The 288,358-nt window shown below is 44.5% G+C and overlaps 1 protein-coding gene and 1 pseudogene across 2 annotated transcripts; both read right to left on the reverse strand.

Annotated features, from left to right (window-relative positions):
• Nucleotides 1-93,564: 93,564 nt before the first annotated feature.
• Peli2 (pellino E3 ubiquitin protein ligase family member 2) lies at nucleotides 93,565-242,793 on the reverse strand. 2 transcript variants are annotated; one of them, XM_052191683.1, is made up of 6 exons: nucleotides 242,483-242,793; nucleotides 194,133-194,262; nucleotides 115,125-115,226; nucleotides 99,788-99,982; nucleotides 97,877-98,065; nucleotides 93,565-94,367 (listed from the first exon to the last, which is right to left on the reverse strand). In XM_052191683.1, exons 1-6 carry the CDS (start codon nucleotides 242,557-242,559, stop codon nucleotides 93,801-93,803), a joined length of 1,260 nt encoding a protein of 419 aa, XP_052047643.1. In that variant the 5' UTR covers nucleotides 242,560-242,793; the 3' UTR covers nucleotides 93,565-93,800. The 2 variants fall into 2 exon arrangements, with proteins under 2 accessions (XP_052047643.1, XP_052047645.1); XM_052191685.1 differs by lacking the exon at nucleotides 242,483-242,793 and adding an exon at nucleotides 202,582-202,670.
• On the reverse strand, nucleotides 126,965-127,957 carry LOC127691674 (glyceraldehyde-3-phosphate dehydrogenase-like; annotated as a pseudogene).
• Nucleotides 242,794-288,358: the final 45,565 nt, after the last annotated feature.

Consider the following 288,358-nt stretch of genomic DNA (forward strand, 5'->3'; position numbering starts at 1 on the left):
AGAATGCAGCCGCTTTTTATCATGCATCTTTGTAAAATTATAGTTACTGCCTTGTGAGAAGGCTGTGAAATTTGACATTAACATGAGGCCCCCATCCTAGAAGAGTTGGCAGCATTGTAGCTCGCTGTAGAGGTGGGAGAAGGGGTGGAATTTAATGGTGAATGTGAGGCTGAAAAGACAGAAGAATACCAACCTGATTGCTGCATCATTCTGGCTGGGTGAGGATTTCTCTAGTTCAGAAAAGCTGCAAAGTAAAGAGGAGAAGCAGGAGGAGGAGGAGGAGGAGGAGGAGGAGGAGGAGGAGGAGGAGGAGAATTCTAGAGTCTAAAACCTCTTGGGGGAAGCAAGTTTAACATGTAATTGGCCTTTTCCAAGCAAGATTGTTGTGCTGGCTGCTAAATTCAAGGATGTCATCACCCCAGGATGCATGGAGACCTGGAGGAGACTGAGGCAGGTTCTTAAGAGGCACATCTTCCTCTCCGTCTCTCCCCATCTTCACCCCCACCCCTTCAGCCTTTGCCCCCTGCTCTTCCCTCCCTGACTGGTCTTCACAATAGTGTTGGCAGGTAGCTTCCAGCTGGGATGACTGCCAGGTTTCTAGATGGAGGAGCCAGGCTGCAGCTGTGTTGGCAGAGAAAGAGGAGGAGGAGGAGCTGGTGAGGCTGAATGTGGTCCTGATTCTTCCCCCAGGAAACTCGGGATGTTTCTAACACAGGGAGGGTGGGGGGCGGGCAGCTGCTGGATGCAGCACATTGGCTAGTTGGAGTAGTTAGTGTGCTGTGCTGCAGATCTGAACACAGCACCAGGAACCCTAAGGAAGAGCATCACCAGGGCATCACCGTACCAGAGCAAAGGAGGAGGTGGGCGCTTTGCCCTAATGAAGACCATCACCATAGCAGAGCAAAGGGGGGAGGTGGACGCTTTGTTTTAAACAGGCCTCGGGGCACATGGGGCACGTGCGCTTGTGAGGGATTAGGTGCTTGACGATCCCTGACAGACAGGTAGGGGGAGGGGGAGGACCTACAGACAGAGAGCAAAAATCAGCAAACTTCCAATTTCTTCCTCACCCTTCTGACCTGAGATGTAGGTTGGATGGGCTTTTCTACCTTCAACAAGTCTCTCTCTCTCTCTCTCTCTCTCTCTCTCTCTCTCTGATCAGATATGTTCAAGGTCTTAAGATATTTACTTCAAGTTGTGGGCCCATCAGCTCCCCTTTCATCATCCCAACTGACCAGCCATAAATCAGTGGGACCTTCCCAAGCCATCCAAACTACTTAGAACCCCAGCCCTGCAAGGGGAAAGGGGATTTTGATTCTTTCTGTGCTCTGCAAGGAATCCACCATTGTTCCTATTCTTCAATTCTTTAATCTGTAGAGAAAATTAGCCTGATTAAGACACCTACATGGTAACATTTGGGGAAGAACCCTCTTTCCTTGTCAGAGTAAAGGTGACACAGGAATGTAGTCCCCTACATCTTGGATCCAAAACACCTCATTCTTTCCTCAAGAAATTGGGGAAGTCATGATGAAGCAATGTAGTGGTAGGGGTTGCAAGGTTCCACTAAAATAATCTCAACTGATCTCTAACGCTTTAACAAGCATTAACGTTTGATTTATCAGATTGGTGGCAACCTTTGCAAACATTTATGCTTTAATGTCACTGCGGAAAGCACAGCAGGGCTGTCCTTCCCCTAAATGAATCCCATCTGACTCCCAGAAACCCTCAGACATGTTGCTTTATGTGGTAGCAGGCCTGTCTACCTGTGTTTGAGGAATTTTTTTCAAGGATTCATTTTGTTTTCATTTAGGTACTATGTGTATACAGGTTCCTGAGGAGGCCAGAAGCCAGGGTTAGAGGTGGTTACGTGGGTGGAGGGAGCTGAACCCTGGTCCCATGGCTGGTGATCTTGATATCAGCAATCCTGCTGTCTGCATCAGGGAGGTTACTAATGAAGGAACAGGCAAGTCAATGTCAGAGGTGTAATGTGAGAAAGATACCACCAGCCAATGGCTGAAGATGGGAGCAGGCAGGGATGAGGCAGGCCTCTACAAGCTGCAAAAGGGAACGAATTTCTCTCCTAGAACCTCTGAAAAGGGGTGTGACTCCGGTGTGATCGTGACGTCAGCTTGTGAGCACTATGCTGGGTCCTCACCACTAGAACCACACTGGACAGGAACTGTTCTAGTCACTCAGCTGATGGAAAGGTCCAGGCAATAGTAAGAAAATTAATTCCACCACAGACAAATGAGCTCTGATTTGTAATGGACAAGCTTTATATTCCAACTCGGATTCAAAATGATTCCACGTAAAATAACCTTCCGACAGTAGTTAGTATATGTGCATATCTGTGAAACTGCCCAAATTTTATGGGACTTTTATATTTTCTTAGTTCCTCTTCTTAAAAGAAGTTTCTAGCTCTGATTATATCCTATAGGTAGGTAAATAGGGAGTGAGGGAGTTTTGTGACACCTAAGGCACAGCAAAGGTGTACACCAGATAGAAATGATCAGCCGGCCTCACGCAGGTCACCCCAGAGAGAACACCACTCCTGGCCTAACTTCTACAAACCAGAAGAGGGCATCAGATCCCATTACAGATGGTTGTGAGTCACCATGTGGTGCTGGGAATTGAACTCAGGACTTCTGGAAGAGCAGTTAGTGCTCTTAATCAATGAGTCATCTCTCCAGCTCAGCCTGACTGCTTTTGAAATAAGCAACTGCCCAGAGACAGCTCTTCGTATCCCTTGCATCAGAGTTGCACCAGAGACTCAGTGTTCAGAACAATTAGCTCTTTCCAAACCCAAAGTTCAGAATTTTGCTCTCAGCATACAGACTCATAAAGGTCCATTTTCACAACAGGAGAAATGGAGATATCTATTAGCTGAATTATTCAGGCTAAGCTGCTATTTCCCAGTGTGCATTTCAACTCAACCTCACACCATTCTTGAGTCAAGATTGCATTTTATGTGTAATGATCTCATGAGCTGTTGTTTTGTTTTGTTTTGTTTTGTTTTGTTTTGTTTTGTTTTGTTTTGTTTTGTTAGTCAAGGCAGAGTTTCTTTGCATAGTCCTGGCTGTTCTAGAACTTCCTTGGTCGACCAGGCTGGCCTCGAACTCAGAGCTCTGCCTGCCTCTACCTCCCAAGTACTGAGCTTAAAGGCATGAGCCACCACTATGAAATAATGATCTGATTTTTAAAGGTCCTCAAGGACATACAAATATACAAGAATCACCGGCCTTACACCACAGTGTAATGACCTAGTTGGGTGTCTGCCGCCATGCTAAGACCTGGGAATGTGTTTTCAAACTCTGTCTTCCTAGTAAAATTTCTTCTTAAGCCAGTATGGGTTAGCAGCAAGAAATTTTAAGCTTTCAGTTGTTGCACTGCTGAGAAAAATGAGACACAAATAAGACAGAAATTTGGGGACTAAAGGGAGGGTACAGCTAAGCCACTGGGTTTCCAGGAAGTCCCCCTTAGTGCTGAATTGGGAACATGAGAAGCTCGTGTGCACCCCAGGGCAGGATTACTTTACTATCCATGGTGTCTCTTAGTGGGGAGGATGCCCCTTAGCGGAGGAATGCTAGCAATGCCACCCAGAAGGAAAAGAATTTATGTGGGCTGCAGACAGAAGATGGCCTTGGGTTCTGCAGAGAGTCAGAGATGGGATTAGTCAGGCTCCAATGCAGAGAAAGTGAGGACATTAGTTTAGAGGAGATAATCTGGATAGTGCACTACTGCGCCCTCTGTAGTTCCTCCTTGGTGCTTGTCTTAGGGTTTCCACTGCTGTGACAGAATTCTGACCAAAAGCTACTTGGGGAGGAAAGGGTTTATTTCACCTTATAACCCCCATGGCCCACTCCGTCACCGAGGGAAGTCAATACAGGACTTGGAAGTAGGAACTGATGCAGAGACCATGGAAGAGCACTTCTGACTGACTCGCTCTCCATGTTTGCTTTCTTATATGACTCAGGACCACCTGCCTGGGCTGGGCCCTCCCACATCAGCACTGCACAGGTGGCACAGAAAGCCTGCAGGTCTCAGAGGAAGTCACGGGCTACGGGTTGAGTGGCATGCTTGTGTTGTGGTGGGTGCACTCCCCTCTGGGAACCAAGGCCTCTTTGCCCCAGAGCCCAGAGTGATAACGCTGAGTCCATGAGCCAATATAAACCTTTCTTCCTTATAAGTTCATTATCTCAGGTATTTTAACACCATGATAGAAAGCTGACTAAACATGATTGGTGTGCTTTTTTTTCTTTTATCGAAAATAGATTTTCCCCCTCACCCCTCTCCACCTAGCCTAGGTGAAGAAACTGGTCCTGAAGTCACAAGAGTGGGAGAGTGGCTCTGTACCTTACCTGGGCAGCACGTTAGAGCCAGTCCTGGTTGGAAGCCAGCTCCATGGGAGAGCTGACCCCACCCGTGGCTGCTGCAGTGCTGGAGAGAGCAGGCTCTGCACCTTGCCTGGACAGAGAAGTAGCTGGCCCTGCTGGTGTGAGTGCAGGAGAGCTGGCAGGCTGACCTGCTCAGCCACCACCCAGGCCCAGATCTAGGGCCTCGGATTAGCCCACCCCGATACCTACTCCCTCTATGGACTGCTGGAGTGAATGAAACGGCTGGACCTACAGACCCAAAGCTGCAGGATCTCCAAAACAGAGGGCAACAACAGGGTATCCGAGGGGGGTCCCAGGGAGGATCTGGTATTGATAGTGCAGCAGAGGCTTTGAACCAGACCAACGACTCACTGCAACCAACATCTGCAGATGAAGATGCGTGGACAAAGGGCAACACTGTGGGATGCACTGTGACACACTAACTACAACTTCCACAACAAGATTTCCTTTTCTTTTGTGGGGGAAGTTGCAAGGTCAGAGGCTGGATCTGAAGGAACTGAGAGATGAGTGGAATTGGGCTGCATGGTGTGAAATTAACAAAAAATCAATAAAAAGTTAAAAAAAAAACCAGATTTTAAAATCATATAACATTGCCTACTTCTATGGATTTTAATTCTTCAAACTTGAACTGATCCATGTAACTGGCTTTCCTGGTTCCCCAGCTTGCGGGTTGCCTTCCCAACCTCCATCACACAAGCCTATTTCCCTAACCAACCTCTGCTCCTCTGTCTATATGCATGCAGGATTGCTTCTGTCTCCCTGGAGAACCCTGAATAATAGGGGTGCAGAGTTCTCTGCTTTGTCTCTGTCTTGGCCGGTAGAGAGGGAGGCCATTTTCCCATTCAGACTCCTATGCAAATATGGCCTCACAGCTAAGGAATGAACATGGCTGTCTTGCTAACCAATTCTTGTGTCCATTCCAGGGATATATCCTCTGTCTGAAAACAGACCACTCAGTGGATCCATGCACCCTTAGACACACTGAGAGTTGGACCTTTTTCATCTCACTTATTTCCTGGCTTCTGTGTACTCACCCTTTAACAGAGACTTGGGGAACTCCTCTGCTCCCTAGGTATCAATACCAGCTCAGCCTCTGCATCCAACAGTTCCTAGAATGTTTGGTATCTCCCTGTTTCCAGTTTATGAGCACCAGTGTTCTGGAGGCAACAATTCCAGGCCTCATGGCCTCACAGGCTCATCCACTTTAGCATCCTTGTTCCTCTGGTCCCATCTTCCAGGATCTCTTATGGTAGTTATGGCATTCCTACTCTGCATAGTGTGAGCCATAGATTTCTCCAAGCTTCAAGAGTCAACAGATTAGAGTGCTATCCCATGGTTCTTGTCAGTGTGCCGTATTCTGTAACATGAGATGATAAACTCACCCTCGGGCAGGTCTTGCTTTCCACAGTACTCTCAGGGTATAGTCCTAGACGTGGCATCTTAGCTCTGCTTGTATAGGTTAGCTAAGTCCTGTAGATCCCCCAGAGATTAGCCCAAGCGCCTGCTCTCTCTCTCTCTCTCTCTCTCTCTCTCTCTCTCTCTCATTGGTTATTTTATTTACATTTTTACATTTCAAATGTTATCCCCCTTCCCAGTTTCCCCTCCACAAACCCCTTATCCATCCCACCTTCCCCTACCCACCCACCCACTCCTGCCTCACCGCCTTGGCATTCCCCTACACCGGGACATCAAGCCTTCACAGGACTAAGGGCCTCCCCTTCCTTTGATGCCCGACAAGGCCATTCTCTGCAACATAAGCAGCTGGAGCCATGGATCCTTCCATGTGTATTCTTTCATTGGTGGTTTGTCCCTGGGAGCTCTGGGGGATCTGGTTGGTTGATATTATTGTTTTTCCAATGGGGTTGCAAACCCCTTCAGCTGCTTCAGTCCTTCCCCTATCTCCTCCATTGGGGTCCCCGTGCTCAGTCCAATGGTTGGCTGTGAGCATCTGCATCTGTATCTGCTCTGGCAGAGCCTCTCAGGGAGCCATCTCTTCTTTAAGTAGGCCCAGCACTCATTCAACCAACTTAACTGTGATACAATTCTCTTCTTTTGTCTGTGGATCATGAGGGGATTTGTGAATTTCGGGGAGAAAACCTGAGCAGAGGTCAGAAGAAAGCAGGGGCCACTTTACAAGGCAGAGACTCTGCAATACTTCCTGCCAAGAGAAAGGGATCAACACTTACCAGGAATGAAAGCCCAGTACCTGTGGGCCCAGAGACATCTGTCTGGAAGACTCTGGGAATGAGGTCTATCCACTCAGATATTCCTAACTCAGCCAGCAAGGTTTCATTCCATCCCTGGCAGACCTGTCAGGTTGAGGACTCAACCTTCTCTGAGTTCTCTCAGGTCTAGAGTTCTGCCTTTGGCCTGTTGTTCAGTTTTTCTGCCTGCTGGCTGTGTGCTGAATCTCTGCAGTGAAGCAAAGCTCCTGGCTTTTTCTAGTAGTGTTTTGTTTGTGATTTATCACTTGCTGTGGCTGAGTGTCTACTTCTAGAGGAGGCATGCTCTGAGGTAAAGACCTACAGAAAGCATATTGGGAGGTGAGGGCACTCTTGGCATCCACCTCAGAGTTAAAGAAGAAACAATCAGAAAGAGGGAATAATAAACTTTGATTGTGCTGCAGCAAATACCTCAATAATTCCATAGATAGCTCCAGGTATAGCATGGTCCTGTGTGTGGTCTCATGTTGAAAGGAGAGGACCAGGTATCCAAGGACCATCTAATAAGGACTGCCCTCAGAAAAAGGTGAGAGCTTGACGAAACAACTGTCCGTCTTTAGCCCAGAGCTAATCCCAGACAAGGACCTAACTAGAGCTTTGGGAAGATTCTGGGAGTGAGGGCTTGAGTCCTTCGAGAGAAGCAGGAGAAAGAGTCATGATACCTCTCATTCCACTCATCTGCTAACACATATGGAGTTTTGGGAAACTAACAACCAAGAGCTATAAAACAGGCTCTTTGATGTAGAAAACCCCATGATGGTTCTGCAGATTGTTCTGGAACTTTAATTTTCCTGTCTCCCTCTTCTTTGCTACTTGGTTCTAAAGGCCCGATGCTCCCTCTCTGAGCAGCTCAAATGTAAATAGCTCCATGTCATAGCTATCTGTGTTCTCTGGGCTGTGTTGAGCCACGCTGAGCCATGCGGAACTATGTTTTCCTGGTCCTGAGCTGTCTGCCTGCAGCCACCTAGAGTTTGCCTTGGGCCTGCAGCCCTTACTGCCCACAGAGCAATGGAGCAACACCAAGGGGCACAGCCCTTTCCATAGCAAGGAAAAGCATTTGAATACTGCGTAAATTCACAAGCTGTGGAGGTTGGTTCAGTTACTAAATGGTCAGAGTCTCTAACCTCTGCAACAGTGATAAAGGACACTGGTGGAGAAAAGCTGGGTTTTGATTCTGGGGGAAGGGATGGACCACCTTTCTTGAGACAGCACCGTAGGAAACCCACCCCACAAGAGAACCACAGAGAAGTAAGACATCATTAATAAATCAATGACAGGAAAATGAAAACGGAAGCGGATGAATCAGCCAGTGGGTCAGGCTGTCCCGGAAAGGCACGACATCTGTTGCTGAGGCCCGTGCCTCACCGAGTCTGCAAGACCAGACGGTCTTTCATACAGACGCTCGGAGCAATGAAGCTTCGAGAACGATCAAAGATAAACCAATTTTTAAATGTGTCTCGTACTTCCCTTAAACACCAGGAAGCGTATTTTCTCTTGCTTTGATTCCCACCCCCACCCCCACCCCCACCCCCCACCCCCCCACCCCCACCCCACCCCCACCCCCACCCCACCCCCACCCCCACCCCACCCCCACCCCCTTCAGGCGAGGGGATGCTATGGAGTAAGAAGGGAGGGGAGAAAGGAAAACCAACTGACTCCTTTTTTGCTCTGCTGTGAGGTGCAGCCTGCAGCTAATTCAGTGTTTAGCTTCGTGCTTTGATTCTTGCCAGCGGAAGGCGCTGAGCTGTGCTTAATCGATACGTTAAATCCAAGCTGATGTTTTCCAGCCCAAGCAATACCCACCCATCTCTTGCCCAGAATAGCTACTTTCTGACTCCTTTTCCTTCTCGGGCAGGTATTGATTTACATTTTATTTTGCTAACTTTGAAGACATCAGCAAAATTAACAGTTGACACAGAGAAATATATATATATATATATATATATATATAGTCAAAAGCATATTTTTTTCTACTGGGGGGTGGCATGCTTTCCCCTAAAGGTAAGGTATCCAGGTTTCAGGACATGAAGGACGGATACAAACAGTTGATTCTAAAAACACGCAGAATACAAGGGTGGGCAGAGGAAAGTTTCATGGAGGGAAAGATGGGCGGGACCAGAAAGGACAAGGACTCATTTGGGTTCAAAGCAGAAAGTCCTGCGCACTGGCTAACCTGTAAGAGCTACTACACAAGGCAGTGGAAGAAGTGGAAGAAGGGCAAGGGCTTGGCTCGCTTTACACCCAAATCACGCAGAGGTCAGCAGAATCAGCCCCGACGAACCTGCTCTCCCCTTTGTGCGCCTTCCTTTGAAACACAGCAGCTTTTGGAGGAAATTAAACAGACTCCAGAAAGAGCTGGTTCAGAACACTTTATCACAGAAAACAGACTGCCCTCAGGCCAGCGGAGGCAGCACAGGCGACGCTCTGTATCTGTGGTTTCCACACACGCGAATCAATCCACCACAGATTGAAAAGAAGTGGAAAAAGTCATCTGCACTGAGGGTCTACACAGCTTTCTAGGGAAACAAGGCAATAAAATGAGCTGCATAGCATCTGCATTGCGTTAGGTAGGGTAAGTCACCTATGGGTGATTTAACGTATAGGGAAGGATGCACATTAGTTACACGAATGCCACACTGCTTCATATGAGGGCATTCTCACAGTTTGGCACCAGTTTGGAACCAATATCCCGTGACGCTGAGAAGTGATTTTATGTACAAGTTTGTGTCTGTTGGTATGATAAAAGACCAGACAAAAGCAACATAGAGAAGCAAGTATTTTGGAGAAGTGGGGCAGGGGAGTGTCTTACAGTTGCAGAGAACTAACTCCATCTTGGTGGGGAAGGCATGGGGGGCAGAGCATGAGGCCAGCTTGTCACAGTCCCTCAGCAGGTCAGGCCAAGCTATAGCATCTCAAAGCCAACTCACAGTGGTCGACTTCTTCCAGTGAGGTCCCACACCTAAAGGTTCAGTTCCATAACCTTCCCAAATAGCACCACCATCCACAGGCCAAGTGTTCAAACCCAGAGCCTGTGGAGGACATTTTGTACTGGGGACCATGACAGGTTATTTTCGGTTCCTGTAAAGCCAGCGATTCTCACATCTGGCGAGAGGATTTCAGAAAACAAAAGCAGTTGTAAGCTCTTAGTCAGACTAATAGGCAAGTAAAAATCTCAAGCCTCACGTAAACATTTTCAGAACTGGGCATTAGGACAGAGACTGTTGGAGATTTTTAAACATTATAGACTGTTTAAAATACAAACTTTGCATATTAAGCACTATATAATAATGAAATTCCATAGCCACTTGATAACCTCAAATGAAGGTATCTGAAAAATATGGAGAAAATGATACCCATGATTTCTCAATCTTATGCATACCTGGAAATAAATACTCAGGGGTCTTGTTAATGTTCAGATTCTGGGTAAATATTCCCCACAACGGAATACAGACCTTCAGATAAAGTGTCTTATATAAAGGCAGTCAAAGAGCTGACAGAACAGTTAAAATGTCTTTTTCAGAATTCTGGTAATTAACCAAATACATGCAGCTACTGGCAAAACAGTGATTGGAGGACTTCACCAGAGCTTGAAGGCTACATCAAACCGTGCCACCATCTTCCCCTCTTCCCCCTTTCTTCTCCAGAGGTATTGAGTAGTCATGAAAATGACTGTTCTCACATCGTAGCTGTGAAAAGAAGCAGCCAGGGGGAGAGAGTAGACTGAGCTTGAACTAAAGCCTAAAGATGTACTTTAGAGTCAAAAATAAACAGGTCTAAAATGATGGCAACAGTAACCTCAGCACACTGAAAGACAGGCTTGAAGCAAGTAGGTTGGCACTGTAGATAAAGGACGTGTTCTCGTCTCATGCTCAGATGCCGGTCCATGAGGATGTCACAGCAATTCTAAGTATATATGAACAACCCTGTCAACAGGCTCAAAATACATAAGAGAAAAATAATAGAACTAAGGAAGAAATTGATTATTCAGCTCTAGTAGTTTGAAGTTATAATAACCCACATCTAATAATGGAGAGGCAAAAAACTCAATGTGGAAAGTAAAGATTCCAACACTACAGAAAGCAAAACCCAAAGACATCTATCTATAGGATATTCCACCAAAGAACAACCCCCACCTCCACACACATTGATTATAACTGAATGTGCAGCATTCCCTTCAATAAAACGCATGTTAAACTATAACAGAAGTTTCAATAAAGTAAAGAAGATTGATATCATACAATGCCTTTTTGTGCACAGTGGTATAAATTATATGTCAATAGCAGAAGGATACCTTGGGAATTCACAATGTGGAAATTAAATGCCATGCTTCTAAAGAGCCAATGGATTAAAAAAGAAACCAGAAGGTAAGAGCTTGTAATACTCCAAAAGATGAATTACAGGTGAATGCAGCATACCAAACTCATGCGATGCTGCGCCACTTCATCCATTCGGGTGGTTATAAAATGCCACAAACCGATTGCCTTTTTAGCAGCAGAACTTACTTCTCATTGTTCTGAATATTTAGTACTTCAAGATTGCAGTGCTGGCAGATTCAATGTCTTGTGTGGACCCATTTTCTAGCTCAAAGACAACTTCTTGTCTTGTCCATACACATGTGTGGGGTGATGAACTAGTTCTGTGATGAATTAGTTCTAGTGCACATACATCTACTGAATGTGTGGAGGTCAAAGGAGCAACTCTGGTGTCCCTTCTCGAGGTGGAGTCTCAGCTTTGTGGTTTTGCTGCACACAAGGAGAGCTGATCTGCAAGTTTCTTAGGAGCTCCAACCCCTGCCCCATCTTGCTGTAGGAGCACTGAAGTTACAGATGCACACTACTATGTCTGGCTTTAGATGGACTCTGAATTTGACATGAGGTCTTCATGCTTGTGTAAAACTGCATTACCCTTTGAACCATCTCCCTAGCCCTGAGATCTCTTATAAGAAATTAATCCAAATCATGAAGGTTGTGCCTTCATAACATTTATTTGTATATGTACATATGAACATAAATACTCAAAAGAGTCGAAAACATGGATGCTTGTAGCAGCACTCATTATTCATAAAAGAAAACTATTTGAAACAATTCAAGTGTCTAGGCTACCAACTTATTAATGAATAAACTAAAACATATATCCTTATGATATGATATTATTTGGATATAAAAATAACATTATGACAAATGACTTATGCTATAATGTAAATATACTGTGAGGACATTATGCTAAGTCAGTGAAGCCAGTTATAACAGACCACATTTTGTTAAGATTCCATTGACATGAATTGACCAGAATAGGGGGATGTATAATAGAAGAAAGGGAATTTGTAGCTGCCTAGAATTTAGGTTTGAAAGGAGTCATGGAGTACCATTCATGATACAAGGTGATAAAAATATTCTAAAAGTGATTGCATTATAGGCTATACGATGTCAAATAAACCATAAGTTGTTTTGAAGTATGCATTTTAAAGTGGTGATTTCTTTCTTAAATTAATTGTAATTTAATAAAGCTTTTATTTGACACAAAACTCCTTAGCTCCCTTGTAGGCTTGGGCAAAGCAAAGTGAGGGAGGGAAATGAGTTTCTAGCCAACAGGCACATTCTTAATTCTGTTACTAAAAGGAAGAGGCGAGAGCTGTGGGGACCGACTGTCAGACATTCCCAACATGCTGCACAGTCTGACACAGCCTTCGTGGTTGCCATCTGGGCAGGATTCCATCAAATATCTGTTCACAGGGTTGGGGAACGATTCTCATAGCTGACCTACTTCTAGTGGTTTTATTCATGCTTCTGAGATAAACTTCCTTTTTACAACTGGGTGGTGATGGCACACACCTTTAATTCTAGCAGGTGGATCTCTGTGAGTTCAAGGCCAACCTGGTCTACAGAGCTAGTTCTAGGACAGCCAAGGCTACATAAAGAAACCCTGTCTTGAAAAACAAAACAAAACAAAAATTCTTTTTGTTCAAAATGCAAAGGTTATAACTTAATCTCGTAAGGTATTCCCTTTGGGTCACACCCAACATCCTTGCTTAAAGAAGGAACATCTTGGGGGCTAATACTTGGATAGAAAAACTGGTCTCTAAGTAATGGATCAAGGTGCCCATTTTGGGTCATCTCATACTCAAGTCTCCTGTGAGAGTAGAGTAACTCACTTTGTATTCTTCAGTGTCTCTTGGTGATTGGGAGAGTTCTCAGAATAGTAAATATGTCAAGGGTTCTTCCCATTACATCATCCCTAGGGCCTGAGAGGCCTCATTCTGGGAGGCTCCGAAGCCTTTTATCTCCATGATAGATCCCACTGCCATCCATGCTAACTCCTCTTAAAGGAAAGGTAATAACTACCAAATAAGCACTTATAGATTTGCTAACTCGCCCCTCCCCCATAGAACTGATGAGAATTCAGTTTATGGGTAAGGGAGGTGTCACCGGGGAGTCTTGGCTTGCCCTTTTGTTTAACGAAGATGCCATTTTCCAAGTGTGTGAGAATCCAGATACATGCCAAAACTGGGAACCCACACTCATTGTGAGAGCACCTGGCTTCTCAGGAAGGCTTCTCTGCAGCTCAGGGAAAGCTACTCCTTAGCAAGCTCAAAGCAGGTGCCCAGAGCAGGTCACCAGAGACAAGGACAGTGCACGTCTCAACACGTACCCTTTCCCTACCTACTCTTCTCTTACTTGAGCATAGCTGGAATGGAGCATCCTGCTGAGCAAGTTTTTCCAAAATATTAGCTATTATGGTTAGAAACTGGGGTGCATTCGATCCTGTTAAAACTCAGTTTCTAGAAGCAGCCGATTTGAGACCAAAGTAGATGTGATATATAAAGGTCTTCAGCATTCTTCAGTGTAGACCATATTTAAACTCCCTGTACTAGGGCAGAACTCATATCAGCTCAATAAACCATACTGTGGCGTAGTTCTTTGGTGCTCCTGATAGCACAGTCATGTACGGGGTGGGCTTCTTCTGTTCACCTCAGACTTCTTGATTTTATTCAGTGGGTTCCAGGATTCCATTACTTCGGCATTTGTGGAGCCCCAGAGGGGTACAGACTTGTCCCCTATGTCCCTGTTCATCGCCAAGGTGAATGCTTTCCTTCATGTTGGCTCTTTCCAACACACTCCAGTAGCCTGGACACACCATCAAGGCTGGCCTGACAACTTGAGTTTTCTCCACCTTCCTGCCTACAAGAAGCCCCACATTTAGCAGGCCACATGCTCGCTTTCATGGTTCTGTAGTTCTTCTGAGAGAGATATAGTTAGTTTCAGATAAAAGGTTCCATATTTATTGCTCACTTGACCCTGTGTGACACTTGGGCTTCTGGTGCCTCATGGATCCTTTTGACAAGAGGCTTAACTTTTCTCAACTTCATTTTCTTTGCTTGTTAAAGGTAGAAAGAGCAATACTTATCTCACAGAAGGATTCCAAGAATTACGTAACCCTGAGCCTGCTTAGCCAGGGCCATGGTTGGCATCCAGTGTTTGTTGCCATTGGTTCAGCATCCGTTCTCAATGTCAGTGTCCTCACTCTCTGCATTGTGTAGTTCAGTGGTTTATACCTATGAAGGCGCCTAGACAAAAACCCACTAAACAATGTGTCCAAGTTCATGCAGCTCATAGTAGACACACCTTTCAACCACTGTCATTTCCTATATAGAATACAACTGGGGTCCATTACCATGGTGCTCCTACAAATCTCCACCCTTCCAGGGGTCAACATGAGAGTTGAAGAAATAAGACATACAGAAACCTGGATAGGGCACAAGGCCATGGGCAAGCTCATGCTGAAAAAGCTGATCACAGCTTTTCTTTGTAGTCCACACCTATGACTATGTTTCTCCCACTGGTGAAGGCCCTTCCCCGCGTCTACCAGTCCCAAGAATTCCCTCACTGTCCCTTCAGGCTTATATGCATGTTCCTCAAGACTCCTTTCTCTGAAGGAATCTAGATGCTGATTTTCCTGTTGGCTTTCCTCCAGACTGGGAAGATGGAGGAAGAAGAGATGACTGAAGATGAGGTCTTCAATATAGGACTGTCTGCAGAACTTAAAGTGTGTTTGATTCAGAGTCACAGATCACCTCATGACTGGTGAGGAATGGGGGTTGTTTTGCATCACACGGGGAGAGATGAACTGAGTGGATGCACACAGCTATGGTGGAGGAAGGGTCTAAGTTAATTCCTAGAGGACGCGGCAACAGCTTGGGCAACCGTGGGAAATGCAGTTGCAGGAAAAGCATATTGAAAAAGACCAGGAGGTGGGTTACTGGGCCCAGAGCTCAGGGTTCTGATCAAAGCAGCAATTATAAACTTAAATGCTTCTGAAACCAGGCTCATAGCATGGTAATAACACATGTTTACAGCACATAGTAATGACACATGGTCGTGTAGTGCAATAGGAAGAGAAGGGGGATGATACGCACCAGAAAAGCAAGTGTTCTGTTTAAAGGGAAAGCAATGGGTGTTACTCTGTGAGAATTGATCACAGGTGAGTCATTCAATTTTCCCAGATGACACTGAAATTCAGCGCGCGCGCGCGCGCGCGCGTGTGCGTGTGTGTGTGTGTGTGTGTGTGTGTGTGCACACGTGTGTGCAAGTACGTGTGCATACACAGTTTCTTCATTTTAAAACAATTTAGTTTGAAACTTCCAGGCAGTTACAAAAGCAAAGACATGAAAAGCTGAGCAAGAGTAGCATGGAGTCTTGCTTTTAGCCTCCTCACTCACCTTTCCCTGATAGCAACAATTTACACCCCCACAGTGAGAGTGTCAAAACAGTGACAGTTAACACTGCCCTGTGGTAGTCATTAAGCGGCCTGCTTGTTCTGGTGTCAGCAGCTCTGGCTAGCTTCCTTCTGATGCTCCAAAATTCAGTCTAAAATTCCACATTGGAATCTCAGCTACTGATTTTCTTCTGTCTCAAGTTTGCAGTGTGTCTGAAATGGTGTTTGCTTTTCTATCAACGATCAAGTTGAAATTATGTATTTTTAAGGGAAGGAGCCACAGAAACGGGGTCATGTTCTCAGTGCTTGATGCCAGCATGCCTGATTAAGGGGGCGATTATTTGATCACTCAGATAAGGGATGTCTGCACATCTCTCTACTTCAGAGTGACTAGATTTATCTTGCATACTTGACGAACACCTGAGGAGAGACCTGAAGCATCCCAAGAGATCCTCCTTGCTGTGGTCTTGACCACCCATGATCCTTCACGGATGATGACAGCATCATTATTGAGACACTAGTCTGGCAGTGCTTTTTGTCTTTCCATCATCCATTCTACAGTTATTAATTGGAATTTTTCTGTAAGAAAACGCTGTTCTGTCTTGTTTCCTCATTTATTCATATTATTCATATAATATTCACAGTTTAATGGAGATTCACTTTATTTGATGGATTGTAGTAGTGCTATAATCCAATATAATCCAATATTATTGTTTAAGTTGTCCTTTTTGGTATATTATGCAATGACATTTTAAGCTATAAAGGCAAGCTATAAAGGGCCTCCTTTCCTGCCAGAGCATAGATCTGCTTCCTTCCATGACATGAGTGTAACATGATTCTGTTGTTTTTTTCAATTCAATTTTAAATTTGATATACTGCTGATATACTAATAGTTCAAAGTCTATTAATGATTAAGTTTTTGTTGTTTTCTATTAAGAAAGATTCTCACTATTCGGTCCAGGCTGGAGTTGACCTCAGACTTGCCCTGAGCATCCTCCTGACTCAGCTTTCTGAGTACTGGGATTCTTTCCATGTTTTAAAGCCAAAATATCCTTCAGACAAAGGAATGGAAGGATTCGCTGGGAACTAACTTAATCCTAGCTGTACCCCAAACCCTTGCAAAAATAACAATTAAGAATCTATATTGAATTTGCAGTGTGACTTAGTGGTAGAATACTTGACTACCACATAGGACATTCTGGTGAAATCCTCAGCCAGTTTTACCTCCTTCTCCATGTACTTCTCAGAGGAGCCCAAAGCAGTATCTAGTTCCTTCCAGTGTGGGCTCTTAGACTTCAAGGCTGATAGAAGATCTCTTAGAGGGCAGAGATGGAGCTAATTTCGGATACTATTTATTTTATAGTTTTGCATGTAAAGAATAGGCAGCCAGAAGCACATGTGGTTTATTGTCTTCTATTCTCCTCATTCATCCAGCACAGCTCTCATTTGTGTTAAAGCACCATTGCTTTCACTCACCAAGTGGTGGGTACCACTCATAGGGTATGTGAGGCCAAAGAGACGGCCTTCACCAATATGGCACCAGAAGCTCTCCAACGGCTTTCAATTTTTTTGAAAACATTCCCTCTCTCTTTATTATTTTAATCCTGTCACTTTAATTTGAGCGTTTTCTTGTTCTTGGCTATGCTAGAGGCTCCATGGTTTTATTTGTTTGGCATGTTAATGGCATCACTACTCGGGAGGATTTAATCCCAGGAAGAAGTGCCATTAATGAGAAGACCCAAGCAACACAAGTCTCAGCACAAGCCAACAAGAAGCAAGCTGTGATTAATGAGTCACTCTGCTGGTGGTGTCTGTGGCGCAAAGAAGGCAGGTAGATTACAGCTGAAGTCCTCAGATACAAAATTAGCTAAACCAACATCACTTGTCTACACCAGCGCCTCCAAATGATAAATGAGTAAAATCCAATTGTCCTGGGATTTGAGTTATTTGGCTTTAAACTTGGCTAGCTATGCTTTTGACTATTGATCTGTAGATATACAATGGCTTAGAACAAGACTTTGATGGAAGCTGAATAATTTTGACCATAAAGTCAATAAATCTTCTAGAAAACCACTTTGTCTATGTGTGGCACACATGCTTGCTGGCAAGACTTTGTCCCCAGAAGTTCTCAGTACGGCTTAACTTTGTTGACTATTTGTAATACTGAAAGCCTCTCATCAAAAGGCAGGGCATTTAGATTTCTAGTTATGTGACCATTTCATGTTTCCTTCCTACAGATGACTCTATGTGCTGTGGCTTCCCAGAGTGCTAATGGAAAGATGGTGCATCCCTTTCAACTGTTTCTTTCTTTCAGAAAATGAAGCAGAAGCTCTTGCTTCAATGCTTGTTTCAGATGCTCCGTTATTTGTTTTGAGAACCGGAGTGACTGGAAACATTTCTCTATCTGGAAAAGTTAATGAGATCTTTTTATGCTAGAGTAGAGCTGTAGGTATGCTGGATGAGGTAGGGGATTGGCAGGGAGCTCAATAACTTAACCTGAGAAGGCCATGATGGGCAGAGAACTTCACTTGGTGAGGCCCTTCTTGTAGCAAGCATTTATCTTTCTCTTCACTTTTCCCGTAACAGGGGCCCCCAGACCTGTGCCCAATTGACTCTAGGACAGAAGTCCCACTCAGACCATAGAACTCAGCATATAGACAGCACCACCTGCCAAAACAAAAACAAAGAGCTAAGCCATTAAAGTCCATAGTTCCTGGAAAGCCTCTAAATGTGCTAACCTTGCTATTATACCTTCTGTAGTTCTGCTTCTGGCTAACTGTTCTTGTTGACTGAAGTATATCAACCTAAAACATGGTTTTGTGCTTAAAAATCACCCTGAGAAAGGTTAAGGACTAGACTGGAGTCCTGAGAACCCATTATAGTTACAGCTGGTTAATGACTTTCTATTGCTTTAAAGCTGTATCCAAGTAGCCTTCTCTGGTAGATGCCTCACATAATTTCTTTACTCTCACAAGCTCAGTTTTTGCCTACTGACCACTCTTCTTGTTGAGAAAGAACCCTTCAAGGACAAGCTCTCTATAAATATTCATCACCATATTAGGGGATATCAGCCCCTTTTAGTTATTTTGCATTGCTATGACTAAAATAAGCAAGAGAACAATTTTAAAAACATTAGTTTATTTTCTTCATGGTCTCAAAGGATTCAGTCCATAGTGACTCAGCCCCCGTGGGTGTGGGAAGAACATCCCAGCAGCGGGAGTGCATAAGGAGGGGCTGTGGCATCTCAAGATAGACAGGAAGTAGAGCAAGAAGGGAGCTTCAAAAGTACACCTCAGTGACCTATTTCCTTTTTCCAGCTAAGCCCTCCAGAGTTGCTTCCATCTCCCCAGATAGTGCCACCAACTGTGGGCCAACTGTTCAGTATAGGGAACATCTCACATTCAAACCTAACAAAGCCCCATTTCATTGAGTACAGGACAGCTCTGCCTGCAAACAAGCAGGGGTCCTTTTAGACTCCATTAGTTTCCATTGCAGTCATGCAGCACAACCTCTCCTAAGGAGCACTAATCTTTAAAGATCTTTGCAGACGCTTTTGGAAAAGAGAATGCAAATTATTAAGGAGGAAATGAATAATACATATCAACTTTTATCAGTAGATAAAAGAGCATCAAATTGAAGTCAAATTAGATTTCTCTCTCTGTGTCTCTGTCTCTCTGTCTCTATCTCTCTCTGTGAGAATTAATTTGGGAAAGGTTTTTTAATACTTGTAAGACTGTTGTTCCAGTTGTAATGCTTTTGGGTGCTGTGACAATACTGTCAAAGCTAATTTCTTAAGCATCCAGTAGAATGCATCATTTCATAGAAAAAGGAGTCTCGGAGAAAATGGGTGGCTTCTGGATTGGTTAACTTAAAGGTTCAACATCACTAGTTTTACCTAGTTCAAGGTTATCCACGTAGACATGGCACTAGCCAATGAAAGAGTGGGCACTCTTTCTTTTTTGTCTCTTTTTAATAATTAAGGAAAAATAACCCATGAACCTTACAGCTCTTCTCATCACCCAGGGTTTTGTGAAATGTTCACCAAGCTCATGATTTATTCCTAAAGAAGGTATGAACACCTAATCAAGACTAGGCTCTGTCAACGGGAATCCAGAAGCTACGAAACAGTTACTGGGTAGACTTTCTATGATTCTGTGCTGCATATCAAGATACTTAAAAATGTCCAAACTCTTTGTCACTGAAATTCCAAGCCTAAGAATGATCTTAAGTATACCTAAAATTAGATGAGTCTGTATTCTCAAAGATGATCATTCTTATAATAGGAAGGAAAGAAGGATGGGAGGAAGGAGAAAGAAAGGAGAGGAAGGAAAGGAAGAAGTGAGGGAGGGAACTTCAGGTTCAATAATTTGGAAAGAATTATGTAATTCCAGTATATGTCCTTTAATGAGGCTATCTTTTAGCATTTTAAAATACATACAAAGGAGTTTTAAGAATTGGGGGAAATAATAATATTATAGTGTTAAATGAAAAGAATGTGACATAAAATTATATGCATTATAAATGCATAGGATAAACCTCCAGGTAGACTCTTAGTAGCAACTATCTTCTCCACATATCCAAGGCTAAGAACACGTGAATGATCTCTCTCTCTTACACTTCTAAAGTGTGATTATTCTTGTACTTTGTAAATGAGTGAACAAGACCCATCAATGTTCATTAAATCCCTAAGTCACTCAACTGGCCATTGGTAGGCTAGGTACTGGAACGAAGGTCTGTCTCCCTTGCTATGTGAGTGACCCTCCTTCACCCCCTCCTGGTTTATTCTCTCTCACCTGTGTGAATGAACCTTGCTTAAGAAGTGTGAGCACACACATTATTTGGTGAAGTGGAACTGAATTAAGAAATGAGAACTTGGGGGCCTGAGAAGGAGGCAGAAAAATAAAAAACAAAGAGAAAATGGCAAAGAGGAACTGAGCTGACTTATTCGCCACCTGCCTGAACACTCTCAGATTCCTTATAACCAGAATGGCTCACTGAGTTCCTTGTTCGTGAACATCAGTTACCTTCAAGGATGGCACACACCAATTCGCCAATAGTGCCCTTCAGGTTCTAAATGATTCTCCAGTTGTTAACTCCTAAATCTGTAGGCTAATCAATGAGTTCTCCTATGAGGGCTGGTCTACTCAGGACTGAGTGAACATGAATGCTCCCAGGTGCTAAGGTAGAGCTTGTCAAGTCTGTGACAGAAGAGACTGAAAGCTCTATGTGCTCTTTGGTATGGACACAAGTTTCCAGCTCATGTGGACAGTGCCAAGGAGTAGAGCAGCCAGGCCGTATGATAATAACGGGATGATTTTGTAAAGTCTACCAACCTATCTTCCAAAGATTCTCTACCACTTTGCTTTCCCATGAGCCATGACTGAGAACATACACACTTCTGAAAGTCAGAGTGTGACTGTCCCTTTGTGCTGTGTGCTCTTCTGTGAACAACTACATCTTTAATCAACAATTAGAACTGGAAAAAGATCTTAAACCGCCGGCAGAGGCCTCAGCACAGACATTCTGGTGAGATCTGAACCCGGCTCCTCCCTGGCAGCGGACACCTTTGATTCTTCCTGAAGAAGCCTGAAGCATAAATGTGGCACTGGGCTGTGTTAGCAGATGGTTTGGAGAATGACACATTTGGGGTCTGAGTTAAACATTCTGTCAGCTCTGAACTATGTAAATTGTCAATCAGTGACATCTTTGACATTTCCCTATTAGAAAAATATGTTACTATAAATGACTGTCACTTCTGATGTGTTGTTTGCTGTGAGAGGAATGGAATTACCAGGTGTGGAATCTGAGAGTCAGGGACACTTCTTGAAAGGCACAGGCCAGAGAGAGCTTTGATGTGTCTATTCTTGTAAAGGAGATTGGAAGTTAGGGAGGTGAAGGAGGCAAGTTTTGGGGAGACCTTAACTAAGGCCACAGTTCTTCCAAGGCTCGACAAACACACACAGGGACACCTCCAGATCCTTTGCCCTCTACAACACTACTGCAAGTAAGGGTTTGATCTGATGTCTCTCTGCTGCAGGAATGGAGACGTATTTGTCATCTTTGAGACATGGCTCTGATGATAGTTTCATGCTGGTCTCTCGCTGGCTCCACAAAGCTGCCTTCATCGGCACCAAAGTGTTTTCTAAGATAATGTTTTGATTTGAGAACAGTTTCGGCTTTAGGAAAGCCATTACGATGGTTCTGGGAGTTCCCACACATTCCATGCCTAGCTTCCCTCATCATTAAAACCATGCGTTGTTAGCACAGCACATTTACCACAGCCAATGGGCCAATACCGAACATTCTAGTCCATTGCTTCATCCGTATTTCCCTAGGTTTTGCCTAATGTCCTTTATCCAGTCAGAATTTCTTCCAGGGCACAATACATTTAGTTACCATGTCTGCAAGGAACATTTTAAATAGGAAAAGAACAGTGTGGAATCACTTAAGAGTTTTTTACTTTATACTTTGCTGGGATTAAACATCTCAGTCACTCATAGAGGAGATTACTTGTAAGGTTACCTTAGGTGACAACCCATAACCTTGAAGCAAACAATTTGAATTGCAATTTCAGATTGTCTCCTTAGTGCATGAAATATACTTCACTCATAATGAAGCCCCCAGAAGGGAGTAAGAGGTGGATCCAGGAGCAGGAGCAGGAGCAGGAGCAGGAGCAGGAAGTTTGTGAGCTGTCTCCCTTGCTGTATCAAAACGACCCCAGTGCATTGAAATCATCTCAGTGTAACCCTCCAGGCCTGCTTACCCTCTGCCCTTCTCAACCCTTGGCTTTACCTCAAGTCATTGTTTTAGGATGAGGCTTTCCATATTCCAAATTTCAGAAGTTTCAAAAGGTAAGAAGTTAAACACCCCTCACCAGGGAGGAACATAAAAACTCCTCAGTATCAGTTTCTCAAGTGTTGAATGAGCGTTCAGATCAAAATCACCCTGGGCTTGGAATATGTAAGGTCAACAGAGTATTGGTCCACCTAAAATGTCTGCAAAGCATTGCCCCTACTTATGTGTTGTCACAGAGAAATATGGGCAGTTCCTGACTCCGGAGTGTTGAGTTTCAGATGATGTCATTGCTTACCTCAGAGCTTGTGTTTGTTTGTATTCTGTTGCTATGATAAACACCATGACCAAAAGTAACTTGGTATAGGATAGTGTTTATTTCATCTTATAGCTTAAACAGTGAATGGAAAACCGGCAAGAACTGAAGGCAGAAAAACATGGTGGCAGGAACTAGGGCAGAGAAAACAGAAGAGTACTGCTTGCTGGCTTGCTCACCCAAGGCTTGCTCAACCTGCTTCCTTATACCACCAGAACCACTTGTCCAGAGCTGGCCCCACCCATAGTGGGCTATGTCCTCCCACATTAATCACTGATCAAGAAAATGCCCCCAATTACTTGCTCACAGGCCAATCGGGTAGAAACATTTTTCTCATTTAAGATTCCCTCTTCCCTGATGACTCCAGCTTGTGTCAAATTGAAAAAAGTATCTAACCAGCACATATTTTTAGAAAACAAATAACAACCATTAGAAACCCTGAAAACCATGCCACATCTGTGCTGTATCCTGAAGAGAAGCAACACATCTGAGCCTTGTGGCACCCACAGCACTTGGAAGCAGAGGCAGGAAGAACTCTATGAACTTGAGGCTCACCTGGGATCTATGTGAGCTTAAGGCTATCCCTGTCTACATAATGAGTAACAGGCCAGCCAGGGAATACTACATAGTAAGATCCTGCCTTACTACTGAAGAAGAGGAAGAAGAGGAGGAAGAGAAGGAAGAGGAGGAGGAAGAAGAAGAGGAGGAAGGAAATAAAAGTTTTCCTTTTCGAAAAGATTTATTTTTTTTCTTTTCTAAATGATTGTTGTTACATGCATATGTACATATAAATATAAAAACACAACCTGCCAAATCCATTTATATTTCCCATATGTGTATGTTTTTAGGGCTGACTGCTTGGTATTAGGCAATGTATTTAGGTATTGTCCCTGAAGATTGAGTCTCCCCTCACCATCAGTCATTAATTGCCTGTAGTTCTTCATTTCTGGATGGGGCTTTGTGAGATTTCTGTCATCCATGATGGCATGCTCATTGGTGTCTATTTTTCAGCTGTTGTTCAGGCAAGACATGTTGTTGAGATTCACAGATGTAGCTTTCCTGTCATTAATAGAAGATACTATCTCACAGCTGACTTCCTAGTCCTTGGGTTCTTAAAATCTTTCCACCTCCTTTTCCACAATGGTCCCTGAGCCTTAGGTGTAAGGTCTATGTTGAAGAAACATCACTTTGAGCTGGGTGTTGAGTGCTGTGTACTCCATGGCTTAATTAACATAAGCTTAATGCCTGAATTCAGTCCCAGAATCCACATAAAGATGACAGGAGAGAATGATAGCAGAATGTTGTTCTCTGTCATCTACACATGCACTACACACACACACACACACACACACACACAAATGTGGGACACAGGCACACACTGGGTAGATAGATTATAGATGGATGGATGGATGGAAAGGTAGGTAGATGAACAGACAGACAGATGGATGGATAGATGGATGAATGGATGGATAAATGGATGGATGGATGGATAGATGGATGAATGATGAATGGATGAAAGGGTGGGTGTATATATGGATGATGGATGGATGGATAGATAAACAGAGACAGATGGATGGGTAGATAAATGGATAGAAAGACAGACAGATGGATAGATGGATGATGGATGGATGAATAGATCGGTAGGTGAATGGATGGATATGTGGGTGAGTGGGTGAGTGAGTGAGTGGATGATGGATGGATGGATGGATAGATATTGAGATAGATAGGTAGATAGATAGATAGACAGACAGACAGACAGACAATAAGAAAGAAGCTGGGGAATGGCTCAGTGGTTAAGATTGAGTACTGTTATTATAGAGGACCCACGTTCGGTTCCCAGTTCCTATGTGAGGTGACTCACAACTACCTATGACTCCAGTTCCAGGGAACTCAATGCCCTCTTCTGGCTTCTGAGGGTACCTACAACCATGTGTACATACCCAATTCCTACACACATAATTAATAATACAATCTTTAAAATAACAAACACTTTAAAAAATTCTGACACAATTAAAAATAAATATGTAAAAAAGTAATTGTTTTGGTTTAAAAGACAAGAAATCACAGAATTCTTTTTATTTCATTCTTATGAATATTGTACCAAGAAACAAATGTGTGGTGAGACCAGATTGGACATTGAGAAAATGACTCTTTGTGATGGTTTATATATGCTTGGCCCAGGGAGTGTCTCTGTTAGGAGGCGTGGCCTTGTTGGAGTAGGTGTGTCATTGTGGGCATGGGCTTTAAGACTCATGTCCTAGCTGTCTGGAGTCCCAAGACTCCCAGGGACTGAATCATCAACCAAGGGGCACACATGGTTCCAGCCAAAAATGTGGCAGAGGAAGGCCTTGTTGGGCATCAGTGGGAAGAATGGTCCTTGGTCAGGGCCTCAACAGAGGCCAGAACAAAGGGAAACCGAGGTGGGGTGGGGGGAGGAGGGAGTGTGTTGGGTGGAGAGGCATATATGTGGAGGCAGGGGGAGGGAGGAAGGGGAGGAGTTGGGGGTCTTAGGGGAGGGGGGATATTGGGAAAGGTTTTACCATTGGCAATGTAAATGAAGACGATATTCAATAAAAAAAATAAATTAAAAAAAAAAGACCCATGTCCTAGCTGTCTGGAAGTCAATGTTCTATCAGCCTTCAGATGAGGATGTAGAACTCTCAGCTTCTCTTGAACCACGTCTCCCTGGATGCTGCCATGTTCCAGCCTTGATGATAATGTTGAACCTCTAAACCTGTAAGCCAGCCCCAATTAAATGTCCTTATAAGAATTGCCTTGGCCATCATGTCTGTTCAGAGCAGTAAACCCTAACTAAGACACCCTTCCTCTTTGTCTTCTCCATCTGTATAAGCTTATCGTAGTGCTTCAGTTCCCCTCTCTTCACACAGCCTTAGGGACATCATTGCCAAACAGGTCGTTCTGGCATTTTAACGCATGCTCACAACAATAACAAAACAGATGTATCAGAAACAGCCCAGAGAAGATTGCAAGGACTTCTAAAAAGACATGCCACTCTAGGAGATCAGTAGGGCACTGAAGCTCCCTGGGTTGGGAATGGGGAGGTGTTTTGGGTTTGATTTCACTTTCACAACCTATAAAATGGGGGCAGTGAGCAAAAGTTTGAAGTGGCTGCTTTGATATTCTTTGCTTTCTTTAAGAGATTCAAGGAAAGCAGAATTCCTTCTTCTGCAGGACCTGTCGATGTGTTGTGACTGACACTGGACCACCATCAACCCAGTGAGGACTGCAAAATGGGACCACAGCTTTGTGTTTCAGTGCTGGGCAGTGGCTCTTAGCCAAGTCAGTGTGACCGCTGGGCCTGAGCTTTCTCAATTTCAGAACAGAGAGACTCAACAGAACCAGCATTTTCAAGTGATACTCTGGGGCGGGCGGGGGTGGGGTGGGGGGTGGGGTTAATACCAATTATTTAGAAAAGGTCTCAAGTCATGTAAGGTTTGAAAATAGTGGGTTAAACATATTTAGCCTGTTGCTTCAAGTGTTTCGGAGACATTTATATGGTGTGGCTTGGGAATTCTCAATCTTGTTCTGCACTCATACTTAACTACAGAATCTTTTCTCTACCCTCTTGCTCATCTCGGGGGTTCTCACATTATACTTTGGGTACGTGCTAATGACCTACCTCCAACTCTAAAATGCATGTTTTTTTTTTTAAATTCATGTCCATCAATGTGAGATGTTATATAATTGATCTCTGAAAAAGAAATACATGAGGAAGGACTGAATGCAGGTCATCTGAGCCATGAGAGAGGATATAAAGGTAATTGTTTTTCTAGTTCTAACTCTGTCATAGATTTTTTTTTCCATTTTTGATAAGTGCATAGAAGTATATCGGATAGTGAAAGTGTAAAATCCAATGCTAAGCTTTTACACTGAAGTTCACCCAGATGTCTAGACTTTGAGTCAGGTTAATTTTGGTGTGTGAATTTTATTTGCAAGTTTTTTTTATAATAAAGTTTATTTTTAAATTTTCTAAATAAATAGAATAAAAGTATATTTCCTATGAAGTCAGAAGGGAAGCCTATCATTGTACCAGTGAGCTTTAATTATTTGCTGACCTTTGGAGCAGCCAAAACATGTGTGAGTGTGTGTGTGCTGTGTGTGTGTGTGTGTGTGCTTGTATACATGTGTATATTTTTAAAATGATCTGTAAACACAGCAGGTACTATCTGACAGCTAAAAGAGAGCTGTGCATTATGGTTAAGAAGTGTTGCCACCAGACCCTTTGTCTATGGAATTACACAAGAGGGACAATAAGCAAGATGGTAGGCCTGAGAACTGATGTCTCCGCAAAAGAGGATGAATGTCAGACACCCCACCCCCGCATGCTTCTCTCTGAGACAGTGTGGGCACTTCCTGAACATCTGCCGCTGGGATGTAGAGATCCTAGATTCTCACTTCTTTCTGGAGGTAGAAACACGGCTCACAGATGACCATTGCTGCTACAACTAGTCCGGGTTATTTCCTGCGACTTCCCACAGCATCCTATTCCCAGATCCACAGAGAGTGGCACTTCCTCCTGGAGTTTCCGCCCTCTTTGGGAATTAGTTAGTGCCCCCTCCCCTCCTCAAACATACACACAGAAAGAGAAGAGCCAGACCCACAGTGGCCACAGGAGCATTTTCATCCCCTGAAATGCTTTTCTAATCGAAAGTCATTTTTTCCCCCAAAACAGCATGCATTATATGGGTGCTTAAGTTCTAAAATCTGGCCAGATAATCAAAAGCAACCACTCTCTTCGTTTGCTCCATGGAAAGGTTTGTTTTGTAATGAGATGAGGGTCTTGCTGGGTGTAAGAGCCCATCAGATACTCAGCTGCCCACCCCCGCCTGGGGTGCTGCCTGGCAAGCAGGACTTAGAAAAGGCCAGCAATTCTTAACATTAAAACAGCAACCAGGAAGCAAAGCCTGGTGGCTCAGCCTCACCCAACCAGATTGCGAGGCTATTTTTATCCCTGGAGCTCAGTATACTGATAGAATGCAGAATTACTTTTGTGATTAAATGTGGCCAGAAAGCCTAGCAAGTGTTAATCTCTGGAAATCTGTTACAAATTGGATGGCAAGCACCAGCAAACTGCTATTTTTTAAGTCTAAAAATAATTCTTAGTGCTCTTTAGTGTAAGGAACATTGCAGTAAAAGAAATTTTCGTTTAATGGGCTGAAGTGGTAATGATTGTTAGCAGTCAATTCCTAAATATAGCAGGAGGGATGGAGGTCTGGGATCCCAAAGGAAAAGGAGTTAGGGGGGCTGCTAGTGGGGTGGGCAGAGCCCCGGGCAAATCTTTGAGCTCCCACATTTTAGTCATCCTGGTCTAGAGGGTGCCACACAAAAGCAGAAGTCCCTCAACTCTCATTGAGATGAGAGTAGAGCCAGACATGGCCGAACAGGGTTGGGGCTCCGCTGACTGGATACCATTTGAAGTAGTAGAGGATGCACTGTCCATACGAAGCCAGTCTGGTCTGCATTTTATCAAGGCTAGGTTCCTTTGGAAAGCAGGGTTGGGTCCAGAAGAATGTTCTGTCACAGAAAAGGGTGTGATTTCTAATATGGACCATCTGGAGTCAGCTGTGTCAGACAGGCTGAGACATAGGTGGGACCCCAGGGAGCACAGCAAAATGCTTTGTCATCTAAACCCAGGCCCTTCATGAGTTATTCTGAATACCCTGAAGACTTCCTGTAAGAAGTCTAGCCACACACCAGTCAGAATGGCTAAGGTCAAAAACTCAGGAGACAGCAGGTGTTGGCTAGGATGTGGAGAAAGAGGAACACTCCTCCACTGCAGGTGGGATTGCAAGATGGTACAACCACTTTGGCAATCAGTCTGGCGGTTCCTCAGAAAACTGGGCATGACACTTCCTGAGGACCCTGCTATACCACTCCTGGGCATATACCCAGAGGATTCTTCAGCATGCAATAAGGACACATGCTCCACTATGTTCATAGTAGCCTTATTTGTAGTAGCCAGAAGCTGGAAAGAACCCAGGTGTCCCTCAACAGAGGAATGGATACAAAAAATGTGGTATATTTACACAATGGAGTACTATTCAGCCATTAGAAATAATGAATTCATGAAATTCTTAGACAAATGGATGGAGCTGGAGAATATCATACTAAGTGAGGTAACCCAGTCTCAAAAGATCAATCATGGTATGCACTCACTGATAAGTGGATATTAGCCTAGAAACTTTGAATACCCAAGACATAATCCACATATTAAATGAGGTCCAAAAAGAATGGAGGAGTGGCCCCTGGTTCTGGAAAGACTCAGTGCAACAGTATAGGGGAATTCCAGAACAGGGAAGTGGGAAGGGGTAGATGGAGGAACAGGGGGAGGGAAGAGGGCTTATGGGACTTGCGGGGAGTGGGGACCCAGAAAAGGGGAAATCATTTGAAATGTAAATAAAAATATATCAATAAAGAAAAAAAATTAAAAAATAAAAGAAGTCTAGCCACATCTGCCTCAGGGTCCTTTCCGCTTGGGTAGAGACCCCAGACTTCCTCATTCTCAGAGATGATACCTCCTCCTCCTCTTCTTCCTTTTCTCCCTCTTCCTGCCCCTCCTCCTCTGTTGTCATGCATGTGGCCAGCCCATGGGCATGACCCACTATGTGCCCATCATCCTCAGGATTGTTCTGCACTAGCCTCCTGGAGTAGACTGAAATCAGCTGAAACTAGTATCCTTTCCCTAGAGTCCTGTCTGTCTTCTCATCCATCTTCCAATGGAAATCTTGCTTCAATCTGGCATGTGTCCCTTCTCTTCTCACAATCTTAAGGGAGATTAATCTTAATCTTCCCAGTCTCTAGAACCTTCTGAGGCCAGGCCCAACTTTTGTTGTAGAAAAGAATTATCTTTTTACAATAGCTACCCCTCCTCTCCTCTATTAAGCATATTTTAGGGCTTCCAGTTACTTGACAAAGGTAAGCTCTTCTTATGGGATTTAAGCTAAAAATTGCATAAAAAATTAGTGGAATTAGAAAATTTCCATTTTGGAACCCCCCACTGAAGCAATGAGTCTATTTTAGGCAATGATCAATGGCTTCTCCAAGCATAGGTTAAATGTTGATGAGAATTTTTATGATGTATGAATTAGAGGTTGACAACCTGATTTGATCCATCAATCTTAAGGGCACTAATGGAAAGACAGCCAGACACTGTGAGCCTCCTGAAACAAGTCACTTCCTGAGCAAGGAAGTTCACAGCCCTTCTCAAAGTCTCACTTTTTAAAAAGTAAATCTGAGATTAGTCAGGTACTTAGAAGTCAAAACTAGTTAGAAAATTATGAGTAGAGGAACTTCTGAAGCGACATCATGTGACCCCTGACAAGTCACATTGAGAATCTATGACAAGATGAATGGATCCCCCCAATAGATAAACAATGTTAAGAAGAAGTCAATTGTTGTTAATAAGAAACAAACCAAACTTTAGAGTACATTACTCAGGTGTGCTTCTGGATAAAAGTGCTTTGTAACTGACCCAGATACTAAACATGTTATAATATGATCATGGCTTTGCCTCTTAGTTCCACACCTCAAGTCTGGGATACTCACCACAAAGACAAGCTTCAAAATCCACATAATTTTCTCAAACTTGTGGCTAGAATACCTAAGTAGTGTTTGACATTAAGTATGAAAAGAATCTTCTAATCCACAGAAAGAAACTATGACAAACAGCCCAAATCATAAAGCAATTGCTGATGCAAAGAACTAGGCAAATTCTCATGTCTTGTTCCTAAACCACTGCAGTTTTAAAGCTCTCCTGATTATAGATTTGCCATAGCTCCTTAAGAACATCCATATGTACTGCTATATGCTCCCACACACATGCACATATGTCAACATTACTTACTAACATATATTTGTATATACACACACTTTATAGTCATGAGAAAACAATATTTCTTTTAACTTTCTTTGTCTCACATAAATCTTGGGGTAAAACATTGGATTTCGAGCATTCACAGGAAATAAATTCAAATGAATCTATGAGGAATCTTAAGTTACCGCTGACCGCTTGTTTATGCCAGAGGATCTTTCTCAAATGTCCTTCACTATTTTCTCTACAGCAGAAAAAGAATACCAACCATTTTCCAGGCACCATAGGATTATCCTGTGAGAAAGACAACACAAAGGTGGGGTGCATGCCTCTGGGTTCCTGTGAGGTATCTAAGCATTAACACTGCTCTTAAACCCATGAAACGACCTCAGCTCGGTGCTCTTAGAATAGTTGCTTCTACATTTTATAGTTTTTTCTCTCTTCAGTTTGCATCTGCAGCACTTAGGAGGATATCCCTCTGCCCCACTGCTTCCAATTTGTTTGATAACTCTAAGATCAAACTCACCAACTTGTGGGCAAAATAAGAATAATGATGCTGAGCTGAGGACCTACGGATATTCCTTGTAGGTGGCACGTAGTCTTGATGCCCAGCGCTGTGAGCAAGCTAAATCCCAAGGCAATGGAAATCAGAGGTCTAGGCAGATCTTGATGTCTTGTTCCTAAAGCATTACTCTTTGAAAACTCCTGGGATGCTAAGGGATGTGTCTGGCCTTCCTGGTTCTGAGGTATGTTTAATACACGTGAAAGAGGCTGTCAAAATAAGAGGGACTGTTCAGAAGCACAAAATTAAAATATATCCTAAGAGCACACTTGGATGGAGGCTTCCATAAACTCTGTTTAGGGGGAAATGGGATCAGTAGCATAGAGAAGTAAATATTGATTCTTAATTCCCCAGTCAATCTCAGCATCATTATGCTGGAACCCCAAAACTTAGGTTATGCATAATCTTTTTAAAGCCAAAACTATAGATCCATTTCCGGACCTTGCTTAATCAAATTCTCTGTACAAAGCAGATCTCTGATACCTTGAAGCTCACAGAACTCACATGGTTCCCCTATACACACATGCCTGGTGCTAATGGGTACATCTAATGATTGCAAGTGCTTTTCTGATTAAGAGAATTTTATCTTGGTCTGGAATTATAACTCAGGGTCAGAGTATTTCTCTAGCATGAAAGAGACCCTGGGTTTGGTCCCCAGTTGGTAGTGTTGGCAGACAATTTTCTTGAAATAACCCCGCCATTAGTAGCATCGCCTAGATAGAGTTAGTGTAGACCTGCAAGGCTCATTATTGCAGGGCATCTATTTGCAGTCTATTATTCTAACTGTATGTTTCTTATTCCCTCACTCAGGTTATTTACATGGGTCCCTACAAGTCCCTGTGAAGAGTGGCACACAGCAGGATACTTGTATGGGTAAACAAAGGTCTCCTATGGAGAATGAGACACAGCAGCACATGGTGGCTACAGCATAAGCCTTACAACCTGATAAACCTGGGTTCAAATCTGGCTTTGACCTCCTGTGTACTACACACAGTCTTCAAGCTTCATTTGCTGCTAATAGCATGTGCAAGTTCAATGAAGAAAGGCCCCCAGATAGTCAAAACAGAAAAGTGTCTAATACAGGGAAAGGTGCTTACAGAATTGCTGTAAGGCCTGAAGTCAGGAGAGCCATCCATGGGCTTTAGGATCACGCCATCATTACCTAATTCCACACGACATGAAGTTGTTGTCTCTGCCTCATATCCCCACAAAAGTGGTGATCAACACTGAGATGCTGAATTCTCTTTTGCACACATTATCTATCATATCTAACCCACTAGCACAAAGAGAACCAAATAACCACCCACGCCACTTCTAGCTTTCAAATCTGGGGTCATTATTTCTCTCTTGTGGAACTTTTCACAAGTTCCCCTACCTTTGAATAAGTCTCGATTTTATATCACCAACCTTATCAACATAGGAATGTGTGCAGAAAAAGATGTGAATGTATAGTAAATGGTAAAAGGAAACTGAGTGTGTGATATACCTATTGTTGATTTGTAATGATTCTAGTAAATTAAACACTCATCTGAAGTACTTAGCACCATGCCTGAAATGCAGAAAGTAGATCCCCTTGTTCAGGCAACTTTTCCAAAATGCATTCCTAGATGTTTAAAGACATTTTCCCCCTCAATTTCCAGTTTTAATCTATCTTTATTCAACATACCCTCATCTGTCAAAATGTACCTGGATGCCTTTACCAATAGAATCCAACAAACAAAAACCACCCATTTCTTTAATGACAGAAGGAGCTTAATTTTCTAACACTCCCAGGGTAAGAGAAAAACAGTTCCCTTCCCTCTGTCTAATATAAAAAAGATGGGGGATAAAACCAAAATCCTTACCTATCCATGCTGAAATGGGCAGAAGAATCAGATCATGACACTTAAAGTCAAGTCTCAATAAACAAGTATTTATAAGTCTCACACATGCTGGAGTTGTGGGTAGTTGTGAACTGCCTGATGTGGGTGCTGGGAACCAAACAGGGTCCTGTACAAGAGAGCAGTACACACTCCTAACCACAGAGCCATCTCTCCAAGTCCAAGTCGGGGACATTTAAAGATATCTAACATTTCCAGTCCTGTCACTGAAGAACACCAAGAATTACCAAGGGCTGATCAAATCCTGTGGCTGCTTCCTCAGAGGACAGGCAGATCACTTGCTCTGAGGTTAATTTGTCTACACCCCTTCTCTCAATCAGGAGGAAAGGCCCCCATCACACATCTACCCATCCAGCTCCATCACGAGAGAAACTAGCTCTTGCCTTTAACTCTGCATGGTCTCACTTGAGATGATTCCCAGACCTTCCCTCCAGTAGCCTAGCCCTTAGTTACATATCGCTCTGCCTCCAAACCCACATTTACAATATCAAGTAAAAACTTCAGGTACCAGAAGGTGTGTGAGAAAAATGACCCCAATCACAGACAGAAACCCATGCTCACTGCAGGATTCAGGTACTTCAGTTCTTAGGGTAAATTGTAACCTCTTCTCTCTGAGTCATTTGAATAGTAACCCTCTCCCCTTTCTTCAAGTCCCAACTTCAGGAAGAGCAAATCCCAAGGCTTTGGATGAGTATCCAAAATGCATAGTAGGTTTATAAGCAAGATTAAAGCCAACTGTTCTTCTTAGAATGTTCCAGTCACTACTCTGACTAGGTTAGGGGTGAAACATGGCACCCTAGGATGTCTGAGTACTCAGTTTTTGGATAACTGAACCTTGAACTTATGGCAACTTGCTTGGATGATGTGCTGGAAACCTCAGCCTAAAGCCTTCAGTCAGGAAAGGCTGGGATCCAAAGGCACAGCGCAGGTGAGCCCAGGGCGTGCCAGCTCCGGCACCACTTACCTGTCTGATCTGATGGGGGACTCAGCCTCCAGGCAGACAGGCCCTAGGTTAAAATCTTGCCTGCCATTTTCACGCTATGAGATTTTAGGCAGTTTATACACCCGTGTTTTTGAGATTCATTCTCTTCTGTAAACTAGAGACTGTTAATAATAACCCAGTGTCGTGAACTGTTAGGAGAATTAACACCAACAGTGTTTATTTATGAGCAGTAGTGTCTTTCTCACTTATGTATGTATGGTTTTGCTCAGAAAACAGGAGCTTTTTAAAAAAATTAATTAATTACGTTATTTATTTACTTCCTAAATGTTGCCTCTACGCCCTGTTCCCCCTCTCAGAGTTCTTCCTCCATCCTCCTTCCCCTTCACCTCTGAGAGGGTGCTCCCCCCAGTATCCCCGCACCCCGGGGCATCAAGTCTCTACAGGATTAGGTGCATCCTCTCCCACTGAGGTCGACAAGGCAGTCCTCTGCTGCATATGTGCCAGGTGCATCAGACCAATCCATGGATGCTCTTTGGTTCGTGACTCCGTATCTGGGAGCTCAACAGGGTCCAGGTTAGTTGGCACTCTTGGCCTTCCTGTGGGGTTGCCAGTCCCTTCAGTTCCTTCAGTCCTTCCCCTAACTCTTCCATAAGGGTCCCCGAATTCAGTCCAATAGTTGGCTCTAAGTATCTGCACATGTCTCAGCCTGCTGTTGGTAGAGCCTCTCAGATAACAGCCGTGCTAGGCTCCTGTCTGTAAGTACAATATAACATTGGCAATAGTGTCAGAGATTGGCACCCACCCATGGGATGGATCGCAAGTTAGGCCGGTCACTGGTCACCATTCCTTCGGTCTCTGCTCCATTTTAGTCCCTGCATTTGTTTTAGACAGGAGCAATTTTGGATGGAAATTTTTGTAGGTGAGTTGGTGTTCCCACCCCTCTACCTGGTCCAAAACAGGAGCTTTTAATATGAAGTACATCATTTTAAAGTTGCAATAGACAAATTGATTAATCAGATGTACTGGATTGCTGGGGTGGGGAGGTGGGAATAAAGCCATAAACCGCTATTAGAGATGGTGAGGTCCACATACTGACCCTTCAACAAAGAGATAACTCAACACAGATGGTTTGGAAGAAGCTCTGACATTCAGACCATCCTCACCTGTTCAGTGAATAACGTCCCGCAGCTTGGGTCCTGATGAAGGCACGCCAACTGGAGCAGCTCTCTGAGAGCTAGGGTGGTCTGAGGAAGAGTTAGGCACCCCAGAGCAGAGCGAAGCAGGCAGCATTTTCCAGGCAGCGATGTTTATCTTGTGTTTCGAGCACCTGACTCAAGCTGAGTAAGAGGTTTATTTTCTCACTTGGAAAGTTTTCAAAACACTGAAAGGATTTGGTTAAGAGGGAAATAAGTCCACTCCAGCTAAATCTTTTTTCACTGGCCAAATGGGGCAGACAGAGAAAAAAAACCTCGGAAATCTGCTTTGGGCAGTCCACAGACCCATTCAGGGGACTGCGCCATTTGTTTATCAGCAGCCGCCAGCGGCTTCCTGCGACTAGCGGCAGCTGCCATTCCGCAAACCGATGTCTTTTCATTTTCGGAAAGAGAAGTGCTAAGAGTAATGTTCAGCAAAGCAAGTGACAAAATATTTGACTGCGTTTCTCTCCTTTTGGCTATTTTTACCCCTTGCAGGCTTCCCTGACAGCTTCTCGCTTTTTATTCTTGCTCCTGCCTAGCAGTCGAGGTGTGAGCGTTGTCTTTCAGTGAAGGAGAAGTTGAGACCCAGAAGCCGAAGCAATGCGGACATGGTGGGACCACCTCTGTGCTGGCCTTGACATGGCCTCTATTCTGTGGGAAGGCCGCTGGCACTCAGGAAAGGGGAGATGACCAATGCCTGCTCTTACCTGCTCCTTACTTCCCCACTGACAGACTCTATAAACGTACTCCCACTCCTCAGTTTGAAGGGTAAAGATTTTGTTTTCTTAGCTGATAATGAAACCTGTTATCCCATACTTTATTGATTGATTGACTGAATCAGGGTCTCGCTATGTACCCCAGGCTGGCCTGGAATTCATCTTCCTGCCTTTGGTCTCCTGGGTGCTGACATTACAAGCATGAGCTGCCTTGCCTGTTAAGCAAGCCTCATGAATAACCCCATAATACCCCTTCATATAATCTCGGTCACTTCTCTGCAACAATCTCACCAGGCTGCCCGTTGCTTTCTTCATGAAAAGTTACTGTAATTATCTTGCTACTGTGTCTTAATACATTCATCATTCATTCATTCATTCATTCATAGGTCGTACACCAGATTCCTGTTATGAGTGTAGGACTGAGAACAAAATGGAATGAGTCCCAGTTCCTAGCATCAAGGAGATCACCGCTCCATCCAAGGAACTGGGAGTTAAGTAAGCAGGATATTTGCAAAGAAACATCCTGGAGTCAGGAAAACTCATCTGCTGGAGATAGAAGAGGATGCCCTCTGTCCTGGGTCCCTCTGCGTGACCTTGCCCTCTCCCCTTCCTTTGCCAATTCCCCTGTGGGGTTGCTATGTCTCCTGCCATCTCCCTCACTGCCCTTCACACCACATCCTCATGCCCCAAATTCTTATCCCACATCACAGAGGACAGGCTCATTCGTGCACGCACGGCTTATTCGTCTTGATGTCATTCTTGCAAGGAGCCTTTCAGGGAGTACATCAATGCTAATTCTTTAAAGCTAATTCTTTAAAGTCTCGTCTTTTACTTGGAGCGCATTGTGAAGATGATAATCTACAAAGAATGCTAAAATGGGGAAAGATTCCCTGGGCCTAGCTTCATACTCATTTTTATTCGTCTGATTTACGGAGTTGATAGGTAAGGCAATGTTCTCATCCACTCTGCGCCCAGGGTGTGCGGACAGCTCCATCCATCAGCAAGCTGTCAGAGCATGGTGCTTCCTTCCGAGACACCGGGAAACAAAGGCCCAGCTGGTTAACACTTCCAGGAGAGGAGAAAGGAGGCTATTAACCCCAGTGCCCCGGGAAAAGTATTTCCCTCCCTCGGCAGAGATGTGGACACATCAGTAAAGTCCACATCTCTGCCGAGGGTGTATAATTTAAGAATGGGAGGGGTATAATTTAAGAATGAATTCCAAATATGTCCGTATTTCCATTTCCTTTGTGAATCAATCCCTGCACGATATACTGACAGATGATCAGCTGTCAATAGTGATGCCATTGAAAACAGGATTTATCTTTATTAGTAAACTCAGATCCTGATGTCCATAAATGTAGAGAACATAAGGAATTTAAGCCCAGATGAACAGTGATGCTGGTCCGATGAGGTGCCAGATGACAGCCAGGGACCCTGAGTCATGAGAGGATTGGGCCTGTTACACAGTGATTGAATTATTAATTTGGTGACTGAACCTTCAGAGCACCTTGAAGTTTAAACACATACTAGTATCTAAAACATACACTTCAGCTGCCGAAGTATTTTGTTGCTGTTCCTTTCAAACACCTTAGATCCTGATGGTTGTGGGTTTTGTTTGTTTGTTTGTTTGTTTGTTTGTTTTATCACTTAAGTTATTGAAGTCCAAAGAGAAATCCCCCAGGGGTGTGAGAGGCCCAGTAGAAGAATGTCTGGTAAAGTCGTAGTCAGATGGGCAGCAAGGGAGAATGCAGGATTCCCATGCTTAGCTGCCTTAGCACCTAGGACCGCGCCAATGCGAGAGAACACGCAGAGGCATCGCCCTCAGGCAGCACTGCAGTCTTGGAAGTTCGCTCTCTGTGGGCGCTCTCTAATAATGGCCTGCGCTCATCACCTGTCTTCTCTGCCCTCATTTGACTTGGATGAATCACTCTGTGTTGGGCGATGGAACTCCGTGCTGTGGCAGAAGACCTGGAGGATGTTCTAAGCTCTTCGGGGCTGTGTGCCTGCTTAACTTGGCAGCTAATGGTATACTGTCCTCAAGAATGCTAGTGGGGGTGACAGAGGGGGTGGGTCTGTTCACAAAGGGGCACACAGTTGACAGTGATGAGGGAGATGCACCTGTCTATTCCTTTCAGGTTATCTGAGGACTCCTTGTCAAGTGAGTCTGTCCTTGCCTCTTCACCTAAAAGGCTCTAAAGATGCATACTGCCTTGCCAATCGCATTTTCCTACATGCCCACCCTCTCCTGTCCCAGAGGTTTCAAGAATCCACACTGCATATTTAAGTGCATTCCTAAGATCCTTCAAAGGAGTTATGCAGTCCAATTCCATCAGCAGTTCATTGCTCCCCAGGAAAGGCTCCAGAGGCACACAACCTCATAGACCCCTCCCCCCCAGAAGACTCTACCTTCTACCTTCTTCCCGTGTCTGTATTAGCTTTGTGTTGGGAACAAGAGCACATCTGAGGTGTGAACTCTGTCCAAAGGTAGTTGTGCATAAAGAGAACATTTTGGCTAACTCTGTAGGTGTTAGTGCTTGGGGGTGGGGCGGTCTTAAGAGTGAAGGAAGTATTGTAGTATGAAACTTAACTATTCCACTATAACTCATATGCTAAGGTCTTGATTGTCAGCGTATAGGGCCTTTGGAAGGTAGAAGAAGTGTTAGGAGATAGATTATTATTGCTGCAATGAAACACCATGACCGAAACAATTTGAGGATGAAAGAGTTTATGTGGCTTACATTTTCTTTTATCATCAAAACAATCAGGACAGGAACTCACACATGGCAGACCTGGAAGCAGGAGCTGAGGTAGATGCCATGGAAGGGTGCTGCTTACTGGCTTGCTCCTCAGGGCTTGCTCAGCCTGCTTTCTTATAGAATCCAAGTCCACCAGCCCAGGGGTGGCTCCACCCACAAGGGTGGGGCCATCACTCATCAACCTCCAAATAAGAAATGGCTTATGGGCTTCTCTACAGCCCGATCCCATGGAAGCATTTTCTCAGTCAGGATGACAACAGAGCTTGTGTCAAGTTGATATAAATCCAGCCAGCACAAATATAGGGAGACAAAGTCAGAGCTTTGGGAGCAAGCCCTTGAAGGAGTCTGGAGTCCTTTCTGTCTGTTTACTGACCTCATAAATTGAGCCTCTCTGAGCTACCACATGCACCCACCACAGCGTTTGTCTTGGCTTCCCTGTTGCTAAATAAAACATTCTGACAAAAGCAATGGAAGGGAGGAAGGGTTTATTCTGCTTCACAGTTCTTCATGGGCATACTCCTTCATGGTACGGAAGTTTAGGCAGCAGGAAAAAATCACATCCAGTTGGGAAGCAGGGGTGGGGTTAACGCAGGGTAGTGCTCAGCTGAAGTTTTCAGCTCCTACAGTCTGGGTTCCTGGACAGGAGACGGTGCCACCCACATTCCATTTGGCAGAGCATCCTGCCTCAGCATGCTCTGGAAAATACTCGTATAGGCATGCCTAGAGGCCAGTCCTCCCCGTGCTTTTCTCAAGATGACACTTAAAATGAACCATCGCAGTCTTCTGCTTAGAGACAGACTACAAGTGAACAGAAGGCCGTGAACCATCAGCCACAACTAACCTTTTCTCTTTCAAACTGTCTCAGATATTTTATTTCAATAACAGAAAGCTAACACAGGAAGGCTAGCTGTCAGAATTTCCTTCCTTCTAGTTTCAAAAGAGGAAGAACACCAAAGAGGAGCCCTTGGAGGCCGAGGGAAGAGGAAGGCCAACGCTGGGAGTGATATGGGTCAGAGGATGCAAATCAGAGGAAGAAGGTAAGTAATTTACACATCGAAAAGAAAGACACCAGTGAAGCAGGGATCAAGGAGACAGTTTCCTCAGAGACTTTGATGAAACTGAGCTGTGTCTATGTGTTAGTCCCGTAAACTTCCCTGTAAAATAGCCATTGCCTGGAAATGCTTTTGGAATTCTATGGGGTCGATTGAGCATAGCATATATGGGATTAAGTCTGAAGCCATGCTTGTACATCAGCAAAGCGTAGGACCAAGAATGACCTAACAGGCTGATCCTGAGCTGGCCATGTCAAATAATTAGCAGAAGGCAAGGGTTGTTATCATTATTGCCAGGTCATTGTAGGGTTACAGAGCAATTCTCTACTGTAACAGGCCCTCAGACCTTAGCATGACTGACTCCATGATGAAAGCACTATTCAGGTCATAAAACTTAGCACTTAGCACCACCTGCCAAAACAGAAACAAAGACCTAATCCATCAAAGTCCATAGTTCTGGGAAAGTCCCTAAATGTACTACCTTGCTTTTTGGCTTCTGTAGTTCTGCTTCTGGCTAACTGTTCTTGTTAACCGAAGAATGTCAACCCAGGGCATGGATTTTATACTTAAAAGCTTACTCTGAGAAAGGCTCAGTGCTACACTGGGGTCCAGAAAATCCAGTATAGTCAGAGGCTGGCTAAGAAAGACTTTTTATTGGCTTACTCTGGAGTCCAAGTAGTCTACTCTGGGGAATATCCTACATCCATGCTTCTGAAAGGTGATGGGAGAGAGAGAAGCACCTGGAGGGGTGACCTCTGCTAATGACTTTTGCTCTTCTGCTGGTGACTTGTGACCAAAACGCCCTACTCAGCTTTAATCCAGGGTCAGGCAGTCCATAACTCTCTCCAACTTCAGGTCTTGGGGAACAGATATCCTCTCTGGCCTTTGCAGGTACCTGTACACATATGGCATAGGCACATATAGACATGCATACATAATAAAAATAAAAATACGTATTTTAAAAATGGAAGCTTAAGAAGCTATCAATTTGAGAGAAGGGTGGTGCATAGGCAGGGCTGGAAGGAGGCGAAAGGGCTGGATTCTTGTAATCCAATTGAAATAGAATCAGCACAATTCTATTTCAATTAAAACATTAAAACAAAGAAGCAGAATTAACTGGAGTTGGTGGATGAGGCTGTTTGAAGGAGTACTGTGTGCTTGGTAGGATGGGTACCACATAGGCATACGTACGACTTAGGCCCAGATGTTAGCTTATTTAGTGTTTCTTCACTTGAGGACCCTAGTCTATAAGCATAATTGTAACCTGTGACCTCGATAGAAATTCCAATACTCAGCTCTTAAATTTACCCAGTAGGATTTCTGGGTTTGGAGAGCAGTGTCATAGCGGAATGGTTCCCTAGGAGACCTAGACACATCTTTGTGTGTTTGACTTAGAAAATGAAGCTCAGTGTTTGGTGGCTTCTGAATCTCTGGAGAGTCACAGCCTCTCGAAGCCTGGCACCGACCTCAGGGATTTGGGCTGATAGGCCTGGACTAAGCTTCAACACTGTGTTTGGCAAGTTGTGCAGATGATTATGGTTTCTATTCAGATGTGAGGATCACTAGAAAAACAAATTAACAAGAAACAGAGCCCCAACCCCAAACTATAAGTCACTGTCACTAGCAAAGTAAACAACGCATGGAAAGAATTATGTCCTTCACAGCTAGGCAAAGGAACCCATCAGTGCTTGTTACTAGTCAGGGAAGGAGAACTTTGTAGAATCCTTCCCCTGAAAGGCCACACTTTGACCCTAAAGAATGCAAGTGACCCTGAACAGTGGCAACAGCCCAAGAGATAGGACAGAGGGCGATACAGACAGGACAAGGACCCGTGCTCCCCTAGGTAAGGCTTCAGTCCAGTTCCTCAGAGTGATGATCCTCAGGTTCACAAGGGGGCAAGAAGTGTCTGCAGCTATACTCCACAGCTGAGGCTCCTGAGGTCATCTGAGCCAGTCTGTAGAAATCCAGGAATCCAGGAATCCAGGTTCTTAAGGAGCACCTTAGCTATATCTTCTGCATTCACATTTGAGATATGTCTCAGAAAAAGCATAGAGGATTGGACCCCCACGCATTTTAATAAAAGCCAAGTCAGCCCACGTGGCCTGCATAGGAAGCCATGATCATCCATGCTTCATACTCCCACCCCGGGGAGGGCAAAGAGTCCTTGGATACAGGTGATCACTTACAGATGGTCCATTGCCATGTATAGGCCAAGCACTTAACGTCTGAGACATGTAGTGCACGGCATTTCAAGTATATTAAGTTTAACATATCTCTGTGGTGAGAGCACTTGTCCACAATTACAAAATATTCCCAAGAGGTCCGGCAAGGTAAGGAATGCCTAGCCAGCCACATACACTAAAATGTTCTGGGGAAATCACCTGGTTGTACTGTTCACTGGAGGCTTCCTGCCACGGTTAATTCCCTTGTTTCTTGCTCTTCTTCTTTATCTCATTTTCCTTTCAGTGCCAAGCAGGAAAAATCCTTGAGCTATCACTCAAAGATATGATGAGTGTTTTTGAGACAGGAAGGGAGGGAGGGGGTGTCATTAGAGGCCTTGGAAACTCTGCCAATCTGTAAGTGGTGGTTTGTGGTACAGCAATCCAGGCTAAGGACCCAGGAGGAAAAATGTGAGCAGTATCCCTGGAGTCCCCAGGGTGTCCAGGAGGAGATTTTGTCAAAGCTTTCCCCTGCACTGAACTGGACACCCCACAAGTTCAGTGTTGTCTATCACAGCCTGTGTTGGGCATATATGCTCCACACTATCCGGTGAGCCCAGCCATCTTCGCTCTCCCTATGTATCTTTGTGTCCACTACACTATAGGCTTAGGTCTCTCTGAAAACCCACTCCCCTAGCCCCGCACCACACAGCTTCACTAAAAGTCAGCCGGCCTTCTGAGTTCCACTGCAGTCTCTGGTTATTATACCGAAATACATTAAACACATAAAATGTCTTATTGGAACCTCCAATTAAACCTCAAGCCTCATAAAAGAGAATGGAGTGGTTATGGAAGAGTGATCTAATACCACACAGAAATAATGTCAGGCAAGAACGTGGCGCCTTCTGCTCGGGGAGCCGAGGGCATTACGGCATTCCTTCTAACAGAGAAGGCTTGGGCCCTCCCTTAACCACTCCACCTATGTATGTCCAAGTTTCTCCATCTGCAACGTGGGGATCAGTACACCAGGAGACAGTTGCCACTGTCGTTGCGTAGAGGCCAAGGCGAGGTGGCTCTTCTATCTGCATGCTCGTGCCTGTGGAGTTCAGAGGAGGAAAGTGGATCCTTTAGAGGTAGACTTACAGACAATTGTGGGTGCTGGGATCTGAACTCTGGTCCTCTGCGAAGGCAGCAGGCACTCTTACCTGCTGAACTATCGCTCCAGTTGTAACTACTAATGGCTATATAACAGCCCATAGAATGGCTGATCCATTGTAACACAGGGAAGGGAAGGGAGGGTTTGGAGCTGGTGGCCATGACACAGTTAGGAAGTGAGTCACGTTGGCATTATTTATAGAGTTCTGGAACACTTAATATTCCGTGAGAGGGGGTGGCACTAAAGTGCTCATGACTCAGGTCTTATTTTTCCCACCCCTCTCAGTATTGCTCCCTTTACTGTGCCCTGCAGCGAACAGTAAGTTCTCTGAGACAGAACAGAAGAGATGAAGCAATTCTCCCTTTCTTTCTGTAGTTGCTGAGCTTGGAGGTAAGGCCTGCAAGCTCACGTATCACTGTATGAACACACATGTGCACATACACGGACAGGCACACACATAGCTTTGAAAAAGCCACAGCATACAGAGGACACATCATGCCAGTGAAGTGTAATGGGCATGCGCTTTGGAGGCAGACTTTTCCTCTGATAGGCTTGTGCTAATCTTACCCTGTGAAAATGAAACCCTACCTATGAGTCTCTAATAGGCCAACTGTGAAGGGTAAGTGAGATGATGTGCACCCGTGAGGCTTTGAGTATGAAATGTCTCCTGCAGGCTCGTGTGCTGAAGCCTTGATCCCTGCTGGTGACCCTGTTTTGGGAGGTGGGGGCCTCACTGGAAGAAGCTGTCACTGGTGTGTGTGAGTGTGTGTGAGTGTGAGTGTGTGTGAATGTGTATATGTGAATGTGTGTGTGAGTGTGTGAGAGTATGTGAGTGCGTGTGAATGTGTGTGAGTGTGTGTGTGACTGTGTGTGAGTGTATGAGTGTGTGTGTGTAAGGATGTCTGAGTGCGTGTGTGAGTATGTATGAGTGTGTGTGAATTGTGTGAGTGTGTGTGAGTGTGTATGTGTGAATGTGTGTGAGTGTATGAGTGTGTGTGAGTGTATGTGAGTGTATGTATGTGAGTGTGTGTGCACGCACGTGAGTGTGAGTGAGTGTGTGTGTGAGTGTATGTATGTGAGTGTGTGCGCGCGTGCGTGTGCGTGTGCATGTGTGTGTGTGTGTGTGTGTGTGTGTGTGTGTGTGTGTGAATGTGTGTGAGTGTGTGTGTTCGAGTGACTTTGGAGGTTATGGCTGGCCTCGACCCTCTTCCTTGCTCTGCTTCTTGTCTGCCATATTGAAAACACTTTCCTCTTTCGCACTCTCCCATTTCATGAGTGGGGCTAAGCGACTGTGGAGTGAACTCCTTGGAACTCTGAGATAAATATTCCCTCCTTTTAAGCTGTTTCATCAGGTCTTTTGTCAGAGCAACAAGGAACAAGGCTAACAACAGGCACAGATGTAAAGAAAGGGATGTGGCACGTGGCACGTGGCAAACACCAGGCAAAAGTTATCCTTATCGTTACCTTTCCACTCATTTTTGAAAGCAGAGCAGAGGTCACAGTGCCAAGACACTAGTTGGACAGATGTTCCTTTAATAATAATTGAGGGCAAACTTCTCGGTGCAATCCTGGCCCCTTCCACTTGTTTCCACCACAGAGAAAAAACAGCTACTTGTCTTGCGTGACTCCTAACTAGCAGCAATACTTATGATCCCACATGTATGTTTAAACCCACAAGTTCCAGGATACCTAAGCTCTGGTTTGCTTTCTGCATACATTTCAAATGGTACTGTTGCTTGGTTGGTGCAAGATTCTCTCATCATAATTTCTAGCTACCAGCCTCTTGTCACCAGTTGTGTGTCCCTTTCTATATGAAGCATGTCTAGCCTTCCCATTGGCCTATAAGTATTTTTCTTCTTCTTCCCATTTTACAGATGTGGGGCCTGGAGGATGAAATTATTTACCTAGTGTCAAATGAGCCCAGGACATGGACCGGGAATCTAGGGCTGCTTCTCTCCCCATTCTTCTGCTCATGGCCCAGTGATGGCTTGAGCTCTGGAGAACTTATCGCATGAACTGGTTTGGGCCCATGGTAGCTTTGCTGAGCTGTCCCATGGTTCCCACACACCCAGGCTCAATGTCAGCCCCTCAAGCTCCTGTCCTCCTCATTCCCACGCCCACCCTTCACAGCATCTAGGCTCAACTCTGGCCTAGCTCGCATCCTCCTGCCTGCTAATGAAGAAAGTGTTGTGTGGTTGATATGGAGACGATCAGATAAATCCTACCAGCTCTGGTCCTGCCTTTCTGTCACCTCCCCATCTGTTCTCATGTCTGGCAACCTCTGGCCTCGCTGCTCCCTTCTGCCAACTCTTTTGCTTTCTTCTTTTTGCTTTGAAATCATGAAAGACCAAGACCGAGGATGCCCTCCTCTGTTTCTTTCCCTTACCTTCCAGAGAGTTCTAGGCACAAGAGTCCCTGATTAGACTCCTGCAAGCCAGGAGGCACGTCTCGCCTTCCCTTGGGGGCAGAGGGTGGAAGTTGGACAGATGCTCATACATGGATGGTTTTTGGAACATTGGGCTGAAGGGCCTTGACTCAGACCCATGCCAAGACCACGGGGTTGGTAGGCACTGGTTCTGTAGGTTGAATTGTGCCACAGAATAGTTCCTTATTAGAAACATGGCAGGAGTATGTAGATAAGAGGAGGGATCTCGATTCATTTTCTGTTGCTGTAGCAAATTACCATAGTAAAGAAGTCTATTTTGACTCATGGCTCTGCAGGTGAGACATTCCAAGAGCATGGATCCGACATTGAAAGAGGTCCTTGTGCCACCTCAGCTCCAAACAGAAAAGTGCAAGGTGAGCAAGCAGGAGTGAGAGCTAAACCACCATCAACAGCTACACTTCTTAACCCAGAACCCTCCCTCCCCCAAGAACTGCTTACTGTACTCTCAAAGAAAGGCAATAAATAGATCCTCTTAGTCACTTGATCTTCTCTTAAAGGCTGGCCCTTCTACAGCCACCACAGTGGCAATCAAACACCATTCTTGGTGTTGAGGGTGATTTGAAGCATGCATCAGAAGTGAACTGGCCCCTACTTCACTATGATGTGTATCCATGAGAACTTGGAAATTTAGACACAAATATGGCTCCAGAAAGAACATCACATGGAGAGGATGACCAGAGAGGCATTTCTGTAAGCCGAGGAGATGAGAAGGCTGTGGTAACCACTAGAAGCTAGAGGAGGCCCAGGAACAGACCCTGCCAGTAAGTACCTTGACTCCTGGACTGTGAGGGAATACATTTCAGTTACAAAAACCACCTCACCTGTGGGGCTTTGTTATGCTGACCTAACAGACCTCTGTGCTGGAGAAAGGCCCAGACTTGTGATGAGCCAGCCACAGGAAATATTGGTAAAAGCAGCTGAGACAAGGGAGTGTTGCCTAAGGGGGAGAAGGGAGGCTGCTTGAAGACAGCCTCCAGCTGCAACCTGAAGATCTTAGTGTCATCTCTAGACTGGAAATACCTCATCCACATCAAGTTCCCAATCGGAGGCCACGGGAAGTCTCTGATTCTGCCTGGGAAGAAGGGAAGAGGCTGGATTTTTGAGCCCGCTGTTGTCCCCCAGGGAGGGGCTTATCATTGTCATGGGCTCTTCAGTCTTCTTGAAGTTGAAGAGTATCTAGCTTTACCAGTGGAAAGACCCGTACGACCCATGCTGGAGCTGTCATTAAATAGTTATGTATTACTACTGTGTGCACTCTCTTCTGATTTGAGAACTCTTAAGATGATATCAGTTTTGTGGACTTGGACACTGTACTTGCTGTTGGGTAAAGCAACCTGGCCTTGTGGATTAAGAGAACTCGATGAGGGAATCCCCATGCCCCCACCCAGCCCTGCCTGCACTGTATAAGACTGCACAGGAATGAAATGTCTTGGGTGGAACTCCAAGTGCTCTGTCCATCCATTAAGACTGTGGCAGTCCATGCACAGGTTACATTTCAAAAAGCCCACAGTTTGCCCTGCTTTTTACCTTTACCTCAGATTGAACCAAAAATAAATAAATAAATAAATAAATAAATACTCTCAGGTACACAGAGAGAGAGAGCATTGCTGCATATTGGCTGATACCATCTGCAAGGATAGAACCATAAATCCACGCCCCTTCCACCAAGGCAGTCACCGAGCACTGTCAGAACAGTACATAAAACATCTCCCTCCATACCGAGTTGCTGGCTTTCTTGATTTACAGCATACTCCTTCTCCCAGTTAAATACCAACAGAAGCATCCAAAAATATATTCTCTCGCAGCCCTATCTGAAAAACTGCACGACCCAAATAATGTCTGCTCGTTCATCACTTACTCTTCAATTCCTGAGTGTTGCTCCCTGAAATACACCTCTACAGCAGTGTCCCCTAACTTTTGAGAGCCTAGAGGAATGGAAGCAGACTCTCCAGGTTTAGAGTCTAAGCATTTTGGAAGTGACCACAGTTTCAAAATGAGACCAAGCAATTCAAACAGTTGGTGCCCAGCTCCTTTCATTGAGATTTTTGGTGGCTTCCCTTAATGGAATATTGAGTCTGTCTTCCTTTTATGCATGTCTCCCAGCAATAGGAACAGTTACCAGTGGAATGAACAGACCCACAGTGGAATGAACAGACCCACACCAAGTAGTTCGCCCTAGAAACCATTAGGAAGTATCTGTGCTCTTGCAGGATTCCACAGGGAATCCAGGCACACAGATTCCTAGTCAGTGGCAATCCACTGTAAGGTAAACCGTTCCTCTGATTCATTCAGATGACCACTTCAACAATAAGCATGGGAGATAGGCTGGGCTCTAAACAGTGAGCTGGGTTCATGACTACTAGAGAGATGATGTCTTTGGGCCTTTGGTTTCTTATGAGAGGACACTGCCAAGGTGACCAGAATTCAACCTCCATTCCCCTCTTTAAAATAGGACCCAGATTTGATTGAGGTAGCTATCCAACTGGAGCTGGCTATGTAGACATGTGACTTCATTCTCAAAATGACTCCATGCTTAGATTCCTAGTGCTTGCACATATGATTTGGAGATGAAGTCTCCTTAGAGAATATAGACTAGCTGTGTGCAGAGACGGCAGGCGTGGCTTGTCCATTTCTCAGTGTCCCTATTTGCAGCCTCGAGAACATGCTCACCTTGAGGTCACTTTCAGAGCTGCCAAATTCCCATGCTTGGTTCCCAGGTACCCTGTCATCAAGTTATGCATCAGCATGACTCCAATGGAATGGGAGCTGCAGCCCTGAGAGGTTCTGCATTTCCCAACTGAACCAGAACTTTCTTTTACTGCAAAAGTTGTTCTAAGAAATGCAGATGATCAAGAAATCCCATCCTAGCTTTTCTTTCTTTTTTTTAAACTTTGTGAATAACTTTTTTTTTATTCGATATAATTTATTTACATTTCAAATGATTTCCCCTTTTCTAGCCCCCCCACTCCCCGAAAGTCCCGTAAGCCCCCTTCTCTTCCCCTGTCCTCCCATCCACCCCTTCCCACTTCCCCGTTCTGGTTTTGCTGAATACTGTTTCACTGAGTCTTTCCAGAACCAGGGGCCACTCCTCCTTTCTTCTTGTACCTCATTTGAAGTGTGGATTGTGTTTTGGGTATTCCAGTTTTCTAGGTTAATATCCACTTATTAGTGAGTGCATACCATGATTCACCTTTTGAGTCTGGGTTACCTCACTTAGTATGATATTCTCTAGCTCCATCCATTTGCCTAAGAATTTCATGAATTCATTGTTTCTAATGGCTGAATAGTACTCCATTGTGTAGATATACCACATTTTTTGCATCCACTCTTCTGTTGAGGGATACCTGGGTTCTTTCCAGCATCTGGCAATTATAAATAGGGCTGCTATGAACATAGTAGAACATGTATCCTTATTACATGGTGGGGAGTCTTCTGGGTATATGCCCAGGAGTGGTATAGCAGGATCTTCTGGAAGTGAGGTGCCCAGTTTTCGGAGGAACCGCCAGACTGCTTTCCAGAGTGGTTGTACCAATTTGCAACCCCACCAGCAGTGGAGGAGTGTTCCTCTTTCTCCACACCCTCTCCAACACCTGCTGTCTCCTGAATTTTTAATCTTAGCCATTCTGACTGGTGTAAGATGAAATCTTAGGGTTGTTTTGATTTGCATTTCCCTAATGACTAATGAAGTTGAGCATTTTTTAAGATGCTTCTCCACCATCCGAAGTTCTTCAGGTGAGAATTCTTTGTTTAACTCTGTACCCCATTTTTTAATAGGGTTGTTTGGTTTTCTGGAGTCTAACTTCTTGAGTTCTTTATATATATTGGATATTAGCCCTCTATCTGATGTAGGATTGGTGAAGATCTTTTCCCAATTTGTTGGTTGCCGATTTGTCCTCTTGATGGTGTCCTTTGCCTTACAGAAACTTTGTAATTTTATGAGGTCCCATTTGTCAATTCTTGCTCTTAGAGCATACACTATTGGTGTTCTGTTCAGAAACTTTCTCCCTGTACCGATGTCCTCAAGGGTCTTCCCCAGTTTCTTTTCTATTAGCTTCAGAGTGTCTGGCTTTATGTGGAGGTCCTTGATCCATTTGGATTTGAGCTTAGTACAAGGAGACAAGGATGGATCAATTCGCATTCTTCTGCATGCTGACCTCCAGTTGAACCAGCACCATTTGTTGAAAAGGCTATCTTTTTTCCATTGGATGTTTTCAGCCTCTTTGTCGAGGATCAAGTGGCCATAGGTGTGTGGGTTCATTTCTGGATCTTCAATCCTGTTCCATTGATCCTCCTGTCTGTCACTGTACCAATACCATGCAGTTTTTAACACTATTGCTCTGTAGTATTGCTTGAGGTCAGGGATACTGATTCCCCCAGATTTTCAACATAGTAAAAGCAATATACAGCAAACCAGTAGCCAGCACCAAACTAAATGGAGAGAAACTTGAAGCAATCCCAATGAAATCAGGGACCAGACAAGGCTGCCCCCTTTCCCCTTATCTTTTCAATATTATACTTGAGGTACTAGCTCGGGCAATTCGACAACATAAGGAGGTCAAAGGGATACAAATTGGAAAGGAAGAAGTCAAACTATCATTATTTGCAGATGACATGATCGTCTACCTAAGTGACCCAAAGAACTCCACTAGAGAGCTCCTACAGCTGATAAACAACTTCAGCAAAGTGGCAGGTTATAAAATCAACTCAAGCAAATCAGTGGCCTTCCTATACTCAAAGGATAAGCAGGCTGAGAAAGAAATTAGGGAAATGACCCCCTTCACAATAGCCTCAAACAGTATAAAGTATCTTGGGGTGACTCTTACCAAACATGTGAAAGATCTGTATGACAAGAACTTCAAGACTCTGAAGAAGGAAATGGAAGAAGACCTCAAAAAATGGGAAAACCTCCCATGCTCATGGATCGGTAGAATCAATATAGTTAAAATGGCCATTTTGCCTAAAGCACTATACAGATTCAATGCAATACCCATCAAAATCCCAACTCAATTCTTCACAGAGTTAGAAAGAGCAATTATCAAATTCATCGTGAATAACTTTTTTTATTCGATATATTTTTTATTTACATTTCGAATGATTTCCCCTTTTCTAGCTCCCCACTCCCCGAAAGTCCTGCAAGCCCCCTTCTCTCCCCCTGTCCTCCCACCCACCCCTTCCCACTTCCCCTTTCTGGTTTTGCTGAATACTGCTTCACTGAGTCTTTCCAGAAAAAGGGGCCACTCTTCCTTTCTTCTTGAATCTCATTTGATGTGTGGATTATGTTTTGGGTATTCCAGTTTTCTAGGTTAATATCCACTTATTAGTGAGTGCATACCATGATTCACCTTTTGAGTCTGGGTTACCTCACTTAGTATGATGTTCTCTAGCTCCATCCATTTGCATAAGAATTTCATGAATTCATTGTTTCTAATGGCTGAATAGTACTCCATTGTGTAAATATACAACATTTTTTGCATCCACTCTTCTGTTGAGGGATACCTGGGTTCTTTCCAGCATCTGGCAATTATAAATAGGGCTGCTATGAACATAGTAGAGCATGTATCCTTATTACATGGTGGGGAATCCTCTGGGTATATGCCCAGGAGTGGTATAGCAGGATCTTCTGGAAGTGAGGTGCCCAGTTTTCGGAGGAACCTCCAGACTGATTTCCAGAGTGGTTGTACCAATTTGCAACCCCACCAGCAGTGGAGGAGTGTTCCTTTTTCTCCACATCCTTGCCAATACCTGCTGTCTCCTGAATTTTTAATCTTAGCCATTCTGACTGGTGTAAGGTGAAATCTCAGGGTTGTTTTGATTTGCATTTCCCTAATGACTAATGAAGTTGAGCATTTTTTAAGATGTTTCTCTGCCATCCGAAGTTCTTCAGGTGAGAATTCTTTAACTCTGTACCCCATTTTTAATAGGGTTGTTTGGTTTTCTGGAGTCTAACTTCTTGAGTTCTTTATATATATTGGATATTAGCCCTCTATCTGATGTAGGATTGGTGAAGATCTTTTCCCAATTTGTTGGTTGCCGATTTATCCTCTTGATGGTGTCCTTTGCCTTACAGAAACTTTGTAATTTTATGAGGTCCCATTTGTCAATTCTTGATCTTAGAGCATACACTATTGGTGTTCTGTTCAGAAACTTTCTCCCTGTACCGATGTCCTCAAGGGTCTTCCCCAGTTTCTTTTCTATTCGCTTCAGAGTGTCTGGCTTTATGTGGAGGTCCTTGATCCATTTGGATTTGAGCTTAGTACAAGGAGACAAGGATGGATCAATTCGCATTCTTCTGCATGCTGACCTCCAGTTGAACCAGCACCATTTGTTGAAAAGGCTATCTTTTTTCCATTGGATGTTTTCAGCCTCTTTGTCGAGGATCAAGTGGCCATAGGTGTGGGTGTGTGGGTTCATTTCTGGATCTTCAGTCCTGTTCTATTGATCCTCCTGCCTGTCACTGTACCACTACCATGCAGTTTTTAACACTATTGTTCTGTAGTATTGCTTGAGGTAAGGGATACTGATTCCCCCAGACTTTCTTTTGTTGCTGAGAATAGTTTTAGCTATCCTGGGTTTTTTGTTATTCCAGATGAATTTGATAATTGCTCTTTCTAACTCTGTGAAGAATTGAGTTGGGATTTTGATGGGTATTGCATTGAATCTGTATATTGCTTTTGGCAAAATGGCCATTTTAACTATATTGATTCTACCGATCTATGAGCATGGGAGGTTTTCCCATTTTACAAGAGCCTGTACTCAACACAACTGGAGAATCTGGAGTTAATGGACAATTTCCTTGACAGAAACCAAATACCAAAATTAAATCAGGACCAAATAGATCATCTAAACAGTCCCATAACGCCTAAAGAAATAGAAGGAGTCATAGAAAGTCTTCCAACCAAAAAAAGCACAGGACCAGATGGTTTCAGTGCAGAATTCTATCAGCCCCTCAAAGAAGAGTTAACACCAATACTCTTCAAACTATTCCACAAAATAGAAACAGAAGGAACCCTACCCAATTCCTTCTACAAAGCCACAATTATGCTGATACCAAAACCACACAAAGATCCAACAAAGAAAGAGAACTTCAGACCAATTTCCCTTATGAACATAGATGCAAAAATACTCAATAAAATTCTTGCCAACCGAATCCAAGAACACATCAAAACGATCATCCACCATGATCAAGTAGGCTTTATCCCAGGAATGCAGGGTTGGTTCAATATACGGAAATCCATCAATACAATCCACTACATAAACAAACTCAAAGAAAAAAACCACATGGTCATTTCATTGGATGCTGAAAAAGCATTTGACAAAATTCAGCATCCTTGGAAAGAACAGGAATTCAAGGCCCATACCTAAACATAGTAAAAGCAATATACAGCAAACCGTCAGCCAGCATCAAACTAAATGGAGAGAAACTTGAAGCAATCCCACTAAAATCAGGGACTAGACAGGGCTGCCCCCTTTCTCCTTATCTTTTCAATATTGTACTTGAGGTACTAGCTCGGGCAATTAGACAACATAAGGAGGTCAAAGGGATACGAATTGGAAAGGAAGAAGTCAAACTATCATTATTTGCAGATGACATGATAGTCTACCTAAGTGACCCAAAAAACTCCACTAGAGAACTCCTACAGCTGATAAACAACTTCATCAAAGTGGCAGGTTATAAAATCAACTCAAGCAAATCAGTGGCCTTCCTATACTCAAAGGATAAGCAGGCTGAGAAAGAAATTAGGGAAATGACCCCCTTCACAATAGCCACAAACAGTATAAAGTACCTTGGGGTGACTCTTACCAAACATGTGAAAGATCTGTATGACAAGAACTTCAAGACTCTGAAGAAGGAAATGGAAGAAGACCTCAAAAAATGGGAAAACCTCCCATGCTCATGGATCGGTAGAATCAATATAGTTAAAATGGCCATTTTGCTAGCTTTTCTTTTTGATGTTACTTCCTTGGGTGAGTCAATAGTTCACACCGAAACCACAGAATGATGGGCCTCTGTGCCTCTGAGTTGTTCAGATTCACAGTCACTTGGCAGAAAAATAGAGATGCAGGTAAAATATACACATCAAGAAATGAAACAAAAGTATTTTAGTTAGTTTTCTCAGTTTCCCTGTTTAGAAAGAATAAAATGTGCATTTATAAACTAAATAAAATGGTACAGAAAGCATGAGAGGGCATGAAACAGAGATGTGAGGGGCAGAGAGATGGTAGACTGGAAAGTAAATGACTCATACAGAGAGAGTAGATATGGTCGTCAGCTTTCCTTTACTCTAACAAATATGTGTGATGAATCAAATTAATAAATAAACTATGAGCTCATTTAGGCCTATAGATTAAAAACAAACCATTGCAAACATGGTTCATGTGCATGTATGCATATAAATACAGGCACATGTGTGCTACAGTGTGCGTGGTGGTCAGAGGACAGCTTCAGGTATTTGTTCTTGACTTCTACCTTGTTTGAGATAGGGTCTCTGGTTTGCCATTGCACGAGTCTGGTTGCCTGCTGGCCCAGGACCTTCCGGAGAGTTTCCTATCTCCATCTTTTATGTTACCACAGGGTCACTAGGATTACACACATGCACTATCACAATGTTTGGCTTTACATTGGTTCTGTGTATCAATCCCAAAACTCTTTGCAGGTACACAGCAAGCACTGTGCCTCCTGAGTCATCCCCAAGTCTCCAGATCACAATTTTGGACATTTTTGATCAATTGGTTCTGTTCCTTTGAGTCTGTAATGTAGCCATAAGCTTTCTACCCAGCCTCTTTGTTCTCAGAATAATGACTCAGTAGCTTAATTATTTATGAATAAATGCTTAGACCAAAAGCTTTGGCTCATTCCCTGACTAGCTCATAACTCATTAACCTGTTTAAACCATTCTGTCTTCCACATGACTGGTTACCTCTCCTCAGCGTCATATGTCCAACTTCCTCAGAGTCCAGGAGGCCAATCTCCCACTCTTTTTACTCTTTCCCCAAATCCTATCTCTCTCTGCCAGATGTCCCACCTTCTATTTCCTGCCTCAGCTAATAGGCCATCAGTTTTTATTGACAAGTAAGCTTTTACCTAGAGCACAAGAGAGTCTCTGCACTGTAAGGAGGCAGTTTATCATGGCAGGGAGCACATGAGGAAGCAAAGCTGATCACTTCACTGAGGTCAGCAGACAGGAAGCAAAAGGGGAGGGAAGGATGGAGATCCAGTCCTCCTTCAAGGTCACGTCAAGACCAGAAGTTCTCTCCAGGCTCTACTTCATAAGGTTCCTATAATGATGCTATGCTGGGGACTTCAATACATGGGCCTTTGGGGGGACATTTCACATGCAACGGTCTAACCATGGCGTCCTGATTTTTTTCGTAGTGGGGTACAGTTATGTGCAGATGAACCAAGGGCGAGCCACAGCTCTGAAGTGCTTGGTTGTAGAGAGGTGTGCAGTCATGTAGTCATGGAGATCCTATGGTTTCTTAGTTCTACAAAGGTCATTTCCTGAAATATTAGCAGCTCTTGTTTGGAACTCAAACACTTGCATTTGAAGTGGAGCCTGCTTCTCACCAATGCTACAAATTGGGCAAGCAGTTTATTTTGTCCTGTGTCTTAGATCCCACAATTGAAAAATGAAGGGATGCACAGGACTTGCCTCTGCCTGACTGCCCTTCCTCCCTTCCTCCCTTCCTCCCTTCCTCCCTTCCTCCTTCTCCTTCCTTCCTTCCCTTCTTCCTTCCTTCCTTTCTCTCTCCTTCTCCTTCCTCCTTCCCTCCTTCCTTCCTCCCTCCCTCCATCTCTCTCTCTCTCTCTCTCTCTCTCTCTCTCTCTCTCTCTCTCTCTCTCTCCTTTTCTTTCTTGTCATCTAGCATTTGCCACTGGCAAGAATTCCTTAGCATTTTGTTTTAATTGCCTTATTAGAAAGATTTCTTTTATTCAGGGTCTTAACCATTCCAGAGCTCACAGACCTTCCCATCACAGTTAAACATTGATGACCTTCTCACCCTCCCAATGATTTTGACAAAGGCCTCCAAGCCCCAAATTAGATACTCTCAAGGCTCTGGATTATGTGTGGTTTATTTTTGCCTTTTGGAAATTTAGTCTGGTGAAGGAAATAAGGATCTTGGAACCAAACCCCACCTCTGCCAGGCAGTCACTGTGGTCCGTTCCAATAACTGGGCATGTGATTTGAGTCCTGGCCAAGTTGGGAATTTACTGAAATGAAAGCAAAAGTCACCCAAGAAGTGCTGCATTCATTACTTTCTCATTGTGGTGACAGCAAACCAGGCAAAAGCAGCCCAGAGAAGGAAGGGTCGATTTGGGCTTGCAGGTTGAGGGTGGCATGAATATCAGGAGTAGCTGCAGCTCGGCAGCAGGGGCTGAGAAACTGGTCACAGGATGTCCTCTGTCGGGAAACAGGCCCATGAATACTGATGTCCACTTCCTCCTTTTCAATCCCAACCTGCGACTCAATGCTGTCCACATTCAGAGTGGCGTTCGCTTCCACAGTTACATTGCTCTAGAGATATTCTCAAAGACACGCCCAGATATGTGGCCTAGATGGTTTCAAATCCATATTAACCACTACAGGCTCACCTCTTATCAGCAACTTGAGACTCAGACGTGTTGCTTTAAAAAATATTTTAAGGTATTTTAAACTTTCTTAGAAAAAAATGTTGCAAAAGAAAAATCACACAACAAAATGAACCAGTCCCATTTTACAACTCAATGAATTTTGATACAGTTAGAAAAGCTACTTTAGATAGACGCTCTGGAGTTACACATGGGGTTTTATATTTTCACTATGGAATATACTTTTATGTACATATCAACCACAAAGATGAAATATTTCCACAGTTAAAACTAGAAAAGCATACTTTCCTGACTTGTGTTTAATAGATATACATGTGTAAGAAAGTGCACACGTGGTTTCAGCATAGCATAGAAAAGAACAAGAAAAGCCACCTATTAGAGGAAGGGAAGACTGAACGCTGGCAATAAACACTCAACTTTTCATTCCACCCCTGTGTTCCATAGGCTCATGGCTATTTCGTAGTACAAAATTCATCTGTTTTCCAAATTCAAATTCCACAGTCTTAGCAGTTTTAGTCTTGTTCAAAAAGATCAAAGCATCATTGCAGACGCAAAGTGTCACAGGTACCCGGCAGAGATGACAACTCAGACACAGCGACTATGCAGATACAATCACAGCCAGTTGAATATGTCTTTATTCCAGCTGTCTGGGACGACATTTGGTAGTCAGGGACCCAGGTGTAGGCCCCAGTGGCCAGAACACGGGGCTTTTGAAGGCCTGTCCTGGCATCTCACTTGGCAACATGGGAGTGGGGTACACAGAAGCAAGCAAGTTGGCAGAAGCTAAGAGAAGTTACCTCGGGCATCTGATCTAGAGTTGGTTAATTCCTCATGGGATTCCCCATCGAGGAGATCAAATTCTGGTTAAACCTGAGATGGCCTCAGTAAGAATATAAGGAGTAGGAGCCTGTGCACTGTCTTGCCCTGTCACATTCTCCACTGGTTGACTGTCTCCTTCTGAGGTTGGAGGGACATAAGGGACAATAGCTTTACTGAAGTTTTTCTCTGTTTGACGTAGTTGGCCATGCAGTGGAGGATGTGCGCCTGCAGACCCAGCAGCATACGAATAATAGGAAGCTGTGCTGCTTAAGCTCACAGTGTAGGCTGCACTCCTACTACCACTGGTGTGCTTTCTACGAGCCTTTATGACCAAACCTTCTTCCCTAGGCAGTTATTTTCCTGTAGAAAATTTTTTCAAAGGCTGTCTCAACCTAGGCTATCTCCTTTCAAATGAATTTGCATTTTTTAAAGTTGGAGGCTTCCACATATAGGGTTTTATTCTTAGGGCTCCTTTCCTGATGTCTTAGTGAAGAGATTCAGCTTTTATGTCCAGGGCACTAAACCTCGTTAACACTTATGGCGGCTTGTCTCTAAGCTCACATTCTTTTTCCTGCCAAACTGCACACTTTCCATGTCTTTCAGTTTTCTCACGCGGTAGAACTGACTGCACAGTAGGCAGTAACCATGCCAGAGCCTGGATACCGTCTGGAAATGTCTTCTGCCAAGCAACCAAGTCCATTTCTTTTAAAATTTAGCCTCACTCAAGTTTTGAGGGCATGGGCAGAATGTAGCCAGATTCTTCGCTTAACAGGAATGGTTTCTAGTCCAGTCCTGTCCTCTCTGAAGCCTGGTGAGCTATGTCTCCACTGCCCATGTTTTCCTCTGCTCTGCTCTTCTGAGCTCAAACTAGATGGCCTGTTGTACCCAGGATTCTGTATTCTAGGCCTTTTCTAGAAGCTTCTAATTTTTATTACACCCACCCTCAAATGTTACTTCCATAAGCCTGTGAGTCACATGGTCAGTTCTGGCCTCGCCTCATCCCCACATCTTGGTACCAGTTTTCTGTGGCTGATTTTACTAGTGTATGAGAAGCAAGAAAGCATTTGTTTACCATTTGCCTGGTTATAGACTGTCACCTCTTTTGTGGTCTGCCTTCCCAGCCATAGTTGGCAATAATTGGTATCAGCCTAATTCCCTCCTGCCTTGCCTTGGCTGTAGGAATCAGAAATGACTCTGTTGGCTATAGCCTATTTCCTTGACTCTTTAAAATATCCGTTTAATGCCTGTTACACACCAAGCAGCATTTGGTGAGTTGCCATGTGCAGTGCCTTGCATTCTACACATTATGTATGAGAGAACTGATGAGAGGCATAAACATAGATATGCATTCTTAAATTGCTCAAGACAGGGAAGGAACACATAATTTAAGCAAGTTAACTTTAAAAGGCTGCTTTTCAACTCCAACTCAGAGTTGGATAATTTGAAATTCTGATTTCTGGCCTCTGGATCAGTATAATCTTTCTGAAGTGGATTTAGGAATGTAGTCCCATTCTTCCCACAGTTACCACCAACATTTACAACTTGCCTTTACTAAACAAACACATTTGAGGAAACCATAAAAATTCCAGGCAACTGAACCCCAAATTCTCCATGAATATTTCTTATTATGATGTGACCAAGACATAAAACTTCTTGGCTATAATTCAATGCCAAGATGATGATTTTGCAGCTGAAATACATCTGACACATGTATGCAGAGTTTAAAGCTCATTTTTATAGGTAAATATATAGAAGAAAGCATGAGATATCTGGGGACAAAAATCCCATACTATCTTTGTTTTTAAATACCTAGCACATAGCCATCCTACAGAGGTAGACCATACCAATCTTGTTGGAACAGCTACAGTTGTTGGTGAACCAAGGACCACTCAGTCTGCCTTCAGTGACCCAGTGCCAACACCCACATCATCACCAGCCACCAAATGTGACAAAGTTCTACTATTCCCACAAGTCCTGTATTCTCCCTAAGCAAACATGCTATACTTCTCTATAAAGTCTTCATGGTTTGTTCTCTCTCTCCTCCATCCTTGTTCAGAAGCAGCCTTTATATACCTCTGCCCAAGTAAATCTCTCTCATAATTTATTACATGGTGTGACTTTGAGGCATTCCTTAGCCCTGATCTACCAAGGTGCTCTTCCTCCCAGATAACAGTGAAAATGAGAAAATAGCATTATGAAAGGGACTACAGTTTCCTGGTAAGCTATTTATGCTGCTTCAGTACTAGCTGATGTTGAGCTGGAAACTGATGCCTTCTTCCTGGTCCCAGTTGAGTAGGACAGACCTTAGAGAAGGAGGCTAGGTAGACTGAGTCACAGATTCATCGGAATCCTTCTCTATTACACTTAGTCCTGGGATTGCAAGGAGGCATGGAAACTTCTTGCCTTCTTCCTGGTAGCAGTTGAGTAGGACAGACCTTAGAGAAGGAGGTTGGGTAGACTGAGTCACAGATTCATCTGAATCCTTCTCTATTACACTCAGTCCTGGGATTGCAAGGAGGCATGGAGTTATGTTAGATTTTTTTTCCCTTTAATGTGCTTGAATGCTTTGTTTCAATGTATGTCTGTGTAACTGTGTACTTGCCTGGTACCCAAAGAGGAAAGAAGAAGGCATTGCATCCCCTGAAACTAGAGTTACACACAACTCTGATCCACTATGTGGTCTGAGAGTCAAACTTGGATCCTCTGAAAGATCAACCAGTGCTCTTAACTACTGAGTCATCTCTCTGGTCCTGAGCATTAGACTTTCTTCTCATTGTTACAAAGAATCGTCATTGGAAATTTGACTGGATTAAGAAATGCCTAAGAAGTTAGCAAAGCATACCTCTGTGATGATATTTTCAGAGGCAATTAGATTGTGAGGACTCTAACCTAGTGAGTGGATTAATTCTTTGACAGATTCCTGACCTGATGCTTTTACTAGGAGATGAATGGTAGGGGTAGGGTTTATCTGGAGGAAGTATGCCATGGGGATGGGGCATGGAGCACGAACTTGGGAGCATAGACTAGTATCTTGTCTTGGACTCCTCTTACATTACTTTTTTCTGTTTCTTGGTCCACAAGGACGTGAACATCTCTGTTTTATCATGTGCCCCATGATGGACCAACACCTCTGAAACCATGAGCCAAGCAGACTCTAAATCGCATCATGTAATTTGGCATAAGGACACAGGAGTAACCAGTACAGTCACTATGACCAAATACACAAGAGAAACACTTTAACGGTGGAAGAACTGATCCTGTCTCATGGGTTCAGAGGGTTCACTCTCATGAGGGAGCAAGGCCACACAAATCTTGACTACCAGGAAGTGAAAGGATGGTGGCTTTCTCCCTCTTCCTTCTCAGTTTATTAAATAGAATCTCCAGTGATCAGGCTAATCTCTCATTATGCATCCTCCCTGGAAACACCCCTCAGACCAGGGGTGTGGTTTATAATCTCCAGGCTTCTCAGCTCAATAAGTTTGACAGAGTTAATGGAGGCAGAAGGCTTACCTATCTCTACACAAGAGTGACTGTGCTTGTGGATAGCTATCTGAGGACCAGACTGGGCCAGATCTGGTAGAGGCAGTTCATGAGAGCAAGGTGCTGATGGTGCTGAGCATGGAGGTTGTGGTGAGTGGGAGGTATTTTTATTCATCGATATAGTTTACATATAGCATTAGTCTCATACAGAATAAAGCATGTCCACCAACACGGTAGCCAAATATTAGAACTGTAGAGTTCAGGTATCTTTTGCACAAATCAGAGATATAATGAAGAAAACACTGGTAATATCTGACACAGTGATCATATTATAGGCTGAATATGTTATCAAAGGTAGGTGGCTTCCTGTGAATCTGGTCTACATGAATAAGCAAGAAACACTTTAAAGCTTTGTCTATGGGCTTATTCTGAAAGATTATTCTGTCATCTGATGGAAATAAAGAATGAAGATAAATCTCACAATTGGGAAATTTGAAAATGTGTTGCTTTCATACCATAATTAAACCATTAATATACATCTCTTTAATAAAATTGGTGTTCTATTGTTTGAAAATGTCAGTGAAAACTCATGTTCTTCTCCCCTCCGTTGTTTTACACTTCTCTTTTTAAACCAAAAGAGGAGTCAAGAAAGCAGATAAACCTCAAGAGAAAATATTCAGGCATATTGACATTCCAGTGGTCCACTTTCTGGTGTAATTCAGTATTTGACAGTGATGGAGGACATCCTGAGACAGCCTGCAAAAGCCAACTGCAGACATCAAGGTGCATGGCCAGCTCTACTAGATTTTCCTACTGATGAAGCTCTTGCCTCACGTTCCCTATATTCCAAAAGTTAGTACCAATTTTTCAGTAGCAAAGGTTTGAGTTAAAATAATGCTCTGTTGTTTGAGCAGTATAAATGGAAGCAGTATATCAAAATAAACCATCTTTTCAATAAAAAAACACCTAACTGCCTTTTGTTCCTATTTTAAATTAGTTATTTTAAAATGTGCTATTGTAGGAAATATAGATGTCATTAATTAAAATCCCTACAATCAAATTAAGCTCTGCAGCTCTAGAACATTTAAAAATAATATATAGGGGTATAAAGGTATAATATATAGGTATTATATATATATATATATATATATATATATATATATATAATACCCTTAACATATAGGTATATAAGTTGTAACTGTGTACCTTCCTAAGTAAGATCTAGAAACGAGATGACATTTGAGAAGATATCAGCCCCACAAAGCAGGTTAAATCTGTAACTAAATCTACTGTAATCATGGAGCAGCTACTCCCCATGGAGAGAAAAAGGAGACAGAAAGAATACAAAAAAGATTTCCATGCAGAGCTCTCTACAGTGGCCACTCTGTACAGTCCCCAGCAGAGGACTTGATGGGGAGAAGACAAAGGATACCCTGTCGTCTATTGGAGGAGTTGAAGAAGACCTCCACCAACACGGTAGCCAAATATTAGAACTGTAGAGTTCAGGTATCTTTTGCACAAATCAGAGATATAATGAAGAAAACACTGGTAATATCTGACACAGTGATCATATTATAGGCTGAATATATGTTATCAAAGGAGGAGGTAAGTGCTTCTTCAGGGGAAAGATTGTGTTTGCCCCAGAGATCAGAACTCACCATTTACCCATCCTTCAACAATGCTGATAGGAATAGGAATGCTGATCCACCTGAACACATCCCTCATATACTCTCTCCCAGTCCTTGGTGATACGTGGGAATTTACCAGATGGTGAAAACTCCCACCTTGTTGGGCTGTGGGTGGCCTTATGCTGACCGCCAGCCTGTCCTTCCCCTCTGCTGTTAATTAAGCATGACATCTTTTAATTTTATGTGAAATTCCTTTCTTCCTCTCTCTGATTATTTAAGAGCACTGGATCAGACTCTCAGTCTGATAGTCTGTCCATCCTCACATCAACCTCTATTTCTCTGTTTGGAACAACTGTACAACCTACTTCCTGAACAAATAACCTGGCTCATGAGGTCAGGAAGTGTGAACTACCATAACAATTCTGAGGACATCCTTCATGGGAAGCATCTGAATTCTCATGCTTATGGAGTTCCCAAAGAGTAGGAATGATGGTGTCCATCGTGTGGCTGTCAACTGTGCTGTGGTGGTTGCCATGGGGCAACTTCTCCGCCAGGTGGGTGGGGCTCTGAGACAAAGGAGGTCATGTTGGGGTTATTACAAAGACGATCAGATAGGTCTCTCATTAGATGACACAGTAGTATGAGGAATATGTCTGGACTCGTGACAGGTAACACATTGCAAATAAAGTAAACAAAGTTCTAGTTACTGCATTTATATTAGTGTTTATTGGTGTTACATTGAAGACCATGTCATTGATAGGAATTCATTCGGGTTTCCTAGCTACCTGAGAGAGTTATTTATGCTACAGGTAATGGGAGCCAGAAAAGGACTCTAATGCTAAACTAACAAGCCACATTATAATAACAAAAAAACCATCCACCTGAGACTGCTCAGCACTTCAACACAAGGCCAAAGCTACCCTGATGCTAAGATGAGATGGTTAAAAAAGGGGGCACTGATCTATAAATGGTACCTGCAGCTGGTACAGGATGGTATTTAAGGTATAACTAGGACCCATCTTTGGAAAGGATCAGTTATTTTGCAAGACTGCTTACAAAACTATCTGACCACACACACCAGGGTGAGAAACCTGACAGGAATTAGTTTCCACTAGCATAGCATGTGATGATGTTACACAACAATGCTTATGTGCTTCATGCTACTGTATTGAATATATCTACAGTATTTATTTTATTTATGTGTAGGTGTGTATGTGGGTACCTATGGAGGATGAAAGGTCAGATCCCTTGGTGCTAGAGTAAAGGGTGTTTATGTGCCACTTGATATGGGTGCTGAGATTTGAACTCTCTCTCTCTCTCTCTCTCTCTCTCTCTCTATATATATATATATATATATATATATATATGTATGTATAATCATAGCAAATATTTCTTTTTTTTCTAAGTTTCTTTTTAAGGGAGAGAGACAGGCTCCAGAATAGGGTGCTTAGAGTTTTGAGAGTCTCCCAGGCAATTAAGTGTGACACCTTGCAGTAGACATTTGTGGTGTTTGGATGGTTAGTATCAAACCTCTTCTCTGCTTTGAAGAAATCCTAAGGTGATGCTAGAAGTATGAGATGGATGTCAGGGCACTCTTGTGGAATGCTCATGTGCTGGACTCTAAGGGTGAGGCTCATTAGATGTAGCGTGGAGCAGAGGTGACAGGAGTTGGGGAAGGGCAGCGAGTGACAGGCTGTGGTTGCAGGCTCTGCAGCTCCTCTATGCTTTGTTTCCTACAGTTTCTGTCCATGATCTCTATTTTTCCAGCCCTCTGCTAATAGACTCTTCCTGCTCTCTTATTTTCCCACTTAGGCTACCCTATGGTAATTTCTGGGGCTTGCGAGTTCATTGGTAATATACAGAGAGAAAGTATTTCATTATTCCCATATTGTCAAGAGGTATTTGAAATCAAAGTCAAGGGGGAAGTCAATGGCTGCTTTGCTGTGTAAGAATCTTAATTGAATCTTCTCATCATTTCCAAGCCGTTGCACTTGCTGTGCGTTCAGGCAAAGGGAGGCGCAGATGATTCTGAAATAGTTTTTCTCTCTATCACGAAAGAAGACTTTTCCAGGAGATCAGGAGCCCTGATATTACCCTCTGGTAGTTTTGCTAGAGATGATTTAAGGGTCAGAATAGGAAGTCCCAAAGAAGAGCCCATTGTCTCTTCTCTAAAAAGCCTTTACAATGAGAGAATAATCAATGGGAAATATTACTTCAGCAGACTCTGGGGTATAACTGTGTGGTAGTTTCCTCAAAGATTAATACCTTTCATCTTAGAAGAAAGCTTGCTAAAATACAGGTATTACTTGGGAGAGATGACACAATAGTGCTCTCTAAAAGGAGGTGAAACATACCATCCTGCAGAAGAGCTTCTTGAGCACAGGAAAAAACAACTCAATAGGTTCAGGAAGTCACCGAAACTGACTAGATGCATTAGGCCCCTCCCTCCATATGTGTATATAAATGGTAAGGACTACTGAGGCACACTCTCAGACCAGCTAAGCTGCCTGGAAGAAGCAGGGAGATGAGCCACTTGGAAGAAGCAAAGATCAGCTGAGCTATGTAGAAGAGGCTCAGACTGCTTGAGGAGCCTGAAAGAGGCACACTCCAACTTCTTGAGCTGCCTGAAAGCTGTGTGGTATGCACCAAGTTTCTAGATTTTTGTGAGCCGACACTCCTGCTGGAGTGGGCTTTGGTGATGCAGCTTTCTTTGAGTTATTTCTGCTCTTGTACACAACCCTCCCCCATATTTCTATAAGTAACCCCAATCTAAGTCCTTGGTTGGCCAACATGGACTTTGGTGGTATCCAAACTTTTATCTGTAATTGTTCGTGTAAGGTGATGTCATTGTTCTGCATCTGAGGAGACGTTTGTTCATCACCAGAAATAGTATCACACCAACAGGTATTCATCTAGGAGGGACATAGGAGTCAGAGACAAGATAAGATCCAAGTTCAAAAGCCAAGTCACAGAGTCCAGTGCTGGGATGTGACCTTATCCCCAGGAAGATGTTTTCTCCTCAGTCAGTTTTGACAACTGATAACATTCTGAGGACATCATGGTAATTGGAGACACAGTTTAGGCTGTTGTTGGCTATGGGATGCCTCTGTTGATGTGGTAAATGTGGCCTCCATGTCTTCACCCTTCACCCTGGCTTGCCATCTCTGGACCAGGCTACTTTACAACACCCAGTGGACTCCAGGAAGGCAGGGTGGGAACATGTGCAGTGGTGCACAGCCATCTGTAGACCTAGTTAGCAGGTGATCTGTGTTCTGGGCTCACCTGCTGCCAGTGCCAGGGCTCTGGAAACAGAAGGCGGCTGGCTGTGGGAGAGAAATCAATGTGTTGAACCTTGCTTCATCTTTGAAAAGCTCTCATTTCTACAGAGGAAGAAAACAAATGAAAAATTCCAAGTGACTCAGAAGTGGCTCCATGTGAGAAGGTGGGGAATGTGTCCTGAGGTGGAAATGATGTCACTTTGATGACAACCACCATTTTCTCACCATTGTTTCTGTTGCTTCATTTATTGGTGCCTGATAAGTCTACAGCAGTGGTTTTCAACCTTCCTAATGCTGTGACCCTTTAATGCAGTTCCTCATGTGGTAGTGACCTCCAACCACAAAATTATTTCATTGTTACTTTATAACTGTAATTCTGATACAGTTATTAATCATGATATCAATATCTGTTTTCTGGTGGTCTTAGGTGACCCTGTGAAAGGATCACAACCCTTTGGGGGTTCACAACCCACAGGTTGAGAAACACTGGTCTACAGGAAAGATAGTGAAATGACCAAAGACACCGGGGAAGCAGGACATTATAACTAAAGGATGGATTGTTGCCAAGCCATGCTTATGGCAAAAGAAGGTACAACTTGGGAAGATGTAGTGACATTTTTGGAGTTTTTGTTTCTTGAAAAATCTCCATAGAAATATTGTAAGAAAGTGTTTTATTTTTAATACCAGGTATGGGATATGGGGCTGCTTCAGATTGTCCACAGCAGCTGACTAAGATTTGCCTCATGCTATAACAGGGATGTGATTTTTGCCAGCTACCGATAGTTTCTATGACTGTGTGACATTTGGAATCCTGGGGACTTTTTAGAGGGTATATAAATGCTAAGGCCCTGAATGTTGTGATCATAAAAAGATCACAAGAGGCATGAGAATGTAGTATATGGTAGTGTGGGGGAAGGGGGTGTCTCAGTGGGTCCAATGCTGAGGCATCCTTCCCCCCTCCCTCACCGAGGGACTAGACACACACTGGTATAGTATAGAATAGAATTTATTCAGGGCATGGTGAGGGGAGGTAAGGGGTAGTGGAGAGAGAGAGAGAGAGAGAGTGAGAGAGAGAGAGAGAGAGAGAGAGAGAGAGAGAGAGAGAGAGAGAAGCAGAGGCCAGCCATGACCATGTGGAGAGAGAAGGGGGGAGGACAGCCCAAGAGGGGCAAGAGAGAATCTGAGAGTGAGAGAGGAAAGAGAGATAAAAGATGTAAGAGAAAGAGAGGAGGGGCTGAGCATCCCTCTTTATAGTAAGCCAGGCCTACCTGACTGTTGCGAGGTAACTGTAGGGAGAGGCATACCTGGCTGTTGCCAGGCAACTGTGGGGTGGAACTGAGACAGAACCCTAACATTCCCAAGTTTTGGTTTAATTAAAAAAGAAAACATTAGAGCTAGGAGCACACAGGACCTAAGATCAGTGGAGCATCTGGGATGAAAGTCTTCCCACCAGATTCATAGCCCTGAGTGCCTCCAAAAAGAAAATGGAGAGAGCATATACTAGCAGCTTAATGACACACCTGAAAGTCCTGGAACAAAAAGAAGCTATTTCACCCAGGAGGAGTAGAAGACAGGAAATAATCAAACTCAGGGCTGAAATCAATCAAGTGGAAACAAAGAGAACCATACAAAAAAATCAATAAGTCCAGGAGCTGGTTCTTTGAGAAAATCAACAAGATAGATAAACCCTTAGCCAGACTGACCAAAGGGCACAGAGAAAGTATCCAAATTAACAAAATTAGAAATGAAAAGGGAGATATTACAACAGAAACTGAGGAAATCCAAAAAATCATCAGATCCTACTACAAAAGCCTATACTCAACACAACTGGAGAATCTGGAGGAAATGGACAATTTCCTAGACAGATACCAAATACCAAAATTAAATCAGGACCAAATAGATCATCTAAATAGTCCCATAACCCCTAAAGAAATAGAAGGGGTCATAGAAAGTCTTCCAACCAAAAAAAGCACAGGACCAGATGGTTTCAGTGCAGAATTCTATCAGACCCTCAAAGAAGACCTAAAACCAATACTCTTCAAACTATTCCACAAAATAGAAACAGAAGGAACTCTACCCAATTCCTTCTATGAAGCCACAATTACGCTGATACCAAAAACCACACAAAGATCCAACAAAGAAAGAAAACTTCAGACCAATCTCCCTTATGAACCTCGATGCAAAAATACTCAATAAAATTCTTGCCAATCAAATCCAAGAACACATCAAAACAATCATCCACCATGATCAAGTAGGCTTTATCCCAGGGATGCAGGGTTGGTTCAATATACAGAAATCCATCAATGCAATCCACTACATAAACAAACTCAAAGAAAAAAAAAACCACATGGTCATTTCATTGGATGCTGAAAAAGCATTTGACAAAAGTCAGCATCCTTTCATGCTTAAAGTCTTGGAAAGAACAGGAATTCAAGGCCCATGCCTAAACATAGTAAAAGCAATATACAGCAAACCGTCAGCCAGCATCAAACTAAATGGAGAGAAACTTGAAGCAATCCCACTAAAATCAGGGACTAGACAGGGCTGCCCCCTTTCTCCTTATCTTTTCAATATTGTACTTGAGGTACTAGCTCGGGCAATTAGACAACATAAGGAGGTCAAAGGGATACAAATTGGAAAGGAAGAAGTCAAACTATCATTATTTGCAGATGACATGATAGTCTACCTAAGTGACCCAAAAAACTCCACTAGAGAACTCCTACAGCTGATAAACAACTTCATCGAAGTGGCAGGTTATAAAATCAACTCAAGCAAATCAGTGGCCTTCCTATACTCAAAGGATAAGCAGGCTGAGAAAGAAATTAGGGAAATGACCCCCTTCACAATAGCCACAAACAGTATAAAGTACCTTGGGTTGACTCTTACCAAACATGTGAAAGATCTGTATGACAAGAACTTCAAGACTCTGAAGAAGGAAATGGAAGAAGACCTCAAAAAATGGGAAAACCTCCCATGCTCATGGATCAGCAGGATCAATATAGTTAAAATGGCCATTTTGCCAAAAGCAATATACAGATTCAATGCAATACCCATCAAAATCCCAACTCAATTCTTCACAGAGTTAGAAAGAGCAATTATCAAATTCATCTGGAATAACAAAAAACCCAGGATAGCTAAAACTATTCTCAGCAACAAAAGAAAGTCTGGGGGAATCAGTATCCCTGACCTCAAGCAATACTACAGAGCAATAGTGTTAAAAACTACATGGTATTGGTACAGTGACAGGCAAGCAGATCAATGGAACAGGATTGAAGATCCAGAAATGAACCCACACACCTATGGCCACTTGATCCTCGACAAAGGGGCTGAAAACATCCAATGGAAAAAAGATAGCCTTTTCAACAAATGGTGCTGGTTCAACTGGAGGTCAGCATGCAGAAGAATGCAAATTGATCCATCCTTGTCTCCTTGTACTAAGCTCAAATCCAAATGGATCAAGGACCTCCACATAAATCCAGACACTCTGAAGCTAATAGAAAAGAAACCGGGGAAGACCCTTGAGGACATTGGTACAGGGAGAAAGTTTCTGAACAGAACACCAATAGCGTATGATCTAAGATCAAGAATTGACAAATGGGACCTCATAAAATTACAAAGTTTCTGTAAGGCAAAGAACACCATCAAGAGGACAAATTGGCAACCAACAAATTGGGAAAAGATCTTCACCAATCCTACATCAGATAGAGGGCTAATATCCAATATATATAAAGAACTCAAGAAGTTAGACTCCAGAAAACCGTACAACCCTATTAAAAAATGGGGGTACAGAGTTAAACAAAGAATTCTCACCTGAAGAACTTCGGATGGCGGAGAAGCATCTTAAAAAATGCTCAACTTCATTAGTCATTAGGAAAATGCAAATCAAAACAACCCTGAGATTTCACCTTACACCAGTCAGAATGGCTAAGATTAAAAATTCAGGAGACAGCAGGTGTTGGCGAGGATGTGGAGAAAGAGAAACACTCCTCCACTGCTGGTGGGGTTGCAAGTTGGTACAACCACTCTGGAAATCAGTCTGGAGATTCCTCCAAAAACTGGGCACCTCACTTCCAGAATGTCCTGCTATACCACTCCTGGGCATATACCCAAAAGATTCCCCAGCATGTAATAAGGATACATGTTCCACTATGTTCATAGCAGCCCTATTTATAATTGCCAGAAATTGGAAAGAACCCAGGTATCCCTCAACAGAAGAGTGGATGCAAAAAATGTGGTATATATACACAATGGAGTACTATTCAGCCATTAGAAACAATGAATTCATGAAATTCTTAGGCAAATGGATGGAGCTGGAGAACATCATACTAAGTGAGGTAACCCAGACTCAAAAGGTGAATCATGGTATGAACTCACTAATAAGTGGATATTAACCTAGAAAACTGGAATACCCAAAACATAATCCACACTTCAAATGATGTACACGAAGAATGGAGGAGTGGCCTCTTGTTCTGGAAAGACTCAGTGAAGCTGTATAGAGCAAAATCAGAACAGGGAAGTGGGAAGGGTTGGGTGGGAAAACAGGGGGAGGGAAGGGGACTGATGGGACTTTCGGGAGTGGGGGTCCAGAAAAGGGGAAATCATTTGAAATATAAATAAATATATCAATAAATATATCAATAAATTTTTAAAAAATTAAAAAAAAAAGTCTTCCCACTGACATTGGCACCAGGGAGCCGGGAGACTCCACAGCCTTCTGTGCTTAGTCCACCATGAAAGAGTGACCTCCCAGCAGCACTTTCACCTCTGAGCACAGAGGTGAGATCTCCACCTTCTCTCTGGAGGGGACCTGCTAGGAGCACACAGAGTCTAAGATCAGTGGAGCAGCTGGAACAGAAGTCTTCCCGCCACCATTTGCACCAGGGAGCAGGGAAACTCCACAGCCTTCTGTGTATAGCCCACCAGGAGAGAGATATCTCCCAGCTGTGCTTTCACTTTTGAATTCAGAGGAATAAGGACACAGGATTACAGGCCCACAGGAGGAACAAACTTCAGCCAGAGACAAGAACACCAACTAGCACCAGATAGCAAAAGACAAGCACAAGAACCCTACCAACAGAAACCAAGGCCACATGGCAATTTCAGAACCCAGTTCTCCTACCACAGCAAGTCCCAGATACCCCAACACACCAGAAAAGCAAGAGTTGGATTTAAAATTGTATCTCATGATGCTGATAGAGGGCTTCAAGAAAGACTTAAAGAACTCCCTTAAAGACATACATGAGAACATCGGTCAACAGGTAAAAGCCCTTAGAGAGGAACCACAAAAATCCCTTAAAGAAATACAGGAGATCATGGGTCAATAGGCAGAAGCCCTTAAGGAAGAAACACAAAAATCCCTTTAAAAAATTACAGGAAAACACAATCAAGTGAAGGAACTGAACAAAACCATCCAGGATCTAAAAGTGGAAGTAGAAACAATAAAGAAATCACAAAGTGAGACATCTCTGGAGATAGAAAACCTTGGAAGGAATTCAGGAATCATAGATGCAAGCATCAACAACAGAATACAAGAGATAGAAGAAAGAACCTCAGGTGCTGAATATACCATAGAAAACATTGACTCAACAGTCAAAGAAAATGCAAAATGCACAAAGCTGGTAACCCAAAACATCCAGGAACTCCAGAACACAATAAGAAGACCAAACCTAAGAATTATAGGTACAGACAAGAGCGAGGATTTACATCTTAAAGGCCCAGTAAATATCTTCAACAAAATTGTAGAAGAAAACTTCCCTAACCTAGAGAAAGAGATGCCCATGAACATATAAGAAGCCTTCAGAACTCTAAACAGACTGGACCAGAACAGAAAGTCCTCCCGGCACATAATAATCAAAACACCAAATTCAATAAACAAAGAAAGAATACTAAAAGCACTAAGGAAAAAAGGGCAAGTAACTTACAAAGGCAGACCTATCAGAATCACACCAGACTTCTCACCAGAGACGATGAAAGCTAGAAGATCCTGGGCAGACCTCATACAGACCCTAAGAGAACACAAATGCCAGCCCAGGCTACTATACCCAGCAAAACTCTTTAATCATCATAGATGGAGAAACTAAGATATTCCATGATAAAACCAAATTTACACAATATCTGTCCACAAATCCAGCCCTACAAAGGATAATTGATGGAAAATGCCAACACAAGGAGGGAAACTACACCTTAGAAAAAGCAAGGAAGTAATCTTCTTCCAACAAACCCAAAAGAAGATACCCACACAAACATAAAAATAACATCAAAAATAATAGGAAGCAACAATCACTATTCCCTAATATCTCTTAACAACAATGGACTCAACTTCCCAATAAAAGACTTAGACTAACAAAATATTTCTCATGTAAATCTTCAGTTTTATCAGAAAATGTTAATAATTTCCCTTTTAATTAATTTAGTAATGTTTTTATGTCTACCATTTTATCTGCATTATTTTTCATGATAATCTTCAATTTTAATATGTCTTTCTATATACTTCTGTTTTATCAGAAATGTTTTCAATGTAGATCTTTGATTTTATCATAAATGTTTCTAATTCCAACTTCAATTAATTTAGAAATAATTTTTATATCTACCATTTTATATGTAAAATTTTCCATGAAATTGTCAATTTTAACATGTTTGTCTATTTATTTTTTGAATTTTATCAGAAATATTTTCCATGCAAATCTTCAATGTTATCTGAAAATGTTTATAATTCCACCTTCAACTTAGAATTATCTTTATGCCTATCATTTTATCTATATAATTTCCATGATAATCTTTAATTTTAATATGCTTTTTCTATATGTTTCTTCAATTTTATAATAATTTCCATGTAAATCTTCAAGTTTATCAGAAAATGTTTACAATTCCACTTTCAATCAACTTAGAAATACTTTTATACCTACCATTATTATATCTATATAAAATTATCCATGATAATCTTCAATTTTAACATGTTTTTCCTACATTTTTCTACAATTTTATTAGAAATATTTTCCACATAAATCTTCAATTCTATCATAAAATGTTTCTATCCCATATTTCAATTAATTTAGCAATGTTTTACATGTCTACCACTTTACTCTTTAATTTTCCATGAAAATTGTAAATTTTAATGTGGTTATCTGAAATATTTTCCATGCAAATTTTTAATTTTATCATAAAGTGTCATTATTTTCCTTTACTTCCCTTTTCAATAAACAAAAAAATGCTTTAATGTCTACAACAAAAATTCCACCCATTTAAAAACAAAACAAAATGAAACAAAAAAAAGAAGATGGAAAGATCGCTCATACTCGGAGGGGTGATGAGGAAAGGGGATACCATGTGAAGCATAAATAAAGCAAATATCTAATAAAAAAGAAAAATTAAAAAGAGGTGATGGGAAAGCAGGAATAGGGTCATTGTGATATCTGGCTGCTTCATGCTGACTTGGGGGCAACATGTTTCTGGGGAACCTAGAGAAATGGGTGTGGGGGATGTTTGTCCAGTCTCAGGAGAATTGGCTCTTCCCTTGCTGTCCAGGGACTGTGGAGCCATCTTAGGATAGGTCAGAAGAACAGGTCCAACAGAAGCTGTCTGTGTCTAGAGAAGCTGAGAGGAGATTGGAGCATCTGAAGTTTTCTTCTCTGGAGCTGTCCTGGATATATCAAGTGCCTGAACTTGACAAGATGTTGAAACACATGAGTATAGGTAGGGAATAAGACTAAATCTTAAGATGTACAATTGAAACCCAGAGGAATCCCACTCTTTGGAATAGGTAGTAAGTGGGAACTTTGGGCAGATGTACTTATCTGGATGGAGCATATTTGGTCCATGAGCAGTAGATCTGGGTAGGTTTCCTGCAGCTAACAAGTTTACTAAAGAGATAACAACATGAGTTAACCATATGAAGTCTTTAAGATGAGCCTTTTGTGGAGCAGGAAGAACAAGATTAAAAAGTTGGATCATATAATGGAATATTTATTATTAGAGTTAGGCAAATTTATAGGAACTCAGATAATGTTAGGACAGTGACATAGCAAGAAGAGGAAATATGAAGCATTTAATGGAAACAGAGTTTAGGAAAGGAGATAACTGTCTAGCTGTCAATGTAGTCAGAAGTCTGAGGAACAAACAATAATTTAGCAGTTATATTATTTAAAAATGAGAGATTCCAGTAGCCAGCAGTTCTCTGCAGTCTCTGGTCTCCATGGCGACTTGGACTGTCAATCTGGCTTTCAAGAGCAGGAGATGCAGGGCTTTTCCCCTGTGGAATGGATACACATGTCATGAGAAATGGCTTACCTTTATTTAGCTAAGTCATTTGACTCAAGGTATCTGGTCTTGTCCACTGCGTTCTTTAGTGATCATCATATCACACACAATCTGGGCAGCATCCTGTCGCAGTGTCCAGATATTTCTTCTGGGACTTTGTGGGAGAAACTGTTAGAAGCCTTTGGGAATTCTGTCATAAATTTAATAATTAACAAACTTCTGACAAGATTGAGCACGAAACAGAATAGCAGTAGTCAAGATAGGATGGGAATGAGAATCTTAAGTAGCTTTGACAGATTGCATAGGTAGAGGAAAGTTTACTGTTTTATTAGCAAAGAAGCTAAAACCAGAATAAGAAAGCTGGCAGCAGTGGCATAAAATCATGGTGACAGAAAATGAGTTTGTCCAGGCAGATTTAGGCCTGTGACACAACTGAGCACGCAGGCCATGGGAACAAGCCAGGGGTGTGGGGGCACAGATAGGTAAGGCTTCGGCCTTTTTCATTTACCAGATCCTTTAAAATATAAGGTAAAAGACAATTTAGCGCTCACAGGGTGAGAGGGAAGTGGCAGGGATGTTACTGAGTAATCCGTACCAGCATCCTGGAGGACTGTTAGCAACACGGTTACAGCCAAGCTAGAAATCTAGGTCGTCGTGAGAAGTCGTTATGAGAAGGCCCTGTGGCTATATTTCCCAGAAATGTCAGAAAAGCAACTTAACCTGGCTTAGGATTTTCAGCTAAAATTAAGGAAGTTTAGGTCACTTCTGAGGGAGGGAGTCACCCAAGGGCCCAATGTCCCAACACAAATGTCAGCCAGGAGGCCAGTCATATGCTGGGCATTGAAACCCAACCTTTATCCCCAAAGAGGCTGGCCAGACCTTATCTGGGCCTAAGGTTCCCTCCAGTCAACAGGAAAACACCTTGCCACTTAAAATAGCCGGTGTGTGTTTACAGGAATTTGCAGTCAGGTAGCAGGAAACGTGGCACTGTTTGGTGGGTTGGCCAGGAGGCAATTCCACGTGGTAGGCCGCAGCTCATATGATAGAAGCCTGTGAGTCTCGCAGAGGTAGCAGCAGCGATGGTCTGTGGAGTGTGGAAATCCACGTGGTAGATTACGGCAGGTGCTAGCAGATGGAGTCCTCGTGGTGTAGTAGGGGCTCTAGGCAGTGATGGCAATGCCATCTGTTCTCGGTGGCAGCAGGGTCTTCCCAGGTGCACTGGATGGCAACCACTGGTCTCCGGGATCTGCAGCTCTTGTGAAGTGAGTCCCGGGTTTCAGCACCAATGTTTGGGGTTGGTGGGTGGAATCAGCAGCGGCGGAGGCGGCAGCTCCAGAAAGACCACACCAGGCCAAACAGTTCCATGTGAGATTTATTGAGAAGAGAAAGGGCAAAGGTTACAGTGGAAAGAGAAGAGAGGAAGAGAGAGAGAGAAGGAGGGTGCTTCTCTTATATATATAGATGGTGACATGGTCACAGGTAAAGGTGAGCCCAATGAATTCTGGGAGTATAGGTCACACTGTCACCTATGTGATGTCACAAGGTCTCAGAGGTTCCGATACAAACATTCCTCCCTCTTCTTCCTATAAAGAGAAGAAAAAGAGGAAGGGGAAGCCACTGGTGAAAGGGAATGAGAACGCTGTGTATCTTAAACTGCTTCCTGCTGTCTAGGGGCATCGTCAGTCTTGGGGTGTAGCTGACTTTCATGATCAGGATCCCCTTGATAAATATTCACATCAGATACCTCTGTGGACAGCGGCTCTTCTGTGGGCAGCGGCTGATAATCCTGGAACAGGAACTGATTAATAGTTTGGTTAGAATTTTTTTGCATTTGCCATTGGAGGAATGTAGAAACAAGATTAATGAGGCTGGGAGCGAACAATAACACCAGGAAGACGACTAGAAAAGGCATTACAAAAGAGAGTGTCCACTTCCATATAGTTTCTTCGAAAATTCCAGAACTGGAGGTCTCACGATCCCTGAAACTCTATATGTCTGACTAGCTCCTGATTTTATTTCTCACTATCCTGGATTGGTTGAAGTAGAAACAGCATTCTTCTTGAAGGAACAGGCAAAGACCACCTTCTGCTGTCAGGACATCTAGGCCCGGTCGGATCTGAAGCACCACGACTGCCAAAGAATCCATCTGTTTCTGGATAGTAAGCACAGTTTCAGTCATTCCTTGAAGATCACTTTTAAACTGGGGAATGAATGTATTATATTGGGACATGGAAGTCATTATCCCTGCAACTCCAGTACCAACACCTATGACCATTCCTGTAGCGACCAAGAGTGGCACAACCTGAACTGCCCTCTTATGTCGGGCAGCTATCATATCTACAACTGGAATTGGCAGGGGCTCATTTCCCTGGATTACTCCCACCTCAGGGAAAAGGAGTACTGTGGGAAGCCACTTTATCCAGCACCATTGAGAGATGGCACTGGCAGGAAAATTTTAGTCCTGGTAAACAAGTGGTACGACCACACAGTGACTCAGCACTGGTATGCTAATAAGGTGCACCTTAGTTCTCCTATCACAATGCGACACGCCCCTAAGTGAGGGCTGCTGGGCTATATAAGGACGGGAAAAGACAGGGACCATGTTGGAGAAGAAGAACAAGGTCCTGAATAAAGCGCTGCAGAGAAGAACCTGATCGTGTCGCATCTTTCCTTGCGGGATGAGGTCGGGTGCGACAGAGTACCAATGTGCAAACCATCTGGCAGGAAGGCAATGATATACCTGGGTGCCACAAAGAATTGACGTGTTCTGGATTGCAGGGCATTGTGGAAGAGATGATATATCAAGGCTTATGGTTCTATTGCAGTCTAGGGAGCTGTGTTCCTACAGAATGTGTCCCAGAGGTCTTAAAACAGTTTGCCATGCCAAAGAGAGGGACAGAGGTAAGGTACAGAGTCATGGTGACATTGGAGGCAGGGCAGCTGACAAAAGGTGAGGTAAGGTTACTTGGAAGTATCACTGGAGAGGCTGTAAGTGACAATTTTGAGTTGATTCCAGGGGACATGTATAACCAGAAATCTTTAAAGTGACCAGGCCTGGTGACATTAAGGAGGTGGTATACTGAGGTCAAGGTCTGAAGCAAAAAGCAAAATGACAAGTTAGTAATATTTATGAGGGGTGCTACCAAAGAGGTAAGGACCTCGGAGGAGTGTTTGATTATCTCTTCTACTTTTCCAATATCTAGAGGTTGGACAATTGAGATATATTTTCTCTGAATATGGATAGTACTTACTGGAGAACTGGGGTGATTTTTACAGTAGAGCTTACCAACAACTCCTGTCTCCCGCCTGGAATCCCATGGATCTTATATGTAGAAGAAAAGTGTCTTGTGGTGTTGATAGAAGAAATGATTGATCCGTGATCCTAGCATATGTATCTGACAAGACCAATCTTGAGTTGGAGACAGATTTTACAAGAAGCAGTGATAGATGTTAAGAAACTTAAGTCTTCAGGAGTAGCTGAAGGTGGGTCTTATCGAAAGAAGATAATGCTCGGCTGTTAGGATGAAAGAGTTGGTGAAGATAGGACAGAGTTTGGCGAGTGTCAGGGGGTGGAGGTAGAGATGTGGGTTGTAGTGTAAAGATGTCCTGGGGGAGGGTGAGATGAGTTCAGGCCCCTAAGGGCCGCAGCTCCAGCTGCCTCATCAGCTGGTTGTTTCCCTTGGAGACAATAGAGTCATCGTCTGGTGGGATCTGCAGTGGACAATCCCAGTAGCTGTGGGGCAATGAGAGGCCTTTAGCATGGCCAAAATGTGGTTTGCATTAGTTACTGATCCTCCTTTTCTGGTAAGTAACCCGTGCTCCTTCCAGATAGCAGTGTGGGACAGGAGGATATAGAAAGCATATTTGTAATCTATGTAGATGTTGAGGGATTGTCTCTGTGCCAGTTGAAAGGCACAGGTGAGTGCTATTAGCTCAGCTGTTGATTAGTGGTGTGAGCAGGAAGGGCCTGGGCCTCTACCACCTCGGTGTCTGACACTATGGCATAGCTAGCTTTTCTAGTCCCTTCATATAGAAAGGAGCTTCCATCTGTGTGCCAGGTATAGATGGACTGAGGCAGTGTGCCCTCTGTATGTGTGAAGGAAGAGGTAAAAGTTGCTCTAAAGTCTCAGTGCAAGAGTGAGACAGGGAGTGATTAGTATTAGGTAGGGAAAGAAGATTGGAAATGTTAAGAGGGGGGCATGATTGGAAGGTGAGCATGGAATCTTCTATTAGCGCTACCTGAAGAGAAAGAACCCTGGAGGGAGGGAGAGTCTGCAAGCCTTTTTAAGTTAAGAGCTGTGACAGGTTATGAGAAGAGAGAACAGTTATGGGCGACCCCAAGGTTAGTTTCTTTGAGTCTCCGAATAAGGAGTTCAGCAGCTGCTAAGGGACGAAATCAAGGTGCCCATCCCTGGATGGTTAAATCCAGTCTTTTTGACAAATATGCTACAGGTGCAAAAGAAGGTCTCAGTTGGTGACCTAAGACTCCAAGGGCAAATCCCTCCTTTTCAGTTACATAGAGGGGTAAAGGGCGAGTCAGGTCAGGGAGAGGTAAGACTGGGACCTTAAGGAGAGCCTGTTGGAGCCTCTGAAAGGGCTTGGTAACAGGTTTGAGAAGAGGTTCGTGGGTGGGGCCTAATGCTGCTTCGTATAAGGGTCGAGAAAGGAGGGAGAAGGAAGGAACCCAGAAATGTAAAAAGCTAGCCATTCCTAGGAATGATAAAATCTCTTCCTTTATAGAAGGAACAGTTACAGACTGAATCAGACTCTTTCTATCTAAGGTAATAATAGCCTTGTGGGTTGGGGTAATTCTTAGTCCCAAATAGGTTACCTGAGGAGTGGACAGTTGGAGTTTAGAAGGTGAGACCCTGTAGCCTCGACTGGAAAGGAAATTTAGAAGAGCACTGGTGTCAGCTTGGCTAATTTCTAAAGACGGCTACAGAGAAGGACATCGTCTACGTAAAGAATAATCTTAGATTTAGGGAGAGATAAAGAGTCGGAAGGCAGGGCCTGGCCAAATAGGTGTGGGTTATCCCAGAATCCCTGAGGTAGAACAGTCCAGGTAAGTTGGGTACAAAAGTGGGTGTCAGGATCCATCCAGGTAAAGGCAAGTGTGTTCTGTGACTGGGTGTCGAGAGGGATAGAGAAAAATGCGTCCTTCAGATCTAGGACTGAAAATTGAGAAGTTCCTGAGGGGATAGTAGAAAGAAGTGTATAAGGGTGAGCTACAACAGGAATGAGGGGGACCACTGCAGCATTAATGCGCCTGAGGTCTTGAACCAGGCGATAGGTACCATTGGGTTTCTTAACTGCTAGCATGGGGTGCTGAAGGTGGAAGAAGTGGGACAAAGTCACCATCCATGTACATAAGAGAACCCCCTCTTCTCTCTCTTCCCCCTTTCTCTTTCCACTGCCAACTTTGCCCTTTCCCTTCTCAATAAACCTCACGTGGAACTGTTTGGCCTGGTGTGGTCTTTCTGGAGCTGCCTCTGCCGCCCACCAACACTGAAAGGCAGTTTGGTTGATGGCTGGTTGTTGGTTGCTGTTGATTGTGGTTTGATGAGTAGTCGCGCACAAAGAAGAAACAAAAAGAAGAAATTAGATATTCTGATGAGGAAGATAAAACTTGCCCTAAGGAACTTGATACTCCTAGTCAGCAGGAAGTAGTATAAGGATAACATTGCCCTTTTCCTGACCCCTGACTTTGTTCAGGGATCTCTTTCCTTTCTATCATTGTTCTCTCTTATCTAGTGTTAGAGTGTCGAAGGTGTGAAAGAAAAGAGGTGGAGAAGGGTGGAAGAAAGAAGAATCAGCAGAGTAGCCGAAGACTGCTACAAGAAAATACATATTAATGGCTGACAAAAGCACATGAAACACACACACATGCACACACACAACACATACACATGCATACACATATACATACATACATGTATACATACACACATACATACATACATACACATATACACATATATACATACACATACACACACATACACATATACACATATACACACATATACACACATGCATACACATACATGCATACACACAAATATACACACATATACATACACATACACATATACATACACATACACACACATACACAGACATACATATATACACATACACACATGCACATACACACCACACACACCACACACACACCACATACACATGCATACACATATACATACATACATACATGCATGCATACATACACGCATACATACATACATACACATACATACATACACACATATACACACATATACACATATATACACACATACACATACACACATACACACATACACATATACACACATATACACACATACATACACATACACACATTCATACACACAAATAAATATATACACATATATACACATACACACATACACATGCATACATACACATATACACACATACACACATACACACATACACATATTCACACATATACACACATGCATACACATACATGCATACACACAAATATACACACATATACATACACATACACACACATACACAGACATATACATATATACACATACACACATGCACATACACACCACACACACCACACACACACCACATACACATGCATACACATATACATACATACATACATACACGCATACATACACACATACATACATATACATACATATACACATATACACATATATACACACATACACATACACACATACACACATACACATATACACGCATATACACACATACATACACATACACACATTCATACACACAAATAAATATATACACACATATACATACACATACACACATATACATACACATGCATATATACACATATACACACATACACACATACATATATACACACAAATGTACACACATATACACATATACATACACACAAATAAATATACATATACATACACACAGACATATACACACATATACAGATACACACATACACACACCACAAAATAACACAGGTAAACCAGTTAGATCTGGAAGGCACTTGGCACTATCTTCTAGTGAGGTATTTCACTATTTTCCAACTATTCTATGGGGATTTACAGAAATTAAAATAGCAATTAAAATTACATGAATACCTACGGAGACATGTTGGTGGCGCTTGATAGTTTTGTAATATTTTAAGTCCTTTGCATAATTGGATTAAGTAACATGAATGCACAACTCCAGAGCTAAAGGCTACTACCATTATCCTGGAAAAGAGAACAACATTAGATAACAAATTTATTCCTGGGTGACCCAGACAGAAAGGAATTAAGGCCTTGGTTCGAGACTCAGTATTTTCTAATAAATTCTAAGTTCAAGAGACAACCTCCCAAAATGAGTTCCTGTACCACAAACGCGTACGGCCTTCCAGTCATCCCACCCACCGGGCGCCGCACAGGAAGCATGCGTGCGCTCGGGCTGCTAAACTGGCCAGTGAGAGAAAGCACACGGTGTGAGCATAGCAACACGGAGAGCTACTTTGAAATGCCTCTCCTGTTATCCCTCTTCATGACCTTGGGCAAATGATTCCAGCAATTTTGAACAGGGTGCTGCCTTCACTACCCTATAAAAACGACTATTGCACCTATAGATCACGCAGAGGTGCCACAAGGCTTAATTTATTAGTTACTGTTTGTGTTCCACTCTGCAGCCCTCGGATGGAAGGTGCAGAGATGCAAAGCAGCCATCTATTACAGAAACATCTGCCTCCTCAAATAGCTCTCCAGAAAGTGTTCACTGCTTTGGCACAAACGCTTTCTCCAAAAATGGATGATTTCATCCAGTTCTTTTCAGCCTATAAATTGTTTCCTGCTCCTCTACAGTCCTCAGGCTCTATGCAGAATACAATTTCCATCTTGTCTTAGGGCAGGGAATTTCTCCTCAGTGAGCATGGCGGTTACTCACGGACCCGCCTTTCTCTCTCCATTCTGCTCCATTTTTTATCCCAAAGAGCCATTAGAAGTCTGATTTTCTGTTGATGCTTAATTTCATACTTGGGTGTGTTACATTGAACCCAAGAGCTTAGGGTTTTAGAAGTTGGCACCAAATCCAAGAGAAATCACTGAAGAGTTTCTTGAAACTAATTGTAAAGAATTATACAAGTGGGTTCAAGCTGGAACATGCTTTGATGAGACTCACCTAATTTCTGAAGGTTGTTTTGGAGACTATTTTGCTACTGTTAATACTGGCTATGTTGTTATTAAAACAACGCAAGACCTCATAGCAGATGAACAGTTCTTCCCATGGAGACTCCACACAGCTGGGTGACTTCTGACAACTTCTTTTGGAGATGGAACCAGAGAAAGAAGATTCCAAATAAATTTTATTAGCATATGCTATTCAGAGACTCTCCTTTTTCTATATTTTTCCATCTGCTTCATTTTTTAGAGTAGATTTTTTTTGCATATTATTTTTGAGCCCTATTGCTTCTGGGGTTCTTAGAAAAGCCCAGGGATTTATGGTGATCAGGTGCATTCAGAAGAGAGGCTGCTATCTGTGAATGAAGAGTATCACTCACAGTTCCCAAGAAGAGGGACATACAAGGTCATGCTGAAAGAAGCTCTAGAGTCAGGCATTGTCTTAGTCAGGGTTTCTATCCCTTCACAAACATCGTGACCAAGAAGCAAGTTGGGGAGGAAAGGGTTTATTCAGCTTACACTTCCACACTGCTGTTCATCACCAAAGGAAGTCAAGACTGGAACTCAAGCAGGTCAGGAAGCAGGAGCTGATGCAGAGGCCATGGAGGGATGTTTCTTACTGGCTTGCTTCCCCTGACTTGCTCAGCCTGCTCTCTTATAGAACCCAAGACTACATGCCCAGGAATGGCACCACCCACAAGGGGCCCTCCCCCCTTGATCACTAATGGAGAAAATGCCCCACAGCTGGATTCTCATGGAGGCACTTCCCCAACTGAAGCTCCTTCCTCTGTGATAACTCCAGCCTGTGTCGAGTTGACACACAAAACCAGCCAGTGCAGCATCCTTTGGATGGAAGGAGAAGAAGCCAGGCCCAGGCCTTGGTTTCTCTGGGGAAGGGTGAGAGAGACAGGCGGATGTGTGCCTGTGTAGGCTTGGAGCACTAAAGGATCCTGAGTGATCTAGGATGCAGGAGCACTCTCCAGCTGTCTGGGCTCCTGAGACTTAGAGTAGGGAAATGCTTAGCTTCTTGTGAGTCAGGGCAGGGGGCTGCAAGTTGAGTCGATTGTTTATAGAAGGTGTGTACATAGGCTCTTACTAGCTAAAAACTGGGTGACCTTGGAGCAGTCCCCTTCCAAGTCCATATGGGCCCCAAGGTGAGAAAGCATCGTGAGACACAGAAACAACAGGAGGCAAAAGCCACGATAAACAACAAGGATCTTTTCTGAAAAGTTGCTTGTTCTGAGCAACTACGTTTGGCTGGGTAATCCTGCCCTCATTTTCGTTTTCTGAGATAAGTTCTGAGTATATAGTCCAGACTGGCCTCCATCTTGAGGTCCTCCTGGTTAAGCCTTAAAAATGCTGGGATTACAGACTGAGCTCTGTCTGTCTGTTTGTCTGTATGTATGTGTATGTATGTGTGTGTGTGTGTGTGTGTGTGTGTGTATGTGTGTGTGTAGCTATGTATGCATCCTGATAGCATACACATTTTACAAGAGAAGTTGTGAAAATACCCATGAGAACAGCTGTCTTTGGAGAGCACTCACCATACCTTGCACCTGGTACAACATAGCAGCTGTGATCTCATTTCAAAGATTACACCGGAGACCTAAAGTGAAGAGGTCTGAGCTGTGCAGTGTATTTACTCTTGTGTTCTAGCAGAGTAGTTCAAGATGAAGTTTGCAGGATGGGGCCTGGAGAATTTGGAAGGAGCAACCTAGCATTTCCTGTTTTCTTTGGTTTGTGTCATGTTGTAAGATGGCTCACACAGACGCCTAACCTGACATTTGGCAGCGAGTGGCCAGCGTGACAGTTGTTTGGAAACTCAGCACTGATGTATGGCTGTAGTTGAAAGTCTTTCTCCAGAGACAGCTGTCCTCAGCTTGTTGGTAAGGGTTCTTAGCCTGTCGTTATAGAAGCAGGTAAACACGGTTTACACATGCACACTCCCCAAATCATACCTGTGGCAAGTGTCATTTAGTTTCTAGAACCTCAGGATCTCTCTCGACATAGTGTCCTAGGAGAAAGCGCGCGCGCGCACACACACACACACACACACACACACACACACACACTTTATCTAGATTGTCAAGACAGGTAAAATGTAATGTTCCTTTCATCTCTATAGAAGAAGCATCAGGATCCTGCCTCTATGGTTACAATGGTTTGGAGTTTGGGATACTGAAAGATAAGGTTGTGTTGCTTAATAAAGAAACCAGAGCGGAGCAATTTGATGCTTAGATCTTTATAATGGAGCCTTCCCTTTTGCAACATGCACCTCAGGCCTCTGCTAACTTACCTAGTCCGGTCCCAGTTAACTTCAGATGGGCAGCCAGACTGCACAGTCTTATGCTCCGGGCCACTTCTTACTAGGATAAGTCTTCTCAGTAGAGACCTGGTTCTACAGGCGTGGGGAGCTTGGCAAGAACTCCTGATGCCGATCTAAGTGCCCCCATCTCTTTCCCCAGCTCTGGATTTCCAGGGGCAAGACACATGACTCTGGCTAAACAACTTTCTATAACAATCCATACTGATTGCTATAGGCTCAGCAATCCACATCCTCCCTGGGACTCCTCAGCTAAAGCATCAGGGGAGACATTTCTGCATAGAAAGGCAGCCTAGGAGAGTATAAAGATGAGGCTGGTAGTGGCCATTTTTCCCTTAGGTAGAACATGGAAGAAATGATTATGTGAGCCCTGAGAAGAAATGGAGGGAGATAGAGCTCTGGGATCCAGCCATACTCAAAGCTAAGTGTCCACTGTTACTGCCCAGGTACAGGAGCCATGAAACCCCTTTCTGTCTCCTTTGGCTAGCTCAGAGATTAGACTTTTCAAGTTTGCAAGAGGCAGAGTCCTAACTTGTATACGGATGTTTTTACATATTAGAGTTATTTTTATTGTCCACCCAGTGATGTTTTCTGGAGTTCTCATGCTGGTGGGTGATTATTTATTATTATTATTGTTGTTGTTGTTTTTCAAGACAGGGTTTCTCTGTGTAGCCCTAGCTGTCCTGGAATTCACTCTGTAGACCAGGCTGGCTTCAACCTCAGAAGTCCGCCTGCCTCTGCCTCCCAAGTGCTGGGATTAAAGGCATGTGACACCACTGCCCAGCAACTTGGGGGTGATTTTTAATGAAGAGAAACATAACTTAAGATAACATCTGAGTGCTTCCTACATGCTAGGCTCAAGTCCTTTCCATACAGCAGATGAATGTGAGTGAATGAGTTAAGACTTGAACCTCGGCCTTCAGTCTGTGCTGTTAGTGACTGAGCCAACAACTGCAAATGAGTTCTTCCTCCTGTGAAGTCCCTCATATTGATGCACAGTGAAGGGGGGGAGGGGGGAAGAAGGCATAATGTCCCCTCTCCTCTCTATGGCTGACTGCTCCAAGGTACCACTTTAGTTTTCCAAGATAAAGAAGAGGGCTTAGTTACCCTTTGTATAGAATTGAAGTACCACTGTCCTGTCCTCCAGACCTAGGAAAGGACACTTTGGAAGGACTGTGACTGCCAAGCTCTGGCATAAATGAGCACAACCCCGGAAATACCTATTTTTTTCCTAAGTCTAGTGAATGATGCTATTAATCTGCTGATGAATCCAACTAAATCCCAGAGTAAACTGCAGTATATGATCTAAGATAAATATATCAAGGAAAGACAAATGTCACAGGATGAGAAAGTGCAGTCCTACTGCTCAGGGCTTGCCTGGAGAGAAAAGCAGAACGGCCTGCCGTGCTTCCTGGGATGAGATCACCGTTTGCATTTCTCTCCACAGATCCCGGAGATCTCCGCCCTTTGTCTCTTTCCCCCCAGAACTGTCAAGCCCCAAGTTTTCACCTAGTTTCTTGACTACCTGTAGAACCCCCCAAAACTGCAACAACTGCTGCTATTTTAGGTCCTTGGATTTTATGAGGCTCAGGTGACTGTCCCTTGCACCTGCCTGAGTTGTGACATGGTGGGGATGGGGACGACAGTTCCCAGGCATGAGGACAGCAGAGCAATCCTGAGATTACAGGAGTAGCAACAGAGCGTGCCCCCAGCATGCGTGATGTACATGTCTTCCCCGAAATGCCAACCATTCTAGGAGGGCAGTTTTGCCTCCTGCTGCAGGAGTGAGCGGGTGCCTGAGAAACACAACAGTGTGACACATAACAAAGACATTCCGAGGCAGGGTACGGAGACGCTGCTTCTTAGACAGGTGACCTGGAGAAGATGCAGCAGTTTCTAACCATCCCTCTCAGCACCAATAACTGGCAGTCAGTTGTGGGATCTTGAGGTAAGGGTATAGACACCTTTCTAGCTTCTTAACAGAAATCAATACACACTTTGTTTTCCTCAAAGTCTAGATAAAAATGCCTTCAAACCAAAGAGGAAGCATATCAGAGAGCCCTCATGAGCTCACAACTGTTTGGCTTTGATCTGGGGTAATCCATTCTCTGTGTTTGTCTGACCCTCAGACCTGCTGTATTGTCAAGTCCTCTAAGGGAGGGAGAACAAGGCAGTGAGTGAAAGAGAGCTGTAGATGCTGAGGGAGTTATGGAAGCTGGGTTCTGTAAGCCTAGGAGGACCAGGTTTGTCTGCACCATCAGATGTTGGGAGCTTGAGTCCACACAGTCGCATCTACTGGTTCTTCATGCCCAAAGGACTAGATGTGCTGACTGCTCAAGTCTACATCTCTGCTCACACATACAGGAGATTGTGAAGTGAATACACATCCTCACCCATGCCAATTCTGACCTAGGTATGAGATCCACAGGCCCGGCTAAAATGATGTTCATTTAAGAAACCATTGCTAAGCCTTCAAAGCAGGGTCAATAGGAGTTAATGTGTGTAGTATATGCTTATTAAAAGGAAACCTCGTTATTTGAAATTAAGAAGGGAAAACCAAAGGTAACTATTGGCGTATAGAGACACTCCAAGGCAGACAACTCCTATAAAAAAAAGAACCATTTGAGGACTTGCTTAGAGGTTTTAACTTGATTAACAGTTTTAGAGTGCTAGTCAATGTATATTATGGCCAAAAGACAGCAGGCATAGCACTGGAGCAATAGTTGAGAGCTTTATATCCTGATCCATAGGAACACAGGCATCAAGTACACACACACACACACACACACACACACACACACACAGAGAGAGAGAGAGAGAGAGAGAGAGAGAGAGAGAGAGAGAGAGAGAGACAGACAGACAGACAGACAGACATAGACACAAACAGACAGAAAGACAGACAAGACAGGCAGAGACACAGACAGACAGACACAGAGACTGGATCTAGTGTGGTAACCTCAAAGCCAACTCTAGTGACATCCTTCCTCCAACAGGGCTACACCTCCCAGTCCTTCCCCAACAGTTCACCAACTGGCAACTAAGCATGCAAACGTATGATCCTATGGGGACCACTCTCACTTAAACCACCACAGGGTATATTTGCCAAAGTTTGAGGAACATTAGCTTTCATCAGAGAACTCTTGGGAGCCCCAGTTAGCAACTGGATAAATAAAAGATACACCGTTAAATGTACCTTCTTTCCAAAGACTTCAAATATGGGTTGAAGAGAGTTCAACTGGATGATGCTCCAACTGCGAAGAACTAGAATAGCCACAGAATTGAAGCCTGTTAGGGGGCACAGGAGGGCTGCTGCTTCGATGCCTAGAAACTGCAGGAGGCACTTTGAGGAAGGCAGAGGTGCAGAAGAAGGCTGTTCTTGTTTTGTTCTCTCTCTCTCTCTCCCTCTCTCTCTTTCTCTCTCTCTCTCTGTGTGTGTGTGTGTACGCACTCATTAAGATGAGTGTTGGGAAGTCATGGGACAACTGATGGAATATCTCTTCTCTCTTCCCACTATATGGGTCTCTGGGATGGAATTAAGGTTGTCAGGCTTGGTGACAAATGCCTTTACCTGATCCTAGGGTGTATGCTTTTTAAAAATAAGTTTTGAGATAAAATTCATGTAGTTGTTCTTTATCTGTCAAGTGTACAATTCGGTCTTTTTCTCCTTGTATAATCACAGTTGACCAACCACCACTAATTTTAGAACATTTTTTACACCCCCCCCAAACCTAATACCTCTTCACTACCATCCTTTATTTTTCCTTAATCACCGGTGACCATTAAATTGCCTCTGTGGACTTTTGTGTCTGCTTTCTTACACTTAATGTATTTTCAAGGTTCGTCTGGGTTGAAGGATGTAACAGCACTTCATTTTTTACAGCCGAGATTTTAATTATGTATATACACTTTGTTTATCCTTTTCTTAGGTGATGGGTACTTGGGTGACTTTCAACCCTTCCCTACTGTGGGTAATGCCACACTACCACTGGCATATCCTCATGGCTGTGCACAGCAGCAAGGGCATGGAATCAGCCACAGGCATTCGTGGATGCCCACGAGCAGATGGATGGATCCTGGGAATGCTGCACTCGCGTACAGTGGAATTGTACTCAGTTGTAGGGAAAAAGAGATTTGCACAAAAGTAGGTGGAACTGGAAGCCATTATTTTAAGTTGGATGGGGCCAGGCTCAGAGAGACAAAGCACGCGTTTTCTCTTGAATGCAGAGCCTGGCCTTTGTTAAACAGGCCTTCAGGTGTACTTCATGGGGAAGAAGATGGTGGTGAAGGTCGGGAAACTAGAAAGAGGCCCAGGAGACTAAGGAAGCTCTGAGAGAGGAGGTGGGGAAGGCAATACAGTGGGAGGGAGATACCAATTGCGACAGGGCCCATGGCTGAGACAAAGGTCTGGGAGCCGGGAGAGCAGATAGGACGGAGCAGATGTGTGTGGCAACTTCATACAGACGCCTATTGCTTCCTAGGCTAAAGGTGTAAGGAGCAGTCATTCATGCTTTTGCGTGTTTCCAGTTCTTTGTGCATGTATCTAGGAGCAGACTGCCAGGCCACACAGTAACTACGTGCTGGATGTTCCCAGGAACAGCCAACTGCTTGTCCCAAAGCCGTTCTCCTATCCCGCAAAGGGGATGAGGACTCCCGCATTCCAACCTCTTGTCAATGTTATCCCAGTCGATATAAAGCACAATTGTGTGGTTTTAATTTGCATTCCCCAGTGGCTAATGATGTTGAGCATATTTTATGGGTTTATTGGACAGTTATGTATATAGGGGAAAAAACAACTTTGACTTTCTTTTAGTGGCATCGTGCTCTTGTCACCAAGTTAAGTTCTTACACAGGGTTGGTTCAGTTTCCTTGTGAGACCTATGGCCACCACAGATTACCTATATTTTGTGAGTTGTTGTTTTACTGATGACAATTTCATTCTGTGCACAGTAGTTTTAAATTTTGATGAAATCCAACTTGTTCATTATTCATTTCTTTTGTGTTTCCTGGCTGTACTAGCTAAGAAAGAGCTGACTAAGGTCACCAGAGTTGAAGCTTTCCTCTAAGAGCACCACAGTTCTGCTCTTTGACCCATTGAGCTTTTTTTTTTTTTAATTATAAGTTCCCACTGAGGTATGGGTCTTAATTCCATTCTTCTGCATGAAGACACCCAGTGGTCCTTGATCCATTTGTTAAAAACACCCCCCTCCACACACTCACAACTGAACGAATTTCATCACATTTGCTGAGTGGGATATACCTCACAAGTGTAACTAGCTGTTTAACTATAAAAACACATTTTACTATTCATGACATCTCAAATTTGATAAAAATAGTACATATGCTTCTTGTATAAAAGGCTATGTTTGTATTCTTTTTTAATGGAAATTCTATTTCCCTCAATAATAGTTATAACCTTTGAATTTAGATTTGAATAGAAAAAAAAACTATCACAAATGCAAATATTGTCTTATGACAGACATGCCAGTTTAAGGCTTGAAGGCTCATACACTATTCTTTTGCTATTAAAAGGGAAGGAAGACTACCACAAAAGGAGTGACACAATTATAACAGTCATGAAGAAAATCCATTAATTCTACAAGCCAGGTTAAATTCTCCTATGAATTAGATTTATTTGACACTGATAAAATGTCACAAGAAATAGTAAAATAAGCACCAATGGAGTTTCCTTAATAAAATGAAGTTTCTTTAATAAAAAATTTGGGAGATTTCAGAACACAGATGTAAGAATACAGTGTGTAGAGTGTAACGCAACAATAATCCTGTCTGTTAGGGATTCACGCGGAAGCCCCAGAAATGTACAAATAAAGTCTATGCTTGCATCCATGTCCTCCTGAATGTCCCCGTGAGGCCGGTGATACCAAGAGTCCGAAGACAACTTACGAACATGGTGAGATTTGTTTAATAGCTTTTGAAGACTTTTTTCCCCTGTAAAATGGCTTGTATTTCCACAGGTACAACAGTGAAGAAATAAATTTCAATTTGACATGAAATATAAAAGAACAGATTTTACAAATATAGCCATAAAATTTAACTGCTCATAACACTATACATGGTAAATACGACCAGCCCCCTGACTTCTAGATTATTTAACAGATAAGCAATCTGTGATCTCATCTTAAAAGGAAGAACATCCTTTGCAGCATGCATGTTTGTTTAGAAAGTTAAGTACACCTGGAAAATATATTCCTTCCCCCCTATTGCCCAGTAGGGGGTCCTGAGGGCAGACATTTGTGAGGACTTAATTACTAAAAAATAATGACACAACTCTTCTGCTTTTACTGCTTCAGGAATGCTTAGCTTCCTTTATAAATATTCTGAAGCCATCTCACTGGCCTTGGGTTATAAAGCAAGGACTGGAGCTGTGACCTCTGCTCACCACCTCCGGAGCTTCAGACCTGAAAAGGCAGAGCTCTGGGATCCCAAGATTGACCGCTCGGGGAACAGAATCACATCTGGTGAAATCAAGGGCCTGGGGTTGAGAGGCAAGACTGCATCAAGTCAGGACCTAGAGTGGCATGACTGTCCCCCTCTTGTGCCCACCTCAAGAAAAGGACAGCTCTGAAGAAGAAAAGCAAGGAGGGAGATCACGGAACAACTGTTAGTACACATAAGTAGAACATGTGTCCTCTACACTCTTAAAAGGGTCCAGAAATCAATACTGAGCTCTTACTTGCAGAGGCTGGTAAGCAAAAACAGGGGGCCTTCTGCTTTATGGAGAGGTCCCTACTCTCCAAATGCAGTATATATAATAACTTAAAACGATTTCCCTACCAGCACTGGGAAACAAATTCTACTACAATCACATTTATGCCAGTCCTGGCCTACTTCTGCACCTAGATTAGCTCGTCTCCTTAATGGAGTCTGTCGCGTTTCCAATGGCTTTCTCCTTTCTCTATGCCCTAACCCTGAACGTCTATAACCAGTTATATCACGTGGCTTCCCTGAGGCACAAAGGTACCAAACCCTATAATTAACTATTGAGGAACGATATAAATATGCTATTTATATTAAATGATTTCAATTCTTTCGGGCCGCAGAAGTACGGGGGGGGGGGGGAGGGGCAGGGAAGGGCCCAGAAAGCTTAGCTCTTACTCTGCAGTGTGAACTGTAGCCCTTTTTTGCGAAAGCTGAACGAAATCAGAGAAATGTTGAGCCGCAGCGTGCATGACCCAGCAGCACCGTTTTATTGATAATAATAAAAAACACTAGAAAAATACTCAGAGCTATAGCCCATCCACTCTGATTTTTTTTTTTTTGTAAGAAAATGACACAAACAACTGAAAATAATATCATCTATGGAGGGCATGTCACTAGGGCTTGACTTCTGAAATCGTATTTGAAAAGGCAACTGGCCGGGCTGAGACCAGGATAAGTGGTTGGTGAGTTCCTTATGTACAAGTGGGAGCAGCTCTGGGAGTCATCCTTTATGTGATGGCCACCAATCCTGAACACAGAGTTGACTTTGAAGAAGTTTCCTTTTCTCAACTATGTGGATGAACTGCAGTTCTGTATTCTCGGATGCTTAACTGTTTTCAAACTTGAAAACCTTTCCTCAGTAGAAAGTGACTGAACAGAAATTATCCAAGTCAGCTTGGCTGCCTTTGGAGGTTGACATCTCTTTATTCCCCTGGCAGGGAGCAGAGGGACAGGACCTCACCTGGAAACTGAAGGGAAAGCTACAGGTGGCCTTACTGCCACTGAAGAGCCCGTGGTTTTTGAGTTTCAACTTGCACTTGAGTTGAGTTTTCCATGCTATTGACCTCTGATGGTGGGATGCTGGCCTGCTCTGGAGGTGTCTGCCACACGCAGGGCTACCAGACATAGTTCTTGACACAGAGAAGTCTGGTATCAGAGTGAACTTCCTTGGGGGGAAAAAAACTTTTTTTGAGGGGGAGAATAGGTGAAATTTAATCTTTTTGGGTGTAAGACACTTATTAGATAATCCTAGGACATCAAGAATCCTCAAACTATCTTTCTCCATATTAAGGAGATGGGAGGGGGGATGAGTGCTTCTTTTATCCTCTGAAAATCAGTGATGGAAATTCTGGCTGCACCAGATGAAACCCTATAGGTTTCTCTAGAAAGTCTGTCTCTGTCTCTGTCTCTGTCTCTGTCTCTCTCTCTCTCTCTCTCTCTCTCTCTCTCTCTCCCTCTCCCTCTCCCTCTCCCTCTCCCTCTCCCTCTCCCTCTCCCCCCTCCCTCCCTCTCTCTTTCTCTCTCCCCTCTCACAATGTGTGTGTGTGTGTTTATTTCTTTTTTATCTGCAGGTAATCTCTGTAGAACACAGGGAACTACCAGTAAAAAGACTGTTTTTGGATTTTCACATCATAAATATAATTAAAACAAAAAACTCTTAATACTTAACAGTCTCCATGGGAAAATAAAGCTATTTTTTAAAATGACAGGTAAATCCAGCACATTGAGTCAAACTAAGCAGCAGCACTACAGAGGAATTAACATTTTCATTTTGCTGTCAGGAAAAAGTACTCAAATAGGTTTAATTTGCTAAAAATAGGCGAAGTATCGGCTAATAGGCAAGAAATGGAAAAAACGAATCCAAGTATGGATATGTCATAATCATATAAATTATTTATATTTACAAAAGCTAAAACAGGCAGTTCAAATATGTTGACAGTCCATCTGAGCAGATGTTAATTTAACTGAAGGCTTTCTCCCTGGGAATGGGGTGGAACACCGCTAAGCCCAACAGTGTCTTACCACACTGACATTCTGGGAGCCACAGATACTGGCACCAAGCATAGGAAACAAGTATTTAGGCATTATTAATCAGTGCAAGAGGAAACTGAAAGAGAGGGCCAGTGCAGCTCCTATGAAATCCTGATTTAATTATTCCTCAGTAAACACTCACTTGCTCTCTCAAAACCAGGAATTTCAGATGATCTCTGCAGACATGCCTCTCCATGCTCCTGTATTTAACGATCACATTTAGATTTAGTTTGATCTGCAAACATTTGAAAAACAAAAAGAGAACGTATGGGGGAAGGTGACACAGATGGTGAGAAGGTAGAGGACAGAAATGGCAACCTCACTGTCACTTGTGGCTTCTGGGCTTACAAAAGTCTGGCTTTCCTAAGAAGGAGAAGAGAAGGAAACCATGCTGTGAAGCGCCAGCAAGTGGTTTTTAAAAAGTAAGAGCGGATTTTAAATCCCACTTGGGTCTTACGTATCCTGGTGTACAGAGAGCTGGTGTTAGAGTACCTAGGGCACACCCACTGCTGCCAACAGCAGCAGCAGCCCCCTTAGGGCATGCCCACTACCCTCAGCTCATGAATTCAATCAGCAGTCAGTCAGTCAGTCAGTCCATCAATCAATCAATCAATCAATCAATCAATCAATCAATCAAACATTTCTTGTCATGTAAGATGAGGAGCAGAGACAGCCCATACTAAGCAAAAATAACAGGGCAGATTAAAACCATAGGGAAATTCTCTGTTTGACATGCCAAGTACCTGATGAATGAGTATGTAAGTGAATTCCACCAAAGTTAAAATAAAATAGTGTACGGACACTCTCTTCCACCAAAGTTAAAATGAAAACAGTTGAGAGAAAGCTGCAGATTTCAAGACAAGGGCATGGCCTATGCCTCCTGTCCTCGGGTGCCTGTGGCAGGGCCAGGAGAGCTGGCCCTTAGGTACTGGGTCAGGGTCTAGCCACTGTCAAGTATTCCCGTCACTGAACATCACAAGATGTGTTCTGCTTCACATCTGTATCACATGGCTCTGCAGGCTGCGCGCTAAGAGACATCTGTTGAATACATTTCGTCTACATTTGTAAAACCTTACCCAAGTTTTCAAAGGGGGGAAAATCTGGTTAAAAACCTAAAATTAAAAAGAAAAGCATGGCGTTGAGCTCCAATTATTACACAGGTATTAAAGTTTAATCAGGCAGACCTCAGTGACAATGCTGCTGTTCTGAGCATGCAAAACACAGTGGTATCTGTCAGTGCCTGCCACCTGTCATCACCAGCCCCCATCCCCCAACCCGGTCCGCCATCCTCTTAACAAACAGCATTACAAAAAGGTAGAATCTACGGTTAGTGGCGGAGTCTTCACAGTAACTTGTTAATGCCGTGTAGATGGTTGCTCAGGGTGTCAGTCCACTGGACCTTGGAAAATCAATTTGATGCAGTTCTGTTCACCAACCAGCTGTGTGGCACAGAACGGACAGGCGGCGTGAAACGCGTGGGTTCCATGGGGCAGTGGGATCTGCGACCAGTACTTGGCAGACTTCTCTGAACAGACGTGCCCGCAGGGGGTGAAAGCGTGCGTCGGGGGTCCTGCATCGACGTAAAACCCTGCCTCACAGCCCAGCCAGAGAGGGACGTAGGGGCCCACAGTCCTGCACATGGGACACTCCCTCTCGTTGGCTTCCCCGTCGCTCCGGTGGCCCCAGCTGTGGTAGCCGTGCACGTGGCCGCAGCTCAGGTATGCCCAGGGCTGTTTCTCTTCCACCACTTCCTTCCGGTTGATGCTGGGGAAGGCCAGGGTGTTGAGGCCCACGGGACACTGGGGTCGGGCTGCGTTGATCTCCTGCCGGAGGGCTTCGATGTGCTTCTGAGTAGGAGCGTGGAAGAGGCCGTCCGCGGTTCTCCAGAGAAGAGTGGCCCCACACAGGTCAATGAGGGAGCCGTCCTGCAGGACGTTGGTCTCGCTTTCCACCTACAACAGGTTCAACAGGTACATCTTTAAAGGAACAGTCCTACAAACTATGGGGGCAAAGGCACCCCGATATCCTTCACTCAGTAAGGAGACAGGTAGAAGACACAGTAGTAACACATCCCACTAAAAAGGGCATGGGAATTATCACCCTCCCCAGCCTCAGTACAGTGAACGGCCAGGGTGCTGGGGCTATTTAAGTTGGGTTAATGCGGTGGTTACTTTAAGAGTCCCATAAACATTACACTTTTATTTTTAACTTTTTATGCTGTTAATATACCCATAGGCCTTATGAGGGATGAAGGCCATCCTGCCGGTGAAGACCCACGCTCCTCTACCAGAGCCGATGCCTCGGCAGAGCATCCAACTCATCCCAGGTGACCCTTGGCTGCACAGGCCTTGGTCTGTCTTTCATCCATTTGTCCTAAGGTCTAAGGCGGAAGCCTTCATGAACAAGTCTTTGTTGTCTTAGGACGTGCGTGCTGTGGGCCCTGGGCGTGCACTGGCGATTAACCGCTGACAGGCAGCAGGGTCCGGCATGGTCGGCAGGACTTGGCATACTACTTTTGCCAGATGGTTGCTAAGCCCCGAGGGGAGCAAGACTAACAAAATGGAACCTTGCTTCTCAGGAGTCTGAGCGGAGGTAAATGAAGCACTGGCCCACTGGCCCACTGACCTGCAATGGCTGACAGTAGGCTCCGAGGGTTTTCAGCCCCTGCCCCTTATAGGTGTGTGACCCTGAGGTGGTTACTGGAGCATCCTGCCATCTTCTCCCTTTCTTTAGACTGTGGAAGGTGGCCTGTGACAGTTACACTAAAACAAGTGGATTCCTGGACAGAGGTCTGGCATGCGGTGAACACGGTTTGCTACTGTTACTTTGATGGAGACAGGTTAGGATGGATTCTGAAAGGATTCTTCCTGAATAGAGATTTGGAAGACATGTTCGGAGCCAGGAGGAAGGTGATAAGACCAGCACACTAGAGAGGGGTGATGACCCCAAATGTGGAATTGACAAGGAGTTCTTGGGAACTGAACAGGCTGGGAACTCTGGGTGATGACACAGCACCAGGCATAAGGCCCAGGCTGCATGCCTGGGGGGAGAGGTCTTGGTGCCAAGAAAGTCATTGTGTCCTTCGCTAGCTCCCATCTAGTGCATAGTGGATGCACTGGAGGAATGCAGGGCTGTTGGCATAGGTCCTCTCTGTAGGCAGAGTCTGGGTACAACATGTGCAGTAAAGATCTTGATTTGAGGAAGAAATATGTCCGTAATTTTATTGAGATCTAAGCCATGTTACTGATAGGCACTAACTTCAAAATTAGTCTGAGCTGGGGAGACAGTTCAGTTGGTAATGCATATCCTGTGCACACAGGAAAACCTGAGTTCAGAACCCCTGTGTGAAGGCCACGTGTGGTACTGTGTCCTTGTCATCACAGAGACAGGAGGCTCTCTGGGAATCTCTGACTAGCCATCTTAGCCTAGTGGGCAAAGTCCCATCTAAAAAGGGCAGGCAGTGCTTGGGGAACAATACCAGAGGTTGTCCTGTTGTCTCCATATGCACACACCACCACCACCACCACCACCACCACCACCACCACCACCTCTACCACCACCACCACCACCACCACCACCACCACCACCACCACCTCTACCACCACCTCTACCACCACCACCACCACCACCACCACCACCACCACCACCACCACCACTACCACCACCACTACCACCACCATCCATTTTGGAGCTGCTCCTTTTTAGCAACCCTGGAACCCTGGCCACAGTCTAGTGTACATCCTGCTGCCTAAGCTTTTGCCATTACCAAAGAGGGTAAGAAACCCACCCGCTGCCGTGCTCACTGGGCAGTCTTGCTGGGTATTCTTTATTAAATTTTTTTTTCTTGCAGGAAATCATTGCCAAGTCCTTGCCCTGGATGTTTAGTAAGAGCATCACTGAGCTGTCTTCCCACACACCTTGGTTTATGAGACAGGGTCTCATGACATATCCCCACCTGACCCAGAACTCCCAATTTGTCTGCCCCCACCTCCCAAGTACTCTTCAGAGGTGGGGCGACTGTGCCCGGCTCAGTGTCTGGCTTTTATTCACATAGCTAGCAAATGCTCAAGAGTGGCCAAGGTCAGGTGAGGGCCCAGGTCAGCCCTCTGTGGTGCAGTACTGGGAGGAGTTCTAACCAGATCTGGGATCTCAGTAGGGGCCACCTTCTAACACCGTGACCAGGAGCAATATTTAACTTTCATGTGCTACTCCTCTTCATAGATAAGGAGGGGGATTCTGCCTCATGAAGAGAGCTATGGAGCAGAGCAGACAGGCTGAACACTTGGTAAGGAATGCTAATGTAGTGTCTGCCCCCACCCTGCCTTCTGCCACTGTAATGATTAGTCACAAGCCACTTGAGCTAGGGCAGTCTTGTGTAAAATTATCGGATCACCAGAAACATTTTCGTAAGGAAATTGTTTTCATATTCCCTTTCCTATTAATAATTTCTCAGAAAGTATCCAGATAAAACAGAGTTTACCTGACCTTTCTCAGAAAACACTTTTCATGTGTATTCATCAGACACGCTGAGAAAGGTGACTGTACTGTAGGTGAAGGGTCCTTCCCTGTCCCCGAATGGTGGGAAACAGAGGGAGTGGAAAGGACTCTCAGAAGCAAGCCTCAGGCGGAGGACAACAAACTGCCCCTCAGATCCCTGTTCCTTTCTCCACCCTGGAAACATCTGGTTGCTGCTTTCATCTCTGCAGCCCATAGCACACCCCTCCCCCTCCCCCACACCCCCACCGCTGTGTGTTTTGTCTATGACTGTTTGGGAAACACCTTCTTTACTATAATCTAGAAAAAGGTACGTGTTCTCTCTCTCTCTAGCTTCTATGTAACAAAGTGGAAGTCAGTGAGCCTGGTAAGGGCTTGTGCCATGGCTGCTTCATAATCAGAAACCTCGGACACTCCTTACAACCGGAAAGGGAAACACAGGCACTTGTCTCAAGGCTCGGCAGTGACACTTCTGAGAAAAGGTCACCACAGTGATACAGGACCAAGTAGAGTCGCCTACCTTTGTCCGGGGTGAACACTGAGAATGGAATTAATTTCTAACTATGAAACTAAGGGGCTGGGGGGCATGCTAGCTTAATTATTTCTTAGTTCCAGAAAATCCAGATCTTCTGACTTAAACATTTCACTCACTGCCTCACATTGCTCAGATTTCTGACATAGTAAACAAAGCATTGTGTGGGGAAAGAGGAATTCTGCAACAATAAACATAACAAACGGCTGTCTTCTCAACGTGGTCAGGAAGGAAAAATAACACACTTGCACACGGACACGGCCAGCTCCGAGGAAAGGACAGGCACCCTCCCCCCAACTCTCTGGAGCTTATGAGAGTGTTTCTGGATCAGAAAATGGCACATTCCACCCTACACAAAGGCTCTGAGCTCTCAGTGGGAAGGTGACAGCCACCATGGAGCACCTGTGCAAATTTTCCAGAGCGGAGCCCACTCACCAGCTTTCCCCTCTGCTGGGCAGACCTGGTCTCTCGCAAGGTGTACACGTCTCCACAGACAGAGATCTCTCTCCAGACTCCAGGCTGGGATTCCTCAGTGAAGCCTCCTTGCGGGTGCATTACCAGGACACCGTTGGTAGTGAGCCCATCCATGTGACCATCAGGGTTTTTCCATTTCGCTGCCTTTTCCTGGAGAACAATACCACAGACCAGAAAAGGCTTGTTAAAGTAACACTTGAAAAGGGAAGACTCTAGAGTCTCCTTAAAATATAGGGAAAGCTAGCTGGGCATGGTGGTGCACGCCTTTAATCCCAGCACTCTGGGAGGCAGAGGCAGGCGGATTTCTGAGTTCGAGACAAGCCTGGTCTACAGAGTGAGTTCCAGGACAGCCAGGGCTACACAGAGAAACCCTGCATTGAAAAACCCAGTACACAGCAGAGGTGGGAGAGAGGTGAGAGATTTCAGTTTCTATTCAATGCTGATAACTAGCAGATAATGTGCTGGTCTGACAGCAGGAGAGGCGGTAAGCTGTTTGAGGTGGGAAGGATTGTCTCTGGCCACTCATTACAATCTCCTCAGGAGTTTAGACATACCCAGCACCTGAGTGCCTCACTGACAGATCTCCTTCCCTTGTCAAGCCTGGAATCTCGGCCTTCCTCCCTTTCCGTGGCCTTGCTTCTGCCTGCTCTTACCCAAGCACCTGCAGCTGTTTCATATGTACTCACTACCTGGACACAGAAGGACATGTAATACTCTAAAAAGTACTTTTTATTTTTAAAGGTTCAAAATTAAAACAAAAAAATTAAGCCAATAATTTAGGAGCCAGTGTGTTGTCACACAAACTGCTGTGCCTGTCCCCAAGGCGGGCAGTGATGGGACAGACTGCTCAGGCAGCTACTTTGACGACCCTCCTCTGTCGTGGTGACAGAGCCCATGAGGCAGGGCAGGGAGGATCAGAGCCCTGCTTAGTACAAAGCCTTCAGAGCAGGCCCAGGCTTCCTAATGCCCTATGCCACATATGGTGGAGAGGACAGCATACTCGGAAGCAGACTTCTCTCTCTACTCAACCCCCAAGTGGCTGGTGTGCCAGCAGAGACACTGGGCAAGACAGAGAGAACCCAGCCCAAGATGTCACAGGATCACTGCATCAACCTGTGCTAGACTGGTCTCCCACGGTACTTCCTGTCCTGTGGGACAATATATTTTATCATCCTTTAGGTCACAATGGACAATTACTATCTGCAACAATATTCTGATTCAAGAGGTATTTGTGATATCTCTTGTGATATCCTATCAAGGTATCCTATCCTATTAAGAGGATTTGTGATATCCTATCAAGATAGGATAGTCCCTAAAACTTTTGGGGTTTGTTTACCAAGACAGCCCATGAGGGAAGGGCTTTCTCTTTGTTACCACATACCACATACATAGCAAACACTCGCCTTTCAGTGAACAGTTAGTTCACTAACAATTTCCTTTGAGCTCTGGAGCTAAATGTAGCTGCTTATTTTTCCCTTTGAAGTAAAGGTCTCAAATTCACCATAAACGTGTTATACATTTACTCCATTGAAATAATTACTGCATGCATTATAACTGATACAGCAAATACAACAACAATAACGGAGTAATCTACAGATTTTCTTTTTACTGAGGCAGCATCTCTCTATGCAGTACAGGCTGGCCTTGAACTTATAACCCTCCTGCTTCTCTCTCCTGAGGGCTGGGTGCATGCGGCCAGGCTTCAAATTACCCTCAGGATTTTACCAGCATCTTCTCAGGCTGCCCTGAAAACTATAACTTCAAAAAAAAAAAAATCTAACTGCAGCCTCCATACAAAGCAACCTCCCCCCAGATTAAGTAACTCTGTTAGTGGGTGTGAGCCTGAAACCAGAACACAGTTGTAGTACTTACTCCAAGGAATATATTTTTGGAAGAATCGAATCCTGCTGCGAATATGCGTGCCGTGTATGGCTCGTTCCTGTCGCACACGATCCTGCAGGCAAACCTAGAGATGGTGCTCTGTGTGATCTGGGCATCGTCGTTCTGACCGCCGGAAACCGTGTCTGTGACCACGAAGTCAATGGGGCTCTCTGTGGACCTGCCCACCTGAAGAAACCAAACATTCTCATGATGCTCACAAGAAACATCAGGCTCCATGCAAGTGCTCACAAGGACAGAGGCCCAGGACCCTGTCAACGTCATTATCTTTGCTTAATCAATTATTAATCAATTGTTATTGAAGAGAGAAATGACAGTCGATAAGCACATCTTTTTTTAAAGGATGTCTCATTTTAGCCTGCTACCAACAGTTAATGAGAACTATACTCCCCCCGCCCCCATGCCCTGTGCATGTATGTGCAGACCAGCATACATGTGGAGGCCAGGAGACAACCTTAGCTGTCATCTTCAAAGATGCCGTCTACCTCCTGAGACAGTCTCTCATTGCCAGCCGCTCAGCAGTCGGGCTGGGTAGCGGCTGCAGCGAGCTTCCTGGCTCTGCCTCCCCAGCACGGAGATGACTAGCACACATCGCTACCCTTGGTTTCTTTTGTGGGTTTTGGGACTTGAACTCAGGTTATCATGCTTGGGAGGCAAGCAGTTTACCAACTGACTTATCTCCTCAGCCTGAGATGGGTGCACACAAATGCTCCATACTGCAGCTACAATGCTATAGACTAGATTCCTTGATCTTAATCATTTTGTTTTCTGCAACTTTTCGTCTGCTAGTTACCAATTTTAAATATCACGAGAAAGCTCAGTTTTCTATTCCTGAAAAATGATATTGGATTTTCTATCTCGGATCCACTTGGAAATATATATATTACAGCAAATCATTCTTGGTTTCTATTTTCAGAGGAATCAAACTTTTAAAGAATCAAAGGGGCTCTTAGCTCGCTGCACTCTGAGTCAGAGTCCATGACTCATACACAGCACTGTGCAAACAGAGCCCTTACCCTGAGACAGAGGGAAAAAACTGGCTGCCACTGCCCCGCCAGCCTAGGAACAGGGGACAGGGGCTTACCCTAGTCAGTCCAAAGCTCAGAATATGAGTGAAGGAAAAATTGAAAAAGCTATTCTCAGCACTTCATGTGTGGATCAAAAAGAAGCCTCTCTGGGGAAGTCTAAAAGTTGCTACCAATATTACTGTGTCTTCCTTTCCTTGGTAAGATGTCAGAACTGGCAAGAGATTATATTTCACAAGAATCTTAGAGTTCAGTAGATTCCACTAAAACAGGTTCTGCTTTCCCCTGTGAACTAGAAGACTCATTTGCTTATGAGTTGGAAAATCCTCAGGATGGGACATTAAACATTTATGTACTGATGCTCGCTGTGTGTCTGCCTGGAGGCACTGAAAAACATGGCCTTCAATCAAAACCATTTACATGAAGATGAAGGATTCCTCACTAAACACACCACTAATGTCTTCGCCTGAGAACAGCGACTGGTTCAGACGCTACTAGAGGGAGGAACACGTGGGCCCCGACTCGCATGCACATAAGGCCATGAAAATCAATTTCCAAGGTGGTTTTATTCTGATCGTGAATTCTGCCTGAAAGATAAGCAATGCAAAATACAGGGTTTTTAAAAAAGGAAATCCAAATGAATGAAGTAAAAAGAAGAGATCTGACCTCATGTGGCTCTTCACGCTTCCCAGGGTGTCACTAAGTTTTTTTGTAAATTTCTTCTGTATGTTCCCATGCGTAGACCACCCCAGTAAAGCCAACAGACATCTGTTTTCTCTTGTTTTTAAATGGCCCTTAATTCCTTGTTCTAATGACATGTGCCTGACTTAAATGAGGTTGCTGGTTTCACTGAAACTCATCAACTTGAGCAGACACATACTGCTTAGTGGTATGCATTTCAGGCTTAGAAAACTTACAACTTGCTTAATAAAATTTTACATTAGTGGTAACATAAAGCCGTATCATCTAATTCATCTTTCTAGGGTTGTGTAACCTTCCCTCCTCTGGGTTTGTTTTCACGGCAGATGTGTAACTTAGCTCCACTGATGGATAAAGCTGTGAGTCCTTTTGTTGTTGTCGTTAAGCTTGAAACTACTTACTAACAAATTTAAAAATAAGTTTCATAGTTTTATATATGCACAGTTCAAAATAAAAACATACAAAAGCATGGAGTGAAAGCATAGCTCCTTTCCTCTTAATAATACAGTATTTCACATTTGTTATTTTAGACTTTTATGCACATCTGCACTGTGTTTTGATTATATCCACTCCCTTATTCACCACACCAGCCACTCCTGGATTCCTCTCCATATCCCCGCCCCAAATCCCAACTTCCTGTCATATTTTTTCCTTAAACTGGAGTCCAATTACTGAGGCCCGCATGTGCATTGGTGTAAGGCATAGTCCACCTACGGGACCACCAACCTGAAAGAAAACTGACCCTTCCTTCCCCAGAAGTCACCAGCTGTCAACTGCTCCTCAGCGAGGGTGGGTGTCCCCTGAGCCCCTCTCACATCTGTGCAGAAATGATTAATCTGACCTTGTGTAGGTCTGTGGAGGCAAGCTCTAAGTTTCTTTTCTTCTTCTTCGTTTAAGTTTTACTTTTTAAAAGAAAGGTCAACAAATGCTTCAAATATAGATTATTCTATATTAATAAATATAGAAACATGAAAAGGAGAAAATATGGTTTCTACAGACTCAGCATCATACCTCACCCTGAACTTTTAGTCTAAAAGATGTTTGCAGGTGAAATAAATGTGAGAAGCCCTACACTTTCCCGGGCCATGTCACAAAGCCCAAGGCCTGGGTCCTAATGTCCACCAGTCTTAGAGAAGAGAGGCAGGACTTGACACACTCTGGGTCCTAATGTCCACCAGTCTTAGAGAAGAGAGGCAGGACTTGACACACTCTGGGTCCTAATGTCCACCAGTCTTGGAGAGGCAGGACTTCACACACTCATTTGTGAGCTAAATGCCACTGCACTTCTAAAATGCCACACACTGCTCTTAGACGGGTAGACAAGGGATGTGCGACTGAGGCCTACTTCCCAGCCCCACCCCTTCATGTCCACAGCCATTATTTTCCTCCAGGAGTGCAGCATTGTGACTTTTCCCCAAGTCACTAAATTCATGTCCTGTGATTCAACTGAAAATGACTTCAACGACCTGAATTCTATTTCAACTGAAACGTTCTGCTAAGATCAAATATTTTAAGCCCAGCTCTTATCTGGCTGGACAGATTATGATTTATCACCTCACCTCCGATGGCACCTTATCTCTGGGGTACTAGCACGATTTTCTCCTTTAAGACACAAGCCTCATATTGCTTTTGCCGGCAAAAGGAATTTCAGCCACTTTCTTACTGAAAGCCCGGTTGGTGTGGGAAACCTGCCGTCCATCTTTTCTTCTGTTGGATCAGTTCCCTCTTCTCTTACAGGCAGTTGTGTAGACAAGCTAAGAAGCCTTTAAATTTCATCTGACAGTCGAGTGGTACCCAAGCCAAGACGCCTCTGAATTCATCTGCTATTCATAGAATGCTGGCAGGCACTTGGAGGATGGCTGTAGCGAGGACTTCACTAGCCATACTTGAAGTTTTATATATAATCAAAGTGTATCTGTTGAAGGGGCCCAAGAAGACGGGCTGAAGTGGCACAAAGGCCGCTCTCACTTCTCCTCGCCCTCACTCTATACGTTTATTTTCTCATTTCCCCCTCTGACACAGAAGAATCACGGCTATTTCTATCTAGGAGCTCTCTTAGAGGTGCCTTGGATGTCACGGGAGGCCTTTCCCGTGGCTCTGCTGACTCTCCCCTGAATCTTCACTCACTCCTTCCTTTGGGATCACACACTCATCAAACACACACTCGTTCCTCGAGCTGTGGACACAGACCTGTTCTGGTTTCTGTTAAAAATTCTAGCCTGTCACTGATAACCTTAAAAAATACAATAAAAATGAATATCAGAAAAATGACTCTTGTAAGTTTAGACTGTCTCAACCATGCTCAACTGCTATAAAAGTTTCCATGGCTACTCTTGGAACCTTCTCCTGCCACCAAACATTCTGCTTGCCAGCCAGTGTGGTGGACACAGACCCCCACTGGATGCCTGCCTTAGGAAAGCTCTCCTGTCTGCCTGCGGCTACCAGCTCTCAGATATGCCTTGGAAAACCACATTCACCTGATCAACTTCCCTTCCCAGCCCAGGCCAGCTGGCTTCCCGGCCCTCTCCCTTCTGGGGGGTCAGGACACCGCTAACCCCGAGCTGCAAGCCTGAACACGTCTGTCCCTGGTCTGCAAACGCTTTCAGCGCCTCCCCCTTTTCTCTCGCATCAAATCTCGTCACTAGCTCCAAGCTCTGGCTCTTCTGGGACCTGCCTACCACCTGCCAGATCCAACCAATCCTACGCCTACTGAGCATCTCCGATGTGACTCGCTCTGAACAACAACTTAAGACCCTGCAGCCCCTCTCTGGATAGCAATGGCTGCTGTACAACTTGTTTCATCTAAAAATCAAACCCAAGAACTGTCCTTAGGTCTTCCCGTGGTCCCTCTGTTCAAGCTTGTCACTGTGGCTTCCAAGAAGTTCTTCCATGTTCCACTCTTGGCTCCACTTATCCTCAGTGTATACAGGGACTCTACTTTGTTCATCCAGCTCAAAACACATACTTCTGATGGTCTGAGGGATCCCTGACTATAAATTAATGCTTGTTGATACTTTATAACTGTTAATTTTACTACTGAGTGGTGTCTCAGTCCCTGAGATCACCGGAAATCTGTGTTTTCCTATGTGATAAGACCCAGAGGTTGAGGACCGCTGATCTAGTTCCTTCTTTGCAGGCAACAGCGTCTTGCTCCTCTCGCCTGTTCCTCTCCCCTTACTTCCTGCTTGCCCCCGTTCCCATCTTGGAGCTCTGGCTATGCCTGACCTGGAATGTCTGTTGATGGGTGGGTGTCTGACTGTTTTCTTTGTCTTGTTTTATTATGTGCAGTGTCGGGAACAGAAGTGGACTGTATATTCCAGACAAACTGAGTCACATCCCTAGCTTTTTGTCCTCTGTATCTAGGTGAATATTGGACATAGCAACACATAACTATACCTAGATATGATCTAAAGATGATGGAAGGATTCTAATGGTGAATCAACTTTGTGAGTGTGCACGCACACACAAAAACAGAGAGTGGGACCCTGTTCAAATAAAATAAAACAATTCCTAACATGATACGTTGTTTAGTACACAGTGAGTGTGTGCATGTGTGCTTGTGTGTGTGTGTGAGCACGTGAGTGCATGTGCGTGTGCACACGCATGAGTACGTACGTGTCTGTGTGTACATGTACATGTGTGAGTGTGTGTGTGTGTGTGTGTGTGTGTGTGTGTGTGTGTGAAGCAAGCAGAAAAGTGACGAGTGAAGCATGTAAGGCATTGTGTGGAGGTCAGAGGACAATTTGCCTGAGTTGTTTCTCTTGTAGCTTCTGGGAGCCCCAACAACTTGGCAAGACTAGCTTAGCTGGCCAGGGAGCTCTTAGATCTGCCCATCTCCGGCCCCTCGAAGCCAGGGTTAGAGTTCTCTACCACAGTGGGTACTGGGGATCAAACTCAGGTCCACATGCTTGTACAGTAGGCACTTTACCAAGCAACCCGTCTCCTTACCCTACAGGTCGGCCTTTTGTAAAAGCATGGACTCTGGTCTCTAGAAGGATCTCAAGGCCATGCCCTCTCAAGGAGTCTCAGCGCAAAAGCCCAAATTTCTTCCGTAATAAAATAAGGATGTCAAGATGGCAGTTCCATCCCACTGTGATGACCTCTGTGGAGAGGGGGGTCAAGTACTAGTGACAAGCACTATGGTACCTCATGGTGAGTCCACACTATGCCCCCATTTACAAGTGAAAAACTATCGATCTTATTAGATCTTGAGTCTTTTTACTACTGTGACAAAATGAAGCACTCAGAAGTTAGCTGAAAAAAATTTCCAATTGCATCTTTAATTCACTCTGAGGAGGAAAGGGCATGAAGAAGGCCATGGTCTTCACCAAAGGATGCTGCATGGCTGTAGAGAGTTACTCAAGAATCTCCTTAAGGAGTAAGTACACCATCTCATACTGGAATGTGGCATCTGCCTGACCACTTCAGGTGGGACAGACAGCAAGCTGCTGATTTAAGGTTGGGAAAGTATCAGTGGGAACTGTCAAACAGTCACAACCCTCTTAGTTATGGTTGGGAATGCTTCCAGCCCACTTGTAGTAAAAAGGCTTTACATCTGAAAATGTGCCCTTTTCCCCAAGCATTAAACATCATTACAAAGTTCCGTAACGATTCTGACCAGAAGTATGTGCCTGTCCTTGGCCTAACAAAAGTCACTAATGTGGGCACAGGAGGGCAGAGAGTGGAGCTGCTGTTAATACTGTGCATATAAATAACAGAGACCTCGCTTCTGAGTGGGAACTGGCATTGGAACAACTAAGCCTGTATTTATGGTTAAGTCTGTTATTCAGTGCGCAGCTGTCCAGAACTGTTTAGCTCCGTGTGGTCTCCAAATCTGCACACCACCTCTGACTCCTTCCTTCACAAAGCTGGCTGCCTAGACAATATTTTATTTACCCTTTTAGAGACTTTTAGTGTACTCAAGAATTGTTTCAGTCATTCAAAACAATATTTTAACAATGCAATATTTAATATTAATGCAATATTTAACATAATTGCCTATATTTAATACCATGACTTAATTGTTTGACACTTCACAGTAAGCAATCCTAACTAACTTTAGGACTAAGAGTAGGACTTGCTATATACAGTGGCCTTGATATCCGCTCTACCCATCTAATTGAAGCTCTGAGTCTGTATTCAGAGCTTTTGCTTGTTTGGCATGATGGCCTTGCAGGGCTCCAGTGTACTGCTGGACCTGAACTTCTGGAATGGACCCCAGCTGGTTATTTCTTAAGCAATGCTTTGAGTAAGAACTTTACACTGTCATGTTGCACACGAGAAAAGGATATCGCTGGGAGAAGTCTGTGGGAAGAGAAAATCTTTCTCTTGGGATGATTAGAGTCCAAGTGTGTGAACAGTTCAGTTTTTTTCCCAGCGATTTCCAAATCTCTGCCCCACAGAGGTTTATAACGCATAGCGGATTTACCAATCTCTCCCATGTTTTTGACAAAAGTCTTTAGATTCCTTTTCTAATCAATCGAATAAGAGAAAAGTAATGTCCCTCCACTAATTAACATCACATATCCTCTCTTTTGTAAGTACAATGTATTTTCTTATTTTAAAGAGCTATTTAATGCCCTTTAAAAATGAATAGTTACTATATTCTTTGATGGTATATCAATTTAACTGTATGCATTTTTCTCAGTTGTATTTTAGGAATGTCTTATCTTTTAGGGCCTCATTGTAAATATTTTTTCCCATTTGTCACTTGTCTTTTGCTTTTATTGTATTATATTTTAGTTATAAAGAAACTTACCTAAAATACAAAACATATTCATAATTTATTTTATGTTTTGGGAGGATGTTTCAGGATTACGAAGTTTTAACCTGGGTAATTTCTACAGTAAGCACTTAAAAACGTCTACCACTTAATCATTTGGAATTTTATAGTGTTAGCTTCTAAGGCAGTTTTCTTCCCAGACAGCTGTTTACAGCAATTTTGATCTTAACTTTTAATCTGATAGCTTAAAAAGACAAAATTTGAGGACAGTTTAGAGAAAAGAGACACTTCTGACAGAGGCTGGATCTTCTTTTGAGTCACAGGTGTGGGTAGAGTGGGTGGACCAGAAAGCTCACCTGTGCTATGGAGCTTTCTGGTCTACCCACTCTACCTATGCTGAAGTTTGTATTTACCTGTAGTTTTTCAGTAGGAAACCTAACTGTGAACCAAGTAGCTTTGTGGTTAGGTGATGTTACATATTCCTTAATCATTTATGCATAAACCAGCAGCAGAGTGGCTGGGTCAATGGATCTGATGGCTTATGTCACTGGTGCTGCTGTGACATTGCCCTGTCCAGACACTGTTCTGACTCAGTGCTGTCCAGAAGCCACTTCCTCACAAGGTGCTCCATGGGGCACTTCCAATTAAGAACAGTACAGAGGACTCTGCCATGAGCTCACCTATATTTGATTATTTGAAGACAGCTACTGGCTGCTTACGGTCCTCCTGACAACTGTCCACTGCACCTGATTTGCTCTTGCTCCTTTGTAAAGTCTGGGAGAATGGCTCATGCAGGGTGGAGACCAACCTCTGGCATCTGGATTCTGTCTTGAGCCCCCACTTTAGCTTTCATGTTTCTGAAATTTTAAGGAAGCTATGCTGTGAAAAACAAAGCCTGCTGCTCCATCTGCTAAGCCACCTTCCCACCCTAAGATAGATGTGCAAGTCTCACCCCGAGGCTCACCTCAGCCTTAGTCTGTATGAGTCCACGTTAAAGCTTTCCATTGATTCTGAAGTACTGAACCTCGGATGCATTTTCTAAGCCCTTTCTTTTCAGCTTCATTGATGTTTTCCTCTTTCTTTCCTTCTGTTTTTGTTTGCTTTACTTCTAGACTCTGTAATGGCCATCAACTCTTCCTACACCCATCCTATAACTTTCTGAAGGTCTAAGAGCTTCTTGAGATAAGCATTTAGTAATCTGACTATCAATCTTTATCTTCTTAAAATTTAATTATAAAAGCACTTATGCCTCATGCTTTCTAGAAAACAGTAAGGCACTGACCATGCCACATGAGTTTCTCTATACACTGTTCCAATTATTTCTGGAACCCTCCAATATTTTTATGTCTTCCTTGACTTGTGTCATTTAAAAAGCTCTTCTAATATGTTTGTTTTAAAAGTGGCTGCCTTGCCTTCTGGTATGGGCCAGTGTGCTGAGCAAACTCTGGGCTGGACGAGAACTCCACAGCCAGCTCCACAACATCCAGAGAAGCTCAACTCCCAGGTGCTCTAACATGCTCAGGATCATAGGATCAGAGATGAGGCAGACACAACATCTGTCCCAGCACTGGGAGAAACTGGGACCAGCAGGACCCAGGCACTAAGGAACTCCTCCCGACCAGTGTCACAGGTTCCTTCTGATCTAAGCAGGAGCACTGGGCAGACCTTGAATATAAACGAACTCTGCAGCCAGTCCCACAACATCCAGAGTAAGCTCCAATCCCAGGCACTCTGACACGCCCAGGATCCTGGGATTGCAGGAGCTTGGTCACACCAGAATCTCAGGGTCCCAGAGGCAGCTTGACTCCCAGGAGCTCTGACACACCCAGGATCTCAGGAAAACAGTATCCCAGAATCACAGGATCCCAGAGATAGCTGAACACTGATTAATTCTGACACAACCAGGATCACAGGAAGGACAGGCTCCAGTCAGATATAGCAAGAGCAGGTAGCACTAGAGATAAACAGATGGCAGGAGGCTCCCATAAGAACAAAAGAAACAGAAACCAAGGTAACATGGCCATCACCAGAACCCAATTCTCCCACCATAGCAAGTCCTGGATACACCATCACACTGGAAAAGCAAGATTCGGATCTAAAAATCACTTCTCATGATGATGATAGAGGACTTTAAGAAGGACATAAATAACTCCCTTAAATACAGGAGAACACAGATAAACAACTAGAAGCCCTTAAAGAGGAAACACAAAAAGCCCTTAAAGAATTACAGGAAAACAATCAAACAGGTGAAGGAAACGAACAAAACCATCCATGGTCCAAAAATGGAAATATCAACAATAGATAAATCACAAAGGGAGACAACCCTGGAGTTAGAAAACCTAGGAAAGAGATCAGGAGTCATAGATGCAAACATCACCAACAGAATATAAGAGATAGAAGAAAGAATCTCAGGTGCAGAAGATACCACAGAAAACATTGACACAACAAAGAAAATGCAAAAATCAAAAAGCTCCTAACCCAAATCATGCAGGAAATCCAGGACACAATGAGAAGACCAAACCTACGGATAATAGGTAAAGAAGAGAGTAAAGATTCCCAACTTAAAGGGCCAGAAAATTGCTTCAACAAAATTATAGAAGAAAACTTTCCTAACCTAGAGAAAGTGATAACCATGAACATACAAGAAGCCTACAGAACTACAAACAGACTGGACCAGAACAGAAATTCCTCCTGTTGCATAATAATCAAAACACCAAATGCACTAAACAAAGAAAGGATATTAAAAGCAGTAAGGGAAAAAGGTCGAGTAACATATAAAGGCAGACCTATCAGAATTACACCAGATGGGCAGATGTCATACAGACCCTAAGAGAACACAAATGCCTGCCCAGGCTACTATACCCAGCAAAACTCTAAATTACTATAGACAGAGAAACCAAGACATTCCATGACAAAACCAAATTTATGCAATATCTTTCCTCAAATGCAGCTCTACAAAGGATATTAGATGGAAAACACCAATGCAAGGAGGGAAACTACATCCTAGAAAAAGCAAGAAAGCAATCTTCTTTACACAAACCCAGAAGATAACCAATCAAACATAAGATAAAAATAACATCAAAAACAACAGGAAGTAACAATCACTTTTCCTTAATCTCTTAACATTAATGGACTCAATTCCCCAATAAAAAGACATAGACTAATAGACTGAATACATAAACAGGAACCAGGATTCTGCTGCACAGAGGAAATGCACCTCAGTGTCAAAGATAAACACTACCTCAGAGTAAATTTTCCAAGAAAATGGTCCCAAGAAACAATCTGGAAGAGCCATTCTAATATCATATAAATTCAACATTCAACCAAAAGTTATCAAAAAAGATACGGAGGGATACTTCATACTGGTCAAAGGAAAAAAATCAACAAAGATGAACTCTCAATTCTGAACATCTATGCTCCAAATGCAAGGGCACCAGTATTCATAAAAGAAACTTTACTAAAGCTCAAAGCACATATCACGCCCTACTCAATAACAGTGGGAGAGTTCAACAGCCCACTCTTAGCAATGGACAGATAGATCATGGAAACACAAACTAAACAAAGACACAGTGAAACTAACAGAAGTTATGACCCGAATAGATTTAACAGATATTTACAGAACATTTAATCCTAAAGCAAAAGAATATACCTTCTCAGCACCTTATGGTACCTTCTCCCAAACTAACCATATAATTGGTCAAAAAAAAAAAAAAAAAAGAAAAAAGAAAAAGAAAAACCAAGGCTCAACAGATATAAGAAGATTGAAATAATCCCATGCACCAGACTAAGGCTGGCCATAAATACCAACAAAAACAATAGAAAGCACATATACACATGGAAGCTAAACAACGCTCTACTCAATGATAACTCAGGCAAGGAAGACATGAAGAAAGAAATTAAAGACGTTTTAGAATTTAATGAAAATGAAACACATCATACCAAAAGTTATGGAACAGAATGAAAGCACTGGTAAGAGGAAAACTCTTATCTCTATGTGCCTCAAAAGAAATTGAAGAGAGCATACACTAGCAGCTTGGCAGTACACCTGAAAGCTCTAGAACAAAAATAAGCAAATACACCCAAGAGGAGTAGAGGGCAGGAAATAATCTATCTCAGGGCTGAAATCAACCAAATAGAAACAAAAAGAACTATATAAACAACCAACAAAACCAGGAGCTGGTTCTTTGAGAAAATCAACAAGATAAAAAAACCCTTAACCGGACTAACCAGAGGGCACAGAGACAGTACCAAATTAACAAAATCAAAAATGAAAAGGGAAACAAAACAGTGGAAACTGTGGAAATTAAAAACATCATCAAATCCTACTACAAAAGCTTATATTCAACAAATTTGGAAAATCTGGATAAAATGGACAATTGTTTAGACAGATACCAAATACTAAAGTTGAATCAGGATTGTATAAACAGTACCATAACCCCTAAAGAAATAGAAAGTCATTAAAAGTCTCTCAACCAAAAAAAAGCCCAGGACCATAAGAGTTTAGTGGAGAATTCTATCAGACTTCAAAGAAGACCTAATACCAATACTCTTCAAAGTATTCAATGAAATAGAAGCAAAAGGAACACTACCTAATTCATTCTATGAAGCCACAATTACACTTATACCTAAACCACTCAAAGGCAAAACAAAGAACTTCAGACCAATTTCTCTTATGAACATTGATGCAAAAATAAACCTAATCCAAGAACACATCAAAATGATCATTCACCATGATCAAGTAGGCTTTATCCCAGGGATGCAGGGACGGTTCAATATACAGAAAGCCATTAATGTAATCCACCACATAAACAAACTCAAAGAAGAAAACCACAAGATAATTTTATTAGATGCTGAAAAAGCATTTGACAAAATTCAGCATTCCTTCATGTTAAAAATCTTAGAAAGATTAAGAATTCAAGGCCCATACCTAAACACAGTAAAAGCAATATATAGCAAACGGGTAGCTAACATCAAATTAAATGGAGAGAAACTTGAAAGAATCCCACTAAAATCAGGGACTAGACCAGGCTGCCCTCTCTCTCCCTACCTGTTTAATATAGTACTCAAAGTCCTAGCCAGAGCAATTAGACAACAACAGGAGGGCAAAGGGATACAAATTATAAAGAAGTCAAAGGATCACTATTTGAAGATGATATGATAGTATTCTTAAGTGACCCCATAAATTCCACCAGAGAACTCCTAAAGCTGATAAACAACTTCAGCAAAGTGGCTGGATATAAAATTAACTAAAAAAATCAGTAGCCTTCCCTAAGAAATTAGGGAAACAACACCCTTCACAATAGTTACAAATGATATTACATAACTTCGTGTGTACCAAGGAAGTGAAATTATCTGTGTGACAAGAACTTCGAGTCTCTGAAGAAAGAAATCGAAGATCTCAGAAGATGGAAAGATCTCCCATGCTCATGGATTAGAAGGATTAATATAGTAAAAGTGGCCATCTTGCTAAAAGCAATCTACAGATTCAATGCAATCACCATCAAAATTCCAAATCAATGCTTCATAGAATTAGAAAGAACAATTTGCTAATTCATTTGGAATAACAAAAAACCCAAGATAGTGAAAACTATTCTTAACAATAAAAGAACTTCTGGGGGAATCACCATCCCTGACATCAAGCTATATTACAGAGCAATAGTGATAGACACTGTATAGTATTGGTAGGGAAAGGCAGGAAGATCAATGGAATAGAATTGAAGACCCAAAAACAAACCCACACACCTATGGTCACTTGATATTTGACAAAGCAGCTAAAAACATCCAGTGGAAAAAAGACAGCATTTTTAACAAATGGTGCTGGTTCAACTGGTGGTCAGCATGTAGAAAAATGCAAATCAACACATTCATATCTCCTTGTACAAAGCACAAGTCCAAGTGGATCAAGGACCTCCACATAAAACCAGATACACTGAAACTTGTAGGACAGAAAGTGGGGAAGTGCCTCGAACAAATGGGCACAGGGAAAAATTTCCTGAATACCAATGGTTTATGCTCTAAGATCAAGAATGGGACCTCATAAAATTGCAAAGCTTCTGTAAGGCAAAGGACACTGTCAATAGTACAAAACAGCAACCAATAGATTGGGAAAAGATCTTGACCAATCCTATATTCGATAGGGACTAATATCCAATATATACAAAGAACTCCAGAAGTTGGATTCCAGAAAATCAAATAACCCTATTAAAAATGGGGCACAGAGCTAAACAAAGAATTTTCTACTGAGGAATATCGAATGGCTGAGAAGCACTTAAAGAAATGTTAAACATTCGGTGATATGAAAATTAAAACAACCCTGAGATTCCACCTCACACTTAGCCAGTCAGAATGGCTAAGATCAAAAACTCAGGTTACCACACATGCTGGCTAGGATGTGGAGAAAGAGGAACACTCTTATTGGTGGGATTGCAAGCTGGTACAACCACTCTGGAAATCAGTCTGGTAATTCCTTAGAAAATTGGACATGTACTACCCGAGGACCCAGTTATTCTACTCCTGGGCATGTACCCAGAAGATACTCCAACATATAACAAAGAAACATGCTCCATTATGTTCATAGCAGCCTTATTTATTATAGCCAGAAGCTGGAAAGAGCCCAGATGTCCTTCAACAGAGGAATGGATACAGAAAATGTGGTACATTTACACAATGGAGTACTACTCAATTATTAAAAAATGATGAATTCATAAAATTCTTAGGCAAATGGATGGAACTAGGAAATATCATCCTGAGTTAGGTTAACCCAAACACAAAAGAACACACATGGTATGCACTCACTGATAAGTGGATATTAGCCCAAAAGCTCCGAATACCAAAGATAAAATTCACAGACCACATGAAGCTCAAGAAGAAGGAAGACCAAAGTGTGGATACTTCGGTCCTTCTTAGAAAGGGGAACAAAGTATTCATGGGAACAAATATGGAAACATGACATATATAGAGCAGAGACTGAAGGAAAGGTCAATCAGAGATTGTCCCACCTGGAGATCCATCCCATATACAGCCATCAAACCCCGACATTATTGTGGATGCCAAGAAATGCTTGCTGAAAGGAGCCTTATATGGCTGTCTCCTGAGAAGCCCTGCCAGAGCCTTATATATACAGAGGCGGATGCTCACAGCCAACCACTGAACTGAGTGCCGGGTCCCAATAGAAGAGTTAGAGAAAAGACTGAAGGAGCTAAAGGGGTTTGCAACCCCACAGGAAGAACAATAATATCAACCAATCAGACCCCCCAGAGCTCCCAGCTACCAACCAAGGAGTTCACATGGCTCCAGCTATATATGTAGCAGACTATGGCCTTGTCAGACATTAGTGGGAGGAGAGGTCCTTAGTCCTATGAAGGCTTGTTAGATGCCCAGTATAGGGGACTCAAGGGCGGAAGAGGGTGGGTAGAGGAATGCCCTCATAGAAGCAGGAGGGGGGATGGGATAGGGGGTTTCTGGGAGGGGGGAATGGGGAAAGCAGATAACATTTGAAGTGTAAATAAAACATCCAATAAAAAATGTGGCAGCCTTTACATTTTTTGTGTGTATTGTTAATGCCCATTTTTATTACATTAAAACTGATGAAAAAAATAGTGAGGCCATGAATTTGAAGGCAAGCAGGGATGGGTGTGTGGGAAGGCTTGGAGGGAGAAATGCTGTAATTAAAATACAATCTCAAAAACAAGCAAACAATCAAAACTATCTCAAGATATGGCCTTATAATTTCCTCTTATCCCTTTAGAGTGACTTTTACATTATTCTCACTTCTTTTCCCCTCAGCATGACTGAGCTCTAGTCAAATGTCAAAACACACACATCAACGGAAGTGAGACGGTTTCCTTTAAAAAGGACTTGTTACCTGAAACATGTCCGTGTCCTTATCGTGCGTGTACTCCACCACCACAGTCTGGTTCCGTGACAAAGTATAGGATATGCTGTGCTGACCTTTGCAGCTGATGGCCTAGTCGTGAGAGGGAAGAAAAGAAAAACTCATTTAAATCTCATCCTAGTCACACTTCTGTTACGCTTCAGTCACTTCTCCACCAGGCAAACCAGAAGCCAGCATCATCCCAGTGGTCAGAGACTGTCCCCACACTCCGCCCTAAAAGGTTTAATTTCAGAAAGTTTTGTCATATACTCTACATAAGTGTAAAAAAAATCAGTTTATTTGCAATACTTGTGTAGTGGTTATTCCTGGTTGTCAACTTGACTATATCTGGAATGAACTACAGTCTAGAATTGGAAGGCTCACCTATGATCCTATTTTGGAGGCTCAGAGATATAAGTTTCTGACCTGGATCTTGGTATGGAGATCTTGAAGCATAGTGGCTAAAACAAGGAGATCAAGATCATTTGGGATTAAAGGCCTGGATGCACACACCTTTAATCTGGGCCACACTCTCTGCTGGAGACCCACACGCCAATAATCTGGGCCACACCCTCTGTTGGAGACCTACAGCCTTTAATCTGGGCTACACCCTCTGCTGGAGATATATAAGGACTTTGGAAGAAAGAAGATTCTCTCTCACTCTTCCTTGCCTGCTTGCCTTGTGGGACTGAGAAACTGCTAGATCCTTGGACTTCCATCCACAAGCTGCTGTTGACCATTGTTGGGGAGTTGGACTATAGACTGTAAGTAATCCACAAATTCCCTAACTATATAAAGACTATCCATACTTTCTGTGACTCTAGAGAACCCAAACAAATACAACTTGATTCAATTATATTGTCAGAAAAATATAACACCCTCCTTATTCCCTAACAGAATAGGGAATATTTTCAGAACTTTTAGACCAACTACGGTGATTTCTTTAAATTTTTAAAATTTCTTTCACACAATGGGTAAATTAATGATAATCTGTCACACTGATTCATCTGTGTTACAGAGATTATAAGCACAGTAATAAAGTCACTGAAAACACTATTAATATCCTGCAAGGTTGCCTATGTGACAACATAATGTTCTAACCCACAGTCATGTCTACATTGGCTTTTGCATCTCAGTCAATCTCTTTTTTTATTAATTAATTTTTAAAAAATTTTTATCCTCCTTATCTTATTCCCCACCTCCATCCACCCTGACTATTCCACATCCCATACCTCCGCATCTTGTATAAGCAACTGCTGCACCCACACGTTCTTTATCATAAAAAATAAGACAACAGGATTTGGTGGCACAATACAGGAATTCCAGTGCTTAAAAAAAGATAGAGGCCGGAGGATTGGGAGTTTGAGGTCAGTCTGGGCAACAATGCAAGAGCAAGAACCTATCTCTAAAGTACAGACAACTTAACTTATTTGTAGTTTTCCCTGTTTTCATTTAAAAAAATAAGCCAATCTTCTTTTTCAAGTAATCTAGGAATATAAAGACAAGATATTGCTCATATTTTTTTCCATTAAGATGTTTTAACACATCTTAAGTTGTAGTCAAATGCTTTTACTGTTTCTAAATTAATATGGGAATTGATTTAAATGATACTCCGAACTGTTTCAATTACATTTTCTCTAGTACTTTAACTTATTTTCATTTCTACTTTTTATTAAGCATAATAAATAAAACTTTAATAAGCTTTCCTATTAAACATTTATTGTCTGAAGAGCACAGAGCCTTCTGAAGTGGTGGAGCACATACAACGTGCTCCCACAAAAGACTCTGAGCACCTGTGTGACCGGCCACTGCTTAGAGACGCCGAGTCCCAATGAGCCTGGCGACCTCCCAGACAGTCTGTAATCCTAATGAGGAGCCCCGTGACTGTATTTCACAAGGCTTTAGTAAGATGCTGCAATTATTAAAGGAGGCAACAGAGCTCTTTAGTACAGCCCGAAATCTCAAAACCACTTCTTAACACTACCAAGAACAGTCTTCCAACCCTTCGCTGGTCTGAGTCGGACAAATTCTATCTTAATGTAAACAATATGTATTAAGTTAAAAGAACAAAATCTATTTATTAGTTTGGAAAACATTTAATTCAATGACATTGCTAGAGAAGACTCCTCCACTCTCCATCCCTCCTCTTTCCCTCCCCCCCCCCAACATGCAGATGCAGGGGTGCACTTGCCAGAGGAGGTCAGAAGTCAGCATCTCAGGTGTCTTCACTGAAATTCTATCTGTACACACCTCTGACAGGAACTTTTGAGGCAAGTCCTCACTCTGAAACACTGTGCCTTAAAGTTATTCCAAGCTTTACTCTGCTAGTTTTAACATTCTCCCAAGGCGCTGGGAGACTGACATCTGGGAGCTGGCTTACGGTAATGCCTGGGCCTAGGCCAACCCTGGGCAGGTGCCTGGAGACACCTCCAAATCACCTGACAAAGTGCCAGAGGTAGGCACTGGGCAGCTGCCAGGCTAAGTCCAGCTGGTCTAAGTTTAATTAATACTCTTGTGTGCAAATTGCAAGCCGCCATGTAAGAAATGCGAACCAGGAGCAATAGCGTGTATTGTCTTAGTTTGCTCTCCTGCTGTTGTGAACACCACAAGTATAAGCAACCTGAGAGAAAATGGTTTATTTCAGCTTACGCTTCCAAGCTGCAGCTCATGATGATGATGGAGGAGGAGGAAGAGGAAGAGGAGGAAGAGAAGAAGGAGGAGGAGGAGGAGGAGGAAGAGGAGGAGGAAAAGGAGGAGGAGGAGGAAGAGGAGGAGGAAGAGAAGGAGGAGGAGGAAGAGGAGGAAGAGAAGGAGGAGGAAGAGAAGGAGGAGGAAGAGAAGGAGGAGGAGGAGGAAGAGGAGGAAGAGAAGGAGGAAGAGGAAGAGGAGGAAGAAAAGGAGGAGGAAGAGAAGGAGGAGGAAGAGAAGGAGGAGGAAGAGGAGGAAGAGAAGGAGGAGGAGGAAGAGGAGGAAGAGAAGGAGGAGGAGGAAGAGGAGGAAGAGGAGGAGGAGGAAGAGGAAGAGGAGGAAGAAGAGGAAAAAGAGGAAGAGAAGGAGGAGGAGGAAGAAGAGAAGGAGGAGGAGGAAGAGGAGGAGGAAGAGAAGGAGGAGGAAGAAGAGGAGGAGGAAGAGAAGGAGGACGAAGAAGAGGAGGAGGAGGAGGAGGAGGAGGAGGAGGAAGACATGGAAACAAGCCAATTTGATAGAGGCAATTCTCCATATAAGGGTCCTTCCTCCCAAGTGACTTTTGTTTCCATAAAGTTGATAACATACTAACCAGCACAGGTGAATATGGGGATGGACTACCTTACACAGAAACTGCCAAGGCAGAGGAGCCACTCCAAGTCTCATAAGACACAAGGGGGGCCGGGCTGGAAGTTCTTGGCTTTGAACGCTGTGACATCCAAGACACTGTGAATATCATCCTGTTTAATAAAATTTTATCATTTTAAACCACTGTGGGTTATTTATGCTGTCAAACAGTGATGGACAGGCTTAGGAAGGATAAATAGCATTATGTTAAGAAAACATGCTTCCTGCATCTTTAGGATTAAGAAAGCCATAGCTGAGGCTCTGGATCTGGGGAAGATAGGAAAGAGGAGACCAAGATTTTGCATAAGTTCCAAGAAGACAGCCAGTGCTGAATCGGCTCACAGGACACTGCCAGCACCTCACAGCAGAGTCACCTCACAAGACACTGTCAGCACCTCACAGCAAAGTCACCTCACAGGACACTTCCAGCTAGCACCTCACAGCAGAATCACCTCACAGCAGAGTCACCTCACAGGAACTGCCAGCTAGCACCTCACAGCAGAGTCACCTCACAGGACACTGCCAGCTAGCACCTCACAGCAGAGTCACCTCACAGGAACTGCCAGCTAGCACCTCACAGCAGAGTCACCTCACAGGACACTGCCAGCACCTCACAGCAGAGTCACCTCACAGGACACTGCCAGCACCTCACAGCAGAGTCACCTCACAGGACACTGCCAGCTAGCACCTCACAGCATAGTCACCTCACAGGACACTGCTAGCTAGCACCTCACAGCATAGTCACCTCACAGGACACTGCCAGCTAGCACCTCACAGCAGAGTCACCTCACAGGACACTGCCAGCTAGCACCTCACAGCAGCGTCACCTCACAGGACACTGCCAGCTAGCACCTCACAGCAGAGTCACCTCACAGCAGAGTCACCTCACAGGACACCACCAGCACCTCACAGCAGTCACCTCACAGGGCACCTCCAGCACCTCACAGGGTACCTCCAGCACCTCACAGGGCACCTCCAGCACCTCACAGGGCACCTCCAGCACCTCACAGCAGTCACCTCACAGGACACCACCAGCACCTCACAGGGCACCTCCAGCACAGTGGGGCTATTCTCCCTAATTCTCATTCCCAGCTTCAAGGGCACCACAGGCAGTCACTGACGACGAAATGAGCAAATGAAAGAATGTGCCACAGACACAAGATGATGGTTAGATGTCTTCCTCGCGCCTTCCTCTCACTCTCCTTGCTCTCCATGAATGGAAGTTCTGACAGTGACCAATCGTGTTACTCTCAACTGTCTCCAGTCTACGAAACTTACTTTCCTGTGTGAACTGGATTAAAATCTACAACCAAACAACTGTGTCCACACAGAATAACAGCTTCTAGTCCATCCAACTAAAGAAGGGAAGCCTGACTTGGAAGCCGCAGAGGCCCAAGTGTGCCCACTTTGAGCAAGGCACTGCTTTCTTTAGCTGATTCACTTTCCTGTGTAAGGCCACTTCACAGGCTCAGCATACCCAACCTTTGCTATTAAGGTGAGAGCAGTCAGGGGGCACACTGGTTCAACTTTCAGCTAAGAACCTTCCCCTCAGCCATCTGGCAAGTCGTTTTGGGATAGATATGGCCTCACATACACTATTCTAGGAACTATGACCTCCTTGTCTTTGGAGTTCACCAAGAAGCACAACCGATACTTCTGTTCTCAAAGGCCTTCTGAAAGATGGAAGCCACTGCAGTTTTTATTAAGGCCTGAGGGGCCAACTACAGAGCCTCCCTCCACCGCACCTGCATGTTTCAGGCAGGATTATTTCAAGGCCCTCTAAATATTAATCCTGACAATTTAATATTCCAGTCCATTATATAATTTAAGGAAGTAACTATACAAGGTGATCACTGCAGAAAGGACCTGATAAAAGGAAGACATAAACTGCTGTGGCCTCTCACAGTAGGACTGCTATTAAACCTAAGCATCCCGCTATGAAGTGTACATCGGTGGACACACCTAGACTGGCGTTACAGGAAACAACAGCATGACAGCTGTGGGTAAGTCTGAATGATGCTGATGAATTGTACTGCTTTTGGTCTAAAGCAACTTTTGTTTTGCTTTGTTTTTTCAAGACAGAGTTTCTCTGTATAGCCCGGACTGTCCTGAACTCACTCTGTAGACCAGGCTAGCCTCAAACTCAGAAATCCACCTGCCTCTGCCTGTCAAGTGCTGGGATTAAAGGCGTGCATCACCACTGCACGGGGGCCCTAATCAACTTTTGACCTGTGTGTGTGTGTGGTACAAACAGGCCACTGGATGAGCTTGCTTGACTGTGAGGCAGCCTAAAGCCAGTGTGTAGTCTGATGCTGGACAGAGCAGCATGGGTACCATGTCTCACCAGGCCTTAAGTACACGCCAACACAGAATAGCAGCTCCACTACCTGGTCACATCCCACAACACGAGAGATGGCACTACCCATGGTAAGGCAGCCCCACCGGAAAGCCCACTGAAAACCCAGCCTGTGTCTGAAGCTACTCACATTCAAATAGCTCGCTCTGCATGGGTACTTGCTTTATTCTTCTGGGCTCCAACTTTACATGCACTTTAAGAAAAGAGGACACGGCCACGTGTGGGCACCACGAAAGTCAACTTGGTTAGTGGAGTCTGATGCTGAGGAAAACATGACCCTGGATCTGGCTTGGATGCTAGTCTAGATACTCATCAGTTCACATGGCATCCCTTTCTGATGCTCCGGTGACCCTCATTCACCGACAGAGGGAGTCAGTGCCAGCAGCTCTGAAGCACAGTGGAGGCTGTGCAGGCTGGTGCTCCCCTCCTCACACATCAAGTTGTGCACACGGCACGGTACCAGAACCAACCAGGTTTGCCACCAGCTCCTTGGCGTCGACCGCATGTGCTGGAGAGGACTCTTCTCTCTGGCTTTAAATCCATGTTCGATATTGATTGTATTAATTAGAGATCATCCTGGTATGACAAACACGTTTTTCTAGAACTAATGACTTTTATGTCAGGATGACAAGTGTAATTAGGCAATAAATCCTCCATCCGTCTGGTTCAAACTGCTCCAGGGGACGAGGAGGTTTCTGCCATCCTTGTCAATTTTCGTATAAAATATGCATGAGTACTATTCCTAAAGTAATTCTCAATTCATGGTACATGCGCACACACTTTTAAAGGTATTCCATTTTTCAGAGAACCATATATATATTTCAGGTAAGTGCCTAAGTCATGGCTATGATAAGAAAGTCGGCCTGCGTTTAATCAACAGCAATAGTATTTCCTAGTAAATCAAAATGATAAGCCTATTTGAAAGCAGCAAAGGTTTTGACCTTGGCACTTGGCCACTCCTGTTCCCATCCACATCAGCTTAGCGAGCTGTTTTATAAGCCCTGGCAAAGAATCTACTGTATGCATGGTACTGGACAGGACCTGGGGCAGGCACAGTCAATCAGCTAGCAAACACAGAGGCCAGAGACTAAGGATGCTTAAGACGTGCCTGTTTCTAATCTGGGATCACTCCTAACCACAAGGAAGCTGGATTTGATTGGAGGTGCCAGTTATAAGAGATTACTGTATTCTGATGCTCCAGAAGACAGGAACAGCAATGGCTATAGCAGAGAAGCTACTTCCTGTACTGGCTGAGAATCTGTCCCTAGGAATTCCACCATTTCTACTTACTCTGTATCCATGGAATTAAGCACAGAGTACACATAAGCCAAGATCTCTCTGCGATAGCTAATAATGACAACTTGACAGGGTCTGGAGTCACCTAGGTGACCAGCCTCTGGGTACTAGGGAACGATTACCTAGGTGAGCTTTATCCAGGTGGCTTACTCACCCTAACTGTGGGCAACACTATTCCATGGGCTGAGGACCTCGACTGAATAAAAAGGAGAAAGTGGGGCGAGTCTGCGTCCTGACTGTGGATGCTGTGTGACCAGCTCCCTGAAGTTCCCTACAATGAAGGGCTATCCTGGGGAACATGCATGAGCAGCAATCCTTTCCTTCCTTGAGTTGCTGTTTGTCAAGTCTCAGCAACAGGACAGTAACTGATACTGAAGACCAGTACTACAAAGTATGACTACTGCTCTGACAAACATGACCATGTGGTCTATGGTAGGTAGGTTGAGGACTTTGGAACTCTGAGCTAGGAAGGCCTCCAAGGCTGTGACTATAGCTCAGTGGGCTGGTCTGATGGGGGCCCGGAAGACCAGAAGCCTGAAAGAAATGTGGACAGCAGAGACCCACCCAGATCATGGGGTTTCAGAGGGGAACAAGGATTCTGCCACTCAGGGTTCAATGTGACAGTGAGCCTGGCTGCCTCCTGTCTGCATCCTGGAATCCGAGGGAGACTGAATTTAAAAGTAATGGTCTGGTATGTGTGACGGCAGAAATCTCATGGCAGGATAGGATTCAGTCTGCAGTCTGGCTACCGCTCACCACTCTCGTCAAGCTCTACAGGGAAAAATAGTGACACTCCCAGATATTTGTCTCCCACGATTCTATAATCCTGTCAACTGGCAGTCAGTGTTAGCCATCACTCTTGAGTTTGGAGGATGGTTTGTTTCACTGTACTGCATACAAAGCTAATCTAATGCATGGCCTTCTCTTGTTGTCTTACCTCTGGGAAAATCCGGATGGAGTACAGTTTTCCACACAGGAAAGCTGAGATTTGAATACCCTGTCTATACACAGAAGCATGCCTGTACACTATTCCCATTACCAAGCACACCATGCACCAGCCGCCATAAGGAAGCCTATTTTAATCACGCAGCCTGAGGAACTCTGTTGTGTTGGAGACATCTCCCCACACTGACTCTGTGGCAGCTGACAAAACAAGGGAAGATGAAGGGGTAGGTCCTGAGAGCACCACATTCAGGGCTCAACACTAAAACCTGGGCAGCAGCAGCACTGCAGGCAGCCAGGGGGTCACATGGTGACAAAGACCAGGCATGGCCACCTGCAGACGGATAGGAGCACCAGTCTAATTTGGTAAGAGGTGGAGAGGCTACCCTCAGCAGAGTCTTTCATAAAGATGGCGGGGTGCTTGCTTTCAAACAGTTTTATGGTGGTAGACATGAGCAAAAAGAACATGTAAAAAAGGAAGAGTATTTTTAAAAAGTATTTCTTGAAATACCAATGGTTCAGCAAAACGAAAGCAGTATTTCCTCATCTTTGTGTATGTTAAATTTGACAAACAGACTCAGAGTAGAAAATGGTACCTCTAACAGAAAAATATTTAATCAGTCAGTAGAAAGTGCTTTAAAGGGTGTGTGTGAATCTGTCTTCTATGATAACTTAATATTTACATTGACAACATATGAGGTACTCATCCCAGGAAGCAGCTTATTTAAAGAGTAAACCCTAGTAAATATGGATCATAAGTAGAAGAAAGCATCTTATAAATGACTTCACTCAAAATGCAAGCTTCTCTGGCCAATAATCCACTTATGAACTTCCCATTTCGTTGGCCCAAGCAGGCAAATTTCCAGACGCTATAAATTGGCCCTGACACAAATTGATTTTATACTAAGACAACCAAAGACCTACCATATATATTTTTTTAATATGTAGGCCAGCTTACCATCTGTCTAAACAATCTCCTGAGCACTGAGAAATACTGAAATATAGTCTTGCTCCAAATAAAACAACATCTAAAACCCACTGATTACTCCTACTGATAGGGGCGAAGGGCTTCCTTCAAAGGTATAAGAAAGAGGAGTTTGGTTTTTCCCAGGTGACTTCTGTTCTCACAGCTCAGATGCAGTTAACGTTTGTCCACCTGCGAAGGAATCTCCTTTTCTTTATGTGACTGGTGAAATCTAGATTCCAGTTATGTAGAATCGCGAAAATATTTTCAAAAGGAAACATGAATCTTGGCAGTTGGCATTTTCAAGATGCCGAGCCTGTCAGAGTCAAGGAAATTACAATCTCAGTATCAAAAAAATCTAAGGTAAGACAATGGCTGGCGGCCTCGCCCTGTGAGACTCACAGGTGATTTCGGTGGAAGGCCGGGCGTGCTACATGTTACTGACTCCTCAAGGTTCAGTAAACTCAACTTTGTTATTTGCTTGAGACAGGGTCTCACGTAGCCCAAAGTACGCCTCTGAGATGGGCTTTAAGCAAACAGATCCTTTGGCTTCCACCCTGTCACCCTGCTGGTATTTTAAAATACTGCTGTGGAAAAGGGAAACACAAAAGGCAAAAACCAAAATCAATCAATTAATCTCTCTCTCTCTCTCTCTCTCTCTCTCTCTCTCCCTCCCTCCCTCCCTCCCTCCCTCCCTCCCTCCCTCCCTCCCTCTCCTCTTGGAGACAGTCTTGCCATGTAGCCCTGGCTGACCTAAAACTTCCTTCTGTGGATCAGGCTGACTGGCCTTCAACTAACAGTGACCTGCTCGCCTTGCTGAGTGCAGGGATTAAGGGCAGGAATTGAGAGATCTGCTATGCCACTTCTCTTAAAACCCTCTGCCTTAGCTGAGAGCCATAGATCTAGCTCCTACCCTGTGAAGAGCTGTGCGATCCTATCAGATGGCATCTGAAATGTATAGAGTTCAGTGCCCGATAGAGAATTACTGCTGTATCCAATTATCATGACAACTCTCAAAATCTCTACTGGATATTCAATATTTAACTTCACAGAGTTTTCCGAGTTCTTGATTCACTTATAAGGCAGGAGTATTTTTTAGACTTTTAGATCTCTTGATCTGGGGATTTTTTTTAAGGTGCATGAGTAGTTTGATTACAGGTATGCATGTGCACCAGAGGCCAGAGAGGGGTACTGGATCCCTTGGACGTAGAGTTCTGTAGAGCTGTGAGCCACCACGTGGGTTCTGGGAAACAAACACTAGTCCTTTAAGAGCAAGTGCTAGTAGCCACTGGGCTGTTGCCGGACTCCTCAGTCCTGCCCGGAGTTGCCCTTAAGGGCAGTGGGTGAGAAAGTCCAGAATCAAGTGAGAATGCTACAGCAAGCTCCTTTATTAACCCTTTCATACCCCCACCTGTATCCCATTGGTCCCAAGCAAGCATGTCCTCCAAGTGGCTGTCACTGTGTCACCAATCTCTAGGCTCTCAGGCAGGCTCTCATGCAGACACTGCCTCAGCGGTTATGCAGCCCACTTGCTGTTTCCTGATGCTTTTGGCGGAGCCAGCTACCACCCCCCTTGTCAGCGAGGCCTGCTGTTCCTCCTACACTGGGCCAGCTCTCTGGCCTCTTTCTGTGGGGAGGGATTGTTAGTTAGGTAAAATGTGCACAGGTACAAAGGATGCACCTTCTGATTGCAGTCACACAGAGAGCCCGAGGACCACTCCAGCTCCTACTACATTCTTTTAGGGACAACTGACCACACTAGCAGGGTGCTTGTGTTGGGATTAAAGCTTGCTGGGCAGTCTTCCGACTGACTGCCTCCATGGGGACTTGGTGCGATCTCCTGCTTTTGGATGTACAGGTAGAGTGTGAGGCACCCAGTGCATTGTGCTTTTGGGGGGGGGGTACGGTGGTTTGGATGAAAACGGCTCCCATACGCTTATAAACTTGAATACTTGGTAGAACTGTTCGGCAAGGATTAGGAGCTGCAGGCTGTGGAAGGAGAAGTGTCCCTGGAAGTGGGCTTTGAGGTGTCAAAAGAGGACACCATTCTTAGTGTTAACTTGTGCTTTTGTTCCTACAACCCCCTGCCTAGGTCACAGGCTGCTTTCACGGTTTCTTGTAACTGAATGCTGGGCACCACTGTTCCCCTTTCCGTGTGCGCTGGGATTTGTTACAGGCGCTGGGCGTGTTCTGGCAGGCCGTTAGGTCTCTTCAGTTCAGCTTTATCTCTCGAGGCCGTCAGCTTTGTCCGGGCAAGTCTCAGGCAGACTCTGGTGTAGTAATTTACTCTGATTAGCTGGGTGGTACTCTTCTGCACACTCCATCCTAATTCTCCTGTACTGTGTGGTCTTTGCACTCTGTGGGTGGGAGCATGGACTGATCTCTGTGAGCCACAGCACTGTTAGGACTGTTTCCTTCAACAATGAGGCTGCACCCCCTCAAACAGAAAGTAGTGCCGGCCAGTGGGCTCAGGGGGTACCCCCTGTATCTACTCATTCTCAGCGCAAGGCCCTTCCCTCTGGGACTCACTTCACAAACGCTAGCTGCTGTCTGTTCATCTCAGCGAGGTCACCAGCAGCTTGGCGCTTCCTTGCTGTGCTTGGCTTGGTAACTACCATTAGGACAACTGAGGCTCACCCCATTTCCTTGTCTCACGGATCACAGTTCTGAGGTGCTTTCTGTCTTGTGTCTTCAGGCAGGAGGAGACAATTCTTAATGAAGCTAAATTTTGTTTTGCTTACAATTTAGAATCTTTATGTGTCACACATTCTTTTTGGGGGGGTGCAGTGAACTTTACTGATGGTATTCAAGAGAATGGGGAGGGCTTCCTAGGCCCTCCTGTTGTTATGGGGTCTGGGATGGAAACTGAGGGAGATGCTGGGAGCCGAGTTGGGACAGGGACTCCTCAGCATTGAGAGCCTCTCTCTTGCTCTCTTGTTGGGGTGGGCGGTCCAGGGCTTCTTACTCCTGGGAGGCTATGTAGGCCATGAGGTCCACTACCCTGTTGCTGTAGCTGTATTCACTGTTGTACCAGGAAATGAGCTTTACAAAGTTGTCATTGAGAGCAATGCTAGCCCCGGCATCAAAGATGGAAGAATGTGAGTGCTGTTGAAGTCTCAGGAGACAACCTGGTCCTCAGTGTAGCCCAGGATGTCCTTTAGCGGGCCCTCGGATTCCTGCTTCACCACCTTCTTGATGTCATCATACTTGGCAGTTTCTCCAGGCAGCATGTCAGATCCACAACGGATACATTGGGGGTAGGAACACGGAAGGCCATGCCAGGGAGCTTCCTGTTCAGCTCTGGGATGACCTTGCCCACAGCCTTGGCAGCACCAGTGGATGCAGGGATGATGTTCTGGGCAGCCCCATGGCCATCACGCCACAGCTTCCCAGAGGGGCCATCCTCAGTTTTCTGAGTGGCAGTGATGGCATGGATGGTGGTCATGAGCCCTTCCTCCCACAATGGCAAAGTTGTCATGAATGACCTTGGCCAGGGGGGCTAAGCAGTTGGTGGTGCAGGATGCATTGCTGACAATCTTGAGTGAGTTGTCATATTTCTTGCGTGGTTCACACCCATCACAAACATGGGGGCATCAGCAGAAGGGGTGGAGATGATGAGCCTTTTGGCCAAACCCTTCAAGTGGGCCTCAGCCTTTTCCATGATAGTAAAGACACCAGTAGACTCCATGACATCCTCAGCATCAGCATCACCCTAGCGGGATCTTGCTAGGTGACGGGCTTCCTGTTCATGATAAGCTTCCCATTCTCAGCCTTGACTATGCTGTTGAATTTGCCATGGGTGGAGTCATACTGGAACATGGAGACCATGTAGTTGAGGTCAATGAAGGGGTCAGTGATGGCAACAAGCTCCACTTTGCCAAGAGTAGAACAGAAGGCAGACCTGGTCACCAGGCACCCAATACAGCCAAATCTGTTCACGCTAACCTTCACCATCTTGTCTACGGGACCAAGTTGGCACCACACTAGAAGACGTGGCTGTCTCTGGAACAGAGAGGTGTGGAGCAGAGACTCTTCTTTAAGCCTGCTTCTGTTACAAGCACCTATGGCATCTCTCCCTTGTCTACAAACTTGTCAGCTGAGAGTACACTTGACACAGGGTATTCAGTAAGTGTTGGCTAGACAAACAAACCCCTGACGCAGAACATCCTATCCTGCCCGAGATATTACTACCTGATGCCATTCTCAAGCTAAGCTGATTAACAGTTCTCAAAGACCTACCACATAATCCACTTAAGCCTTGCTGTGAAAAGAAAGGAATTACGATGCACACACTCGTCATGTTCAAGGTTGTCATGTGAATCTAGAAGAGAGCATGAGGTGATGTTACCGAGCAGCTACAGCAGAAGCTGCTGTGTGCATCCCGCTGTGCTAGGCTAGCTCCAACAATTAACACAGACAGCATCTTACATCTCTTGCTTCTGGCCACTATGCCCTGGAGACTTCTTTTCGCAACTGGACGTGTCCAAAACTTGAGCTCTGGACTTTGTTTCTGTCCACACACTGAAGAGCCTGCGGGGTATGGTGGGACTAGGTGTGCAGTCACACGGCCCATGGCAAATCTAACGCCAGCTTTCAGAACAGACCTGTCACTTAACCTTCGGTGTCATAACACACGCAAAGAGCACCCTTGTGGGTAACAGTGTGCACATCCCACAGATCAGCTGCAGGGACCAGACGGGATGCCCTGTGCAAACTGCTGGAGACAGACTTAACTCACCCAACCCGCACATATGTAACGTTCTCACAAATGCAACGTTCTCACATATGCAACGTTCTCACCTGACGACGATCTGTGATCACTCTAATTACTCTACAGCTCTGCTGCAGGGATACAGTGAAATATGGGAGTAAGCTTGGTTTTTAAAGGTCAAAGTCTTAGACATGCATGTGCAACCAAAAAAGATTCAATTATAAACAGACAGCGAAGGGCAACTAGCAGTCAGCCTTCATGTCTGAAGGCACCTCTGTTGATGGCCCTCACAGTTCTGAGCACCCGTCCTCCCACCACCACCTCTCCCCTTGTGAAGAGTATAGACAACGTAATACTGACTAAAAATGGTAGCTCACAGACTAACTCTCCAACTGAGAACTTTCTATGATACCACCCAGTCTATTAAGTCTGTGAGATGATATTACTCCCCTGTGGTAGCTAGCCTGCAGCCTAGAGCTAAGAGAGGAAGGCAGAGCTGCTGACTCAAGGTGGAGCACTCTGTCTATTCATCCCAGAGCCCCCAAGGTGGAGCACTCTGTCTATTCATCCCAGAGCCCCCAAGGTGGAGCACTCTGTCTATTCATCCCAGAGCCCCGGGGGAGCAGACTGAGAAAGGCCAGCATTAAGTTTCTTCCAGTGTTGTTAAGAGATATTAGGGAATAGTGATTGTTGCTTCCTGTTATTTTTGATGTTATTTTTATGTGTGTGTGGGTATCTTCTTTAGGGTTTGTTGGAAGATTACTTTCTTGCTTTTTCTAGGGTGTAGTTTCCCTCCTTGTATTGGCATTTTCCATCTACTATCCTTTGTAGGGCTGGATTTGTAGACAGATATTATGTAAATTTGGTTTTATCATGGAATATCTTGGTTTCTCTATGATGATTGAGAGTTTTGCTGGGTATAGTAGCCTGGGCTGGCATTTGTGTTCTCTTAGGGTCTGTGCGAGGTCTGCCCAGGATCTTCTAGCTTTCATCTTCTCTGGTGAGAAGTCTGGAGTGATTCTGATAGATCTGCCTTTATAAGTTACTTGCTCTTTTTCCCTTACTGCTTTTAATATTTTTTGTTTAGTGAATCTGGTGTTTTGATTATTATGTGCCAGGAGGACTTTCTGTTCTGGTCCAGTCGTTTGGAATTCTGAAGGCTTCTTGTATGTTCATGGGCATCTTATTTCTCATGTAAATCTTCAATTTTATCAGAAAATGTTTGTAATTCCCCCTTTTAATTAATTTAGTAATGTTTTTTATGTCTACCACATTATCTGCATTATTTTTCATGATAATCTTCAATTTTAATGTCTTTCTATATACTTCCTCTATTTTATCAGTAATGTTTTCAATGTAAAGCTTTGATTTTATCACAAATGTTTCTAATTCCACCTTCAATTAATTTAGAAAGAATTTTTATATCTACCATTTTATATGTAAAAATTTCCATGAAATTCTCAATTTTAACATGTTTGTCTATTTATTTCTTGAATTTTACCAGAAATATTTTCCATGTAAATCTTCAATTTTATCTGAAAATGTTTATATATCCACCTTCAATCAACTTAGAATTATCTTTATGCCTATCATTTTATCTATATAATTTCCACAATAATCTTTAATTTTAACATGTTTTCTATATATTTCTTCAATTTTATCAGAAATATTTTCCATGTAAATTTTCAAGTTTATCAGAAAATGTTTATAATTCCACTTTCAATCAATTTAGAAATACTTTTATACCTACCATTATTATATCTATATAAAAATTTCCATGATAATCTTTAATTCTAACATGCTTTTCTACATTTTTCTACAATTTTATCAGAAATATTTTCCACGTAAATCTTCAATTCTATCATAAAATGTTTCTATCCCATATTTCAATTAATTTAACAATGTTTTTCAGGTCTACCACTTTACTCTTTAATTTTACATGAAAATTGTCACTTTTAATGTGTTTATCTGAAATATTTTCCATGTAAATGTTTAATTTTATCATAAAGTGTTTTTACTTCCCTCTACTTCCCTTTTCAATGAATAAATAAATTAATTAATTAATAGAGCTTCTTCCACACTTCCTCACTATTCGCTACTGATAGCACAACCCCAGTAAATCACATCTGCTGATTTAAAGTACAGCCAGTGTCTTATTTTCTAGGCTTGATTTATCTTCCTGATATCTGACAACCATCAACAAATGAAAATGTTTCCAGCGCAGCCCAGAATTCCACTGGGAATCCCTGTTTTTCTGATGGTGCCACACAAGTCCAGGCAGTGCTGGTGGCTACTCGGAGATGAGCTTGGTGTCAAATTCAGGCAGGGACGTTGCTATCACAGGAGGGAGAAGCTGATGGGGGGAGACAGAAGGAAGCCTTCATGGTGATGGGACAATGGTGCTTACGTGTGACGACATAAAAAAGGCCATATACAATGGGGGCCAGGTGTCTGCATGGGGACTGGAGTTTAATTTTCATCCCTCTACCTGTAGAGCTGCCTGATCCACAGGAAATGCCCAATATTGCTCATATTAGAAAACATTAATTCATTAAGCTTATAATTCTCATACATGAGCAGTCAGCCAGTGGACACTGATAAACGTCACAGCCCCTTGCTCACAGCCAAACTCAGGCAGGGAGCAGCTGACAATGAGGGCCGCCAGTGCATCCCAGTGCTGAGCTGACCGTGAACTCTCTTCTGCTATACAGAGCAGAAGAGAGGGACAGAGGGGAAGAGGGACAGAGGGGGAGAGGGGGAGGGAGAGGGAGAAAGAGGGAGAGTGAGGGGGAGAGGGGGAGGGGGAGGGGGAGGGGGAGGGGGAGGGAGAGGGAGAGGGAGAGGGAGAGGGAGAGGGAGAGGGGGAGAGGCAGAGGACCAGGGACGCTGAGGGTGGCATGCCAACTGCTCCTGTGCACACAAGACAAGGCCCAGGGTTCAAGTCAGTGATGCATCTGGATTCAGACAAGCAAGCCAGGCCCAGCTCCAGTTCTCTTTCACTGGGTTCCTAGACTAAGACTGAAGTCCAGAGTCCAGGACTCATTTGGTACTGTGCAGTCTGGCCACGTTCCTCTTGGCCCATACGCCACATGTGGTAGTCAAGAGTCCCTGCCTCCCCCCCCCCCCCATTTCCCATGGCCTCTGGTTGCTTTCTCTAGCCTCCCCTGTGACTCAGTGCTCATCTGGGTGTCCTGTCAATCACCCTTAACGACCAGGGCTACCTACGGCACGGTTCTGAGACTGTGTCGCCCAGCCTTCTGGGCAGTTTAAACTTTCTGTTTTCCAATAAGTCTTTCAACCAAAGGATGGAAATAACAATTTGAATTTTGCTATGGATCTTGAAACATGCAAATTCAGAGTGTTAGTCTAGCTTTCAAAACCTTAAAACGAAATAAGAACATGAAAACAATGATATTATTTACCATGTTAGCTGGAGTCACAGATTTAGCTGGCTTTATGGCAAGCTCCCTACATAGTAAAAGCAGCACAGACACCGAAAAGCATTTTTGTGCTTCAATTAAAATTTGTGCCGACTACTTTTGCTGGTTTAAACGAACCCAATATTCTGAAAATACATTATAACGAATGGTACTACAGCTGATCCTGCTAAAAAAATGTCCAAATGGAGTTTCTCTGTGTGTGCCAGTTATGTGGTAGTTAGCCCAATGGAATCAAAACAGAACTTACATTTTTCTTTCCTTTTTGGCAATAAAGCTATGGGCAATTTTAGACATTTCTGGAGAAAAAAAATGTCTCTCCTTTAATTTCAACTTTTTCCATTTATAGAGCATGGTATCATCGTTCCAGACTGGGTAAGAAAACCTACTCACGGGAAGAGTTAACGAGCTGTGGGAAACATGTCTCACAGGATCAGAGACATGTCTGTACATAAAATGGAGATATGCACAAGAATGTAATGGCTGCACAACAGTGGCACCTTGGTGAGAACTCTTGAAAATCACGTTCATCCTAACAGGAGCCCTCCAGTGATAACTACAGACTCTGCCCTCAACCGCAGAGGCCAACCTTCTTAAATCCACGCTTTTCAAGCTGTAAAGGAGAGTGACTTAATCGTAAATCTACACCAAAGTGTCTGGGTTCTGGGGAGGTGGCTTGGTGGATGAAACTCTGGCCATAAGAGTATGGGGACCAGAGCTTGGATTCCAGAGCCCGCATACAAGCGGGACAGCAAGCTGTCAGAGATAGGCAAGCTGAGTTATTACTGAGCTGGGATTGGTGAACTCCAGGTTTCAGTAAAGACTCTGCTTCAGTAAGGTGGAAAGTGATCAGAAAGACACTTGGTCAACTTGGCCTACATACACATGGCCATGTACATCGGCACGCGCGCGCGCGCACACACACACACACACACACACACACACACACACAGCACATGACATGTCTGAAGCCAAAGATAGTCAAGCCACTGTACTGCATACAGTCCAATATATTCAATGTCAATCTATTCCAAAAGGAGACCAGACTAGAACAGCATAAAACTTTTAAAGAGATAAATGCAAATGTCTCTATGTAGGCTCAGATGATCAATTCTCAAGAATAATGATATCTGTTTAAGATCATTCCTCTTGCCACACTATTTGTTGCAACATGGAGATATCAAAACATTACCAGGGGATACAGTATACTTTGAAGCTAAAACAAAACAAAAAACAAACAATGGCAAAGCACAAGATAAAATACCCAACACGGTGGACTGAGCGATGATGCGGAATAAGATCCAGGATAAGCCTGAGGGTCCTGAACACGCAATGCTCCCAGCCTTGGTTCAGTTTTGAAAGACCTATGGTGGTATTCCCACATGTGTTAATGTACTGTACAGGTGTGTGCATCTGTGTGTAACAGGATACCAGAGCTCCTGTTACACACTGTGTGTGTGTGTGTGTGTGTGTGTGTGTGTGTGTGTGTGTGTGTGTGTGTAATAGGACATCTGACCTCCTACTTGTGTTAATACACTGTGCAGGTGTGTGCAAATGTGCATGTGTGCATGAATGTGTTAAACAAGACATATGAGCTCTGGCTTATGTTAATACACTGTGTAGAAATGTATGTGTGTGTGTGTAACAGGACATCTGACCTCCTACTTGTGCTAATACACTGTGTAGGTTTGTGTATGTGTGTATGTGTGTGTGTAACAGGACATCTGACCTCCTACTTGTGCTAATACACTGTGTAGGTGTGTGTATGTGTGTATGTGTGTGTATGTGTGTGTGTAACAGGACATCTGACCTCCTACTTGTGTTAATACACTGTGTAGGTGTGTGCAGGTGAGTGCAGGTATGCATGGTGTGTTTAAAAAGACATCTCAGCTCTGGCTTATGTTAATACACTGTGTAGGAGTGTGTGTGTGTATGTGTGTGTGTGTGTGTGTGTGTGTTGTGTACCAGGACATCTGAGCTCTTCCTATGCAGCAGATGCTATCCTGCAGGTGCTTCACAGCTAAGAGCTCCAGACCTCTAACGGTTCAGCTGCACACCCGTTTCTATTTCATTCCGTTTTGGTGTAGAAACAGAAACAGTAGGACAAGAATCTGAAAAGGCAGTCATCTTATCAGCATATGGTTTTCCTGCATACTTCTGTGTCGTTTAAAGGGCTTTGGAAGTATATGACACTTCATAATTAGAGAAAAGAAAATGTCTAGAGAGTGCTTATGAAAAAAGACTGCACAGTCTAGGCCATCACCACAATGAAACAAAGGAAAGGAAGAGCAGGTCCAGTTTTGCAATCCATTTGGAAAGTTCTTGAGCAATATCTATATCACCTAACTCAGTGCTATGCCATTTACTAGAAGTCATGAACTCGCCTTGCAGGTAGCTGTTGAAAACCTCAGGATGGACTTGAACTCTCCAGGACACTTGTGCGCATACCTGCTCTTATCCACCAAACCATCTCTGCAGTCCACAGTCAGTAAGTTCTGTACGCTCATCACCATTTTTAAATATGAAGGAAAGGGAATGTTTTAAAATTATATCCCGTGCCAGCACACCCCTTCAAAGGGGTTAGATGACATGTTTAGCTTGAGCAATAGTTCCCCTCCATCTAAGCCAATCAACTTAACCAGCTTTAATTTCAGGAAGTCGGGAAATCACAACCCACTGCACCACACTGTGAGCAGTTGCTGCACTGTTTTCTGTTAGGCAGCCCAGATATTTGCAGTAATGAATCCATATATTATGAAAACGGCTTCTCGGGGCAGCTACAAGGACCTACACTATCTGTCAAAGCCCTAAGATGGAGCTTCTCAACCTGGAAGAGTGGTGAACAGATTCTTCAGTCATACACTTGCCTCAGATTTTTACATGAGCCTGACATTTCATCTTCTTGATATGAATCAACACACACCAGAAAAGAGTCAGGCTGAGTGGCCCACTGGTATCACTGATTTTCAAACTCCTGCTTTTAGAATTCTTAGTGTCTTATTTCTGACATGCACCAGAGAGAGAATGAGCTGGGAGAGGTAAGAGCATGTGTAGGCAGGCTCCTTCCTACTGATTGACTGACTGACTGACTAACGACTGACTGACTGACTAATGTCTGACTGACTGACTGACTGACTAACTGAAAGAATACTTTGTTTCAGAGGGCTGGAGAGATGGTTCAGGGTAAAGCCATTTGCCATGCAAGTGTAAGAATGGGCATTTGGGTCCCTAGCACCCTTGTAAGCAGCAGGTAGGTATGATGCCCATCTGTAGTCCCAGGACTTATGAGACAGAGACAGGACTTCCAGAGCAAGCTGGCTGGCCAGAGCAGCTGAACCGGCAAGCTCTAGGCTCAAGCAGAAAAACACGTGTCAGTATACACAGCATGGAACTACTGAAGACGATTCCCAGTGTCACTTCTGCCCTCCTTGTGTAAATGAACACTTTATGTGTATACGCACACAAATGTGTTCACCTACACACTTGCAAACAGGCATGCGCATCACACAAAGGCGCATGCAGAAAAGGAGAAAGTCAATTTCATAGCCTATCTGTAACAGATTTCATTTGGCTAACAAATCTCAGCATAGGAAAGCTGAAATATGTGTTTGCTGAGAACTGTTTCCCATAGCCCTGGGAAACAAAGCCAAGTGGCATTCTGTTTGCTCCCCTCTCGGTGGGGAGAGTGGAGTGGGGTTGAGCACTCCCAGGGTACCAGCATCTTATGACTACTTGGTGCCCTGTCATGAGGGAGAGCAAAGAACCTTTCCATCAGCATGACCATCCAAAAAAGAAATCAACTGAAAATGAACAGAACCAAGCCAGGCCATCTAAAGCAAAGGGTTCCAGTGTCACAACGTATCCAGTCACCGAACACATCTCCATCAAATGTGCTCCCAGCCTGTGCTCGGGACCGACTCTGACTCTGCAAGTCAGTGGTTTTAACCAACTTTGCAGCGAAACACTCACTCTCAGTGTACACCATTGCTCTTCCATACTGTACACCCCTGAACTATGTGTCACACACTTGACAGGGGGTTTGTTCCACTCTCTGAGCCTGCTTGCTCTTGGCCTTGGGGTTGGCCTAGCACAGCTCTCTGCACAGCTGCTTCTGGATGAGGAATCCAAGTCTGACTGACACCTTTGAGCCCTGTTCTGGGCCCTGAGTGACAGAATTAATCAATTCCATCCCCAACCACTATTTTTGTACTTGGTCTGGACGGCTACACTTTTACTAGAGGTCATTTCGCTTTGCCTGAGTGACTGAAAGACTCTGAGCTCTCTGACACAGCTTCACAGCAGAGGGTGCACTGGAGTCTGTGGACAAGTGAACCACCTCCAGGTCGAATCCAACTCTCAGAGGGTCACGGGGCACTTCCGGTTTACAGTTTTCCTTCTTCTGTTATTTGAGTGAAATTATCAACCTGTCAAGATTTGCTGGTCCCTGGACATTAAGAATTAGATTCTGTAATTATGCTGAGTTTCTGTTCACAACTTCTGTTTATGGTATTTTGGGATGTAGTGTTTTATTTTTATTTTGCCACCCTTTTTATGCTTTAAAGGACCACTTCTGGATTACTCACACATTTGTGTGAGCACAATTTAAAAAAACAACAACATAGTTTTAATGTTAAAAAAAAACCACCCAAGGCTAAATAAAGTGAAACAGTAACACCCTGTAAGATGCCTACTATGTACCATGATGAAATATGTGAAAGACTTCACATATCTCAAGTGACTGTTTTGCACATCTAGAAGGAAGGAGTGCTAGCATCCCCATCTTACAGACAGGGAACTCAAGGCATGACATCATTTGACAGAGGTTAACCAGGCTTGTTTTGACTGTGACCTTCTCAATGAAAATAGAACACGCAGAGATCAATGTCCAGAAAGGGAAACAAAGGCAAGTGGGCACAGATCTCAGCCCAAAGGATCCCACCAAGAGCTCTACTGAAACCTGCTTGCCCTACAAAGGCCCTGGCAGCTGCTTTGGGGACACTGTAGACAAGAGGTGCTCCCCTCTCCTGTGAGATGTCATCTGCTGCAGCAGTCAGTAGACAACTTCTGATGGATGGCTTCTCCTCCTGTGCCTTAAGTCTCACTGAGCTAAAACCCTCTCAGTCTCCTTCGGCAGGTTAGCTTAATGTCACACGATCTTGCATACTATTTTTTGATTTTTTAAAAGCTGTTTGATTTCCTCCTTGCCTCCCTTTCACACAGACTCCTCTATCCTCCTCATCCTAATATATGGTTGTTATTTGATGGCACTCGCTGTTTTCATGGCTAAGACTGTGAATATAATACTGTAGTTGAGTCTACAGTATGTCATCCATGTCTGTCTTTTCTGGATAACTCTACTTCTCCTAGAATTAATTAGAACGTTATTTATAGTTTTCTATTTTCCTATTACTGACTTATTATCAAACCTGACTGTAAAACAACTCTGTGTAAAAGCCCACGAGTTCACTAGAGTTCCTTCTGTTCCCACACCTCCCAGAGGCTGCAGCTCCCTGTCCACCTGAGGTTGGCTCGCAGGGACCAGCACACAGCCATTCTCCTCTCACCAGTAGATTGCCTGCTACATATTTATTGTATTAGATCTCATTTTTCTAGTATAATGCCCTTATCTTTCTGATGTTTACTCCATCATTTCTGTGGAGGATATGCTAGTAATTAATATTTTAGTCCTACTATCTAAATATTTCTTAGTTCTAGTCTCATATTGGATAATTTGGCTGGGTATAGAACTATTGACTAGAACTCATTTCCCCCCTAAAATAGCAGAACTTCAACTTAGCTTCAACTCTACCTGACTCCTGGTTCTTTAATGTAACAGTTTTCTACTCTAAGGAAATTTTAAATATTTTTCCTTTTAACCTTGGTGTTCTGAAAATTTGCAATAAAGAATTTTCACATGCAGATTTACTTAATAGACAGGATTACCTCTGGTTGTCATAGAACTCACTCTGTAGGTCAAGCTGGTCTCAGATTCAGAGATCCACCCGTCTCTGCCTCCGGAGGGTGACACACTATATTCAACTTTCTCTTGCAATTTTCAAATTTACTTCTACATGCAGAATTATTACAACATTGACCAATTACACTTCAGCTTCATGATAAAGTACAGGACATATTTACTTCCAATGCAATGTCGACAGAATTTAAACCAGTGCCAAGGCAGCACAGACAGTATCTGTCTCCCCTAACTCCTAAGGCTGAATAAAAAACAAAACATGCTCTGTGAGGTCTTAGGTCTTCATTTTTTGGTGCCAAGAATCAAATGCAAATGTGTGTGTTATGCTCATACTCTGTAACAGAATAACACACCTGGCTCCACTAAGACTTTTTAAAAGCAGATATTCTAAATTATTCTTAGACTTTCCAGACTATATGAAACCAACATAGATACCTCCTTTGAATATAAGAAACTCTATGGAACCAGTCAATAATACTGTTTGTGGCTTAGAAACTAATGACATTATTTTAGATCTTTTAGGTCAATTTATACATTAAAATAATTCCTTAGTTCAGTAACATGCATTAGCATCAAAGTCATCCTCAAAAGCTGTGATACAAAGAGTTAACTCATGCTTCTAATCAAAACCAAAGGGGGGGGCGTGATTTTTCGCTATTATCGAAAAAAAAAACATGTTTAATTTACCACTTGAGTTGGTTCAATCACATCAAGTAGGTTTTCAGCAATCTAATTTGTTACTCGTCTTTTAGAAAAGGGAAGAAGATAGGTTTTTTTTTTCCAAGTTTGCTGAACAAATCTTTTCATGTGAACCTTAAAGTAAATTTAGCCATAAATGTTCACAGCTGAACATTTTCGGTCAACTATGTACACTCTGGACACATGCTTGACATTTCTGCACAAGTTCCTGGATAGAAACATATTAATTAAACTCTAAATTCGTTGTTTGGAATATAAAACTTATATCACAAATGTAATCACTGTAAGTCTATACTATCTAGTAAGGGCTATAGTCAAAAGTCATGAAACCCTGGCTAGGTGTCATGATGTATGCCTGTAATCTCAGAATTTAGAAGCTGAAGGTAGGAGGATCACAAGTTCAAAGCCACCTCAGGTAACACAGGAAATTGGAGGCTAGTTCCTGGGCAACCCAGGAGCCTGTTTCTAAGCAAACAAACAAAACATTCAAGAATCTAAGCACTGCCAGAACCAGGTTTTGTTTTAAGAAACGCAAAGTCATAGCAGAGATAGATTCAGACCACTAATCACCTTCAACTCAAATGACTCTCAGAAAACCCATGACAAGAACCAAAATTATAAGACAACATATTAGAACACTGAAGTCATAAGAAATCTAATTAATACAGTCATAAAATGGCAATTGACACAAAATACTGGATAAAACGTGATAAGAGTTTTAATTTATTCTTTTAAATTAAAGGTAACAATAAATAAAACTTTTGTAAAATATAATCTCTAATATATATAATTATTAATATATACAATCTTTTAAAAGTGAACTGAAAGGAGCATATCGAGTTAATGGCTAAGTTATTAGTAATTATAGCTGCATATCTACTAACCTCTGCAGACAGAACTGATTGAAACTAAGTGAAAATGAAAGGTTTTTAAACATTCCAAGAGCCTTTCATATTCTAGGTAATTTTCTATTCAAGGAAATAGTCTTTAGTAAAGATAAATAGAATAGTATCTCAGCACACCCAAACAGAAGCAAATGACAGCACACTGTGTACCTTTAAAAAAAGAGGTGTAATATCCCCAATTCCAGGATGACTACATTCACAAGAAAAAAGGTCAAGGTTGAGAGTGGCTCAAACTTGGAAATCCTTAGCACGCCTAATGCGGTGGATGCATTGCTCCACCTAATCCTTAGCACTCCTAATGCGGTGGATGCATTGCTCCACCTAATCCTTAGCACTCCTAATGCGGTGGATGCATTGCTCCACCTAATCCTTAGCACTCCTAATGCGGTGGATGCATTGCTCCACCTAATCCTTAGCACTCCTAATGCAGTGGATGCATTGCTCCACCTAATCCTTAGCACTCCTAATGCGGTGGATGCATTGCTCCACCTAATCCTTAGCACTCCTAATGCGGTGGATGCATGCAGTCAGATTGCAATGCTCAACAAGTCTGGACAGGCCAAACTGAATCCAGGAAAGAGGGCTGTGGTCAGTTGAGGGAAGCAAAAGCACAAACCCCCAAAGACCACATGGAAAAGAGATTCATCTCTGTTGCTTCAAGGAACCAAATACTAAACGAGCAGAAAAGAATTATGGGGAGGGAGAATTTAATTCTGTGCAAGGAAAAGGGATTACAAAATTGGAGCTGTCCAACTAGAATAAGGTTCTGAATAAGCAGCACGCACTGTGTATGAAGTAGGCTTGCACCTCTTCACATGTGAATTCTATAAACTGTTTTAGCCTTAGCAGGAATCATATGAGCTAGAGCAACCTTAGAACTGATGAATTCTATTTCTAGAGATCTGCCTAAGTATTGTGACAAAACCTCATTGAGGCCAGTCCCAACACAGCTTTGTAGACAGAGAGGTATCTTGGGATTAAAAAAAAATTCTCCACAAATTTGAGATGATTCTGGTCTACAAGGAGTTCTACAGCCAGGGTTATACAGTTGAGTCTCTGTCTCAAAACAAACCAACAAAACCACCTATGTAGTCTCTGCTGAAAGCTGTTTCCATTGGTCCTGGGTCAGCAGGAGGCTCTGTTCCAGGAGATGCTAAGGGGATTCTTCTTTGGAGGAACTCACTCTCCACCCTGGCTCCAGGGGTCTCCACTAATAAATTCTGAGAAATAGGGCTTCAAGCTAAAATGAGCAAATGGAAACACTAAAGGAAAACACACCTACAAACAAGGTTTGCCTTGAAGAAGAGCCATGAGCAGACGCCCAGCTGGGAGAGCCATGGGTGTGTGCACAGGCACACTCACACTACCTGAAGCCAAGCAGTATCATCTAACCAGCAGAGCTTTAGAGCTGCTGAAAATTATCATGTAAGTGTAATTAAAGCCAGAATATGAGCCTCCTCTCTCTAGCATCCATTACGAGACTGTTCCTCTATATAGGAAGCGCTTGCTTATATATGCCTGTGTATATTTTAAAGCAAATTCAAATATTTTTAGGCTGAGAAATGTTAAATGTGTTTTAATTTATAAATCCTAAAAATTTAATTATATTCACACCACAAAAGCACTGACTTAAAGAAGTCATGCATACCTAACACTCATTTCAAGTGTAATATGAACTCTGCAGGAGATAAGCAGTTGGGGAATGATGTTCTACCACAAACCTACCAGCCACTTCTCACTGCCAAAAAGGAATAAAACCCATCGGATGGGACCAGGTTCATCTTTAGCCATGTGACTATGGGCCTAAATAAAGAGCAGACTTTGGAAAAATGCACCAGAAATGGGGGCATCGACTGACCTTTCTGATCATCAACAGATATTCTCCCTTTTTCTTGCCGGCTGCCCACTATCTAATTCTGTTTCCTTGGCCCTTCACGTGCTAGTACGCAAGCAGAACATGTGTCATGCAAAATCACCCAATGACAGCACCTTTTTCATGCCCCTGGTTTCAATAACCCAGTGTAAAAGGATCTGATGGCGCCAGAGACTCAGGACCCAGCACTGCCTCCGGTGCTGCTTTAAGAGAGGTTGTCATGGTCCGAGCACTCCTAAACACCATTACTCACAGTTCCCAGCGATGAATCAGGGTGATGGATCAAAGCCAGCTCCTAAACCAAGACTGATATGATGCTCAGGAAACACGTGGTAAAATAGAGCTTCCAACCCTCACGAGACCATCCAAGGAAACTCAAAGAGTACCCAGCAACAGCTCCTAGTTCAACCTCTTTGACTGTCCTACCAAGTAGGCAAAAAGACAGAAGAGGAGGAAGGGGGTGAACCCCACTGGCACCAAAATGGAAGCAAATCAAACGCCAAGGAGTGGGATTCTGTTGTGAAATGTATGTTAGTAGAATGTCGTTTTAACAAAACATGGCTTTTCAAAGTGCTAGTATCCAAGGTTTGAGGAGTTCACTATCACAAAGGCACCCCAGAACACACAACTGTACCCAAACAAAAATCCCATTTCCCCTTAACATAGACACCCAGATCAACTTCTTCAAAGAGTTAAAGCGTGCAGCTAGGAACTCCTTCATGCTTTATGGCTTACGAAGAGTAATATGAGCATCAGAAGGTCTTAGGACAAGCATGTAGCCTGCAATAGGATTTTAGGGACTTTTACATACTTGCATATTTATTTACAAATACACAGTGACAGCTGGACAAATGGCTTAGGGAAAAAGAAGCACAGTCCCCTCTTCTCATGTCTTTGTGACGTTTATGGCTAACAGAAGAGATCAAAACACCTCTTTGTCCCAAATGACTCTGCAATCAGTAAGTCAGGTGGCCATCGAGGAATACCTGGTAGGCTAAACTGACACTTAAGGAGACAGCCAGGGGCAAAACCAAAGTGCATGATGCAGGAGGTGGGTCAGGACCCACGTGTCAGGACACATGCATAAGGCCCACAGACACGTGTAAAAGTTAGAATGACCTCCATCCTGGGGGTGTACTGGTGGGTAAAATAGACATGAGACAAGCACAAGAGGAGGGCAAGATGGGTTGGAGTCAAGTACCAGAGTTGAGCCAGGTTCCTCTGACCTGACCTGCGGCCAGAAGCAGCTCTGTTTGGATGCTGGGTGGTTCCTTAACATCCCTAAGGCAGTGCGATTACACTGGCGGATGGACCGCGGACTGTCAATGCTTTAAACTCTCAGACTAGAAGGAGTCTGGACCTAGACTTCACAAGGATTCGCTGAGTCGCTCAATCTCTAACCTCTAAGCCTGACTTGTGGAACAACGGTCCTCCAGCCCTACCTGTGAACGTGCAGGTGTGGAAGAGCAGGCTGGGGCCATCACCAGGTTCTCTCAGCAGATTTTCCCAGTGGCCTTTTTGGGAACTCTGACATCCTCTAGGACTAGAAAAGCAGGGCAGAATGAAGACACTGTGCCTCTCCTTGAAACGGCAATATTGTAGGGGTTACGGCCCTTCCTTGTCCTCTCTTCCTGTGCCTTATTAATTCACAGCCAATACAGGAGAGTGCTGAAAACCACTCGGCCCAGTTTCTGATGCCCGCCCCACTCACTCCAGGAGCTCAGGTTCCCTTCTCACCTCTGCCTCCTTAGCTAACCCTACAGCAAGGAAGTCTATATCCTGTGCTGAGCTGGAATTCTCAGATGCCTACATTTCTGAATAAGGTCCCCCTCTCGGACCTGCTGTGACCCTAACACACTCTTGTGCCTACCCTCGCCCTAGTCTCCAGAGCCCCTTTGTTAATCCACCTGCTGCTTCAAGCAGCTGGCCTAGCTACTTCTTTTCCTGGTCTCCTAGGGTCAGGCCTCCACCCTCAATGCTCAATCTCCAAGACTGACTTACCATGCATGTATACATGCATCTACTTGTTCTCTCTACAGTGAGCAGCCTGCAGTGTGCTAGGCTCTGTGAACACATGCACCCTGGAGACAAGACCTTGAAAACAAGCAGCACAGAGAGGGAACCTGATTGGCAAGTGAGCAAAACAACAGTGTAGCAGGCACCAGGTCAGGAGGATACAGAGAGAACCAGGGGCCCGGAAAAGATGTGGGTAGGAGAGCCCAGGTCTTCATGTTTGCCCTCCACTATACATTGTGTGTTCTCATTGCGAGTCTCACACATCCATTTGAGCAGTGAGGTCTTGTTCAATACGCCCTGGAACAAGTGTACAGAACACCCCCTTCCAGCATACAAGCAGAATCCAAACTCTGCAAGTAAAGCACACTGGGTAAACTTTGAATGGCTTCTGTGAGTTAATCACTGTGTTTGTCAAAGCTCTCTAAAGGAAGAGAGAGCGTAGGATGAAGAGAGAGATGTAGTATTAAAAGAGAAGACAAACGCCTGACAAGACACCATTGGGAGAGGTTCAAACCCTCTTCCACCACACCTTAGGCCCTACTGAACTCTCACTGGATGATCTCATGAGCAAGACTCACAGAATCCTAGTGATGAGCTTTTAAAAAGCTACCAGTGGATACATTTTGTTTTGTTTTGATTTTTCGAGACAGAGTGTCTCTGTGTAGCCCTGGCTGTCCTGGAACTCACTCTGTAGACCAGGCTGGCCTTGAAGTCAGAAATCCGCCGGCTTCTGCCTCCCAAGTGCTGGGATTAAAGGTGTGCGCCACCACCGCCCGGCTAACCAGTGCATGAAATTAAGAAGATCTTTCCAAGGGGAGATACCATCCTACTAATGGCGGGTCACAGTCATCACCCACTGGGGCAAGAGAGCTAAGGCAGATGGAGGACGTCAGTGCCAGAACCTGCTTTTCCTTGACTTGGAATTACAGGCCTCGTCTGTAAGCCACAGAGGTCATCTCCCTGAAGCAAGAAGACCTGTCACCAAAACCAAGACCCTTCTGCTTAAATCAGACCGTTCAAACGAAAATGGAGTGCAATCCTGGTACTAGCCTGGGCACCTCCAAACCTGCTGTGGTTTTCCAACCGGAGCTTTTCAAAGTGCACACACACTTTGATCCATCTCCTTCCTACTCCCCTCTTTTACAATCTATGTCCTCATGTCCACAGAAGGTTGTTTTATAATGCCCATTATTTGACAGACTGAGAATTCACTTGCTCTAAAGAACAGTGTAAGTGCACTGATCACTACCCTCCTATACTTATGTTTGCAGAAAAGAATGTGGGACTAGAGGGAAGCAGGTTTTGTCTAACACAAACTGGCTATAACCTCCTGGTATCATAGCAAGTGGCAAGCAATTCCTGCAAAATTAGAATAAAGGATCTCTAAGGAAAATGCGGGGGCTGGAAAAATGGCTCCGTGGTTAAAAGCACTGAGTGCTCTTCTACAGGTCATGGCTTTGAGTTCCAGCACCCACATGGTAGCTCACAGCCATCTGTGACTCTCATTTAAGGAGACCCTATACTAAACCCTTGTTCTGGCCTTTGAGGGTATCATGCATGTATTGGGTGCACAGTCATACGTACTGGCAAAATACACAACATGTTTTTTGTTTTGTTTTGTTTTGTTTTGTTGTTTGCTTGTTTGAGACAGGGTTTTTCTGTGGAACTCACTCTGTAGATCAGGCTGGCCTCGAACTCAGAAATCCACCTGCCTCTGCCTCCCAAGTTCTGGGATTAAAGGCATGCACCGCTACTGCCCAGTTTAACACCCAACATGTGAAATGAAAACTAAAATAATAATAAAAAAATTAAAGTAAAACTACAGGAAAACCACCTGGTTTCTTTTACCTTGTGTACTTTCACTCTTGAAATCAGTTTGGCAGTTCCTCAGGAAATTGGACAGAGTACTACCTGAGGACCCAGCTATACCACACTGGCATTTCCCTCTGCCCGCTGATGGGAGAAGAGAACTCCTTAAGACACTGTCTGTGGACATCTCAGACTTTGAAAGAACCTGCTATCATGGCCTTTAGACAGAGGCACCTGGACATGGCACTCGTGTCCAGTGTGGGCCTGACAGGCACAGGCCTCTGCAATTGGTTTCACAAAACAAACTGATTGCTCCGGCTCAGGGTGGCAGGAGGGAGTCCGGAGCAGGGATGTATATGCCTACTGTTTGCTTCACCAGAAGGCAAAGCTCTCAGACTCTGCCACCAGCACTACAAACACAGGGCAGCCATGTGCTGCCTTGAACCCGCTTTCCCAGATTCTCTAGTCACCGCCACCGAGAGCTCACCCTGACCTATCTCTTCATTCCTTAGTCCACCCATCCCTCTTGCTGCTCTCTGCAGTACCTCCAAGTTTAGATTCTCCATAGAGAGCCAGGGTGGAGATAGGGAGTTGGTCTCAAGTGAGCCCCATCTGTCCCTGTCACAGCTTCTCACCGGGCCTAGCCGTCTGGCTGGTTTATGAATTAGTGTGACTCTGGCCACAGCAGTCAGAGCAGAACACTGCTTCTAAAGGCTCAGTACATGTGACACACATGTAAGCTGAACTATGCTGCCTTTTTTTATTTTCTGCAGTTCCTACAGGATTTCAGGTTACAGTCAACGATAGTACCGTGTGCCACTTGGTCCTTGTCACTCTCCGTGCTGCTCTGCACCTCTGCCTCCTCAGCCTGCCTGTGGCGCTCTGGATACTGACAGGATCCAGCCCGCTTTTCCTCTGTACTGTCATATTCTTACAGATCCCAACATAAAAAGAGCACACACAGTGATTGTTCATTTCTTGGTTTTGGCAAACTCAGCATGCCATTGTAGAGTGACTTTATACAATGTTCTCCTTCTGCTCAAACTGTTACACAAACACCAAAACACAAGGTTACTGCTTGGTTTCCGGTTGTTTTTCCAGGGTGAGAACTTTGACTTTTTTTTTTTTCCAAGAAGAAAAATACAGATTCACACTGTGCTTTATAACTATGTTACTTCAAAACCGGCATTTTCTTTTCAGTTATTTCCCTACAAACACCAGCTTCCAGCCAGATTGTCATCTGTGTGTCACAGAGCAAAGCACACCCCCGCAGATGTGCCACCACACAAATGAAATTAATCTGACGTTAGAACTGCAGAGTGTTAAGCCATCCTTCCCATGGTGCAGCCCGCTGCAGTCACTGGCGCTGGCCATGGCTCTGTCAGTGCCATCAGCAGCTGGGACACATCTGCTGGCGTCTCTTGTTCCAAGCCTTATGAAGAGACAGACAGGCTGAATGTCTGCAGATTGTAGATAAGGCACAAGTCGGTGAGACAGGAGAGAACCTCAGTGTCTGCCATCAATGCATTGTTTACCTGTGCTGCCTGGGATAGGATTCCCGTGACAAGCAGTAACAGAGCAATAAAACGTGTCAGCACGACACTCAAATTATCTGTTTAGCTGCATGAGATTTTCAGTCCTGAGAGTCTTTAAGGAGCCTGTATCTATAAAAGGAACAGCAGGCGACTCTCTGTAAGGATGTCAGCTGCCTCCAGTCCTTTGTAGAAGGTGGCAAGTTATAAACACATGAAAATAAGAAACTTCAATTGAATAAATCCACTGTGTGTCGGGCTACTTTATTATTTACCAATCTACACAAAACTTCCTCAACCTAATTTTCTGCTTCAAAACAGACAGCAGAAACAGAAGAACAATCAACAATTAAGGGTCATCCAAACACAAAATATTGTCCTGGGAGGCCCGCAGAGGCCTGTGGGGGTGTCTGACAGTCTGAGCCTGGGGCTCACTTCCTCGGGTGCTGACTGATGGAGATATTGCTCTGAGATCTGTGGCAGGCCTGGGATAGGAGAGTGCTCAGAGTACAAGAAATCATCTTGTCTTATCTCAAGTAGGCTGAAGGACGGGGAAGGGCAAGACCCAAACAAGGAAGGACAACTGAAGTCATTCAGATCTGAAAACGATGTTTTCGCCACTGTAATTCTAAAGAACTACAAACAATGAAGAGATGGGGTACTTAAAAATGCTTCTGTATGAATGTGTTCACTTCCCAGAATTCTGACTACTACTAGCAAAAGAGACGGGAAGAACAAACCAGTCACTGACTCAGGTGGTGCTGGAAAGCTAACGAACTAGGAAGCTCACACAGCCAAGGCTGAAGCCACCCAGGATGCTGAAGAGTGGGCACCGAGACATTGTCTACAATGTGGCAGAAAACACTTACACAAGCGAGTTACTGTCTCTGAATATGTCAGAACTGACCAAAATCAAAGACGAATCAAGATTAGTTCCAAGGCCAATCACTTCATAAAACTGAAAAACTTACGTGAAATTCACTACCAATCTGCTCTAGGACCACGCAAGAATAAACAGTAAGGAGGAAACAACAACAACAACTTTTGGAATTTATTTTAACATTATTATCAATGGCAGAATGATTTTGCTTATGGTTAGAGCATGAGCACCCCCTTCCTCCAATCTGTAAATATAACAACTGAGCACGGTAGTTAATCTGACAAGGAGAGAAGAGAATTGGATTATTTATTTATTAGATCCCTGGAGATGGAGTCAACAGGACACGGGCCAAACTTAATGCCCTTTATCAGATGTGACTCACTGGACAGCTTTCTTCATTACAGTCTGGTTTATTTTCTGACCTCTAGAATGGGAAGACTGAGCACATTCAGCCGACTGGGATAGCCTGAGTGAAGACTGCATAGCTGGGTGCCCACCTTGCAGCCACTGGCTTTTCATAAGGGACCGTTCCCATTGTCCAGCTGAGTTCCAGAGGTTTGCGGGGTGTCCACTGGGAGCTGGTGAGAAGATGCTGGCCGGATGCGAAGAGAGAGAGAGAGGAAGAGAGAGGAGGAAGAGAGAGGAGGTCGTGCTGGGGATGGCTGAGCCCAGCCAGAGCCCGATCTGAGCATGGACCAGAGATGGGGAGAGGAGATGCTTTCTAGAAAGTTAAAATTCGTAAGATGGAGACGCAGGAAAACAATCGCCCCCCACCTAACTGCAGTCCTTCCTGTCCTGAAGAGCATGTTCATCTTCAGTGTAGAGCTGAATAGGATCTCAAAGACTGCCAAGTAAGCCCCGAACACAGCACATGCTAAAGGCTGCCTGTGCACCGGGGAGTGGGTCCATCTGGCTGCTCTTCAGAAGGTGGCAGAGGGCAGAGCCATCCCAGGCAGAGACCAGCACCCCTTCTCCCAGCCAGAACTCCCTTCCTACTGCTTCTGCACAACCCCCGTCGTCTGGGAACTTAAGGGTCCCAGAAACATGGCAATGCCACTGGTACACTTCCGCCTTCTCTGTTCCCACGGCTTCCAGTGGCCAACTCTCAACCCCAGGAGGAAAGCTGTGACAGGTCCACCTCTTGTGGCACAGACTGAGCTACAGACCCTGCAATGCCTGGAGGCTGTGTACACCTGTCCACATCACCGCCATCACTCTGCAGCCCTGTGTGCCAAGCTGAGGTGCAGCAACAGGACGTAAAAACACTGATCTGCATGGAAAAGCTTTCCTGTGGTGTTTAGCACGCTATCTCACCCATGTGACTACTTTAAAAACAGAAAATTCCTAAAACTAAGCGAGATGCTGACAGAAGACTGAATCATTTAGGGCATGCTTGGAAACTATTAAATCGTCAAATTATTACATAGGTAAGCAAAATTACTCTTAAGAGACACTCAAAGGTACAACTCAGTCTTGGGGGAAGCCCTCACTGTCAGAGCTCTTGGCTAGGAGGCGACTGTCCCCTGGGTAAGTACAGAGACTGAATTTGTCTTTTTCCCCCGAGGAGTCAGGAACTGAAGTCCTAGGAACACGAACCTGGACAGCAACTCTGCTCTGAACACGGCCGCTGCTCCCAGAGGTTTTACTCCATTCTCAGCTCTGAATTGGGCTAAAAGGAATGCAGTTACACAAAGCCATCAGCTTACACAAAGCGATCAGCAAATACAGGAAACAGGCACTACAACTAGGGTGAAGAATTATAATCTGACAAAAAATAAAGTATGTGAAATATATGCTTTTAGGAATGATTTTGTTTTGCAGCACAAAACAGCCTATGGTGTGTGTGTATGTGTGTGTGTGTATGTATGTATGTATGTGCATGTGTGTGTACACGCACATGCATGTACACATGTGTGTATGTGCATGTGTGTGCATGTGTGAGTGTATGTGTGTATGTGCATGTGTGTGTGCATGTGTATGGATGTGCATGTGTGTGCATGTGTGTGTGCATGTGTGTGCATGTGTGTGCCTGTGTACGCGCGCGCATGTATATGGATGTGCATGTGTGTGTGCGCGCACACATGTGTGTACGTGTGTGTATGTGCATGTGTGTGCATGTGTGCACGTGTATGGATGTGCATGTGTGCATGTGTGTGTATGTGCATGTGTGAGTGTGTGTGTGCATGTGTATGGATGTGCATGTGTGTGCATGTGTATGTGTGCATGTGTGTACGCGTGCATGTGTATGGATATGCATGTGTGTATGCACACACACGTGTGTGTACATGTGTGTGCATGTGTGTGCATGTGTACATGTGTATGGATGTGCATGTGTGTATGTGTATGGATGTGCATGCGTGTGTGTATGTGTCTGTGTCTGTGTGTGTGTGTGTGTGTGTGTGTGTGTGTGTGTGTGTGTGTCTGTCTGTGTGTGGACTAACAGCGTGGCGTGAATACCCACCATCCACTGTTCAAGTCTTCATAAGCTGGGAGATGGAACTAGTGAGCAAGCCTGAGCGGAGAGAACAAAGCCAAACTGTTGTGACAGAAGCAGAGGAACAGTTCGGCCTAAGAGCAAGCACACAGACGCAACTGACCCCAACAGCCCTACAGCCCCCACTCCACCCCAGCAAGCACCCACGCACGTAAGTGAATCTAAACCAAAACAATATGGGCTGTTCCACGGCACATAAAAAGCAACTGCGTCAGCCAGCGCGCTTTTGTTTGTTTTTCTATAAAGCTGATTAAACAATGAAGCAAAATTAATTACAACCCTGAAAACCTGGAGATGACATCTCTGCAAAATATAAGCCAGATTAAGCAAATTCTTGCATATGCCTCCCACACAAAAATAAAACTAACATGAGCATAAACGTGACATGTCATGTAAGTTTCCCAATGTGCAGTGCGGCCACCCAATGAAGCCACATGACTCCTACAAGCCACAGCAGTATGGGCACTACGGAACTATAAGATTTCCGAGATGGCCATGGTGACAAGACCTGACAGGAGGAATTAGGCAATAGTGAATCCAATTAAAGCTTTTATTTGCAAAACTAGACTCTAGTCAAGGCCAAGTCTAAACACTCAGTTAATTTTGAAAATAATACACCCCTTAACTCCTGTGCTCTCTATAAGATCATAGAATTCAGCTGGAATGCTGTTACAGCTTAACATCAAATACGAATTTTTCTCTTGTCACTTCCTTTAGTCTTGATTTACAGACGCGTGCGTGCATGTGCTGTAGATTAAAGCTCTCAATGGGGAGGTGGCTCAGTTAGTGCAGCAGTTGGTGTGTAAGGCTGAGGCCTTGAGTCTGATCCCCTACCCCATACAGAAAGCCGGGCACAATGACGCACCTCTACTATCCCAGCACTAGAGAAGCAGAGACAGAAGGAGCCATGGGTTCACTGGCAGGCCAGCCCAGCTGACTCCCATGAGTATGTGTGCGTGTGTATGTGTCTGTGTGTGTGTAAGGATAGTAAGATACCCTGTCTGAAAAAATGAAAGGAAGCCGGGCGGTGATGGCACACGTCTGCAATCCCAGAACTTGGGAGGCAGAGGCAGGCAGATTTCTGAGTTCGAGGCCAGCCTGGTCTACAGAGTGAGTTCCAGGACAGCCAGGGCTACACAGAGAAACCCTGTCTTGAAACAACAAAAACAACAACAAAAAAGAAAGGAGAGTGACTGAGGAACACAGCTGAAGTTGACCTCAACCCCTCCAGGAGGAGAGCAAAGGCGCACACATGCGGATGAACATACATATGTTCACGTACACACATCAAGCCAGTCTTCAATCTAGAAAGCAAGGATGACTGTCTCCTACCTGCCTACTGGGGAGCCCCAGCCGTGTGCCAAGACTCCTGGCTTCCGACCACTCAGCCACACTGCCACACTGATCCCGGGCGGGTGGGCGGGCGGGCTGCCATATTACTATGGTGACAGCCTAGGAGGCCATATTTACCACCAGTTCTTCCTTTCCTATGCCTCTGTGCTTGTGAACAGGGTGTGTCCTGTGGGACACAGCTTCCAGTGCATAAGTGTACTTCTGAAGAGATGACAAAGGGCAAGTGCTGGGTCAAAGATCTGATTTGACACCACCATGGTGCCCAGTGAGGCTGTGGCAGACTGTGATTCATAAACGACAGACAGCAATGTCCCGAAGCTTCAGTGAAAAGCTGGTAGTAATTACTGAAACCTCTGCTTGAGTCTCCAGCTAACCGTGTACGTGGCTGTTAATCCAAAACGTAAGTGTAAGTGGAACAGTCAATGTCTGACATCCCCACGTGAGAACAAAACCTATGAACCAGCAGAGTCACGTCCTGTTCCTGCCGCTCTGCTGGCCATCTGTGCTGTGTTTCTCAAACCATCTCTCGGAGCTGTCTTACTCTTCCCAAGGCCTCTTGCACCGTGAGGCACCCTCCATGCCACACTGTCCCTTACCACAGTACTTCGAGATCGGCTTCTGTATTTTTCAATGTACTGGTATCGTGCACGTGAAAGTACACCGAATGTCCTGCCAGTGACCATACAGCTTCCTTCTAGGAGCAGAGGTCACGATGCCACTTCGTCCTGGCTCCTCCAAGGCTGCCTTGTCACAGACAAGCAGCTAGCACTGAATTCAGTCCCCTCTAGGACACATGAGTTTCTTCCTACCAGTGGATTAGGGCAGAGAAAGCTGCTTTTTAGCACTTACCCTGCTCAGAGGACAGGCTGGGAGGGGAGAAGAAACCAAGGCTGGTGTACCCAGCTGATGGCCGCATGAGAGGCCACTGCATACGACAGCCCCCACACCATGACAACCCAACCCCCAAATGAATTCACAGGAAAACTGGCATCATATCTTTTCCAAAACTTACCTCTAAGGCCCGTCAAGAGCCACAGAACTCTCAAGATCTCCTCGCCTCCTCTGAGGCCCTCAACCCTACCCTCCATGCCTCACAGCCGCAGTCGCCTCCCTCAGCAAGGAGAAAGACCAACTTCCCAGCCTTGGATTAAACTGAAAATTATTTCCCGGTGGGCTCCAATTTAGATCTATGAGCTTTACCAAATTATATGGCAGGGACACTAGGAAAAGCCTTGTAATTGGTTTTGAAATTTTACACTGCATAAGGTCATGTTTGTCATCCAGAAAACTGATACATCCCTCAGGAGAAAACAAACTGAGTAAACCTGGGCTTCTGTTCCAGGCGCTGCTCGGTCTGAGCCCTCTGTCTTTCTCTCCCAGTCTCTCTTTTCCCCTCACTGGGTTTTGAACAGGACAATTCCTTTCTGGATCTCCCTTGACATCTACTGTATAAACTGCATGTAAGACACAAAACAGAACTACAAGTAATCTGGGATCTGAACTGTGATTTCATCCACACACGGTGGAAAAGACAAACTCTTGTATGTCAGAAACTTTTCTGTTTCCTAGGTGGGGAAAATTAGGCAATTATTGTCAACCTAAAGCTCTGGGCTGAGGCTTCTGCTATCCCACCTGAGACCAAAAAGTGACAAATACATCAGGCTAGCCCAAACAGTGCCTCCCGACCTGGCTGCTACCTGACTCTCATGAAGGTCTAGTGCTGCAGTCGGCCACTGGCCACAACTGGACACTTCCTTAGCTAAGGCTGAGAACCTCCCCTCTCTAGCAGGGTATGAGTGTGCTCAGCCTCTGGACACGTGCCTGGCCTGTCCCTTCATGGTCCAGCCTCCAGGAGGTAGGTCATGTGCTGAAGGAAGACTGAAGAGTTCTGAGTCCAAATGGTCCCTACAGCTGGTTCAAACTACTGCAGTCATGTGGCAGTAGTGTTGCCACCTGCAAGACTGTGACCTAGGGTCAGAAGCTCCTCCCTCAGAAGGACAATTCAGTGCTAGGGTATAGTGCTAGGTATACTCAACAACAACAACAACAACAACACAACCACACCTATCACCTCACCTACCTCAGATATCTTTTACAAACTGGAGCTCAGCCAGGAAAGACAAAAGCAGAAGTTAAGACGCCTGGGGCTCCTAAGACTTGGTGATTTACTCCAAGTCTGGGCTGGCAGGAGAGTTCAGGCAGAAATAGTGACACTTTTGAAAATGATAAAAGTGATACACAGAGCAGCTGTGAAAAGCAAGTAACATGGCGTGGAATGAAATCAGTCCCTGGTCCCAGACTGCAGACGCTGGCCACAGACTGCAGACGCTGGCCACAGACTGCAGACACTGGCCACAGACTGCAGACGCTGGCCTCAGACTGCAGACGCTGGCCTCAGACTGCAGACGCTGGCCACAGACTGCAGTTGCTGGCCTCAGACTGCAGATGCTGGCCACAGACTGCAGACGCTGGCCTCAGACTGCAGACGCTGGCCTCAGACTGCAGATGCTGGCCTGGGACTGCAGACACTGGCCTGGGACCTCTCTCCTCTTCTTTGATGATGTCTACCCACATCTAGCTCTCTAATGTGCCGTACTCTGAACAGCCCACACAGGACTGCTCCTGGCACACGCCAGGCTCTAGATCCTCTCCTGCTGACACATGAAGCCCAGCCTGCTCAACATCACACGTCTCCTACTAGGAGAAAGCCAATGTTTGCATTTGTAGGGATTTTAGTTTGATTTGCAGAGATCTTTTTTTGCCCTTATAAGAAAGACAGCACTGTGGCCATGAAGCTCATTGGCAGAGCTCTTGTCCAACATTTTCAAGGACCTCTAGTACTCCAAGGAGAAGGGAGAGGATGAGGATGAGGAATAATAACCAAACTAGATCTATAATTAAAACATTAAAAAGCCTTTACCCCACTGCTGGCTTGGAATCCAGTCATCTGGCAACCCTGCCCATGGAAAATAACAAACACAAAACAACACATAGTTAATACTCTAACAAAATGTCTCTAGCTTTGATGTGCCAAATGTCTTCCTATTTATATTTACTCATCTATTTATATCCTGAAATTAGCATTTCCACTTCAATCCTAAGAACTACAACTGGAGCTACAAATACAGATAGCATGTTCTCTGTGTTAACAGTGACTGTACCCATGGCTACATACTATATACATAAGGTAAGAGTCATAAGAGGCACATAAGAAGCGCCACCTGCACATTTAACACAGCCTTGGTGTGGAGGAACAGGGGTCACTCCAAAGCAGGCTTCACCGGTGACAGACTGCAACAACAAGGCTCAGAGGCGTTCTGTGCCTTCCCAGCTGCTGCACTGAAGGGCTGTGAATCACGGCTGACAGGGGACGGCTGGGGAGGTGGTTCTGTTGGTAAAGTGCTTTCTATACAAGCCTGAGGACCTGGGTGTGTCCTGCCCCTAGCACGCACGTATGGTACGCCAGCATGATGTACGTCTGCATCTCAGTGCTGTGGAGGTGGTTAGGAGGATCCCGAGGGCTTGCTGGCCAGCTAGCCAGCTTAGGCTAATCAGTGAGTTCCGAGTTCAGTGGGTGTCCCTGTTTCAAAAATGAGTTTGAGTGCTCTCCAGTGCTTTGAGGAAGACACCCATCGCCAATGTCTGGCACGCATGGATACACACAGATGGGCCTCCTGAGGGACATGCTGTAATCCGAGCACTTGGGAGGCTATAGCAAGGAACTGTCCCATGGAGGCTAATAGCACGGGTCACACGGTGAAACCCCATCTCAGAACAAACCAAAACAAATCACTGATGGGCTGAAAGAGGTTTAGAACAGCTTGCAACTTAGAAAAATCAAATTATTCCACAGGCTAAAGGTCAAACACAAAAGCTGGATCCACCTTTACTTCAAACCCAATTTTATCCTCTCGGAGAAATCCAATCTTAACTTCTGCAGCTGTTTCTTCTGCTAATTACTTCTGTGTTCCTAGACAGCACATCTTCCAGACTGCATCCACCGACTGCCTCTTCCCTCATCTCTCTCCTCTGTGCCCCATCTCCAACACCGCATGCAAATACTTCTCTGTATTCATCCAGGAGGGGATACTGAATAGCTTCTGGTTGTCAATACCCATCATGGCATTAGTTATTTATGTATGTATGTATTTACTTATTTTACTATATTAATGGTGCTCAAGGCCACATTCTGCAGTGAATAACGACCACATTCTTTTTCTACCCAACTATTACTTTTCCCTGGCGTTTGACTAGCTTTCAGTTTGTATATAATTCCAACTCTCTAAAAATACAGCTCTTTCAATATAGTCATTAGACAGTCCATTTGGTGCTTTTGAATTCCCCCTTGTAAGCAAGTTGTCGGGCAACTGTCCTATCTCGCACTCTGTCCTCTGGCCTGCTTGCCAGCTGTTGTCCTGACTCTCTTTATCTCCATCGGAAGTCTGTTCTCCCCTCCTCCCCCCAGGATTATTTCCTGGATTCAAAGGCACCCCTCCTATTTGTTCTCTCCCTTAGATAAAACCCATCTTCTGGTGACTTCAGAGAGAGTACAGAGCTGGGACACGGCCTCACGCTGCTCATGGATGAAGGTGTGTTGACTCTATCCCTAAGATCCCCTGGCAATGCAGCAGGAGATACAACGCGGGGCTGGGACTCAGTCACCATTTCAGGAACCGCGTTGCTGGTGGGAGGCTTTCTAACTCCTGGGTCTTGGCAGGTGGCGACTCTTTATTTTCTGGCAGCTCCTGGTGTTTCCCAGGTTTGGAGTTCTGAGTTTCAGGCTATGCCTTGAAGTGGCTCTCTCCTGTTGCTGGTGGCCGTCGATGGCAGCGGTTTTACCCCATTACTATCTAGCTCCTCTACTTCCCGGCTGCTCTAGACTCACACCTGTTTGGTATGACTAGTCCCTGGTGGAGCATTATTTTATTTTTTCTCTTTTATTTCCATCACTTCATCTGTAATAATAGGTCTGTTTATTAATTGAGAATTTCATAAAACATGTTCCTAACATAATCTCTTATCATTCCCCTCCCCCAACTCTTCCCAGATCCACTCCCCACTCCATATCCATTCAACCTCATGATTTCCTGGATTTCTTTTCCTGTTCTTTAAAAATCTACCCAGCTCCACTAGTACTAGGGTGTGTGGCCACTGATGGAGCATGTCCTACCCACCAGGGGCCACTCCCTAAAGAAAACCCACTCTTCCTCTCCTAGAAGCCATTAATTATCAACAGTTCCTCAGCTGGGGCTGGGAATTCTCTCCCTTACATAGGTGTGCATGCTGTCATAAATCAGTGGCTATATGTTGATATAGATTCTCCAGAGGGGGAAGGAGGGGTATGCTATGTCCCCCATGGGGCTGAGCATGCGTCCAGGCTGGTGGCTGAGTCTCTGTGGGTCTCTGTGCTACTTGCCATCTACTAAAGAGGAAGCGTCCCTGCTGACGTCACAGCAAGTCTGTTTAACACATTACGTCATTGTCCACTCTACTCTCCACCCCAGGAAGTATTTTCCAAACCTCTACTCATTTGTCCTGATGCTGGTGGTATGGTTCTGCCCGACATTTATTTTGAAAACCCTGAAACTACAAGGTGTTTAAAACAAGGCCGTGAGTTCCATGCACCCTTAACTGCGCGTACCAACTGTGAATACCTCATCATATCTTCTCCCTTTTTATGCGTGCCTCTTCTCTTCCCTGGCTGATGTGAACTGTGACAGTTCATTCCTAAATACCGATGGCTGCTTCTCAGAATAAGGATAATTCCCACACTAAAGAAATTTAAGCCGGGTGGTGGTGGCGCATGCCTATAATCCCAGCATTCTGGAAGGCAGAGGTAGGCGGATTTCTGAGTTCGAGGCCAGCCTGGTCTACAGAGTGAGTTCCAGGGCAGTCAGGGCTATACAGAGAAACCCTGTCTTGAAAAAACAAAACAAAACAAAACAAAAAACAAACAAAACAACAACAACAAAAAAAAATTTAAAATGAGTCTCCGGTCCGATGGTGAGCACTGCAGTCCCAGCACTGGGAAGCGCCTGCTGCTCCTGACTTTGCTGCAGCCACTTTCTGAGCTCTGTGAAGCCAGTCCCAGGCCTGAGTGAGTGAGGGCCCTTCCTGATCTCTTCCCCACCAGCCTCTCAAATGGTTTGGCAGGCATCCAATTCCTGGTATTAAACCCTTTCTGTTTTATATATTCAGACCCTTAGTTCCGAAACATATTCTCAAAACCGCTGTATATTCTCTAAAACCACTGACAAATTCCAAAAGGCTTTTTTCCTCATGCGTTCCATCTGTGTTTACCATATCATATATTAAAATTGGAAAAATTAAGTAACATTAATTCACTTAAAATAACATTATTATAAGATACTTTACGAAAAAAATCCCGTATTTCACAAGATGAAAATAAGAATTTACTGGGAAGAATGACACTGTTTTATATTTCAGAAATCTTCACACCTGGCTGGGCTCTCCTTTTCTTTCTGCAAGCAATCTGCTGTGATCCACTGATTTCGTTGAAGTCTACGAAGGAGATTCAGCCTCACTTGGATACATAGATAGGAAGTGGGCAACTGCTCAACAGTCTTCACAGCTAACTGCAGACACATGTATGATACTATATATTTAACCGTAGACACACACATATGTAATAATAGATATTTAACTACAGACACATACGTGATACTATAGTTAACTGCAGATACATATGACACTACAAGTTATGTGCAGATACATTTATGATACTACACAGCTGACTACAAACACATATAATATTACAGTTAACTGCAGACACATATAATACTATACTGTTAACTGCAGACATGTATATAATACTGCACAGCTAATGTGTAATACTATATAGTTAACTGCAGACATGTATATAATACTGCACAGCTAATGTAGACATATATATATGATACTGCACAGCTAATGCAGACATGTACAGGATACTACATTTAAATCTGACAATGGGTTATTTCTTCAAGGTTAGTTGCAATGTAGAATCTGAAACTATCCGATGCTCTTAGTCAGCCACACTAAAACCCATTATCTAACTTACATACCAAGTATCTTTAACTATATGTGTGCAGTGGTTAGTTTTAATTGTCAACTTAGCACAATATAGAACTGCCTAGAAAGAAAATCTCAGCGACTGCCTAGAACAGGCTGCACCGTGGGCGTGTCTTTGAAGGGGTGTCTCGATGGCATTAACTGGTGTGCAAAGACCCCCACCACTGTTGGTGGAACCCGTCCGTGGGTTTGGGGTCTCAGCATTTCCAGTGAAGGATGCACCCTCTGTATTAGAGCACCCACTTGCCCCGGCTTTGGCTGTGGGTGTGATGTGACCACAGCTTCAGGCGCCTGCCTTGATGTCCCCGAAATGACAGCCTGTCACCTGGACTGGAAGAACCCTTCCTCCCTTGGAGTTGCTTCCAGACTTTTTGCTTGGTTTTTGGTTTTGTCTTCTATCTCAGCAACAGCAGTGAGACTGAAAGCACTGTGCTTCCTTAACATCGTGTGTTGGTGGTTTGGAGCCCTAAGTTCCCTTAGTTGTATAGATTTTTCAAATGGTGACACAGATGTCCTAAAAAACCCATACTCGCTGCTATCACCAATAAACGCTCCAGAAAAAAAACCTTTACTTTTAAAAACTTTTGTATATGTACGCATTTGCACATATGTGTCTCTGTGGAATTCCTGTGGGGGCCAGAAGAGGGTTACAGGCTGTTAACTTACGGGTGCTGGGAATCAAACTCAGTTCCTCTGCAGGAGAAGCATTTAACCACTGAGCCATCTTTCTAGCCAGTGAACAATCTTAAAAACTGTCAAGTTTAGTAGCAGATATGAGTTTTCTAAACTCTTAATTTTGCATAAAAAGTTAGTAACCAATACTTTTTACTAATTTCTTTCAGAAAAAATGACTGCCAAATATCCAAGAGGCAAAAAGCATGCTTATATATGTTCCTTAAGATAAAAACACTTTTCAACGAAAATGATCAGTTCAGTTTGTAAAAAAATAAACAAAAAAAAAAACTATAGAAATGTTCTTCTTACAATTATTACACTTTGGTATAACACAAGTTTTATATACACACTTCTCATTTCATCATGACAAACGTAAAGATGTGTGTACTTAACAAGAAAAGTTTAATTTTAAAAAGTTTACTGCTTTACCAAGTGAAACTGGATCTTCTAAAGTATTTTGCGGCAGTGAAGACTCTGGCTCTGAACCACTGTACTGATTTCTGCCAAAATGCCAGTTTTACCCCCACTGCTTTAAGGCCATTAGTGGGAATGTCAACACAGAGGACAGCGGAATGCCATCAGATCTAATGGTTTCCCTTCTCTCACACTTCACAGCCAAATGGAAACACTTTTAATTCCTGGAGCAGATCTATTTGAACCGTCGTTTCTCTCCGTCCGCTTCCTCCCTCTTAACTCATTTTCACGTGCTGACGTCTTCTTTGGGAAGCCCTTGCTACCTAGCTGACTGGACGCCATGTGCTCTTAAGGTCACTTTCACTGTATCTGTGCACTGAAGTGAGTGAAGGTTTATAAGGGGCCTTCAGATGCCTTCTCCCCTGAACCTGCACTCAGGAACTTGTTCTTTGCTCACCAGACTAGTCCCTAAACTGTGAAAGCTCTTTCCATCTCGGGTTGATGTATCCCGGTAACACAGTTCTTTGCATTTAGCCAACATGTCTGACACTCAAGAAGTGTCTGCCTGTTTTTACTGCCTGTATGTCTAGATAAGATTGGCTTTGTTTGCCTTCTGGGCCTCAGTCTGAATACCTGACAGTTCCAAGTGACTGTCGGTTCCATCAACCATATAGATAGAAGGCATGATTTTATGCTCCCCCAAAGCCAAAGGCACCCAGGGCCACTACTGGTTAGCGGTGTTACTTTGTACTAGTGGTCACTGTAAATGTAGGCCTTGCTACCTTCTGGCCACACAGACGATCCTCAGTTGTCTTGAGATTCTAAGTCCTTTTAGCCTTTAGCTGGCACTCACTACCGAATCCCGGACCTCAGTGATGGGGCTCTAGCCTAACCACCAATCTCACTACCAATGTTCCACACTGGAACTAGATCTAACTGTGCTTTATCTACAGCATGACCCTGAGTTTCTGTATAAAGACAATCTGCTAACAGAAAAATGTACCAATTATCCAAGCTGGTTCCGGTTCCTCATATACCCCAAGGATACTAGATTCTAATAGGGCTGACTGCTTGCTGGAATTTCTCACTACTTTATAAATCCTTAAAGGATACGGAGTATAATATCCAGTACCTACTTTAATACTTAGTACATAATAGGTACTCAAAGTATCGTTAAATTGATTCAGTGGGATCACATAAATAAAGTTCTTAGTGTCACACCAAGACAAGGAAGTCAACAGGGAAGCTGTTTAGATTGTGGCAGGACCACAATTGCAAGAATGCTATGGCTGATGCAAAGATTAGTCAGTAATTTTATTTGCTCTGCCAGCCTTGATGGTCTGCCAAATATAATTTCTATTAGGACAAGAATCTCAGCATGTATCTTAGGGCACTGAGAAGTGATGTGGACTGTGAGTCTCTCTCTGTTCGTGGGTAGTAATTTTTGTTATTAATTTCTGCCATCTCCTCAGAGTTACACTGCAGCAGCCGTGTAACCACTGGAAATTAAGGTCTCTTCTGTGACAACTTGTTGGGCACATTTTGATGAGGTCCAACCAAACTGCTCTCAGGAGCGGGGACCAGTGTCACGTGACATGCCGCCGCCAATCCCTCTGAGGATAATGTCAAAGATTTTAGCAAAAGGAGCAGCAGTGATCTGGGGATTCAGAAAACACTGACAAGAGTTCCACAGCAAAAGGGAAGAGCCAGCGTGAGAGCCTGGGCTGAGGAGGAGACAGCACTGGGCTGAGGAAGTGCAGGCATCCTTGCCTCACCTCTGCCCTGCCGATGGAAACGTGCAAACGCGAAGCAGCTTCTCCTATTATGTTCAAATGTCTAGAGTGAAACCACTCTGACTGTGTTTTCCAGCAAGAACCATTAGCAAAACAAAGCAGCCTTTGATGAAATTCTGAAATAGAGATATCACAGCCAGTACAGCACGGAGTCAGTTACTGAGCCCCGACTGACAATTCTGGAATTCAATGTGAGCAGAATGGCGAGGTTAATTTAAACTGCAAGGAAATTCTCAGTTTACACACTGCAACCCACTTGGGGAAGAGACTGCTCCAAGATTTTCATCAGTCTAGAACAGTGGTTCGCACAGTGACCCTTTAATACAGTTCCTCAGGTTGTGGGGAACTCCAACCATATCACTTTGTTGCTACTCTGTAACTGTAATTCTGCTACTCTTATGAATTATAAATACTTGATATGCAGGATACCTGACATGCGAACTCCAAAGGAGTTGTGTGTGACCCATAGGTTGAGAACCGCTGGTCTAGAGTAACATCAACTCCTCCTTTCCTCAAAGGGGGGACAAGGACGGTATGCAAATCCCATGTCCTGATGGGAGTTTTTTCTTTTTCCTTGATCAGTCTGAGTCACAAGTCACAGCAGATTTGTTTTGATGAAGTATAAGGAAGCAATCTGGACAGACGCAAGTTCTCCAGGCTATCACTCGTTCTACCTCCTTCCTTCCTTCCTTCCTTCCTTGTACAGGTACCAGTGCATGAAGATGGAGAGGGCTATAGACTCTAGTGAGCTGTGAGCTCTAGTGTCCAACTTTGTAAACCAGAGCACGATTGTGAACGGACACTATTCCTTGTGCTGGGGACACTCATTGCTAGAAAGCTGGCTGCTGTTTGGCAGGTTACCCATGTCCTCTTATGCACTGCAATGTTTCCTGACTAGTGACCCTCTGACTCTCCGATCACACCTTCAGCATCCATGGTGCTTAGAGCAGACTCTCATTCCAACTGCATTATCCCAACTAGTTTCTAACTAATGTCTCACTGTCTCCAGCTTTCCTCCACCTTTCTTTTGCAAGTGGGGGATAATTCTAGGCTACCTTGGCCAGTCTTGACTGAATTCTAGGCACTCCTGTGTTCTGTGGGATTGCCCAGTCTAATCTCCACCTCTATGCTATCAACCCCACCCTCTCCCATAGGCTCAGGATCTTTGGGATTCAAGGATGTCTGAGAGTCTTCTGTATGAACAAACCCCTCTGTAACCTCCCGTGCCTGCACCAACAGCACTCACTGGTCTTGCTTCCTACACTTGTCAACACTACCTTTACCTCCTCGTGTCTACAGCCCACCCCATCTTCAGGGCCACCCCAGGGCTCCACACCTTTGATGAAGAGCATCCCAAAGGCCAATGGCAGCACTAGTGTGTTCTTTCAGTGAGTGTTCTCCTGCTTGTCCCTTCATGGCCCATGCCTGCTGCCAACTGCTGGCCTTGCTAGAAGCCCTCGAGTTGTCCTCTCATCCCTTGGGCCCAGAGCCCTTAAACACACCTTTCTTTTTCTCTAGAATAGTTCAAAGCTACAAAGGTGCTCACTCCCTATATTTCCAAACGCCATCAGTAGATCTCAAACTTCCTCACCCTGCGCAGTCCTCCTCTCCAGCTGCAGATGCACACTTCCTGCCACCTTCTGAGCCCAGCACCTGTCAGTCTCACAAACACCTGAGCCTCCTGGGACACACCCTTCACTCTTCAAGTCGATAGCTTGGTTGCCTGGCTAGCCTCCGTCTCCCTTACTGGATATCCCAACCATGGGGGGCCAGATCAGAGCATCTAGATTAACCTACACGAATGCCACTAAGCTGTCCTTTGCCAACTCAGTGACACTATGGCCCCTTGTTTGCAGAGCAGCAGTCCATGTGCTGTGTTCACCATTGTGCAGCATGGTTATTTCCACAGTTACAAAGTAACCATCGATGTGGCTTTCTCGCTCAGACCCCCTGCCCATCCCACGGTGTGGGTCCCTGGGGAGCCTGCAGTACCTGCGGCGAAGCTGTGAGCAGGATCCTTCAGCTTGGCTCTGCTTCCTGCCATGCCTCCCACCTAACCCTTGCCAAGGAAGAACGCCCTCTCAAGCCTCTCCCTGGGCTGCTCCCCGTTGGCTCCCCATGAATCACGTGGACCCAAATCCTTCTTGAGGAGGCTCAGCTGAAAAGGCACTGTCTGTCGAAGCTGGTTTTCTCTTTGCTTCGAGTGTGGAAAAGCCATAACCTTGCTCCAAAACAGCAGTGTGATTCCGTGCGTGGGATGGAACCAGGTCACAAGGCTGACCAGGAGGAGGACTGAACTCCACTTGCTCAAAATTACCTGGGTACCCTTAGGGGATCCTCAGTAATCTTTGTATGTAAACGATAAAGCGAACAAAGAACATCAAAAACACTAATTTAACTTCCTTCCAACTATGAGAAATGAATGTGCTGTTGTATATATAATTGTATATGATAAATGCTTACAGTTACACAGGATATCTGCATACACACATTTATGTCGATAGGTATATGTATAAATATGTAATTATGTACATGTAAGTGTCTATGTGTGTGCAAGAGGAGACACATGCAAGCAGACACAGGGTGAAGTGACTATTTCAGGGTATGCTTCAGACACGGATGTTGCCCTCGGTGACTCAGTGACTTCTCACATCACTGCTGCAACTGTAACACCTGGGAACAACCTCCAAACGATGGCTGTACTTTCCTTTATATTCCAACTTTACTGATCCACTCTCCTTCCTCCACCCTGAGGCCACGCCTAAGCCCAGGTGCCACAGAGCCACGGGCCTTCCAAGTTGACAGTTTCCCCAGTGTCACTGGACACTTGGGAGAAAGCCAGCAGGATGCCTGCTGCCAGGGGCCCAGAGAGCACGTTCTGCCTGAGGAGAGGAGGTGAAGGGGTACAAGCCATGGAGCTGACAGAGCGCAGCCTGTCACTAAGAAGCATGGCACTGAGGAGGCGCTAAGAAGCCAGCTGTGGGGGACTTCCGACGGCGGCGGCGGCGGCGGCGGCGGCGGCGGCGGCGGCGGCGGCAGTGCAGCAGTGGCTGGTCCAGCTGAAGGGCCATCAGCAGTGGAACCAAGGTGACACAGGGTCCAGTTAGGCCCTGCGCCCACGACCACTGACCTTCGCTGACCAGCCGGGCGGCAAGCAGCTGCAGTTGTGCAGCGCCTTTCCTGCACGGAGGCCACTTCAGAACTCGGCCTCCGACCAGTCAGGAGAGGTGCATCCATCTTGGTTCCGTACTCCAGGGATCGGACAGACTGAGGTACACAAACATAATCCGAGGCCAACACCGCGGTGGTCTGAGCCCGACGGGCGTTGGCCTGCACCCAGGCCCTGGGCTGGTCAGGGGGCCATCGGGGTGCCAACCCAGCCAGGAGGTTTTTTGCCCAGGCCTGCGCGCGCGCTGCCATTTTGCCTGCAGGACGACAGAGAGCTCTGGCGGGCAGACCTGTAACAGGCATAGCCTGAGGCTAACAAAGCGGGGGTCTAGGCCCCAAAAGGCACAGGACTGACCCCAAGAACTGGGCGGCTTGGTGGGCCATCTGTGAGTCAACCTGCCCAGGAGGTTGTTAGCACAGCAGACTCTCCCAGCGCTTTCAAAGAGCACGGGCGCGCACGCCCACCATCCTAGTCACCTGGCAGACCCAATTAACAGTCATAGCCCTAGGGGAACTTTGCTCGGACCTTGGCCTCCCAGGCTTTTGCCTGGACTCAGGGACTGGGCGGCCAGGCTAACCTTGTGTGCGCCAGCCCTGTTGGCGGATTGGCTGCCCAGCAGAGTGAGCGGAACACAGGGGAGATCACAGCAGCATACACCCTCGGCACTTCCTGGGGGTGCACACGGGCTCCATCTGGTCCACAGACACAATCTGGGGCAAGGCCTCAGGCGGAAGCCTTCAGCTCTACTCTCTCCGCTTCTGGATCCAGATCAGCCTGGGCAGCAGCACCACATCTCCAAGTCCTGCAAGAGGCTAGCTGGGCTTCCGGGCGGCCAGCTGGGAGAAGTCAGTGTGTTCCAGTGAATCCAGCGGGACACAGCGGGAGCCTTCGGGTGCCTGCTTCGGGATCTGAACAGCCTGGACAGCAGCACCCTGTCTACAGGCAGTGCAGGGTGTAAGATGTGCACCAGAGGCCACCTGGGAAGGGGCAGCTGGCACTGGTGAGTCCAGCACTGACAAGACCAAATAACACCAGTGAGAACTAGATGGCAAAACGCAAATGCAGGAACGTCACAAACAGAAATCAAGGCAATATGGCAACATCTGAACCCAATTCTCCTCTACCAGCATGTCCTGGATACCCCATCACACCAGTAAAACAAGATTTGGATTTAAAATCACTGGTCATGATGCTGGTACAGGAACACATGAAGGACATACTTAAAGAAATTCAGGAGAAAATGGATCAAAAGTTAGAAGCCCTTGCAAGGGAAACACAAAAATCATTGAAAGAAATCCAAGAGAATATAAAAGCCAACAAGGAGGAAACGCAAAAAAAAACTTAAAGAAATACAGGAGAACTTTGGTCAACAGGCTGAGGTCATGAAAGAGGAAACACAAAAATCTCTTAAAGAATTACAGGAAAGCACAAACAAGCAAGTGAAGGAGCTAAGCAAAACCATCCAGGATCTAAAATCAGAAGTAGAAACAACTAAGAAAACTCAAAGGGAGACAACTTTGGAGATAGAAAGCCTTGGGAAGAAATCAGGTACAGAGATGCAAATATCAACAACAGAATACAAGAGATAGAAGAAAGAATCTCAGATGCTGAAGATTCCATAGAAACCATGGACTCAACAGTTAAAGAAAATGCAAAATGCAAAAAGCTTGTAACCCAAAATATCCAGGAAATCCAGGACACAATGAGAAGACCAAACCTAAGGATTATAGGCATAGATGAGAGTGAAGATTTACAACTTAAAGGGCCAGCAAATATCTTCAATAAAATTATGGAAGAAAACTTCCCTAACCTAAAGAGAGAGATGCCCATGAATATACAAGAAGCCTACAGAACTCCAAACAGACTGGACCAGAACAGAAATACTTCCCGTCACATAATAATCAAAACACCAAATGTTCTAAACAAAGAAAGAATATTAAACGCAGTAAGAGAAAAAGGCCAAGTAACATATAAAGGAAGACCCATCAGAATCACAGCAGACTTTTCACCTGAGACTATGAAGGCTAGAAGGTCCTGGGCAGATCTCATGCAGACTCTAAGAGAACACAAATGCCAACCAAAACTACTATATCCAGCAAAACTCTCAATCACCATAGATGGAGAAACTAAGATATTTCACGACAAAACCAAGTTTACCCAATATCTATCCACAAATCCAGCCCTAAAAAGGATAATAGGAGGACAACACCAATACAAGGAGGGAAACTTCACCCTGGAAAAAACAAGATAGTAACCTTTCATCAAACCCAAAAGAAGTTAAGCATTCAAATTTAAAAAATAACGTCAAAAATGATAAGAAGTAACAATCACTATTCCTTAATATCTCTTAACATCAATGGACTTAATGCCCCAATAAAAAGACACAAACTGAATGGATACGTAAACAGGACCCTACATTTTGCTGCTTACAGGAAACACACCTCAGGGTCAAAGACAAACACTACCTTAGAGTAAAAGGCTGGAAGACAATTTTACAAGCAAATGGTCTCAGGAAACAAGCTGGAGTAGCCATTTTAATATCAGATAAAATTGACTTTCAACCCAAAGTCATCAAAAGAGACCCTGAGGGACACTTCTTGCTGGTCAAAGGAAAAATACAAAAAGAAGAACTGTCAATCCTGAACATCTATGCCCCAAATGCAAGGGCACCCTCTTTCGTAAAAGAAACTTTATTAAAACAAAAAGCACATATTGCACCTAACACAATAACTGTGGGTGACTTCAACACTGCACTTTCCTCAATGGACCGATCAGGAAAACAGAAACTAAACAGGGACACAATGAAACTAATTGAAGCTTTGGACCAATTAGATTTAACAGATATATATAGAACATTCTATCCTAAAACAAAAGAATATACCTTTTTCTCAGCACCTCATGGTACCTTCTCCAAAATCGACCATATAATTGGTCACAAGACAGACCTCAACAAATATAAGAAGATAGAACTAATCCCATGCCTCCTATCTGATCACTATGGAGTAAAAGTGGTCTTCAATAGCAACAGAAACAACAGAAAACCCACATACACGTGGAAACTGAACAATACTCTACTCAATGATACCTTGGTCAAGGAAGAAATAAAGAAAGAAATTAAAGACTTTTTAGAACACAATGAAAATGAAAACACAACATACCCAAATCTATGGGACACAATGAAAGCAGTGCTAAGAGGAAAACTCATAGCCCTGAGTGCCTCCAAAAAGAAAATGGAGAGAGCATACATTACCAGCTTAAGGACACACCTGAAAGCCCTAGAACAAAAAGAAGCTATTTCACCCAGGAGGAGTAGAAGGCAGGAAATCATCAAACTCAGGGCCGAAATCAATCAAGTAGAAACAAAGAGAACCATACAAAAAATCAACAAAACCAGGAGCTGGTTCTTTGAGAAAATCAACAAGATAGATAAACCCTTAGCCAGACTGACCAAAGGGCACAGAGAAAGGATCCAAATTAACAAACTTAGAAATGAAAAGGGAGATATAACAACGGAAACTGAGGAAATCCAAAAAATCATCAGATCCTACTACAAGAGCCTGTACTCAACACAACTGGAGAATCTGGAGGAAATGGACAATTTCCTTGACAGATACCAAATACCAAAATTAAATCAGGACCAACTAGACCATCTAAACAGTCCCATAATGCCTAAAGAAATAGAAGGAGTCATAGAAAGTCTTCCAACCAAAAAAAGCACAGGACCAGATGGCTTCAGTGCAGAATTCTACCAGACCTTCAAAGAAGCATTAACACCAATACTCTTCAAACTATTCCACAAAATAGAAACAGAAGGAACACTACCCAATTCCTTCTACGAAGCCACAATTACGCTGATACCAAAGCCACAAAAAGATCCAACAAAGAAAGAGATCTTCAGACCAATTTCCCTTATGAACATCGATGCAAAAATACTCAATAAAATTCTTGCCAACCGAATCCAAGAACACATCAAAACGATCATCCACCATGATCAAGTAGGCTTTATCCCGGGAATGCAGGGTTGGTTCAATATACGGAAATCCATCAATACAATCCACTACATAAACAAACTCAAAGAACAAAACCACATGGTCATTTCATTGGATGCTGAAAAAGCATTTGACAAAATTCAGCATCCTTTCATGCTTAAAGTCTTGGAGAGAACAGGAATTCAAGGCCCATACCTAAACATAGTAAAAGCAATATACAGCAAACCGGTAGCCAGCATCAAACTAAATGGAGAGAAACTTGAAGCAATCCCACTGAAATCAGGGACCTGACAAGGCTGCCCCCTTTCTCCTTATCTTTTCATTGTACTTGAATGAAAGTACTCTCCTTATTGTACTTGAGGTACTAGCTCGGGCAATTCGACAACATAAGGAAGTCAAAGGGATACAAATTGGAAAGGAAGAAGTCAAACTATCATTATTTGCAGACGACATGATCGTCTACCTAAGTGACCCAAAGAACTCCACTAGAGAGCTCCTACAGCTGATAAACAACTTCAGCAAAGCGGCAGGTTATAAAATCAACTCAAGCAAATCAGTGGCCTTCCTATACTCAAAGGATAAGCAGGCTGAGAAAGAAATTAGGGAAATGACCCCCTTCACAATAGCCACAAACAGTATAAAGTATCTTGGGGTGACTCTTACCAAACATGTGAAAGATCTGTATGACAAGAACTTCAAGACTCTGAAGAAGGAAATGGAAGAAGACCTCAAAAAATGGGAAAACCTCCCATGCTCATGGATCGGTAGAATCAATATAGTTAAAATGGCCATTTTGCCTAAAGCACTATACAGATTTAATGCAATACCCATCAAAATCCCAACTCAATTCTTCACAGAGTTAGAAAGAGCAATTATCAAATTCATCTGGAACAACAAAAAACCCAGGATAGCTAAAACTATTCTCAGCAACAAAAGAAAGTCTGGGGGAATCAGTATCCCTGACCTCAAGCAATACTACAGAGCAATAGTGTTAAAAACTGCATGGTATTGGTACAGTGACAGGCAGGAGGATCAATGGAACAGGATTGAAGATCCAGAAATGAACCCACACACCTATGGCCACTTGATCCTCGACAAAGAGGCTGAAAACATCCAATGGAAAAAAGATAGCCTTTTCAACAAATGGTGCTGGTTCAACTGGAGGTCAGCATGCAGAAGAATGCGAATTGATCCATCCTTGTCTCCTTGTACTAAGCTCAAATCCAAATGGATCAAGGACCTCCACATAAATCCAGACACTCTGAAGCTAATAGAAAAGAAACTGGGGAAGACCCTTGAGGACATCGGTACAGGGAGAAAGTTTCTGAACAGAACACCAATAGCGTATGCTCTAAGAGCAAGAATTGACAAATGGGACCTCATAAAATTACAAAGTTTCTGTAAGGCAAAGGACACCATCAAGAGGACAAATCGGCCACCAACAAATTGGGAAAAGATCTTCACCAATCCTACATCAGATAGAGGGCTAATATCCAATATATATAAAGAACTCAAGAAGTTAGACTCCAGAAAACTGAACAACCCTATTAAAAAATGGGGTACAGAGTTAAACAAAGAATTCTCACCTGAAGAACTTCGGATGGCGGAGAAGCATCTTAAAAAATGCTCAACTTCATTAGTCATTAGGGAAATGCAAATCAAAACAACCCTAAGATTTCATCTTACACCAGTCAGAATGGCTAAGATTAAAAATTCAGGAGACAGCAGGTGTTGGAGAGGGTGTGGAGAAAGAACACTCCTCCACTGCTGGTGGGGTTGCAAATTGGTACAACCACTCTGGAAATCAGTCTGGCGGTTCCTCCGAAAACTGGGCACCTCACTTCCAGAAGATCCTGCTATACCACTCCTGGGCATATACCCAGAGGATTCCCCACCATGTAATAAGGATACATGCTCTACTATGTTCATAGCAGCCCTATTTATAATTGCCAGATGCTGGAAAGAACCCAGGTATCCCTCAACAGAAGAGTGGATGCAAAAAATGTGGTATATCTACACAATGGAGTACTATTCAGCCATTAGAAACAATGAATTCATGAAATTCTTAGGCAAATGGATGGAGCTAGAGAATATCATACTAAGTGAGGTAACCCAGACTCAAAAGGTGAATCATGGTATGCACTCACTAATAAGTGGATATTAACCTAGAAAACTGGAATACCCAAAACATAATCCACACATCAAATGAGGTACATGAAGAAAGGAGGAGTGGCCCCTGGTTCTGGAAAGACTCAGTGAAACAGTATTTGGCAAAACCAGAACGGGGAAGTGGGAAGGGGTGGGTGGGAGGACAGGGGAAGAGAAGGGGGCTTACGGGACTTTCGGGGAGTGGGGGGGCTAGAAAAGGGAAATCATTTGAAATGTAAATAAATTATATCGAATAAAAAAAATGTAAAAAAAAAAAAAAAGAAGCCAGCTGTGCTAAAACTCCGGCAAAGCCGGGGTGGGGTGGGAGGAGTCAACTAGCAGTCAGAGAGGATCCACTAGCAGTCAGAGAGGATCCACTAGCAGCCAGAGAGGATCCACTAGCAGCCAGAGAGGATCCACTAGCAGCCAGAGAGGATCCACTAGCAGCCAGAGAGGATCCACTAGCAGCCAGAGAGGATCCACTAGCAGCCAGAGAGGATCCACTAGCAGCCAGAGAGGATCCACTAGCAGTCAGAGAGGATCCACTAGCAGCCAGAGGATCCACTAGCAGCCAGAGGATCCACTAGCAGTCAGAGAGGATCCACTAGCAGTCAGAGAGGATCCACTAGCAGTCAGAGAGGATCCACTAGCAGCCAGAGGATCCACTAGCAGCCAGAGGATCCACTAGCAGTCAGAGAGGATCCACTAGCAGCCAGAGAGGATCCACTAGCAGTCAGAGAGGATCCACTAGCAGTCAGAGAGGATCCACTAGCAGTCAGAGAGGATCCACTAGCAGCCAGAGAGGATCCACTAGCAGCCAGAGAGGATCCACTAGCAGCCAGAGAGGATCCACTAGCAGCCAGAGAGGATCCACTAGCAGCCAGAGAGGATCCACTAGCAGCCAGAGAGGATCCACTAGCAGCCAGAGAGGATCCACTAGCAGTCAGAGAGGATCCACTAGCAGCCAGAGGATCCACTAGCAGCCAGAGGATCCACTAGCAGTCAGAGAGGATCCACTAGCAGTCAGAGAGGATCCACTAGCAGTCAGAGAGGATCCACTAGCAGTCAGAGAGGATCCACTAGCAGCCAGAGGATCCACTAGCAGCCAGAGGATCCACTAGCAGTCAGAGAGGATCCACTAGCAGCCAGAGAGGATCCACTAGCAGTCAGAGAGGATCCACTAGCAGTCAGAGAGGATCCACTAGCAGCCAGAGAGGATCCACTAGCAGCCAGAGAGGATCCACTAGCAGCCAGAGGATCCACTAGCAGCCAGAGGATCCACTAGCAGTCAGAGAGGATCCACTAGCAGCCAGAGAGGATCCACTAGCAGTCAGAGAGGATCCACTAGCAGTCAGAGAGGATCCACTAGCAGCCAGAGAGGATCCACTAGCAGTCAGAGAGGATCCACTAGCAGCCAGAGGATCCACTAGCAGCCAGAGGATCCACTAGCAGTCAGAGAGGATCCACTAGCAGCCAGAGAGGATCCACTAGCAGTCAGAGAGGATCCACTAGCAGTCAGAGAGGATCCACTAGCAGCCAGAGAGGATCCACTAGCAGCCAGAGGATCCACTAGCAGCCAGAGAGGATCCACTAGCAGCCAGAGAGGATCCACTAGCAGCCAGAGAGGATCCACTAGCAGCCAGAGAGGATCCACTAGCAGTTAGAGAGGATCCACTAGCAGCCAGAGGATCGGTATCATGCAAGAAATGTGTGTCTTCCTTTCCGAAAAGCGCTAGCTGCTGGGAGAGGGAGACTCCATTTTCTCCTGCAGCGCCCGGGAGCAGCTGACCAACACACAGTGGACCCCAGGTTCTTGTGGGTTTGTTGTTGTTATGGCTTGGTGTTTTTGTCTTGTTTTGCTACCCACGCACCCCACCACCACCTCTCACAAAGAGAGAGAAAGAAAACCAGGAAGCTGGGTAGGCAGGGAGGCAGCAAGGATCTGGGAGGACTTGGGGAAGGGGAAAATATGACCAGAATATATTGTAAGAAATCTTTTTTCTTTTTTTTTATTCGATATATTCTTTATTTACATTTCAAGTGATTTTCCCTTTCCTGGATCCCCCCTCCCCGAAAGTCCCATAAGCCCTCTGTAAGAAATCTTTAAAAAGTATTTTTTGTAAATGTAATTAAAAACTTCTGGGGCCTTAAGACATTCAGGCTGTGATCTGTGGAGCCCTGGCATGACACTAGCGATCTGTGATGCTGGGACATCACCTCAGGGACCTCTGTGCCTCTTCATCTCCCAAACAGGGTAACAGAACTGGGGGGGTTGTCAGAATCAACAAGGTGAGGGCTGAGTGCGAGACAGCGCCTAGCACATCAAGCCTGCTCAACGCCTCTGTAGGCACCGGGTTAGTGCCACTCTTATCTAGCCAGCAGCCCCACTTAAAAAGCCTTTTCCGAGGTTGGAGAGATGGCTCAGCACTTAAGAGTACTGACTGCTCTTCCAGAGGTCCTGAGTTCAATTCCCGGCAACCACATAGTAGCTCACAACCATCTGTAATGGGATCCGATGCCCTCTTCTGGTGTATCTAAAAACAGCTACAGTACTCATATACATAAAATAAATAAATCTTTTTTTTAAAAGTCTCTTCCATTTTTTAGTTACTTTAACCTCTGTAGGGAAAAAAAATGAACTGATTGCTCAGAGATGAGACTGCTGTAAACTATTTGCAAGCTGGACTCTTGGTTAAACAACCCTTGACATCAGCTCTGTGACAGAGCACCTACCAATCATGCATGAAGATCAAGGTACAATTCTCTGCACCACACAAAGTAAACTAACAAAACCTAAATATCCCTGTTGCCTCCCAGTAAACCAAGAGCACCTACACAGCCCTGGGAGAAGCTTGCTGGGGCCAAAGCAACGCTGCCCCTACCTCTGCAATCAGCGCCATTCAAGAATGCTTTTAGGTGGCACCCGCCAATACAGCGCAATCAAATCATATAAGGAAACTGGGTTTTTTTCTTCCCTCAAAGTTAACATCAGTATGGGAGGCCTTTGAACCTGATGGCTGAATACGCGTGAAATTCACTCTACATAGAAACAGGAAATTCAGAGAGAGCACATGGCTACCCCTCAAAAGCTCTCTAGGCCTTTCCTGAATAACTGTTACTGTTCTGCACATTGTTGTCCATGACTCTAGAAGGAACAACCTGTGCTGAGTGGGAAGGAGCTGGCAGACCTATTCTAAAGGAAAACAACAAGCGATGTCACCATTCCCAGCCTCTCAGCCTCCTCACCACGGCCAGAGACAGGGGATTGATCGCTTCTGATGCCACACAGCAGCAGGCAAGTTCCAGGCCACCAAACCCGCAGGCCGTTCTTGGGTTCATGGTTAAAGACTAAAGTGTTACACTGTTTAAACTGGTTCCTTGATGTCTAGTTTAATATAACATCTATGTGTGCCTTTTCTGCATATGAAAACAATATATGAAATACAGACAAACTGTGACATCTCTGGATTTATTCAATCTAGTAAGAGTCTCCAGACTAGGCAACAGGCGAGCCGGGCCATGAATATGAAAGTCATAGATACTTTAGTGGGGAGCACATCTTGAGGTCGGCCACTGTGGCATCAAAAGTGAACGTGGACCGGAGCCTGAAAAAGCCAGTTGCCCAAAGCAGCGCCTTTGCCCCGTCGGATGCTGGCCCCTCACTGTCCAAGAGTTCTATGTCTGAAAACCCAGTGTGGGAAATTGGTTTTAATGCTTTGCCTTAATTCAGCTCCTAAAAGCCATGCTTCCAGATGCTGAGGGTCCCTGTCCCCAGCTGGCTTTGACTGATAATAAAGCACTGCTGTACAGCCAATGGCTGGGCAGGGAGACAGAGGCGGAACTTTTGGATTGCAGAGGCAAGAGACCATGGGAGAAGAAAAGCAGGGAGAATTGCTACAATGGGGAAGCAGAGAGATCAGAATTAAAGGTCTGCAGCCAAGTAAGAATCTGAGGAACTGGCCTCAGGGGCCACTTCCCTGCTTGGGTCTGGGGAACAACTCAGGAATGCCGGAGGGAAGTATGTGCCAGCCTCAGAAAGGGTTTGAAGTGCCCAGACACTGACCTAGTCAGGCACATTAAAAATCAAGCTGTCTTTCATTCATGAATCCAGAGCTCTTGGGCAGGTACATAGTGCACATGCGACCTGCCGGGGGCACAGAACGGCTTTTAACTATTCACCGCCAAACCCAGCATCTCTGCACGAGGCTGTGTGGTTTCGGGCTGCCCGGAGGGTCTGCGGTCTCACTCTCCACCTGTTCAGACAGCTTCGTCCCTGGCAGCCGTCACTCCACTTTCAGCAACACTGCTGTGACCTCTGTAGATACACAAGTCTATGGTCTCTACAAAGACAGATGGCACCAGGACTCAGAGCCTCTCTTGAGAAGGCAACTCTGTGCCTTGAGACGGAAAAGTGGACATTCATTGTAAAACTCCTCCACAACCGGAACTACAGGAAAATCGGTAAAGACACGAGCCGCATGTGGCCTAGTTCCCAGCAGGTAGGTGAACTCTCTGCACCCTGGCTGTCCTTATTACAGCACAAGAAAGTACAAACAGTACTTTCTGGATTGGTGGATTAGTGGATACTTTTTTTTTCCATCAAAGAACAGTCATACTGAGAAATGTTTGGAAAATGCATCATGTCCTAGACTACCAAACATGCAGTGCTTGAGCTGAGAGTCGGAATTCCAGCTTCAGCAACCTGACCTACATCTAAAAGAATCCTGACGGCCAGGAAACGGCAGCTCGGTCCTAACCACCCGTGTACCAGGTGAGTCCACTCAATGCTGAAACCCAAGCAAGGCAGAGTTCCTTCAAAGGTGGGCTTCAGCAAGGGGTCATCACACAGTTACCAAACAAGCCTGGGCAGAACTTACAGTCCGGCTCAGTCCCTGGATCCCAGAGCAGTGGCCAGTAGAGTTATTTGTACGAGATGCCACCTGCACTTATTAGTTAGAAATGCCAGTTCACTGTTGCGATGCCCTGAGAAAGGGGGGAGGCAGGGGTAGCAGAGTAATTTTGTAAATGTATTATCCTACACAAAACCTCCCAATTTTCCCAGCAGTAATGATTTTTAGCTAAGCTTGGGACTCTGTCATCCATGAGAGCAGGACCAAGCCCACTGTTCTAGGTCTTTGCTGAACTCTGCTTATGCCACGCTGTAAGAAGAACACAAGAGGCCCCGCTAAAATGCCTCCTGCATAAACAAAAACAGAAGGAAGCCACCATCAGGGACCAAGCAGAAGGGATGCACTCAGTTTCCAAACATGGATGTGTGGGGTGGGGAAGGACAGATGCTCAGGTGACTCAACCACATCACGTGACCACTCTCACGAGAAAGACTGTGGGCAGCAACACTGAGACTCTGGGCTCTCATATGTGACAGTAATAATACTTTGTTTGATTAGAGAATCTTGTCAGGGAGAGATATGAGCAGAAATTAATAAAATTTAAAAAAAAGAGTGAAGTAAAATATCCACTTCTTTGAAAATAAGTAAAAATATGTTAGCAAAAGAATATATGATAATAGGAATAAAAAATACTGCAATGTATAGACCCAAATCATTGAATGAAATAGATTTTGTTTAATGTGTTATCTGTAACATAGTAAGTAAATCCAGAATGTAATGAAAATTTTGCCTATTTGAGAAAAATAGGAGTAAAAAAGAATCAGTAATTCTATATAAACACACATTTGTACATATACACCACCCCTCCACACACAAACACATATACATACAGAAATGGCATTTCCTTTACCAACAGACACTATGCAACACAGGAGTACTCTGTCAGCTACTATAACCTTTAGTAACTTAATTCTAATTTTTGAAGCTACTGAAGGTCTTTACAGAAACAAACCACATCATAAAAAACAGTCTAAGTAGAGATCCTGCTAAAACAGGCAGAGTCAATGAGATAATGCATACACCCAATTAATCTACCAATTACATGCAATCCTTATCAAATTTTAAATGTGTCTTTTGATGGCATCTGTCAACTTGATCCCAAAATTCACATAGAGGGAAACAATGCAAGAACAGTCAAAAACTCTGGGAGAAGCCAGTGACTGGTGACTTAGCTCACCAGAGCTGAGGACTGCTCGCACTGCAGCTCTGCGTCTACGGGAACAGACCACAGATAGGAGCACACTGCTCATGTAGGCCCTCAGGGTGGCTGTAATGTTGTTCACAACTAAGAAAGTTAGTTACAAGGTAATGCAAGGGAGCAAAGCCTGCCAGTGTACATTAAATCAAACTCTTCCTATAGCTTACAACTTATGCGAAATATAACACAGATGTTTAAAGTCCTATCTATGAAAGTAAAACCTTAGACAGCATTAGAAACCATCTCAATGAAGAAGGGAAGGAGGGACAGAGGGAAGGAGGGAGGGAGGGAGGGAGGGAGGGACGGAGGGGACGGAGGGAGGAAGGAAGGAAGGAAGGAAGGAAGGAAGGAAGGAAGGAAGGAAGGAAGGAAGGAAGGAAGGAAGGAAGGAAGGAAGGAAGGAAGGAAGACAGGAAGACAGGAAGACAGGCCAACAGGTCATCTCCACGGCCTGAGTAGGGAAAGGTGATATATAAAAATAAGGCACAAATGTGTAAACAACCAAGGGAACTTAAAAAGATTGGCTTATCCAGCTGTATTAGTCTGGGTTCTCTAGAGTCACAGAATGTATGGGCAGTCTCTATATAGTTAGGGAATTTGTCGATGACTTACAGTCTATAGTCCAACTCCCCAAAAATGGGCAGCAGCAGCTGTGGATGGAAGTCCAAGGATCTAGCAGTTGCTCAGTCCCATGAGGCAAGCAGGCAAGGAAGAGTGAGTAAATCTTCCTTCTTCCAATGTCCTTATATATCTCCAGCAGGGGGTGTGGCCCAGACTAAAGGCTGTAGTTCTCCAGCAGAGGGTGTGGCTCAGATTAAAGGCTGAAGTTCTCCATCAGAGGGTGTGGCCCAGATTAAAGACGTGTGCCCCGGACGCCTTTAATCCCAGATGATCTTGAACTCGGAGATCTCCTTGTCTTAATATCCTGGAATTCGTAGCCACTATGCTTCAAGGTCCAGGTCAGAAACTTATATCTCTGAGCCTCCAAATTAGGATCATAGATGAGCCTTCCAATTCTAGACTGTAGTTCATTCCAGATATAGTCAAGTTGACAACCAGGAATAGCCACTACACCAGCTATATTTTAGCTTGGGGATCAAATTGCTCAGTAAACACAGACCTGTCAGTAGCTTCTTCAGAAACAAGAATATACAGGCTTAGGGGGTTATCATGTGCAAATAGTGACCAACATGCTTTTCAAGGAACACTTATTTTAAGGAGGGAAATCATTTATAATATCGTTTGGTATTAATCCTATTGATGTGACTTTCCCAGTTTTATTTTGAAAGGGTATTTCTGTCATCCGTTGCATTCACCTGTTAATACAGGCAACACCTTGCCTCCAATGTCTACCCCAGGAATCATGGGAGCATTGTGGAAGTTGACTGGAAGTTATGTTCTACCCACTGGGATGACAGAGGCTATGCAGTGGTGTTGTGCAGTGAAAAGAGCTACCCACCTCAACCTCACAGCAATAGATGACAAACAACCGTGGTGCTCACAGATAGCATTTTAATACAGGAGGTGACTGAGTCTGGAGAACAGCAACCACCACCTGTTCCGTGAATGCTAATTCACACGACTGAAACTCCTCTGAGCTCTGAGCTGGGTTGCTGCATAGCCTTTCACAGAGCAAGCCCACACCCAGAGTGCCACACTCACTCCAACAAGGCCACACCTACTCCAACAAGGCCATACCTCCAAATAGGCCAAGCATATTCAAACCACCACAATCCACTCCCTGGCCCTCAGAGGCTTGTTCAAACAAAAGAGTCTATGGGGGCCATAACTAAACATAGCATAATAAAAAATACATTTAGTCCAAATTCTGAAGTTCCCATAGTCTATAGTAGTCTCAACAATGTTAAAAGTCCATCATCCAAAGTCTCTTCTGATATTCATTTAACTGTAATCCCCAAGCAAGACAAGAAATCAGCTGGGTAAACTCCAGACTCTACATCACCATGTCTGGTGTCAAAGCAGTCTTCAGATCTACAACTCCCTTTTCATCTTTGTTGACTGTAACAAACTGCTTTCTCCTGGGCTGGTTCCACTCCCCGTTAGCAGCTTTCCTCAGCAGGTATCCCACAGCTCTGGCATCTTTAATTTCCTAGGGTCTCCAAGGGAACTTCAACTTCTCAGCTTCTTATTCCAATGTCTGGGATCCACACATGATCCTCTGGGCTCCTCTAAAGGGCTTTCGTCACTTCTCCAGTGCTCCAGTGTCCTCTGTAGCCCTCTAGGCTCTGGCTGACTCCACTCTACTGTTGTTGCTATTCTTTGTGGCCATCCCATGGTACTGGCATCTCCAATATACTGGGGACTTCTGCTTCAACTAGGCTTCACCAATAGCCTCTCACAGGCCCTCTTCAAAGGGCTAAACCTCAACTTCTTTGCATGGCCCCTTCAGTCCTGGGCCATCGACTGCAACTGAGGCTACACCTTCAATGGCCTTCCTTGGCCTCTCACAGTGCCAAGCCTCAGCTGCTCTCCATGACCTTCAAAACCAATACCATCCGATTGACTCTTACACATTACCAAGTACAGCTGCTACATGAGGTGTGACATTGGCTATCTCTGGAACACAGCTCTTTGTGCTCTCAGAAAACACTTCCCAGATTTTACCTCAGTGATGCTGGTCTCTTCTTAATCACTGGTAATTTCTTAGCTCTGGGTAACCAGAATCAGTCGTCCCAGCAGTCCCTCTTATTCTTGACTCTAAAGCCAGAGCTACGTGGCCAAAGTTGCCAAGTTCTGCTGCTTGCTGAGTCTGGAACATGGCTACCCTTGTTCTATTATCAGCTTTCTGTCTTTTAACTCCTTTACTGCCTAAACTTGGCTGCCCTAAAACTTGCTCTGTAGACTGACCTTGAACTCAAAGATCTGTATGGCTATGTCTCCTGAATGCTGGGATTAAAGGTCTGTACCACCATACTTGGACTTAAGTTTTCCTTCACCTAGAAGTTGCTCTGTCCCAGGCTGGCCTTGAACTCAAGAGATTTGCTTGACTTTGTCTCCTGGGATTAAAGGTGTGTGCCCTCATTCCTGGGCCTGACCTTTCCATGGCCACTGTCCCTCAATATCCAGATCAAATGCTTGCATCTTCCAGCTTCAAGATCTGGACACAAGTGTGCCATCCATTTCTGGATTGTAGTTCATTCCAGATTAAAAGTCCAAACTATTTCTTGTTCAACTCCAAACACAAACAATAAGCTTAGCTGGGTGGGATCCTGCCCGGAGATCACCACTCCCTTAATCTCTTTATCTCCTTGAGCATAACATTCAGCTCTATTACACTTCCTGGTGCCCTTTTACTACATTAAACCATGCATTTTGTATTTCACTATTATACCAATAACTACTACAGTGGTCAATGGGTATTTGCAGTGTACAGAGGTTATTCTTTAAAAACGTTACATGTGCATGGTTTACATCATTCCAACATGAGAGCTAGATAAATATTTATTCTCTCACTTGAGAACTGAGTATCCAAGGATTGCAGTGGTTCTCACTCAGCCAAAGGGAGGTCTGGGAATTCGACCTGGGGAGTTTAATTCTAGATTCCATACCCACTAAAGCTGAACAGTCTAAATCAATGTTCCTTAACTGACATCTAGGACTCCTAAGATGAGGACTATCTAGTGACCTCTTTGGCAGTCACGACTGAGGATGGATGCCCCTGGGATCTAGTGGATGGAAGCATCCCCACATCGAGGATGTTGCTAGTCTGAGCTGTCAACAGTGCTGATGCTGGGACACTCCTGCCCTTAACTTCGGAGCTACCTTCTCTCCTGTCCTGGTGGGAATGCAGAGAAGAGAGCATTCACTAGAAACTTTGCATAACAGAAGACAAAGTGCAAGTTCAGCAGGAGGACTGGAGTCTTGTTCAAAACAAACAAGGGCAACAGTAAATTACAGAACAAAAAATGTTAATACTGAATCCAAAAATGAGCGTGGTAACCAGTGTCATGACTTGACAGCTGATTTTGTATTATAATTCAAGCAGGGGAGTTCTTGGGCCCTTGCATAGTCAGTAAAAAGAACAGTTGCTGGTTCCCTAGAGCATACCTGGCAGGCAGGGGGTATGTATATAAGACCATCCTGCCTGGTCCTCTCCAGCGACTCTGGAAAGGCATGCTTAGAGAGCATGTCCTAAGCCTCACTGCCAGCAAGGGACAGAGGCAGGAATCCAGTCAGGATCTCCCACACTGGTCCACACCATCCCTGACTCCTAAGTCAAGCTGCCGCCAGATCTCATCAACATGGGAACCAAGGAAAACATGGTCATCAGTGAGCATTTTTCAGAGGAAAACAGCAACATACCACAATATTAAAAGAATAATACAGAATAAGAGTTCTCCCTGAAATATTCAGTTCTATAAAATTATTGCTGTTTCAGCAAGTTTACCAATTTTCTAAATGAAAACAGATTTTCACATGCAGCGAAAGCTAGATTTCTAATTTAAACATAACACTGGTATTTATGATTAACTTGCATTTATCCTGACTTTACATCCTAAAGTGAAATAGCTTTTAAAATACCAAATATCAGAAACCAAAAATTTAACTGGGATTTTAGTGCTATCAAAACTTTTAGGCATATTAATTATTAGAATAACATTCACACAAAACATGAAATAACAATGAACAAACTCCTGAATCCAACATGAGTATTTCATTTACAAATATGATTCTACATCAAAGGAGTCAGAAATAGAGATGTTCACACCATGGGTCCCGTTTTTTTTTTTATTCGATATAATTTATTTACATTTCAAATGATTTCCCCTTTTCTAGCCCCCCCACTCCCCGAAAGTCCCGCAAGCCCCCTTCTCTTCCCCTGTCCTCCCACCCACCCCTTCCCACTTCCCCGTTCTGGTTTTGCTGAATACTGTTTCACTGAGTCTTTCCAGAACCAGGGGCCACTCCTCCTTTCTTCTTGTACCTCATTTGATGTGTGGATTATGTTTTGGGTATTCCAGTTTTCTAGGTTAATATCCACTTATTAGTGAGTGCATACCATGATTCACCTTTTGAGTCTGGGTTACCTCACTTAGTATGATATTCTCTAGCTCCATCCATTTGCCTAAGAATTTCATGAATTCATTGTTTCTAATGGCTGAATAGTACTCCATTGTGTAGATATACCACATTTTTTGCATCCACTCTTCTGTTGAGGGATACCTGGGTTCTTTCCAGCATCTGGCAATTACAAATAGGGCTGCTATGAACATAGTAGAACATGTATCCTTATTACATGGTGGGGAGTCTTCTGGGTATATGCCCAGGAGTGGTATAGCAGGATCTTCTGGAAGTAAGGTGCCCAGTTTTCGGAGGAACCGCCCGTTTTTTAAAGAGTGGAAGCCACCTGTGCCTTCCGGATCAGATAGTGGCTACCTGGTTACTGCCTGGGTTTGACAGTAGCCAGCTGAAAGCAACAGGCTCTCCGGCACTCCGGCAGGGTACTGGCTCCAGCTCCTTGGACTGGGTGCTATGTAAACAGGTGTCTGCTTGCTATGTAAACAGGTGTTTGCTTGCTATGTAAACAGGTGTTTGCTTTTAAAAAAGTCATCAAATTCCACATGCAAAATGTGTCCATGCTAAGAAAAAAGTCAAAGTAAATTAAAGATGGCAGATCTGGGGGTACACGAAGGTAGGAAGGATGTACACCTGTAATAGAGAGACCTTGGGCTAACACTCAGCATCATGTGCTAAATGGTAAGTAGGAGGAAACTCAAAATACGAGGTAAGATCTATTTGCCAGAAGTGTCCTTCAACTCACTGAAGAAAAATAAATTCCACATTAGTTCAACTCTGCTTGAAAGACGTCAGTATCAACGCTATTTGGATGATCCAATATGGCACTATGGGACAAGCAAGTAGTCCCTTCAAGCGAGGACACTTGCCCCCAAGCTCCTAACAGATTCAATCCATGGGACCCTCATGGTAGAAGGAAAGCTGGTTCCCATAAGCTGCCTTCTGACCTCCACTCATACACCACGACATGTCTGCCCAGACATTCACAGAACACGTATTTTTAAAAAACGTGATGACGTTCTTATATTTATGAGACTAGGCTGCAGAGGAAGATAACTATGACGGTTAATGTCAGTTGTCTGGATCAGGAATCAACTAAAAAGCAAGCATGAGGCACTCCTGTGGGGATTTCCTTGGCGGGACTGGTACAAAGAGGAGAGGCCCAACCTGACATAAGGGGTACCTCCCTTCAAGCCCAAATGAGGGAAGATAGAAGAGGAACTGCGTTGTTTGTCTGCCTGCCTTCACTCCTGCTGTCAAGTTCACCTATCCTGTCGCCGATGCCGACACTGCTGCGTTCCTTCTCAGGTTTCCCTGGTAGACTGAAGACCAGAAGCTCCGCAGATATCTTCCAGGCCTTCATTTCCAAACAGGGACTGCTGAGACATCCTGCCACATGGTCTGAGCAGCTGCCACACTCTGCCTGTCTGCTGTGCATCAGCCATTGTTAGACCACTCGGGCTGTGTTGTGCAAGCTGATCTAAGGAACCTCCTTTTACTACACACGCATTGTATGGGTTCTGTCCCTTTAGAGAACCCTAATACAGTAATAAAAATGATTTAAAAAACAAAGGTTGATAGAAAAGATTGCTGATGTCCAACAATTTCAACCAGACATTCCTATTACGACCAACAGAAAAAAGACCTTTTTTAAACATTCAATTTGTTCATGTTTGACAACAGTGTAAGTCAGCTGGCAGGTGAATGCCTGAGCGATGAGCTGGGCTGAGGAGATGCCCCTTCCCTTGAGAAGGCCGTAGCATGGTATTCTCTTCACTGACCATACTCTCCAGTGAGGAAATCCACCAATCTCCAAACTTACTTCCCTCAATGATTCAGAAACTGCTTTGTAATAATGCTTCGCTGCTGGGAGCTAAGAAAAGAATAAACTTAAATTATCAAGTTCACAGAGGAAGCCTATGTCGAAATTCAGTTTCAATTTTAACCCATCAATGGACTTTAGCTAAAAATTTCTCATAACACCTCAGCAGCCAATACATAAGTGTAGGTGCCAGGAAACCAGAGCCCACCATGATTTTTTTATGAGTACTTCTTTCTAACATTGGTGTACATTAGCCAATTGCTACCACTACCATACAGCAGGCGGTTGATGCATTCCAAGTATTCCTTTGGTCACTAGCTGGCCGGCCTTCAGGACAGGCCCAAAGAGCAGGTAAGAGCGTCTGTGTAAGCCGAGCACGCCGAGCCAGGCAGCAGGAGAGCAGAAAGGCTCACAACATTCCTGCCATTGGGGAAAGCCAGTCAACAAGTCTAACGCAGCATAGGTGCGCAGCAAACGCTCTATGGGCTCACACAGGACTGCTCTCTGAGGCTGAGGGAGGAGAGTCCTGGGGTGAGAGTGCAGGTTAGCAGATGAGACTGAACCGTATGTTAACAAAGGAGGATGTTGCTGACAGAGCACAGAGTGGTGGGTAGGAAAGGCTATTTGGGGAGCAGAGAGGAAGAGAACAGAGTGAGGAGCTCAGGGGACAGCTGGATATGGAAAGAGAACACAGTCCAAGCAAGCAAATCCCCTCGCCCAGCAAGACGAAACCAAAGCGGTCAGAAGCCGCGATTTCCTTAAACTACCAACCAAGTGCGCAAACGTAAGTAGTACTGGACACAGTTGCGCCGGGTTTCAAAGAGTCTGAGACACTTTTGCAAGAACAGTGCATTCTGAAGCAAAAAGGGTCTAAACTGACGGCAGTCATTCCTAGCCAGCCCATGATGCCCGGCTCCCCTCTGCGGTCCATTACTGTTATCAGCGGCACTGGATTCATTTCCCTGCACCTGTATAGCATGCTATCGTAACCACCGCTGCAAACAGACTATTACTGAAGCCAAGCCTCCATCATCGCTGACCCTTCCGTAGAAGGGCTCGCTGCACAACACCTGATTTCACTAACCACTGGTGCTGCCAATTCAACTACAAGGCAGCTCCCAATTTCAATTGTGTGTGTGCATGCATGTTCATGTTTGCGTGCATGCATGCATGCCTCAGCTGTGTGCGTGTGTCCTTTGTACACAAGTTGAATGTGCATGTGGTAGCCAGGCGTTGACCTCAAGTGTCTTCCTCTACTTTTCTCCATTTTACTTTTTGAGACAGGTCTCTCAGGAAACTCAGAGCTCCCCAGACTGCCTGGCTGGCACATCCTGGGGATTTGCCTTTCTCGGCACCCCGGTGCCAGGGTTGCAGATGTGTTGACATGGTGTTGCACTGGGCTCTTATGTAGGCGCTGGATCTAAACCTGGGTCTTTGTTCATGAGCAGTGAGAGCACTTCTCCCGTGGAGCAGGCTTATCAGGAATCGTATTACCTCACTCTGTCACCAAGGCAGCCCTGGTCTGGCCATGAATGGGCTTCCTAGCCACATTCCCAGGAGGAATCAGTGTTGGTCCCTGTACTCTAGGGAATTCACTCTGCATCAATAAGACAGCACTCTGGGGCCCTGGGCAGTATACACACCTTAGTGAAATGAGTCAACTTGCCAAGATTGTCTTTTGTTTGTTTGTTTTGTTTGTTTTTGAAACTTTAAAAATGCAGTCTAAATAAAGAGCTCCTGAATTTTTAGTGCTCACTGTTTTCAAAGGGAAAGTTATAAGGAAAGGCCCGTTCCTCAACAAAAAGGGTTCCAAGTGACCAAGTGGCTCACAATTCAATCAATCAGTGTTTGATTAAAAGCCTAATTATAGATAAAAACATTCTCCAACACTGATAAGCTAAAGCAAGTCAAGGACATTTGGCTTTACAAACAACACAAATCATTTTTCCAACTAATACATGCATGGAGTCAAAATTATAATTATTGTATAAATGTAATGTAGATCATTCGTATTAAAGATGCCAAGCACTAGAATCGAGATTTCCTGTTTCAATTCTCTATATCCAAAACTGTTCATCATCTCCCACTTGTCATTTCTTTCCTCAATATCTTTGTTTCCTCTAACACAAGACTAAGAACGGATCACAAATATAGGCATTTTGCACTTAAAATTTCTCATAAAACACTAGGTATACATTTTCTCTTGTTGCTACAACAAATTGTCAAAGACTTCTGCTGCTAAAACCACAATACATTTTCTTGTAGCTCTGCCCACCAGTATTCAGCATGCACCCTGGATTCTCTGCCAGAATCACCCCAGGCCGATGAGGAGTGAGCGAGCCCTGGGGAAGACACTTCTGAGACACTGGGTTGACAGCGGTCACTGTGATTGGAAGACTTAAGTCCTGGTTTCCTTGCTGACTGACGTGTTTGTCCCAGCTTCTAGAGGATGCAGGCACTCTAATTTACAGTCCTCTTCCTTTACCTCAAAGCCCCCTTTGCCCCTCTGCCCTCATCCCCTCTAAGTTATTCATCATAACCCCTCCCTTCCACTGTTAAGGGCCCTTGTGATTATACTGGGCCCATGGGGGCTAATCCATGATAATCCCTCTTAAAAGTCCCTGTCTTAATTTCATGTGCAGGGTTCCTTTTGCCATGAGGGCAACCAGAGAGTGAGGCACTGGAACCTTGCATGCAGACGGGGTAACTCCCTATAGAGTGCACAGGAGAGGATCTTTCTTTTATTTGAAAGCATGAGTTCTTCTAATCACACTACACTGCAAAGCTGAGTCACACACACAGTTGTTAGCACTTGAAAATATAAAGCAAGTGATAAGAGCACACATAAAACATCAGTGCTAAACTTTTTGGTTGCTGAAACTAGGAAAACCCCAATATTCCAAATCAGTATGTCACCCTTTTGGAAGTACTCAATGTAGGAATCTCGAATCAGACGTCTAATTTTAATTTAAAATATATTATACAATATATTGAAACCTCCCTGAAAGGCTCACAAGAGGCTGCAGAAGAGTCCTGATAAGGAATTACGCTGTTTCAAATCCTAAAACTGCAAGTGACGCTGGTTCTAAATGTTTAACAATATTCCCATACATTTCCTAGCATCCACATTATGAAACTACACTCCAGCGTGGCAAGTGACGGCATCTGTCACCCGGCGAGGCATCCCACTAATTTCCAAGCCTTCTGTTAGTTCTTAGAAATTGTTAGCATGATCCTTTCTTTGATGTATTTGCACATGTGGCTCAATGTCTGAGTTAGGATTTGACTAAAGAAGCCAAACAGAAGAGTTCTTCCGCTGCTCCAGTCAGGGGAAGGGAGCAGGCCCGAGTCCACTCACCTAAGCGCCCTGCCAGTGCTGGAGGGGCAGCTCCGAGCCCCTCTGCTCCTAATCCACAATCTCGGTCTCGTTCTGATCACAATCAGATTTTTCACACCCACTATTACTACTACCAGCTAAGCCGTGGGAATTACTTAATAGGTGTGATTTTTACTTTCCGCTCTACAGTATTTGCTCTAAACAATGGGTTAAATGGTACAAATCAATGAATTTTAAAGATACTTTTAAAAGTTAGTAATGCGTTGGTCCTATTTGTAGTTCATATAAAGTCCATGCTCATGAAAGCTGTTGGATAATATTTTTCTCCTGGAATTCTTAGTTTTGTTTCTTTTCAGATTTAGCTCTAATCCATCCTGACTCACAACTGCACTCACCTCTATTTGGTTTTATATGTGTTTTACTATTAATTTTCTGTCAACTAACTCGGGCCATTTTGGCATTACAATTTCTTATTCTTAAAAATAAAGACAAAGTTCGCATAACGTCAGTTACATTATCACTCACCATGGCCAAACCCTTAAAAACTCTAACTGGCCAACTGCTACCTCACAGCCTCTGCACAAGTGAATCTTCAAGCCTTTGTATGACATCAGAGCTAAGTCTATACACCTCACAACAGGCTCAGTTACCTCAAAATTCCAGGTTCTTCAGAATGCTATTTAACTCTAGTGTGTCTTTGATGTGAAGTAACAAATTTTTTTCAACATAATGTTACAAGGTTTCCTTAGTTCATCTTCCAAATCATCCAGGCACAGCAAAACACCAGGGAGACGGCGGCCAATGAGAGCTCTTTCTCCCCAGCTCCTTACATCATCTGTGCAAAATCCGTAAGGTCTTCCTGTAAGTATGGCTCCTGGAAACCATTTTTCTTGAATTCTTCTTGAGAGCCACAGCAAAGCTTAATCTTTTTCAGATGTCACTTTTTCCGGCTCCACGAAATCAACAAAGCCATCATGCCATCTTCAAAGTCTTCAGAATTGCATCTTAAATCAATCGCTGGACCTCCATGTGACATGGGCGGAGCTTCATTCTTGACTCAAATTTCACTGCTTTGGTGTTTTTTTTTTTTTTTCCATCTCAGTAGATGTGTTGTGTAATGATCGGAGACAGAAATTTCAGCCGCCATGATCATTTCCTACAAGAACTATACTGGCAGTCCTGATACTCTGTCGGGAAATCATGTAAACTGCATGCTCTCAGACACACTGTGCTTGCTTTATCAATGCTCATTAATAAAGAGTTTTTGCAGGTTGCTGCTTTAACCATGTAGAAGCTGGCTTGTGCCTGCGTTTTTACTGAACTAAGTAGCTTCTCATTCTAGAAATTGTTTTATGAGTTTGTACCCAGTAAAGAATCAAGGTATGTTCAGTTCTGTGGCTCATTAATTCATTATTTTCTTCTCTTACAGTTTTAGGATACTCATACTTACAGTGTACCTAAATGAAAAGCCTTATCAAAGCACTGTTGCCCGAACCAAATTTGTATTTCACTGAATTAATTAAATCATTTATAATAGTTTCATTCATTGATTCTTGAACTTCAAACTATCAACTTCAAACAGAGAGTAGAGTGTGGTGACTCATACATGAAGTCAGGAGGCTGAGGCAGGGGGACAATGAGTTTGGGACTAACATAGACTACACATCATACTCTGTCTTACCAAACAAAACAAACGCCACACACTACAAACTGAATAATTATAACAAAATGACTATGACGGAAACCAAAATCAAGACTATGTGAAGCCAAACCACTTTAAGGCAGCACCAGTGAACAGTATGTAGACACTGAGGATTTGGTGCTTCTCCTAAAACAGAGTCAGCTACGCTTTCCAGTGCCACCAAGACACTTCAAAAGTGGACGATGAACCCTGAAAATCAGCTCAAGCTATTGAGCTGACACTGAAGAGGACATCAGCGTTACCACATCCCACAGTCACTCTGACACTCAGACTGCTCCAACAACCACCAGAGCTGGACCAACTCAAACACACCGCTGCGGTGTGGGTGTGGCCGGTCCCCAAGGCTTATGCACTGACAGCTTGGTCCCTGGTCTAGCAATGCTGCATCTGTAAGAGGGAGGCCATAGGCCACTGCTCTCAGAATGGACGGGTACTGATCTTACTGAGAAGGTGAGGTCTCAGGATACTGGACAAGTTCCCATGAGAACCAGCACTGGGAACAACGGCTCCAGGATATCTGCTCCACTTCCTGGCTAGGACATGCCCCAACAGCACTTGACCTACTCACCTCCTGCATTTCTACCATGATTGGCAGGTGCAGGCGTAAGCTACCAGCACAGTTGAGACAAGCAAACCCCTTCACAAGGTACCCAGCCTTACAGACTTTCTCACAGCAACGGAAAGAGGTTAAAGACATAGAGTAACAAGCATCCCCGGGCATGCAGTCATAGTAAGGAGACTTAATCTTATTCTAAAACATTATTCAAATACTGATGATATTTTCCATTATGAAATACACTGGGGTTGGTTTCCATTTACTCTTGGAAAACAAAAATACCCCCAAAAGGACATTTCTATAAAACATAATCTAAATAAGAAAAAAATATGATGAAGGTTTTTACCTAGCAATGTTGCTAAATTTAACATGCAGCTGGTAAAAACATCCGTTATCAGACATTGGTAGCATCACCGTTTACTGGTGGGATAACAGTCTGCTAGTCTCCCCACATTGTAAACTGTAAATTCTCAGCTGTATCATGCCATTCTCTCAGCTTAACATCACCCAGTGGTTCCCATTCAGAGAAAGTCAAATCCTCCTGCTAGGCCCAGATCTCTCAGCATCCCTGGTTGGCTCCGCCCCCCCCCCCACACACACACACACACACACACTTCCCAGTCAGCAGTGGCTCACTGCCCTGCCCCAGGGCCTCTTCCCTGCCTGCAGGCCACACTGTGCCTTTCCCCCAGCACTTCTCACAACACACGGTTGCATACATTCTCACACACCGCTCCACTGTTTGCCCACACTGGCCGATCAGCTCCATGGTGATGTGTTTGCTCGAGGCACTCTAGCCGATACCTGGCACTATGCCTGGGCGTGGAAGGTGCTGGATAAATATTTGTTGAATAGATGAATTGGGTGAATAAAAGATGAGGCTTTATGCCTATGTAACAGATCTGCCAGAAGTGAAACAGGACTTCTGATACTTCTAACCGCATTATATAATCAGAGAATACCTGTATCATTCCGAGAGCAAATATATACACAAATAAAGATTATACAAATAGAGATTACACAACAATAGCAGGGGCTTGCCATCCGAATCTGACTCAGCTTTAAAGCTGGCGTTCAGGGGCGACTGGGAGGCCCCGTCTCCCACTGACTTTACCACTGGCAGAGAGACAGCTTTGTTCTGCCCTCAAAAAGAGAGACAGAGGGAAGACACAAGGTCAAAGGTGTCGGGAGAAAGGTCAAGCCAGATCCCAGGTCACTGAAATGCACGAAGGATGAACTGTGGGTCAGCATGGGGAGCACGGGGCAGGGAGAAGGTAAGTCAGTAGCATCCGCAGAGAAGACAGGAACGGCATGACTGCGAAGACATGCAGAGTGATAAGGGTGCTTAGGGGATGGGGATTCAGCTTCCCATATTGCCTGTCCACCAGACTACTGGCTTACAGACGCGGTTAAAAATATGTAAGCACGGAGAAACTGTAGCTGAATGGAACTCAGAAGCAGAAAGGCCAGGAGAACAAATGTAGCAGTAGGAGTAGCACCATCACACAGACAGTGGTGTACATCTGAGAGGCCCAGGAGGGCTGAGCCTGTGACTGAGGTCAGGTCCCTGAATGGCAGAAACAGATTCAACCCCTATTGAACAATATTCTGCTACAAACAATATTCTGTATTTCCTAGGTACAAAGCCCTTGAGGCAGCGATACAAAGCCGAGCACAGCTGCCACAGGCCAGTGGTTACCACCCCCCCGCACCCTGCCACACACACCGTGTCCGCGTCCCGGTCTCTCTCCATTGGTCATAGCGAGGCCAAGCTGAGCCTACCAGAGTCTCTCCTAAGAATTCAAACCTTTAGTAGGGAAATGGGATGATGAGTTCCAGTCACTGCAGAATGAAGGACTAGCCATGTAATAACTCCCCTTGGGACGTGCACTGTCCGCCCGCAGCACTGGGCCCTTAACTCAGATCCTTTCTACCATGACTGGCTCCTTCTGCCCCACCTGTTTATTTCTTTAGCTAGAAGCTGCTTGTAACCAGCATACACTACGGCTCCTGCTTATTGCTGTCCATTTGCTTAGCCTGAAAATGAGCATCCGTCCCAAGGCTCTGAGAAAATTATTACAAAGAGAGTCAAGACCTGATGTGCCCAATTCTGAGTACTGTGGGTAATGTGCTTAAGCACAGACTCGCACAACTACTGAGAGATGAATGATTTAAACATCTTAAGGCAAAATCTAAGCATGTAGGAAAAAAAAAATCAAGAAAGCTAAAACAGGGAGTAAGAGAGGTGGGGAAGGAGAAGGAAGAGCCACCGAGTGCATACTCCCCTGAGCTAGCTACAAGTTTGTTATATTTCATCACGGGATGAGTTTGGATAATCAAAACAAAAGCTCTGTAACATGAGTGTGTGTGCGTGTTCAAGTGTGCATGTGTGTGAGTGTGTGCGCGCATGCATGGGCATGTGTGCTTTCTCAGGGATCAAACTCAGGACCCTGCACACGCTAATCAAGTCCTTTCTCGTTGTGCTCCAGGGCCATCTTTCTGTGGCTTCTGTCAGCCACTTTATTAATATAAAACTCCTGATTTAAAAAGGAAATGATGGGTGCAAGACGTGAAGTTCCCAAAGAACGAACAAAAATGTTACATTGAAAAAGAAGGAAATAATGAGCAGTACAGATCTAAAACGAGACAAGGAGGATGAGTGTCTACAGCTCTACAAAATCCAAAGGTCCATATTTATACTACAAGAATATTTCTGGCACTCATCCTGTGCTCTCAAACATCTGTCTTGTTTTCCTTCTTTGGACACTGACACGTCCTGCGCAGGATGCAGTGTTCCCCCCTCCCAGCAGATGGCGCTGTTTAGGAGCTTGCAGAACCCTGGAAGGGAGGCGTGACTGGTTGGGAGTCACCTGGAGGCCGCGCTGGTGCTCAGCTCCATCCCAGGTCTGTCTCTGCCTCCTGAGTCACCATACAGTAAAGGGTTGTGCTGCAAGATCTAGCCACCAGAGACTGAGCCAGTTGGCTACTGTGTCTTCACTGCCACTGTAACTGGCATCTCCCGAAACAGAGCCAGAATCAACCAAGGTCTCAGACATTTTGTTGGGGTGGGTGGGCGGGGGACGTAACCAAGTCAGACTCTAAAGCCTTTCTCGTGTCCCTGCCTGCCCAAGAGCTTACTGCTCTTCCCTCTCTTCCTATTCTTCGGGTCCTGGTGAAGCCAGCTTTATTATAAATGTCATGTCATCTCCTGGCCTTCACAGTGGCTCTCTCCTTGCCCGCTCGACACGACCCTTTCCTGTGTCTTTGGTCCCAGTGTCTTCTTTTACTCTCACATTTCACTATTAGCAGGTCTCTGGCTGGCATGTTCTATCAGACCCTCCCCAAGGTCCTGTGACAGGGATTCTTAAGCAGCCAAGTAGTCACAGGCTGATCACAGTGAAGGCTGCGCTTGAGCACACCACTGAGTCAAGGAAGCATCATGTTCTCCGAAGGCTGGTGTTCAGTAAAAAACACAGATCAGTGCTTAGCCTGCCCAGGTTCTTCAAAGCCATAATCACAAACATATCCAGTAACCCCATAAAAAAAATTGCACATCAATATTTTATTTAAAAGGCAGGTATATAGCAAATAGCTGACTTTATTGAAAGAAAACTTGCCGTAAGTGTAATATGTAAAACCGGTCATAGTGCGGCATTAGTGTAATAACTTGCCAATCAGACTGGAAACTGAAGATAATTCTCTTGATTATGTATCAGAGGACACATGATTTAATCCTTTAAAAAAATTAACATTTCATTAACTTTGTCTTAGTTACTATTTTGTAGCTGTGAAGAGGCACCATGACCAAGGCAACTCATAAAAACTTACTTGATGGTCTGCTGACAGACTTAGAGCCCATGACCACCATGGCAGGAAGCAGTCAAGCACTACACGGGAGCAGGAGCTGAGAGTTTTACATCCTGGTCCACAGAGAGAAAACAGGCCCAGCATGGGCTTTGGAAACCTCAAAGCCAACCCTCAGGGGCACTCGTCCTCCAAAAGGCCACACCTCCTCATCTTTCCCAAGCAGTTCCACAACTGAGGGCCAAGTTCAAATATATGAACCTAAGGGTGTTATTCAAACCACCACAAACTTACTGGGAAGAAATAAGCACAGTGAACATACGATACCACTTAGACCTGTGTACTGCGCATTGTAGCTATCACGCAAACTCAATTCCCAGTAACATGTAGACAATGTAACCGCATGCTATGTCTACCGACAGAAGGAAAATACTGAACTTTGGCAAGTGTAGCCCCAGATCTAATGCAAAAGGTTCTTTAAGATAAAAAACATCACAGAGCTTCCAAACACAGCTGCAACCCGATGAATGCTAGTCACCCTTTTTCCTAAAATAGTGTATGGACTTCCAACGTCCCCTGCCCACCCCTCCCACCAGCCATCCTGTCTTGTTTTCAGGTATGTTTGAGCATTGGGGAGTGGGAAGAAGGATGCTGTGGGCACCTATTGCTGCTAAACACCTCACAGTGCACAACAAAGCTCTTCAAACATTCCCTAGCCTCGTGTAGCTGAAGAATGTTCTGTCCTACATGGAAAAAAAAAGTCCAGAGGAAATAGCAGCTGACAAAAACTACGACCATCTCCATTTGTCTCGGCCACCTACCTTGGATGCCTGGGGTGTGGAGACCACGTGGATTGTGCTGGGTCTGACACCGTTGGCCTTGGTCCGCTTATAGAGGGCAAATCTGCTTTTCCTCCTGCCCCTGTCGCCATTAGGCAAAGCACCATTGTACCTAAAGCAGAGACAACAAAAGCCTTCAGTTGCTTGTAAGTTTAAGGTGAGCATCAGAGGGAGAGGACAGGAATGGCCAGAAAGCTGCCCACTGAGCCCCACAGAGGGTTGCAAGCAGGCTTCAGCTGCGAAGAGAGACTTCCAGAGACTTCATTTAAAAGTGACAGGCAAGTAATTAGAGGTTTCCTATTCTGTAAAGACAGACTCTTCAAATCTCCCTCAGAAGAGACAAGGAAATGAATAAGCAAATGAGCATTCGCAGAGGCTGTCCAAAAGCTGGCTGGATCGGCTGAGCCATCCTAACAGCCCTCAGAAAAACACCTGAGAAATATCCTAAATGAACTAGTTAGGAAAGAGTATGCTAATTACGCCTAGTCTCTTACTCTCAAATCATGTTAATGCTTTCTGTAAGATCTTTATTTGAAAAAAAAAAACTAAATTTAGTTAAATTTCTTTAGAGTTTTGAATCCTGTATGCATTCTCATTTGTTTGAACCCTACACAGCTAGGTTAACAGAATCAAAAAAGACAGCTTGTACAAATTATATATGAGTTTTACCCGGCTCTAAAAAAAACTTGGAAAGTAAAGAAGTCCTGAGGTAGATTGCTTATAGTTAGCTAATGCCAGAGTTTCAAGAAATTCAGGATTACAGCTTGGCTTCAACTGCATGCACTAGCCATGGCTTAACTACTAATCTCTGGATGTTTTAACCAGCATCCCATGTGGCCGTGCGGATCTGACTAAGACTGCTGGCAGCACCACGGCAGAACTTCCTCCCAAGAGAAAAATGTAAAAGAGAATCATGTAACACTTTACTAGGATAAACACAGCTGCTCTTAGGCCCTCTGAACACCAAAGAGAAGGGGCATGGGCCTGGTGGCCTGTGCTTACTCCGTCTTACCCAGCAGACCCTTGGCTTGACTCCTCCCACTCTGTACAGAAGAGAGGTGTGGTGGAGGTGGGGGGGTGAAGCCCCTGAGAACTGAACACGGTGGACCAAAGCATGTATTTGTAAAGGCTGAGTCGATAGCTCTACCAGACAGTGGTTTTACATTACACCTAAGAGATTTGTACTGTGTCTGTCATCTGTTTCCATGCCCACCCCAGCAAAATGCCAGCTCCGGAAGAATGTCTCCAGACTAAAGAAAAAACTGTTTCAAGTTTTAGGAGTCTCTTTTTACCCAAGGCAAGATTTTAAAAAATGTACATTTTGTTTAAGTCTGCAATCCATAGTATCCATACTCATCCATACTCAGGAAATCCATAGTATCCAGTACTCATGAGTACTGGATCACTACAGACTTCCTTGACTATATCCTGATGCCACTTAACTCGGGATCAGCCGTCTATATATATTAAAGGAAACATATGAACCAATTCAACAACTTGGAGAGGCATTTTCACTGCTGTGGAGGAGACAAACTCAAGGTAGGTTTCCCACATCATACAGTTTCCTCACTCAGACACTCCCAGTCAGGAAAAAGCAGCCAGGGCAGTGTGCCACAGGCTCAGTGCAGCTCCCTGACCCACCCCGCCCCACCCTGCCCCACCCCACCCCACCCCGCCCGGCCCCTCTCAGTACCACTCCCTGACTGGGTAAGTTGGGACTGCCAGCATCTTCCCCTGTCCCTCTCCACCTTATATCTGGTCCAATCTGGTCAACAACATCCTTGTCCTAGGACACATAAAACTGGGACAAGGGACAACTAACTGTTTTCAGTGAGTGGCCTGAACCACATAAACACAGAGCTGAGGGAAAGTCACATTCTGGCTAAAGTGATGAGTGGGGGGAAACAGAATCCGTGAGGGCTTTCATGGGTTCCGATGTTCCTCTAACCCTCGTTCATGCCAGGCTGTTTCACAGCAGTAAAGTTATATCCAGCACAAAGGGAAGGGGTCAGAATGCCAGCACATGCAGAGACAACTCAGTGTTATCTGCCTGGGTTTGGACACAGATGCACAGATGCTGTATGTTGAGCAAATACAGCAGCGCATGTGCAGACTGCCTACTTAATATACCCAGACAAGAACAAGTGCAAAGACCTGTTGGAAGTGAAACCGTGGAGGGAAAGCAACGGCAAAGATGAGTGGAGTTTCGCATTAGATTAAGCGCCTCAGCCGTACACCCAATATTTACTACCAGCGCCCTGCCTTCCCAGAGCCTCCCGTCTGTAAGGAGCGAATACAACATACGACAATGTGAGAAACACACTAGACAAGGGGCCCGGGCAGCACACAGAGCAGGGGAAGACACTCTGGAGTCGTCATGAATCCAAGCCAGAGGATGAGATGTGGAACACACGCTAAGCAAGAAGATTCAGCAAAGAACCCGCCGCCCCCCCCCCATCCGAGTTTCAGAAGAGTAAAGGCTGTGGGAAGGTGGGAGGAGCACACAGGTAAGACTGCTGGAGCACGGTACTGCAGGAGGAGTGCCTGGGCATCTCATCCTAAGGAGAACAGGGAGTCTGGTAGGGTTGGCTCAGTTAGTGTGACAGGACAAGGAAGGACTCGAGGAAGGCGCACAATTCAGGGTGGGCTCACATGGACCGCAGGAGTGATCAGTGCAGAACCTCGTCCTTGCCTGAGGCGGCAGGGGGAAGATGGATGCTGTGTCCCCAAAACAGATACAAGCACATCCTGGAATCTGTGGGTGGATCTGTCAGAGAAAGGTAAAGCCGTGCTAAAGTATTAGTGGGACCTAATTCTAGTAACGAGCACCTTAATGAGGCACTCTAAACAGAGGAAAAGACCATGCAAAGACTGAGGGGGAGCCCATAATATACAAACACACTCCAGGGAATTCCTGGAGCCTCCTAGAGCTGGAACAAATGAGGAAGACTCTCTCTCCCCTGGAGCCTTCAGGGGCACCGGGTCCTGCTCACACCCTGATCTCAGCCTTAAGCCTTCCAGGACTGTGAAAATGTAAACACCTCTGGTTTCAAGCTAGCCAGTAGGTACTCATTTGTTATAATGAGCCCAGGAAATTCCACAGGATGAATCAAAGTGGTAGAAATGGGCTAGGGCCTGGTAAAGAGGTGGCATAAAAAAAAATCAGCATCACTAGGAAGTCTTATAAAAATATGGAAAGCTACACCCCAGAGACTCGACTGCAGCACAGGCTCCAGGTCCACAAACGTGTGACGCTCCACAGGTGGTTCTTGTGTAGAAAGAAAATCCAAAACAATTCAACAATATGGACAGAGAGAAAAAAATCAGAGAGGTTCGGGCCTGGCCAGGATGAGGGCGCTTCTAAAACCAGGACTGGCATTAAGGTCTGCTCTCCAGAGATGGCAGGCAGGGAGCTGCCAAGGGCCCTGCTCCTCTCAAGGGCAGAAAAGGCTTTCTGCGCAAGGACTCCTGGGTAAACTTTGTTAACCCTCAAAGCAGGAAAGTATCCAGCTCCCACCCCCCCAACACACACACCTCACTCCCCCTACACACACATACACACACACACACACTCCAGCAGCCAGGCCCCTCCCCCAAGACCTCCCTAACTGTCCTAATGGTGTTTCCAGCCTCTTTAAGTGTCACAAAGGTCATCTCCAGCCCCTCAACAGGACCCTCCTCAGATTACACTAATTTTAGATGAAAAGTATGAACAAAAGCCACCAATGCCTGAATAGGGACATCCACCAATTCCTGAACTTCCCACAGAAACTCACCAATTCCTAAGCTCCCCCAAGTTGAGAACTTGACATCCTACCCAATCTTCACCATGGAAATCTCCGTGCTAGAAAGGCCCACACACCCCAAGAACCCCTATAAAAACACTTCAATCCCCTGCTGTGGGCTGCCGCCCAGGAATGTAGCAGCCACTCCTGGATTCATCCCTCCACACCCTGGACCCCCCCCCCCCCAAGTAAGTCTCTTTTGTGAGGACTGCAGTCTGGTGCGTCTCTCTCACCTGAAGATGACAAGAAGCAATGAAGAGAGGAAGCAGAGAGAAGGCTCCTGAGCCCTCCGCTCAGTGGGGTACACCCCTGCCCCACCCCAGGAGCTGATTCTGAGGAGGCTTCCTCAGAGCTGTGTGTGCTCCCCTGTCTCAGGACACTCTTCCTTTGGAACTCCGTTTCACCTCAGAGCTGTGTGGTTCCTGGGCTGCCGAGTCCCAGGATGCCTTCCCATCCGAGGAGAAAGGCCAACAATTTCTGTGGGCCCTTGCCATGGGATGTTAGCTAAACAAAGAGAATGAACAAGAGCCCTGTTCAAGAAAAAGGTGCAAAGAAAGCAAGCAGAGAAAGCCGAGGCTGTGCTTACAGATGGAAACCGCTGCGGAAAACCGCCATTTGTAGGCATGGGCAGGAGGACCAAGCCCAGGACGAAGTCTTATCACAAAGACAGAACAGAACTCCGTGAATGTCTAGCCAGGTCAATGGGGCACATGAACAGAAAGAGCAATGGTGGTCAGAAACAGAACAGGCCATGGTGACCTCACCATCCTCACAAACGGAACAAAGCCAATGCCTCCAACCCTACGCCTCCTGAGCCTCGGGGCGGCTCCATCCCAAGCAACACAATTCTGGGAAAGCACTGTGCGGCCATCGCCCATCAGTTTCCCAGAGCCGCCCGCCATGCACGGACTCCTTCAGCCGATGAGCATTTGATCTTTGTCTCAAATGGAAAAGTGCACTTTGTCATCGGCCATGGATGCCCAACATCCGTCCACCCTTTCCCCTTCAAGGGCTCTCAGAGCCTTTCCTATCAAGGAACATGTCTGGTGAGGTACAGAGGGTCACAAATCCCTCATCACTGTTCCACTGAGAAGTGGTGCGAACTTCCTCTTCCCTAAATGTGGGCTGACCTTCACGGCTTATGACTTACTTGCCAACAAGATGCAGAAGGAGGTGAGAGTCTAACACTTCCCAAGCCGGGGTGTGAAGCTTGTGGTCTCTGCTGGGGACCCTGCGGACCTGAGCTGCCACAGGTGGTGCTAAGGTGGCGCTGTGCCTCCAAATGGCTGCCCACGCTCTCACAGTGTTCATCTGATGCCCAATCACTTCAGGTTTAACAACCAGCTCTCCTCCTCTCTCCCTCCCATCTGGTCCCACTACCCCTAGAGAACTGTGACCGGCTTGGGGAAGTCGAGGCACCTGGCACAGTGTACCAAAGACACACAGTAGGCACCAAAAGTGTCCTTGCTAGTTAGGCTAGAGGAGCGACTCTGCTACCATAAGCCCAGGCAGAAAGGTAAAATTCTGCTTGTAAAGGCAAAAAGGCACTGCTCCCAGAGGTCAGCATGCCCTCTGCCTGGCAAGCCTTTCACAGTGAGTCTGTAGGACAGAGCGCCCGGGTGCTGCTGACTCATCTGCTGTAGCTGCTGAATGGGGCGCTCTGATTTGAGCCCACCAGGTGCCTTTCAAGATTCGCATAAAAAAAACCTGAGAATGTTTTTAAAAATCCATTTACTTAGTAGATGAGCGATTAAAAACTCTGCAAAGATGCAGAGCCAACAGCCTGGCTTTGTAGTAAACTTACATGGAATTTAAAAGATAATGAAAATCCTTCGGGGGGGAAAAATCTGCCCAAGCGTTAAAGGGATTCCCTTGGTTTACAATATAGAGTTCATATACTAATGTCCATCAGTATGATTTTCGGTGCACTTATTTTCTGTCAAGAATCCTGAAATGGGGGCACAGCTCTTAGGCTAGCAAAAAGCTCAAAATGGGAAAAACACAAGAAACTTGGCAGGTAGGAAAGGTCATGCAGAACCCAAAGTCATGTCCAGTTCTATTCAACTCCAAATCGCATGCTTTTCTGAACTCAGCAATGACAATGTGGCATCAAGGCATGTCCTGACACACAACCAGTGACAATATTGCCACCTAGAGATTCACTTGTCAAAAAGAACAGACGACACTGAGAGAAGGGGTGACAGGAGTGCCCACCCTGGAATCACTGCAGTGGTGGGGAGCTCTCAGTGCAGCGTCCGTGTGCAATGAAGAACTGCAGGCTCCTGCGACAGAAGCAACAACAGCAGCCAACAGCCATGCTCCAGAGACGGCCAGGGTTCTCATTACACACTGAAGGCTCTGCCTTCCTTTCAAAGCAACACCTGTCATTTTCACCAATAAATCACAAGCAGCTACTGTAACCAACGATGAACAGCATATGACCTGACAAGAGGTCGCAGGCAAGGCAGTGGCTCCTACTGACTCACTTAGGAAAATGCTTGTGAGCCACGAGAGCCTGGCCCGGCCCACCAGCAAATGTTGCAGTCTTGACCCGCCCCCCCCCCCCTTACTATTTAACTTAGGGCACTGATATCTGGAGTTCTGTCCTAATGAACTGGAACGCCCAGTTCCCTATGCACAAGCACAGCTGCACACTGCAGCCTTGTAAGTAGCAGGACTGGGTTTTAGCTGGAGTAGTAATGATGGCATCCTCGTAACATCGATTCCCTCTGAAGGCAGCCTGCGGCGGCTCTGTAAACACCGGTTCGTTCAGGAGAGGCTCCCAACTTAGCCATTAGAAGACTTCCAAGTATCAATTTCTTTTGGAAATGGTACCTGCTCCAAGGAGCTATTTAAAATAATATCCAAAAACATCAGATAAGTTCATTGGGTGTGTCATGCTAAAGGCTGGGATCAAAGGAGTCAGGACACACAGAGACACCCAAGTCCTGATAGATTTAGCCAGGCAGAGGAGGCTGTCAGTGGGACAGCAAACCTATACTGGTGAGTGCTAATGAGAGAAATAAAAGGGAAAAGTAGAAGAAATCAAGAGTGTTGTACCTATGACCATTTTCCCTGCTTTACCTTTTAGTTAGTGGTGGATGAGCCCAAGGCCACACAAACTACCTACCACTGCTATGGCCCCAGGCCTCCAAAGGTACCCTTTGCATCAGGACGCTGCCCTGGTGTCGTTGAGGCCGATGTATTGGCATGTCCTACACATGCAGTTTCAGTCATGGGGTAATGAGCATCTTCCACAGCAGACCTGTGTGACAGCACAGGCCATCTACCATGGTTATTTTCCTTTTCTCATTTGGAAAGTGATTATCTTCTAAGCAGCTCTTTACAGATCCTCCCTACATATCTACCTGGTGCCATACCCTCCCTACATATCCACACGGTGCTTTATACAGAGGAAAGGCTCATCAAACAACCAGCACGTCAATGTGGGAGCACTGATGGTAGTCTACAGATCGTGGTGTACGAACTGTGGCCTACCTCTTAGATGTAGCTGGGACTTTACCTATCATATCTTGTTTTCGGCTAAAAATTACCAATTTAATCAAGGGCAGTTCTCCAATGCTTCCACTCAGTCCACTCGTGGACACAGGGGCATTCCATCCAGCTCTAACTCTGGCATCCTATGTGTCCCATCTGAGGGCGAGTAGGTCGGGTCATTTCTTTGAGTCATACTGCCACTATAGTGGACAGATGACATCCAATGCTTCTGAGCAATGAAGATGGTTTGGTGATGCTGCAGGTCACCTTCTGCTTCACCTCAAGTTCTAGCTTCTCATGATCAAATACTTCCAAAGATCAAGCCTTACAAAGCCACCCCCACCCCCAATTTCAAGAACACAATCCTAGATGCACTTTCAGCTGCTATTCACCTGACCTTCCGAGGTGGGCTGAAGGTTAGAATATGCTTAACCCAGGGAGGGGCACTTCTGGGAGGTGTGGCCTTGTTGGAGTAGCTGTGGCTTTGTTGGAATAGATGTGTCACTGCGGGCATGGGCTTTAAGACCATCCTAGCTGCCTGGAAGCCAGTCTTCTAGAAGCTTTCAGATGAAGATGTAGAACTCTCAGCTCCTCCTGCACACTGCCATGCTCCCACCTTGATGATAGTGGACTTAGCCTCTGAACCTATAAGCCAGCCCCAATTCATGTTGTCCTTTATAAGAACTGCCTTGGTTATGGTGTCTGTTCACAGCAGCGAAACCCTAACTTAGACACAGACACACACACAAGCTTGTCTCTCCTTGGTGTCAAGAAGCCTGGTGTGCCCGGGAGAGGCCTGGATCCTGGCCCACCTACAGTCTCCCATATGCCTCCACAAAGCCCCTACACGTCTTGAGAGGAGGTTTCTCCAGTGTGGACTCTGCACAGTGTGCTAAAGTCTGGCTCTGAGCTCATCCTCATTAGTACCAACCACACCTACGCTGACCCGGGGAAAGCCCTCTGCTTGCTCAGGCTCTCATTTGATTCTTATTGACTCCTGAACGTCAGAGTTCCTCTACTTCTTCCTCTAAGCCTGCTACAAAAATAAATAAATAAAATCAAGTGTGGGGGAGAGTAAAGAAAACCTACCTCACTTAAACAACAAGACAGATATTTACAAAAAGGAATGTGTATTATTTAATATTCACCTTTGCCTTTCTTTAGACGTTTTCCTCAATTCTGCCATTTCATATAAATGCTGCCACAGAATCAAGCCAAGTAGTTTTGGTTTTGATTGTGCTAAGGCTTGAGTTTTAAGCAAACATTTTTCAGGACACCTGAGGAGGGTAAACAAAGAACCAGGATTAAGGAGGGGTATTCCTCTCTGGTCAGATACTGTTTCTCTCAGATTACTTCTTTTAGTCTAACTCTGGAGCCAACAAGCTGAAGTCTCTCCAACTAAGGGATTCAGTATCCATGCTTTGTGTCAGGGAATGTTTACTCTACTGGTGAAACTTTTAATTATTTTCCTGTAGTCATTTTTTCTAAAAGAATAAAAATGCTACCTTCAGACGAAGTAAGATGCAGCGGCAGATGGGCTTACCCTTTCTATTACCGTTTCTATGACTTGCAGTTTGAGATCAGGTGAAAAATAAACATTAAATCTTGTTTTTTAATTAATGTCTTCTATATAGTGAATACATTCCCATGTTTCAATAATAAATTTCAAATTCTAGTAAATTTTTTAGACATCAAACCCTATGTGTTCCTTTTTCATGCCTTTGCTGTCTCTATTTTTGGTTTGGTCTCTCACTACCAAAATTAAGAGAGTCGAGTATATAAACCATAGGTGGCACCTGGAGGCTGCCACATCTCATGGATGGAGGGGAAACCCAGGTGATGGGGAGGAACGACAGGGATGAGAAGGGAGGTTAAAGTGGGGAGGGGTGGGAGGGGCGGGCCTAGGGACGGGAGGGTAAAGTGCTACAGGGATGAGGAGGGAGGGCAGAGGAGGGTGTCGGGCCCAGAAGAACTAATGCTAAGTATGTTCTGAAAAGCCATATGGAAACCTACAATTTCCCAAGCTTCTTGATTTTTTTAAATGTGTTTGTGTATTCATATATTTTAATTGGAGTTACCCTACATGGTGAATTATGCTTACTCCCATATGTTGCCAAATAAAGAGGCCAGTATCAGATGTGAGATACTTCCCAAGTTGTTGCTCAAAACCTGTCCTGGAGACGCCATGCAGTATGTGCTAGTGCCACTGTTTCTCCCTACTGCCTACAGGAACTCGACGGTAAGACCCTATTGCTGAGGACACCACACATGTTGATCACAGACATGGAGAAACCAAGTTGGTGCTGATCGGGACGCTTCCTCTCTGTGGTTAACTCTGATAGTACTGGAAGCGGGGAGAGGGTAATCAACCGTCTTACCCAGTTGTGAACTCTGTGAACTGCAATAGTTACTGCTGTATAAACATAAGCCCACTGGCATTAATGTTATGGGGGTAACCAACCACTTTCTGATTAGATTTAAGACCCACTCCATAAAAGGAAACATTTCTGGTACTGCAAACCTAACCAAGCACGCACGCACGCACGCACGCACGCACGCACGCACGCACGCACGCAGGGTACTCATAAGCCCAAGCCCAGGGCGGAACCCATCTGAGCACCAATGAGCCTCTAGCCAGCTGGAGCATAGCCAGCATGGCTTTGGCAAGCCCTGCCCTTCTCCCATTCCCTAGGACTTGCTAGAAACAATTACAACGCATTCCTAAAGCAAGCCCTATTCCCTTATTTGGCCACTTCCTCTTCCTGAGGTCCAGTTACTTTGAAGTCTAGCAATCAAAGCCCCTATTGGCTCACCTAATTAACACGCTCACTTAAAATAAAACACCTCCTCTTAATAAGGTCTCCCCTTTTACCTTCATAACCTCCCATTTTCTTGGGGGTCGCATCTGTCTCCTCTCTATCCAGAGGTGATCCTCAGTTCCTCCTCTCCCTGTTCCTGTCCCCTTCTCCCTCATCCTCTCCCTCAGGCCTTTGTCTCTTATTCCCTGCCTTCTGTTCCTCTGGCAAATAAACCTCCTCTGTATGGAGAACTTGGACTTGGGAGTCCTGGTCTGGTACTGGTCCTTCAAACACAGCTATCAAAGCGCCTTCTATGTTTGTTGTGCTCGACCAGTACTTTAGGAGATCTCCGACCTCCTCAAAGAGAAGTCCCTTGGTGCAGCAGACGACGGCTAACACATGAGTTCACCACTGGTTAAAATGCAGAGAATCCGTGATGGAGGAATTCTCAGCCCCAAACAGGACAACTGTTATCATGCCCCCCTCCTCAAGGCTCAGGACCATCCAGGAGGAGAGGGAAGACCAGAGCAAAACAGCATCTTCCAGATGTGACAGGACCACTGCACTCATGAACTCACAGCTGCTGTGGCGGGCCAGTCAACCTTCTACTGTGCAGTGCAAAGGGGCTTAGGAGCCTGGTCCCAGCCCTTACTCAAGAGGTAAGGGCAGCTGGAGATTGTGTGGGATGGAGGGGTTTCTTTGAGGATGTAGTACCTGGTTGGTCAACTGCACTCTAGAGGATGCCCCAAGCTCACATGGGGAGGGACAGCAAAACTCGAGTCCACTGTCTTGGTGTTTGTTGTGTTGTGTTGTGTTAAGAAGACAAAGCCAGAAGGATGTGAGATAGCAAGGTGGGAAGCTGAGGGGGAATACAATCAAACTACATTATGTGACAGTCTCAAAGAATAAAATAAAAATTTTAACTAAAGAAACAATCTCATGGATGAAATAAGAAACAATGCCACCCTGCCAGATCCTCCCCAGTCCCTCAATCCTGCCACAGTTGGTAAATGACTGTTGTCTAAAGCTAGCCGGTACACACTAGCACACAGCAACTATTAGCTGACTTCTGCATCTCAGGCAAGTTAACTAAGTCGCTTCTTTAGTACTTAAAGACTTTTGAGACCAAATATATACATCAAGTATACACAAATTTGAGATAATTTTAAATTTACTCCCTTTAAAAATTGGTAAGAAACAGAAATTTCAAAATGTGTACCGTAAGAGAACAGTTGATATATTTGAATTTGTTTCAATAAATCATGGTCATAAAATCTATGGTCCCCTAAACCTATTAATATCTTCATACAATGATTTTAATCTCATATAATCAGTCACAAAAGAACTAAAGATAAAATTACCTGTCATTTAGCAGAGAGCCAATAATTTAAAATCTGTTTACACACAAATCCTAGCTCAAAAAGAAGTCTCTAGAAAGAGCACCTCCATCACCCTCTGAAGAAAAGAAGCATTTTTAACCCAACAATGGCCATGGCATCAAAATCAGCATTAAGACAAGGCGTATTTCAGACCCCAAAACTTAACTCAAAAAGAAATCTGGTCACTGGCCCGAAGCTTCAGAGCATTGGTCCAGAAAACTAAGCACTGGGCTGTCCTCTGTGACGTCCCAATCCACAGCACTGATGGCTCCTGCCATCTCATTCGCGCGTTTAAAACTGTCACGGCATGCCTCTTCCTACCCCCAGACAAACCGTGCCAACGTGTTTAAACTTTGGTGTGTACACAGACGCTTGCTTTTAAGAACCTCACAGAAATTACAGACAAGCTGAGGCGTGCAGCTTGAATACTACTGATACACAGAAGACTGTGTTACTAAGACTCCGGCCCCTACCTCTGGCTCCTCCCTCTGCCTCCTCCTGAGTACATTTGCAGCAGAGCACTCCTCACTGCGCTCTACCCGGTCCGGGGTTTATGCATTAGCTGCAGAAAGGTTTCCATTGCTATCGCGGTTGGTTATCAGCCTTGCTCAATTATTCATGGAAACTTTTCAGAGACAACGTGGCTGGGTCAAATATAAAAGTTTTACCTAGCCTCCAAGAGTGACGTCATTCATGGCTTCCCAGCACACCTGTCAGCCCTACACGGATGACTCCTTTTTCCTTGACTCTTCCTATAGCTGGACCACAAGACTAGGAAATATTCTAAATAAAAGTGCATACAGAGTCAGGCTCCAAGATGGAAACACTTCAAACAGGCATCTTAACTGCACAAGAGCAGCTGAAGAAGGTCGATTACCCAGAAGGGCTTCGGAGCCTCTCAGTAACAAGCCATTTGCCACAACAACTCTTTAGTGCCTCAGCAGCACGCTGCCCAGGAGCCAGTGAGCTCTGGGTCGTTAACCCACTGGCTTCAAAAGCAAAGAGGCTTCACGGCCACCCTGAAAACGGATACGTGCATAACCCTGTCAATTAGCAAACAGCATACTGTACTTAAAGGACCACAGAATCCTAATGGAGGGACGACGGTATCAATTATTCAAGTACTGAAGCCCATCCGAGATCCACCCCCTCAATCTCTCCATTCACAAATGCTTGAAATACAGGGAAATGACAGGAAGTTGCAGTCATAGCAAGAGCCACAGCTCACAAACTATAAGTGATCTTACACTCGCTGTACACATCTCCACTGTTTACTAGGGTAGACAGTAGCCATGAGAAGCTATTAGAGTTTCAGTTTAAAGTTAAATGAAAATTAAAACTAGTTTGAACACGGCGTATGAGCCCATTGGTTGTGTACAGGATGGCCGCCATGGGCAGGGTCTCCTAGCCAGCACTCACAGTTTCTAGCACGTCAGTCTGGGGGGAGGGGGGTGTCATCAAGGTCACATGACCAATTAGCAGCAGAGTACTGAGACCTAGTTCAAGTATATCCTTGAGATTTCCAGAATCTAACAGGTTTTGAACACACACAGGTTCCCTGAACCCCAGAACACATCCTCAAACTCTCTACTTAACCCGCCCACCCCCCCCCCCAACTGGTGAGTAAGAAAATGTTCTATTGCCTTTTGAGGGAAAAAATATTCTGGCATCAAAAATATCTTTCTGCCTGGGGCTGACGCATTTCCCCAGAGACACACTTGGAATTTACAATGAAAAGTTACTAACAAAGTATGATTTACCCACAAAAGTTCATCTTACAAACAACTTCCAAACTGATCCTGCAGATGCCAAACAGGCATTGATAAACCAGAGTGCCAGACTGTTTTTAAGAGCCTAAAATAATCACTTCAATCACCACACAATACTTCTTAGAACATTCATGAGGTAAATACGAACGGTCATAAAGTTTCAAGGGAAAAAAACTAGATTATTCATCTTATTTGTGAGTCAGGAATATTCTCAGAAACATAACAGTAAGGACTGGTTTCACTTAATACATAAAAATTTGACATGTTTATACATCAAAAATTATAAAATTGTACTCAACAAATCTAGAGAAATACTGGCAACAATACAAAAAGCACAGTATCTTTAATAGCTAATTTCTTCTTTAAAGATGAAAACATTGTTACAAAAATACAACAGAGAAAGGCAAGAACAACTCACAAAGCAGCTACGACAAGTAGATGAGAATTTTAAAATATTCAACCTTATTAGGAGCTTTAAAGTATACTGTTTGCCAATCAAATTACCAAACTCTGTTCAAATGCCCCAGAATCCTGATAAGCCTCTGATGGAAATATTAATTTGTGTAATTCAGCAGTACACAGCAACACCCTTCTAAAATACTCACATACTTTGACCTAGAAATTCTAATTTGAGAGCTCCCTCCAAGAAACATATTTTAAAATAAAAGCCAAGTTTTATGCACAGATATTGCTAATTATGTGATTACTTGTAATGACCAAAACCAGAAATCAGAGAAATGCTCAATAATAATGGATCAATTTGTACAATTCTACATGAGGAAATATTTATCCCAAATGCTTAACGACAATGAAACAGGAATATGAAAGCTAAATAGAAAGTCTGTGTATAATATCCTCTTTCATACTATAAATGTTGAATATACAGCAACAAAAAAGCAAAAGAAACATAAGATGTTAACAGTGGTTGTTAGAATTGTATGATTAAATTATTATTTATAGTCTTCTCTTTTGGGTGTCTACACTGAACCCATTTCTTCAAGTTGCAGTTAGAGAGAGAGAGAGAGACAGAGAGAGAGAGAGAGAGAATGTATATTATATATATATATGAATTTATATAGCTCACTCAGGTTGTTTTACTTTCTAGTAGCACAGCAATGTTCTATTTATAATTAAAATAGGGCCCAGATATAAAATCAATGCATAGGATGAGAAGCTTAAATATAGACTCAGAAAAGAATAGCACAGTGTATCTAAACCGTTATGTGGCCATTCTCATGTTCATGCATGTACTATGACACACAGGAAAGCTAAGTAATTTCTGGACTTTTACAATGTCTACACTCATTTCCTTCAGCACGGACTCTCAAATTGACAGTAACTGGGGATGGGTTTCAGTCTGTGAAACACACTATATAGTCATTTTTTTCCCAAATACAACTTCAATAAAAAAAAAAAAATAACAGTAGTGGCTGCACTGGTATCTCAGTGGTTACGAGCACCTGCAGCTTTTTCAAAGGCCCCGAGTTCGGGTCCCAGCACCCACATCGGGTGTCTCATAACCATCTCTGACTCAGGTTCCAGATGACGCAATGTGTAATAAAAGTAAAATATAAAAAGTTAACTATGTGTCTGTGACTACCAAGGGCTCTCACGGAACAGGACAGGCTGGGGAGTCACCCGGCTGTGCTCTATGTAGTTGTGTAAATATGATTAAGGAGATAAGGCTGTGTCGTGAGTGGTGGGATAGCTTCTGCTGCCTCTCCCTAAAGTTAGAGCTCCTAATGGTTTTCCTCCCAGAGGATGCAGACAGGAAAATGTCTGCTAGGCAATACCAACTTCCACGGTCAAGGGAGCTGGGTCTCTGGATGACACTCGGATTCCAGAGTCTTCGACTGTGCAACTTCGAGCTGCTGCAGAAGAGGAGACATCTGCAGAACTCCCCACATTACTCAAGTGCATTTAAAAAATGTATGGCTCTCGTTTGGGCCAGGATTCTTATCTTCTGCAATATCTTCTGATACTTTGTTTCTAACTTCACTCTCTACTTAGTTCCAGAGAGAAGTCCTTGACAGTCTAGACACACTTCACCTCCTGTTTACTCATCGACTCTTCATAAAGAACATGTCAAGGAGAGAGACTGAGACATGTTGGGTGACTCTGAGACCTGCCACTACCCTCTTAGGTAGCAGAGATGGGAAAGAAAAAAACACTCTGCCTTTGAGTCTTAGCTCAGCAGGAGAATCTAGCAGGGGTGGTAATGTCCCAAATAAGGGACATGTTCAGGCAACATGACTGTGAGAAACACACAGGTCATACAGAGCACTGTTCCTGAACAGGTCTCAAAGCACTAATGAACCATGAGGGCCGGAGCGTCTGAGGCCAGGAGGCAGAGCAGTAAGCCTGAGGAGAAAGCACAGTCCACGGGGTGCACGGGGAGTCACGGGGTGCAAGACTGTCATAGGGCTGTTTGGCCAGGGGCCACATGCTGTGACCTCTTCAACTACACTCAGAGATGACAGGGACACTTGGTGGCTTGGGGTGGGCAGTATGCTTCAAGATTAAAGGGACAGCTTACTTGACCTGCAAATCATTTTACATTCCTTCTGTTTAACTCCAGCTTCAAATACGATGAAGCTGACTGAAGCTCTTGTTTTGAGGTCCTACATTTAAAAGGCAGAGTCATTTCGTGTCTTTAGACCTCTGCCTTTTATCAGTGAGTGGAAATCAGCTTTCACAGAAAACAGGACGGAGGAACCCTTCCCTGCCTTGCAAAGGAAGGTAATAGGCAAACCAGAAAAGGCTGTGTTGTTCAGGTCTCCTCGTCATTCCAGAGTTCTGAAAAGTCATTCACACAGAGATAGTGTGCTCGCTTATAGGGATGCAGGATCTGTTACTTCTCCATCATCACCAAAGAAGGAAGAGGGAAAGGGAATGCATGTTCTACACTGAGTAAGACAGTAAATATCCTCCAACGATAACAAGACTAAAGCAGAAAATACATTTTCAAAGAGACAATTGGGTTCTTAAACCAAGAACAAAATCATAATGGATAGAATGTTTTAGAAAGACATTCACTGGATACAGAAAATGTGGTACATTTACACAATGGAGTTCTACTCAGCTATTAAAAATAATGAATTCATGAAATTCTTAGGCAAATGGATGGAACTAGAAAATATCATCCTGAGTGAGGTGACCCAATCACAAAAGAACACACATGGTACGCACTCACTGATAAGTAGATATTAGCCCAAAAGCTCAGAATACCCAAAATACAATTCACAGACCACATGAAGCTCAAGAAGAAGGAAAATCAAAGTGTGGATACTTCTGGTCCTTCTTAGAAGGGGGAACAAAATACCCACAAGAGGAGACAGAGAGACAAAGTGTGGAAGAGACTGAAGGAAAGGCCATTTAGAAACTACACTACCTGGGGTCCATCTCATATACAGTTTCCAAACCCAGACACTATTATAGATGCCAACAAGTGCTTGCTGGCAGAAGTCTGATATAGCTGTCTCCTGAGAGGCCACACCAGTACCTGACAAATACAAAAGTTGATGCTCATAGCCAACCAATGGACAGTGCACAGGGTCCCCAATGGAGGAGCTAGAGAAGGGACCCAAGGAGTTGAAGGGGTTTGCAGCCCATAGGAGGAACCAACCAGTCTCCCAGAGCTCCCCAGGACTAAACCACCAACCAAAGAGTACACATGGAGGGACCCGTGGCTCCAGCCACATATGTAGCAGAGGATGGCCTTGTTGGACATCAAAGGAAGGAGAGGCCCTTGGTCCTGTGAAGGCGTGATGCCCCAGTGTAGGGGAATGCCAGGACAGGAAAGTGGAAGTGGGTGGGTTGTGAACAGGGCCGGGGGAATGGGATGGGGGATTGGGAGGGAAAACAAGGAAAGGGGATAACATTTGAAATGTAAATAAAGCAAATATATAATTTTTAAAAAAGACATTCAGACAGATAACCACAAAGTGAATAAGACCTACAAAGACCTAAGGTGCAGAGCTTCAGACAGAGGTCAGTGCTAACAAAGACTTCACAGCTGTGGTCAAAAGACCCTGAAAATCTCCAGGAAAACCAACTGATGAAACCAAATACACAACAACCTGGTGACGAAATGCACCCCTGTGTGTCTTCCTGCACCCCCCACAGAGACTCCCTCAGACAGGTTTTGTTTTATTTTTTGGTCTTTTTTTTTTAACACTGTGTAAGTAATTAGGCCTAGCACATTGTAGGGGGAAGGACAACTCGGCCTGAGCTCGCAGGATCCACTCACAGGGCTCACATGAGGAGGAAGCAAAGCCCACGGCCTTCAGTAGGTTCGCACGCACAGTGGCATCCAAATCCACAGCTCTAACTTTTTTCAAGGTGGTTACAACTCTGATTCAATGTCTGTCTTCACAGAAGGATCCTGTGGCCTAAAACCTATCATGGAGGACTTGGGTGTGGGGGGCAGTCTACACACATCCTCTGGGCAGGACTACCGACAACTAAAACAAGAACTCTTCAGGAGGAGGTGGAACTTCTCAGGAAGCTCTCTGGGTCACGAACACACACCACACACAGAGAGTTGGCGTCTACCTTCCTCTGTGAGCCCAGGTTTTCCCCGGACAGTCAGGCCCTTCTTCCCTCACAAGCATCTACAGTCCCAGACCCCTGGGCTGACTCCTTCCCTCTCCATCTGTGTACCCCTGTGCATGTATGTTTGATGTTGAGCACTGTGCTAAAAGCCAGGTCACGACTCCTGCTCAGAGCACGTGTGTAGTAGAAAACAGAAGCAAATTCCCTGAGACAGTGTTTAGCTTCAAAGTCACACAAGACTCGGAAAGTGACATGAGAACCCAGGAGGAAAACAAGCAGGAAGAGGGAGTCTAAGGGTTGGAGGAGCTGGGCACCTCCTAGAAGGATGAAGTGGATACGGCTGGGGAAGGGCAGGTTCCCCACACAGAAAGGGCAGGAACTACAAAGGCTCAGAAGCAAGAGAGGAGGATCCCCAAGCATCATCTGAGAAGGACTGCCTTTGGCAGTACTGAATAGAGCCAAAGGAAGGCTGGGAAGGAACTGGGGGGGTGACAGCTACGGCTGGCGTGGAAAGGAGAGTTAAGACTGTGGGGAAGGTCTAAGATGCTCCGTGACTGGAGTGTGGTGTGAGATCTGGGCTGAGCTCTGGGATTAGGCAGACCTGGCTGGGGCTGCCATGCTCAAAGGGAATCCAAGAAGGAGACAGCTCTCCAAGGGGAGAGAGAGACCGATGAACTTCACCTGTTACCAAGAAGTGAGACGTAATCTTTGTTTCCCCTAAGCCCTGCCTGTTTCTTGAGCGGCCCACACATGGGACATTAAATGTTGTATCACATCTAATTTGTCACACTAATAACAGCGTGGCCAAACACCACATGGGTAATCACGTAACAGTCCCCTAGTTTCCCATCTGGACACACACCCAAACCTCATGCTTCCAAACACCGGCCCTCCCTCCTACACATTGATGGCTTCCTCCTAACTTTAGGAGAGCTGGGGCCAGAGGATTACACAAGACAGTTGTGGGGCTGCTTTGTTCTAGCCCAGTTGAGGACCACAATAAGGGTTTCCTCTAGACTCTGGTGACTGAGAATTAGTTCATACAGAACCAGAGCTAATTAAGAAAAGGAATTAAGATCAACATTACACTTCAAAATAAATACTGTTATGCCCTCAGGATACTAAACCAAACAATTCGGTTTAAGAATTATACACGTACACACGCACGCGCACAAATCAACCTCCTCACCACAGTAAAGTCACCACATCATATCTTGGCCACATACACACAAACATATGTGTTCACCCTAAGTGACAAAATTCTGGAGCCAGTAAGACCATACACTCCACAAGGCAGAGTGGCTTCGAAGGGCGGGCAATTTGTCAGTTTCTATGAGAAAGTTAAACACAGGCTTATAGTAGGGCTCAAGCAATTCACTACTAAGAACCTACCAAAGAAAAATCAAAACAAGCCAATATCCATTAACTGGAAAATGGATTATGTGACCATCACCGAGTCAATGGCTAAACCAAATGTGGATACCCACACAAGTACCATTTGGACATAAACAGACATGAAGAGCATCACATTCTGTGAGAACTGTGGAATGAACAGTGAGATTCTGAGTTCAGTGGCAGAAGCCAGGCACGAGTGACTACCTACTGGACGATCCAATTCAAATGAATTTTTTATTTTTGGTTTTTGGTTTTTTTGAGACAGGGTTACTCTGTGTAGCCCTGGCTGTCCTGGAATTCACTCTGTAGACCAGGCTGGCCTCAAACTCAGAAATCTGCCTGCCTCTGCCTCCCAAGTGCTGGGATTAAAGGCGTGTGCCACCACCACCCAGCTGAAATTTTCTAAACAGGGCAAAATTATAGAGAGAGATCAGCAGTTGCCTAGAAGCCAGCAGGAAGCAGAAATAACTGCAAATTGCCGGGGGTGGGGGGGGTGCTGAGGGTGCTCAGGGCTCAACCGGTGGACCATGTCAGTGGATGTATAAAGCAAATGAACTGGACACTGAGTAGCCTGTTGGCGTGTATCCAACCTTGAAGTTCTCTCTCTGTATTAGCAACACTGAGCTATCTGTCCGGCAAGCGTGCGCATGCACTTGGCTCTTAGTGACGTGTGCACTTAGTGTGACATGTGCACTTAGTGTGACATGTGCACTTAGTGTGACATGCCCTTCTCTGCTGTTCCATCTTCCTGCTCCAACAGCAAGGCTAGCATCTCCTATACTACAGGTGGTCCCCTGAACTTCCAGCCCATCCAGGAGAGCATCCTTTGGGACTGGTAGACTAGGACCCCTCTCTAAAGAACCAATGCCTCTCCAGCAGGGAGGGGCTCACGCGCATACTCTTGGGGAAGCATTTTCTCCTTCGGAACCCAGACTCAGCTGCATTGAAGCAGAGCACCTAACGGAGGCAGGTACTATATAGATGACGCATTCGGGACAACAGAAAGACATGGGAAAACCGCGCTGCACTCTACAAAACCAAGACCACAGTGGCTTCAAGACAGAATCGCAGGTGGGAAGAGCCATCCCGCGGCAGCAGCGGCAGGCCAGACACGGCACCAGTCGACACAGAATGCCGTATTGCAGTCATACTTTAGTTTTTAGCCAGACAATGTCATTTACCACATTAAACTGACAGATCCAAATTTACCCAACTTGGTTGTTTTGTACTTCATTACACACTAATTTTTCTGTCTAGTAGCAAAATAAAGACAACCTAGTTTCTGGTTTCTGCAAACCTAAGTAGTGTTATTTTAGAAAAAGAAAAGAAAAAAAATTTTAACATAACACTGAGGAGACCCAGTATCTTTTTCCCTTTGAAGGAGAATTATCAAAACAGAAAGTGCATATGCTACGGTTATTCATCACTGTGCCAACCATCTGAGACAACACATTCCAACTCATGTCTTCGGAGGTTTTGGTGCACGGTTTCCTGGGTACAGGGTCTCCAGGCTCATGGCAAGGCCTGACTATGGCGGTGGTAGACATGTGGTAGGCAGAGCTGCTCATTTCATAGCAGACAGATGTTGTGAAGGACAACACAACTCTTTCCAAAGCACATTCACCGAGACCTATGTCACCCACACAGGCCCCTACATCACCCACATGGGACCTACTCCATTTCTTGCTTTCACCATCTGCCAATAAAGGACATCACACCATGAATCCATTAGTAGTTAACCCACGATGATGTCACAGCTGACAGGATCCAATCGCCTCTCAGGAACAGGATCCACAGCTGGAGGCCAAGCCTTTAGCATATGAGCTCTTAGGAGAACACTTCGTATCTAAATGGTGCCACTCACTAGGATACATACTCTTCAATAGCACAGCCAATAGCTTTTCCTCTCAATGGCCCCAGTGCAAGGCAAAGTAGAAATGCTGGCCATTCCCTTGGGTAAATGTACCGTGCATTCTGCTACTCAAAAAAACAAAACAAAAACAAAAACAACAACAACAACAACAACAAAAAAAAAACCCCAAGCAGGCAAATCTCCACTGTTTCGTACAGACACCACCCTGGGCAAACCTATCCTGAAGCTTGAAAGTGTGGTGAGCTGGATTAAAAACTATCCAAAGCAGAACTAGCAGAAGGAGCGAGAGGAGAAGCAGACGGCAAACGAGTCAGTAGTATTAACCTAACCCTCAGCTACTCTACCGGCTTCCCAAACTGGGTTTTTCACTTTGTTCCTGTCTCTTAACAGAAACTCTGGCAAATGGTAAAATTAGTGAGGATAACACACTAGGATGGGAGGCCTTACTCATTCTGCCCACTTGACAGTCACTGAGCACTAGGTGCTGGGGTTACAGGACAGACAGACAGACACAACAAACCAAGTCACAAGTTACTAATACGCGCTTCTCTCCTAAGCTGTTTCATGTACTTGCTATAGCAGAGCACTGATATAACCCTGACTCAGAAAGCTGGAAAGCCTTCCAAGAGCAACTGGCAGCTTCCTGAGGATGAAATCCCACCTACTGACAGTTCTAATGTGTCCTATGTCACAATGTATGGAGTTGGGATTCAGTCAGGCCAGTCGCTATCCTTGAAATATGCCAACCAACTCTTTGAAAGACGTGAGATATATCCCCCATGAGACCTCTTGTTCCAGTTCAGTCTTCAATGATTCAGTGATTTGCATGAATAAGTAAATAAACCGTTTCTTATTCTTAAAAGTCAGTTTCAAACAAAAGAAAGGAGAATGCTAAAATGTACCTTATGTTATCAGATTGCAGTCAGAAAAAGGAATACGTTCATACACAAACATACAGATAAAATCAGACGTATATGCAGCATGTGTGAATGCATATATGTGTACAAGTATGTAGGCATGCATATATGCTGTGTGTGTGTGTGTGTGTCCCAGGAGAAAGTGAAAGTATCTAGAATATCAATAAGCTGTCTGAACATCCAATATCTCTGGATATTATTATTCTTCAATAAGAAATACATTAGCTTTCAGGAACAGAGTGTGGGACCATGAAAGGCAGTCTGTGGCCTGGTTGGGCGAGGCTTACTCCAGAGACCCAGTAGAATATTCTACAAGGGACAAAACCAGTGAGCCATGCTCCCAGATACTCAGGCTCCTGACACCAACTCCATCCTCCTGACTCCCAACTCCATAATCCTGTGGCCCTCAGCAGGGCCAAGCTCCTGGTGGTCTGGCTGGACTCCACCCCCACAGCCACCTGGCTACCCAGGTTTTCCCGCCCACAGTTACCTGGCTGCCCCACTATAAAGGGGCGGCCAGGCCCCTCCTCAATCTCTTGCGTTTCTCTCTTGCCCTTAAGCTCTCTCTCATCTCTTGTCCCCGTTCCCTCTCTCTCCCCATTCTTCTCTTTCCACGTGGTCATGGCCAGCTCTCACCCCTCTATCTTTTCTTTCTCTCTTTACTTCTCTCTTTTTCTTTCCTACTTCTCTAAAATAAAGCTTTGAAACCCTGGGCTGCCTCTTCAAACCAAAACCTGCCACGTAGGAGCAATGGAACAGGCCTCAGCGTCTCCAGCTGCCAAACCGGACCAGACTCTCCCGTCCAGCCAGGCTTCCTCTACAGGTACACGGGCCCATGCCAGAACGGCCCCACAGTCAGGGCAAGGACCTCCCCTCCCCAGCCGAGCAATCTCCCTCTGTGCCTGCCATCTCTATATGGATACTCGGCCCTGCCCGTTTCCCTGCAACAAAGCGGGTGAAATATGGATGAGCCTGAAGCACCTTGGAGTGCCACAACAGCAGATGTACACAGAAGATGGGGCTTGTCAGCAGGGGGCGGGGCCGACCCCAAGTGTGCTGACAGCCAAATCTGAAGCAATCTGAAAAGCTGGGAGTTTGGGGGATCAGCGTGCAAAACTCTAGACTGCAACCACGGAAAGTAAATATTAACTCAATTTTCAAATAAACTACTGAATAAGGGCATAACTAGAGGAGGTGGAACAGTCACTCCTCTCAGAATTAAAATCAGTGAACATGAAAGGAGAACTCACCATTCAGCAAGCACCTTGCTGAACAGAAACTGCCCCTGGTAAAATATACCGACAGATGCTAAACTCAGTGCAAAAAAAGATAAGGAGAAACACAGAATATCCATTTGGGGAGGTCTTCCCAAGACATTTATTTATTACAGAGGGCAGACAGTAAGTTTACAGCAGAGCTATGCAGCCACCGCCTTACCCGAGACCAAGATAAGACACTCCATCACTGTAGCCCAACTCATCTTGATCGACTTCATGTATCTGCGGACTTAGTGAGAAAGCATGCCACTGCCAGTCCTGAGACCCGGGCACTGGCTGGTGCTCACCAAAAGCCTTGGCAGAGCAGGCTAAAGGATGTCAGAGGTGCTGGAGACTGCAGAGCTGACACGCAAGGGATACTGGCAGCCAGGGCTGTGCCACAGCACAGGCAGGCCGCGGAGGAAGACAGTGGAACCGTCATGGAGTCTGCGGATCTGGCTCGGGATGTCTTGTCTCCTGGTTCAGGATTATTCAGTAGTTATAAACACTGGTAACGCTAAAGGAAGCTGAGTGGAGGGTGGTCATAAAAATCTTTGTACTGTATGTACGATGTTTATGCAGAATTTTAGTTATTTCAAAACAGAAAGGATAAAAGGCCTGCTATGCAAAGAGGTCCAAATCTGGCTGAGTATTTTTGAAGTGGTAAAAACAGCAAGGCTGCACGCATCTATTTTCATTAAGCATAAATATTATAAACAGCAACTCTCAGTGCTTTTTTAAAAGCGTATCATAATTTCATCCTCTTTGTGGGTGTGTTACATGCACGTGCGCACATACATGTTCATGTGCACGTGTCAAGGTCAGGTGTGGGTCCTTGCTTCCACTCTCGGAGGCAGTTTCTCTTGTCCTGCTGACACCTTGAGGCTTCCCGGCTCTTTGAAGGAGCTGTGGAATCACAGAGGCGCCCTCCCAGGCCGGGCTTCTGGAAGGCCCCATGATTAACTCCCAGAGTCACCATCACAGCCCTAGCAACCTTGTGATTTAAAATGAAAACAGAGCTGTACCGATGGGGTCGGGGCGGACAGAACAGCGAATCCTGCAACAATGACAACCACCACCATATGCAACTATGTGCACTTGAGTTTGCACCGAGGGACAAATGAAGCATCCGTGCGCGGGATATTTCACGAACCCCCATCAAGCCCTTCCAGTTCTCCAACTACTGTGGCATGGTCCCTGGGCTCACCAAGTTCATACAGAGAAAAAGACAAAAACCAAGTGAGCAAAGAGAAAATAAATCACACCAGAGGCCTGGACAGAAACGAGACAAGGAACAAGAGAGCACAGCTCATATGCCAGACCGCCTGGAAGCCCTGACCATGTGAGCAAACTTGATTCAATTTCCTAAAAGGGCCCCTGGGGCTGCAGCGAAGGGAGCTGTGCTGCAGAAAGAAGCCATCAGTGGCCAGGGAGGCTCCGCCAAGAGCAGGGGCTCTGAGGGACTGACCGATCCTTTATGCGGTTTGTGTTTCCCGAGTCTTCAGCAATGAAAACATTAAAGCTTATTTAAGAAGTAATGATTAGTATGAGACATTAGGAACGCCTCAGTTCGCCACAGCTGTCCCTGTACATCGCCAGCAATGCTGCGGTCTCCTGCTGCTCTTCGTTTCTCCAATCAGACACAGGGGCGGGGGGGGGGGGGGGCGGCATGACAAAACAGAACATGATCTCATTTTCAAATTGGAGGGGGGGGGGAGTGCTTTATATGAAATACACTCCAAAACTTTTCTAAAGTCAAATAGCTCTAGGTTAGGATCAGAGCTATCCCTAAACCTTACATTTTTAATTCTCTCATGAGTTATAAACTGCACCGTGTCCAAGGACTAGATGAGAGGCAGCGGCAGGCAGGCTTGGAAGGTCCACAGGCTCACACAGCGCCATGGATAACACTGCTAGAGATAAAACATGCAGAATGGCCCATTTCCTCTGATGTTTATAAGTAAGTGACACACCTGTTGTTAATCTATTTGATCAGCAGTTACATTTGTTGTATCTTGCTCATTTACATATTTAGAGACAATGTCTCACGTATTCCAGGTTGACACCAATGCACATAAAAAACAAGACAATTTTGAGAAAGAAAAAAGAGTAACTCATTATGTAGACAAAGACCATTCTGAACCTGATCTTCTTGCCTCTGACTCCCAAGTGCTTTGATTATAGGTATATGTCATCATGCCTAGTTTTTTTGTGGTGCCAGATATGGGACCAAGGGGTTCTCCTAGGCAAAGACTCTTCCAACTGAACTACAGTTACAGCCATTTCTTTTGACTTTAAAGGGTTAAGAAATCATTTTAAAGGTAAAGCATAGACCAATGTCACCCTCTGCTCATGAACTCTCAACTATTTCTTTAAAGGCTACTAAAAAGAGGGATTGGTATGTTCTAGCCACTGTATAGTAAAGTTTGGTGCTCATGAAAGAATGCCTCACAACTGGAAAGGGAAAGGGCCAGGACCTTGGACATCCAAGATGACGCAGCGTGCATCTGGCTAAGCTTAGCCCGTGCCTACATACGATGCTACAAAAGGTGGTCCTTGGAATGAAATACTTGAAATCTTGAGAAACACTCTCCCAGCTGAAATACACATCCTTGAAATCTTGACATACAGTCCATGAAACAAGTCAGCTCAACACTCAGAGGAAGGATAGCAGACAAAGAAGAGCTGACGTGTCTGCCAGCCGCTCCCAGGCCTGCCACTCCTGTCTCCCCGATCCTCTGACCCACAAGAGTCACCACGGCCCACCGGGTACCACCCAGACTCTGGTCTGACAACAGCTTCCTACTCTTAATTTTCCCATTCACCAACTCGGCAGAGGACTAGTGCCTGAAGAGTGCTAAACATCTTCATTATGAATCAAATGATCGCGTTACACTGTCATCTCTGCAGAAGCCAGGACTCAGGGCAAACAGCTCCAGACAACGCAACCGCTAAGCTTGCCTGCCAGCCTGAGCCTGCGTTCCAAACCGGTTCAAGCATTACTGACCTCATCCTTTGGGTTAGTAGGACAACTGGACAGCAAGGTGCCTGGGAAACCAGCAGAAATCAATGCTCGGTGGCTGTGGCTGCGCCTTAGAATCTGCCCTATTCTCCTGGCCTTCTCTATGTGCCTTTGGACGAGATGAGATCATCTGGGACCAAGTCAATCTCTATCATCGGTGCACGTGAGGACTAGGTTCCTTTCTTTCTCCATCTATTTTCCTTCAAGAATCATTAAATCAGAATTTCGAACAAAACAGTTCTGGCCCCTGTAGGCCTCATCACTGTCTTTCCATGCTGGAGTCCAACAAGGAAAGACCAAATATTGCCCCCAAAAGTAACTCAGAAGTTAGTTTCAAAGGTTTGCTAAATTCGTATACCTTCCCTTTCAGGTCCCACTACAAAGGCAAAATCGAATGGCAAGCAATGTTGCTTTGTCTATTTTTGAAATTTGTGTCAGGGTGTGGCTATTCCAATGAGTTTCACTTAAAGCAACTTCGATGTTGTTGTTGGATATTTTAAGTAAGTAACAAATGGAGGACAAAGTTTGTTTTGGAAAGAACAGGTTAAAATATAGTCATCCCAAGTTCCCACAGACATTCATCAAAGAACACATCAGGCCTAAAAAATTACAAAGCTTCTCACTCAAGCTCAGCTCTGAATTGGGCATGCTCCAGGAACAGCACGTGATCTGGTCATAACCAGCATGTTCCTTGTGTGAGGGAGAAAGAAAGACAGCCATTAATTCTGATGAAAGTTGGTTTCGAGAGCAAGGGCACACCCCACACCAAGACTGCACCTCCAATACCAGAATCTGGCCTCCTCCCTTAACAAAGCCAGTTTGTGCCGAGTGTTTCAGGAAAGGAATGGGTTTTCCCCGTGTGCCTGCTTCACATAGCAGTGGCATGGGAGGCCACCATAAGGACTTCTGGCCCCAGCGTTTTTAGTGCCATCTCAGTGGGTACAGGACTCATATATTTAGAAAATTAGCCTTAAAAATATTTCTGTGACAGAGAAGAACAGCCAACACCCCAAAAAGGAAAAGACAGGGGGGCAGCAAACCAAAGCTTAAGTGGCAGTTAGCATGAAAAGGCCCTCAGGCTTAGAAGTCACTCTAAGGAAGCATCCTCCTACATCAGGAGGGAACAAATACAGAGACCCACAGCCAGGCTTCCTGCAGAGAGGAAAACCCTGGAACCCTCAGCCCTAAACAGGAGGACATCTCCACCAAATCCCTCCCCTCATAATTCAGTGGAAAGGAGGCAGAGAGGGTCTAAGAGGACGGCGGACACCAAGCTACCAGGTCCTGTAAGTCAATAGGAACTCACAGCTGCTGAGGTAAGGTGCACAGGGCTGGCTGCCCAGCTCTGCACCAGGTCCTCTCAGATCTATCATGGCTTCCAGTTTAGTGTTTTCATGGGATTCCCAGTGTGTGAACAAGTGGGTCTCTGATTCTTGCACCTTCTCCTGAGCTCATTTCCTTCGCTTTGTTTTGTCCAAATCTACACTGACATATATGTACCATCTGTGTACCACGCACTAACCCGCTGCACTACTGGAACTCCGTTTTATCCAAGTCCAATGTATTAGTTTTTGTTTTAGCCTAATTACATTTTATTTTATCATTATGCCTTACAAGCCTGGTTTTTTTTCTAATGAGAAAGGGAGCAGGTCCAGGTGGGAGGGGAGAGGGAGGAACTGGGAGAGTGGAGGCAAAGGAAACCACAAGCAGGGACACACACACACGTATGTGCGTGTGTGTGTGTGTGTGTGTGTGTGTGTCACTCTAAGACTTAAAAATAAACTCAGTGAACTAAAATAACAATGTACCCAAAGAAGAGGAAAGGAGACAGACAAAATGATAAAAGGGTGACGAATAGGATTCAATAATGGCTTACACATGAAACTATAGGATATTCTACTTGACAACTGCAGAAAAACATATATACCAATCAATTTCTACATACTTTGTTCTCAGTCTAGGACAACGTGTGACCTATCCACGTTAGTATGTCAATTATGACATCCACAGAACCCTGCAGTCTCTCCTCCGTCTCCTGCCCTGCACTTCCCCTTCCCTGGGCCATCTGTTTTCCTTTGCTTCCTGGCTTCCTTCTCCACGGACAGCCATAGCGAACCAAGGGAAGCCATAGGATAAGGTCAGGCCAGGGCCTGGTGCTGGGTTAGATAATTAAAGATCCTATGGTTTTAGCAAAGACTCCACCTCCACCCAGCTGTCCCTGCAACAATGTAGCCCTCCCTTCTGAAAATCCCTCCAGCTCCTGTCACCTAAGATCACATCCAAGCCTGATTCCCCCCTGCTCATCAGCTCTGTCAGCAGGAGGAGTGAAAGGTGGGCCGTGAAAGTCACCTGAGAAAACAAACATGCCAAAGACCTCGAGACATAACTGTTTCCACATGAGCTCAGACAGGCAGCGGGATGAATGAGCAGGCCTTATGTGACTGCCCCTGGCCCTGAAACCATTTGCTTCTTCAGTAAAACCACAAACCAGTTACAGTGAGAAAGCATGCAAGGATTAGCTTAACAGAACAAACCTTTAATATTTAAATACCCTGTCATTACTCAGATATCCCTACCAGGAAAGCCCGACTTTATGTCAAAGAGGATGTTTTACGAAGATTCCAATTCCAAACTTCATGAGCGAATCCCTGTTACATAATATCCCTGGCTTGGCATCCCACTCTGCCTTTATTGCACAGACAGTACAGGATATTTAAAAATGGCAAAAAAAAAAAAAAATGGCAAACAGTTGAAAGTTTGGGTAGGGAAAGCCAAACAGGACCATGTTTTACCCTAGAGAACACCACCCAACAGTGTGATGTTGTGATGAGCAAGTGATGCTCTCTGCACTCCTGGGTACGCGGTGCGCTCTCCTCCAGTGGGTGCCTGCAGCCCAGCTACCCCCTAAGGCATCAAGCAGACAAGCTTCCTGGAGCCTCCTGTAGTCCTCCTGCACTACAGGCAGAAATACAGGCAGTCCAGAAACCCTGAGCGGGTGTTCTTGCCTCATTTCAAGCAGAATGAAAGAGATTTCAAGCCCAACAGAGTAGAGATTTCTGAACTTTTCTGCAAAGATCAACCTGGTTCAACTCCCTGAAGCAACACAGGAAAACGTTGAACAGTTAGGGATCTGAAATTCAAACCATCAGCCCAAAGTCTCAAACTGGATCCACGCAGTGACAAATTTGCCTTCTAAATGACGTTTGATAAAAAGCTGGACGCCCACTCATCAATGCAAGGGGCTCTTTTCCCACATATAAACCGCACTGCTAAATACCTTCAGACGAAGTCCCCACGACAAAGCCCTTGTCCATCCTCTTCCTTCATCTATGAACAAGCACAGTCTGTGCGTGGATCAAACCTAGGACAGTCTGGTCAGCAGTGTCCCCAGTGGCTAGGGAGCAGGGCCAGGATGGCCGTCTTGCTACTCTGGTGGTAGAAAAGAACCAGAGGACCCACACCATTCAGGAAGCTTTGATTTCTTCATGCCCTTAAGTAATCCAGACACACTGATTGCATGATTACATGTTACATGGTTCAAAAAGTTCTGTTTTCCCTGTTGTTTGTTCCATCGATTACGGAAGAAATGTCTCAAGTTTACAGAGAGAAAAATCATCTTACTATGCACATTTAACAACCTCTCCCTTCTAAGAAAGAAGAAAAACTACACTGCGGGATTCTGATGTTGATGCTAAGGCATAAACCACTTTCTGAGAGATATTAAGAAACCCATTTCCAACTCCTGCGTCTCTAACGCTGTTTCCTCCAGTGTGGAGAATGAATGAAGACAGCCTAGCGGGTAAACCTGCCAGCACCCGAGCAGACGGACATCTGGGGAGTCGCCACCATCCGGAAGCCTGGGAAGGCTGGCTTCAAGGAGACGCTTCGGAAGACTTTTTTGCACACCAAAGATTCGACAGGGTCTGCCTACCTAAAAGGAAAGCTGTGGGAGAAGACAGAGGAGAGGAAAGCAGAGGAGGGAGAAGGAGGGTCGAGAAGAGGAGGAGGAAGAGGGGAAAGAGAGAGAACAAAGGGAGAAGGGGAGGAGAGCAGGAGAGAAGGAAGAGGAGAAAGGAAGACTGAAGTAGAGAGCGGGAGAAGCGGAAAGAAGATACTTTAAACCAAGAGCCACTGGCACGAACCCGCATCAATCTGTGCTTCATTCATTAATTAAAAGCCTTGGCACTCCATAAATTACACTAATAAATTACATCAGAGGATGTAACAATCACCAAGGCCAGGAGGCTGAAGTAGTCAATTACTGTTTTTATTCTTATTTCAACAAAGGCATCTCTTCTAGACGAGCAGCCCTGGAGAATGACGAATCACAGCTGACAGCCCCAGCTGGGCTTTCTGCTCCCAATTCTCCCAGGTTAAACCCGTGATTTAATCTCATTTTCCCTGGCCCAAAGCATTGCAAGAAACTCTAATTTCAAAGGTTAAAAATATAATTAGCTAACAGGGATCCTTCTAAATTACATGTTCCACAGATAGGTAGGCTGACATGTTTATTTTGTTGCCCCACTGTCTCAATCCAGACACTCTGGGAATGACAAAAGACACCCTGGCCTCAATAAGTCGCCCACCCAGCTGAGGGGCACTGAAGAATCCACCTGCACAGAACGTGTGAGAATCCTTGGGCAGGGACACAGAACGTCTCCTGATCACCTCAACCACCCATCTAAAGGGCTGAGAGAGACCCCTTGTAACACTGACCTTTCACCTTCTAACTTTACAGGAACTGACGCTCGAGGCGAACTTTTAGAGTACTCCGGTAGATCCCTGTTCTCCACCTCTTTTAATTGCACACAATTATCTGGTGTTCGCCAATATACTGAAAGATCAGCGAAGAAAGCCGAACCCACCAGAAAGCCGACTCAGCTAGGTATCAGCTCTACTTGGAAAAAATCATCTGTAACTTAGAAAAAGGAAAAATTCTTCTACAGCAAAGTCTGCTAAGCAACCAGTTGACCTTCAACAGTCATGGTGCCAGCACAGTCTCCTGAGGGGCACTGGCCAAGCGAACTCTCTGCCACATAAACAGACTGCTAAGTACTCAGCCCGGAGTCCTTAGTGAGCAGAACGTTCACGGGATTACATTGTTGGCCTTGTGTCTCTGTGTAGTCCTGGCTGTCCTGGAACTCACTCTGTAGACCAGGCTGTACTCAAACTCAGAAATCTGCCTGCCTCTGCCTCCCAAGTGCTGGGATTAAAGGCGTGCGCCACCACTGCCTGGCTGTCTTGCGTCTTTTTAAAAATTCAGTTACTCTGGTCCAGAAGAAATAAACATTCTAGAACTTGAAATATATTCTAGCAGGGATATAAAGGATATATTCAATTTAATATTAGTTACCATATGCAGCTGATACATTCGTCAAAGAAAGGTGAAATGTCACCTCTTGGAGAAATCTCCTTTGAGAGGAATCCAGTCATAAATTTATTCATCAGACACACCCACCCAAATCTTGAGGCTACCTTCCTTGAAAGGGCTGTGATTTCCTGGTCATTTGTTTCCTGATATGGGTTCACCATATACTAGAATGAAGATCTACTACGCAAAACTCCTCAGGCAGATACTCACCATAAGGCAGCTGCTTATTTTAACCCAATGGAGACCAAATGAGCAGTTTTACTAAAGCCACTTTCTAAAATCCTGGCTCCCAAATCATTTCTCCCAAAGGCCTGTGCATAACTGAGCGGCCAGCCCTTCCCTTCTGCGATGGGACGTCAGGAGGATGGCTGTGCTCACAGCTTGGCCTGTGCCTGCTTCCCACTTAGAATACAGGGATGCCGTTCAGACACCACTCAGCGCAAGGCCCTGCATTCACAGTGCTTTATCCAATTCCAGTGCCGGCCAAGGCACAAGACAGTCATTTAAATCAGCACACTCTCCCCTTTTATTTCCCTTAAACCACATGAATCATCTGAATTTCAGACATTTCAGTATTTACCGTGGCCCCTACAAGGCAAGGAGTGGGAATGAGGAAAGGTGAATATTCACTTGAGAATTCTATGACGGCTGAGCGGGAAGCTATCGAGAGGAACAGATAAAAAAAACATGAGGGGAGAGATGGCTTATCATGGCTGATGGCCACATTCCCGCCAATAAAAAAAGGAAAGCGAATTTAACGGTAAGATCTCTGGTTCCTTCTGATGATGAGGGAAACGTAAACTCAAGTTGGCTTCCAGAGTACCGCAGCTGTCTTGCTTCAAAGCTACACTGAGCCACCCTCAACATGGTGGAATGGGGTAGAGTTGGCCAACAGCAGCACGTGTGCAGGGACACGCACCAAAACCGGCTGGCTGCAGACATCCGCACTTTGCAAGCTTAAAGCTCTTCAGACAAGAGCTGAAGAGCAAGAGCTCGCTCACTCGCTCGTTCGCACGCTCGCACATGGCCAAGCCCAGCCGGCACACACAGCCGACTGCGATAAGCATCGGAGGGAAATAATGGAAAGAATATTTCTCTGTGGCTTCAGGGTGAGAGATAAGGGCAACTAATTTCAAGTAAAGCTAGAGCTCCGTCACTGTCAACGCAGCGCTGGGTTTGCCAATGTTTCAGGAAGCTTTTTAATACCACACGCTACAAAAGCCCAAAGCCCCTGTCACAACTCTATATTTGTCCATGTTAATGCTTGTCTTCAGTAAACTTCAGAAGAGTCTAAAGCTATGACTGTCTCATGTCAGTGACACTCAACTGTCACTGGGCACCCCTACATCTGTGCACTGAGCAAATTTACAACCTGCTGCACCTCAGAAGACAGTTGGGAGACTTTCAGAAGGCCAATTAAGTATGAATAAGTAAATACCTACTTTAGGGACAGAATGCATTTTAAAACCACAAGGTACAAAGGGGGAGTGGCCTGTTCCTACATCCAGGAAAGTTGCTCTGTACGCCCTCTACCCATCTTTGCCATGGTAGGTATGGGGCACAGAGCAGCTGAGGGGACACTGAAGAGGCCTCACTAGGTAACCTTGCTGTGAGAGGAGGGGGGGTGCAGGGAGAGGCACTTGAACACCCTTTGGGGGGCTGCAGCTAAGCTACACCCTAAGGAAACCAGGATGGGGTAGACAGCAAGGAGGCAGAGGGACTGATGCAGACTCAGAGAGGATGAAAAGGTAGGAGGAGAAAGATCTAGACATCTCAGAGACTGGGGAGGGAAAGCCCTGAGGGCAGGGATGGGCGTTCCCGGCTCACCTACGCAGTGCACGCATAGAATTTACCATCCGGAGGAGCCTTTTCCTCTGCCTACACTGACTTATTCTCAGAGGCCACACCTCACATACTTTCTGAAAATCTTCCTGAAATCTTCTAGGCCTGCTCAATTCTCCTTTTGTGTATCCTGTGATGACAGGGACCTTAGAAATGACAGGACAATTCCTGTCCTTCCTCTCCCTCCAAAAAATGGAGTTTGTGTTAAATGGCTGATTAAGTCAGACCTACTTCGATGAAGAAAAGAGGTATTGAATTAATTTTATCAAGAAACAAATCCTCTTTTTAAAAAAAGTTAGTTGGCTAACGCTTTTTAAAGGGACTGGCAGCAAGTGTAAATAAAGTGTATAAAATGTTTGTAGCTGAAGCGTAACTAACATGAGTTGCAAAACCAATAAAATTATTGCTGCCTTTCACATAAGTTCTGCACATGGACTTCTGTTATACAACTCTTTGGGGCTGCCAAAATATAAATACTCTGCCTTAAAACTTGTTCTCATCTACAATGGTTTTCAGTAGAAGAAAGCTAAAATGTTTGTTATCGATATCTGTAAGTTTCAAGAATCCAGGACATGTAACTTAAGAGTGGATTTAAGCTCAGAGAAACTCAAGACTAAAAACAAATTCTCAAGCAAAGCCGAAAAGGGGATTATTGTTCAGTGAATTCCTGTAGAGTAGTAATGGTCAAGTGAATAAAATGACCCAATCGGGTCAGAGATTTGCTTAGTCTGAGCTTAGGAACCAAAAAGACAGCCCTTCTCTCAGGGGAGTGGAGCTCCCTGGTCCACTTAGTCTGAACAGGAAGACCCAGGCGGACATCCTTTGACCCCTGCCCTGAGCCTGGAGGAGGTGCTCCCTGGGAAATGTAAACAGCAGAGCAGCTCCAGGATTCCCAGAAACCTCCACTCCCACTACCCCATTCCCCACAGCCTGCTGACCCAGAAAGAAGTCTCCCACACTGCAGATCATAGCCACAACTTTACCTGCTTCTGATCTTGAGTGAAAATTATTCCCGACAGTGCCACAGGCTCAAGGCAGCCTTGTGAGCCATGGCACATCGCGACACAAACTTCCGGAAGCTGAAATGCATGAGTTTAACCAGTTAAAGTCCTGAATGTCGGCATCCTTTGATGCTGACATACTCAATGCACCAGAATCAGAATTCGGTTTCGTTTGTTCAGTGGGGAAGACGTCACCTCCTCTATATCTGTTGTGATTGAGCCCATGGTGGGAAGAGGCTATGGTTGTGTCCTGTCTGTGGTGTCTCTTTCTATTTAAAACACTTTTACACAAGCAGACACCTGCTGCAAGTAACTCCACTGAATGAACCACCTGGAGTCTCCCTCCCTCCCCGTAGTTTCTTGCACTATCAAAATACGTTGGCCGATCACTCCCCTGTAGCATTCCCAGGCCTCAGCTTTCCCACCTAACATCTAATACTGCTCGTTGGGATGCTCTCTCTGTCCCTGGCATCTCACCAGCTGGTATCTTAGGATGCCTGTTTGCTAAGAATGTTCTTGAGAAACACAGGGTCATGGGTACCTCATGAAGCATGTTACTGAAGTCACAGGAAGGTTGAACCCACACACCATAAAACTTTCCTATGGTCGAAATCACCGAGTCTCACCAAAGCCTTAAGTTGGAATCTGGTCCAGTTCAACACTTAGGTTAAACTAGCAAAAGTCCCCTTTCCCAGTCAGCTGCTGGCCTGCGCTCCTCCAATGAGCTGAGTGAGGCTCATTACTAGAACAAGCTGTACTGAAGAGACAGAAGTTGTGAGTCTTTTCCCTTAATCAATAACAGGAAGACCAAGAGAAAGGAAAGGAAAAACTCCACAAATAGCAAGTGTGAGACCCAGGTAAATGCCAGTCTTTACTGAGGAAGGAAAAGTGGCTGAAGCCCCTTCCTTAAGCTATCAACCTAATAAAAATGCTGGTCTAAATAGCTCCCCAAGAGCCAAGGGAAGGAGGAAGGGCCTCAAGGCTGTTCCCCACAGTCACCATATTAGAGCTGTCAGAAGGCAGCCCCCTTGGAAGCTAGAGAGGGGATCTGCAGTCACTCAAGGTCAGCAGCTCCCCACCTGTGAGCAGTGACCCCTTTTGGGGGACATGATAAGCCTTTCACCTGGGTCACCTAAAACCCTTAGAAAACACTGATAGTGACATAACAGTAGCAAAATAACAGTTATGAAGTAACACCGAAAATAATTTTATGGCTGGGGGGGTCACCACAACATGAGGAACCGTATTAAAGGGTCGCAGCGTTAGGAAGGCTTGATCTGCATGATCAAGCCATGTTTTCCTTGAATTCCATCAATTCAGCTATGATACATCCAGATGAAGACCGGAGTAGAAATCCTGCATCTACAGTTTTAAAAGTGCACAGGAAGCAAAACAAACTTTTTTATATTATTAAAGAAGCTAATCTGAGTTACAAACACAAGAAAACACTTTGACTGCTGCTAAGTTCCTTAAAGGAATGATGGCTGTGTTCCCTGCATGCAGGTGAACCTGAAAGGCTCATTAAAGGGACGTTAGGGCTGCTGCTGGACCCAGAGGAAAGGGTGGAGGAGCGTTTGACAACTGGTGTGGAGACTCAGGCCTGAGTCCCGCCCAGGTTCCATCCTCAGGACCCCTAAGACCTGTCAGGATGAGACCGGGTGAGGCTGAGGCGCTGGAGCTCTCAGGGCACATGAGACCCTGGCTCAAAGGGGAAGAGGAGCGAGGGACAAGGGGTGGAGCAGCTGCCGTGTGGTGAGGGGGGCGCCCAAAGCTCCAAGTCCTTGCTCTCCTCACCTACCAGGCAAGCCATGAGGCCATCTTAAGTTCAAGAACAGGGCCAGCAGCACTCCGGCATAGGAGTCAGGTGAGACCATTCACTCAGAAAGGTCAGAAGCCATCATCGGGGCCTAGGAGCCAGCCCTCTGCACCCCCCACTCCCCTCACTCCCCCCTACCCCCTCAACCCTCAACCCTTCAACCCCCCCTACCCCCACGCCCACCCCCGTGAAGGAAAGAGGAATCTGGCTAGTGAGAAGCAACTGTTCAGGGGAGTGTTACCTGTCTCTGCATCAAAGGAAAAAGGCTCACACACACACACAGGTCCTCTCAGCACAGGGAGACCTCACTTCAATTCAAAGGGAGAGAGTGAGCAGTGCACCCTGAAGGCCACGCAGGAGGAGAGAGGACACTCAAAGGCTGGACAGGGCAGGCAAGCAACAAGTATCACTAAAACACACTTCTGCCTAGTTACATCTGAGGGCAAAAGGCCAGGCTCCATGCTCAGTCCTGCTGGTGTGGTGTGGCAACAGACAGTGGGGTGGACTGCGATGGAGTGGGGGTGCAGTGGGGTGGGGTGGGCTGCGGTGGGGTGGGCTGCGGTGGGGTGGGGTAGGACTCCAGTAGAGGGAGCCGCCAGCTTTGAACCACCACTGTAAGGCCTGGAGGACAGCAGGCAGCTTTTTCTGACAATGACTACTAGAAAGAGCCTCCAGACAAGGAAAGGGGAGCAGCGGGCTCTGACGTCATCCTACTTCCTCCCACCCCAGCAGACACTCACAAGGACACCATGACCTGGGCCTGCTGGAATGCCAGGCCAGAGGGGGTGGAGGGAGGGCAGAGTGTGGAGAGGAAACCGTATCAGACCCAGACTGCTTGGGCCAGTGGGGCTCAATCCTAAAACAGTCATCCCTTGCAGCTGGTGTCTCTACAACAAGAAGCCCCGTGGGATGAAATGACCACACTGTTCCCCAAATGCCACAGCCAGAACGGCGCTACAACCATTGAGAGTGACTGTCCCTCAGCAGGAAATGGGGGGGGAAGAGACAGGAGAAAGGAACTACAGTCACGCTAGGGCCTGAGGATTACCAAACTCAACTGTTCACAGCCTTGCACAAGAGTTTCCTGCACCCAGAAGATTCTGAAGCACTAGCCGCTGAGCTTCCCTGCCAGAGCCTTCCAGCCGCCCACCCTGAGTTTCTCAACTCCCCGGGCTCTCTGTGCACTCCATGTTCTCACCTCACTAACCAGCTCACACACCCCCCACTAGCTCCCACACGTCCTTCCACCTCGGCTGAAGTGGAGCCAGAGAATTCAAGTCCCTCACACAAAAACATGCTTTGTCCCCAGTGGCTTCCTCATACCTGGCAGCAGCAATCTAGGTTGAATTTGCTCAGAGTCCTTTTCTGCCAGAGGACTATAAAGTCCGAGAAGGCAGAGTATTCACCAGCCCCTAACGTAGGAGCCCTCTGACCCCTGATGCTATGCTAGCCACAGTTTCCAATTCCATCCCCTTCCCCGAGCACTTCGGTCTCAAGGTTCCAACTGCCCTGTGGCCTCTGTACTCCAGGCCCAGAACAACCAGTCTCCCTTCAAAACTGCTCAAAGGCTGCAAAAAGGCTGCCTCGGGAACTCTTCCCAATGTCCCCAGCAACATGCTCTTCGTCCTTTGCTGAATGGAAGACAGCAAACTTCTGAGCCGTACACGCTGACCTCCCTCTCAGACTCTGTCACCAGGGAGAAGCCTGGACGAGTCACTAAGCTGGGACCTCACTGCCCAAATAATAATGTGAACACCTTACAGAACCTGGCACTCTGGCACGCTCTCCCTGCGAGTGCTGCGGCACCTGACACCAGCGTCCCAGCACTCCTGAGCGCCTACGGACACTACCATAGCCAACCACCAAAGAGCATTGCTATCCAAAACCGAGGGCTCACACCACTCGATGCTGATATGATCACCTGGTCTTATTTCAGTTACATACACCTTTGAAGACCACATACAATTTTATATGTGGTCCCAAATGTTATTATGGTTTTAAACTTTTAACACTGCAAAACTAAAAATGCTAGGAACTTAAAAACACAACCTCTCAAGGTTTCACATAACACTGTGTTGATTAAAAGTAGAAAATGTCAAGGTTAACTTAGAAATTACGTGTCTCTCAGCTGCCTACAGGAAGAGCCTCCGTTTTCTGTGCTGTCTCCTGGTTAGTTTGTTTTCTTTTTCCTTTCTATGGGTCATGTCCAGTTTAGAGCCAACAATGGTAGTTTCCCCACCTGCAGCCTCCTGCTACTCGTTACCCAGCAGCAGAAAGGGCCTGTTGCACTATGGATGTCACAACTGGCTTCTCTGTAGAAAACACGCTGTTCCCACCTCAAAACCTATGCCACACCACAGATACCATCTGCCTGTTTGTTCCTTAGCCAGCACGGAGCAGTTCTCCAGGGCATACATGAGGCCTGAAGTATTTAACTGCACCACATTCTCACCTCCCGAAGCCACAGACGGGGACAGCACATGTATGCAAGTGGCCCAGGCTGCCACCTGCCTGTCACTGCAATGTGGAGGTGTTTCTTCTGCCCTCCTGGGAGTCCCGAACCTACAAGATGCTGGGACGGATGCCTCCCTCTCCTTGAGCTTCTGTTTGCTCTGTTATTTCACAGCAGGCGACCCTCGAGAGCCCGAAGAGGCTTCTGCCACGCCTTTAGCCATCCTGAGTGTAGGCTCCTTCTGTGGACATCTCCAGGAGCAAGCACGGCTCTCAGTTCAGTCAGGTGAGTGCCAGCTGCTGGCTCTCAGCATAGCTCAGGAGATGGTACTGAGGAGGACAGAGGCTAGACAAGAAACCTCAAGGCTAACTTACATTTGACAACGTTATTCCAGATGCTTTCCTTAGCTAAGATTCCCAAAACCTCCAGTATTTAATGTTTAGAATAACTTATCCAAAATACTGTAATTATGCTAATTAAAGTAATCAATAACCTAAAAGAAAGAAAAGCAACTCAACAAAAGCTCTATGAATCTACTTCCTATTAGAGTTGTCAGATCTAACGAGTGAACTAAATGCAAATGTGCTGTATGGGTGCTGGGAACGAAGCCACCCAGAACACAACAGTCACAAATGCACCACACACACACACACACACACACACGCAGACACAGACACACACCCAGGCACACACACCCAGGCACACACACACACACAGAGACACACACACAATTCTCTCATCTGGACAGGAGACGGTGGAAAGAGCCTTCATGCTGTTCTGGGTAATGCTAACTGTCAGTTCAATGGGCTCTGAGGAGCTCTAAGGATCTCACTCATCAGGCCATAACCTGGGCTTAGTGGCCACGCAGACAGGCCCTGCAAGCCTTTTTCTCCTCTCATGTAACTCTCTCACACACCAGCACCTCTCTCTCCAGGGAAGTAGCCAAACTTGTTGGCATGGCAACCCCCATCTAAGGGAACTAAAACTATCTTCATAAAACTCACGCTGAAATACTAGCCCCAGAAAGCGCCAGGATTTTGGAGATGGGCTTTAAAAGAGGTAATTAAAGGTAAATGGGGTGATACAAGAAGCCCCCATCTAGAGGCAGGTGGATGAGGCGAAGGAGCCAAAGAACACGTGAGAAGGAAGTTGTGTGTCAGCCAAGGAGTGGGGGCCTTAGAAGAACCCCCCCCACCCTGGTCCTGAAGTTCAGAACTACAAAAAATGTAAGTTTCTGCCGTCACCTTGTCTACAGTGGGGTTTTTTGCCTCCCCTTCCCCTGCCCCTGTTGAGGGCAGAGGCTACAGCAGCCACTAAGGCAATACATAGAAGTGTGACATCCTTCCCTCCACCACAGTGATCAAAGCAAACCCAGCCACCAGCAGGTCTGAAAGGGAGGGCTCACCACCCAGTGAGACCCAGCACACCCAGGCAGGGTCTGGGGCGGTGGGGGGGAGTGGGGGGGGGAGGGAGCTCTGGCTGTCTGAATAGAGCTGAGGTGATGTCAAAGACCTGACTTCCCTCCAGCCACAGGACCATCCAGCCTCAAGGCCAACAGGGAGTGTAGTCTCAGCTCAGAGGCAGTACAGTACCTTCTCTGCAAGGCTTTAAGATGAGGCACTGAAGGTACTAAGTGAAAACAGGTGCAGCATGGGAAAACATGGAGGGGACCGGTCTACAAAACTTTTCTGGAATCCGAGGGAAAGCAAATTCCTGTGTCTGCAGTACTTCTGAAGAAAGAACCTCTCCTCCAGGCAATCCGTCAATCAAGTATCCCAGGAAAACCTCATTGCGAAGAGAAGAGCACGAGGTGTTGTGGTGACAACTCAGATTCCAGTCTGAGAACAGGATGAAGTCTAGGGAGGGAGAGGGAGGGAGGGGCAAGGAGGGGAGGGTGGGAGAGGCCAGAGGCTAGGGCTCCTCTGGGAGCTTGCTAGGATACTAACAGCCTGCTTTCCTACCAAAGCCCTAGAAGCTGAAGCAGCTACTGCCTGCTGTGTTGGATTCTGTTGAGCCATTCCTAATTAGAACGGAAGCAGAAAGCTTGCAGCAATGACTTCTTATCCTACAGTCTCTACACAAGCTGGAAAAGCGAGGAACCAAGTGGGTTAAGTGTCTGAGTGGAGGGCTGGAAAGAACACCTCAGCCAAGACTTAACCCTTAGACTGAAGCCACCCTAGTGCATATGTATTAGGAGTGGACTTGCATTGATGGCCACAGCCCTTCGAGGCCACCGTGCCTCTGCAGGGCAGCTCAGAGCAGCTGGGAAAGTCTAACAGAGGGCCTGTTTCCCTGTGCGGCAGGACTTGGTGCAGGTAACCACATGACTGGCAGGTAACGCATGAAAAGAAAAACAAATCAGAGCTGGAATTGAAACAGCTGATGTCCGTCAAGGAGACCCTCTCTGAGTGTCTGCTGTGCCCCCAAAAGATGTGCCCGGGCGCCCCTCTGCTGGTGAATTGGGTCCCCGCCCATCCATCAAAGCACATGAAGGGAAGACAATGCAGTCTCAAGGAATGCTGGTGGACTCCAAGTACCACGCTGGACACACCAGGGGTGTGCATGCATCTCCTCATCACTATAGACTGACTCATGCTTACAGTGAGGCTCTGTCTTTGTATCTGTCCCTCTGTGTACCCTTTGGGAAACTGCTCTGCCTCTTTAATTGATAAAATACTTAAATACCTTTTGGCTGTAACATAGGAATGTGCATTAAAAAGGAAAAAATAAACCTAAACAGTGAGTGCCCTGAAGAGATGATGGGCCTCTCAGCCGCTTCTCCTGGATTATTCTATCTGAAGGGATCCCACCACCACCACCACCACCACCACCACATCTCCCTGGCATCCACCCAGCCACCTCCCCTCACGCACACCCAATCGCTCTCTGAAGTTCTGCCTTTTTTCCTGCCTGCTTGCTTGCCATCTTTGTCCCTCTAAGGGAGCATGAGGTACACACAGTAGGTGCTTGTCTGGGACGATGGCCCCAGTTAAGGCCAGGCCTTAGCCAGTAAGACTGTAGTCAATGACCAAACTGACCCATGATACCATACCAGGCAAGGGATGAAACTAGGTCCCAATGACAGGAAGCAGGGTCTGGAAAGCCAGATCACAGACCTCTGTCTTTGCCTTGGTAGAGTCCATCTCAGTTTCCTCCCCATCACCATGGTGCCCTCTTGGTAGAAGGCTCTGTCTACGGCCCTTTCTATTCTGACCCTGCAGTAGTCTCAAACTCTCCCACAATGCCTGCGTGGCCCGGCCTGTATCTCACCTCACACCTTACCTCATTATTCCGTCCAATCACTTTCCTGAAGGAACTAAGCACAGTGCTCTCTCCCCAGATATCAGCATTCTTTGTATCCTCCTGCCTCTCTCCGGGCAACTCTTCCCATTCTCTCAGAGGACAGACAGACTGCATCACACACAGCCTCTGCAGCATGGACTAAGCCTACCTTGTGCATCTGAGGACCAAGCACCAAGCGTGGTATGTAACGGTACGTGGGGAACAAATAATGAACTCCACCTGGACGATAGCTGGTCACTACAGGGATGTGATGAGAGTGTCTAGCAACTCTCTCGGGTGGGAACCCTGCCTACATCCCCGGGGTCTGGAAGGGTAGACACCCAATAAATATTTGTTGAATGAATAAATTCTTGGCTTGCCTGATGTGACTCCGCCCCTTCGTTCCCATTTGAGGAAACGCATCACGATGTGAGGGGGAGAAAACACGGGCAGTATTAAAGTAACATCGCTGAATCATTTGCAAGATCCGCCCTTGACTGCTTGTCATAAATCACAAGGCACATGCCTCGGGGCTCATCCTCATGTACGAGGCAGATGAGAGAGTGGCTCAGAATGTCCAACTGGGACAAAACTAAGACATGTGAAGCATGTTCTGCGTTTGTCAACTTGTTTTCCAAAAGATGAGGATGACAACTAACAACTTTGTAAGTCAATCATTCCATCTTCATTTTCCTTTTATAGAGTGCCTTAGGAGAGCCCTTTAATTAAATCACAGACATTAACAACTCCTTTTCCTGGATATTTTTCTCCCATGCCAATAAGGCCCATGTGTTGCTGTTATGTTCGTTTAAAAGCCAACCCACGATCCCACCCAGGGAGGTCACCACCCCTGTACCCATGTCACCAGAGTGATGGGACCAGTCTCCCTAAGGTGGACTGAATGCTATGTTGTTATTTTGTTTCACTTCTGTTTCATCTTTTGGATAAATACATAGGGTAATGTCACTGGACCCTGAATCAATCTATCTTGCTTTGTTCACACAAAGCATCTTGAAATGATAGTTGCATGAGGAAATACGCCCCAAAAGAAATGTCCTAATAAAAGTTTTCAGTCTTGGCACGTAAAAGAAACATATCTACGAAAGCCAAATTGGCAAGCCCACAGCCAGCCAGCCAGCCACACACACCAAACAAGGCTAAAGTTAGTAAAGGAAAACATAGCAACCCCAAGCTAGTAACATCATAACCCATAATAGCCTCAGAATGAGGCACCCATCCACAAAGAGACTGGACGCAGCGCTCCACGTCACCGTGTCACATGCTGAGTGGCAGCAAAGATTCTGTCTTGTTTATTTCTAAACATTCAACGATCTTTTAGACTACAAAATACAATGTTTGCCATCTTTGGGGTCAAACAAGAGTAAAAAGTAAGGAAAGAATACAGTAGGAGAGGGGCCATCAAGGCAACTCCAAAGAGGAAGCACATGGACAAAGGTGGCTTTGAAAGCCATAAAGTCAGGGGGCTGGAGAGATAGCTCAGTGATTAACAGCACTGACTGCTCTTCTAGGGGTCCTAAGTTCAATTCCCAGCAACCACATGGTGGCTCACAACCACCTGTAATGGGGATCGGATACCCTCTTCTGGTATGTCTGAAGACAGCTACAGTGTATTCACATACATAAAATAAATAATATTTAAAACAAACAAAAAAAAAAGGAGACCGTAAAGTCTGAGTCCACTGCACGGTCAAGCCATAGAGCCCTCCGTCACATGGGACAGATGCACTTCGTCTCCAGCCACCGAGGAAGAGAAGCCTCGACTGCAAGGGGTTCTCATTCCTCACTTTTTGTGTCAAGCATCCTTTAGTAACCTGGTGAAGCCCATTGAATCCTGCTTGGGGGGAGGGGGCGGGCTGGGGGAGGTTTTCAATGCATAAAATAAAACACAATGGATTACCAGTGAAATCAGTTACCTTTTTATCAGGATAGCTCTACACTGGAAAATCTCCGGTACTTCTACCCATCTGTTTAAGTGCTGGAGGAGGAAAGCAGGGCCCCCTGCACATGCTGGGCAGTGGCTTTACCACAGCCTGTGTCCTCAGTCCACACCCGTACTGCATTGCATGAGGTATGCGAACAGGGTCTCATATAGCACGAACTGGCCTTGAACTTATCTCATTCCGTAGCTGAGGATGACTGCAAACTCCCCAGGATTTCACGTGCGCATCACTATGTTTTGCTTACACTTCTGTTTCTGTATTAAGACGTTAAGTGACCAACAGGCAGCAGGTCTCTGTGTTGCCTATTCTGAGTGAAATACTAGGTATCAGGTGGAGCACTGTAAAAACAGGGTTTTTCCAAATCCTACTTTGTGGATTCCCTGAATTTTACAGAGCACAGATGAAGAGCCCTTGGCTGAAAGTGTTGAAAGCAACCTGTTCCGTGTCACCTCAAATCAGAGCGAAGGCCTTGCAAAATGCATTAACCATTCAACGCTGAGGTGAGGGAAAGCAAGAGAATAAGGGATATATTTTCCCCCAAAAACCCACGATGGGCCATTAGTCAGCAAAGAGCAGAGCGCTTCAGAATGAATGCAGAAGGGAGCTCTGAGGCCCCCAGGCACAGCTGGAGTCAGCCACCAGCAGAAAACCATGAAACTGACCCAACACAGGAAGAATACAGACGGCAAGGCGCCCTCCCTCCCTCCTAGAGCCCTGGTTTCTTTGAGAAGGGCTAAACAATGTACCTCTTAGACCCCACTCCTTCTAAGCTCCATTACCAGATTAACCCTCTTTCTGCTATCTGTCTCAGTCTGCGTAACTTCAGACATGATTTTTTTTTTCTCTAAAAACGTAATTACACTTATTCACTTTGGGGACTAGAAGTGGCACAGTGTGTGCCATGGTTCAGGTGTGACAGAGGTCAGAGGACAATGTACCAGTGGGATGTCATGTCATCTACTACACGGACCTTGAGTCGGACTCAGTTTGGCAGGCTTGATGGCACGTGCTCATACCCACTGGGCCATCTTTGCCTTTCTGGAACATGGATCAGCAAATTTTACTAGATTTGTGCAATCTTGTACCTAAAACACCAATCAGTCAAAACTATCTACTATTACAACTTTTAAGAACCTGCTTTGCACACAACTCCTTTATAGAAGGCAGTGATATCTCTGGTCTTGTGTGTACTGTGTGTGGGTATATGCACATCTGCATGAACCTAAATGCACACTCGTGCTTCCAGAAGCCAGAGGCCGGCGTAAGGTGTTTTTCTCTGTCACTCTTCACTTTCATTTTTGAGACAGATCGCTCACCGAATTTGGAGCTGGCCATTTGGACTAGACTGCCCAGCCTGGGAGCCCCTGGGAGCCACGTGTCTGCCTCCGCAGTGCTGTGGTCACGTATGCGACCACAAGCCTTCTACACAGGTCCTCATGCTAGTGCAGCCAGCACCTATGCACTGAACTCTCTCCCCCGCCCCAGCCCAGCACGGACTGCTTCTCTGCTATTATGACGACTGATGTGTGTCCATGTGAATTCTAGCACTACCACTTTAAGACTCACAAAAAAAAAAAAAAAAAAAACAACAGATATCAAGCTATTTAGACGTTGTCAACTATGTGTGTTTCACATTTGAGTGAATGAACAGAACAGGACAGCATACCCCAGAGAGGCTCCTTGGAGACTTTTAATATTGCTAAAGAAACAGAGAAATGAACTAAATCAAAAAAAAAAAATCGCAGAGCAGGTGGGGTCAGAAAGACTTCAATCAGGACTTGAATGCCTCTTAAATCCCAAACCACTTCCCCAACTTTAAAGTGATAGCCAAATTAATACTTCTCAGATAAAAGGATCAAACGGGCAAATCGTTTCTCCATCTTTAATTAAGCAGTGGACACAACAAGAACTTTCAATTATGACACAGTAACTGGTTAGAATTACCAAATAATTTAAATTCCACTAACAGGGCAGAAAGTGACAAGCCTACTAAAATCCCACGTGGCGTTCTCTCCAACTGTGCAACCTATGACAAGAATCACACATACATAGATCTAGGCCTGAATCAACTTTACAGTTGCTCTCCAAATTTCACAAGTGACATTTTACCATGTGATTCAGAGCACAGCAAAAAGGACAATCACCCGGCGGTTAAAATAAAGTCACTGTACTTTCCAAGTAAACAAAATAAATATTCTAACATCATCTGATGCTATGAGCATCTTTAGCCTCAAGAATAATTTCATCAAGAAAATTTCCTAGAAAGTCTCTGCTCACCAATATTTATGTCCCAAAGGACCAGGCACGCAAAGTAATGGCAGCTCTCATTTCAATGCACTTGTTATTTTAAAAGGGAAGGCATACTCTCAAGAACTGTGTAGGATTTTGTGAAAAATCTAACTCGTTCAGTACTTTACAGGTACTCTTTAGTGTACTCAGTGTTGCAAGAGTCAGAAATCTGAAAGAAAGAGGGGGAGGGGCGGCAGCCACAATGCAGGCACACACAAACAAACCATCTGCTACTCCCATTTTTCTTCCTTAAAGACCTTCCTTAAGCTGGCAAGAAGCATTTCCCCCATCCCCAACAGGGGCAGGGCTCCACTGTTGACCAACTTCAGTTAAAGAAGTTCACCACCAGACATTATTAGCCAGTTAACTTGCTCGGGTTTCTCTCTACTTATGCACTGTTCTACATTAAAATGGAAGTGTTCCGTCCACTACTGGATGTCCAAACAGTGTTGGCACATGGTAGGTGCACAGATAACTCCCCTGCCTGCCTCCAACTGTTAGATAAGAAATCACTAAGCCATCCCAGATCCAGGAAAAGCATTAGAAAGGGCGGAGCAGGTGCTACAGAAACGTGGTTACAGAGACACTAAATTACAACACTCCAGGGTGTAAGTTCTTTCCCCGACTTTTGAGTGTCCTGCACTTCTAGCTATGAACCCAAATCTCTCTGGGCTTTTTATACACTGCTCGGAAACATCTCAATAGATTGCCTCAAAAGGAAATAATGAAATGGCTCTGGCATAAGTTAATCTTCTGTGTCAAATTCACAGTGTTAAGCATACTCTGAAGCCAGCCACATAAACAAAACCAAACTCCGCAAAATTAGCCTGGGCTGAAGTTACATAAGACAGACTAAACTATGGCTTCTCCACCCCACCCACCCCCATCCCCTCCTCTTCCCAGCGAACTCTGACATCTCTTAAGTGCATACAATTCCCATGCAGGTGCGGAAGGCGCTCATCCGCTGAGCTTCCAAGTAAGAAATATTTCCAGTACTACCCCCCACAGAAATGCTAGCAACAAACTGAGGAAGACTAGGAAACTGGACGAGCTTATGTCTTGGAAGGAAGGAAGGAAGGAAGGAAGGAAGGAAGGAAGGAAGGAAGGAAGGAAGGAAGGAAGGAAGGAGGAAGGAAGGAAGGAAAAATATTTACGTCGTAACTTACTTCAAGGTAGTAATCAGAATACCTTTCTCAAAGTTCCCAGAGTCTCTACTTAGGGGTGGGGAGGGGGCTTCCTCGCGTTCCTCTAAGCCCACCTATCAGCACCCATGCAGATCGCTCAAGAGAGGACAAAAGCGCGGGTTCCCTGGAGCAGCACATCCAAAGGGAAAACAATCCCTCCCCAGCAGCACTAAACCCAAGTTGCTCCAGCTCCGAGTTTCCTGCACTTTCCGCCTCCCCCACCCACACCCTTTTCACTGCCCACTTTACCCTGCTTTCCTGCGATGCCTCCCTCCTGGTTTATTAAGGGTAAACAATAGAAATGTCACAAGGAAACTCAGGAAGTAGATGAAGTCTCTAATTGCTGCTGTTTTAACGATTGTAGGTAATTACTATCTTCAAAATGTGATTTTCACCAGTGAAGTGGGAGCCGAGGCGGGCAGGGTAGCGAGCTCCCCGCCGCTGGCAGGGCATCGGCAAGGCCGGGGCCCGAGGTGTTCAGGAGCCCGAGGAGTAAGGAGATCATGGGGTGCGGAGACTCGAGAGGTATGGAAACCCGGGAAATCCCTGAACCGTTGTTGAAAGGACCCGGGAAAAACAGGACCCGATCTAGGCCCTCGGCCGAGCTCATTCCCGGCGCAAAGAAGCGGAGGCCAGCCGGCGGCCCGGGTCACAGACTGGAACAATGCGTAACCCCCGCGGACTAGGCTCTGGGCTGGGGACAGGGCTCCGCGTCCGCCGTCCGCCGAGAACGAGAAGTCCCCAGCGGCCACTGGCTCCCGGCTGCACCGAGCGACCCCGCGTGGTTCAGGAGCGCCCTCCGGGCCGCGGCAACGAGTGCCCCGGGGACCCCGGGCCCTCGGGAGCGCATCCATCCGCGACGCCCCGCCGCCCGCGTCCCCAACTCACCCCAGGACCACCAGCTCCCCGTATTTCACCGGCTCCTTGTTGGGGGCGCTGGGTTCCTCCTGGCCGGGGGAAAACATGGAGCCGCGCTCGGCCGCCGCCGCTGCCGCCTCCGCTGCGATCCCCGCCGAGTCCGCGCCGCCGCTACACTCCCATCCCGAGAACGGGGTGAGCGCGCCGGGGAACGGCACGGCGGCGAACGGGGCGCGGGGCGGCCAGTCCCGCGGCTGCTCCGTCGTGGCTGCGCGCGTTGCCCGCCGGCTTCCCCCGGAGCTACCCGCTCGTCTGCCGCTGCGAGCCGGACCCGGCACAAAATGCAAGCGACGACCGGAGCCCCGCAGGAGGAGGAGCGCGCGCCGCCGGGGGGCTGAGCGGGCCGGGCAGGTGGGACGGCCGCGCCGCCGCCCGCGCCTCCGCGCTCCCGCTGCCCCCGCCCGCCCGCCAGCCCCCGCGGCCCGCGAGCGCCCCGTGTTATGTAAACATAGAGTAAAGGGGAAGGGAAGCCCTTAAAGGGGCAGCTCTGTTTTTCTCCTCACTTCCTCTGGAAAGTTGGAGCGCGGGGTCTTCATCCTCAGCCGCGCGCCCGGAGCTCCCGGCCCCGCCTGCGTGGAAGCCAGGCATCTTGCCCCCCAAGCTGCGCACACTGATCTGGGGGTGTCTGCTTTCAAAGCCAAGCCCTTGGGGGGGGGGGGTATCTTGAAAAGAGAATCTGCCCATTGGGGCGGGGGGGGGAGGTGGTGATATTTGAAGGGCCTCAGGAGCTCCCCACCATTTCACGGGGTGTACCAAGAGGAAGGAAAAAGAATGTAGGGAGCAAAGAAGAGAGAGAGAGAGAGATCGAAGGAGGAGATGAAAAAAGGGGGGAAAAAAGAAAGTTAAAAGTTACTTTTAATCCCTTATTCACATCTCTGTCCCTTCTTTCAACCCCCTGGGGAATTTAAAAGGGAATTACCTAGGTGGATTTTTTTTTAAGTGAAGACAAATGTTCCTTTATTTCCATGGCTTAATCAAGGCACCGTTTGTATTTTATGCTTTTTTTATGGTACTGTGTCTTTAAAATATTGTAGGCTGTGATAGTTTTACTGACTGCTGTTTTTCATCATAGAGGAATTTATTATTCTAGCATTTATTAAGCCCTTGCAACATGCTAGAGACGCTACACATTATTGCCTGTCACTGCCTTTCAAGACTGTTAAATATTTAAAGAAATAAATACTGCCAAAGCTACCCAGTGTATAAACAGTGAGTGTATACACACACACACACACACACACCACATTTAGGCTATGACTCTAAGGAGCTAAAAAAGAAATAATTGCATGGGTAACCTTCCATTCTACTGCTCAGCTCCCGTGCGAGTATCGCTCTCTGACAGGCTATTAATGTGGTGACATGATGCTTTCTATAATTTTACTTCAGTTAGTAACTGGCTTTTCTTCTTTTAATTGAGGCCTTGGAGATAAATTACTCCCGAATAACAAAAGCCACACTATTGATAGGCCAAAAATAAACTTTATTAGACAATTACCTTATTTCCGCTAATTACAGAAAATCTATTCTTAGCCTAAAGATAACTAGCTATCCAGCTGATTGTCCATATCCTCTGTACTTTCTTCTATGATGAAAATGTAAAGGTTTAGCCAGGAAGCCTTCTTTAGAGGGTTGAGTTCTTTCTCTTCATACAGTGTTGTAGATTTCTTTACGATGAGTGTAGTTTTTCTTACTCCCTGATCCACTCACCGTATTGACTATGTGATTGTCAACAGCCTTTTAATCCCGTCACAGTTACCCATCTCCCTAATAACAGGGCCTCCTCGCTCTGGCATGTGAACTCCCCCCACCCCCTGTCTGCTCTAGTGCTGCTACTGATGTCTAGGCTGCAATTACCCCCTTCTCTCCTGGCATGCTGTGCTTTTGTGCTTGCATTACACTGTTCTGGCTCCATTTCTTCCTTGCTGTGCTCTGCATCTGCTGTTAGGAGGATGGAAACAAATATTTATTAACCTCCTACTAAGTTCCAAACACTAGGCTGAGCACTCTCATAGGCTGTCCCAAGCTTTGGCACAGACACTCCTCCATTTCAGTCAGCTGGTCCAGACACCTCTGCCCTCCACAGGGGCATCTTTCTCTTCTCTCCCAGCAAGACTTCAGCATGTTGATAGTGCTTAATTGAGTCTGTCTTTCTGAAAGTTACTTACAGGCAGTTCTGCTTTCTCTGAGTTTTTATATCTGTGGAGGCTTTGATCTGAGGCAGCTCAGGACTTGTTAGTGTATCGTTTCTGGTTCCCACACACACACATGCCACCCCTGAGACAGGGTTTCTCTGTGTAGCCCTGGCTGTCCTGGAACTCACTTCGTAGACCAGGCTGGCCTCGAACTCAGAAATCCGCCTGCCTCTGCCTCCCAAGTGTTGGGATTAAAGGCGTGTGCCACCACCCGGTGTATCATTTCTGTCAATCCCTGTAAGCCTTGCAAGGTTGCAGACTAGGAACTTAGTTTGCTGAAGGCCAACAGGAACGCATGCGTAAGTATGATAGGCCAGGGAATCTGAATGAACAAATGGACCAAGTAGAGCTGGTGGCACATGGGTGGTCCTGTGGCCTCACCAGAGAGCGTCAGACACTCATCTCCACCCAATGATTGTCACATGAGAATGATAGCTCACTCTTACGTACGAAATCAATTTTTAAGTCCCCAATCCTGACTGTGCATAAGTTTCAGACATTGAACAGTCAGAAATGCATTTGAGTTTTTTGGACTTGCAAGCATAATACCGTTTTATTGTTTGGCTGCCCTTTATATGCAATGTGGACCCATTGAAACTATGTCCACTTTCTTTTTTTTATATTTAAATATTTATTTTAATATATATTCTGTAAGGAATTCTACTGGGATACAAAGAGAAGATAAGTGTGCAAGCAAATGGTTCAGGCTATGTCCACTTTCTAAGTGGTTCCCAAAGCCCCCAAATCAGCATTTGCTGATTTTAAGGAAGGCCATAGGAGTGAAAATAAACAGATACTTCTCAAACATGATCGCACAGTAGAGCTGTGAGTTTGTAGTGAGCTTGACTTTCTCAGAGCCTGTGGTCTGGGACCCTTTCATCTCTCTGGGACCAGCTTTCATCTCTGTCTTCCGTCCCTTACCTGATCAGTTTTCTGCTTGCAGCTTCAACCCATAAGAATGTAAGAAAAAACGTAACCACCTCCATCCCAGCTAACACTAGGAATCTGATTGTAAGAGGAATTTGTCCCCTTCTGAATAATTGTTTTATTAGCTCCAGGCTGGTGGGACAATCTGGCTGTGCCATCTGCCAATCCACCGAGAACCAGGGTGGGGTTGGCTGTCCTTGCCACACCTCGTCAGCCCCTTCTCTTCCCCTCCTGCTGTCTCTGTCATGTATGTCCCCAAACCACTCCACGAACCGTATTTCCTGAAATAACCCAAGATGTACCGATTTCTCTCCCTGATAGATCTACCTCTTATACTTTCAAAGTAACAGCTTCAGCCAAAAGGTCTATGTTTATTTTGACGTAGTTTAAATAAAACTAACCATATTTCTAGAATGAAGAGTCTAACTTTTGATCACACCATATTTATGTTTATGACATCTAAGAACAAGTATGCTCTTTGAAAAATATATATTTGGACAAGTTGGATTTGCGTGTGAGACATCAGACGTTTGGCTTTTAAACCATATCTTCAACTGAAGGCATTGTGCATGTTCTTTGCCAAGCATTCAGAAAATGTGAGGAAAAAGAAATTTTGAAACCCCTTTTAAAAATCACCCATAAACTTGACTAGAAATAGCCCTATTTATCATGATTATGTTTCCTCCTTAAAACTTATTTGTACATCTTTATTTATCAGAGGGGAGACTTGCACCCTGAACGTGTTTCAGGTTGTTTGGTAGCAAGTACCTGTCTCCCAGACTGCAGCCTCCCTCAGTGTTCTGATTTCCTGCTTTTGATTTGCTTTTATTTGTTTTGCTTTGTACTTGACATATCTTCCCTAAAGAATGTATTATTCTACTTTTTCCTCATTTAATAGTGTATTCTGAGTGGTTCTTTTACTACACACTCATGATAATTTGGGAGATGGGGTTGATCAAAAGTATCAACATCTATTAATCATTCCTGCGTAATAGAATGTATTTTAAATTCTTTGCTCTTAGCAAGGTATTTGCATCCACTACTATTTCAGTGAAATGGATTTCTACAAATAACTACCATATCAAAGGGCGTAAACCTTTGAAAGACCTTTTGATGTGTACCTCCTAAGTGTTTTTTGAAATGATCAAGGCCTGCCAATTTACACTGCAGCCCAGAGTGAGGGAGGGTGATCTGTGTTTGTGTGTGTGTGTGTGTGTGTGTGTGTGTGTGTGTGTGTGTGTGTGTTTCTGTGATTACCATTCTGAAGAGTGTCCACATTTACTTTTGTTGCATAACAAAACACATCCCATCAGGCCCACCTCCACGCACCGCTAAGCACCGCTAAGCACACAGTGCATGGCTGTGCTGTTGATTACGAGCTGAGTTCCACCACAGGTTTCCAGCACCTTTTCATGGTACATGACTGGATTTTTACACCCAATGAGAAGCAGCTTTCTTCTCTTCCCTCCCTCCACAGCCTCCTCAACTTCTAGCTTTGATGAGCTGATTTGCTTTGGCTGCATCCTGTAAGTGACCACACCATAGTTTTCCTTCTGTGACTTGTTGACTGTGCATATCATAATGATCCTGAGACTCGTCCGTATCGTGGAATGTGATAAGATTTCCTGATCTGGAGCTGAATATTCTTTACCCATTACTCATTGATGGACACTGAAGATGGACATTTGATCAACACTGTGCCTAGAGCTGCAGTCAACGGGGAAGTTCAAATATCTCACAGAGATCTTGAGTTTAACTCTTTTAATCAGTAGACTGGGTTTGTTGGCTCAGACGTCAGTTTCAGAATGGTTTGCCTGCTTTGAGAAGCCATGCCATTTTATCTCCCCGCAAGCACCATGCAAAGGGTCCCATGCCTCCCTACTGCACCAGCTCTGACTTCTTGCTTCTGTTTTCTTTTCTTTTCTTTTCTTTTGAGAGGTGGTCCTGACAGGTATGAGGTGATCTGCATCCTGATTTCATCTGCACTTATTTTTGCTGTATCTGTTGATGTCTGGGGGAGATATATGGCCTTTGGATACATGTCGACTTGAGTTTTATGCCCATTTTTCAGTTGGGTTATTTGACTGGGGTTTGATGGGCCATGTTATTTGTCTTGTTTTTGAAGGAGAGACACTCTTTATCTATCTTAGATATTAACCTCTGGCCAGATAATCGGTTTGCAAACATTTTCTCTCAGAAGCTTGGCGAATGGTTGTTTGGCTGCTCAGACTAATGCATACTCTACCTGCCAAGTAGTTTGCCTGTCTGTTCTTTTGTCACAGCCAAGAAACAAGGTGAATCCCTCTAAATCCTCCCCACATTCCTTGTGTATTCTCAGAGTGGGAGGTCTTGGCATTTTTTTATTCATCTTTTGAATCAAGGCCTCATTTTGTAGCCCTGGCTGGCCTTGAGCTCACAGAGATCCTCTGCCTCCTAAATACTGGGATTAAAGGTGTGTGCAACTGACAGCACAGCTTGCACCTGTGGCAGGGAACTTAGGCTCCAGTCCTGAGGCATCTGGCGGTAGCCCTCAGACCTCTCCGCTTCCGGATCCAGATCAGCCTGGGCAGCAACACCACATCTCCAGGTCCTGCAAGAGGCAAGAGGGGCTTCCGGGTGGCCAGCGGGGAGAAGTGGGTGTGCTCCGGTGAATCCAGCGGGCCCCAGCAGGAGCCTTCAGGTGCCTGCTTTGGGATCTGAACAGCCTGGGCCACAGCACTCATTCTCCAGGAAGTGCAGGAGACCTGGTGTGCACCCAGAGGCAATCTGGGAGCTCATAGCACAGCTTGCTCTTGTGGCACAGAGCTTAGGTTCCAGACCTGAGGCCTCTGGCTGGAGCCCTCAGATCTCTCCGCTTCTGGATCCAGATCAGCCTGGGCAGCAACACCACGTCTCCAGGTCCTACAAGAGGCAAGAGGGGCTTCCGGGCAGCCAGCAGGGAGAAGTCAGTGTGCTCCGGTGAATCCAGCAGGCCCTGGCAGGAGCCTTCAGGTGTCTGCTTCGGGATCTGAACAGCCTGGGCAACAGCACCCTGTCTCCAGGCAGTGCAGGAGGTAAGCTGTGCACCAGAGGCCACCTGGGAAGGGGCAGCTTGCACTGGTGAGTCCAGCATTGACAAGACCAACTAACACCAGTGAGAACTAGATGGCAAAAAGCAAACGCAGGAACGTCACTAACAGAAATCAAGGCAATATGGCAACATCTGAACCCAGTTCTCCTTTACCAGCATGTCCTGGATACCCCATCACACCAGTAAAAGAAGGTTTGGATTTAAAATCACTGGTCATGATGCTGGTACAGGAACACATGAAGGACATACTTAAAGAAATTCAGGAGAAAACGGATCAAAAGTTAGAAGCCCTTGCAAGGGAAACACAAAAACCATTGAAAGAAACCCAGGAGAATAAAAAAGCCAATAATGAGGAAATACAAAAAACACTTAAAGAAATACAGGAGAACTTTGGTCAACAGGTTGAGGTCATGAAAGAGGAAACACAAAAATCTCTTAAAGAATTAGAGGAAAGCACAAACAAGCAAGTGAAGGAGCTAAGCAAAACTATCCAGGATCTAAAATCAGAAGTAGAAACAACTAAGAAAACTCAAAGGGAAACAACTTTGGAGATAGAAAGCCTTGGGAAGAAATCAGGGGACATAGATGCAAATATCAACAACAGAATACAAGAGATAGAAGAAAGAATGTCAGATGCTGAAGATACCATAGAAACCATGGACTCAACAGTTAAAGAAAATGCAAAATGCAAACAGCTTGTAACCCAAAATATCCAGGAAATCTAGGACACAATGAGAAGACCATACCTAGGGATTATAGGCATAGATGAGAGTGAAGATTTACAACTTAAAGGGCCAGCAAATATCTTCAATAAAATTATGGAAGAAAACTTCCCTAACCTAAAGAGAGAGATGCACATGAATATACAAGAAGCCTACAGAACTCCAAACAGACTGGACCAGAACAGAAATACTTCCCGTCACATAATAATCAAAACACCAAATGTACTAAACAAAGAAAGAATATTAAAGGCAGTAAGAGAAAAAGGCCAAGTAACATATAAAGGAAGACCTATCAGAATCACAGCAGACTTTTTACCTGAGACTAAGAAGGCTAGAAGATCCTGGGCAGATCTCATGCAAACTCTAAGAGAACACAAACGCCAGCCAAAACTACTATATCCAGCAAAACTCTCAATCACCGTAGATGGAGAAACTAGGATATTCCATGACAAAACCAAGTTTACCCAATATCTATCCACAAACCCAGCCCTACAAAGGATAACAGGAGGAAAACACCAATACAAGGAGGGAAACTTCACCCTGGAAAAAGCAAGATAGTAACTTTTCATCAAACCCAAAAGAAGTTAACCAATCAAATTTAAAAAATAACGTCAAAAATGACAGGAAGTAACAATCACTATTCCTTAATATCTCTTAACATCAATGGACTCAATGCCCCAATAAAAAGACATAGACTAACTGACTGGATACATAAACAGGACCCTACATTTTGCTGCTTACAGGAAACACAACTAAGGGTCAAAGACAAACACTACCTTAGAGTAAAAGGCTGGAAGACAATTTTACAAGCAAATGGTCTCAGGAAACAAGCTGGAGTAGCCATTTTAATATCAGATAAAATTGACTTTCAACCCAAAGTCATCAAAAGAGACTCTGAGGGACACTTCTTGCAAGTCAAAGGAAAAATACAACAAGAAGAACTCTCAATCCTGAACATCTATGCTCCAAATGCAAGGGCACCCTCTTTCTTAAAAGAAACTTTATTAAAGCTCAAAGCACACATTGCACCTAACACAATAATTGTGGGTGACTTCAACACTGCACTTTCCTCAATAGACGGATCAGGAAAACAGAAACTAAACAGGGGCACAATGAAACTAATTGAAGCTTTGGACCAAATAGATTTAACATATATATATAGAGAGAACATTCTATCCTAAAGCAAAAGAATATACCTTTTTCTCAGCACCTCATGGTACCTTCTCCAAAATCGACCATATAATTGGTCACAAGACAGACCTCAACAAATATAAGAAGATAGAACTAATCCCATGCCTCCTATCAGATCACTATGGAGTAAAAGTGGTCTTCCATAGCAACAAAAACAACAGAAAACCCACATACACGTGGAAACTGAACAATATTCTACTCAATGATACCTTGGTCAAGGAAGAAATAAAGAAAGAAATTAAAGACTTTTTAGAACACAATGAAAATGAAGACACAACATAACCAAATCTATGGGACACAATGAAAGCAGTGCTAAGAGGAAAACCCATATCCCTGAGTGCCTCCAAAAAGAAAATGAGGAGACTATACATTACCAGCTTAATGACACACCTGAAAGCCCTGGAACAAAAAGAAGCTATTTCACCCAGGAAGAGTAGAAGGCAGGAAATCATCAAACTCAGGGCCGAAATCAATCAAGTAGAAACAAAGAGAACCATACAAAGAATCAACAAAACCAGGAGCTGGTTCTTTGAGAAAATCAACAAGATAGATAAACCCTTAGCCAGACTGACCAAAGGGCACAGAGAAAGGATCCAAATTAACAAACTTAGAAATGAAAAGGGAGATATAACAACGGAAACTGAGGAAATCCAAAAAATTATCAGATCCTACTACAAGAGCCTGTACTCAACACAACTGGAGAATCTGGAGGAAATGGACAATTTCCTTAACAGATACCAAATACCAAAATTAAATCAGGACCAAATAGATCATCTAAACAGTCCCGTAACGCCTAAAGAAATAGAAGGAGTCATAGAAAGTCTTCCAACCAAAAAAAGCACAGGACCAGATGGTTTCAGTGCAGAATTCTATCAGACCTTCAAAGAAGAGTTAACACCAATACTCTTCAAACTATTCCACAAAATAGAAACAGAAGGAACACTATCCAATTCCTTCTAAGAAGCCACAATTATGCTGATACCAAAACCACACAAAGATCCAACAAAGAAAGAGAACTTCAGGCCAATTTCCCTTATGAACATCGATGCAAAAATACTCAATAAAATTCTTGCCAACGGAATCCAAGAACATATCAAAATGATCATCCACCATGATCAAGTAGGCTTTATCCCAGGAATGCAGGGTTGGTTCAATATACGGAAATCCATCAATGCAATCCACTACATAAACAAACTCAAAGAACAAAACCACATGGTCATTTCATTGGATGCTGAAAAAGCATTTGACAAAATTCAGCATCCTTTCATGCTTAAAGTCTTGGAAAGAACAGGAATTCAAGGCCCATACCTAAACATAGTAAAAGCAATATACAGCAAACCGGTAGCCAGCATCAAACTAAATGGAGAGAAACTTGAAGCAATCCCACTAAAATCAGGGACTAGACAGGGCTGCCCCCTTTCTCCTTATCTTTTCAATATTGTACTTGAGGTACTAGCTCGGGCAATTCAACAACATAAGGAGGTCAAAGGGATACAAATTGGAAAGGAAGAAGTCAAACTGTCATTATTTGCAGATGACATGATAGTCTACCTAAGTGATCCAAAAAACTCCACTAGAGAACTCCTACAGCTGATAAACAACTTCAGCAAAGTGGCAGGTTATAAAATCAACTCAAGCAAATCAGTAGCCTTCCTATACTCAAAGGATAAGCAGGCTGAGAAAGAAATTAGGGAAATGACCCCCTTCACAATAGCCACAAACAATATAAAGTATCTTGGGGTGACTCTTACCAAACATGTGAAAGATCTGTATGACAAGAACTTCAAGACTCTGAAGAAGGAAATGGAAGAAGACCTTAAAAAATGGGAAAACCTCCCATGCTCATGGATCGGTAGAATCAATATAGTTAAAATGGCCATTTTGCCAAAAGCAATATACAGATTCAATGCAATACCCATCAAAATCCCAACTCAATTCTTCACAGAGTTAGAAAGAGCAATTATCAAATTCATCTGGAATAACAAAAATCCCAGGATAGCTAAAACTTTTCTCAGCAACAAAAGAAAGTCTGGGGGAATCAGTATCCCTGACCTCAAGCAACACTACAGAGCAATAGTGTTAAAAACTGCATGGTATTGGTACAGTGACAGGCAGGAGGATCAATGGAACAGGATTGAAGATCCAGAAATGAACCCACACACCTATGGCCACTTGATCCTCGACAAAGAGGCTGAAAACATCCAATGGAAAAAAGATAGCCTTTTCAACAAATGGTGCTGGTTCAACTGGAGGTCAGCATGCAGAAGAATGTGAATTGATCCATCCTTGTCTCCTTGTACTAAGCTCAAATCCAAATGGATCAAGGACCTCCACATAAATCCAGACACTCTGAAGCTAATAGAAAAGAAACCGGGGAAGACCCTTGAGGACATCGGTACAGGGAGAAAGTTTCTGAACAGAACACCAATAGCATATGCTCTAAGATCAAGAATTGACAAATGGGACCTCATAAAATTACAAAGTTTCTGTAAGGCAAAGGATACCATCAAGAGGACAAATCGGCAACCAACAAATTGGGAAAGGATCTTCACCAATCTTACATCAGATAGAGGGCTAATTTCCCATATATATAAAGAACTCAAGAAATTAGACTCCAAACCAAACAACACTATTAAAAAATGGGGTACGGTGTTAAACAAAGAATTCTCACCTGAAGAACTTCGGATGGCAGAGAAGCATCTTAAAAAATGCTCAGCTTCATTAGTCATTAGGGAAATGCAAATCAAAACAACCCTGAGATTTCACCTTACACCAGTCAGAATGGCTAAGATTAAAAATTCAGGAGACAGCAGGTGTTGGAGAGGGTGTGGAGAAAGAGGAACACTCCTCCACTGCTTTTGGGGTTGCAGATTGGTACAACCACTCTGGAAATCAGTCTGGCGGTTCCTCCGAAAACTGGCCACCTCACTTCCAGAAGATCCTGCTATACCACTCCTGGACATATACCCAGAGTATTCCCCACCATGTAATAAGCATACATGCTCTACTATGTTCATAGCAGCCCTATTTATAATTGCCAGATGCTGGAAAGGACCCAGGTATCCCTCAACAAAAGAGTGGATGCAAAAAAATGTGGCATAGCTACACAATGGAGTACTATTCAGCCATTAGAAACAATGAATTCATGAAATTCTTAGGCAAATGGATGGATCTAGAGAACATCATACTAAGTGAGGTAACCCTGACTCCAAAGGTGAATCATCGTATGTACTCACTAATAAGTGGATATTAACCTAGAAAACTGGAATACCCAAAACATAATCCACACATCAAATGAGGTACAAGAAGAAAGGAAGAGTGGAAAGACTCAGTGAAGCAGTATTTGACAAAACCAGGATGGGGAAGTGGAAAGGGGTGGGTGGGAGGACAGGGGGAGAGAAGGGGGCTTGCGGGATTTTCGGGGAGTGGGGGGGCTAGAAAAGGGGAAATCATTTGAAATGTAAATAAAAAATATATCGAATAAAAAAAAAGGTGTGTGCAACTGCGTTCCCGCACAGCATGTTTTGAGTGTGAGAAATAAAACCCGAAGTTTTGCACATGCCAGGCAAGTATTCCATCTCTGAGATACATGCTTAGTCCTTCTGCTGAAGGTCTTATGGTTAAATCTTTTGTCCATTTTGTTGGTTTTGTAAATACTGTAAAGATGAAGACCCGATTTCATTTCTTTTGTGTGGACTTCTAGCTGTTCCGATGCCATTTGTTAAAGAAACAATCCTTGGCTTTTGCCTGTCTTGGCACTGTCGTCAAAAATTAGTTGACCATATGCATTATGTATTCTTGTGGTTTCGGTTGCTATAATAAAATATCTGAAACTTGATAATTTGGAGAGAGGAGAGAAGGGAGAGATGAAGGGAGGAGGGGAAGAAGAAATAAAGGAGAAATGGAGAAAGATACAGAGAGACAGACAGAGACACAGAGAGACGCAGGGAGACACAGAGAAAGATTGAGAGATTTTACTCAATGTTCCAAATATCCAATACAAAAACATGTTCTGCTTGGCTATAGTGAGAGCTTCCTAGTATGTGACGTCACAGCACAATGACAGGAACATATGTAAGAGGCAGAGGTCATGCAATGAGGCAGGAAGACAGATTACAGGGAAAAGCCAGTTTTAGTTTTTTTCTAGCAACACCCTCTTATGAGAACTAATGCGCTCTGCAATGTCAGTTCATTACCCAACTTTCCATGACTATAACCAAAATACCAGCGATGAAGAACTTCAGAGGAAGAACTGTTTGTATTGGCTCACAGGTGTAGAGGTTTTAACGCATGGTTGCTTGGCTCTGTCACTCTTGGGACCTGTGCTGAGGCAGAGTATCATGACAGGGACACATGGTCAGGTAAAGGTATACCTGTTATGGTGGCTGGCAAAGGAAAGAGGTGGAGGCTACAGCCCCAAACCCCCTTTCAACGGCATGTTTTGCCAGACTCTACCTCCTAAAGCTTCCACTCCCTCTCATTTGTACCCAGACCAACAACCAAACTTTTAGCACGGGAAGCTTTAGAGACACTTAAAATCTGAACCATAACAACTAGCATTAGTCTGTTGTGAGGGCAAGATTTCCTATGACCAAGTTACCTCCCTCTAGGTGCCACCACCAAAGGTTCTACACTGCAGACCACACTTGCGACATATGAACACCTCAGGAACCATATGTAAGCTGCATGTATCCAGAGCTCATGGTTTCTCTCATTGGTGTGTGTGTGTGTGTGCGCGTGTATGCGTGTGTGTGTGTGTGTGTGTGTGTGTGTGTGTGTGTGTGTTTGAATGCATGTTTATAGTGCCCTCAGAAGAGGGCACTGAGTCCCCTGAAGCTGGAGATACAGCTACTTGTGAGCTGTCCAATGTAAGTGCTAACAACCTGAACTTAGGTCCTCTGGAAGAGCAGCAAATCATCTTAATCGCTGAGTCCTTCCCTTATGATTTTTAAGCAATCTTACTCAATACCTGAGGCTGGCCTCAAACTTGTGATGTTCTTGGCAGCCAAATGCTTGAGTTACAGGCTCCTCTGTCATGCCTGATCTGTGTAATTTTATACCTATACCACACTTGTCTCTGTGAAGCTTTGACTAGATTTTGAGGCCAGGAATTGTAAGACATTCATCTTCATTGTTTCTCCAGATCCTGTTGGCAAGTCATCGTCGTTTGTGGCTCAATACAAAATTAGCTCATTATTTTCTATTTCTGCAAAAAGTGCCATTGATTATTTTGGTTGGCATTGCAGTGAATGTGCAGTTTCTGGCTGAGACAAGCAGGCTAATATGGTAAAAACTCCAATCCGTGGGCATTTATTTTTCAGTTTTCTCTAGCAAGTTAATAGTCCTAAGAGGTTTTCTTCTTTGTTTGTTTTTGTTTTATACTATAACAAGTAGTATTTTTTTAAAGTTTGTTTTCTGGAGCTTGTTATGGTAAATATTATTTGAGGGTTTCTACCCTACCTTTGATTATTGAGTTCCCAAATAAAAGGCACAAAACTTTATATGTATAATAAGCCTGAAAACACTAGAACTGGGCAGATATCAACCCTTTGAGCTATTTAGTCTTATTTGTCTGTCAATAATTCTGAGGTAGCGCTTGCCCTGTTCCACCAGCGATGCTCCTACTCCAATTGGCCATGCCTCAGGATCCATCCATCACATGGGGCCTTCTTCCTTCTTCCCCTCTCTCACCCTCTGGTCTCTGCCTCAGACCCTAAGCCAGGAACTGAAGCCCCGCCCAACACTTCTGCCCAGCTACAGGCTGGAGGCATCTTTATTCAACCAATAGTTTTAAATTAAGATGACCAAGCCCACTCAGTCAGTCAACAGGTTCTCCAGCACAGGAGCTGGAAAATAAAAGAAGAGAAGAGAAAAGAAAAGAAAAAGGAAAAAGCTGGAAAATGGAAAAGAAAGAGACAATTAGACAATACTGCAGCATGGTCCCAGTCAATTCTGAGACTGGAGGCAAGCTTATTTTTTCCCAATCCACTTTTATACCATTTTAATTACATGCAAGTATTAAGGGTGAACAGTACAATAAGGAACAAGCAAGGCAATAAGCAAAGGCCCATGATCACTCCTGTGATCGCTGTCTTTAAGGGCTTGTCAGAATGAACAGAATATCTGAGTCCACTTCCTTGTCCAAGACCAAAATCAGATTCTTGCCTAAAACCTACTTCTTTTGTTCCACCCTAAAATTAGATTCCTGCCTGAATTTACTTCCTTGTTATATCCTAATGTCAGATTCCTGCCAAGCAGCCCCCAAAGCTCCTCTATTAAGGGACAGAATTTGCACAACAAAGGCTGGTATACATGAGAATTAACTCGTCTTGGAGTAACTAGACCTTGGGATACAGAATTTAGCCTTACAAATATATAGCAACAGACCAAACAGGTCAGTGAAAAAGATCAACAGGGCCTCGGGAAAATGGATGCTGGAAACAGAACTTGGATCGTCTGGGACTTGCCACTTTGACCTGAATTAAATATTGCAGGATTTACATGGTGAAGGAAAAGAGCTAATACCCAAATCTAAACACACATATGGAGAGAGAGAGAGAGAGAGAGAGAGAGAGAGAGAGAGAGAGAGTTGTAAAATGTGATTTAAAAAAAATCCTTTTGTAGACAGGACTGGAGAGATGGCTCAGCAGTTAAGAGCACTGACTGCTCTTCCAGAGGTCCTGAGTTCAATTCCCAGCAATCATGTGGTGGCTCACAACCATCTGTAATGAGATCCAATGCCCTCCTCTGGGGTGTCTGAAGACAGCTACAGAGTACTCACATACATAGTAAATCTTTTAAAAAAAAAAAAAAACAAAACTTTAAGTTAAAGGTAACCTTAACTTTTTCTTACCTTATTTTTAATGATGGTTCTTAAATGATTTAACCTCCCTTGTGTGCCCATCACCCACTAGAGATAGTGGAAAAGAAGGGATATGGAGTAGGGGTAGTGGACCTGTTTAGAAAGGTTCTTTGGAGTAACTCCTGTCTGTGTTGTCTGGAAATCGGCAGTTAAGTTCACAGGCTAGCAGGCGGCAATAGCTCAGTCCACTAGCAAATACCTCATGGATACACAGCAGTCCAGTGCAGAAGAGTTGGGTTAGCAACAGACCTAGCAGACAGCCAGACCTCAGCCTCACTTGAGTCAGCAAGAGGGACCCAGAGGAACACCAGGTTCTTGGCTGTGCCTTTCTCAGGAGAAGTGACGATCAGTGAAGACTCACAACCCACAAGGGTTGCACAGCTAGCTGTATGAGCAAAACAAGCTGTCTCCGTCACTCCATGGAGTCTTATTTATACCCTACAAATATCATGTATCCTCCATGTGCCTTGCCTCATCATGTGCATCCCATCAGCCCAAGTCCATGGAGTCCTGACAAATGCACCTCAACTCCACAATGTTAGTCGGACCAATACATGTGTGTTGCTAGCAAAGAATCCTTTATCACATGTACTTTCACATGCTTGCTTTAGCAGAACATCCTCTCTCCTGTGCCTGTTTCAGTGAAACATTCCTTTACAAGTCTGCCATAGCCTTTCACCTGTGTCTACTTCAGGAAAACACCCCTTCGCATGTTCACCCCAGGAAAACACCATCCAACACAACTGACTCTCCAAAGAACCTTTAAGTTTCTACTTCTGCCCCAAATCCCAGAAGGGTTTTTCACTTTTTGGTTGAGATTATTGTGTGATTTTCTTATCCAGCGTTCTGCACTGTCTTACATTTCCAACACTGAACTATCCGTGCATCTAACAGATGAAGCCACTTGGTCATGACATATGATCCTTTTAGTGCCTGTAAAATTCAGCTTCTTCCTATTGCACTGTGGATATCTTGAAGTACATTCTGTGTAATTTGGTAGGCTCCAACTTGTTCTATTTGTCTGTAGCTTTCTATTTCTTCCTTGGCCCTTCCATTTTGAAGAGACTTTTTCCTATTGTGCATTCTTGGTACACTTGTAAAAGATTAACTGACCACATGTGTGTTATATATCACCCAGTTTTCAGTTGCTGTAATGAAACATTCGAGGTGGATAATTTGTAAAAACATAGGATGTGTGTGTTTCTCATGCTTCCGGAGACTTGAGAGGCACCAGGTTCTACTAGGCTTTGTTGAGGAGCTCCTGATGAAGGACATGATGATAACAACAGCATTTGCGACAGGACAAACTATGCAAGGAACAGGATACAGACCTGAAGTTCTTGGAGCTTCTTTTATATTTGGAATAAGAATACCCTCCTCAGAAAATAAATTTGGAAGTGTTCTTTCCCTTTTAACTTTTTGGAAGTATATGAGAAGAACTGACATCTGTTCTCTACCTATTTGATACAATTTACTTGACAAACTTTCCATTCTTGTTAGAAAGCTTTTGGCCTTTGATTCAACCTCCCCAGTCCCTTTCTACTTAAACTCTGTGTCACAGGGACTCGCTCTAAATCATGCATTTGTAGGAATATGGTTGCGCTTCTCTGTCTATTCTAGGTTTTGATATATAACTCTTCATAGTAATCCCATAATTCTTTTTATGTCTATGGCATGTTACAATATGTCTTAATTTCCGGTTTTATTTATTTGAATACTTTGTCTCAATTACTCTAGTCAACAGTTCGTCAATTTAATGATTTTATTTTCAAAAACTCTTAGTTTTTTCATTCTTTGGTTTGTTTGTTTCTGATATTTTTCCCTAAGCTTTTATATAGTTCTCTAATTTTATTTCTTCATTTCTCCTGCTAATCTTTGGGATTAATCTTCCTTCCTCTTACAGTTCTATGAATTATACAACCAGATTGCTAACTTTAGAAGATTCTTTTTCATTTTAAAAAGTTTTATTTTTATGTGTGTGTGTGTGTGTGTGTGTGTGTGTGTATGTGTGTGTGTGCGTGCACATTCCATGTGTGTTGGGAGGGAGGGCAGAAGGAGGTATCAGATTCTGTGGAATTGTAGTTATAAGTAGTTGTAGATGTAGGATGTGAACTTGGGTTCTCTGGAAGATCAAGCACTTTTAACCACTGAGCCATCTCTGCAGACCCAAGAAGCTTCTTTTGCTAATATAGACATCAAGGCTATATCCGTTCTTTAATGCACCCATTTTTACTGTATCCAATAAACTTTAAACATTATGCTTCTATTTAACTTGTTTTATAATATTTTCAATTTTTTTCAGTTTTTTTGACCCACTGATTGTTCAAGACTATGCTGTTTGATTTCCATGTTTGTGAACTTTTAAATTTACTTCCTGAGACTAATTCCTGCCTTCATCCTATTAAAGATGAGACCTCTAATTGATATTATGTCAGTCTCCTTAAGTTTGCTATGGTGTGTTTTGTGACCTCATTTGATCTGTCATGGAGAATGTGTTGTATGCTTGAGAAGAATATGTATTCTGCTGTTGGATACATGCATCCAACTTAGTCAAGTTATACTTGACTTGGCTTGGTTATACTGAGCTTGTAGTCAACAAAATATTAGATACATTAGCTTTTAATCAGGACCTACCTGAGAAGGTTCTACACAATTGAATTCTTGACTCTAAGTGAAATATCAAATATGTATTCCTTTTCTGCTTCCAATTTGTTAGTTTCAGACAATCTAATGCATCATTTTGTGTAATTTTCTGAAAAAAATACTAATTTTTTCTCTAAGCAGAAGAGAAAATAAACAACTTAAAATATTACAAAAGAGTGAAAAATATCTACTCACAATTAATTATATTCTACAGTTTTCCCTAGAGGCAACCATCATGATCAATTTCTTGTGTATTTTCTCTGCGATATTCTGTGTGTATGTCTTTATGTAACTAATACTTAAGAAAATGTACAGAATGGTAATAGACTATGCAGTATTGCTTACCTAGAGTTTCTCACTTAGCAAGGGAACCTGGGAAGGATTCTTCAGGGAGGTCTTTGAGCAGATTAATGATAACAAAATAACCACTCATGCAAGGTCCAAGGGGCTGGTGTGGTTTAATGAAGCAAGCTCCTCCTTGTCAATGGTTCTGGATGGGACTGAGCATGGCATATATTAAGAGCAGAAAAAAACCCCACACTGCTGTAGAGCACCGAGTATGCAGAAAAGGTGAAGGGGAAGAAGCAGGTAAGGAGGCCGCCACATGCGGCCTGAGGGGCACTGGTGTAAAAATCAGATCTGTTCTCTTCAATAGTGGAAACCACTAGAGTTTGGTATAGTTGTTGAAATAATAAAAAGTCGTTGAACACTTTTGCCTATGTAAATGTTAGGAGAGACCGCAGAATGCTTTGTTGGTCTCAAGATACACATTCTCAAAGCATCTAATGAATGATCTTTAAAGGGATTGATTTTTAGATTTTTTTTTTTAAGACCAAAGCTAGAATGAGAAAAACCAAGAAAACAAACTTGTTACAATGAGATGGCCTTGAAAGGGGGTCTCATACTCCCATGTACCCCTGGGAGAGGAATGCAAGGGGAGAAGTAAACTGAGGCACGAGAGGAAGGTAAACTGACTGAGGGGTTCAGAGACATTCTACAGAAACCTTCTCATGCCTGCCTCAGCCATCCAATCTGTGTAGTGAGAATACTAAGTCCTTACCTATGGATAATGCACTGTAACTGAGCCATGTGCAGTGCAATCATTGGATAAATGTTGTGGATAGCCCTGGGCTTGTATTTTGATGCTAATTCCACTCTTGGGAGGGGCTTTAGATACGATGCTAATCATATACAAGTTAATCATATACAAGTACCTTGTGAATCTTTTCCTCACCTTAACTTTTCAAATAAAGGCTAAAGCCAATGATTGGGCAGGAGGGCGGAGGAGGAGCTGAGAGTTTGGGGGAGGAGCTATGGTGGATCCGCAGAGAGGAAAGAGAGAAGGTCACAGCCTGGAGAAACCACAAGTTATATGGGATAACATGGATGGAAATAGAGTAGTAAAACGGGAGATCCGCCCAATCTAGGCTTGTAGCTTATATTGATAATGAGTTGTGATTTCTTTTACTGGGTAATTGAGTTGGAAAATTACAGCAACAGATAAAGCTATAAATGTAACATTATGGGACACAGTATGTGGGAATGTTTATAAAACATGTCAGTGTGTGCTAGAGCTCCGTGCTCTTGCTATGTGCAGTCCTATAAGAGCAAACTCAACCAGTGTTATCTATGATGTTAGATACAGTGGATGACGCAGTGGCCAGTAAGATGGCTGTTGTGCAGGAACCCCAACGCTCACGTTTTGGAAGTGATTTGCATTTGGGATATAATTTAGTTGACTATGGCTGGCAGAGTCCTCAGGATCTGTATGGCTGTCCTGTGAAATGCCATTTGTGGCAACTTGAGTTTCAGAATTAAATAAGAAGTGGGCCCAGATGAGGATGCTTCCCAAACTGTGAAATGCTCTACAACAGTTTAATTACAAGGAAGCACTAAGTGCTTGGCTTCTGTTAGGAAACCAGAGCAAAAAGTTTGATGTATGAGTTCACCATCTATGAATATCATTTGACCTTAAATCATGCTGGCTGAACTCATTTTATCTTAACCTTTCCATAATCTTTTAAGTTCAACTGTTATGACTGCACGTGTGAAGGGATCAGGTGTGTTCAGCTGCAAAGTCAACACACAAAACCCACATGACCTCATCTCCGTTGCCACATGCTCACTCACAGAAACAACCCAAGGGCACATTGACACAGCTCAGCATAGACGAACTAACCCCCATGGCCAACAGTTAAAGTAGGATGAGCACCAGATAACAAGTAGAAGTTATAACTGCGCCCCTAAGATAAATTATAAGATGAGATGACATTTTGCATTCCTCTCAGAGGGCTTAAGCTAAGGCTGTTGTGTAATTGCCATCCTGTGAGAATTAAACACTTGAACGCCACAAAATTGAATCATTAATTCACAAGATATCCACCTGCTTTGTCCATCTTAGTTCCTATTAGCCTTTCTCTTTGCTTTTTCACTGATGAGTGCTTCAAGGGGGGATGTTTGTCCTCTTGTCTTTGGCTCATGATTTGCTACCAGAAGGATCTGGTGTTAACCAATAGGAAGTTACAAATACACAACAGCAAAGACAGATCTGACTGAACTCCAAGATTAAGAGACACTCACTATGAGAAACAAAACAAAACAAATTTCGGTCAAGTGAGGGACATCTGAGCAGATGTTAAATATCATGTTAGCTGCACCCAAGCCCGCAGATTTATAAACCAGGAGAGAATCCCAAGCCATACCGAACCACACAGAAAATGTTCTTTTAGAAATCCCACTTGCCAGAGCTGTAGAAATGGCCAGAGGTTAAGTGTCCTTCCTGTCCTTTCAGAGGATTCCAGTTTCCAGTATCCACATCCAGAGGTTTGCAACTGCCTGGAACTCAGCTCCAGGCGGGCCCAACACCCTCTTCAGGATTCTGTGGACACCCACATTCACACTGCACATACCACCCAACAGATGTACATAATTAAAAATAAAATGAAAAATAAAGCCTGTAAAATAGCCTATCACTCACCCTCTCTCCTCTCCTCAGCAGTTAAAGTTGTGTACTCCATGTCTGCATTTATCACAATCTCGCCATATGTTCAGTTCTACATATATCATATTCAATAGAGAAATTTCTTAGAATAATCTCTTTTTTGCAATAAAATCATAGGGATATCAAGTTGAAATATGATTGAAGCACATTTTAGCTTATAATTAGAGATTAGTTACTGAACAACTTTCGAGGATAATATATCAAGTATCTATTACTATATAATTTAAGATGCCAAAATGTAGTGGCTTTAAACAGAGTCAATTTACGTACTTGTCTGCAGGGTAAGAATGTGGACTTAACTTGGTTGGGTGCTTCTTCTTTGCCCCACCTTTGCTGGCTCATGCATTTGAGGTTGGCTACTGGTCACCTGAGGACAGTCACCTGAGGATGGTCCCATTTATTCTCACATTTCCAAAGCCATGGCCTAAAGGCCTCTCTCCACACCTGGGTTCTACCCTGTCTCCCAGTACAGTCTCTCTTTCTACACAATGTTTCAACATCAAGGGAACTAACTACCCAAGCTTATTCCTAAGAAGAGAGTTTTCCAAAAGGCTGAGATGCAAAATTCAAAGGCAAGGGTGAGGTGCTAAATAGGTGGAATACTGGTACCCAGAAGTGGGATGCTACCAAAATAATATCTACAACTTGTGGCTTTGATGTTGGGACTGTGCAGTAGGCAAAGGCTAGAAAGTTACTAGTGAGGCTGGGATAGCAATGAGGGGGTTAGGGACAAGCAACAGTACATAGAGGCAAAACCAAAACCAACCAAACTCAAAGTAAGTTAGAAGACAAGGAAGAGAGAAAGAAGGGAAGGAAAGAAGAAGAGGGAAAGAAAGAAAGAAAGAAAGAAAGAAAGAAAGAAAGAAAGAAAGAAAGAAAGAAAGAAAGAAAGAAAGAAAGCAAGAAAGAAAGAAACGAAGGAAGGAAGGAAGGAAGGAAGGAAGGAAGGAAGGAAGAAAGAAAGAAAGAAAGAAAGAAAGAAAGAAAGAAAGAAAGAAAGAAAGAAAGAAAGAAAGAAAAGAAAGAAAGAAAGAGAAGAAAGAAAGAAAGGAAAAGAAGAAAGGAAAAGAAAAGAAAGAAAAGAAAAGAAAAAAGCGAAAGGAAAGGAAAGGGAAGGGAAGGGAAGGGAAGGGAAAGGAAAGGAACGATCTATACATTTCCACCCCTGCTCCCAGTGCTGAAGTTACAGGCATGGCCACCCAGCCTGTTTTTTTGCACAGGTACTGGGGGTCCAATTATAATGCTTGTGCAGCAAGGACTTGATCCACTGAGCCATCCGCCTAGGCTCCTGGGTTGTTCCCCTGAGTCTCCGTTGGGTTCTTGTTCCTCTTCTAGTACTGCAGAACAGAATTTCAGGCCATCAACTTTGCTAACTCAAATGTTTAAAGCTTTCTCGCCTGTCTCCAAGACAGTTTTGTCTGTGTCGCTCAAATTCTGATAAATTTTGTTATTGTTTGCTTTAAAATGTTTTCTAAATCCTGGGAAACTTTTGTGCATGGACTGCTTACCACTTTTACTTTAAGGATTTAGGGCGGGGCTCCTCCATATCATATTGAGGCTATCTTTTTACCTAATTGAAGTTACCTGTGATTTGAGAAAGTATGTTGTTTGGTCCTTTGTTGGTGTACAAACACTTAGTCGTTACATGAGGCTGTATGTGCTCTGTTTTGTGTTATGTGCACTGGAAAAGGATATTAACTTCTGAATTCTGAAGCCATTTGTGTAGTGTTCCATAAGTGTCAAGTGACTCTGCTGGTGCTGAACTTTTCAAGTTAATTTTTGTCTAGCTATTCTCAATTGCTGAGAGTGTACTCTAACTACAAATTGTCTGTTTCCTTTTTAGTTTTGACGGGTTTCTTCACAAGTTCTATTATTAAGCACAGACATTTATACCCGCTCTGTCTTCCTGATGAATTATCCTCTTTAGTTGTTAGAAATCCTCACATTTTAATCTGTCATCAAGGATACTGAACTTATTTTTCAGTCTTTTTTTTTTAAATCTGATATTTAAATATTCATCCACTCTTCTAAGCCTACTGTTTATATAGTTTACCTCTTTCTATGCAGTTACTTTGAACATGTTTGGGGGCAATAGTATGTCAAATATATGCTGTATGTAATACTGTCTTGCTTTTATCCCACTCTGAAAATCTCTGTTTTTTTTTAAAGACTGTTTAAATATTCTCAAAAAATATGTAGCCTCTGTTCCTTTTTATTTAAACAAAAAGGAACCAGATGTAAATGGAATACATATTAAGTACACAATAAGCACATATTAAATGCAGTTCCTTAGCTACAGTACCTACATGGACTGTGTTCAGTGGCCACATGTCACCAGGGAACTGCTTCTACACACCTGTGTGCTGGGACCTGTCCTCTTGGAGTGGTTCCACTGTGCTGTGCAGAAGTTCTGGCTGGCTCAGTAAAGGAAAGAATGAAGTCCCAGCCAACGACCAGTCCCAGCTACTTACTGTGTGGGGCGGGAGGGGCCTCCTCTGTGACTCTCGTATGTCTCCAACTATATGAGATGCCCAGATGAGCGCAGCACAATTCATGGATTATTGTTTTTTGTTATGTCTGCAGAATTGTTTTTCTCATCCTGAGGACTGATCCCAGGGCCTCCCCATTCCAGGAAAGCAGTCTGCCACTGCCCACACGCTCAGCATCAGAAGTATGTGTTTGTATGCTAGCTCTGTAAGCTAGCGTGCTAGCCTAGATGAATTAAACTGCCCCATCTTCCTACTTACTGTTTTCTTATTTACAGATTTTCAGTTGCAAATACCTGAAATTTACATCACTAGCCTTAAATAAAGGTGATGACAAGAAACAAGGGTTTGTTTGACATTTAGGGAAAAGCACAGCAAGAAGTTCAGTCGGGTTTCCTCCAGAATAGGGCCAGAACCTGTGGTTACACAGCCCTGCCTCTCAGAGGGTAGCTGCTTTACAGTATTGTCCCTAAGTTAGAGGGCTAGGCCGGCTAGTTTTGTGTCGCCAACTTGAGACAAGCTAGAACCATGTGGAAAGAGGGAAGCTCAGTTGAGAAAATCCCCCCACCAGACTGGCTTGTGGACAGGACAGTATAGCATTCTCTTCCTTGATGATTGATGTGGCAGGGCCCAGCTTACTGTGGGCAGTGCTCTGCATGGGCTATTGGTCTTCGAAGCTATAAGGAAGCAGGTTGAGCAAGCCAGGAAGCAGCACCCCTCCGTGGCCTCTGCATCAGCCCCTGCCTCCAGGTTCCTGCTTTGAGTTTCAGTGGTGGAGTGTGACCTGAGAGTCAGAAGCTGAAATAAACCCTTTCTTCTTTGGTCATGATGTTTATCACAGCCGTAGAAACCCTCATTAGGACAATAATTTTAGCCACTGTGATGAATAAAAACGGCTTGGTCCATCTTAAATCCTATTCAAAATTCTAGTAGGAGAGGGTCTGATTAATGGTCTGATTAATGGTTCTGATTGAGCCAGGAGACCATTCTTGCTTGCAACGGCTGGGGCTGAGGGACAAGGGCATTAGGTCCAACCACAGCTGGTATGGGAGTAATCTTCAGAGAAGTCTGTGTGCGACTGGGGAGTGGGGGTAGGGACAGATCCCAGTTGCCTGACTATGATTCCAGTGGAGAGAAAGTGGGAGAGTTTGGGAGTATAAACAGATGTGGAAGGTGTGGAAGGAGGTTTAATTAGTGCCATAGGAGAGACTCGTGGGTGGGAAGGGTGTGGCTGGAGCAGAAGATGTAGGAAAAGGTTAGGCCACCAAAGAGCCAAAGTCCAGATAAATAACCTGGATCTGGAGAGGAGCGGTCAGTGTGGGGGAAGATGTGTGAGGCAGGAGCAAATTGACATTCAAAGACTCAGAGTGTCTCTGTGCCAGGTTTCCGTGCTGAGCCAGGGGCTGTTTTAATAGGAGGTTCTGGAGCACACAGAGGGTGTACACACTGTCTGGGGAGTGGTACACGGTTCTTCTCATGTATGTAGCTGAAAGAAAAGACATGCTACTACTGGAAAGAGACAAGAAAATCAGAGCTCCACCGTGATACAGAAAAACAAATCGGCAAAGGGCATTCATTACCTTTGCGGGAGAGCTTCAGGTTTTGTTCTTCAGATCAGCACCTGTAAGGAGGATGAAGTCTAGTGGCTTAACACTTCCTTCAGACACACAAGAAATGCAAACCTCAGATATATGGTGGAAACACACACACACACACATACACACACACATACACACACACACACACACACACACACACACACACACACACACACACACACACCCCAATGTTAAACAGAGCTTGATTCCTTCCAGCCTTGTGGCTCACCAGATATTTTCTGCAAGCCTGCCTACCCTCCTGACCTGCAGCAGACACTAATAATAACAGTGTGTTTATCCTGTGGCAAGCATCACTTAGAGACTTCGAACAGACACCACCTAATTTTCACAATAAGAATGAAACGGAGACTATCATCAGCACCTCATGATAGAGATGAAGAAATCGAGGCTTAGAGAGCTTGTAAGTGGCATGGGTGGACATTAGATACAAAACATTTGGGTCCAGAATCCAGGCATTTAAAAATGATGCCATGTTACCCCTTAGCTACTGCGGGGTGGTGGTAACTTTGTGTGTATGTGGGTAAGATCCACACACTCCACCTCCATTCTGTGGCTGAGATCTCAGATTCTATAAATGAGGAAAAAGAGCTGAGTTAGCAGCAGGCACCACCTGTCTGCTTCCCGAGTGTAGGCACTGTGACAAACCAGCCTCCAGCTCCCGAGAGAGACCACACTGCTGCCACTGCCCTGTCTTCCTCACCATGACTGACTTCTTTTGGCAAAAGTCAACTGTGCCATTTAAGTTGTTTTCGTCAGTGTATTTTATCACAGCAACGGGAAGGTAACTAAGACAGCTATATATATATATAACTTTATACCTATTAGTGATGTGTGAAATCCTTTTATATGCCTATCTGGGCCAACAGTTTCAGTCACAATATGTTTCTAGCAGGAAGACCTTAACTTATATGCCTTCCTGACCTGAAGAGACAACATTCACTGAAGGGTTGAATTTGTATATTCACAAGGTACTATGAGGGAGAATCATAAACTGTGATGGAGACTTTCTGGTAAGAGCTTTATGATCTTAAGAAGCTAGATGAAATTCCACCAGTCTCTTTTGTCATACATGACCACTGTTTCTCTTCTGATAGAGGCCAGCAATCACAGGTCCAGCCTCTGCTCACCAGCATGCATGTGCACACACACACACACACACACACACACACACATGTTCACACATGTGTACACATGCACGCATACCCATCCCACTCACCATGAAAGAAGAATTTCATCTCCTCAAAGTCCCATCTTTATCTACAGATCACTTCCAGCCTCCTTGCCAGGGTAACTCTTCTATTTCAGACTTACAGAAAAACTCTTCAATTTCAGTGCCCTTCTCTGAGGATAGAGGTCACAAATCCTTGCTAAGGCACCTTTTGCTTTTCCAAGGACTGTAAATGCCCTCCCACATCCCATACTGTTTTCAATAGCTCTGAAATCCTCTGTTGCACTTCCTCTCTTCCATCGTTCAACTACTAGGATACTTACATTAGTATGAGGGAGAAAGAAACATATTTGTTCCAGGAAGACAGGCCAACATGTAAATGCTTTGCCAGATTTTCTCAAGTTTCATTAGTGTACGAATCAATGTCAGTATCTTTAATGTCAGATTGTCAAATTCCATTGCCTAATGGAAGTTGGCAGCACTGAGGCCTTTTGCATGAACTCTGGACAAGACATTGAAGTTAGGTTCTTTTGAATAACAAGAGACAGACAAATGTATTAGCAATACTTCTAGGAAAGAGGATTCCTGCTGAAGTCTCTACCTGGAGTGTAAGAAAGACCTGAGCCTGCTTGGTAGGCTGCCCGCCTCTTCTACAGGGCTTTGTGCCTACGCTGTTGCTTCTTTTCTCCTCCTTCTGTAGATGTGTGCTTCCTCTGTTGGCTCCTGTCTTTGACTTTTGCAGAGCTCACTGGAAATCCAATCCCCATGTGGCATGATGCTGAGCCTTGCTCCTAACAATGATTCTTGGATTCCTTCTCTGTGCATATATTAGTTTACATTCCTGAGAGAAAGAATCTACATGACTCCACAGATGCCTTTTGAACATCAGGTAAGGCATTTCAGACTAGCTTTGGTAACTGTCTTTCCTGTTCCAATATTAGAATGCCTGGGGCCACTCAAGTGTTAGAAAAACAAGGCTGCTGGCCACAAGCACTGTATTCTCTCTCTCTCTCTCTCTCTCTCTCTCTCTCTCTCTGCAGTGTGTGTGTGTGTGTGTGTGTGTGTGCACGCGCGCGCGCGCGCGCATATATGATAGAATGACCTTAACATTGGGGCAAAATGAAGCACAATCTTTATGACATCTTTATCAGCATCTACTTTGACATTAAATTAAAATTAGGCCATAAAAATTTAGAAACTTTACATTTGTATTCCTTCCTGGCCATCTTTTGGAAATAGGATGATGTGTATTTTCCAAAGTTCTTGTAGTCATGATTCAACAAATTCATATGTTACTTTGAAAAAAGATTATTAGCAAATTATCAAAGAAAGTATCAAGATTACACAGTCTCTTTTATCTGCTTAAGTTTCCACAGTATCTCCAGCTGCTCCAACCTCCTCCCTAGTGTGAGTGCTGCCCTCTTAAGCCTCACTTTCATTCAGGGTGAATGGTCCTTCTATACCAAACTGCTAGATGAAACAGGAAGAGTTCAAAGGCCTTGCTTTTAGCGTCTAATAGAGGACCTGCAAGGTCACAGTTCCGAAAACTCCCTTTAGGATAACCTTGGGGAGAGAACTAGTGAGCTTGGGAGAAAAATATGTTTTAGTAATAAAAAGTGAAAAGCATTAGAAACAAAGATTGAAACTTGTTTTCATAATTTTTATTTTAAATGGTCTCATAACAAGTAATCAAAAGTATCATATTCCTTCCCAAGTTAAGTTCCCACTTTTTTGTTTTGTTTTTATTTGTTTTGTTTTGTTTCTTCAAGACAGGATTTCGCTTTGTAGCCTTGACTGTCCTGAAACTCACTCTGTAGACCAGGCTGGCCTCTAATGCACAGAGATCCCCCTGCCTCTGTCTCCCAAGTACTGGGATAAAGGCATGTACCACCACCATCACCTGGTGTTCTGTGGTGATTTTTAAAGATTCCCTAGGTTAGATGGAGTCATCATTTCTTTTTTCCCACATTTTCTTATGAAAGTTCCTTGCTAACAACTTTGTAAAGATTGACTCATGCTTTGAGTAATTCCATGAGATCTGTGACATGAGCAGGACTACTCAACATCTGCAGTGGTGCGGCTGCTGTGCTTGCAAGCAGCGCTCATCTGTGTTCCGCTGAACAACTCTGTCTGTCTCTGTCTCTCTCTGTCTCTGTGTGCGTGACTCTGTCTATCTCTTTCTCTCTTCTTCCTCCCTCCCTCTCTTCTTCCATTACATACACACATTCTTTCACACAAAGGTCAGCAAGAGGGGACTAGTTGGCTAGTTGAGAAGAGGAAGGAGTTTATTGGAAATGGGAAATGAGAGGATAATGGGATGTCAATAGTTTACACTTGGCTTACTACCTGAGGGCCACTCACACTTTGTATGCAAATATTACCAAATCTCCCCAATTCTGAACACATCTTGTCTAAATGTCTTCATAATAGATCTTCAACCTGTATTAGGATTGACTGTAGAAGATCCCAAAGTTACATGTAGCTGAAGTTATAGGGAAACAGACAATGAAGGTCTAGAAAAGAATCTGGTTTCCATGGGAAACTTGAGAGAATATAAAAGGAAGAGTGAAGACAATATGGAAATAAAGACCAGAAATTATCTGCTCAGAGATGCTGGGTTCAAGTCGCAGCTGCATCATGAGGGGCAGAGGGCCCTTTCCAGCTCAGATAATACATTCTTCTCTACTGGCTTGAGTGAGTGTTGGCATGAAGGTAAGTCTGTTTCACTTGTGCCTATTTTTAGTCTGGATGAAGGCAGCTTTTGGTGGTGTGTCAAAAGACACAAAGAAATGGCTTCCACCCCTCCTGGCATTCTCCACAGGAGACTGAAAGCAGGCACCAAAGCATGCATTTGGTAAGCATTTGCAATGAATAGCAGTCTTGTCTGGGATGGATTTCATGAGCAACTTCTGCCACCCAGATGCAACTTAGTAGAGAAGTTTTCCCAATGAGCTGCATGGTTCAGTTACTGTACCTACTCAGCAAGACAGACTGAGAGTGTCTACTGCATAAGCAGCGCACTGCCAATAGCTCAAGATCCCCCTAGGACATTAGGACAAGTCAGGTTTTCAATAAATCACAACTACCGTGACATTTACTGTGGCCCATCAAGTGCTGATGGGATCCAGTCACGTGTAAAAACAGGTTCCAGCCCCTCTTTCTCTTGACTTTCATGGAAAATGGATTCCAAATGAAAACAAGGTGCTATGAAGGAGCTTCTGAGATAATTCTGAACAAGTCAATAGAATTTGAAAAACGTTTCCTCAAAAAACTTTTGTACTAGAAAGTTAACTAAGACATATCTGAATAGATTGTATATTCTGAGAAGTGATATCTCTGGCTCATCAACTTCCCATTTATGTTGATGCCTTCTTATGTGTATTGGTAGATTCTGTAATAGTCTAAGACAATTGCTGCTCAGTATGACCTACCATTGCTTTGATTTAGGAACATGCATGACCTTTAAATAATGACATTGTAACTGAGTAAGAGTATTAACAATTGAAGAGTCTTAGCTTGCCTTCTGGACAAGGTCTGAGAAAGTGCATGAAGTCCCTACCCTGGAAAGCAAGGTGTCAGACTTTGAGCAATAACAGGTACCATTTTTGTTGTTAAAAGGAACAGACAGTTTAACTCTCTGAATATTGGCTCAAGAGTGAGTTATAACAGGAGTTGTGAGCTCAAAAAGTAAATTCAAGAAAAGCTACCGGGAGGAGAACTGAGTCTGTTAGCCACATTAATACAGTAGAATAAAGAATACACACACACACACACACACACACACACACACACACACACACACACACACGTCTCTATATCTATCTATCTATCTATCTGTCTGTCTATCTATCTAATATATTTACATTTGCAAATAAAAAAGCCTCTTTCTTCCATAGCAGCTCAAGGAGCTTTCTCAGAATTGGTCAAAAACAAAAGCACAGCTGAGATTGGAGACATTGCAGTGTAGTTCTGCCTAAGTGCACAGCAGTCATAATGGCCGAGTGCCTATCGAGTGAAGGCCGAGAACCAAGAGAACAGAGCCCCTTCAGAGCAGGCTCTGCTTCCTTAATGGTCTAGTAGGGCAGAAGTTAAATTATTGAAAATGTCAGGTATTCAATAAGGTATATTCTTAGAAAGAAGGGGGCTGGAATGCCTCCAGAAATCAGACTTATTACCTAGGATAAAAGCCATAGTTCACATAGAGCAGGAGTTTACAGAGGCAAAGATAAAAGTAAGGTGAGAAACCCCTAAAGCCTCCCGATTAAAGGAGGGGTTCTAGTCACTCTGAGTCGCTCAGTAATGAGTCGTCAGAATTAAAAGACTCTCAGCGAATTATCTCAGCAAGGACCCAGAGCCCTGTGCTGGGAGGTGAGGAGCTATGGGAAGAACTGCTGCACTGAGGTCAGAGGACTTGGCTTTGGGTCTCAGGATAGTTCTCCATCTTTGTGAGTTTGGGAAGAATGTTTCATCTTTGAACCTGATTCTCTTTTCTATGGCATGGTAGTCACAATAACAACCTCACAAGACTATTGGGAGAATTAACAGAGGATCATGTGTGGACCACAGAACTGGGTCTAAAACTAAGTATCATTTCATAGTTTAATTTTCATTATCGCATTCCTGTGTCTTCCTTTGGGTTGGCAATGTGGTGAAGTGGTTAGAGCACTCAGAAAAGGGATTGGAATTCCCTCAGCTCACATCTTGAAGTGGCTGATTTTCAGTTGTGTGTGGTTCCTTAACCTCTGTGAAAGTCTCTATGAACTGACTGGCATAACCAAGGCACTGGAACAGCATCTGGAACACAGGGAACACTAAACAATTTCGTAGCTGCTGCTGCTATTGCTGTTGTCGCCTTATGCTAGGAAAACTGGGCGTTCCATCAAATAGCTCGTTCAGATGGAGGTCTTCCTCCCTCTTTTACCTCACACCTCAAATAATGGACACAGCAAACCACGTTGGCGTTTTTTAAACAAATCTCTTCTTACTGTGACTTCATTTTACAAACACGATTCAACGGTAACTTCCATCGCAGGTGCTCTTTCTTCTGCAGTCAGAAGCTGTTCCTTCTCCACCAACCAGTGCTGTCCCCTACCCTACCCAGGGGCCTCTTGACTAGTTTATCAAAGAGTCTGATAAAAGTGATTTCATAGTTGATCGGATGGGAGCCAATTTCACCTTGAGCTGGGAGGCTCCAACTGTCTTGTGAAGAAGGCAGACCTTGAAGAGAGGCTATGTGGAGGTATCAGGTCAGGGGTCAGACTCTATGAGATATTTCAGTTCTGGTGCCAGGAGAGAGGCAGGCAGCCCCTAGATTCTAGTCTGAGCTTCTGAATCACTCTGGGGAGCTAGAATAGCTGGGGATATTTATACTGAAAAAACAACTACCATATCTCCTCCCAAGAATCCCAGCACTCGGGAGGCAGAGGCAGGCAGATTTCTGAGTTCGAGGCCAGCCTGTTTTACAGAGTGAGTTCCAGGGTTACACAGAGAAACCCTGTCTCAAAAAACAAAAACAAAAACAAAAACAAAAACAAAAACAAAAAAGCTTCTGGCTAGTGTGGGCTGCAGGATATTTTATCACACTGTGAGCCCCAAGATTTTACTATTTACTGAAAATACTTGCTTCTAGTTGTGGTGTGGCTCAGCATGTAACACACATTTAATCCCTCTGCCTGGAATACAGACACCCACATTTACTCGCAAACAATGAAAGTAAAGTTAGTTGTAGAAGGAAGCAGTCATGCTTGAAAGTGATGTCTAATTGAGTGGCGGGCAAAGTGACGAATCAGAGAAAGATTTGACAAAATAGGGTGTGTCCAGTTCCCACAAGAGGAAAGGGAAGCTATTTAAGAGGCAGTACAGAGAGAGGAAGAAGTCAGGTTTATCCAGGCAATGATAGACAGGTTGCAGAGAGAGAACATGCTAGACACAGATGAAGACAGACTGAGCCAGAGAATGAGAAGGAGTCAAAAGATTAGAACAGATTGTCAAAGTTAGTACAAGGCCAAGCAGAGCAATCGGGAGAAGAAGAAGAAGAAGAAGAAGAAGAAGAAGAAGAAGAAGAAGAAGAAGAAGAAGAAGAAGAAGAAGAAGAAGAAGAAGAAGAGAGAGAGAGAGAGAGAGAGAGAGAGAGAGAGAGAGAGAGAGAGAGAGAGAGAGATCAGATTGAATCCGTCATCTTGGAGAGGAGTTTGAGCCACAACAGATGAGTTGAGTCAGCCAGCTAGAATCCAGAAAGGGCTAGAAAGGATGAGCTTATTCTGCTTAGTCTCAGGAAGGAAACATTCTAGGCCTAGATAAGATTGTAGGGAAGACTGAACCTAGCTTAGCAGACCAAGGCAGTAAACCTCAGAGAGGACAATTACAACAGGAGAATAAAAGATACTTTTGCAGGTTCCCTCCTCCCTTCCCTCTCCTACACAAATCTGACAGGACTTGACTTACTGTAGGCATGGGCCTCACAGAGACACCTGGTTTTGACTCATCTTCTGCCTACTAGCAACAAACCCTGGAGGAGTCATATAAATGCTTGAATCACACATTTCTTCATCTTACAGATAGAGAGGATTCTATCCCTGCCGTGTAAGCGTCCCATGAGAATGAAAGAACATGCCATCAAAACTCCAAAGCACAGCTTAGACTGGAACTGAATGTCCACTGTATATTTACTATTGTTTGGAATAAATAGACAACCAGGGCCTAGAACATGCAGAGGGGGTCTGACCTTGCCAATAGCTTGGTTGTAAACTATGGCTTTAGAATCATTAGAGAATAAATTTCTATTGTTTCAAACCACAGTTTGTGACCATTGGCTGTGGCATCCTTAAGTGAAGAATATGTCCAGCAACCCCAGCTGCCACAGCCTCAGGGAGACTATGCATTATGAACTTCACCTACATTATTCCAAAGAACCTTCCCAGGGAAAGCAGCAGCCGACACCTGATGACAGCTGAGGAGGCTGAGCTGGGCGCTGTTCAGCATCTTGTCGTGGTGTAGAGCTCTTCAGCAGTCACAGCCTTTCTGTTCCGGTTACAACAATTAGAGCTTTTCCATTCCAGTGGGTTCCCTACGCAGTTAGAGTTGTTGGCTGTCTTTTGAAAGTGGAACCTGTGGTCCGCAAGGCCGATTTAATTCCTAAAACCCTTTCTCATGTTTCTTTTGCTTCCCTTGCTGCTACTTTGCCTTCAGAGCCGAAGGCCTCAAGCTCTCACTCCTGCAGTGTTGCAGTCTGAGACACAAGCAGGGAGATAGATGCCAAGGCTTCCTGGCTGCCTGAAGGGCTATGGAGCAGGAGCATGGCCTTCTGCTTTGCCCTCTCCCACCCCACTCCCATTTCACTCAGATCAACTCCATCCATGCCCGAGCCCTTGTGGGCAAACACTTCCTCCGTTCCGTTAATTCCATCATGGTCATGTGGACTTAAGCATATTTTTAAATTAAATGATATCAAATGTGGATCGCAGTTGCCCCTGCTCTTTCATCTTCAAAGGCAGTTGCACTTCTGGGTATGTAATTCAGCGTGTTTCAGAAACGTTCTCTTTCTGGTTCATTCATTGGGATTCTCCTTTACATTTCCTGTAGCAATCAGAAGCAGGCATGGGACTGTATTCTGGTGGTGTGTGGGGGCTTCAGGCAGCCCCGGCCTCAGTAAGAACCCGCTGCTTCCTTCTCCTGCACATCATTCTCAGCCCCATCTTGTTGGTATTTCCCAAGCCTACCAGCATCTGTGCTGGCACACACATGTTGAGCAGCTCTCCTGAAGATAGCACTATTCTCCAGTTGCTATAGAAATGCACCAGGGAACGTAACTCTGGGTTCTTCTGTCTCACATGTTCAAATTTAGACGAGGGGTAACATGTCTAGAGAGAGGGGGAAAAATGGTGCCATTTCCCATGAGACAGAAGTGCAACCCTCCCATGTCCTCAGACCCCTTGAATGGTAAGGCGGCCAGGTAAAGACATGTCTCTGCTCTACTTTATGACATCCCGAGTTAAGGATGCTTCATTTAGTGTGACTCTTAGCTTTGATATCCTTGCTGCCCTGAAAGCTAGCGGAGTCAGGGAGGAAGATGGAAGAGAGGACGAACATCAGTGATAGGACATTTAATTTGAGTGTTTGTGATAACAAACCACTTCTGTTTTTTTAATAATGCACCATGAGAACAAGAGTCGGTTGGAGACTGGACAAACTGAGGATGCTAAGCCAGATAGATAGTGTGGGGGGAGGACAGCCCACAAAATACATGCTAAGGCTCCAAGAAGAAAATTACAAGGAGCCGAACCAAGCCCTGCATGTCTGTGAGAAAAGGAAGCACAACATTTCGCTTCCGATTGTCCTTCTGAGCTCATCTTTTTTTCCCCTTGAAAAGACATTAAAAAGCAGTCGAGGGCACACACTGTTCTTTCACTGTTGTTATTATTAAGCACATGTTCAATTTAAAAGTGGCATTGTTGAGAATAAGGCAATGAAGAAATGGTCAAGATGGGGGATGGGGCGGGAGGAAATAGGAAGACTGGGTTTCCCAGAAGTCAGCCTTTATAAGGGTGTTTGCCATCAAACTGTTGACAACAGGGCGCATCCCCCTGCTCCCAACCTTCACTACTCCATGCCCCCCACCCCCACCCCCACCCCCGACACATGCAGCTGCAGCTTGAGAGAATGCCTGGACAATCTCTTCTCAGCTGGATTTTAAATGCCACACTGCAGCAGTGCGAGGGGAGACAGACTTGTGTGAGAACAGGAGACAGGACTCACACCTTAGCATTTAGTCACTTGGCTTTTGGGTCCAACTTTTGGGTACTGCAGATGACTTGTGTCAGCCAGGAAGGTGTCCCCAGAGTATAACCCCCAACCAGCATTTGATGGGGCCTGAAGATGCTCACCAAGGAGGTGGAGAGACAGCTGCATTTTCAGTTGCCTCCTGTGTTCTTTGAGGGGAAAAGGCTCATCTTGATGAAGCTTCTAATTGCACCAGGGGAAGTGGTGGCTAAGAGCTTGATGGGGCAGGGTGAGAGATGGAAGGTGCTCATGAATACCGGGCGGGGCTAGGCTTAGCTGGTCCAGTGCTTGAGAGAAGGAGTGATGGCCTGGAGCCATCACCAGGCATGCTGGTAGATTCCTACAAGACTGTGATCCCAGCACTCAGCAGGTGGAAGTAGAAGACGTCCTTTGCTACACAGGGAGTTCAAAGTAGGCCAAGGATACATGGGACCTTGTTTCAAAAACAGTTGAGGTTTTCCAATAAGTTGGGGAGTTAGCTGACTCCCAGACAAGGAAAGCCTTGGCCTTCCTAGCCATATTTCTCCTCTTGCTCTTGTAATTATATAAGAGATAGCTACAGTTTTGGGCCTGGTGGAGGCCCAAATCATAATATAGTATATATTAAGTGTGTGATTTACTGTGTAGGAACCTAGTGAATATTCAGTAAATATTTCTATCTCTGCTACTACTTTTGGTAGTGATTAGGGGCTGTCATTTCTTCATCAAAAAGGAGGAAACAGCAGGGTGGTGGTGGCGTATGCCTTTAATCCCAGCATTTGGGAGGCAGAGGCAGGCAGATTTCTTAGTTTGAGGCCAGCCTGGTCTACAAAGTGAGTTCCAGGACAGCCAGGGCTACACAGAGAAACCCTGTCTTGGGAAAAAAAAAAACAAAGGAGGGAAGGGAACAGTCTTCAGTACGTCTCTTTCTCTGTCTTACACAGTTAGTGTATCAGTAAATATCTTGTTATGGAGTCAGTTCTTTAGGAACTGCAAGTGCTCCACCAGGGCCTAAAACTGCCCACACAGTTTGTGTTCAGACTGACCTTTCACCTAGTGTGACAATGCCAACCAAGCCCACCTGGTTCTGCAACACTTCACTGGACCAATATTAGCTTGGGCTTCCCATTGCCGGGAACACCGCCTTCTCACTGCTGATTTGCAGTTTCTTTGGCATCTCGGACCTTTCGAAATTGGACATGGTCAATTTCATTACTAGTGGCCTGGAGAGTCAATTTTACAATCATTAATCTCTATAAACTTAAAGGTGTGCCCATCAGCAAAGATTCTTACAGAACATTCGCTATGGCGGCTGTGGAGTATAGGATCTGGTGCTGCTGTGTATTAAAATGCTAAATACTGTATCCCAAGATCTGGTTGCCCCAAGGAACAAATTCCCATATACACCACCTTTTGTTGTGTAGACCTTACCCCCAAGTTATCCCTGATTGGTCAATAAAGCTACCTACAGTCTGGGCTGGGCAGAGAGGGTGGAGAAAGTTTCCCAGGGCTTGAAGTCTCTGTCAGGGGCCATGAGGAGAGCAAGGAGGAAGAAGGAAGTCACCCTGGGGTAGTGTGGATCAGGAGCTCATAGCCATGACGCCTGTCCCAGCTGGAACACGGCAAGTGGCATCACAGGGATCACCACAGGGAAGCAGGCAAAACAGCAAAGAGGGGGGATGCCTGCCTAGCTCAGTGCTTTTAGCTTATTATAAAGCTAAAGGTTTCTGTGTCTTTTATCTGGGAACACTATGGTCTGAACTGGGTAGAAACCCATAATAGATATTTAAAGACAACAAAGGGATGTAGCAACCCCCTGGATAGTATCAGCCATAGCAGCATAGTAGATGGGGACAGAGGCAGAAGCCCCCAACAATAAGACCCCAAGGACTTTGTTAACATAGAAATGCCTGTCTGTTGCAAATGGTGTACACTATTTGCATTCTTCTTGGCTTTAACAAAAGGTTGCTGGGAATGAGTTTCTGGGAGTTATAAGAAGCGTGCAGGTGTTGAGGGTCATGCACAGAAAGCCCTGTGAACATTCAGGATGCTGAAGATGCAGAAGAACCGGAGTGGGCTTGTCCAGAAACAGAGCTGGGAGGACAGACAGAAAGGTCCTGCACCTGCTTGCTTACTCTGGGAATCTAGATGTGGAATCTGAAAGATCTGGGCTGCATTCATTTTTTATTCAATATTTATTTTTCTTTTAGCACTTACTTTTCTCTCCACTCATCCTCCCAGGCTTTAACTTTAGGTAAATTTGAATTTAATTTTAAATTTAAATTTAGGCAAGTGTGATTAAAACAGAACAATGCAGGCTCTCCTTGCATGACCAAAAAAAAAAAAAAAAAAAAATGGGGTTGGGGGAACAACCCACAGAAACAAGAAAAAGTGAGTTACCTGATTCAGAAGCTGCTAGAAAGGTTAAGTTGGCTATCTTAATGTTCTTCTCCAAGAAAATAAACCCAGCCTTTGGAGTCTGGTTTCGGTTCCTCAGATGAAAGCGAGCAGAGGCAGGTGGCGGACAGAGAAGCTGCTCCACTGTGCACAGATACTCCCAGGCAGAATTTTATAGAATGTTTGCTGTGAATTCAGTTTCATAAGAGAAGCAGAGAGGGGCCTCAGATTTGGAGATCTCCTTAGCTCTAACTTATTAGGTCTTGGGACCACAGTGACATGAGAAATTTCCATGATGCCATCAATATCATTAGCAAACAACCTCAACAATGAAAAGAAAGATCCAAGTGAAACATCTTCTGAGAGTCCAAATGGGATTCCCTACGAAGCTGAGCCTTGGCTTTAAATCCTTGTCTGCAGAACAGATGGGACCAGCATCCTCACATATAGAAGCGGCCACATTCGCCCCTCATTAGCAAAGGCCACACTGTTAAATGGCCTTCTTATTCCATTTCTAGGCCAAAGCCTCGATGACCAGCCATACACCAGCTGATCTCAGAGAATAATTGACACCCATAAATCATACTGTAGTGGCCACCTTGGCAGAGGCATCCTGTGTGTCAGGTGACAAAGGCCTCCAGAAACCAGCTTAAGGTTTCCTTATTTCTACTTTAACATCACCAAATGCAACTCCAATTTCTCATAGGTTATCAGTCTAAGCAAGAAGAAAACATTTATCTTTTAGGCTCACCATCTACTTTCACAGAAAGTAAAAACAATTTTTTTTTATTTTAAAATGGGGACACACTATGGATTTCTTTTAAAATGGGGACACACGTTGTGTTTGTGGATTGACACCACATGAAGAAAAGATGTGTTATTGACCCTTGTTTGTGCTGGGGTAAAAATAACCCCATGTGGCCACAGCAGCTGCCTGTGAAGCTGGCCTCTTCTCTGTCCCTGTCCCTGGCAATGACAGATGATCAGTGCTCCCAGGGTCTTCAGGGGGCTCATTTAGGCTGTGAAAGCCCCTGGCTGCTTCCAGTGGTCCCTAGCATATGCTGGCTCAGTGAAGGCTACAAGGACAGAACCTTCTCATTTTAGCACCCCCTTCTCTACCCCACTTTGAGAGCTACTGCAGTGAATGGGAGCATTCCGGCAAATTCAGCAGGCCAGGCTTACAAAGAGCTAGTTGTGCTTGTCAGAAGAGAAATTCAGTTCTGTTTCCGACAGTGTGTGAGAGTATGCATTGTGTATGTGTGTCATGTTTGGGGAAATTGCACACTCCTCCTTTGTCTTCACAGCTTGCCCAGGACCTTTTAGAAGCTTTTTTTACAACAGCATATTCAGCATAAAACTAAGTGTCCCACTGAGGTGATCCCAGAGAAAGCTTTGCTTACTTCCCAGCTTCAAATCTCCTACTGTTCCTACTCTCCCTAGGAATAAAAAACGTTGGGTTTCTGAGATTTGGTGTTTGTGTGCGTGAGAGTGGTTACCTTTGTCTCTGAATCCATGGAGAGAACCATCTGCCAACATTATGATAGGATTGTTCTCCTTTTACAGTTTCTGATTCGTAAGACCAAAAGTATATATTTCAGGTGATTCAGTTAAACAATAATAATAGTAATCATCATCATCATCAATATTGATTACCCACTAACTAGGAGCTTTAAACTAAGAACTTTATGTTCTCAGCCTTATTCAAGTCTCAAAGCACTACAGAATTAGACACTAGTACTACTCTTATGTTGGAGATAAAACTAGATCTAAGATTTTGTGTCGTCCCTGCACTCACAAAGCTAGAAGGCAGCGTAGGTCTCCGCATCTGCCCCCAGCATCTGCATATTTCATCAGGACACTTACCCACCTGCCTCTGATAATGCTACACAACGGACTCTCTAGAGACAGGGAAAGCTTGCCTTGGATATATTTGCCAACCTTGTTATAAATAAATAAAGGCCACACTGCCTCTGTGCAGCAATTTCTTCCCACCGCTTTGTGTCTGGGAGTATAGGCATGGCCAGACATGAGCCTCTATGGAGAGCAGCTGGTTTGGACTAGCGGAAGCATCAGAACTGGCTAGAATGGTGGCTTTTGGGTAGGGTGTTGTTAACTAAACTTGGATGTTAGTAATTCTGGTGACAGATACTATGGGATACAATTTAACAATCACCCAAACCAAAAAAGAAAAAGAAAAATTATTTAGACAGGAAAATAGTTGGCAACAAATATAATAAAAGAACCTAAAACCTTATGGTGTTTTCCCTTTTCCCATTTCCGAGTCTTGTGTTCACACAAGGTATCAGCTTACTGTCTCATAACATCAACAGGCATCACAATGAAAGCAGTAGAGAACATAAGTCAGAATTTTGTGACTGCAGACATTGATTCCCAGTTCTCAGTAGAAATTATTATGGGAAAGGCATAAATTTGGCTAATTAACAAAGGGCTAATAACATAGCTATTTCAACTGATGTATTTTTCTCCTCTAGGCTTAGAAAACTAAAGATAAGATGAATACCAGTCACCATGCTAGTCTGCACAGCCTTTCCCACCTGCCTCTGACAGTTGAAATTGCCCCTTCTTTACTGAAATGGTGAGTTCAGTAGAGGTATAAACAAATTATAAGAGACCATTCATTTAAGGGCCTGACAGCTTAATCGAATCTTCTTGTGGCAGAGTTTTCCTTATAAGATTCAGTTCTCAGATGCCTCAGAGAATCTTCATGTTCACAGCAGAATGTAACCTCCCGTGCAAACCTGTCACACCGGTGGTGGTACATCCTCCACAGTTAATCCGTTCACAGGGTTCCTAGTGATACCAGCTACATTACCATATTCATGCTGAGATGCTACCATCTCCTCCATCTTGGGAACCATTGCATTGAACTGAATCATAGATCTAATCCTTTATGCAAATACTGCCGGTAAATCTGGACCCCAGAGCTCATGTGCCTTGCTTGCCATACGGAGTGTTCATATTGGAAACTCTGCTCTCTGCCAAGAACTCCAGAGCCATCCTGTCACGAACTATTAATTCAGAGATCAGTCTTCTCTTTGGCAGCTAACCACCAAACCCACAAAGTTGTATTTAATTTGCTCTTGGAGGAAGGACTGTGTTCTCCCTGAACAGGGCCAATGATCTTTCTCTGCGGTGCCCCAGAAAATATCTAATGCTCATGACATGGAACCCTTCTCCTAGTTGTCAGTGGCATGGTTGTTCTGTTCCAGTCAGATTTTCCTGTAAGGTTGCAGCAGCTCTTGAAAGAGATTTGGCTTCCTTCTGTAAACTCGAAGCTTTCTATTAACAGCAGTTGATGTGCTCTGGTCCCCCAACAAGCCTGCTTGTTCGCCTTGTAAAAGGACACATGGCTTTCTTGGCAACCGGAGACATTGCAAGCAGCAACGGTGAGAGCGGATGACTGTGTTTTCCTTGTGAAATATATGCACGTGTTAGGGTAGGCGAGGAGTTAGTCCAGAGTCTCAAAAAGGCATCTTAACACTTTCCAATGCTAATGCTCCAGCAGGTAACCCTCAATCTGTCATTGCTTAAAAGTAAGCCAAGAGCCTGCAAGATGTCTCAGTGTGTCAGGACTCTTGCTTGGTGGACTGAGCTTGATTCCCTGCAACCCATACGGTAGAAGGAGAGAATTGATTCCTGGAAGTTGTCCTCTGATCTTCATATGCACACTGTGGCACCTACACACAGACACACACACAGGTTCACACACACACACACACACACACACACACACACACACACACAAACACACACACACTCTCACTCCAATAAAAATTTAAATTAAAAATAAACCAGAAAAGTAGCTTTGTCCCCAAACTAGCCACAAAGCTAAAGAGGACTGATAATGATAACAGCAAACGCCATCAGTTGTACCTTCATGGTCTAAAGCTAACAGAAGCTAACAGATCGCCACCATCATAAGTTCAACACAGACTATAGTGTAGATGACTGCAGTGTTAAAACCAACAGCAATCAAATATTACTCTTTCTGCCTCAGTGGGGTCTGAAGGTGCAACACGAAGAGCAAGGGTTTCATGCTCACCCCATGGATAACCTACTAGCACCCAGCTCTTGGTCTCCCCAGGGCCCGCCTTGACTCTCCAAGGTCTATCTTCCTACTTCTACTTCATTAAAGGTTCTCTTACAATATCTATTATGGCTTCTGGGTTTTTTGTTTGTTTGTTTTTATGGGATTCCTGTGTGTGAAACAGATGTGTCTATACATGTGCCTTGTGCTTTTTCTTTGGTTCTTTTCTTCTGTTTGTTCATTTTGTCGTGTTTCGATTTGACTTTTGCTCATTTGTTTTATGTTATTGTATTTTATTATTATTCCTTAAATGCCTGTGTTCTAATGAGAGACAGGAAGGGTGCAGATTCAGATGGAAGGGAGGTGAAGAGGAACTGGGAACAGAGAGATGGGAAGACATAATCAGAATATATCTTATGAAAAATCTATTTTCCATAAAAGAAAACAATGGAACTTTTCAAGTATTGGGAAAACAAAAGAAAATCTTAACTTATTCTTTCCTAGGGTTTTCACTTCATTCTTGGGGAAGACGCTCTAGGGAATGCATCTTAATACCGGGAGTGGTGGCGTACACTTGCAATCCTAGCCCTTGGGAGGCTAAAGCAGGAGTTCCTGGTCATCTTTGGCTATATAGGGGGTGTTTCAGGCTAGCCTGAGCTACATGAGACCCCACCTTGAAATAAAATAAAGAAAGGAAGGAAGGAAGGAGGAAAGGAGAGGGAAACAAAGAGGGGGTAGAGGAGAGGGCAGAGGAACTGTGGGAGAGAAGGGAAAAGCCTAGCATGGAATAGTAAGAATAACCTTGTATGGATGATGTGTTTGCTGATCAAAACTTTCAGAAATATTGCATTTTCTTGTCATAAGCAAAAATATGAAGCATATGATAAGAATTATCCCTTTATTTTGAAAGAAAACAATGACATATCAAATGAATATAAGGAACAAGTAGTGATGGCTCATTCCTGTCATTCCAACACAGGAGGCTAAGACAGGAGATTGAGAGAGAGAGAGAGAGAGAGAGAGAGAGAGAGAGAGAGAGAGAGAGAGACAGAGACAGAGACAGAAAGACAGAGGCAGAGGCAGAGAGAGACAGAGAGAGAGAGAGAGAGAGAGAGAGAGAGAGAGAGAGAGAGAGAGAGAGAGAGAGACAAGAGAAAGAGACAACAGAGATGGAGAAACAGAGATAACAGGAGACAGAGAAACCAAGGCAACAGAGAGACAGAGAAACAGAGACAACAGAGAGAGAGAGATAGAAAGGGAAAGAGACAGAGCGACAGATAGGGACAGACAGAGAGACAGAGACAGAGACAAAGCAAGGGAAAAATAGATCCCAGATGTGGACATTGATTTTCAGACAGTTGAAAGACTTATCAATATCACAGAGATAATCACTGAATTAATATTTGGAGTGAGTGTTTCCTGGAAAGTCTTTGTAAATTAAGATGCTACAGTCTCACCCTTTATAAGTCTCTTAGACCTGGGTGCTAGAAGTCCAGTTTCCATTCTCCAGAAACTGAGGCCCTTCAGGTCATGTTTCATTTGTATAAAGGGATACTAACCCTAATTGAGTTCAGGTCTCTGAGCCTGTGAAATGTCTCTGGTCACAAACATGACAGAACAGATGTTCCCATCCATAGCTACTGTAGCCATAGCTATAACCATAACCACAAGCGAGTCTGTAAGCTTTTTCATGAGTGTTTCTCCTCACTGCCTGGTGTTATCCTGTTCCACTGATGCTATAAATCATGGAGGAGTGACTCCACTCCACCAGGGTCTCTTGCTTACCAGTTTAGTCATTAGAGTTTTATTGCTGATTCTAGAGTCACATAGTTGGCTCTCTCCTGGAGGTGGGCAGCTTTTTGGTTGGAGGCCTGGTGTTACTGCTGAGTGGTACATTCCCAAGTTTGGAATAAGTTTAAAGAGTAGATGTCTACCACCTTTCCCTCCAAATACCATGCATTCAGGTGTCCAAATGCAAAGGATTAATAAATTCAATCATTCAGCAAATAGTATGCACCAAGTACTGTGCTGGGTTCTGGAATAACATTTTGCAAGGGTCGGAGAATATCACCCATCCCTTTGGGACCTTCATTCTAATGACAGAGAGAAAATAAACAAGAAAGTAAAATACACAGTGATAAATGTTAAGGAGAAGGGGGGAAATGGAGCAAGAAAGTAGGAAGACTTTCTTTTTCTATTTTATTTTATCAGATATTTTCTTTATTTACATTTCAAATGGTATCCCCTTTCTGAGTTACCCCTCCAAAAATCTCCTATCCCATCCCCTCTCCTCCTGCTCATCACCCCCCACCCCTGACTCCCAATTTCCTGACTTGCATTCCCCTATTCTGGGGAATGGAACCTTCACAGCACCAATGGTCTCTCCTGTCATTGATGTCTGAAATGGTCATCCTCTGCTACATATGTAGCTGGAGCCATGGGTCCCTCCATGTGTACTCTTTGGTTGGTGGTTTAGTTCCTGGGAGCTCTGAGGGTACTGGTTGGTACATATTATTGTTCTCCTGTAGGACTACAAACCTCTTTCGCTCCTTGGGTCCTTTGCATAACTGCTTCATTGGGAACCCTATGCTCGTTCTATTGGTTGGCTGTGACCCATGGGTATTTTGATCCACTGTCCAATAAGGATCAAAGTATCCACACTTTGGTCTTCCTTCTTCTTGAGCTTTATGTGGTCTGTGAATTGTATCTTGGGTATTCTGAGCTTTTGGGCTAATAGCCACTTATCAGTGATTGCATACCATGTGTGTTCTTTTGTGACTGGGTTACCTCACTCAGGATGATATTTTCTAGCTCCATCCATTTGCCTAAGAATTTCATGAATTCATTGGTTTTAATAGCTGAGTAGAACTCCATTGTGTAAGTGTACCACATTTTCTGTATCCATTGCTCTGTTGAGGGACATTTGGGTTCTTTCCAGCCTCTGACTATTATAAATAGGGATGCTAGGACAGATTTACACACATACACACAGATATACACACATACACATGCATATGTACATACATACACACATACATACACATGCACATGTACATACATACACATGCATATGTACATACATACACACATACATACACATGCACATGTACATACATACACATGCATACACATACATACACACATACACATGCACATGTACATGTACATACATATACACACATACACATACACATGCACATGTACATACATACACACACATACGCATACACATACACACATATACACATACACATGCACATGTACATGTACATACATATACAAACATACACATGCACACACACGTACACATATACATGCACATGTACATGCATATACACACATACACATGCATATGTACATACATACACACATACACATACATACACATGCACATGTACATACATACACACAAATAAACACACAAGCATACGCATACACACATGTGCACACACACACATACACATATACATGGATTGTTAGGCTGTCCAGTTCTGCCAGGCTTCCATGCTAGGCACTTCTGTCTCCATTCGAGCCAGGAGGTGCAGCAATTTCCCAGTGGCTGTGCGCTCTGAGGAGAGGGAAGACCCAGACCCATACTCTGGGCCCACAGAGCCCCCAGCCATGCTCTTTTGACTGCACTTTGTTCAGTGCATGGTGAGGAGAGCAAATGAGAAGCCAGTCAGAGCGTTTCTGTTCCTCCCTGAGCTCACTCAGAAGCTCCTACCTGAAGTCCTTCTTTATGCGACAAAGAACCTTTTGTTATACCTTGTGTGTTCAGAGCACTGCCTCCTGCCAAGGTAGCTTTTAATTTATCAGAAGTCTCTCTGGGATAGTGATATCCAAACTATTTGGTCTATTACTTCCTCAGCCAAGAATCCTTAAGGGAGGCAATCCTTAAGGAGGCACTGCTGGTGTGAAAGTCTGCTGTGGTCTTGTAGCTTCCCTCTCCCCTTCTCCAGGACTGACTCCCCATTCTGCCTTCTATGTCCCAAACGGCCTTCTTATCATTCTGAGCCAATGAGAACCACTTTAGCTGACTCAGCTTTTCTAAGCATGTGATCCACAATGGTCCTCCTGCCTCTGTATTCTCAATTTCTCCAGCACCTCCTTCTCTCTCCTTCCCTCCCTCTACCTCTCTCTCTCCCTCCCTCCCTCTATGCCTTTCTTCTCTCTACCCCACCTCAGCTCCCACATTCTTGGCCAGTCACTCTTTCTCTGTCTTCTCTGCCCCCCCCCCACCTCTACTGCTTTCTAGATCTCCGCACTCCTTCCTTCCCCTACAATAAACTTTCCTTATGTCAGGTCTGTCCTATGGCGTGATTTCTCAGGGGAACACTTTAGCATGGACCTGCCCGGTACCTATTTCCATTGCTGCCACATTTTTAACAATAACCATACTCTATTGTAATGGTTCTTAACCTTCCTAATACTGCCAGCCTTTACCCCAGTTCCTCATGTTGTGGTGACTCCCAACCATGAAATTATTTTCTTTGCTACTTCATAACTTCAATTTTGCTAGTTATGAATTGTGACGTAGGTATCTGCTTTCCAATGGTCTTAGGTGACCCCTGTAAAAGGATAGATAGTTTGATTCCCCTCCCAAAGGGGTCGTGACCCACAGGTTGAAAACTACTGCTTTATTGTGTTTGTTCATATGTTGTGTATTTCGAGGAAGGGTTTTGGATAGCCCAGGCTGGCCTTGCCATATAGCTAGGGATGACTTTGAACTTCTGATCCTCTGACTTCTGCCTCCAGAATGTGGA

This window comes from Apodemus sylvaticus, chromosome 8, assembly GCF_947179515.1.
Source record: "Apodemus sylvaticus chromosome 8, mApoSyl1.1, whole genome shotgun sequence".
Taxonomy (NCBI): domain Eukaryota; kingdom Metazoa; phylum Chordata; class Mammalia; order Rodentia; family Muridae; genus Apodemus; species Apodemus sylvaticus.

Coding starts and splice junctions, on each gene's coding strand:
- Peli2 (XM_052191683.1), bottom strand. CDS start 242,559: ATGTTTTCCCCCGGCCAGGAGGAACCCAGCGCCCCCAACAAGGAGCCG. Junction 99,983..115,124: donor AGGACACGGACATGTTTCAG/GTAACAAGTCCT, acceptor TGGTTTCTTCAG/GTGGGCAGGTCCACAGAGAG. Junction 98,066..99,787: donor CCAAAAATATATTCCTTGGA/GTAAGTACTACA, acceptor ATTGTTCTCCAG/GAAAAGGCAGCGAAATGGAA.